Raw genomic sequence first — 212,747 nt, forward strand, 5'->3', positions numbered from 1 at the left:
GAGTGTTGGATGAAGATCAGTGATACAACACATTAGAAAGACTAGCGAAACATGAAAATGCGATGGCTTGACGAAGGTAACGCCACACTACCTTCGCTATTTCAAGGAGCTCCGTCCTTAAAACGAAGCTCCTTGAGTATTTTTTTGTTGTTACTTTCTTGCTTTTGGGGCCTGTGCTTAGCTTCTTTTTTTTTTACGATCTCTGCCTGGCTTTTATTGTATGTTGTTAACACGTCATTTTTATTGACATGTCACCCTTGCGCACTTTAAAAATTGAGGGACCCTTAAGGCCTTGAGCACTTTTCTTTTTCTTTGTATGCGCGGCTTTTTCAGTGTGATCGAGCGCGCACGCGTGGACAAGTAGCGGCCTCACGCGGCGATCTCGGGAACTTGATTTTTCGGTCACAGACGCACAGACGATTTTTCGCTCACAACCAACGGATCCGATGCCGGCGGCGGGTTTCCTGCGACACCAGCTCCTTAACGCTATCGCGGTAATATGTATCTGCAATTGTATTTCAGTGTCAGTACTTCAACCTTACCATAGTGCCCCATGCGGGAGCTGTAGGCGTCAATAAATAAATAAATAAATAAATAAATAAATAAATAAATAAGAGAGTGAATAAATGAATAATATATAAATGAATAATATATAAATAAATACAACATCATGACGACACGAGAAACTGCTGAGATATTTCCCGTCCTCACGACGTCCCTGATGATGATGGTAAACTGAACTTTCGTACCGCTTCTTTCGCTTCCCGTTTTTCGCTAAATGTCATCGCGCAAAGTGTCACATAAGTCAATCTTTCAGAGCGCATGGGACGAGGACGAGCAAAAAAAAAAGACACACAGACCTTCAGCGCCCTGTGTGTCTCCGTTCGTCCTCGTTTCATGCACTGTGAAAAATTGAATTACGCGGCATCAACTAGCCAACGCTCAACCTTCGTGAAGCCACATACGTTTTCGCTTCAGAAAGGAAAGGAGCCTTGAGATAAATTAAGCCTGTTCACACAATACGCCTGTTTCCAGTTGTTTCACGAGACGGCGAGAGACGAAACTCCATGTTTTTGTCCTTGCTGGGCTCAAGGAAGATGAGGGCCCGGAGACCTGCGCTGCCGGAGCCACCATTCCTGAAGCAGCGGCCAGACCTTAAGTCACGGCAGTGTCTTCGGCCAGCTGGATTGCACATAGTCATTAAGGTTGAGAACTGGGCTAGTTGGCGACTGATCATTCATCATACTGCACTACACCATACCATGATACAGTGCACTACCTCACCATATACTTATTCGTACTACTTCACCTGTGCCCCGCCGCGGTGGTCTAGTAGCTAAGGTACTCGGCTGCTGACCCGCAGGTCACGGGATCGAATCTCGGCTGTGGCGGCTGCATTTTCGATGGAGGCGGAAATGTTGTAGGCCCGCGTGCTCAGATTTGGGTGCACGTTAAAGAACCCCAGGTGGTCAAAATTTCCGGAGCCCTCCACTATGGCGTCTCTCATAATCATATGGTGATTTTGGGACGTTAAACCCCACATATCAATCAACTACTTCACCGGTATACTACGTCACCATATTTGGTATAAAGTCCACAGTAGGTTATCCGGGAACGCATTTGCAAGTATACTGCATCCCACTGCTCGAACATGGTTATCTCAAATGCAAGGTTGGCTCTGTGTGGTGTCTGTGTCGCTGCGGAACATGCCCTGATAATGGGGTTCAGGTTGGCGCGAGCCGCCCCACAACTTTTCAGAGTGGCATTCAGTGTCATCCAGTGTTATTATACGATGAATTGTTTCAATACAAGTGCCGTAATGCAATTTTTCCTGTCCTTTGTGTTTTACAGGTGGACACGGTGGATGCAGAGGGCGCGACAGAGGCTCACCCTTCTCCCTCCTTTTCTTCTCCCAACACCTCTCTCTCCCTCTCTCACTCTGCATTTTATTCACTTGTCTTCGTATTCAAGAACGTGTCTCCTCCTGTGCGCCGACGCACACTTCTTTATAGAGAGTTAACACTAATATTCCGTTAAGCTTTAAGAAGGAAACAAAAAGTACCGAAAAGATGGCTGGCTGAATGCACCTTCAAACCAGAATTCACGTTAACCCGGTACATGTTAACCGCGTGCTTCCGCAATTACACCCCGAGCCCCAACGTAAACTATGCGATGATAGAGAAGCCATCTTTGAGTATTAACTCCAGATTTACGACATAGTCCGAAAGAAGTCGAGAGTTCGGCGAAATCCTGACTGACCCGGGAAAGACAGTGACAAAGGAAACACAGTGACGTCAAAAAAAATATATTTTTTTTAAAAGACGTTTCGTTTCTCAGACGAAAGCCTTGTTCACACTCTCCCTCTCTCTAATTATGACCAGCCTTGGCAGACCAAAGTGTTTCACCCACTGCACCCACCGTATTATACAGTGGACGCGGGTGAGCCACTTTGGTCTGCCAACGCTGGCCTTAACGAGAGAGAAATAGAGAGTGCCCAAGGCTCCGGTGTGAGCCTTGGACACTCTCACCCTACTTCAACAGTTCAAACGACCCAACTTCAACAGTTCAATTATACTTCACTTGTATGGCACCGTGTCCTTATGCGCGTGTCCCTGCAAACTTTGCCTGGCGTCGCTGTACAATGTAACAAATCGGTCGTTGTTTTATCGTTGTCCGCAGCTGCAACAACAAAGATGTCAGAAGCGGTCGATGTCTTGCTGCTTTTATTTTTAACCTTCTTTTGTTTTTCCGGTCGCCCGGTTCAAGCGTTCGCGATTGCGACACTAGAAACGGCCCGTTGCCATGGAGCGGTAGTGTTAATGTTCGCTGCACCTTTCGCGTTTCGTTGCGAAATCAGCCGCCGCCGCCGCACAAGGGGCTGCCGGACAGCCTCTCGTAGTGCCGCAAAGGAGGCGCGACTGCGGCTACGCTTGCTCTAAGACACAGAGCGCTATAAAACGCACGCAGCGTTTTCGTAAACTCATAACGCTCCCTTTATGCATTCGCCTAAATCTTTTCTAAGCTGAAAGCCGTCTTCTTGCACCTACCAGTCCACGCATCGATCTTCTCTCACACCCCGTCCGAAACCTTTGTGCGACTAACGTGGTTTTGTATTCCCTCCAGAAAGGCGGGCAGCGCAAGACCACAAGATGTGCTTCTCGCACATCTTGTGGTCTTGCGCTGCCTACGTAATCGGACCACCGCTGAGAACACGGCAATGGCATGACATTTTTGTTATTTATTTACTTCCAATACTTTCAAAGGTCCTTGTTTAGAGGTTTTACAAGAGGAATTGGCAACAATTTACACAAGGAATCAGCAATTTAACGAAGGACATGTTTCACAGCACCTCCTTTCAAAAGTATCGAGCTGGAGTGTTGCACGGTCCTGACAGATAGAATGTTCCAGTACCTTGACATGCACACGAAGAAGGAAGATCAGTGTGAACGGCTTTGGTGCGTTTAGGTCAACCAAAATGACCGGCGATGAGCTGTAATCCTCACAAATAAGCGAGCGGTAGCGCGATGAAACTTATGAAAAATAGAAAGTGGACGATGATATCCGCCTTCCCGTGAAGTCACGTTATGTGGCGTCTTAATGGCGCCATGATGACGTAGTGACTTTGGGGTACTTGTGACGCAGTGATGACATCGCATGGAAACGTCATCACGTTATATATATTTATTTGCATCCTTCGAGTTGACACCGGCGGCCAGTGTTCGTATTTGATGAGACATCTGTGGCTCTACTTAGCCTCAATTATGAAGAAATGATTTCATTAAGTTGTTATGTTACAATGCATCTCCATTACAGACGTCTGCGCCAATATTGGTAGACTGGTAGACAACCACTGCATTTATACTGCTCAACGTGAGGAAAAACTTACCAGCACTAGCTGGCAAGAGTAATCGTTGAGCCAACACAGCTGTAAAGCTTGCCCGCAGTTAACCAACAATAGAAGCCAGTTTTGACAAACCTCGGCTTATGCTAGCAGTATGCAAGCAAATGAGAAAATTGATTTCGATAACGAATTGCGCTTATCGACAACTTGATCCATCACCCCAAATATGGGTGAAAGAGCCACTGCGAAATCTTTTCGAAAGATTTAGTTCCCGGGAAATGTGAGGGCAGGGGAGAGTTGGGTGGGAGGATAAACACACTTGATTGAAAAGAACATGGATTTCGCATTTGAGGTGTCGCAGCTGAATTCTTAAGAGAGCACGCGAGTTCAATTTTTCGTACTTCTTTAGAGAGAGAAAAAAAAACGTACACGCGCACTCTAAGTATATGTCCGCCCCCGCTGAAGTCCTGTGACGTGTTTCTGTGTCTTTATGTACTTTGAGAAATCGCTTAACAGTCAGGGTCGCTGGAGCCAACGTAACTAAATATATTGCGTTGTCGTCATGAGTCACCCAGGTTTGTACATGTCGAACTTGTACGACGAAACAGCGCCGGATTGAACGATGAAACAGATTACTGTTAGTCACCTCAGCGCCCTGTTGATGTTCTCTCGCCTTCGTCTGGTACCGCGCTCTTTCGTCGTTCAAGTACTTGATCTCCTCTTGAGAAAGAGCGACTCCTGCAAGTTTCGAAATACCCTTCATGGGGATGAAGTCTCCGAGTTCCCTACACTCGTCTGTTTTGTTTCGCATGCGCGCGTGTGTAGTGTGTGTTCCACGTCTATCCAACCTCTTTGCGTACGCTACTTCCTTGACTGCCCTCCTCCCGATCACGTGGTTCGAGCGGGTGAGCATGCTGGTCATCCTGCTGAACTGCGTCACGCTCGGCATGTACCAGCCGTGCGCGGACGACGGCTGCGTCTCGGCCCGATGCCGCCTGTTGCAGGTGTTCGACGACCTCATATTCGCCTTCTTCGCCATCGAGATGACCATCAAGGTGCTCGCCATGGGACTGCTAGGACGCAGCGCGTACCTGGCCGAGGCGTGGAACCGCCTCGACTTCTTCATCGTCATCGCCGGGTAAGAAGAGTAGTTCACTATCTATCTATCTATCTATCTATCTATCTATCTATCTATCTATCTATCTATCTATCTATCTATCTATCTATCTATCTATCTATCTATCTATCTATCTATCTATCTATCTATCTATCTGTCTGTCTGTCTGTCTGTCTGTCTGTCTGTCTGTCTGTCTGTCTGTCTGTCTGTATGTCTGTCTGTCTGTCTGAGTAATCATACCTCGTATTTATTTATTTATTTATTTATTTATTTATTTATTTATTTATTTGTACCCTATAGGCCCGAAACCATTACATAGAGGCGGGGAGGGGATGCCAATTTATGAATAATACAGCGTAGCACAAGTTTAAAACAGACATCTAAGATGGTATGTATGTGGCTAAAAGCGTTGGATGCCACTTTTTGGGCCACAGACAGACAGACAGACAGACAGACAGACAGACAGACAGACAGACAGACAGACAGACAGACAGACAGACAGACAGACAGACAGACAGACAGACAGACAGACAGACAGACAGACAGATAGACAGACAGATAGATAGATAGATAGATAGATAGATAGATAGATAGATAGATAGATAGATAGATAGATAGATAGATAGATAGATAGATAGATAGATAGATAGATAGATAGATAGATAGATAGATAGATAGATAGATAGATAGATAGATAGATAGATAGATAGATAGATAGATAGATAGATAGATAGATAGATAGATAGATAGATAGATAGATAGATAGATAGATAGATAGATAGATAGATAGATAGATAGATAGATAGATAGATAGATAGATAGATAAGCAACGCCCACATAACGCAGGGCCCTGGAGTACGTTCTGGACGTGGGCAACATCAACCTGTCGGCGATCCGCACCATTCGTGTGCTGCGTCCCCTGCGGGCCATCAATCGCATCCCGAGCATGCGCATCCTGGTGATGCTGCTGCTAGACACGCTGCCCATGTTGGGCAATGTGCTGCTGCTCTGCTTCTTCGTCTTCTTCATCTTCGGCATCGTCGGCGTCCAGCTGTGGGCCGGCCTGCTGCGACAGCGCTGCTACCTCGTACTTCCCGACGACAACATCTCGATACCAAGGTATGAGACTCGCTAGCCTCGCACTGAACTATACGTGCGCAAGATTACGCTTAGCTCTCAAGGATGAGTTTACGGAGTAGGTACTTAGGTGACGCATTACAACGTCGTCCGACAGTCGAAAAGTGAGCCAGATTCCGAGATTCGGGCAATTATCATTTGAAACAACGAACTTATGTATACAACACAGTCACTGCGACTCGTCATATAGATATGTGGGCTGGACCTGTTGAGGACAGGTTCACTTAAGTTGTCTCTCTCCTCTTGCCAAGTACAATAAAAGGCGATATATATATATATATATATATATATATATATATATATATATATATATATAATGAGATATAACAGACAGTAATGCCAAGGAATGTACAGGGGAAGTTATTAACATTAATGGAATGTAAGTAAGAAGAAAGAAAAGTGGATGAAAAAATTACCAACTGTAATTTTTTCATCCACTTTTCTTTCTTCTTACTTACATTCCATTAATGTTAATAACTTCCCCTGTACATTCCTTGGCATTACTGTCTGTTATATCTCATTATTATTGTGTTAAAAACACGAAAAAACGAGCCCTTAGGTATACACTTCTTTCCCTTATATATATATATATATATATATATATATATATATATATATATATATATATATATATATATATATATATATATATATATATATGGAGCCAATGATTAGTGGAGATCAGGACGTAACACACTGGCAAGCGGGGTCTCAACATATATCCTCTTGACAGCTCAATTCCTTGGCTGAGGCAATGTGAGGAAAATTAAAATTATAAACGTCGCAAATATAATGCAATTTCGCTACGCGAATTATACCCAGTGAGTGCTATTTCCTCGCTATTCTTGCTCGGAAGTCGAGAGGCTCGAGTCTACGCTTCGTAAGGCAAGAGGGGCCTCAGCACACGCGGCGCTAATTTACTCAGATCGTCCGTCACGCCTTCTAACGGGCGCCAGCAGCCGCGTTCGTTTCGATTGATTTGATTGATTTATTTGTGGGGTTTAACGTCCCAAAACCACCATTTGATTATGAGAGACGCCGTAGTGGAGGGCTCCGGAAATTTTGACCACCTGGGGTTCTTTAGCGTGCACCCAAATCTGAGCACACGGGCCTACAACATTTCTGCCTCCATCGGAAATGCAGCCGCCACAGCCGGGAATCGAACCCGCGACCTGCAGGTCAGCAGCCGAGTGCCTTAGCCACTAGACCACCGCGGCGGGGCAGCCGCGTTCGTTTCGGAAAGCTCCGCGCAAGCTGGAGAAGTACCACCCCACTCTCGCACGCTCTATGAAGTTTTTCAGTATAACCCCCGTATTCACAAACGCTCCTCGACTCGACTTTCACCCTTCACTTGACAGGGTTGAGCACTGCGCCACCGCTCGGCTGAAAATGACGCTGCGCTACTCAAGAATCGCCGCAGATTATCACTGATATGCAGTGACCTGCCGTGCCTAGAGACGGCGCTCCCATCGGTTTTCGGGGGTCACTCGGCTTTCTGGGGGTTCGGCTAAAAAGGGTTACCCTCGCCTGGGAAGGACCCTTGCGTCCCTTCCAGAGCGCGCCAGTTTTTCATCGTCGCAAGGCACCGTAGGGACCCCTCCCCCCGATTTCGCCCCTCTCCGTCTGTTTCCAGTTCAGTGCAGTGCAGCGAAGGCTACAGTAAGCGCGACGATCACTCAGCCATCACGATCAAATGAACGTGCTATGCAATTGCATATCCATAAAGACTGCACTGAAGATTGTGCAATGACGTGAAAACGCACCACACTTTATGCACCGACTGTTGCAAGGTTAAGAGAGGGTTATTATAGGACCAGAATTCTCGCTTCATGCACGTAGAACAGTGAGGTCACCGCGACACGCAAGGCGCGCTAAAACCCGGCAGTTTTACGCGCAGAGTCGAATTGGAGGTTCCCGACTACCGTCGAAGACGGGCCGAGTCGCTTCAAATCTAATTCGTACATGTGTCATGGAAACGTTTTGGACAGTGTGAAAGATTGCGACTATTGTTGGATGCCTCAATCATATTTGTGCCGAAAGGTTATTTTCACGCTGTGTTCTAGATCTTGTCCCACTGTACACTCGGTTAAACTACGAGAAACAGAATTTCCACGCAGTCTTTTATGCGGCGGTCGTGTAAGAGAAAGGCTCGTGCAAGGATCGCCGAAGTTGAAATAAAACGCAAAATGCGTTTTTTTTATATCGTGTTCGATACTCACTCGTGCCTTAATACGGGAGCGCAAGAAAAAAAACAGTAAAAATGTAATACGAGGCAACAGTATTTAACATACTCCTCGTCAAGGGATTCCACTTAATGACGAAAAGCGCAACTGAGCACAACGAGCGGAACAGTGGAACAATACCGGGAATAAGATCAACGCTACGACGAAAGAAAAAAACGCGATATTAAAGTAGTTTTCACGGCACTGTAACAAACCTGTGAAATTCAAAACAACAAACATTTTCGAGATATCGCTAGATATACTCTCTCAAGTCTCCTCCTTCCTTCCCCACAAAGGTATCCTGCCGAAACCAACGAGGAGGAAACTGTTCTAAATGGCCACCAGGGCGGCGCAGCGATCACCTTGTCGTCTGTATATACAAACCAAAACCAACGCCTCCTCTAAACAATGCCTGGGGAATAGCTCGCGCTCCCAGCGGAGTTGGCCTGCCTTCAGTTTTGAGCAAGCGCCGCGCGGTGGCGCTCGCGACCGAGACTTATCACGGCAGCGGGCGGTACCAGCTAAGCGTTTTTCATCTGCGGCCCATAGGGGCGCGTCAGTCGAGAATTGCTCGAGACCTGCAACTGTGCACCACTGTTTCTGAGGCTATGCAAAGTGTTGCGTTGTTGCACCGTCCGCCACAAGTGACGCTAGCGACCGAGAACATTTTCAGAATGAATGAGGGAAAGGGTGTGGCAGCTGTTTTTCTTCTCATGCGGCAGGCATCTTCCTAGAGGAGGCGTTGCCAAAACTGACCTGCCGCACAGGCGACAGCAATTCGCTGTTCGGCCAACGCATCACGCGCATGATACGGAAAAGTGGGTTGCGGCTGAGAAAAGAGGCGATACTTGCAGCAGCGCATCGTTGTGAGCCGGGCCGTTATGGCACGTAAGGGAACAGAAGATGCACTCGCGCACCGGGAAAAGGTGGCAACGAAAAGGAGGTTGGCAACTCTGGTTCCTGAAGTGCGCGCCATTCCGGAGGAGCACAAAGAGGCGGGGCGCGCAGGCCTGTGATGGCGCTATGTGAGACGTATAGAGAGAAGGCAGGGAGGAAAACGGAGGCGCCGTCATAATTTCGCAAAGCTCATATTTCGGCGGCGGCCGCCGTGCTAGTTACGTCAGACGCCGCCGCCAGGCAGCGCCACCTCGATTGCTTTCGGTTACGTCTCCCTTACTTCCGCCGCTGCGGTTGCTATAGTGACCGGGGTGTGGCTGCACATTGCCACAGCATCACGTATATATATAGCTGCTGCTCGCTTGACGGCGGCGACTGTGGTGTATACGCGTATGGCACGTTCGAGTGGTGGTAGTGGTTGGTTTGCCGAGAGGAGAGGAACCTTCTTCACTTCTGTGCAACTTTGGCTGCGGATGCGTTCAATACTTGCTCGTTCATGTTGCCTCTAAGCAGACATCCTGCCCACGTACGTGTTGCTCTTGGAAAAACCGCGATTGCGAGCATCGTTAGCAAAACCGTTCGGCAAGAGAATGAACGAGCGAGCTGGTGCACACAACAATGTATCCAGTTGAGCACACAACAATGTATCCAGTTATTATTATTTTGCCCACACGAAATTAAGGAGGACGGAAGTTTGCGTGTGTGAACGGAGAGAGTTGATGGAAGGGAAAGGAACTGGGCGTTGTGATTATCGCAGTCTTATTTATTTCACAGTATTCTCGAGTGCGGGGGGGGGGGGGGGGTGCTAGTTTTTTGTGAAAATAGTGTTAAAACCACGCGGAGACAACTGGACGAATAACATACGGGAGGCAGTGCTGCGTGGTGCTGTACGTTCTTTGTTCTCCAGTTATCTGGGCTGTCTTGCTATTACGTTTGTCTATTTCGCGGGGCGACAAAACGTTCAGCGAGCTAGTTGGTGACCGTTCGTAGTACAAGGGTGTGGTTACACACAGCGACCCCCTACCACGCATAGATATGGTGTTTGGGACTCTGGGACAAAGAGACGGTATTTTTTTTTTCAAAATTTCATTTCCTCGAATGGCTATTGGCAGATTTCAATGCATGGGCAGTCGAAGGCTTTCACTACATTCCAGTCGTCTTCCGGGTTGCAACAATTCAGGTTTACCCCTTTCGCATCAAGACCAAACCCACAGAGCTCACTATAGACTCGTGAGACCAGTGGCTGAGGGAATGCCTAAGATATATCAATACATTGAAGCTGGTGTTTAGACGCCACTCACACATGAGATGAACTCGCTGCAACGCTTGCCAAGTGTCTACGCCACGACAAAAGAGTTTAAGAATAATCATTCGACGTGCCAGAGCTTATGTATTATACGCGCTGCAATGTAGCTCCGTGACTGAACGTCGGCTGCAGCTGGTTGCTATTGCCAGCCACTGTGGTCACGTTCAAACTAGGTCCGAATCTAAATAAATGCTGCTTCTTAGACAGAGGTGCAGTTAAAGACCTTCCTACTGGAAAAGTCTTCTGGAAGACTTCACGATGCCATCGCTGATACGTTCAGGGAAATATTTAAAGCCCCTGAACAGGGGTCGTCTCTGGAGCTGGCATTTCCACTAGCGGTCTTGTCAAGACGAGGCCGTTTTTTGGAAACGGTGGCGCCAGCGACACCTCATCCTTGATAATTTTTTTTTGTCCCTTCAAGCATGTTCACTCTAAGAAAAAGTCCTGTAACACTTTTCTTTTGTTTTTACAGCCTTCACTTGCCACGTATTATACGGCTCTCTCCAAGACACACAATCTTTTTTTTTTTTGAGTGACATTGTACTCTCTTCTGAGAAAGGTGCAACCCAGAGGAGAGTTGACGTGCATGTTAATTATAAAAAGTCAGGACTGTCTGAAAGGAGTCAGATGTACTCTTTCTTTTTTTAGAGTGCATTGTCATCTGAACGTTTGCCTTGTTTCAATTTCCAGTAGTTTGAAGGAAATATTGCGCTCATTTCTGAGCAATGAATGCTCCAATCAGTGTGATTATATAGGTAAAACAAGCGACCCTAGTTGAAGGACCCCTGACAGCAAACGTTTTGTTTGCAAGTTCTCCTAATCCTGATTTTAGCTTTATGTCTGGTTATCCCGCCACTGAATTGCAAATTCTCTAGCTCATCATGTAATTAATGCTAGCGTCATTATAGAGAACAATTTTGCGTCAGCTCGAACTGCTTGCCTAATACCATAAGAAACTAGCGCTTTCCAGCGGGGAGCACCAGCGACTACTTGCGCTCAAGCTGCGGTGACACTGAACGGGCCGTTTTCAAATCCGGGGACCCGGGCGCGGTGAAGAATGAGACAATGGGGGTACTTTGACCGTGTCCCTCTCAGTAAAGGGAAATCAATCCTGGTATAGGCAGCCAAAACCACCTTGAGAGCAGTCCGATAACAGATCGAGAAGGGTCCTCGCCGGGTGCCCCCCGCCAGTCAAGCTATTGTGCGCGCTCCACAAATGTTCTCTGACGTCGGCAATAGTCGAGTTACTCGCGGAACGTCACAGGGAGCCTTGCTGTACGTCATACTCGTGGCGATTTCGCGAGGCACTGTCAAATCAGATGAGCACACTTGCTCAGTTTAAAACCGAATTAAAATATCCATACTCTAACGTCCGGCACTGATAATCGGTAAGAAGTGCCAGCGCGTAAAGGGCAAGCAGCACAAACATATTCAGGTTTCAATTTTGGTGTCATGGGTTCTTCAAGCTGTATTCGACACGCAAGAACGAAAGTCAAAGGAAGGAAACGCGGCGCGAAACTATGTGGCGCCCCATTCTTTGGCTTTCGATCATTTGTGTCGGTTACGCTGTAGCCACAATAGGCCTTTTAAATGCGAATGCATTTCTTGGGATATGTCAGGCATCCGGCGTTGTTTGCGGCGTCCGCGCGCAGGCAGGTGTTATCTCTTCGCTTTTATTCCCTCTCCCATAGCAACAGCTGCGGGCGCACGCGCTTATCCTCGCCCTTAGCAACCGGAGCATGTGGTGCGAGAGAGTGTAGAAGAGGGAATGTGCAGCGGTTCGCCATTCCTTCTCTCGCCCTTCCTCTCTCTCTCCTCTCTGCGCCCCACTCTCCCGTCCGCTCGCACCTGACTCTCAACCGTTCGCTGGCTGGGCGCCTCTCAAGGACATCCGGAAATGTGTGCTCGAGACGCAGCTCTGAAACGCCAACGCCGAGCCGAGAACGCTGGTGTCCCACTCTCCCGTCCGCTGGCTCCTCAATCTGTATACAGTTCCCAGTCGGGGCGCATCTCAAGGCGATGGCGGTGAAGGCGAATGTCTGACGGCAACGGTTCCCTCTCTCGGTGCAAGAAATGCATTCGCATTCCCTCACGACTCCCTTCGGGGAGGTGGGGGCATTTTTTTTTTCCTTTAGACATGGCCTCCGAGAATGCGCAACAGCAGGTTCCTGCCAGCGTGCAATCTCAGAGGCCATGCTTTAGAGTGAGAAGTTTGCGAATTACGCACCAGGGGACGCCTGGTGCACTGTCTGTGTGTGTGATGCCGCTGATTCCGTGTGTGTATTTGCTCGCAGTGCGTCTTCTCATTCCACCTCTTTGCAGGAGTATCAGCCCGTTTTATGTGGAGAGGGTCAAAGCGTTTAAGTAAGCAGCGTTCTTTTGAGAATGCCATTTTGTGGCTGCCGGCTCGTGTGCATCTGTGTGTGTCAAGTGATGCGCTTCGCTCGATCTGTTTGCGTGTCTATCCAGGACTGAACGGGGTGGTCTGAACCACCGCCGACGTACGTACGTGACTCACTGCATGTGATGCTTGTCATACTTTCTTGCCGTCTAACATGCGTGGCACAATCGTCCTTTTTTTTCTGAAATGAAGCGGTGTTACGCGTATGAGCCGCAACTTCTCAATTTAACCGGTACACTTTCCAAGCTAATGCCGCCGAGTCGCGTGGAATGACGTTCTATGTGAGAAAGCTAACCCTCCTATAACATGCCACAATTTGAAAAGCAGAAAATTGTTAAGCGCCCTTTGGCAGTCACCTCAGACACTTAAGGTTCTCACCTGAGGGGAGGGGGGAAGTGACGTCACCTTCCACGGCCACGCGACGAGAAAGCCAACCCGCGAACGTGTAGTGTACCGTAATATGTAAAATGGTAGATAATGTTGCAAGCTTCATAAAAAACAAACAGAAGGTAATCATCACTGTATCAAAGCTAGAACGAATTCATGACGTCTGCTTCGGAAATGGAACTACGCCTGCATGCCGTCATACCACGAGACGAAAATCTTTAGGTGTACCAGAAGAGGCACCTACTTAACCAATGACGAACGTTTGCTAACGGTGTCTTCGGGTCATAAATGGTTGCTATTTTCTCACATGACGACCTGCGTTCGCGCGTGCCATTGCTGCGACATGCGCGAACCAACCGTTCTTCTCTGCTTTCATTCACTAACACTATAACCACGTGCTCTCTGCTTTTATTCACTAATACTATAACCACGTGCTGTCTTGTAACTAACTTCCCCGCGTGCATCAGTGAATGCGTCTAACCCTTCACGTAACTTGGATACAGTGCAGTGAGCAGAAAGTGTCCTAAATCAAACAGTAACCCGGCGATGTGAACGTCGTGTCACTTACTCGGCATTATCGCTTCTGTACCGCTGTTTTTTTTTTTGGCCGAAGCATGACACTGGAACTAATCAATCTAGTTGCCTATAAGAGTAACTACTGATTTGCTTGGCACTACCCGCCTGCTCACTGGCAATGCCCTTTTTACTCCGTCTCTTGTGACGGCTGCTAACCCAGACCCATATCGCATCATCCACACTTTTTTGTATACGTGAATTAAAAGTCTCTGTTTTTCCTCTGTGTTCTCCCTCGTGCATTATAGGGACGCTGATGGTATTCGTCTCCAGAAACTTTTAAACTCGGATGTTGTCGACGCACTCTGGGCCCCAGTAATGTGGTTACAACCTTACAACCAGTCAAACAATCCGTCCAAAGCGAACTACACGCATAAAAAAAACTTGGCGAGACAAAAGATGGAGCGGACAGGGCTCATCCTATCAAATTTTCGTCCCCGTAGTTGCGCCTCAACTTTAGGTCGTTATTTTTGCTACTGACATATTGCCTTGTATAGTAGGCTCAATAAAAAGTCCAAAGAACGTCGGCCACGTAGGTGCCATATTGCTCAAAGAGGCAAACAAACGCCCCTTGCGTTATGGTTAGACAATTTCGTAGATAAAGATAAGAGCTTTCGAGATAAGTCGCGAACTGATTACGCTGAGATTTTTAAGCAGGTTTTGTACGCATACTGAAAACGTGTCTGTGTCATCCGCAGGAGCGGGAAGCCACACTCGGTTTCCGTCCGTGTAGTCATCGGCCTTGATTGATTTATATGTGGAGTTTAACGTCCCAAAACCACAATATGATTATGAGAGACGCCGTAGTGAAGGGCTCTGGAAATTTCGACCGCCTGGGGTTCTTTAACGTGCATTCAAATCTGAGCACACGGGCCTACGACATTTCCGCCTCCATCGGAAATGCAGCCGCCGCAGCCGGGATTCGATCCCGCGACCTGCGGGTCAGCAGTCGAGTACCATAGTTACTAGACCACCGCGGCGGGGCGCAGTCATCAGCCTGCCCGCCAGTGAGTACAAGAACTCTAGAAAATAGTACTAAAATATGCAGCGAGTTTAGTTAGCCTCCCGCAAAACGAGAATCGCCAGCACTCTCTTGTTTACTGTGTAGGAGGGGTGTTCCGCCTCCGGAAGGTGTCCATGGTGGTATAAAACTTTGGAACTCTGCAGCATTCTCTTCTCGCATGAGGATGCTCACAGGCATGCACTAATAAGCGCGCACTCCACGCTGACATCGCGAGCCAGTCGGCCTTCGGGCAACATTGCAAAGTGCGCGAGCAGGATTAATATTTTTTTTTTTTTTTTGTCGCGAAGCCAACCAGCTTCCCCGCTTCAGTCATCTAGGCGGGGCCTGTATCCGACTGTGGCTTTCTTTGCCGTTGGAGACATGTTTCCGGTACAGTCACACGAGGGAGGACACAGGATGAAATCAAACGTTGGAGTCAAAGCATGACCAGGGTTGGGGGCATTAGGGTTATTGTATATGCAACATTTATGTAGCATACACAGCAAATCTATTTATACAGTAACTACATATGCTGTTTAAAGGTAGCATATACAGTAACTCAAGGGGGCAGTGCACGTTGCGCCATCTCTCGTCGGCGACAGCGGTGGCATGCCTAACTAGACGGTAAATAGGCTAAATAAAAATGGTGCCTAACGAAAAAAGCTAGTTAACGAAAAAGGACTCCCGGTTTTATACGGACGTTACTTACTTGAGCATTCTGTTACGGTTGCAATGTCACACCGCAAACTCCATGGCTTCCCAGGGTGCTTAATAATTTACAGTGGGGTCTCCCAGGTTTCCTATGGGCAGTGCTCCATTGTCCTGGGAAGCCATTTATTCTTTATTCAATAATTACCCCGCTTAGCCCGAAGGCGCTGCAGCAGGGGGGTTACAATGTCGAGAAAAACACATCTTCATTAATACAGCACACTTGTTCATTTGATAAGTGATTCCATTCTGTTATGGAACGAACAAAAAACGAATTCGCATACAAATTAGATCTGGTACGGTACTCTAAAATCTTGAAACAATGATCATTTCGCGAAAAGATATAATGAGGACTGTGAAGGTACTTTTCTTTTCGAATGCCGGTTTTACCATGAAATATTTGGTACATTCGTTTTATAGTTCGACAATAACTTTACAAGATTGTTCACGTATGTTCTGTATAAAACCGAGAGTCATTTTTGGTAACCATATCCTTTTACGTCAGATATAATTTTTTCTCGCCCATTTCCCGTTCAGTTACGTCAAGACGCAGTTGTTGCTACCGAGAGAAGGAGAACGTACAGATGTCCCCCAATCTTGAGAATGCTGCACGAAACGCCCTCGTAAATGTGAAGGGAGTCTTTGAGCGTGCTTCTAATGGTGCTTTTCATTTCTTTTCCCACCGTCGGTTGTTGCGCAGTCCGATATCATCGTACTACCAGGGTCTGGACGCCGAGAAGGACTTCATCTGCAGCACGGAAAAGGACAACGGGATGCACCGATGCAACGGACTGCCCCCGCTTGTCCTGCCCTCGGGTCTGATCTGCAACGCGTCGGCGCAGCCGCACAGCGCCAACGCGCCCACCAACGTGTCCTGCGTCAACTGGAACCAGTACTACACGAATTGCACGGCGGGGGACAAGAACCCCTTCCAGGGGTCCATCTCCTTCGACAATATCGGCCTAGCCTGGGTCGCCATATTCTTGGTGAGGCTAAAAGAAAACCTCGATCGTCGTTCTTTCCACCTTACGTACTCTTAAAGCATGTCCGTACCTGGCCTAGACTCGGTCTCCATATTCTTTTTGGGCCCATATAAAAACATCGATCGTTGTTCTCTCTCTCTCTGCCCAACGGATTATTAAAGCAAGTGCAACTCGCTGTACGCGGATTACCGGAACACCAGAGTTGTGGGGCTCCCGTTTATTGCGACGGTTATTACCGCTATTTTCATTTAGGCCTACCGGTCCTTCGTACGGTGTTCATAAACGAACCCGGCAGACAGCTTCTTTATAACCCATCCCCCCCCCCCCCCCGTTTTTGGGTTGTTGAAACCTGTCTGTACACGGCCTGCTGTTTGAGGATTACCAAAACACCTGAGCCGTTAGGCTCAGGCTTAGCGCGGCGGTCACTGCAAGTGTTATTGTCGTTTGTTTAGGTTCAGCGTGTTTTCGCGGGCTCAGTTCCAACAGTCTCTGCAGACAGCTTTCTGTTCGCTCTTCGATTTTTCGCGCATTTTCAAGGTGGGAAGATCGGTGAACGAAAAGCAGTCTGCAACTATCTGCACGCGTTAAAAACGCTCTGATTCCTGGTCGTAGCGTAGGTCATTTCGCTCTTTGCCAACGTAAGACCAGGAACGCTTCTGGTGTTGCTCTCTGGCACAGTCCGCCAAATGCGGCATGAAAAAAAAAGGGGGGGTGGGACGAGTCCGAGTGACACCAGCACGTTAGAACAAAGAACCACAACTTTTGGAGAATTTTCCTCAAGTGCATGATAAACAACGAACTTATGAGTCAAGTTTGTCGCAAGTAATAGGACATTTATTTGCAGTGTTAAGAATGGTGTTCTTTTTTTTTCCGGCTCAATCGTAAACAGAACGTTTACGCGTAAACGACTGAAACTCGCGTTTCGATTGAGCGTATGGGAAACTGATCAGGAAGATAAAGATCTAATTTATTGGTGTCCAAAGCTCACTGCTGTTACGACGCGAGTAATACAAGCTATAAACAAGGAATGGCTGATTGTTACTTTCGTTTCACACCACTAACCGCAAATCAATCCCAAATTCCTACCTCTGTAAGTGCCCTACAGCGATGAATAGGGTGTGGCAGTGAGCGGCTGGATGCGACCAAGCGTATACAACTGCGTATTTCGAAAAGCACAAAAGATGCTTTTTTGTAAAAAGAGTTCACTGCCAGAAACCACACTTTTCTATTTTTGGGGCTGATTTCCCGGATGCCTAGCTTCGTTTTAGCAACGCTGTCCGGATGATCTAATCTGAGTACCCGAATTTCGTTTGGGTTCCCGGATATCTCGCTTTAAGTTCCCGTATGTTCATGTGTGAGTGCCCGGATGAAGGCGCTGGCATATGGCTCAACGGCCGTTCAAGGCAGCCAATAATGAGAGCTAAAAGCACTTTATTTTACATTTAAAAAAAACGAAAGATAGCGGCACTCTTAATTTCTACTTCTCATGTGTTCCCCGCAGGTGATCAGCCTGGAGGGCTGGTCCGACATCATGTACTATGTACAGGACGCACATTCCTTCTGGGACTGGATCTACTTTGTGCTGCTCATTGTGGTGAGTGCAACTCGCAGTGCGCTGACTATCAGTAGTCAAACGCAGCGAAATATTAGCACGCAAGAGAGAGGACATAGGACTCGTACAGCTGCATTTCTACTGCATGTTGTACAAATTCACTCGTACTGTTACTTGTCCTTATTTATTTTGAGGGTAGCCGATATCGCATCACCTATTAGGGAAAACAAAAACTGGGGGACCCTTAAGCTTCGCCTTTAAGAGTTGAACGCGTTAGCGAAATCCGGCCCCTAGTGCGCCCTTCGACCGCTAAGTGCATACTTATTAATATGTTTTGTTACACACACACACACACATACACACACACACACGTGCACACAGTAGATCGTACCAGCGCGCGCTATTATCGCCGAATGGGCTCGTTTTTGTCATGACACCTGTCGAACAAAATGCGTTAAAGGAGCCTTGAAACACTTCTTCAAGTAACCATGGAATTAATTCACTAGAAGAGCTTATTGCCTCTCCAATTCAACACCGCAAAAGTTTTAACAATCCGTTTAGTCCGAGTGGAGTTACAAAGGTTTGTCGCATGCTGCAATTACATTATCTCTTCTCTCGTCCCGACAAAAGCGCTGGAAGCTGAGCAGGAAGGGGTGGCAAGCCCGGCAGGGGCAAGGAAACTACCACGCCTCGTGACCATGCGCACTTATTTTTTCTTCAAATGCGCGGCTTTCTCAGTGTGATCGCGCGCACGTGTGCACTAACAGCGGCCTCCCGCGGCGATCTCTGTAACTTGCTTTTTCGGACCGTGGCCTCCGCGATCAGCTGCCGGCGGCGCGCCGCCGCCGGCAGCAAATCGCAGAGGCCACGTTCGGACAGAGACGCACAGACAATTTTTCGCTCACAACCAACGGGGCCGACGCTGGCGGCGGGATTTCTGCGACATGAGCTCTCTAACGCTATCGCGTTAAAATGGACTGGACAAGCTACGTAATAAGGACAGAAAACGAATCAGTTAGAGCTACAGAACGGATACCAAGAGACGGGGGACGTAGCCGTTCACGAGATAGGGTTCGATGGAGCAACGAAATAACAAAAACGTCGCGGGCATAAAATGAAGCGAAGCTCGCAGAGGATAAAGCAAAATTGGGGATAATTGTTAGGGGCCTTCGGCCTGCGGTGGAGATGAAGACAGGCAAAAAAACTATGGTCACGATTGACTGGTGGGCGCGCATTCAGACGCAGTGACTACAGTTGCGTGACCACAAGTTTGAACTACAGGCGGTAATGAAGTGTGGTATGACGCATAGAGTTTCCTAAATAAACACTACAGGGGACTCTGGCGCTAGTGTCTATGGGAGCTGCAATGCATAGCACTTCAGCGAGCATGAGAATTGCGGGTATGACAAGGATTCGCCTAGTCTTCGTACTTTACGTCGGTTCTGGCTTCGCGTGACTTGAAACTGCTTTGTCACGAAACAACAATTGGCAAATGTTCGCCAGTTACGCTTCGCCACCTTAATCATTTAGGCTACCACTTCAAATCAGGTCACGAAGTGAAAAACGGTTTGTTGTTTCCAGGGACGATATAAAAAAATGCTGCAGTGTAAATGATCGTTCAGGAATGAAGCAGTGCCTATAGCAAGATGGCGGCTGTGGCGGCCACCTTACTAGGGGCATGATAAAGTATCACCGTTCAGTGATTATAAGAACGGAGCGTTTCCTTCGCACACCCAACAGATGTAATGTGGAAACTTTTCGGGCCACATAGTGCTCCAAGTGCATTTTAGTGTCACTAATTTCCCTTAGTAAGCTAACTGGAGGCAGAGTTCTTTGAATATTCAGTGACCCATACTCGTTTCTGTGCGATATTTCGTCGGGAACAACTGTCTTTAATTATAGAACTAACGTAGCATTTACATTAACATATCAAAGCCACTTGATCTTTAAGTGGGCCCTACCAAAAATAGAGTATGTTTCCGCCATCTTGGCAGTGGCAAAAGCTGGCTTCACTTCTGCTGGCAGGGCATTGCGGGAGCTTCCACTCCAGCAACTTTTCTTTAATCCTCATTGGTTCGTTCCTTCGAAACAAAACAAAAACGCACCAATGAACGAAGCCACAAGTGCGTCCGCAAGCACGAAGACTATAGGCAAATCCATGTCATACGCATAATTCTCATGGTCGCTGAGCGATCGCAGCGCCAGTGTGCCCTCCAGTTAATCTTAGGAAACCCTATGTTAGCACGAAGTGTTTAAACGGGGAATGGCACAGACGTCGACCGGCGCAGAATGCCTCACTTTTTTCTTTTTCTCCGCATGCGTGCAGATCGGATCCTTCTTCATGATCAACCTGTGCCTGGTCGTCATCGCGACCCAGTTCTCGGAGACCAAGAAACGCGAGATGGAGCGCATGCGCCTGGAGCGTGCCCGCTACCACTCGAGCTCGACGCTGGCCTCGACGTCCGTCTCCGACTCCGGCTGCTACACGCAGATCATCAAGTACCTCACGCACCTCGGACGGAGGGCCAAGCGGAGGTGCGACCTTCTACGCAACGCCCCAGCCCCATCCGCCATAGCGTGCATGATCCTTCTTGTCGATCTCTCTCTCTTCTGCCTCCCTTTCCACCCCGGATCTCTTTTCCGTGTGCAGGGTCGCAAACCAGACACGAGTCTGGTCAACCCCTCTGCCTTCGCTTGATTGATTGATTTATTGATTTGTGGGGTTTAACGTCCCAAAACCACCATATGATTATGGGAGACGCCGTAGTGGAGGGCTCCGGAGATTTCAACCACCTGGGGTTCTTTAACGTGCGCCCAAACCTGAGCACACGGGCCTACAACATTTCCGCCTCCATCGGAAACGCAGACGCCGCAGCCGGGATTCGATCCCGCGACCTGCAGGTCAGCAGCCGAGTACCTTAGCCACTAGACCACCACGGCGGCGCTCTCTGCCTTCGCTTGCCTCTCTCTATATAAATGAAAGGAGGGATACGTTGGCCGCGAATGTGGCGCTGGCGTAATGTTAGCACTTGAAGTCTTTAACACGGGTGCTGCACCAAATGTACAGATTCGTGATCGCTCAATAGTAAAAAAAAGAAAACTTAAAAGAAGGACAACAAGGGGAAGATGAAAGCTTGCGATGAGAAATTTGTAAACAGGATGTGGGTGCTGGCCTCGACGTTTCGACAAGTTGCCTTGTCTTTTTAGAGGCTGCAACCGACTTCCTTAGCGCTGGTCGGTGTATGTTTTGTACCCTCTCCTCCGATACAAACAAAGGACCAACCCATTTAACAACTTCGTTTCAGTTTCGCACTTTCTGTCTACCACGGTTTTCCTGTGTTCGTCCGATATTCGCGCACTTATTCTACAATAGGGCATACGCCAACTCGACCAACAAGCTCTTCCAACAAACAATGGAGGAAAAGAGGGCAACTACAAAAGTGGGGAAGGCGGACAATAAGAGGCTACCATGGCGAATTGGGTGAGTCAGAAAGAATGTAGTTGATGAAAAAAAAAGGCTGTTGGTGGGGGGGGGGGGGGGGGGGTACACGTGTCACTGTATTATGGTTGACGGAAGAAAGCGTCATTTAACAATGGTAAGTTAGAAATACTTAGAAGAAGTAGTTAACACTTATTGGTTTCAGTTGTCAATCTAACATATCGCATTGACTCCAGAGATCCTTTTGAAACGCTTATACTCGCTGCCTGGAGCACATTACAGTTGTGCTTCATCCAGGGAGCGAAGCCCAAGTGTAGTTGGGGACCGGACAAGTGTCTGCTCCGGAAGGTACTGAAGCATGTAAAGCTTCAGGTCGTCGAAGTTGTGACCTGCTACATTATAATGCTATGTCACTGATTTCGGTCAATTCTTTACCGTGTCCGTGCGATGACCGCTCAACTTAACATTAGCACGATATCCTGTTTCGCCAATGTACCGTTTGGGACAAACGTTCAAACTAGTGCGCAGGTGAAGCTGAATTTGACATGATGTAAATAATCACTTTCGGTGCATCTGATTATAAGGCCATCTTGAACGTGTTTGCAAGTATTTGTGTCCGCTGTTCGTACGTGCGTTTTGTGTGTGCCTGCAAAAGACACATGCAAAATCAAATATTGAAAAATTACGGTGGAGGGGTGGGAATTATGAACTCCTCCCCCCCCCCCCCCGTTTCCTTGTCTCCCCTGCTACGGCAGTGATGGTCGCCGTCTAAACATTTTATCTCCCGTGACTCTTCGTTTATCAGGAACGTTCTCGCGGTCACGTATACTGATTCGTAGACGGTCGCGATTTGATTAATGGATATGTGGGGTTTAACGTTTCAAAACCACCATATGATTATGAGAGACACCGTAGTGGAGGGCTCGGGGAATTTCGACCACCTGGGGTTCTCTAACGTGCACCCAAGCACACGGGGGCTGTCGCGATTGCTGCTGCTGCTACCGTTTCGCTCACGCGCCTCGCCCACGTGTATTCGCAGGTTTCTGCGGTGGTACAGGAGGCGGAAGCGTCGCCGGGCACTTCCACGCAGCCACCCGGAAGCGCAGCTCGCGGGACCGGAAATGGCCATTTCTCCAGTATCTGTCACGGGCGTTCACCACTCCCGCTCGTCCCGATACCACACGGACGACGGGTGTCCCCTGGACGAATGCCACAGTCACTGCTCCTCTGGTGAGTGACGCATTGACACCAGCACCTGACGTGATGAAATAGCACTCATTTCTGGTTAAAATATCAAAAAGACTTCAAGAGGACAGGAACAGCGAATGCGTCCTCAGAAAAGGGGCGTAGGCCGTAGGCAATAAAAATTGGTTCAAGGAGAGAGGAGGGGGGCACCATTCTGATCTGAAGTGGCAGCCCGCCGTGCAGGCAATGTGGTTGACCCCAGTATTCACAAACGCTCCTCGACTCGACTTTCACCATTCACTTGACAGAGTTGAGCACTGCGCCGCCGCTCGGCTGAAAGTGGCGCTACACTACTCAAGAATCGCAGCATGTTATCGCTGATAAGCAGTGAGTGACTTGTCGTGACTAGAGACGGCGCTCCCATCGGCTTTCTCAAGTGAAGGTGGAGCGTTGAGTGAAGGGACGTTCTAGAATACGGGGGTGAGTTTCATTTTGTGCTCCTGTATGCCATGGCAAAAAGATCACGCCATATCCACGGACTGAATGATGATTAGTGGGTGAAGCTCGAGAGAGGAAGATAATCGCTAAACCGCAACTCTCCCGCGAAACGTTAGCCCATTACATCATAAGATAATCGTGATTCCGTCGTCTGTCTGTGTGTGCGTGCTTCTATCCGTTTGTCCGTGAGTGCGTCTGTGCGTCCGTCCGTCTGTCTGTCCGCGCATGCTTCCATGCGTCCGTCCGTTCGTCCATCTGTCTGTCCGTTCATGCTTCTGTCCGTCCATTCGTGCATCCGTCCGTCCGACTGGCTGCTGCGACTGACTGCTGCGCGCACTTTGCCTGAGTGCGCGGGGAACGAGTGCCTTTCTCAGTCTCCGGGACGTCGCCGTACGTGTCGGATTGTTGGTGGGGCATGGACGAAGAAGAGCGGCGGGCGCGTTAAAGACGCTTGCGCTCGGCTTCCTTGGCTCACGTCTCGTCGGTGTTACCCGCGCACCGTCTGCATTCTCCAACGCGATCTGACGCATTCACGGACGGACGGACGGACGCACAGACTAGCACACAGACGGACGGACAGAAGCACGGATAGACGTACGGACGCTTCGCCACACTCATCATCATTCACTCCGTGGATATGCTGTGATTTTCTTCTCATTCTGGTTAGGCAAGAGTGTTTGGTTGCTTGAACGCACTTTAAAATCGTTTAATGTTGGTTACTACACCCTGTTACAACCTAAGAGAAGGTCTCAGCTCCTCCCGAAGCCATCGCTCTTCCTCTCACAGTGATTTTGCATAACTGTTTCGTCCGATAGCACTTACTGCTTGTCGTGACGTCAAGCACCTGACGATAGTCATAGCGCAAGAACAGAACGACGACACAGAGAGGAGAAGGACACGAAGAACACAAGCGTGCGTATCCTTCGTGTCCTTCTTCTCGCTGTGTCATCGTTCTGTTCTCGCGCTACAACTATCGTCATGTCATACCAACTAGCACAAGCTGCCACCCTTCTAAGCACCTGTCGAGCGTTTATCAATATAGTTCGCTTTACCGTACAGCCACACGATTGTATGGCTGGACTTAAGATAGGAAACTTGGAATCCCTGGTAAATTTTGTCAAAGATTCTGACATCGTTGAACGGCCGATATAACGTTGTAACGACGAATTTTTATTATCCGTAGTGCATTAATCGAAAAAAAGTACATATACGATTCAAGCAAAAACCAGCCAGCACGACTGTCTCTCCCTCTTGAAGGGCAGGGATGCCGCGTTTCTGTGGACTTAGCTTGTATTTCTTCTCATGTTATGGCAATCTATAGAGGCTCTGCAATATCGGCTTCTGCGCAGAGTCGGGGTCTTCCTGCTCCTCGTCGCCAACACCATCGGCGGCGGCGCTGCCCGCGCTGTTCGAAGAGACATGCGACGAGGCGGCCGCGACCGAGTGCTGCCACATGCTGGCCCTGCCACCGCACGCCAGTCCCGAAGTCTCGGACGTAGACTTGGCCGCGTCGCCCAGGAGGCCTTCCTGCCTCAGGGTCAACGCCGGCAGCTCAAACAACAACGCACCAGGTACGCAATCAGTGGCGTCTATATTTCGTTTCATTCTGACTTGACAGCTTGAAGACGGCTGCAAACGTGAGTCGTTGCATAAATGATGATATAGCGAGAGCGAATAGGAAATCCTTCAGAGTCATGAACTGCATAAGTAATCAATAAGTTCACGTAAAAACGATGACAGGCAATTAAGTGATCGCCGGCGCCGCAAGTTCCAACAGCACCTTCTACTACTGCTATACTGCTAATGAGCAAGGGAAGACCGCTGCATTGCCTTTTGCGTGGTTTATTCAGCGTCTCCATATGACAACCCACGACACAAAATGTATATATTTTGAGAGTTGTCTCGTTATAGCACAAAAGGCATCAAAGCACCAGCCTTGCCACTCTAAGTTTGGGTAGAGCGTCCACCTACAAAGCGATGGGTACAGGACTCACTCCTTTGAGTTGTCAGGCGCACAAGTCGTTTTTTTTTTTTTTCATGGAGGCGGTAGTACCACAACTGTGTCTCTGTAGTTTACCGGCACTCGTTTCGAAATCTCAAACGCGCACTGCTCTCCCTGCCTTTTTTTCTTGTGCTCTCTCTTTCCTCCTGTTCCATCACACCACGACAATATGCAGTGCTCGCTTACACGTTCGTGAGCAACTTTTTTTTTTATTTTTCAGCGTGACACAGACGAGGATGAAAGACCAGGAAACAGATACACGGCCTCATTATTTCTGCCACATCTGTTTTGAGCTAGAAAGAAAACTTGCAGAAAAGCACGAGCCAGCCAGCTCGCATTACGAGTCTTGCTAGGTGACGTACATGCATGGTTAGTAAACGCGAACCGCCAAAAAAAAAGAAACACATGGGACCCAGAAAGAGGCAACACGAAGTCATAGGCAGTCAATCAACTTTATTTTGTCATAAGTCATGATCACCCACTAATCATGACTCACCAGTCGGCCTATATCCACACTTTTCTAGGCCACCAATTCTTAATAGCTCAATAATAGACACAATAGGAGACAAGAACGGACAGGGAGTACTTCGTCTTTCTTCTTCTCTCCCCTCGGGATTCTTGCACTTCTGAGAATTCGTAACGACGGTATACGGCCAACACGCATACTCCTACACTCGTCTAGCTCATTTACATGCTCTGTAAATGAACTATCGTCAATTCGCCTAACTTTCAACGTTACAGAATGTACTGCATAAATCACCGTCTTTCCTAACATCGAAAACCGCTCCCTTTGTATCCCGTCAAAAAGACGTGCAATCACTCTCTCAGGTGTCCTGGACCCGCCTGCAGTGACGATTGAGCACACTGGCTCCACCAGGACTTGCTCTGGGAAGAGTGTTTCCCTGCAAGCGCCCATGACTCCCGAAGGCAGCAGCGAGCTGCGACCACTCGGGTCGGTCGCCAGCGGTTCTTCGTCGTCTCACCACCTGCCAACGACGACGACCACCGGCGGTGGCGCGACGTTGACGTGCGCTGAGCTGCTTGCCTTCAGCGGCGCCCAGAGCGCCGCGCTGGCCGCCAGCTTCGCCAGCAACTTTGCTATGCACCGGTTCTACTCTACGCTCAGTAAAGGTGGGACAGGGACTGTGGGCGTATTTCGTTGTCTTTGCGTTGAAGAAAGGACAATTGACAAGTTTATTGTACTTTGAGCGAGTGCACTTACGTCTCCAGAATTTCACACTGGCAAGGCGCTGCTACACGAGAACGGGAAGTGTGTGCTATAAAAATGATAGTAAGGGGAATGAGTACACTAGTAGCACAAGGAAACATTTCTCAAGTGATGATGTGTTATATCTATAAGCAGCCATTAAAATTAACTTCAGGTACAAATGCGGCGAATGAGACCACTGCACGGCGAGTGCTGGTAGACTGTTCGAGAGCGAGATTAGAAAAGTACTTTTAGTGATACTATATGTCCTAATACTACATTGGAATATTCCCAATAACAAAAATCAGTTAAAAACAGTACAAACTCAATTTCTTATACTTTATTTACACTCGAGCCGCTGCTGCTAAGGCTAGAGACACTCCGCCTGAACGTAGTGAGTTTGGCGAACGCACTCGCCCGGGCAAGTACACTTTGCAGGGAATGTCAATAAGCGTTTCAAGCGAGTGAATAACGCTAGTGCGACTAGGTTATTAGTTTTCGGGAAAAAAAATTGTCCAGGTTCAGTGATGCCCCACGGGACCGACGCCTTTCCTGGAGCAGTCGCTCTTAAACGGGGCGATTGCGCTGGTAAAACGATCACCCCGGACTATCACTGGTTCTGGATTCCCTCGCTGTGCCTGGACGACTGTTTTGGCAACCAGGAATCAAAGAAAGCATAAATTAACATAATGAGCATAAGCGAGCATGGCTGAGTGCGTAAATGAAGTGAATGACGAAAATCACTACTCATTTATGTCTTTCCTACGAAATCTTCACGTGTCATTCGATGTGAAATACTTTAGGCCTTGGTATAAGTAGCTGCGCTATATTACAAAGCACAGACACATTAACACCTCAAGCTTTCTCTCTTCGTTCACTTCCAATCTTGATGCAGGTACGAAGCATTACTCAGCACCGCAGCTGACGTTCCACTCACACGGGGCATCGCGGCACCGGCGCGCCAACGGCTCTCCGTCCCCGTCATCCACCTCGTCGGCCTCCTCCTCGTCGGCGTGCTCTCGGCACCATCGCCATCGGCACCACCCGCACGACGACGAGCGCGCGTCGTACTCGTCCTCCAGCGGCACGGAGGACGAGGAAGACTCGTGGTACTCGGAGTACGAGGACGAGCTCTCCGGCGGCAGCGGGGGTACCCGGGTCCGCTACCGGGGTCCCTGCTGTCGCTTCTGGAAGGCGCGTCAGGCCCAGCTGAGGCGACTGGTGGGACACCAGTACTTCCAGAGGGGCATCCTCACGGCCATACTGGTCAACACGCTGAGCATGGGAATCGAGTACCATGACCAGGTAATCGATTACCGGCATGACCATGACTTGTGGATGGGTAAATGGACGCTACGAGAGTCTTCTTGATAACGGAGCAGTGCCTGTGTGTGGCAAGGCTAAGAAACAGATTTTTAGGGGGCGAAGATCCTTAGGCCATGGGCCGTTGCCTTCTCTGTAGTAGTAGTAGTAGTAGTAGTAGTAGTAGTAGTAGTAGTAGTAGTAGTAGTAGTAGTATGTAGCCGCCTCTAGTTTATGAGTTGCTATATAGGTGGCATTGTCTGTACATGTCCTTGGGAATGTTACAACTAGATGATGTTAGTGGTTTTCACGGCTTATCCACGGAGGGAATGATGACGAGTGGGGATGATGTGTGTTCGTCCGTCAGCGCATCCGTTCCGTCACCCGTCAGTCCATCCGTCTGTGCTTCCGTCCATTCGTCCATGCTTCCGTCTGTCCATGCATCCGTCCGTGCATCCGTCCTTCGTCTGTCTGTCAGTCCATTCGTGCTTCCTTCCATTCGTCCATTAGTCTAACGATGCTTGCATCCGTCTATGTGTTCATCTGTGCTGCCGTCCGTGCTTCTATCCGTCCATGCGTCCATCCATGCTTCCGTCCATGCTTTCGTCCGTCCGTTTGTGCGTTCCTGCCTCTGTCCGTCCGGATGGAGAGACGCACATAACGGACGGACGCTTCACCCCACTCATCCTCACTCACTCCGTGGATATGCTGTGTTTTTGTTTTTGTTTTTAGGTTGGCCTAATTACTTGTCTTCTTCAATCCAATCGATCCTATTATACACCAAAAAAGACAATCTATTCAGAACCCACCTCTCGTCCCCTTACAGTAGGATGAGCTTGTGTTTGCTGCTATTTATGTTTGTCAATTTCCTTCTACTTTTCGCATCCTATCCTCTCACCCTATCTGGCTTTTTTTTATCGTGAGCCTGTTTACCTTTGAACTGCTATCCATATGGCCCAAAGTTACGCGTACGACAGAGCCAAAACATGTGCCTAGGTGTATACCTTCATGCTCCATGCTTCATCATTTTCTTAGTACGTGGTGACACCTGTCCATGGTGGCAGTGATGAACTGTCATAACTGAATGAAAAATAAGTGAAAAAGTGAAAGTAGTCACACAAAAACTCCGAGAAATTGGTTGACCAGCTAAGCTGAAACATGCAACCTTGGTGTTTATGACGAACATGAATTTACCGAAGAGTCTTCTATTGTAGCACTTGATTGCTCCAACACCGCATTCAACAAATGATTACTTTAAACTTTGCGTTGGGTGACATTGGCTGGATGGATATCAGAAACACCTAAGTAACTTTATCTATATGTGCTGAACAAAACCAGCAGCGAAACTATAGTACCGCGTGGAGAACGTGCGAGGTATCGTATGCTAGCATTAGTTCTCTATTATACTTTCTGCGCACTCATGGACCCACCGACTATGACAGTCACATTTTTCACCTCCTAACCATATATGTATATTCTCTGCTATATATCGCATGTGCTGCTAATGTGCTGTGTTCATTTCTATCTCCCCCATCCCCCTCCCATGTGCAGGGTAACAAACCGGCTGCCTATACACAGGTTAACTTCCCTGCCGTTCTTTTCCTCCTATTTTTTTTACTACCTCTGAAATATATGATGAAAACGTGTGTTATAGAAATCTACTCCCTATTCTATACAACGGGCCAGAACTGGAAAATTCTTGTAAAATTCCAGTTTCGTGGCAAAAAGTACCGAACTTCTAAAAACATTTAGAATTTTACAACGTGACCCCATGTGTTTCTCATACCCGTTGTTCAAATGTCCTGGGAAGCAACGTGTCTTGTAGTGCAATACCGAAGTTTTGCCAGAAGGCTCTAGCGAACCTCTTCTGTAATGACAGTGCTGCCAGTACTACTCCAGAGGTAAAGTAGAGGGTACTGACGAAAGCTCCTCTGGTCGGTATGAAACAGGGAGGAAAACTTTGACAGAGGCTTGACCAAGACGAAAAATGTCTTAAAGCGAAGATCGGTGAAAAGCTCGCCCCGCAATAATTTAGGTGCCTATGTCGGCAGCGTCTTTGATTGTGAGTGAAAGAGCAGTGTTGGCCGTGACCAAAAATTTCAGGTGGATGCAAAAAATAAATAAATTGGACCTAAAGGACGTCTGAACTTTGGCTCTCCTGGCGGCGCAGTTTAGGTCTCTACCAAGAAGCAGAGAGAGGCTAGCGATTTGAGTAAGTTGTACGAACGGGGCCCGATGGCGCTATCCCGTTCTTTTTATTGATGTTTAGGCTTGCGAAACGGAAGCCTCCTTCACGGTCTGAAACAAGGCTGCTGCTGTGGGAGCGGAAACGTCAGTAGACACGTTTCTCACCTTGGTCGGCATCTGGTAATGTTTTCACCACGAGTACAGAAATGTTGTCAAATGGCATCATAATTCAAAGTTTCGTACAGGCGGTATTCTTCAGCCAATCAGAAAGAAAGCATAACCACCGTTTTGTTGGCTAACCAGAGCCGTCAGGACGGCAAATTCGACGACGTCCAAAATAGCATCCTGCGTGCTGCCCTGCGGCGGTATCTAATAAGTGTAATTACCAGAAGCTTGTGCTCTTTGGCCATTGTGCTAATGTTACATTGTAGTAAATTACATGAAGTTCCATTATATGAGTGTCAGTCCACGTGCAAGTGAACAAAGCCTTAATTTGCAGTGGCATGTGTTCTTGTAATGGTATAGATGCACAATGGACACCACCATGAGTCTATCTTTGCAACTTGGAACTGTGTCTGCAGCTCCATCTTCCGTCGCAAAATAAAATAGCTCAGGAGATGCTTGTGTACCGCCTATGGCTCGAGGTGGCCTTCGTGAACGCTTATTCATTTCGAATTGGAATGGCCAGCAGCGCGACATGTGATAACTGTAGCTGCGAAGAGACAATCGCCCCTCTTCACCGTGAGTTCCCTCACTTCAATGCGTCAAGAAAAGAATTTTCTAAAGTGCTATATTGACCTGACAATTGCCCGTTGTAGGAGGAAAGAATCTTAGGACACTGGCCGAGATAGTCCCCGACACCGAAAGCTTTGAGAGCGATGCTGTGTTTCTTGCGAACTGGTCTTAGCGGCAGACTTTAAGCAGTGTCGTTTATCATACTCTTGTTCTTTTTTTTCTCTTTTTATGTAACATTCCTTTTGCCATCGTCTTTTATTCCCCTTCCCCAGCACAAGGCAGTCAGCCGGTCTGAGAACTGGCTAACCTCCCTGTCCTGCCGTTTTTCTTTGCCTCCTCTTCCTTCCCATTATATTGCGGCATTGTCATGTGCATCTAATGTTGTATCTGATACGAAGAATGAGAACAACCCCACCATTCGTGAATGCAAACTGGCACTCACATTTTTTGTTGCAGCCGCAAGAATTGACCCTGGCTGTGGAAATCAGCAACCTCATCTTCACGGGCATTTTTGGCCTGGAAATGTTGCTCAAAATTTTAGCTGAGGGATTCCTCTCTTACATCAGCAGTGGGTTTAACCTCTTCGATGGTGTCATTGTCATCCTTAGGTGAGTCTCACCTCAACTTCACTCTTGCCTGATTACATTGGATTGCTTTTATTAGACAAAGACTCTTCACAGTGACCGCTTGTGAGTGACGTTTGTGAGTTGCATTAAAAGAATATGTATGCAAATAGCGCAAGTAAAGGCATCTCAACAATTTACAGTGCCTACAGTTATGGCCTAATAGGACATGCGCAAAAGGGTATGATCTCACAAAACATCCCTTAAATTGCAAAAACATTCTCAATCGATTGCACTGTCACCCGACCAGCCTGAATGTTTCTGCATCTCTAGCAAAGCGGTTATTTTGGTTTGCTGCAACGTATTCGTTCTTGTACAAAAAAGCGTTCTAGGGACACGGGCTAAGAATAGAAAAAACGACGACACAGCCATCGGTATTCTCGTTCTTCTTATTTTAATCCATGTCTCGAAATGCACCTCTATTCTCAAGATCATTTCCACACCAGTCTCAAAAAACAGGCACTGACAACGACACCCTGTTACGTGACGTCAGTTGCTAAACTCCCTTTAAAACTAATACGCTAAGGACGACAGGGTGCCCTTTCCAAAGATAGGTCTAGCTACGGACACGTCAGCCAGCCTGTGTCAGACATTTATTCCTATTCATACAACCTCAACAATAGTGCACAAAGAGTGCAGAGGTGTTTTACACATCCTAATGAGGCCTCTTTATTCCACTGCCTCCTCATGTCCTGTCTCCCCCTCCGACGGCAGCATAGTGGAGCTCTGCCAGAGCAGTGGAAGTGGTCTCTCGGTGCTGCGGACGTTTCGACTTTTGCGAATCCTTAAGCTTGTCCGGTTTATGCCGGCGCTGCGACGACAACTCTTCATCATGCTGCGGACAATGGACAACGTAGCCGTGTTCTTCGCTCTTCTGATATTGTTTATTTTCATCTTTAGGTAAGGCAAGAACTTTGTCCTTTTCTCATTCTTAAGGTCCTCTTTTTGTCCTTGTCACTCAATCGACAATCTTGTGCTCCGGATGTGAACTGTGTAAACAGATTTCGCGACATTCCTTGAAGCTGTACACAACTGTACTTGGGGGCAGCTAAATTTGACAGTTGAGCGAAGGTTATATGGAAGCAAGGCTTAATCAGCTTCGCGTTTGCCAGTAGTATGGTACCTTGCATGTAAATTAAATTATGGTTTCAGTTTTGCCTTCTCGAAGTTTTTGAATCAGGCTAGTTTTCAAATTAGGCTAACAGAGATAGTAAAATCTTACTTCTTATAAGCAGTCATGCCGGGACGTTGTCAAGTACGCCTAGCGATACCGTACCTTCAACACTTCGAGGTGTGTGGCGTACTTTTCAGCATGTACGGACGCGTAATTAGGTCTTCTCCAAATTTCGAAACACTTCGAAGTGTTACACAGTGACGTGATTCGCGCTAAACGTGTAGGCACAAGACATTGTGCAACAACCTGCTGCCTTAACGAGCATGCAACCTTGATTGATGATATGAAACGTGCATTCAAACTGTCTGACAACTTTCCAGGCGCATCTACACCAAGTTCAAACAAGAGGATACACTGCGCAACACGGCAGATGCTACAAAGACCTATTCAGTCAATGCTTCCTATATGCCATTAAATTAGCTGACTGCATCCCTCATTAAACATTCGCATCGGCACATTAATGAGCAGTCTTGAGAAGGTATAGGGTAAAATATTTAGTATGTAATGGAAAGGTTCAATGTATCCATGTTTTTTCTTGAGAAAACAATTTAGCTTTTTTAGCACGCTACTATATGAGGGTTATGGCGTCTTTGATCAAGAAACCTCCTCAGAAGATGTAGAAGCATGAGGTGCAAATTAGCAGTTTACGTCCGAGAGCCTTGAAACAGGTAATGGTGTGACTTAATGGCTCCTGAGTAGTCTTAGATATATTGTTTATTCACTTAGTTCTTGAATATTTACACATTCAGTATTCATTATGTCGTCCATTCTCAGTGTTGCAATAGAAGTGCTCTACCAACGAAGTGAGAAAACCTAAAGCTTCCAAGTCATATGTAATTAAGAGTTATGAGTGTATTTGTTAGCTAACTTGCCAGTACAAAAGCTTACAACATAGTCTTTTGATTATTTGTGGGAAAGGGTGCAAACACCTTGCATCGCACTTGACTATCTTTTTACTCCCTACAAGGAGTTCACACTCATTAAGGTATCCTTTTTTTTTTAGTTTTACTCCCCCTATATACTTGCACATTATGAGTGCTATTGTTCAGTTGTCACAGATTCAGGAGAAATTACTTTAATTACTCACTCGAGCGGAGATTACAGTGAAATGAAGTGTGATACGCTGTACTAAGCCGTACTGCTAAATACCGTACTTGCTGTACTGCTGTGTATGTACTTGTTGTACTGTACTGTACTATGTGCAGAGTACTATGTACTGTATGCTAAGTACTGTACACAGCATACTTTGTACAGTATACTAGTACACCCGTACTACGTGCAGTACAGTATCGTAGCACTGTGCCGTACTGTTTGCTCTAAAGGGAGTCAAGTGTGCTGATACGGTTGAGAAGTTCACTGCGGACACGATCAATCGGCGCTTACAGCAGCAGACCACAACCAACTGACGTCACGTGAACAACAAACTTGCGAGCACGACTATTGGGACAGACAATCTATGCTTTCTTTGTTTCTTCTTCTTTCTTTTCTTTCTTATTTCACCTCACACTCTCACCACAGTGTATACTGCCTCGCCTCCTGCATTCACGAGACACACACCGAGGTGCCTCAACGTACATGGCTTAGAAGAAAGCGTGCTCATGCACCCGCACCAAAAATGGCACATCAGGGGAGATTTTGATATTTACATCGTTTGACTGGTGTGTCTATAACCGGCATGCAAGGGTCGCTTCCAAAGGTTATTTATACAAATGGTTAGTGAAAATAGTTATATTAGATACATTTGAGGAATCAAAATGAATTTGCAGGTATTTAACATGCATAATTAAGGAGAATATCACTCTTAAAACGAAGCCCCCGAAACTATGCCAGCTTGAATATGAGGCCAAAAGTAGGCTCAACTTCTTAGATGAGCGTCGCCCCAAGGATTACACCAGCTTTAAAGGCATTTCTTTCTTTTTTTTTCAAAAAGAAGGACTTTTTACTCTGAAGGAATGTCAGATACTCCGACAAAAATATTCTCCTGTCGTAGTGTTCAGTCTCAAAGGCAGAAATAGTGATAGTATTGCCTGTCCAGTTGGGTTTTATGACTGAAGATGTCCTCAACCAAATTTTTTTTTAATGTTCGAGCTTCGACATAAAAATATTTTGGTTAGAGATATCTCACAGCTTACTCGTGCTGCCTTTATTCAGTGTAGCATCTTCAACTTTCACGTGGAACATTCCTTGGAGCACCCATTGTTTAGTTTCGAAGGCCTGAATACGTATGCGAATTTCCACACAAAACAAGAACTTCAATGGATGATTGAGGCTTGAAGCGATGCGATATCGTTGGACAGGGAGTTTGACTTGAGTCAGACTTTTGACTGGAGAACATTTCGCACACTTCAAAGACCCTTTGCGGAAACATTGTGTCCAGCAACAACTCCCCGTTCCTACACTTTCCAAAGATGTGTACGACACTTTGCTTATCGTCCAGGTACATAATTAAAATTGGTTCTACATGCTAAACCCACGATGCGATAATGACGCACACCGTAGTGGCAGACTGTGGAAAATTCTGCATCTGGAGTTCTTTAACATGCACTGACATGGCACTGTACATGAGCGCTTAGTATTCCACCGTAATCAAAATGCAACTGCTGCGGCCGGGATCGCATACGCGACCTTTGAATACAATTCCTGGATCCCAGAAGCCGAAAACTCTAAACACTTTGCCATTGAGGTGCATATAGACACATCAGTCAAACGACTGGCGAATACATGCGAGCATGAGGGCTGCTTCGATTTCTTCTCTTTTGAAACCAATTCACTGCACGTTGGTGTTCAACCCACCCATCTATCCTTGGCTGTGTAAAGACCTTCCCACTTTGCTTTTTTTTTATTTCACTGCTCAGGGTAAGCTTCACTGGGCCGCGCGTTCGCGCCACTCACGCCACTGCTGTTTCTATCACTACGATTGCTGCGGCTGCTACTCACAATGGGCCTCACAGTGCCACTTCCAATGCACCTTAAACCTCGGGAACACGTTTTCATTACCTCACGAGGCTACCGTATCGAACATAATCACGCTTTTAGTTTTGGTTCGAGCAAGCTTTTACTTATCGGCATCTAGGCTGTGTATTTAAGCATAGTTTTTTTTGTGCACACACTCAAGTTTTATGGTGGCCGTCATATCGAGCTGAATGTTGTTTAATTACTTCAGAAAAAAGTCACAGCTTTGCCGCAAAGGCGAAGCAATGAACGTGATAGCGACAAATTGGAAGGTCATGCGAAGAATGGCAAGCAGATCGAAACGTACCCCACGTTTTTCACGCACAAATGGCGCACAAAACGTACTCGCAGGTTACAGATGAACGCAAATAAGCATCTCAGTTGTTACTTTGCTGTGTCTGAAAAGCGCACCCTTTTGGGGAACGGAAACTGTGCAATGAGTGCAGTGACCTTTGTGCGCCCAGTAATTACAACAGAATCGTTCCGGTGAAAGCCCAAAGCGTACGATTCTTCCCACTGCGAGAGAAGCCCGCGCACGCGTGAGCGTCCCTGCCCCTCCTTCTGCGCGCGGCAAAGTACGCGTGGAAGATTAGAGCGCGCCGCAGCGTCATGATGATCCAGCGACGCGCGTTCATTGCGCCATCTCGCTGGTAATGCTGCAAACATGATAGTTCCTCCAAGATGCTAATCGCTAGCTGTAAGTGGTAGATATAAATAGCATGCCATTTTGACATTGAAGGGAGTGCTCCTTTGTGGCTCGGTGACTAACGCCTCGCACTCACAAGCAAGAGGTTGGACGTTCGATTCGACACGTCAGAATCTTTTCCTGGATTATTTTTCTTTCTTGCATTTTCATATATATAGATATGTATACATATACGGTGAATGACGCCGACGCCAACGGCAAAATCCAGGCGTGAGTTTCCATATATTTGCTATCGCAATAAAAGTTGCATATGACGGCCACCCTGTCTGTTATACTGGAGGCGCAAACAAGCATACTTTAGTTTCTTTTTGTTTCGTCTTCAAAGGCAGCACTTGCTTCAGTACAATTTTCGCACTTTTGCAAGAGCATATTTTTGTTGACGGCCATTGCCCACTGATGTCAGGCTACTCTATGATACAATTTAAAAAAGTGTCTCCAGTTTCAACGTATAGCTGCAACGATTTCCTGTTGCTCTTGTAGTAAGGGAATACATACAAAAAATCAAGGTACTGCTCTGCAGTGCTGTGTTTCAGTTCATTTGCTTATGTCATCTACGTGCAATGTAACATATCCTCGGGTCATTTTAACAAGCACCTGAGCTGGTATCTGAGGCGCCAGTCAATGTTAAAAGCTTCACTCAGACAAAATATCTGCACATGCAGTAGTCACATGTTCATCGATGTACAAGTTTCTCTTAAAGGCAGCTAGTCTCGCACCGTTATAATAAAAGGAGACCTTGTACATAACATGATCAATCACAGGCTATCTACCTCTAATATTTATACAATTACTTTTTTTACGTTGAGCTTCTAACAACGTGCTCATGTACCACGCAGCAAAGTTTATAGTAGATATCTGTGGCAGCTATGTTGAGTGCCTGTGGAACCGTGTACGCGTCCGTAAATACCAAATCATGCCAATCACCACAAACGTGCATCACTGTTGAGGATATGCACTCTACTTTCCACTCACAGTGAAAAGCAAAAGGCCAAGCTTGTGGCCAGAAAGTGTGACGTCACGTGTTGTGCGCGCCCATCGACGCGCGCGCAACACTGTACCTTCTTGCAGCGTTCTGGGCATGAACCTTTTCGGCTGCAAATTCTGTGTCAAGGAACCTGACGGGACCGTGCAGTGCGATCGCAAGAACTTTGACTCCCTCCTCTGGGCACTAGTTACCGTTTTCCAGGTACATCCGTAAAAGCATCTGCTTTTGCTTTTCTTGATATTTTTTTTTACTCATGCCTGCCTAAACAACTGCCGACTGCCATTTGGGTGGAAGGAACTCGGCGAGCAACCAAGAGGAGACGACTAGGTGGTGAGAAAGAAAGTGCAGAGAGGTCGCAGTGGAGGCCGTCGCCCAGAGCGACAGAGCTGTAGCCGTAAGCTGGGGCGGTGGGGAAGGGTGGGGGGCCACCAGCTGCGTACATACCTTGGTCAGCCGTCCTAGTAGGTCTACGGTGACTGCAGTGCTCCCACCCTAGTTCCCCGTGGCGAGGCTACGGGTCACACAGTACCCGGCAACACATTCGTTAGCTTTGCATTGATGTCTCTGTGGTGCACACCGGCACAGCGGCTACTATAATGCACCCTAACAAGTACTACGAGGTACGAATACAAGAGGCGGTCCGAAGTCACTGGACAGGTAAGGTCCAACATTTTGTAAGGTGCCACGTTATCCATGTGTTAAGGTGCCACTATTTTGATAAGGTATCGTGGAAAAGTCACCTCATTAAAATGTCGACACAGGCTACTTTCCAGACGACTTCTTTCAGCTATATTACGTGGCACTCGTTAAAATGCATAGAGAAATTACATGTTCAAAACATCTGGCTGAATGACTCACGAAAAATTGTCTGACACGCTGCTGCAGTACCTGCATTGAGAGCTGCATGCACATGCGTGATGTCCTTTGAGAATTGGGCTACATACACTTCGCTAAAAGTCCGTCAGCTAAAAGACCACCAAAGACAACTTCTGTGACAGTTGCATTGGGAGCGGTTGTAACAACCTCGGCCATCTCCAGCGACTGGTGCAAGCTTTCTTACGAGCACCCTTAGGAGCAGTTACGATTTACCCATTGGAAAACTTAGTGTTGCGGCATCCAAAGTACCATGCTTTGACCGCACAGTTGTTGTCCTTAAATTTTTGTGAATTTCTCCAGATAACTGAGGGTCAGGATGCTACATTTTTAAAGACTTTTGTGTGGCATTATTGGCAAGGTGCCACCTAAATCTCAGGCTCTAAAACATGCACCGGACCTGTTCGGAACTTTTATGTCCCTCCCATTAGCGTGTGCGTGATTGCAAAGCCAGCACTGAATTGGCGTGTCCTACCGTACCACATCAACAAAAAACCTTAATGCTTGAAGTACGCCAACATTAGAACATCAGGAAAAGAAAGAAACAAAGCATATACCACAAGATGTTCGCATGCGCACGCTGATTCGCGCATAAAATGCAAGGGCTGTTGCACTAAATTTGACGCGGCAACAAAGCCCACTTGAAACTGAGTTCATGACCAAGCCCTCGAAGACACGATGGACGAGGAGGCCCTAGCACTGCAGTCACCTAATATTTGGACGGGTCACATCTGTTCCCTCTGTGGCAAAACCCGCACCGGTGTTGTGTCAAACTGCACAGTGTAGGCGTGCGACCATCCCAACGACCTGTTGGTCCCATTTACCCCGTAGAAGAAAGCGGTGATGATACCCTTCGTTTTGAGCCAGACCAAATGCAGACCCCTCGCAGCTACGAGTGCATTTCTCCAGGCCTGTGGTCACACTTTCTCTCTATGTGTGTGTATTGGCTGTCTCTGGCTGCTGTGTACGTACGTATGTGTGTCTATGTCTCTGTGTCATCATGGATGCCTGTTACATGTTTATCTATCTATTAGGCGCATTTGACCAGGTGGCCTAAGGCAATGCAAGCACCAAAAAGAGCACGCACTCATCCGTGAGCAATACATACAAGTGTGGCTAGCATTCCGCAGTTCATGAGAACACTGTTATAATGAAGCTGCATGTAAAACAAAAGACCCTCTGTCGCATCGAATAATCAATATAAGCGCAGATGTTTCAGTGCTAACAACGGTGACAGTATCTTTAGATTTACTTCGATGTGTACGGTAATTATCTGTACGCGTGTCTACTATGTCAGACCATCTTTCCCATTTGGTAGAAAATGCAGTTTTTTGAAAAGTTCTTCAGGATGAGTGGAGAGGAAAAGCAAGCACAGATAATCGTAATAAATTTATTACAAAAATGATTAATTGGCTCAAGAAGTTTACTGCCTAACCAATGCACTAGGTTACAATATCGTGGTACTTTCATTGAAGTAGTAACTTTAGGTAAAAAAGAAAATGTGTCAGAGCTCTGCGGCGCCAGAAAAGTGTAGATCATTAATTTTGCATTGACCCCTTGTACAGTTAAGCTTGAGATAGACAAGATACACCTCAGCCGGCTCCTAGCAGAGTCTTTAATTGCTCATGTAGTTTTCGGCAGTACCTCTTGTACCAGCATTTAGTGCACTACTACATATATTTCCACAACTTTCGTGCATCGTCATGCAATAAAATTTTTGACCACTTTAATCACGTTTCAGGAATCTCGGAAAAGATAATTTACAATAGTTCACTTGTAAAGTGACACATGACCCCTCCCTTGTGTCAGCGCTATTTAAGTAAGGTTGTCATCAATAATTGTCACCCTTTGTTTAATCTTTTGCAACTAATGTGATTTCATTTGTTCTGAAGCAGCTATCAAATAAATTCACTAATATAGTTTGGCACTACATCGATCTGTTGGCTAAACTAGGGCCAAAATTATAACACGGATCTTATCGAAATAAAGAGAAAATTTATTCGTAACTTGTACAACTTAGACTCATGAGCTGCACCACGAACCGCATTTATAAATACAAATGTAATGTTGAGAAGCTTATTGTGTCATTCATGCAACCATGAACAACTGGTGACAGTAGAAAAAAAAATTAGGCAAACAGTCTGTTTTGGGAAAGCAACTTCTCGAAAATGGAATTTTTTTCTATTATGGCAAGTCTCGAATGTTGAAAGTGTGTCAATATTAAGAGCGATTTATGATATATCACCGGTCTGTTCTAAGTGACTGAATGAAAAGAGAATTTTTTTTTTCATTTCTCTAAGTATGTACGTTCACCATCTGCGAACGAATACAATCGGTTGGTCGAATTACAGCTGCAGTCTCCAGTGGTTCAAGTCCTCAGGCCACTGTTGCAGGTTTTAGTACTACAAGATTATTCTATCAATGACCACATTTTATTTATTCGCACGGATGAACGTGTGTCTGCTCTGTATAAGCTTCAATACGTGTTTGTATGTGCCTTGGCATATGCCAACCTGTTTGTTGCCTGTCTGTTGGGCTGTTTTCCTTGGCAACGTGCCAGCTTGCCTGCAAGCCACCCGCCGCTTTGGAGACGTGTCTGCCTGTTTGTTGTCGTACGCCTCTTGACCTTGCTGCCGGCTTGGCCTTGGCTTTCTCTGCAACATTCTTCTCTCATTTTCAGTTGACAATTCTATTTCTTTCACTGTCGCTACTTGTTTTGCTTCCTTTCTCTGCGTTATTCTCATCTTTCTTTGATTGGTGGAAGTTATTGACATTCACTCGGCTCTTGCGTTTTCGTTTACCTTATATTACGCTCAAATCTGAAGCCAGCAGCTTCTTGTTGTGGAAAGGTGCAAACATTGGTGGTCTATTGACGTGGTGATGTATTGTGCTCAGAAAAAAAAATAAGCCAGCAGTACTTCTTCATCAACTCTACCACCTCGAAAAATAGCAGACTCAAAGGAATTCCATCAATTAAAATATAGAAATGAGCAAAAAAAATGTTGCCGTTACTTAGATTGGTAAGCTTCACCTTCTTAACTCCGAGGCTTTCAAGCCAATTCTCGAAGTTGCATTACACCAGTCAGCAGCGTATCAATTGTTCACCAAAAAATAAACACACTAGAGTAAATGCAATCATTTTGCAGAAATCTCGACTTTACGGAATAGTTAGCATCTATGCTTCGTCATATAAGCACATATAACTTTGCAACAGGTTGAGGAAGTTTTCTTTGCATCTCTTAAACGAAGATAAGATAGATGAGGCACAAGGTGTAAGAGTACTACTTGCTGAGGAATCACCGTTTTGTAACTTAACGCAGACAACCTTAATTCATTGCGATATAGTGGTGGACTGAAAACCTTGATTTCGATATAAATGGATACTCTTCCAAACTAATGCCTTGATATAGTTATTAATATTATTGGCATGGTGCCGCTTCCAATAGCATTGCAGTCAGCTGTTATAGACAACATATTTTCACTGCAGCGTAATTTCAAGTAACCGCAAACATTCCGCGAATTGTTCTTTCCAACCATTAAAGTGGAGTTGATGGAGAATGCGTGCACGTCGCAGCATTGGTCGATCACTTTTTTTTTGTTCTTCTAACGCCTTGTCACAAAAAAGGCAGAGGCATCGTTTCGTGGTCCGTGTCTGTGGTGGGTTTCGTGACGTGTGTCCGCTTGTGGTCTTTTGTGGAGGCGCCAGCCAGGACTTTTTTTTTCCACTCTTTCTGTGTGTTTCGTGTGCAACCGACTTCTTTTTTTTTTTTGTCTTGTGTGAGTGGCTTCCAACGGCTTGTCATGGCTTTCTGCTCATGCTGCTGCCTTATCGCACAAATTGCTGACCATCGAATGTTAGACTCAATCTACAAAAAAAAACTTTCTTAACCAAGCTACCTCCACAATGAAACAGACCTTAGTTTTTAGTTGTGTTCCACTATCACAAGCTCTCTCTGATACAAAATCAAGCTGAAAGCCATGACAGCTTTTAGCGGTGCACAAAATGTGCCTTCATAAAACACAACTAAATCAGAGCACACAAGGTTCAAGGTATCACTGCCTGTGTGGCAGATCATAACTCGTTCTCTGAGTCAGCCATCAGTGTTCATGGCACTAGTGAGGACTACAGCAAAACGTCAGCTACAGCCTAAACACTCCACAAAAAACCTGAATTTTGGGCATTTTTAGTGAGCCTCTATGGCTGTTCGTTCCCAACAGTCTCCAGACTGCCCGGTACACTCCACATGCAACTTTCATTGGCTGAAAGGCACTACCACGGCATCATTATGGGCATCATTGCATGCCAGCCATACTGGCCAACTGATTCGTTCTGACTCGTCCAAAAATCTGCCACTGCCGCCATTAAGAAAAAACCGACAGTATGATAGAATTTGCTGACGTTGAGGGGAGAGCCACAGTGCTGTCGGGAATGGATGACTGATAATATTCAATAAAATCTTGTTAAGAATGTTACAGTCCAAATAAGGCAGAAGTTTACGGCAAGATGGAAGATTGAAGCAATGAAAAATCTTTAACACAGGGTGTCGCTGGAGTTAACGCTTAGACAAGTAGTTTTGTCTTCTGCAAGACAGCGACTGCATTCAAGTTGCTGCCTTCACGAAGACAGGACCATTTGTCTGAACATCGACTCCAGCGACACCCCGCGTTCTAATATTTCGCACTACTTTAAGAATGTTACACGCACACAGGCAGTTAGGGCTGTTGGGCTATGTGGATTCTGTTGAACTTTCAACAGATGTTCTAGAGAGGTAGGCGTAGGCCACAGTATGTGAGGGTGGTGTCTTAACGAGCTAGGCACGCACACGCACACATAGTAGCTTTTGCAAGGAAAGGAACTCTGCTGCTCTTTGGCAGTAGCAGTTCCGCAGGGGAGGTCTGAGCGCCTCATCTGTACACGCAGCTGCTTGGGGATGCATTTGTTCGGCGGTAAGTTTTGCGTGCGGACGGACGAGACGACGCTTTGCACGTGCTCCGACCTGTACAACCCGGCCGTCAAGTGCTTCTGTGACCGGAAGCATTTCAACTCTTTCCTCTGGGCCACGGTCACCGTGTTCCAGGTGAGGCCCACACTGGTATAGCCAAATTCACTTAAGTAGAGAACGCAACTTAGAGCAGCTAAAGATGGTAGCTTGATAACACGGTGTTGGCTCATACCGGCTGACCAGTCATCACACTCGTGTTCAGTTTCACATTCAACGAACATCACTGAAGTAGCATAACTTAGACTTTTTATATATCTTAAACGAATTCCTTTTCCTAAACTTCATCGTGCTAACACATTTTAAATCAGTTAATGAAGAGACTATAGTTCTAGAAGATCGTGTTCATTTCAAACATAAAACATCACAACTTATAAAGTTCCCGATGTATAAGCCTTACATACAGCCTTATACATATATCCTTAAACATCCTATGCATAATCCTGCAATAATAAAAGAAACAGCTTGTATTTATTTCACTTATTCGCTAAATAACTGCACGTCTAAGAAAGAAAATAGCAAGCTCATCTTTCTAGCTGAACATTACTTTGTACAGTATGATCCACTAATAAAGGGAACACTAAGTCATTACTCCATGGTTAGTCAAAACCAAGGTACGACGTGGCCTGCTAACTATTCACACTTAACTACCTGCCTAACACTTCATACATCAGGCACTTTATTTCTCCCCCAATAGTCAACGGAAGCGCTGTTGTTATGACTGCCTTACAACGGAGGTGTTCCCCTTGATAGTGTACAATGCTATAATTGCCTAAGCATTGTGTGCCTGTATGTACTTCCCGTTAACCAAACCGTGCACAAATTCACGGGTACTGCTGTTCGGCCGACCAGAAACCACGTCTTAACATCGAAAGTACAAAGTTGATTCGTGCTTGAAATGCACACTTTTTCTCAGGTTGAGTTCTCTACGCAAGTTTTTTTTAGGTTGTGGCTGATGCCTGAAAATTTATGAACACTTGACTGATATTGATGTCTGTCACTGAATTCAGTAAGCACTGATTTGTCTCCTCTTGTGTAGCTCATATAGATAACTAAGATGTGATAGTTGTCAGGTCATCTTGTAGTGTAGTTATCACCGCACAATGCATAACTGAGATGTTGCATATGTGTGGGAGTCTTATATCCTCACAACTTATAATGCCTGCCTATAACATTGCATTAACACAGTATTTAGCGGAGTGCCACCCACCGTGGGCAGTCGAATAATACCACTTGTGTGCACCTTTCGCTGATGCGTGTGCTTGTTTGGTAGTTGCATGGTTTACTGCGAAGTGATTGCACAAATATTGCATCTTTAAAATAACATCGTGTGAAACTCAGTTTGAGGTAACGTCTCACATGCTTCAGGCCCGGACCTGTAGCATACATGTCCAAGAAACATGACAGAACTTGTTCCTGCTTCTGTTTTGTCCATTATTATTTGAAGAAGTGCATTATGTAAACAACGAGCTTGGCAAAGTTCATATGAAGTACTTTTCGTGAGTAGTCAGAGCAGGAATAGCTGATGATCCAGGCTGTTTGATTCAGACAAACATTTATTGCTATATGAGGCCCAGCTTCATCAACGTCATAATTTTAAAGAGCTATACAAACCACTATACAGCTAACATTGCATTAAAATTATTAGATATAATGAAATTAATTTACCGTGGTAGTCGTCAGTGTGCGGAGGTTCTCGATACGTGAATACAATTATTAAATGTAACAAGTGTAAGTTCATCTCGATGTAGTTTCACCTGAAAAAGGTTTGACTTAACACGAGATCATTAACACAGCCATTAATCGATGAGACTGGACAGTGAAAGATATAGGTTAAGCCTATAGCCATGATCGTGATACACGAAGCTGTATCGCGATCACAAAAGGTTGGTGACTTTCCATGAAAGAACACCGAAGATCCCTATAAGTAGCAACATTTTCGTCAACTGTTTTCCTTCAGTGAAAGATCACTAATTTTCAAACTTAGCTATGCTGAGCTGTACACGCATTGCAGAGCACGTGAAATTCCATGTACTGTTTAGCTGTCGTTACGAAAGACCTGTATGTGTAGCATCTACTGCGAGTGAAGTTTCGGCGTGCTGCCCGAAACTACTAACCCTGTAGTAAAGAGTCTTTTTTTCCATCTCTGGCCAGATCCTGACTCAGGAGGACTGGAACGTTGTGCTGTTCAACGGCATGGAGAAGACCTCTCCTTGGGCTGCCCTGTACTTTGTGGCGCTCATGACGTTCGGGAACTATGTCCTATTCAATCTTCTCGTTGCTATCCTCGTCGAAGGATTCTCTGCCGAGGTGCATCCCAATCCTGGGCCATTTTGCGTACTGCATGTACAGCTCAAAATGGTGCATTGTACCCAAGCGTAGGCCATTTAAATCTCATGTGTGCGAGTATGTGTACCATTTTGGAGATGAGTCATCCTGTCAAATCAAATGTACCCTTTACTGTAAACCAAGTTCCCGCCCATTGGAGTTCATGGTAAAATTTCTATCACAAATTCGCTGGCAATGATACAGCCCATCGGTGGGAAAAAAAATGAACAAAAAGACTATCACTATTAGGATCCCGTGTCAGCGTTTCGGGGCCGCTTAAGTGAAAGCGTGATGTCCGATCCACAGAGACGTGAATTAAAGATCAAGCTTTCATTCTCCGTAACCCATGTTAGGAGCCTGCTACCTCGTTCTGTAAAAGATGACAGGGGCGTTTTGAGTTTGAAGACAGTTAAGCAGTGAGAATGCCAGGCATGTTGGAGGATGGTCAACCTCGTGAGCTCTTACGTGGTATCACAGCGAAAACGGTGTGAATAAGCAAATGATGTAGAGGTGTGCGGTCATTTTTGTTACAGTATCTGTGCCAGTCATATTTGTTATCTTAAAAAGCCAGATGTTAAGTGTCAAGTGGGAATAATGGAACTGCTAACAAGTGTTGAAGGAGGTACGTTTATGCAGCTATAGCATTTCGGTAATGCCTGCCTTCTTTACGGAAGACTTGTGTTATCATCGTCAGGGCCCTGACAAAAAAATAGATCTTTGTCGTAAGATTGGCTCCAGCGACACCGTTTCCTTAGTGATTTCTTGTCACTCCTTTTAATTTTGTTACATTAGATATCAGTTGCTCAGGTCATATTTATAGCATGTTGTGTGGCCTATACATGTATTGAAACTAGCAAGGCAGGGTTTTTTTTTTTTTTTGCCACAAAATGACAATGTCAACTTCCAGTCTACAAAGCAAACTATTTGGTTTTTATTTTTTATTTTTTATAGCACTCGATCGAACAGAACATTGGAAGTGTTAATTGTGTCCTCGACAACACGTTGCAACATTACATTATCTTTTTACAGTGACTGTTATCAAGACCCGCTCACAGTCCTTTGAGTTGCTGACTATGCGGCGCGACTGCAATAAAGTGGCCTGAAGTTACTTTTTGTTACTTCCGTGCTTTGTGAAGTTTATACGCTAGAAAACGCAGAACTTTGAGATAGTTGGTGGCAGACGCGCCTGTACATATTAAAGGGACACTAAAGACAAATATTAAGTCAATGTTGATAGCTGAAATAGCCGCTCAGAAACCTTCTAGTACTGCTTTAGTACAAAGAAAGTGCTTATCTTGAGACAAAATCAGGTTTTAGTAGTCCGCATCACGTTAACGCACTTAGAGTCTCCCGCATGAAAGCGGTTCATCTAACGTCACTATTGCCATGCCCAAGGTTGCCTACCTTTACTGCACGGCTGCCAACACTAGTAGCAACAGAGCGAAAGTAGCGGGAGTTGAAGCAGCAACAACGGCCATTGAAGAATTTTCTGCCGTAGCCTCCGAGATGACAGGCATGCTTGGTTCAATTGGGCCTCGCTGGATGGCACCACCTGTTCTGTTTAACCAGGCGAAAAGGGAATTTTCGAACCAGTCGCGCCATTTCTCATTGTAACCCCAGGCAGTTCTTTTTTTCTCAATGTCAAGCAGAAATGGACAAGCGGCATCTTAATAAGTCTCTCGATGCATGAAAGCTAGTTTGATTACTAGCGATGAATTGTAGTCGGATGCTCTCTAGTTGTCAGGATTATCTCTCAAATGTCCCAGTTGTGGCAGACATAGTGTAATACATTTAGCTTAGTTTCTCGCTAAGTAGGGCACTGCTGTTGATAATATTGCAGTTTTGGACGTTGTCGTACACTGAGCTTTCACTCTGACATAAACTGTTATTTGCATTTAGCGTCCCTTTAACAAGCAAAAAGCTCGAATAAAAGAAGGCTTTAAAGAAAGAAAGGCCCACCCTGTTTACGTGTTTCTTCTGTGGTTGAGACAAGCCTAATGAAATTGAGAGACAACAAAGTCAAGCCATATTACTTGTAGTTATTTGTAGCCTTTCATTTGTATTGTATAATTAGTGTATAGAATATGTGAAGAAATTAAAGTCAATTAAATGACAACTTGACGCCGGCAGGCACCGAACCTGCAACCTTCGAAGGTTGCAGGTTCTAAGTTGTGTATTTGCCCACCTTAAAGTCTTCAAGTACAGACGGGTTCACAGTTAGAGGGAAAACTTTCGTGTGCATTATGTTCAGATTCCGCTCCCTCGCAAAAGCACACTGGCTTAGATTTGCATAAGACTGCTGCTGGTGGACTATTCTGACTCCTTTTGATAGACTAGCGCCATGCATGAATGAGGCCCGCAATATGACAGGTGCTCATCGGGGTGTTCTTTTTAGCAGTGGACGGTACTGTACATATGGTAATAACTACAATGCAGCTGAAAAATTATAAATACTGCCCCTCGTACATTCCATGACTTCATTGGTTTTATTAAGGTTGAGTTGAACGAATGAAAATGAGCCCTCAAATTTTCTTTTTCAGCTTGGTGCCTCTGTGATTGTTACTTTGTGCTCATTGAGATGTGCAGTTTATAAGCTAGGTTTTAAGAGTACAGTATTTGGCCTCAGAAAATAATTCCTCACCAAGGCGCATGTCAGGCACAGCGCCTTCAAGCAAAACAAGCTTTACTGCAGCAAGCGTTACTGAGAGGTCTAGTTTGGAGTGAGTGAAAGCTGCATAGAAAGGCACTGATTGCACTGTCTATGCAACTCAACTGAACGTGTCGCTCTACTCGGCTGCAGGGTGACCGCAAGAAGAGCACGGAGGCTTTGAAGGACACTGCTGACACAGAGGCAGACGGTGATAAAAAGTGCGCCTCACAGGACGCTGAAGATGACCCAAAGGACAACATCATGAAGGGTATACTACATGGGCCGTACTTTTTTTGAAGCCTGACTTTCTTTTCTTTTGTTTCTTTCATCCGTTCTTATGATCATTGGTCAGAACATCATCACCAATACAATGATGCCAGTTTAAATGGCACGTTGAAACACAAAAGCAACTTTCAGTATGCATTCTTTGCCAAAATCCAACAGCAGTGTTTTTCCCAATCCAAGTCCACCCATACGCCGTTTTAAGGTGGGCATGCTGAGAACTATAATGGGCATGATGGGCATGGTGAACGTGTTGAGCATGATAAGAAATTTTGGAGCTATGTGGTGGGTTCCCACCATGTTCTCACTATACTCCCACAGTGTTACCACCATTTTCTCAAAATGATGACACCGTACTTCCTCTATGTTTCCGCCGTATTCTCACTACATCGAGGCAGGTGCGGTGGGATAAGTTTTAAAGTATACCTTATACACCAGGAGTGACTTAATGGGTTAAGCCTTCAAGCTGGCGCTTGTTCTGGTCATTTTCTCTATACTTTATCCCAATTTTAAGAATTTACACTGTAGCCCTTGGATTATGCAAAAGCGACTAATCGAAAAGTTTTGCCTGACCCAGTTACATAAGTATGAAACTGACAGGTGCCATGCATTTCAGAGACGCGGATGTTGTCCCAGCCGGCAGCATGTGGTTGCAAGGCAGACGGAAATGACGAACCGGGACCTTTGCCATGTGTGCCACCCATCATCACAAGAACGGCAGCCACTCCCCAGGTAAAATAAGATGCACTGAAAGGTACAACACTTTATTATAAATGCTAAAAATTGATAGCGTAGAATTTCTCTCACTAAAACAATGAACACACTACACAGTAGTGCAAACAAACAAATCGGTATTTGTCATAAATGCTTTTTAACTGAGCTAACATGCTCGGACAAAAGACAGAAGAAGATTAGACGTGCACAAACTCATAACTGAATGTATAATGGGTGAAAAATTATCTATAGACGGAACAGTATTCCGATGCACAACAGTGCAAAAAAATACGCAACTGACGGAACACAAATGACGACAGCATGCACTGATTGTGTTCCGTTAGTTGTGTGTCTTTGCACTGTAGTGCACCAGAATAATGTACCAACAAGCCCAACTGGCCACTTTAATCAAGAGAGAACGACTTGATGAACCAAGGTAATTGGTCCTCTGAAAGACCGATATGCTGACGTCACAAAGCATCATGTAATAACCACAGCTTTCAATAAGCAAATGTCACCGAAGGTTCGCTTATACAAACGGCTGTAGTGTCTATTCTATATGCATGGTTCCCATGGCGGTAAGGAATCTCAGTTTCATTCACAAGCAGATGTCAACTGTTCCTGTTTCGTTACATTATTAAATGCTTGGCCATATGGAAATCTGAAGAAGAATTTTTGAGATGCTTTTGCAGCCGTACATTAGTAGATCTCATCTGTCCGATGTACACTCGCCCACAAGAAAAAGAAAAATCTTAAACTACCTGTGCAGGCTCTCTGAATAACCTTGCCCTGTGTTCAGCAAGGCAAGCAGGACTATGATTTGGTTTCTTATTTAATCACATTAATTACCCTAACGCACAAGTGCCACCTTTTCTGGGGGGCTGAAAACACGATGCTAACCCAACAACGTTGCACTACACTACTCATATTTTCTGGTGCCTAGTATGTACGTCAACAAACTAGCCAACTTGGCGTTCTACTTCAAAGAAACATTTTATGAACATTTTACATGGAAAGCCCGCCAGGCTAATTACACGAACAATATAAAAAAATGCCAGTGTAACACAGTGATTGCAATGAGATGCGGAATCGACGATGTCCGATTCACCATGGGGATAATTCCATAGATCCTCCCAAAGGGCTTCTCAATCCGCGCAAGACAGCCAACCCTCTGCAACCAGCATGAGCGCCTTTCCTCATGGTTTCGCACATACTCGCTGCCAAGTAGAGGCACCGCTGAAGTGCATCGATGCACGTAGCCGAAGGGAGTGGAACCAAACGAGGGCATCGAGGCACTCCAGCGCCACTAGCATCATGGGAACACAGCACCATCTCTCCCCTTTGGCGCCTAAGCTGACCTGAGCTGGGCGAGTGTTCCGGGATAAAGTCAGCCCGCCGGACTCGAGGGCGCCATGCAGTAAAAGCAGCAGGTCATAGAATACGAGCACCTCCACAGTTTCTTAGATACAAAGCATCTTATGAGCTATATGGCGGCGTCCACGCTCCACTGCACATCCCCTCGCCTCTTTTCTCTCCTACGCCTTGCAACGCCGACCTCTCTCCCCTTGCAACGCCGACGCAGGCAGCATCGCTAATCTATCTTGAATTCCAATGGCGGAGCCGGAGCAAGTTTCCTCGCTCCTTTTGGGGCAAGTGTGCTCCAATGGCAGAGTGAGGGCGGGAGTCAAGCGTTGTAATGAGAGAGCTGGAGTAGATTCGGAGCGGTAGCGATTCCACGGAGCAAAAAAAGTTGCTCCACCGAAATCGGCAGAGTAGACCGGCACTCGGCGTGCCGTACTCCAGTGACAATGATGGGACGGGATGTTTGAAGGCTGTGCAAGATCCCCCTAATATGTTCGCCCGCTTGGGGGGTGCCACCGCTGTCGCGTTTTGGCAGTAATGATGGACAATGTAGCCGACTGGGCAAATCGATTCGTTGTAGAACGACAGCCAACATTTGCATACGAAGAATACGACAGTTGAATCAGCGGGAGTGAATACTACACGCAAGATATTCCGGGAAACTCAAGGACTTTCGCTTCTACCTTACTCCTCATACTTGCTCTGGCAGCGCAGATTGTATTCCAATGGCAGATTTGGAGGCATTGCTCAACGCCAGAGTCAAGTGCTCGCTCGCAGAGTTAACCGGCTGCTCCTACTCCGCTATTGGAATCCGACAACAAGCTCGCTCCCCTCCTCCTTTTTACTAGGCATCTTTCCCGCAGCTTTTACACTCCCATTGCGCATATGCATCCTCTCATCTTCTCTCTCCTCTCCTACGCTGCCCTCCCTCTTTCGCCTCGCAACGCTGATGCAGGCAGTGTCTGCTTACAAGTTCTTTGATTGAAAAACTGCTCACGCTGCACAACCATTCACTGGCAACCTCGTATATATAGGCACTGGATGTTCACCCCCAAGGTAATGCCGAAGGGAGATTTCTCCTGTGCTTTGTTGGACAAAAAAGATTCGCAGCATACGCGTTAACTAAAAGCGGACTGCGGGTCTCTGTGCCCAATCGGCGTCTGCTGTCTCTCATTGCCCATTAGCAGTGATTGGCATGTTCCAGTGGAAAACACTGGCTCATGACTGCGTGTTTTGTGCCTCTCCAGGTTCCTACGCAACACCGCAATGAGCACCGGCGTCATTGCCGCCGCCGGTGTAAGCACGAGCACTCGCTGCTTCACACCTACACATGGTTCCTTTCAGCGGGAAATGGTGTAATTGTTCTTACAAAACTGATCTCCCTGCATCTCTAGCATAAAGGAATTACTTCGTTGAATGTGTATCAGGGATTAAAAGAGGCATTAGTAGGCATATTCGAAATCCAAGCTAAAATATCGGTATGTACAATGTTATGTTACGAGAATGAGATGATTACTTCCTAGAGATCGGGAAGGTCTCGTTTCTTTTCTCTATTTTTGCATATTACCTTTTTTATATACTCTGTAATATACTGTCTATATGCACTCTATATCTCGTTCTTGTATGATAATTTATTGTTAGACTGTTGGAACAACAGGAACAGGAAGTTGCAACAGGAAGTTACCCTTTTTGTGGTGCATTTTTTATGCATGAACACACTCTTTTCTCCGCATATCACGTACATCCAGGGATCCCCAAGTGCAACCCTGGAGATGCCCTTGCGGGAGTTCGGCAACCGCCTGTCACCACTTACTGCATTATATGTTCCGCCATCATCGTCATCTTACTCATCTGAAACATCTGGACGAATCACGGTAATATATCTTACTCTTTTCTTGTAGATAAAGAATGTCTTGAGGAATATTGTACATCCACGGTTATGCTTTTTTTTATGATGGCCACAGAAGCTAAAGAATCTTGGCAAGTGTGACGTGAGACTTGCCTTTCCAGCCATGATGCACGAGTCATGCGAGAGATGTGCTTCGGTGGTAGTACATGACGACGATAGTTGTCATCGATGATGCTCTAATGAAGTTGGCGCATTTGAATCATTAGATAGAGTAATACAGCTTGAAGCAAGTTTGGTGGCATCAGTGTGGAGCCATTTCAAGTTCCTCCCTAAGCAATTATCTTGCGAATGCAAGAGGTGCATATAAGTATTCTTGCCAAATATTTATTACACTAAGCTGCATTTGACCGTGCCTTTTCTTCGCCCACGTAACAGCCTTCGCTCTGTACACCAAAAGTATTGTATCGCTAACGTACGCAGTGAGCCAACCTGCTAATGTCTTACCAACACATGTAAAGAAAGCACCTAACAGGTAATTCCAATCGAATAAGCTCTTTTCCCAGTATACTCATTCGCACATCAGTCTTGCGACCGAAGGGTTTCAGCGTGTCTTTTATCATGTTATAGGCAATAGAGTTGGAGTATAATGCCAGGTTTTTCAGAGACGGTGCCAAAGTCTCGTGGTGTTTTGTCTAACCACAACACCTTGCAGACATGTGCTGGTGTTAAGGGGTGTTCTTATCGAGAAAGAAACGCTCAGAGAGACAACACCTTGATGATTTCAGAAGCATTGATGGCCATCTTCTTGTACATTTCATCTTGGTACATTTCACCGCTATTCAAGACTGCCTTGCAGCTAAAACGTTTCCACCAGAAGCAAAGTAAAAAAAATAACAGCATATTCACGAAGTGAATCATGACTAGTGGACAAAACTCCAGGGAATCATTAACACCCGTAAATTGCCAACTCAATCATGCATAGACATGACAACACGTGTGTACAGTATATACAAAGTTGTTTAATAATCGCAATGTGCATATGGTGCTGAGATGCCCATATGGATATCCATATCATATGGATATCTATATGGGTATCGATATGCCTATCCATATGGACATGGCTATCCGTATGGATATGTATCCATGTAGGTATCCATATGGATACGGATATCCATTGCGTGTCACGCCGAGGGACAGCAGACATGACTCGACCCTAAGGAGCTCCGCCCCTAAAAGTGACGAGCAATTCGCGTTTTCCTCCATTCTGCCAGCCCTCAGCGACGCCGAGACTCTCCCGCTCCCCGAGCAACCGCAGCTCATCTAGCGGCGCGGCCGCTACGGGGGGCGGGGCAGCTCTGTTGCCCGTGCCCCGACCAGCCAGCGCCTTCATCCGCAACGACGTACCGAGTCCGGGCAATGGGCGACGTCGGAGGCGTAGTTGCGTCAGCCCAGCCCCAGCCCTTGCACGCAGGGTAAGTAAAATCACAGAATGTGACTGCAGGAGCGGGCTGTCCTGGCCTTAGGCTGACTGTGCATTCTGAAGTTCTGTTTGGGGGCATACACTAGAAAGATGCAGTTGCAAGAGATCCTACAACAGAATAAAGTCATCACATTTCAGTGTAATGTTTGCCCAAATATTTTACCTGTATTCGTTTGATAGGCTGCAACGCACGATCATCATACAGATTTGTACTCCGAGAACAGTCAGGGCTATATATTCAGTGAAGTAGTGCAGTGGAAGTCCTTTGAACCATTCTAGACTGCAAAGCATGATAGCTTGAGTATGAGGCTTTGTACTCTTGTGTAACTATGACTGGGATCGAAACTTGGAGTTGCGATAAAATCCTACGTCAGTACTGTCTCCATTTACCTGTTTTTTTTTTCTGGCAATCTTTTTTTATTTCACCAATATTACCCACAGACTTTCCAACCTGCAGCTTTGACATGAAACCAGACTAAGTGCCGCTGGAATAAACTAGCCTGAAAGGTGTGGTAGACTACAAGTCCTCTGACAAATTTTACCTTGCAGAGCATGATACTCAGCGATTCCCAAGCAGGGTAATGTAATAAGGCCTACAAGCTATGACCTGCTGAAATGTCAACAAGACAGATGCATAAAGCACTGAGAAAATTGCATAGCTAGATAACCACGCTTTTACTTTCTGCGTTGGGTGTCACAGTGAGTCATTCAGTCAAAACGGATTGCTTAGTTGGCTGTCTGCTCACATAAAACAAAAGTTATACTTATAAACACATAAAAGTTAGAATGTATGTCTGGTGATGCATCACACTGGAGACTCGTCGAACAATCAACCAATAAGGAACCACCCCTGCCAAGCATTCTAGATAAAATTCGTTATTCTTAGCAAACACCATAAATGGGAAGCAAGGAAGAATATTGAATTCTTTAAAAGCTTAATTATATCCTGCTTGATGGTTAAGGAAAGCATATTAAAGTAAGTTTGGTACATAGGGCAATAGCTGATGTTTACACTTGCGGGTTTTGCAACTTTGGCGAGTTGGTGAAATTGAGATTAATGTGGACCCATCGATTCAGGACATCAAAAAAACTTAGATTCAGTTCATAAAAACAATTATGCTTCGCTACATGGAAGCTCAGCAGAGCGATACATACAATAATGAACTTCGTTAAGAAAGTTACCTACTACACTGGTCTGGCTAGCATTACAACACGAATGTGAGTACACGCTCTTGCCATTTGAATATGCATAGCCTGTTCGCAAAGGCACTCATTTATTCTTGGCTGCGTGCCTTTCGTTTTTCTTTGCGTGTATATTTTCTGCTGCTGCATGATTCTGAGTGGCTGTGTGAATCGTAAGCGTTCTTTTATTTCGCTAATTGTTTTGTTTTTTTCTGCAGCGGTGACAACATTGAATTGAAGCCGCCAGTGTCAACTTGTGCAGGCGCTTGCATGAGAGCGCGTGGTTACGCCGTGCCTGCGCAGTTCTGTTGACACCAAGTGCAGCTGCACTGCTGTTGTGATCAAATAATGGCTTGCTGGTTGCGAATCGCCACTTGGTTCAGGCAGCTACTATCACTTGCCTCACTAAAGTGGGCTTACAATGCATCCAGTTGTTACTTCATGTACCTAATGTAGCATTAAAATTCGAATACGGAGGTATACTCTGCACTTTTGGTACACACATCATGATTTTTGTGGGCTATGCTATATAGTTACAACTATTAGAGCTGTTTTGTATATCACTTTCACATCGACTACAGTGATAGCTGTGGACTTGGGTCCATGTCGTAGTAATTTTGGTATATGGCATCATTTGTAGTAGAAAGGGGGGCGATTTTCAGCTGACTTCGAGAAAAAAGGGTAAATTCTAGGCCACGCGTGCTGCCTTATAATGTGTGGCTCGCATATTCTCGGGATACCCGACTATCCATCAGCAGCGTTTTTTTTTTACTGTGGTCAAGAAGTCTTGCAAGGTGCCTTTAACTAAAATCGTAATCTGCCATTGCCAATGCAATGCACAGTTTTTGGCACAGGGACAACAATATTGCTATTCCTGATGCAGCAGTACGATTATAGCAGAACTAAAATTAGCAGCACAGGTTACTGTGGAGTTTAACTGGCGTCAAACAGTGCAAGTTAACTACGCTTCTGACAGCTTCACAACACAATTATTGTACCCTTCTGATTCAGTGCCTCCGGCTCTGTGCATAAAGCTGTGACAACATCGCAAATCACATGCTTTGACAGTTGAGCAATGAATGTGGAGTCGCGTTGTAATAATCGTCATGTTTGCAGAGATAGCAACATTATAGCATGTTATGTAAGTGCCAAATAAAGAATCGTAAGTTGCAAAAATAAATTGGCAGCACTATACTATGGCCTTGCTCATGGCCCAAGTGTTCCTCAGGGTGCTAAACTGCATCATTCGATCAGCTTACCGCAGCGTTATTCTGTAATAAGCTGCTTGACACAAGCCAACTGGTCTATCGTCCACAAGAGAGGCACGTAACTCTTGTGGTCACCACAGCAGTGCAGTATGAGTCTTTGAATTGTCTTGTGGTGCAACTTTCGAGTTTTATCTTCGTATGCCTTTGCATGTGTTTCTTGTGTGCCCTTTTTTTACCATCGCCTTCTTTCCTTTTGAGCTCTTCTTTAGTAATGGACACAAGCACAACGCTAGTGGCGCCACCTTTCCGCACAGAGACAGATCCGTTTTAACGGTCACTTGAAGCACCTACATCGTTCGTTTTTGCAACAGTGATCAGTGTCAGGCAGTAATGTTTAACTCAGTGCCCACACATCAACCAGAAACTCCTTGAACTTCGTGTTCCTCAAGCAGTTCTTTCCCAACTTTAGGTCTTTCCCAAAAACTATCGTAATCTTCAAATTTCCCAACAATTGGAAAAGATTCACTTCTCTGTCTTAATCTCTAATAAGTTATTGGTTTAATAATTGCCATTCTCTAACTTTCATCGAACAAGCTTTCTAGTGCCACATCACCTTTTCGTTCTAAAGAATAACCATGCTATGTGCAGTCATGCTGTTAATTGATTAGCTAGATGTGTGTGCTCAAGGCTTTTCTAGCTCCTGCTTAGCTGTCATTATTCCTTAGGCCAGCGAAATGGAGGTTCTGTAACCAGCCCAAGCTGTCGAGCCGAACCAGCAGTAGTTGGTGAAAGTTACATACTCAAGCCATAATAACGCAGAGCTTGACACCGTTTCTTCAGCGTCCCAGAACCAACAAAGAGCAGCGTACAGGCAGTTTCAGCCCATTCAGTTCTAAAGCTGACAGTGCCGCAAACCAGACAAAAGTTCCTGCCATCAGCACTCATATCACCTTGTCACTTGTTGCGAGCTTCCAAACATCAAAAAAATTAGTTTCGAATATGCACTGCAGCCCCGCATATGAATCAATGCCACTCTGCTTCTCAGATGCTCTGCACATAGTTCACACAAGCGTCACCGGCATAACCTTCCTCACGAGAACACCTCAACGCCAACGTTGTCCGTCAACGTGTAGGCGTGAAAGCTTTTGCATTTTGTCTGCTGCTTCCATTTTTCTGCTTGTCCCTTTTTTTGCTGTGTGCATTTTTAGGTGTGGTGTGTTTTCTCTCTCCGTATTTTTGGATGTGTGCCTGGAGGCTTCCTTGTGCTCCTCCAGGCCTATGTGAATTTGTGAGTGCATCGACAAGACAGGCAGTTCACGTTCATGGTCATGTGCATGGCGCTCTCCATCTCTTCGCATCGCATATTTTTTTCTCGCTCCGAATTTTCTATATTTGCTGCATACTTTTTTTTCCTTATGATCTTGCTGTTTTTTTTTTTTAGGCTGGGCTGCCAGCTCTGCAGCAAAATTCTGCAGCTTTGGCATTGTCTGTCTGTGCTTTTCATGTGGCATTCTATAGTTCTGTAATGCATTCACATAGAACGAAACTGCAATTTTAATGATAATGGGACACTGCATGCAGCTTTCGATAACCCACCATGAGTTCGCTAAAAGGTACTCGCACAAATATCAATAGTACCTGATGTTGTTAACTAGATCAGAACTTGACTGTGACGGATTAACAGAAACAAAATCTGCATCTTAATGTTTAAAATTCAGCATAGGGAATGCAGATTGGTCATCAATGATTGCTTTGACACAGAGCATAGAAAACAAGCAATGTGGAAATCACTGTTACTTAAATTTAAAACCGCTACAACCATGAAAAAACTTACGTCTTGATATCCATTATAGTGTAACGTACATAGTGACTTAGTAGGAAGTTGTGTATATACATAATCTAAGAATTCCAGTGTCGCTCAGTATTCATTGGCTGACAAGTCGGTCTTTAAGCACAGAAACCACAACCATAGCATTAGACCTCCCTTGATCCCATGCAAGTATACGAGTTCAATAAGAAAATTCGTATGAAAGATATGAATCGCTTCACTTCAATGTAGAACTGTAGCTAAAGTTGGTTCACAATCTAAGATCAGTCCTTCTAAGCAACCTTTGGGTAGTTAAATTTCTGAATAAGATAAAATCCAGGCCGAAAATCCAGCACAAAAACGAGATAACACATTTGTTAAACGTGTTTCTTAGTGAAATGTCGGTTTGGTTGTGTTTCTAGACATAGTAATGTGCTTATTCAGGAAATGCATACTTGCTATGACAGGAGTAGCTCGGTACGTGCTTATGGAGATACAGCTTGAGTTTGGCATTATGATTTGTTTTTTTACTAGGTTACTGTATTAGTAATGCTCAATTGCAATTTACAAGGCCTTGAATGTCATAGTCAGACAGAATGTGCCAAAGCTCACAGCCATGACAACGCGTTTTTAGATTGTTTCACCTGTTTCTCAAGGTGCAACTAACACAAGTAACGACACTTAGTAGTCAAGTAGATGCTTTGAAACCCTTTATGCTCCAGTCAGCTTCTTAGTTCATGCCACATTGGTGCGCTCAAGTAGAGCGAGGCATCGCAACGCTTGAAGACCTATCATCTTTCCTCATCTGCCACCACAAGTTTCTTGGTACTTTGAATGTGGGAACCACCACCAGTAATCATCACACATGCCTGAGGCGTGTGTGATGATTAGCATGCAGTAGCGCAAACCAGGCGAACTCCGAGAAAGCACGAAAAGATCATCTGGTATTGTCACTTTCTTAAGAGTCGATTTTCTTTAAACCATGAATGGCAAAGTGCCCGAGCATTAGTGAAAATGGCAAAGTCCGAATCAACAGTTCGGACGCTGAGATTGCAAAGTTAAGTGCAACAACATTTCGAGCGCGACTAATTGAGACCACAATTATGGCATGTTTACGCAATGTAGATCCAGGCCATTTTAGGCCGTTGCATTTTAATAATCATCTACATGCTACTCCTGGCACAAGATGCACACCAGAAAGCAACATTATGATGCAGTTACTGTCCTAATTCATGGCGCATCAAAAGCGTGCCACTCAATTTTTTTGAAGTTTTCCGATCAAGTACTTCTTTGTTATAATTTGTCAACGACCATTTGGAAAACTGGAAGGGATTGCGGACCGACCACGAAGCAAGATTGTATAGGAGGTGAAACTCCAGTCAGCGCAGGCTACTAGATAATGCCACAAAAATAGCGTCAGAACGGCTGCTTCTCTGAGGCCACGGTGCATCTTGCTCCGTATCCAACGAATGCAACCCAACAGGAGCAACACATGCAACCACTTGTCTTTGCATTCCTAAACGGCGGCAATTCCCTGCTCGTCTGCTAGGCACCGCCAGCAAGGCAGTTCCTCTGCGAGCTTGTAACTTTATCTGGTGGCTGCAAGTTGTGAAATTCCCTCTCTTAAATATTTTTTTCTCCGTAAAATTGTGGTTTCTTGTAATATTTACCAAAGGAAACTGCGGCGCTGCTCTTGTTCAGCTACCATGGGTGCTATTTGGAACTCCGTGATATTCAGTCATGTTGTCAAAATTGGTAAATTTTGGCCCACAAGGGTGCTGCGACCTTTCTGATTCGCTTAAAATGCTGCCATTTCGACGTTTGACAGTGTCCGCAGGAAAACGACGGGTAGTACGTGGACTTGCCTAGTCTTTGGGCTTGTGGCCACGAACGCACTTGCGGCTTCACTTACTGTTGAGCTTCGGCTTTTGTTTCGGACAAAAGAAAGCCTCGTTACGAACCCCACAAGTTGATTTGAATCGGTGAGTCAAATATGGTCAAGGTGGTGAAGTGGAACAGCTGAACTCTTGCTGAACTTCCTCTCGAGACGAAGTGGCGGCAGGCAACATGGAGGTGAAGGAAAGAAGCTGAGTCATTCCCACACTGGCTTTGGACATGGTGCTATTATGGACATGGTGAAATTCGCCTATGTGGTCAAACTCTGCCATTTTTCAACCATGTTTGGCCGATGGCTCCTACACCCTCTTTAATTGACTTAAAATGTCACAACTACCAAATATTACAGCATGGCGGGTTTTATTGACAGTGTAAAGACTAGCACCCTGAAGTGTCATGTGTCGCAGCTCTTATGAACACTAGCACTAGATTTCTCTCTAGCGTAATATTATGAAAATCTACGAGTTTGAGCAAGCAGACAATAAAATGGACCTCCAAATACTGCCAGGGTTGATTTCAGCACTGCTTCTCTGACAGCCTGGTTTGCGCTATAATCATATTCCCCGGTCGAAAATGTGCAACTGCTAATCCAGCAACCGGTCCTGCTAAGGTGCAACAAAGAGGCCCGCAAGAACAAACAAAACACACACACACAAACAAACAAAAGCAAACACCTTCTTTGGAAAGAAGAGTGCGGACGACTGAGCGGCGCCACTGGCGTTGTGCACACGCACCCCTTCCCGGTCCTCCCTTACCCGTAGGGCTCCCCTCCACCGTCGCCTCCTGGCAGCCCTCTAATCAAACTCCACCGCCAGGGAAGCGGGTCAGCGAACGGTCGGCGTCGGTCCTCGGCCGACTCCGACACGGACTCTCTCCTGGACGCCGAGCTGACCAGTTCCCAGGACTCCTCCTGCCTGCTGGTGGTCTCGCCACCGCTCAACAATGTGATCGTCGGTCAGAAGTGAGTTAAAACATGCTGCTCACACCAACACATTCCATGGTAATGAAATAATCATAGAACAGGAAATGTCGCTTGAAGAGAGACTGATATAAAATTTCAGTTGCTGTTTTTTTTTTTTGACAAATTAAAGGCCAAGCCCTTAAGGGGCTGGATAAATGCACTGATAAGCGTAAATGCGTCTTCAAAAATTAATTACAAGATGTTCCGGTGATTCCACTCGCTACTAGGTATTGCCCAATCTAACGAAGATAAATGGTACTCTATTGTCAGAAGCCTCATCGATGGGGATCAGTTCTGGACCCACGATGCGATGGTCCGGCTCAGGTCCGGGGCAGTCAATGAGCTCACTTATACCAAGCGTCACACGAAACTTTGTCATATGAATCAGAAAAGTTTCTAACTTGCTCGTTCTTGTAAAGTTGTCCCCACGTCTTCTTTCGAAATCATAGAATACAAGTCCATGAACGTTCTGCCTGTGCTAACGTTCAACCAAATGTACCACAAACACATCAGAACAAAAAAACTGAGAGGCTTGCTTCTCTCTGTGCTAACCTGTACCAAGAGACCAAAAGATTAACATCGATTGTCAAATAACTGACGGTTTCTTCACAGCCAGGCTGTAAACCTAGCGAGAACGCAAAAACAACATTGTAACAGCTGCGAAAATGTGTCTTCATCATTCAATAACTACATATTCAATATTCGATATGGTTCATTTCGCTAGAGTACTTTGAGTGTATATAATTCACCTATAGTTGGATTCGATTTATTTTCAGCTCAATCCCATAATTTACCATTCGAAACACACTCCTGAATAACAGATTGGAAGGTACATGAGCCAGAGTGTTACCTTGTACCGCATTCTTGACTACGAATACGAATACGCTGGAGTTGTATGCCAACTCACCGTCTCTTTTCGTTGGTACAGCGGTGGCGGAAGCGCATCGGCCTCTGACCACAGTCACTGCAATGGCGGTGTGCTTCCGGGTCTCAAGAACGGCGCTAATGGAGCCTCCGTCAACAGCAACAACAACCACAACAACAGCAACAACCACCACCACTACGGCAACAACAGCGCCCACCGGCCAACTAGTTTACCCAAGCGTCCCAATGTGCTCGCCAAGCAGAACAACATGGCAGCTGCCGGGTGCACGAGCGCCTCGCCTCGGAACCACGAGCCCGTTGACGAGCGAGCAGAGGCGGCAGCTTATCTGGCCCAGTCGCCCACCGTCATCACTAGTGACTCCGGTGGGCGACCAACGTACATGCCGCTTAGTCGGCAGAACTCCATACAAAGCCAACACGGAGGTGGGTGCAAGTATTATGTGACATCAGGGGCAGCGCTTATGACCAAGATATAGTGGGTTATTACCTAAGAAAAATGTAAAATCAGCCAACAGCTATTGCTGTCCCTTCCACAGAGAACTTGCATAAAAGAAAATCGCTAGTGATTTACCAGTGTCTTTGCGAGCCGTGACAACTCATTAAAGTCAAACACCATTCCTGGCTACTATCGTCTTCGTGAGTTACAACTCTCCAACATAAACGTCACTTGAGGAGAAAGCAGTGCTAGTGTCCTGGCAAATCGTCACGACTCACTAATAAGAAACATGAACCCAGGAGGCAGCCTTGCTAATACCTAGACGAGTCATCAGAACTCGCTATGATTTATAATAATAATTGTTAGGGTTTAACATACCAAAATCATTATATTATTACGAGAGATGCCTTCGCATTCCTATGGCATGTTTAGTGGAGTGCTCCGGAAATTCTGACCACCCGGGTTTCTTTAATGTGCACCTACATGGGCATCACGCATTTTTCCCCTCCATCGAAAATGCTAAAAAATGATTTCAGGAGAAAGCAATGCTAGTGTCCTGGCCAATCACCAGGTCCCACTGATATGAAGCAAGAGTTCAAGTAATGCTATATAGTGTCTCGGCGAGTCGCTTCAACTGATGCCAAACACCATTCCAGGAGGAGGCGGTGCCAGTGTCCTGGCGAGTCGACACAACTCACTAAGTGGCTCGGGAATCTCCTACGCCGAGGCGAGGCACAACTCGCTCCTCGTCAAACCCAGTGGCAAGAAGATCAGCACCGAAGGTGGCGCTGTGCTTCACGTCAAAGTGGACAACACTGCCGCAGCTGCGGCAACTCTGGTCTATGGCGAGCGTGTCGTGAACGTGCCTAAGGTCAGTACTGCGCGTTATCACTCTCCTGTCTACCACGACAGTGCATGCCCCAATACCGCAAACCGAAACTAACATCTCTTTAAAATAAAGCTAGCTTGTTTTCTAAAGTCTGTGATATCCGTTCCATATTTTGAAATTGTGTTAACCTTCGTGCCCCACTTGTAAGCTTTTCTTGCCGCACCTGACTGGAAGATTTTGATGATATGTTCATAGCAGTGTTTCTGCTTGATGTGTTCTCCCAACAAACCTGAGGATGGCCTGTTTAAATCGCGCAGTGGACCGCGAACGATGAACTCATTGCCCTATTCTTTCTTTTTCTCTTGCAGCTTTGCTGGTATTTCGAACCGCAGTGGTGGAGATGGTGCTTCGAAAATCGTCAGGATTATGCACTGTTTTTATTCCCACCAGACAGCAAGTGAGTAGAAGTCCCAAATGTGTCGAGTATATATGCTGGTTATTGTGCGCAGTAGTACCTCGCTGCTACGTCTCGTAAAGAATCGCATACAAAGTGAACATGCAATCCAGGAAAACGTAGCATCCAACAATTCAAGCGTTTTTCGTAAGGAGTTACAGACTGACAAAGAGTTCTTCATTGTTGATTTTTTTGTATGATGCCAAGTTTTACGTGAGCATGTTTGAGCGTAACCTTATTTCCCATAACTATAAGGCTGCCACATCTCAGCAGCCGCAATTACTTTTTTCATGCATGGTACAGAAACATATGCGTTGGTGTGCCATCAGTCTCCCTCACTGATAGTAGTTCACTTGGATGATGGACTAGCTGTTGCAAATATGGAGTAATAAAAGCATGCCAGTATTTGAATGATATGTTAGCCAGTCTTAGGCACTTCCTCCTGCTCATTGAACCTAGCCGCATTTTGCGCTTTCATCCACCTTGAATATGAAGTTGGAAGACAGTGTTTTGTTTATTCTTTACGTCAACTCGTAGTAGCAAAAACAGTAAAAGGAACACGCAATAGGAAAACCAACCATTTACAACACAGAATGATGCCAGATTTGTTATTGCATTATCGGGCATGTCATTATCAATCTGTTCGACTGTACCACCTCACCCTTGCAGAGTGCGCATGTACTGCAATCGGCTGACAGACGGCCGCTGGTTCGACTACACAGTTCTGGCGTTCATCGCACTGAACTGCATCACGCTAGCCATGGAGCGGCCAAACATTCCCCCGCGTAGCCTTGAGCGGGAACTGCTCATAGCTGCAAACTACACCTTCACGGTGGTATTTGCATTCGAGATGCTCGTCAAGGTAAGCGTCAAGGGTCGTCGATTGCCGAAGCAGACCAGAGGCTGGACATTGTAAAATTCAGCCATATTGTAGAATTCTGCAATGTCGGCATTTTTTAAGCCAATCAGGGAGGATGTAGCAGTCCCTTGAACCAATTGGAGTAGGCAGCATGGCAGAGTTCGAAATTGTTGGCAGCACCCCAGGCCGACGCTGCCATATTGTAATATTTTGTAATGGTAGTATTTTAGTGCAATCAGAGAGACTGTAGCAGCCCACTGAGCTAGTCAGAAATCGCAAGATGGCGAATCTGATAATATGGCGGAATTCGACAGTGTATACAATAGCACCCCAGGCTGAGAGGTCGTTCTTCTCTGCTTTGGCCATATGTGCCTGTTGTTTTGTTTTGTTTGTTTATTGCACTAAATTAACATAGTAACAACCTTTTCAGTCTCGCGGTACTCCTCAATTAGGAACTTCAACTGCTTCACAGATGTTAACTCTCAAGACATCGTTTAATATAATCGCACCGGATATAAAATCCAATACATGCAGAAACGAGTGAAAATAGTTGCATTATTATTGCCAGATTTAATAAATAATGACAGCACCTTAGTCAACACCTTCATCTGTCTTGACTGACAGAGCGAGCCCGTAAGTTATCTTTCGAATACCGCAAGTTCACGTAGAAACCCAGCGCAGAGCACGCTAGTTCTTTTGAATACCGCAAGTTTACGCAAAACCTCGGATACTACTTGAGCGTGAGGACCTATCACGTCATCCTTCAAGTTAATCTCGGTGTTCTGGCCAATTAAAGTTATCTTTACTACGAAAAGTCAGGGGGTTACAATTATTTTTTCCAAACATGCGCGCTGTCCACATTTAGCATCTACTATTTAATAACAAGATGTGACAAGTATAGAGACGGCAGCACATCCATTAGCTCTGCTAATCAACCATCTTCGCTTAGCGGAATAGTTTCGAGCTTTCAGTTTATTTCAATATTATGATAAAACGGCCCTCGCTGTGACTTTGAAAACCGCTTTCAATCAGGTGATTGCCAAGGGCCTCTGGTACGGGGACAAGGCGTACTTCAAGAGCGGCTGGAACAAGATGGACGGAGTGCTGGTCACCATCTCCCTCGTCGACTTCCTCCTTACCTTCGTTGCCGACGGAAGCCCCCGCATATTTGGCATCCTTCGCGTCTTTAGGCTGCTCCGATCACTCAGACCCCTCAGGTGAGTCATTGCGAGTGATGGTTATCGTTTCGAGCTTCCGTACGCTATGCTGCCGCAGGCATTCATCACCAGCAGTAGCACACGTCGTGCTAGTTGGTGCTTAAAAAATTATAACAGGCAATCACATCCAGCTATAGCTTGTACAAATCTAGTCCGATCATTGTGATCATTTTTTTTAATCTATTAAACGTGTTAGATTACAGTGATATCTTCAGCTCTGTTCACGGCCGTACGCAGGGCTTTGTCTCAAGAAGTGCAAAGCCCTGATGAATTGTGGTGGCAAGGAGGGGTAGAGCAAGTGTTGGTGTAACTTCGTGGAGGAGGCAGCTGTTCTTTTCCCACACCCCCCTCCTTTGCCGACACCAATGGCCCTATTTGTGCGTCTGCAACAATCTGTTTATGTCCTTTGTTAGCAGCACTGTAGCCCAAACCATCAGGTTTCATGGGCATTATGGAAAACATCTGTGACTGATCCGTGCTACTGATGTTCACACTGTTCAGGGTTATCAATCGTGCACCTGGACTCAAGCTGGTGGTCCAGACCCTCATGTCCTCCCTGAGGCCTATCGGAAACATTGTCCTAATCTGCTGCACTTTCTTCATCATCTTTGGAATCCTTGGAGTCCAGGTGCGTAAGAAACCTTCCAAGTTGACCGCCAGGGGGCTCCGCTATTTCACAAATTAAGTTAGTTGCTGAGCGAAGTTTGGTCGATATTTGAGAAAGTGCGTGTAGTACTATAATACAGTCGTGTTCTGCAGTGAAGCTTTCAGTCTACCTAATGCTATCATCATCGTCATCGTTGTAGTAGTAGTAGTAGTAGTAGTAGTAGTAGTAGTAGTAGTAGTAGTAGTCACACAATTTACGTGAACCAAGGGACTATGAATAAAGAAAACAAAAACAAAACGATGGTTACGACTTTCGGTATGAAAACTACCAAGAATAGTATTAGTACTTTCAACAATTATACTAATTAGAGACTCACATTCGGTGTAATAAATTAAGGCAAATGGAAGCCATTTGCCGTTTCATTAATTACTTTAATTGTATTGAGCCAAGGCAAGGCACGTGGGCATGTAAGGGGGCCACTTAGATAACAAGGAGTGCTCACTTTCTAGGATACCGGCTGCACAAGCGGCAAATCGCGCGACCCAAAGCATTCGCTGAAACACCATTGCTTGAGCCTGCAGGTCCCAAGATCACACTGTGCAAAACCAAACCTAAGCGCGCGTATTTCATATCTAGCTGTGGATTTGCGACACCACGTGATCTACCTAGCCAATCGCATACACCGATGCGCTTACAGCTTCGCTGTCAGTCGTTTACCACGGCGTGTAACTGTTTGAATTTTGGGAAGAAGTGCCGCGGTACAGTCACGTAAAGGAGAGAAGCAACGTTTTACTATGGTGAAGCTTCTTTGCACAGTTTTGCAATGCAGTCCTGCTTTGCAGCCAACCACGCACTGAGGTGAAGTATTTTAGTGTGGTAATGCAATACAGTCTGCGTTATGCAGTGATGCGTACATATGCAGCGTGGCCAAGATGATCTTTTGTGCCGGGCCACAGTACAGTCTGACAGTGCACTCACCACCTCGATGTTTGTGCTAGTACCCATGTATAACCAAAGAACTATTAATAGTGAGCCTTACGGCTAGTGGAACAAAATACATACCTTTGCAGCCATCTGAAGGTACTTTCTTCATTTGCAGCTGTTCAAGGGCTCTTTTTACTTCTGCGAAGGGCCAGACGTGAAAGGCGTGCGCACGAAAGAAGACTGCCTGGAGAGGGGTATGGCGTGGACAAACAGAAAATACAACTTTGATCATCTAGGCCAGGTTTGTTTCAAGGCTCTGCATGGCTCTATTTGTACACTCGCAGCTACCATGCATGCCACCTTCGCCAAATTCATTCTGTCTACATGTCATTCTAGTCAGTATCACTCAATCGCACGTTCCCTTCAATTCTTCTTCTACCTCCGTGAATATGTAAAGTGGCATTTTTTTTGTCTTTATTGTGCATTCCACGCTGAACCATATAAGCATTGTAAAAGTAACGTTAGTGCCAGAAATATTTGTGCCTATTGAATGAAGTTCACTGACTAGACACTAAGATGGGCTCGTAAACCACCTCCGAATATTTTTTTATCATAGCAAGTAAGCATGTGCATCAAGTTTAGAATAACGTCACGATGAACAATGTCAAACGCAGTAGCGCTATAAGCCATGATTGCACCACAATTTCTTATCAGTAATCACAATTTCTGGTCCCCACTGGACCTTCCGGTATCCCCAGCATTTGCCGTGACATCACCACTCATGTCTGGTCATGTGATTCACAAAAAGAGCCTGTCTGTCTGCTCACCGCTCCTTCTTCTCACAAGGGGAGGAGGAGCACTTGGCTAGGAGGTGACGTGAGGCGATGAACGGCACTTAGCGAAGTAAAGAGCGATACGAGTGAGGAATGCTCTTGAATTGTCAAACGCAAATAACTCCACTATTGTACGGCACCGTTTCTAAAAATTCTCGCGGTCGCGTGTTTGTTAAAGACTGTATCACACAACTTCAACACAGTCACTAAATGTCCACCTCTGGGCGGTTCAAAAGTCCTTTAATATAATAAATGACCTGCGTTGTAATCCTGGCAACCTTTAAATTTTTTTTCACAAATTTTCACATGCTTTACGGTTCTTGCTAAAATTTCATAAAAGGTTTACTGATTAGGGACAGGCACAATGGACAAGTGCATGATCTTCACTTTGACAATACATTCCTACCCCTTCTTTTTCTTTTGATCTCTTCATTCCTTTCACACAGAGATTGGTAGCAAACCAGATGCGAGTCTAAATGACCTTTCCTCCCTTGCTTCTACGTCCTGCTCCTTCGTAACAGGCCTAATTTAATCGTTCTGTATCATCCAACAAGAAACAACCTGAGCTCAGATGTCCAGTTACTTGTGGTACTAAAGATCTGTGCAACTATAACGCATATGTCCCTTAACTACAAATGCTAGTTCGCAAAGACAACTAAGGGTTCTGAATTGAGTACGGCACAGGTTGTCTGTGTATGCATGGAACCAACAGTCTATCCCGCAAGTCAGTAAATGAGGCTAAAAGACAATGCTGCCGGCCACAAGGTGAAAGCAATCCACTGATATAAAAAAACATGATAAAAGAAGCTGAGCACTTAATTAGTCTAAAGCATAACAAGTATCGGTTGTATTTACTGTTAATATTTGGGGCCAATTCAGGCTGTACCATCACCTACGAAAAGAAAAGACACCAAGCTTAGAATTTACAAAAAAAAAAAAAACAATCTGTAAAAGGGAGAATCTTTATGTAGGTCAAAGGGGCGATTTCGGTGCATCTCTGCAAAATGTGCAACTGTAGCCTACATGGGAACAAAATGTTTAGTAAATAGTTTTTTTGCTGGAATATGTCATTTCCTTGCTGCAGGCGCTGATGGCCTTGTTTGTCCTGTCCTCAAAAGACGGTTGGGTAAACATCATGTACTCAGGACTGGACGCCGTCGGAGAAGGCATACAGGTGAGTGCATGTGGCATACCGATGTGCAGAGTATAGCATGCTGCTTTGTACAAAAATTACAAGACGTTTCAGTTTTCTATCATGTCGACAAGCAAGCTAGAAACTAAGCAGGGAGATAACGCACGGGAAAGAAGTTACGTCAAGCGTGTGTCATAAGTCCGTGAGCAACTTTTTCTTTCTTTTTCTCAAATGCGCGGCTTACTTTCAGTGTGATCGCAAATGTGCATGCGGGCACATGGCGGCCTCTTGTGGCAGCCACGGTGATTACACTGTTCAAATCAACCAAAGGCCGTAAAATTGGGTACATGGCCGGCTCGTTTTGGTACATGGTGTCGTTTGTAGAAAGACGACGGAGCAAGTTCCAGCTGGCTTGAGGAATTACTTGTAAACTACAGGCCACGTGCTGCACCATAATGTTTAGCTCGCATGTACTCAGAAGCCTCGACTACCAATCGGCAGTGTTTTCTGACGGTGCTCAAAAAGTGTGGTAGAGCCACTTCAAGATATTATCATTGACCTGCTCAAATCACCGCGTTCTATGTGTCTTCGCAGCCCGTCGAGAACTACAACGAGTGGCGGCTGCTGTACTTCATCTCGTTCCTTCTCCTGGTGGCCTTCTTCGTGCTGAACATGTTTGTGGGCGTTGTGGTGGAGAACTTCCACCGTTGCCGTGAAGAGCAAGAGCGCGAGGAGCGGGCCCTGCGCGCCGCAAAGAGGGCTCGCAAGCTGGAGAAGAAGCGGCGTCGCATGCGCGAGACGCCCTACTATGCGGGCTATTCCCGCCCGCGCCTATTCACCCACAATATCGTCACCAGCAAGTACTTTGACCTCGCCATCGCTGCCGTCATTGGACTTAACGTGGTCACCATGGCCATGGAGTTCTACCGCATGCCCCTGGTGAGCATGTGATGCACTATACCACCCGTATCCCCACCTATTCCAGCGCAGCGAGTTGCTAGACAAATTTTTAATAGTGAAGCCATGTAAGCTTGAAGTAAGGTCGTACATAGTGAACAAAAAACTATCATGATTGGCCTCTGCCTTCTAGCACATTGCTCAAATGGTGTGACTCCCAGCGTCCTCTTCTTAATTTTCCCAAGCCCATGCTAATTAAGAATAATTGTTCATTATAGTTTAGTTCATTAAAACATGTCAATTTCATTCATGTCAATGTGGTAGTAATTAAGACTGAGTTAATAACATGCTAATTAATTGTTCCCATCAAGTAGCCACGACATTTCAACAAGCAGTAATATTCTACGCACCACATTACCAATCTTCGCAATACTTAGACAAACCTAGCAATGACTTAGTCGAGCTTACGGTAGTCGACAAAAGCTAGGTCGACCACAAGCTCCACTCTTAGTCCAGCCTTGCCCCATTAGTGCAAGTCGGCCACATTTTCGCTGAAAATTGCAGAGAGGTACCCTTTTGCACTGGGTTTTGTTAACTAACCACTGTTATTTCATGAGACCAGCGACCATTCCCTCTAACAGAAATTCTAGAATTTACAACTCTATTGAAAAGGGGAGACCATGGCATTTATCCAGAAAAATCACTAGGGGACGCACAAACCTTACAGTCTCAATCATTTCGTTTAAATAAATATATTTTTAATTATATAAGAATTAATTCATGCTTTGAAATAAATTATCAAACTATGAGCCCATGCAAGGAGCTGCCATCATAAACGTGTGTTGGCAAATTAAGTTTTCGAGTGCTACTGATAGGATAAGCTCGAGCATTATTTTAGTTAATATATTATGCAATTAAAACCGTGCACCTGAAGTGAAAACCATGTACCTGTTAGTGAAACCTCGTATCACTTGCAACTGGTATGTGTGTGTTTACTACTCTAAGTCACCTATCAAATGTAGAAATACACTCAGTACAAGAAACTGTATAGCTATTCAAGCTCGTGCTTCTGGCCAAGATTCTTGTTCACCACGGCAAGTGATGCTGCAAGTGCAAATTCACATGTATTTTGCTTTCATTTCCCAAACAATGCAGGAATTGGAGTATGCCTTGAAGATCTTCAACTATTTTTTCACCGCCGTTTTCCTACTGGAACTTTCTATGAAAGTGGTTGCACTTGGCATCCCTCGATACCTCGCTGACAAGTGAGTAGATGCTACATTACGTTCCACCAGCTTGTACAGCGGTTTTTGAGTGGCGTTCTGTTTCCTACATACCTTTACACACTTTCGTGTCACTTCCGAGGTCGTTTTTTTTTTTTTGTCACAAGTACCCCTTTTCTGTGGATAATTGTAAGCTTAGCTCTTACACATGCTGATATGTCCAATACGCGAAACAAGTTGGACACATATTGGGTGTGCACCAAGTATCTTCTTGCTTGCCGAGTGTATGCCATGTGTCTGTTTAAATGAACATAGCTGGAGTGCAGTGTATTTCTGTGTGTTCCTAAAGTTTAGTGCTGGATAATTTTCGTAAGTGATGGATATTTTTCGTAAAGAAAAATATTCATCACTTATTAGGCACATGGGATTCGACATACTTTGCCGATAAACAGCACAATAACAGAACAATAAACTGCACAAAAGGTGCAATTTATCACTTGTCTCAAATCACTTGTCTGGTGACTGGTTTAACACTTGTCTCAAAGTGATAAAAGCTCAGGTTTGGCACATTGTCTTGTTTTGAATCATTAATTAGTGACTGACAGCTTTACCATAGCTGATTTTTATAATTGATTTTTTCAGTCAGTGTTTAATAACAGCCCAAAGAACAATGACTTGCAAAATTTCTACTGGAAATTCACTTATGCTCATGCCCAGTTTTTGGAGGCATTTTTTTTATTATTCACAGCATTTTAAACGTAACTTTATTATCGCTCGTTGCCCCTGCAATTTTCTTGCCACTTGACAATTAATGAGGAGGTGGCCAACAGCTCTTGGACCTGTAGACCCACTAATTCAATTAATACTGTACTGCAGTCGAACCCCAGTATATCCTATCTGAAGGAAATCACACAAAGAATTCTATGTATAAGTAATTCAATATACAAAATATCTCACACATCATAAATATATTCAAGGAGTTTTTAAAGCTGCTCCATAGTCCGCAGTGGTTGTGTAGCGGTTACGGCGCTCAGATGCTGACTCGGAGGTCGCAGATTCAATCTCGGCCGGCAGTCACATTTCGTTGGAGGCGAAAGCCGGCCCTTGTACTGTGCGGTGTCAGTGCACATTAAAAAACACCAGCTAGTCAAAATTACAATTACAGGATCCCTCCACAACGGCGTCCCTCATATAATCGCATAATGGTTTTGAGACGTTAAGCCCAGTTGGTACTATTATTTCAACTGTTCTATATGCACAATAATTCTTTATACGCAGGTTCGACGGTATGTTAATGATCAGTAATTCAATGAACCCGATGCCGTCATTGCTGCCTATCATACCAACTCGGTCGATGTTCAACAACCACACACGTTGTCATTGTTCCACAGATGGAACCAACTGGACATTTTGATCGTCATCCTGTCCATCATGGGGATTGTCTTGGAGGAGATGAAGTCGGACCTGATTCCTATAAACCCAACCATAATACGTGTCATGCGTGTACTTCGCATCGCCCGAGGCAAGTTCACACAGTGATGCTTGCAATTTTTTAAAGTCGCACCGTCTAGTTTTTTCTAAAACAGCCACCATCATCACCCTCATCACTGCAATCATCATCACTGCAACTTTATTGTGCTTCGTTTGCAGTTACGCTTTGATCGGCCTGCACAAGTGTAATTATGCGAGCACAAGTAGCCATCGCATTAGAGTGTTGGTCAGGCGCGAGTTGATAACCATATTTCTTGCACGTATGCAAACTAACATGCCCGACCATATTTTTTAACTTCATATTCAAATTTAACCCAAGCTTGCGTTTGGATTAACTTTTTTTAAGCAAACATAATACGACTCCCTCGTGTGATTCGCAGCACGGCATGGAAAACACCAGACAAAGCAGCCAGAGCTAGGATATGACAAAAAAGTGCTGACACGTTGTCTGCCATCATCTGCACATTTGTCTTAACTTCTCCACACAATGCCCTGAATTAATTACACCAAACTATCAAATTTACCTAACTTTGAAGTCTGCTGTAATAGCCATAAGTCAACAAGACTTATGTTTTCAACTGATTACCAGACATCCAGGTTAAATTGTTAGGACTAGTGACATAACCCGAGGAAAACAAAGTAGACAAGCAGGGTGACAGCAGGAGCCGCTAAGTTTCTCTTGTGTCATCTCTCCATCTCATGATCTAAGCATCCATTATGGCGTGCCATGTTCATTTATCTATATCACGTTAAGATGTGGTCAGGGCTACATGTACAACGATTCAGTAGCTTACTGAAAAGGAATTACGTAACTTGATACAGCCGACTAGGGTATCCAATAGAGGAGCCACAGATGACACAGACAAGACTTGTCAGAACTCCATAGGCCCTCAACAACCACTGCCAAGCTACAAGGTGATAAAGGTGGCAGGTTCTATTGCCAAATACTTTACTGGAAAGGAAGTTAAACTCTGGAGCAGAGAACAGTACATTAATTAAAGTGTGGACTAGTGGTAGGCCATACAAGTGAATCACGTCAAGCAGTGTGTCTGAACGGAATGAAAACTGAACGCTAAAAATGACAAAAAACAACTATATTTTTGACCGGCATGAAAATGTAACCAAAACTTTACCTATTATTTCATTGAAGAGTGAAACTGATTTTTTTTTTCTCTATCGTTTCTCGGCTCATTGAAAAACTTGGTAATCCAAAACTATAAATCAATAATGCGAACCTCAGAATGCAGTAATAGCGCATCTTCTAGGCAGGAATTCCTAAATGAAGATGCCGTGAAATTGTGCGAGAAATGAAAACAGGGGCCACCAAAAATGATTACTGTAGTGCAAGTGGACTCTCGTGTGCCTGTCACGCTGGCCAGTGTAAAGAGGGCAGCCTCGGTGCTGGTTTATCTTATCAGAACAGTGGTCTCACATATCAAAGAAACAATCAACGATGCCCTGCTTCTGCGATGATGCTCACTCCCTTGACGCAAAGCATTGAGCTTGCTCGCAGAAATATTCGTTGCCGACTTATAAAAAAACAAATAATAGACTTCAAAGAGTACTCGTTTGCGCTACTTGGTAGCAATCTATTTTTCAGTTACTTCCGCTCCTCTGAAGAGTATGTTTCATCCCTGTCCCACTTTTTTAAGCGGAGTGCAATCGTTAGTTTAACATCGAATCTTGCATACAAATTAAACTGTTATGTATCGTTACAGAACATTCTTTTTTTTTCGTGCTGGAACAGAAACGAAATGGAACTTCTTGGGATGCAACGAAACTAAAACTGAAACAAAAAGCTTTTCGTCCCATCACCTTAATGTCGTGAACAAGGTTTGTCAAAGCTCCAGAGGTGTTCGCCAACTACTGTCATGTTACAAGGTAGTCAACAACGTGCCCCACGACTAATTTATTTAAAAGAAAGTTAAACGCTGTAGCACAGTACGGTATGTAAGACGTAGACTATTCAGCAGACCACACTAGTAAACAGTGGCAAGGACAAGGTTTGTGAGAGCTTCAGGGACCCTCACCAACCACTGCAATGCTAAAGGTTGGTCAAGACATGTCCTGCCCCTGTTTTGTTAAGTGAAAATGAAATTAAACGCTGGAGCAGAATGCAGTATGCTAGGCGTAGACAAGTGGCAGATTAAGCAAGTTAAAGATAGCAGAAAGAAGATACTATCTCGGAGCTTAGCGGAGGCTTTTCACCAACAACTGCCGTTCTCCTCACGCAGTGCTGAAACTATTGAAGATGGCCAAGGGAATCCGTGCTTTGCTGGATACCGTGATGCAAGCGCTTCCGCAGGTCGGAAACCTCGGCCTGCTCTTCTTCCTTCTTTTCTTCATCTTCGCTGCACTTGGCGTCGAGCTCTTTGGCAGGCTCGGTCAGTACTACCAATTTTGTTGTCGTTGTTCCAATCGACGATACTTGACATGCTGCCATAGAGTCTATCTGTATCTGAGCCCACCTATGCTTGGCTCGGCTTGTCTTCTTTTTTTTCCAGAGTGCGACGAAAGCCACCCATGTCAAGGCCTCGGAGAGCATGCACATTTCCACAACTTTGGAATGGCCTTCCTCACCTTGTTCAGAGTCGCTACAGGAGACAACTGGAACGGCATCATGAAGGTATGTCTCAGTGCATGTGTGGTCGCTTCCCGTCGCCTATGCGTGACGAAACTTCCTCATGTTTGGCTCAGAAACTTTACAGAGACCCACAAAAGAAGAGCGTGTCTTTTCGTGCGTCTGTGGTGTTTGTACGCCAAACACAGGAACATGCAGCTCCAACAAACCATGCAGGGGGTTTTTTCCAAAGCATGCAACTCCACTCCCCTCTGAATCAACTTTTTAGTTTCCGGGGGCAACCGAGTGGCGTAAACAGCTTTTGATGCGCGACATGAGGATCCTTGGCCGTTATTATTATTAAAAACTAGCGTGGTCACAACCCTGCTTTTCGAACGAGGATAGGACAGAGGCAACTGAGCAGATTCGGCGCCCCCTTTACATGTCTAGCGAGAAGGAGTGCCCCAACTCCCATGGGCATGCCTGTGGTGTATCAGTGTCGTATGCAGCGACCACAGCAGGATCGTGAACGATGCATTGCCATGAATTTTTTTCTTTAAGTTGCCCTGAAATAAATCTCCAAGTAATCGTCGAGTGGCCAAAGCGACCCTATAGTCTTATGAATCGGCTGCCACATTTTTTTTTAATCAGTCAAGTACGAGCGGAGTTAAGGAGGCTAGTCGTGCTTTCTTCATTCGTCGAGAGAGTGCACTGAAAGCTAAACGGGGAGGGGCTAGAGAAAAGAGCACGAGAATGCATCCCTCCCTTCTTTGTCAGCGTGCGTCTTGACGTTGAGCCCTTTTCTTCTTTCTTTTCTTCGAGTGCACGGCTTACGTTCCCTGTCATCGGAAGAGAGAGAGAATAAAAGGTTTATTTGATTTTTTGCGCGAGAAGATTGGTGAGTGGGATCATTAGTCCTGGATTCCACTGGGACAGGCACACAGGGACGTGGCGGCATCAAGCGGCGGATACGATACCTACGCAGCTCACGATGCTCAAATCAGCTGCAGGCAGCGGACTTTCGGTATTTGGCCCAGTAATTTGTGTATAAGACATCATTTGTAGAGAGAAGAGAGAACAATTACTAGTTGAGTCAGAATTGTAAATTCCAGGCCACGTGCTGCGCTATATTGTTTGGCCCACGTGTCAGGCCCGTAGCCAGAGGAGGTGCTGTAGGGGCCCGAGCTCCCCCCTCCCTTAATTCGGATGCAAATAGGGTGTATTATCACAAATGAATGACTAAAATAGGTGTTTTTCAAAGCCTTCGAACAGTGCACACACCCCCTACCCGAAAAAAATTTGTGGCTACGTGCCTGCCGTGTGTTATAAAGAACCTCAACTATTGATGAGCAGCGTTGTTTTTTTTATCATGCAGAAAAGTGATGCAAGGGCCCTTTAATGGTGGTTGTAAATTAAACGAAGCCGTAAGTTTTACAATGAATGCCAAAGCCATTCTTACAGAATTAATGAAAATGAGTATATATGCTCGTTGATGCACTAACCTAGATTCTCCTATCATAGGCCAGTTGGCCTTTCAAAGCTGGCAATGCCAAGAATTCAGTTGCACAACTTTTAGAGTTAAGATGAGCATCGTAAAGTACAGAAGCACAGGCAAGGATGAACTGAGGAAGCAAAAGTGAGATCCTTCCCATACATGCACTTCTGCAATTCTGTGCTCCGCAATGCTCGTCTTCACTATGAACGTAAACCACCTCGCCTAAATTGCTATTACTCGGCGCGAACTTTGGCGAACAGATGCACTAATTGTCGCATCCCTAAGCAATGGCACGCACCTTAATGTGCAACCTCTGTCTTTCTCCACGTGCGCAGGATACGTTACGCGACGAGTGTGACTCGAGGAGTGACTGCGTCCGCAACTGCTGCGTGTCGGCGGTGATTGCACCACTGTACTTCGTGGTGTTTGTGTTGATGGCACAGTTTGTGCTGGTCAACGTGGTGGTGGCGGTGCTTATGAAGCACCTGGAAGAGTCGCACAAGCAGGCCGACGACGAGCTGGACATGGAAGCTGAACTCCAAGAGGAGATGGAACAGGAGGAGAGGCAACTGCTTGAGGCCAAGGCAAGTGACTAAATAAAGACGAATCGCATCTACCATTAAAGGTAGCTCAAATCCAGCACTAGTGCCATTGTGTAGCGATTAGCAATGCTACATATACTACACTAAATGCATGCCCCACTACTGTGGAATCTGAATAAGTGCGTAGCACGGGCACCCAGCGATTACCGCTGGGTTATTGTTAGTCTACGTTCATGAATTCACTGCTATTACTCAAAAGTAATAATAAAACGTACCCCACGCTCCATGCGTGTGTAGCACTTGATACAACTTTGCTGGACATTCACGTTCACTGGGCAGGATGGCGGGTCAATTTTTGAAGACAATAGTTTTTCTTGGTATACTTGAACGCAGCAATTTTTATCTGTCTGCCAGTCTGTCACCCGATGCAGCCACCTGGCCAAAGTTTAGGCCCTTTCTGAACACCCAGCCATCTTGAACTGGTGGCTGCGTTCATACTTATGAACACAGTCGATCAAAAAGCAAATGTTACGCATACCAGAGGTGCAGAATCAACACATAAGCATTAGGTGGGGTGTTCCTTTACTAGGAAATATATAGCAACGTAATTCTAAAGATCTTAAGTGTTTATTACTTTGCGCTGAAAGTGCAATGCTATGCATGAAAAAGTGCTCTGCCAGCGATATGGTGCTGCCACCTGGCAGCGGCCCTGGGTTCCGCAAAAGCTTGTCTCCCAACGGCACAGCCAGATGGCGTTATTATCTCACGTAACGCCTCCACACAGAGGACTTCGACAGCATTTGCAGTGAAGCACGGAGATTCTGTGCCAATTTTCGCTTTGTTATTATACTTCCTTGCATCTGCTTATTGTTTTACATTCTTGCTTTATTGTTATTTATCTTTCTTATTTTATGTTGACAACCTCGTTCCACAATGCGTTCTTGTCCTTTTATTTCAGTCTTGTTGCATGTTAACTAACGTACTTTACTACCCAGGCATTTATCTTTGGATAAGGCATTTATCTTTGGATAAAGTTTCTTTCTAGCTATATAAATTCAGTTACGTAAAGTGAAGTTTGCTAACGAAATGCTGGGCTTTCGTTTCAGAACAAGCTGGCAATGGAGGCAAAGTTAGAGCTCCACAGGCCCATTGTGAAGATGTCATCATTGCCAGCCAATTTCACATTTTATTTCCAGTGTGATGATGCTGGTAAGTCAGATTTTCGTGGAATGAACAACACATCTGCTACTGGTTTCTTCACAATATTCTTTATATCACCTTTCGAAAGTGCTAACGCTTGTACTGTAACTTTTGAATGCCGTAATTTGTCATGATAAAAAGTAACAGTATTAGTTCATGACATCTTAAGGGACACTAAAGAGCAATAATTATTTGACTGATCGATACATTGTACTCTGAGAACTCTATATGTCGTTGCCACCTTCATTAATTTATTCATGTAAATGCTTCATTTTTAAATCTCGTGCCGAAATCTTTACACGTTAAGTCTCTGGTTTTAGAGTGTACTTAAAATATGTTTCGGGGCCATTGGCTCCACAAAATTTCCTCAATCTTGGTATGCTGAGTCTATGGCCCCTTCAGAGGACACTGTGATTCATTCTTACTGATTAGAAACTCTGTAGCTTTTAGAAGGCGTTCTCAGAATATGTGATGCCACAACGAATGGTGCGGAAACTTCAAGGCGGTGTCACCACCTACATTTTCTTATTATGCATTTTTTTTGCTTACTGAGCATATTCTCGTTGCAGATAAGGTGCTTTTGGTATCGAAAATGAGTGGTTTACTAATATTAGGAAAATCATCTTGCTCTTTTGTGCCCCGACAGTCTTATATGCTTATTTATTATCCTATCTTAATGAGGATAACCGTGCATTTGCATCATTGAATGAAGATTTCAACTCTGCCAATAAGTTTCGAATATTTTATTTAAAGAGGAAAAAAAATAAACAACAAGAAATAAATAACTAACGAAACACCATTATGCTGACTTACATTACAATACAAAAAGACAGTTTTCAAAACTATGTGGTTCTTTCAAAAGTTCTACTCGCTAGGCTAAACCAAACTAGACGTCAAAACAGCTGATTCTTTAACCAACAATCATCCACCAGAAACGAGAAACAAAACTTGGAAGGGATACGTGAGCTTCCAGTAACTGTATAGCTCGTATTTTTTAAGTAATTACAATTCCATCCAAGTTGAGAAAAAAAACTTTCACCTGTACTTCAAGTGCTGCGAAAAAAAAAAAAACGATACCAAGTTTGCTTAAATATGATCACAAAAACTTCCCCAATGCTTCTACTAGTCAGACTAATTTCACATAGTGACAAAGCCAAGAAAATTGCATTTCAAGTTTTAAAAATATTCACCGCCATTTCCAAAAAGTGAGTGATGTTAGATGAGCATGCTCAGAGGTGTATGGGGTGTTTCTTGGCGAGAGCATTTCTGTAGGAATGCTTGTTAACGAGATGGTGCATGATATGTGCGTCGAAGGCAGCGTTGTTGGGCCCGTTCCGTGGCCGGCACTGCACCGTGTTGGCTACGTCGATCGGCACGTTAACCACTTGCCCCTTTATGCCATACTGGCCACGGCCACATGTCAAATGGCTCACGTTCATAAATGGCAGACATGTACCTATCAGGTGTTCTAGCAGGCAAGTGAGGGGGGCTCGGGAGGGTATCGGTACCTGTGCATAACATTTATCGTAGGAACTTGTCATGGGCTGCTGTGCCAACGAAGTGACGAGAACGGAGTGAACGTAGTGGCGAGGAGGCGAGCGCGCCGGCCATCAAAAACCGACGTCTTGGGTGGGGCACGCCATCTAGTGAGCATTGCCGGAATCACCGGAGAAGGAACCAAAGCAGCAATCTTAAGTGGCAACCGGAGAAGAATGCACTGGGCATACTTGTGTACACACCGCCAGCCGCCGCTGGACAAGCCGCGAGCAATAGAAGCTTGCCGACCGAGCTCCTTAAACATTTGTAATTTATTCTATTGAGCCTGTAAGAGAACTAAAAATTATTTTGCTGAAACCTATTTTTCCAGAGCATTATTTGAACAATAAATGCCTCATATTGTGATTTCCAAAAGTCATAGTTTATTTTTTAATATTTCTTTCTATTTTAAGACCCCCGACGTTAATTAGGAAGGGAGAAAAGCACCAGAGACTACTTTATTGAGGTAGGCTCACGTGGTTGTGCACAATTCTGCCACATAGCAGAACCACAAAGTATCAGATCATGCAAACATTCCTGAAGAACAGTACTTGCAGAATCAACCGCATCAAAGTACAAGGACTGACACGCGTCTCTAATTACCACGACTCTAATGTGGTCTTCCAAGACAATGTTGGCTCCGATCTACTCGTTCTAGTCCTAATTATGCCGAGCTGAAGACAGTGGAAACGAAAATATGGGCTTTACTTAGCCCTAAAATGTCCTACCTAAATCCGCGATACACGATAATTTATAGACATATAATGATATACATTATTACATTGAGAATGGCATATTAAGTTCGTTATATCAATGTATAGCTATGACCTAATTACAAACTGAAAGCATTCACTTGTGTAAGCTTTAAAAATCCGGTAAGCAAATTTTCTTACTCGTATTTTTGTTTAAAAGACAGATTTGAAACACTTGCAACCAGTTGTGTGCAATTCAGTTTCATTGTTTAGATACTCATCGACCTGCTAAGCAGAGATTACAGCGTGTTATGTTATCACCATTTCAGGCGGCGAGTCCACGTCATCAACGCTGCCGGTAATCAACATCTGCATTCCAGACCAACCGGACGTCATGTCCAGAGAAAAGAGCTTCTCATCGTCATCATCCTCGGGAGTCGGACCTGAAGACATCGATGTCATCAACGTTGAGCTTGCCTGTGTTGAAACAACGGCTCCTCCACCCGACATCAACCTTCGACGCGCATCACCCGACAACGGATCGACCGACAAAGTGGCCGTAGCAGACTTACGGTCGTGCGCCCTCAAATCTGAAAACCTGCAAATGACCACGTCGACCGACGACAAAGATCCCCGCGAGGAGTCTGTGGAGCGGGAGTCAGGCGACTCTTTCGACTCCGAACAGTCCGGCGAGCCTCCGCAGGCGTCCAGGTTCACTAGCGGCAGCACATCCCCGTCCGACGAAGAGTCGGAAACAACGAGCACATCGACGTCAAAGCTTCGCTACCTGCTCCCGAATTACCCCGAACTGAGCAAGGCTGTCGACCCCGATTCAAGCGAGTCGACATCCTGGACATTTTCGGCCGAGCTTCCGTCGTCGCTGCGAACGACGGTGAGTGCGGACGCGACCGACGATGAAAACGAAGATGCTGACGCCCGAACGCCAACGGCTACAGCGCTCGCTGCCGGCGACACGGCGACTGTGGCGCCCGTTGTTGTCGTCGCCGAGGAGAACAATGGCGACCTTGTTGCAATCCAGCCCGGAAGTGACTCCGCGTCGTGACCGTGGCGTAGTCTCACCTCTTAGAGAACCAGTTGTAATTATATCTCGTGCCGTGTGAAGTACCTGCTGCGCCGTCTGGTCGAGTGGCATAGAGGAACGCCGCAGGCAGCCATGTTTCTGCAGGAAGACACCTTCACAGCACATTTACTGTCCCCAGCACAGTGCTCTCAGAACTCTATTGTTTGTCAACTATGACACTTTCTCTTCTGCGCGGGTGAAAAAAGTGCGGGGCACACCGAGTCGCGCCACAAGCTTGGCTCTGTGCAAAGAAAGAAGGACCTCGAGGGAAAACTCTTGTTAAGCCGAGCTTGTGTTTCCACTACCAACATTCTTTGTTTCCATAGTGTTTTTGCTCCTTCGGAACCGTTTGCTGACCAAGCTACACGCAAGAGTCGTATGAATGAGTCATGCGAGGTGCCTGCCACGTTAGCCTCATTTCAATTGCTATTGTTTGTCTGTTTGTTCGACTGTCATTTATTGTGAGCCGTGGTGACACTGATATTACTGTCCAGCCAATGAGTGGAATTTTTCGTTTTCTACTGAGATCTTTTCTTCTTTCTGTACTGTCGTAGTCACAATTGCAGCTGCGCTAGTTTCATGCCCATGAGTGACTTTTTGTTTGTTTTTTTCGCAGCCACCTCACCCGTGTCAAAATGCATTTGTCCGAAGGCCCAACTGTTCCAGCAGTTTTTCATACAAAGAAATGCCAGAGGCGTGACATTTTCATTCACTCCATCTTTAACTGGCCGACAACTCATTTGCGCAGCATTCGTGCGGGGTAGACAGTTTGCCGGAAACGAAGCTTTTTGTTGTAGCTTATGTCGCACCGGACTTAACCATTTACGTTGTCGACCCTTGCTGCACCACTCAGCTGCACGTCTTAGAAACTGTTCTACAAGCTCGTGCGTGTTTCGTCTGCTCAACTACGAACGCTAAATAACTAGTAGGCCTTCAGTCGACCTTCTTGCGGGCTCGGCAGTCTCTTCTTGCTCCTTAGAACAAAGCCTGAAGAAATATCCTTTGGCATCTTGGTTTCCGACTTTTTCAGTAGAGGAATGACAAAATAGTGAACAGAGATAACACCGTAGAGCGAATAGGAGGAAGAGAAAGCAGGTGTGCTTAGATTTAAAACCCTGCGTGTTGAAGCTGCTTGTATTTTTTCACAACCCGTGTTGTTAAAACCAGCCCACATGTGCCATGCTAAAAGTGAGTCGACTCACTTTTTAAAAAAAAAAAGATGTCTGTTTCTGCCAATATAAGGTAAGGCTAGTAGTCCCGAGAATGGTGCTGACCTTGCCCCATGTCACACTCACCAGCAATCATTTATGTATACAATACATATATATATCATATATATATCTTTATCGTCTTTCAGTTTTCTTTAAAAGTAGCGTGGAATCAACTAGTAACACTTTTGTTTCTAGCAAGACGATGAATTATGTCCATTAATCAAGGGTGTGGAAGCATTAGGCAGTTTTCTAAATGTTGCCATTCGTTTGCCCCAATAGAAAACAGTGCACAACCAAGTGGGTAGTGCGCCTGCAAGTGCGAGTGGTAGAACGTCCCGTGTACAGTAGACAAGAGTGTATCTTGTTTCAAATGTCCCGCTGCCACGTTTGCTTGAAACCCGCTCGGGTCCAGAAAGCTTGGGATCGCTCGGAACCAAGCAAATGAATGTTGAAGAAACAACAACTTTCATTAGCCTGAAGTTTGTTGAGAAGGAGTCGCTGCCTCATTTGATGTGCTTAACAGAATAGCGGCAGCAAGCCACTGATGTCTTTTATGAAAGTTCGACACTTCTGTCGAGTATTGTAGCTCTATTGAGCAGCACAAATCGCAGATAGAAAACCGAAAGGCTCAGCTGACTCTAATGATGTTGTATATGGTTTTAACATGATGTGTAACAGTATCCAGTCGTGCACTCAACAATTGATCGAAAGGCAAACACATCTCTCTGCGAGAAATTTCGCAGTACATTGCCATCCCTTCGAATGGGCAACTCGCCCAAAGCTCAAAGAAAAGTTGGGAACTCCAGCGAAGCTTTGTGATCAAACGTTAAGCTCTCGATCTCGCGATCTTGCAAAAGCCTTGCCAACTTGCACATCTGCAGTTTTTCTTTTTCTTTCTTAAATAGAAATGCCTGGCTTGAGTTTGCAAGTAGGCAATACATTCAGCACAGAAATTTTCTCAAGTCATAGAGTGCTAGCTGGAAGAATATGTTGACCATTTCGTTTAGCCATTTCCAAAATTAACGTTCTGTCATGCTTTTGTCAGCTGTAAAACAAAAACAAAAAATAAGGAGGCAACGGCGTGAGACAATTTCACGGACGACTGTGCCAATACCATTCTTTTCCAGAACAGCAACTTAGTGAGTTTAGAGACGTCAAGATGAAAATTAGCTTTAGAAGGCCAGCCATCGTTGCATCTCCGTGAAACCAAGGTGCCATTATCTGGGTCCCTCAGTTTCTAGACTCTATAGAGCAGCATTTCTTTTTTTCCCCCCAACTTTGAACCCAAGTTCGCAGTCACCACAATATATAAAAAAAAAGAATACACCGCACGCCACATTGCATAATTTTACCTCACACGTACCCGCATGCACTGCAGCTCAGATGTCACACCGACACTTTCGTAATCGTCACCATGTAACCATGCGCGCAGGCAAGTGGACGAGACATCCAACCACCGAGTCAAAAACGAAACTATACGCTAGATCGTCTCATCATGTACATTAAAACACACAGAAGAGCTTTCCCCCGCCTCATCGAAGCAAGAGGTGCAGTGGAGTCTCTAGAAGTTTGATATAAAATGCTGATGACGTTAAGAATTCACGAAGCAAACAAGTCTTCTTTTTTTTCGTTGCTGTAAAACAAAACACTGTGAAATCTCCCCCTTACCCCCTTCCTCTTGAAGAAAGGCTTATAGGTGTCTCGGTAGCGATGACGAAAGAAAAAAAAAAGGGAAGCGCATCTTCTAGTTTCATTCGTGCCATTGTTGTTACAAACGAGCATTTGCCGAAATCCCACAGTGGTGTGTCGGGTGACTCGAAACGCAGAATATTGTATGCAAGCCAAGGCCACAGAGCGAAGTCGCTTTCTAATGCGGGGACGAAAGGAATTCCCAGGAAGGATACCAACACCCTTTTTATATGTGCATGTTTATGGCCGTTGTCACGCCCTACCCAACCTGCCATACCCTGCTGGTTCCCAGCAAAGCACGTGTGCCGTGCACTTTATGCGCTGTCGTCGCTTGCGTGTCGTTACCTTCCTAGATTTGACGCTGCCACCGTCGCCTGCAGCAGCAGGTCGGTGGCGCTGCATTTTCATTACTTTCATCTCGCACCGCAAATCCTGAAATCGCAAACGTGTGCGTTCGGGGTTATCAACCAGGCTTGACCCCTGCAAAGCATTGCGAAAGAAAGCGGTTTTCCTGAACTTCCGACGCAAACGGAGCGCGCACTTCCGCTACCTCACCTTCTTTCCTCATTGAATACATACATATATTTTTTTTTCTTTCTTTCCAAGCATGTGTGCGTAGGCCTGTCCTTCGAAGAGTGCTTAGCGAATGCGTACTGTTTTATGTGGCGTGTTCAGCTTTGGTGCTTTCCGCAGCACTGTTTTGAGTCGCTGGGCGAAAACGCCAAGACAGTTTTGTGCGCTCACGCGATTGTAGCTCGTCTCGACGCCACCCACCTTAAAGCATGCCATAAACCAATCGCTTACAGTCTCCGTCACTCATTGAAATGTGGTGCAGAAGTGCGGTTTTAGCTGCCAGAATGTTATGGCAAGAGAGGCTTTCATCCACGTAGATAGAAGCCTACTAGACCTCAGGAAACATGCAGGGCTTTCCCCCACACAGAGGCCATTTCCACAATATTTCTGCATGAATATATACTTAACGAAATAGTGCAAAGAGCGTTCTCTTTCGCATAATAGACACTGAGCAAGAGACGTAGGTATTAAACACAGATTATATGTCAGCTGCAAAACCAAATTACACCAAGTTATAAAAATTGAAGCTCGAACGAGAACAAAGGCTTGTCAGGACTTCAGCTGTCTACTATTGCGTGGACTTTCAACGTGGAATAGCTCTGTAGCGAAATTTAAAGGCATCCCGCAATCCCAGAAAAATTATGCGTGCTAGTTGTTTTAACTCTTCCGCGTTTGAATTCATGCCTAACAGTGCATTCTTCCAGACCTGAAAGCTAGGGAGCTTCATAAAGACTTACACGGATTGTTACCTAGTTAAAAAGTGTTGCCTGTTGTCGTTCGGCGAAAAATTCTCTCATGCAACTTGTTTTCCGTTGTCGAAACATCGACCCTCGACACAGTCCATGTAAAGATACGCCTTTGGCCAACGTAGCCTCCTCCAATTGTTGGCGCAAATGACACCTCCTAGGGACCACTCCATCCTTGTTGGCACATTTCAGTTGGTGTATTTGGGAGGGCTTAAGGGAGACCACGAGCCTCACCGAACACCAAGTGGCCACCTCTTTTCAGGCTTTCGCTACGTGATACTAGGATTCCCCATGTGCCTCACACTAGACTCACAACTACACATCGTTACCAGCTCTGCCATGTTTTTATGTCACAGCAGTGTTGCATGCGATGTTTTATTTTTTTTTTGTTTTCTTTTAGGCCACTAGCATTTTTACTAATGACTTCATCATGATGCCTAAAGTGTTGAAACCATCTCTGGTCATCTGCTGTCAGATTCAGGGTCAATTCTCGCCATTACAGTTGGGCACATCCCACATTGAAGGCATTGAACTTAAGTAATGTCGACTTCTGTCAATTCAACATTCTTGGAGGCCACATGGTTACGCTTAAAATATATGAATACGGTGCCCTCCGAGGAGTAATTGGGGGCTCCAGCATGCCTGCAGTGTCATTTGTCATAATTATGTAAATGATCGTGTATAACTTGCGAATTTTCTACAAGACACGGCACATAAACAACACTTGCCTTTGGCTGGATCACTGGCACCACCTTGCAGACAAGCCATCCTTCGTACACAGCAACCCTAGTATTGCAGCTGAGCCCATCAATGAACACGGTGATTTCAGTGTTGAACATGAACACATTATTGATTGGGCAATTTTCTTATATTCGCAGAAAATGATGTCAATGATGTCTTAGATTAGGAAACATTGATATAAGCAAAATATACAATAATCCAAGCAGCATATCTTAAATTCACAATAAATTAGGTAAAAAATTAGGTAATTTACATATCAATTGAAAATTTACAAGGCCAAGCAGCATGCCAAATACTGTTCAGATCAGCGGGTACTTCTGAATATGAAGTACATTGCGAAGTAAACCTTTCAGGGTATGCCAATTTCGCCAAACAAAATGACACCTCAGTGCTTTTGATGACAATTTCTTTCTGGACTCCTTGCATTGGCTATACCTTTAACCTATTACTCTTTCGCTCCAAACGAACAGAGTTGAAGCGAAAAAAAAATCTAGATGCCAAGCACAATGCATGAAAGTTCACTTTACAAAGACCTTTTCACACAGCTCATTGCTATGCAACACTGGTGTTTGAAGTGTCACGAGTTGTGCGCGCCAAGCACACATGCCTCATGATGTCTCACGGGTGCTCGAATCGCATTTTGAGTGTTGCAACGCTGTTGTAGCCGAACCTCAACATCTTCGAATGAACTCCTGTTTGAAATCGCTTTGTCGTAGCCCCTCGTTTGTACATAGTGTTCACTGCCTACGTTCCCGAACTGTGATGTTGCTAAAATGTGTGCTGTCTTGCTGGAACTAAAAAGCGCTTGACATTTGTCGCGAGCCATCATTTGTAAATAAGCAACCCCACCTTGCAAGCCCAGCAGCTTAGTAAAACTGGGAAACAGTTGATGGACAGTGTTTGCTTTTCACTCAAATTCCAATGAGTGGTGCTGTTCAAATGGAAAAAAAAAAGAAGACGACTTTTCACGGTTTGTTTCTCAAACAATAGGGTAGTGAACTACCGTAACACCATGCATGTAGGTTAATTCTACTATGAATATTGTTATGACGGGACGTAGCTAGCTCTGCGAAACGCATATTGTGACTGCCTTGTTTGTTGATATCCGTCACTTGGTGTCTAGACAGTGCATTTTAGTTGCGCTACTTGAATGTTGTGACTGTCCAAAGTGTTCAAGTAGTGTGTATGACACTTGCCTTTGTACAACTTGGAGGCTGTAGTTCGACTTCCATCCCCTCGGAGACCCTCCGGAAGCGCGATCCGACTGGCTGGCATGGCAGAGGCAAGAGAGCCCATTCATGACACACCGCAAAAAGCATACAAGCATCGACGTCGAGCCACCTCACCCCGCTTTCAGTAGCCATCTCTCTGCAATACAATAGTTCTGCTGACCAATTGGACAACTCCTCTCCATTAATGCAATGAAATTTTGTAAAGCAGAATAGAACGAAGTTAGACGTAACGGTTCTAGAATTATTTTTGCATAAGTTTTTCGCATGCAGTCATAGCAGCCTTTTCTAACAAGTTAATGTTCACAGGATGATGGATTCACTGAGATAACTTGAAACAAGAAATTTAATTCAGTGGATCCATTGTTTTAAAAAGCCTTCTCTCACAACCCTCATTGTTTTGACATTTTTGACCATTGTTTTGACAAGCCTTCCTCTTTCATGACCCTGATGAACCTGTCATAACATTGCCTCCAGAGGCAACCCTTGACCAAACATTACCCATACCGTTCTGGTGCAGCATGTTGTTGCACAAGTAAGGTCTCTTAGGCGCTTCCATATAAGTGGTACGTACGTAGCATCTGAGATTAACATTTATTAACCCACTGGATGCCAAAACCAGCAAAGTGTAGGGTGCAAAAAAAAGGGCGATGGTGCTGAAGCCACCGATTCAGTGGGCAGAAAGCGCTCTTGGATTGAGAAGTTATTCGTAGATGGCACAACAGCAAACATAGACAGGATGAGCTAGAAATGTCAATAGTACTAGGCAAATTACATACAGTTAATTTTTTTAAAAACCTTGTGAATGTAATTCAACACGAATGCAAATTGAAACAGTGCTATGAGAATTTCCCATGTTAGATCATTCCTGTGAGCCCCATAATATATCCATCATGCCGTTTTGAAGTTCAGTACAAAAATAAAACAAAAGTGAAAGTATGGAGAGAAGAGGGATAAGTATTAGTGAAAGGCACAGTACAGCTTTCCATCTGCCCAAATGTTTCAAACTAGCCCACAGAAAAATGAATCTGACAGCTATGGTTCTGAATTGAAACACGCTTCTTATGGCAAAAAAAAATAATAAATTCTTCGCCACTTCAACAATTTAAGGTTGTAGAAAATTGGATTACACAATAGTGGATGGAAGAATAGTGCATGTAGAAGGCAGAAAAATAAATAAATAATCTAGAGAATGGGAAATGTCATGTGTGGTAGCCAACGGGTCAACAGATCCTACATTTTTTTGTAGGGTGTGGCAATAACCAGTGAAAACACAAAGTTTGCAGGATATGCCAGTGCATGCAAGTCGCCTCTCGTTACATTACTTTTGTAGTGATTCAGCTACCAGCACTGACCTTCGGTTGCCTCCAGGAGTTGGAGATCGGAACACTGATTCCAAAACGTCCATGCAGATTCCAAAATGGTCTGGATTCGGTATGGCTTAGCTGCACAGACTAGCCTTGTGTCACACTGACACGAACCACGCAAAAGCTAGACTTGTAGTTTAAAAACTAAACTGTGTCGAAAGACGACCGCATGATTGTGCAGCAGCTGTTTAACGCCCACATGTACATGCCGACATAATTGAAGTGCTTCAAAGGAACATGAGGCAAGGTGACCAGATTCTTCTCATAAACAAGAAACCCCATACCTCCACCCCATCCCCCCCCCCCCATATCTGCAAGGAAAAAAGTGTCATCAGTATTAAGATTTCTAATGAGTGCACATGTAGCATACTATGGTAAGCACATTCGGGTATGCGAGATGCAGAGTTCTGTACAGGCGTTTCAAGTCTTCGCGTACCCTTTCCCAGTGCCGTCATTTTGCTTCACATAAATCTCGCTCAACCAGCTTTTCTCTACACAAAAACCGCGTAATGAAAAGGGTCACCCGCCACCGTCAACTTGCCTTACTGCCTTTAGCCTGTTCGCCACGTGTCTCGCAAAGCTGGCAATCGCCGTTTGCGAGCCCTTTTCCCCTATTGTTTCAATGCTCCCTGCTTATCGGCAGAGACGTTCAGTTGCACGCCGAGAGACAGCACCCGGCCGGGTGCAAGAATTCCTGCGCAACACCGGACAGCCTTTCCGCGAAAGTGTGCACTACTTGTCGAGAAGCGACGTCGTCAATCGAGCCTGCAGTTCTGCGAGGGTCACGGCGAAAGCAAGTGTCGAATGTAGTTGAAAATAGTCGACACGACTGTTTCGCTGCCCTTGATGGTAAAAGTGACCCGAATGTTGAAAGACGTGTCTGAAGGTGCGACTCGCTCTGTGGCCGAGGCGAGTAAGCTGTGATCCTGTTAACTCAAACGAGAGATGTGTCGCTGGGGGAACAAGCCTTTTCTTTCTTTTTGTTATGTCATTATTAAAATAACAAATTCCGCAAGCTCAGTGCGTGCGTTGCTTTTTTTTCGGTATTGCTTGCCGAGTCGGTAACAAAGCTTCGGCAATGTTACGGATGAACTGCATTACAGACACGTCTCATTACGAATACACCTTAATGTGAGTGCACTGTGTTACAGACTTGCCACATTATGGACACGCTGCATTATGGATGCATTGACCAAATGGATGCATTGACCAACTGACCACATAGAAACATTCAATAGAGACAGCATGATGTGCAGTATCGGGTCCAGAATTTCAACGCCAACTAGCGTCAAACTAACATTCTCACAGGTGCTTCCCATAATCTATATGAGCGCTATAAGGAATTATTTGACATGCAGGAAGTGTGCATTGGACTTTATGGAGCTTTGGAGAGATGCAGCGTATGTCAGCTAACATCAACACATCCTGAACTATATACAGCATATGTAAACATCCGAAATGAAAGTAACGATACAGGCACGAAAGTCGGAAAGGTGTAAAGGAACTTTATTGTGTAAAAGAAAAGGTGACGTAATGGTAATATCCTCCACGTAATTTGATTCATTGCACCAAAGAGCACCAACACAGATGAGAGCATATGCGATAGCAGGCCAAGAAGAACCTACTGGCTTAAAATGAGCTCTGCGAAACTCAGCTAAAATATATGAGCATAATAAAAAACAGAACAAACAACTATGAAAAGGACACTTCCGTTTGTGTGGGCTGCCATACTACAGGCATTTCACATGATCCATCGAAGCCAAGGCACATATAGGAGGCAAATGCTTTGCAATAGCAGCCGTTGGTTATATAACATAGCGGTATCAGTGCATAGTAATACATTTAGAATTCACATAGAATGCTTAAAATAACATATTTTGAGCGTAAGCACCGGAAAAGAGTGAAGTGCCCTGCTACACAATCAGAACTGAACAGTAATGCTGAAATGCTGATCCTTTTAACATTTGATATAATGTAATAAAAAGTCACAGGTGTCTTACATGCCCGTCAAACATGACAATGATCTATAATACAGATAGCATGACACCTCAAACTAATGCTCAGTCTTTTGCGCAAATATTTCCATAATGCCTAGGTTGTAAAGTTTGACTTTAAAGAAGCTGATGAAGAATTATCAGTTCTCGGTCAACGACCTGGAACAAAACTATTACACTGCTCATAAAATGTTTGAGCCCTGCTTCTCACTACAAATCGTACAAACTGTTCATTTCATTAAGAATGATGGAGGAGAATATCAAAACAAGAATACTGTTTCACAAAAAATTGGCCCATCATTTTATGCAAAAGCTAACAAAACAATCTCAAGGCAATAACCCAAAGCAGACAACAGTCATTTCCAGTGCAAGGAAAAATAGATGACCGAGTCATAAACCACACAAGTAGTATGTGCAACAATGAAGTTGATTGATATGTGGAGTTTAACGTCCCAAAACCACCATATGATTATGAGAGACGCCGTAGTGGAGGGCTCAGGAAATTTCGTCCACCTGGGGTTCTTTAACATGCGCCCTAAGCTGAGCATATGGAACCACAACAATTTCGCCTGCATCGAAAATGCAGTCGTCGCCGCAGCCGGCATTCGAACCTGCGACCTGCGGGTCAGCAGTTGAGTATCTTAGCCACTAGATGCAACAATGAAGTTAAAAAGCCAGATCGACAGCTGTAGAGATGTGACCCTTTTCGTGACTCTCTAAAGTCGCACATATACGTTCATAAAAACAAAGCCCCCTGCATACTGCACAAACGTGACACTTTGCCAAGTGTCGTAACTGTGAACACAGAAACACCACAATACTGCAACTCCTGAAACCAGGTTGACGATTTAAGAGTGCCAAGGAGGTCTACCGCAGGGGCGAGATGTAAAAGCAGATAACGCATCTCTGTATGAAAGAGCTGGTGGCGACATATCGCAACGATGCAGCAACAAGCCCACCTTCGCTAAAAATCATGAGTGAGTTACCCAGCTGCTACCTTTAATTACAACGCATGTAAGGATCAACCTCCAATAGCTATGCACTTGCGGACATGTTCATACAAGCAAATAGTGGCACACAGTTGGAGTTCGGTGCCCGTTGTTAAAGTTCCCTGCACCACAGTTAAATTGTGCAGCTACACAAGGTGGTGCCACCAGCAGTAGCACACGCATCCTACACGTTACAGTATCGGGCTACGTCACTCTTCACTGAAGCAACGCCAGGTGTCGCGTGCCGACAGGTTTAAGGACTCCTCACTAACTGTCTTGTTTTAGTACAGAAAGCAGATGCAAATGGAAGCAAAAGCGAAGCATTCACACGCCCACAAGACTGCTGAAAAGGGCCACCTACCTGGTGGAAAAAGACAACCTGTTCCCGAGGCCTTAATCGTCACAATCGACACATCATGAGGCACGCTGTTGTAATCGATTTTGACCACATGGGGTTCTTTAACGTGCTTTAGAAGGCAAGTGCATGCATTTCTTTGCATATCGCCATGATAAATGCGTAAGTGGCTTGGCCAGAAATCAAGCTGAGTCCTTGTGCTTAGCAGGCCAACTGCCAAGCAGCACAGCTGCCATGCTAGCATGACTGTTTGTTAGTGAAAATACACAGTTCAAGCAGTACAACCACTTGAATACAATTTAAACTTGTGCTGGCTTGTCAGATTACTTTGTAGCTTCAAAGTGGACACTACTAAAAAGGGCATGCCTTTATGCATTAAGCTAAATGCTACTTCAATGCCTGCCTGAATGGTAGTTTCATAGTGCATACCTTAACAACCTGTCTGCCCATGGCCTGAGAAGCATCAAAGCGCAAGTACATCAGTTCATTACAGAATGATGTCTTTTAATCGACCTCGCATTCGCAATATTTGGTGAACAGCAACCATCCCAAAACAAGATGAAAGAGTGTTGTCTACAACTGTAATGTGCAGTACATTTAACATGCGAATGCTTTATGCCGAAGGCCAAACAATCAACACATCATGACAACAAACACTTAGGTCCGACAGCTGAAAATATTTGTGGGACGTCCTTTCGAAAAATACGACCCTTCAAGTAGTGCGGTATCAAACCTTGTACTTGAATTCAAACCTCCAGCCCACATTGGCTTCAATGTTAATATTATAACAATATAAACCAATACCCATACGGGTTAAAACCTTCGCACTATTAAAAAAAGCTCAGAAAAAAAATTAATAAGCGTCGCAAACTGCAAACACATTTGCCAGTTGCTTCTCTTCCCCCTTCTCACCCAGCTTGACAGTTTGGAAGAAAAGCCGGCTGTTCTTTCCTCTTGTAAATATGGCACCACTTGCTGGTACACCGGCAACATCGTAACCACTGGCAAAGTTAACTTTGGCTGTGGACCAACCATGCAAAAGCACAAGTCACTTTTGACATAACTGCAAAGTTCGCCACCAGGGGTCGTTACTAACGCATCACCTGCACCACCCAGCAGCGGCGAAAGTGACGTAGTTACAACTGGACCTTTGCATAACCTGCCATTGAGAGCTTAGCTATTAAAAAAACTATGCATACACCACCTTACCGACACTCTCTCTTTGCGAGAAGTACTATTAAAAATATTTTTTTTTCAGGCTCTCAACAAGCAGAGGCAAAACTTCTCAGAACAGAGAACACGTTCAAGAGCTCTGGTTTCTTCTAAAATGCCGTGCTAACGGTCACACCATTGGGCATGCGGCACAAGTGACTACATACGGCACAACAAATGAGAGATTCAGAGAATGAACTTTCACCCTGCGTAACACGAGTATCAAGATCTGAAGTCCATAGATGTGGGCAGCCTCGTCTCAATGCCGCTCTTTGAAACTTGGAACAATGGAGACAAGATCTCTCCTAGCTGCCCGAACTCCGTCAAGGAAGCACTAACCGTCGCACCCATAATACTAATTGGCGACATTGGAGAAGGTGTCAAAAGAAACATTCGCGGCAACAGTGCAACCCAGCAGTGCACGCAAAGGGCGAGTCAGCGTTCGCTACATCACGAGACACTGTGCAAAACGAGCACCGTTCAGTAACAGAACGGTATCCAGGCGCCCCCCTCGTCCTTGCGGAAGTAGTGCGGCCGGTTGTCGGGAAACACGGTGACGCCTGGAAACGGGTGCTGCTGAATGTACTTCAGGGCAGCCCGCACTTGCATCACGAACATGGGCGATTCCACCTCGGGGGACGTCGACAAGTGCTGCATCAACAGCGCAAACAAGTGCAGTAATATATGTACCAGAAATGCTCAACTAACGTACATTTTCTCTCTCTATCTCTCTCTCTTCTACAAGAAGTTTATTGTGTGTCACGCTGTTTAGAATTGAATATGAAAGCAGGAAGATCAATAAGGCTGATGAACTCTTTCATTGTTTAGTGTCACCAGCTATGTAAGCCTTTTTTTTTCCTGCAGGCCTTCATAAGTCATTTCACATGGTAAAGCAAGAATTCCCATAAGTACCGTATTTACTTGCATAATGCTCGCACTTTTTTGCCGGAAAACCTATGAAAAGTTGGGGGTGCGAGAATTACGCGGGGAAAACTTTTTATGAAAACGAACAGAGCGAAAAAGAAAACGAAGTGGCCGCAAAACATACTCCAGGTAAAACAGACATTTCGTGTGATCCCACAAGATTCGCATCACTGAGGTGTTATTGAATTTGCATCTGGACGGCGACAATATTTCAACGAGGCTGCTACAGTGGCCAGCTAATTTCGCTGGCATTAGAGGCCAACACAAGAGAGATTAACCGTACCTGCAGGATGAAGTCGTCGTTCTGCGACAGCCACAGGTCCACTCCCCGCATCGGCTCGTAGTTGAAGGGCCCGATGCGCATCATCCCTAACGAGCAGTCGTAGATGTCGCACATCTGTAATGCCCCGTTCGGCTCGGTAAGGTGGCTACACGCGTCAAGGCAGTCGCTTCAAAGCGCACGCTACCAACTTCAAGCGAAAGCAGTCCGTTCTCTGTCGAAGCCTCAAAGGAGGTCCATGAACTTGTGTAGTGCAAAGATAAGCTGATCGTTCCAGCTAAGGCCTGGCACAACCTGGGATACTATGCCTAGATGTAGTAGCTGGAAATGTTCACCAGCGTAGCTCTGGGCTAGTTTAAAAACATGCAACGGCTGATTCGCCTGTTGATCCCTAAAACAATGGACTCGGCGCTGATGGAGCAAGCATGCTCCCATTCTCCTCACGCGCCGATATTCAGTTTGTGATGTATCAGTACATCAAAAGGGCTCGCCTACAAGACTGTTCCACAACTAGATTTATTTATTCCAGCCCCTTTTGCAGGAGTGGGATCATACACAATGCAGCAAGAGTGAAGTCTCTCAGTTGAGTAAAAATTAAGCAAAAGCAAAACGAAACAGTAGTTTTAGTTATATACGATGGATGACACTACTTGTCCATAAGCACTTCTAGCACACAAAATTCGAAGTTGAAAACCATCGAAAGCAGGCTATGATTGGGTAAGCCGGGAAGTGTTAAACAACCTGTGTGGCAACATGGTGACCGAAGGGTAGTCTAAAATCTCTCCGATGAGCAAAAGAGGCTGCAAAATGTTTATGCAAAAATTAAAGAAAAATGTCAGTATTAAGCGATTGCTATTGCTGTGAAAGTGACAAGTTTTCACGAAGAATTCCGTGTTCCTTTCGCCGTCTGTTCCAATCCACCAGTGTCGTAGACTGAGGTCGAGCGAAAGGCGGATGACGAAAATGATGCAACAAAAACAAGCTCACAAAAAAAGGGATTGACAAACAGAAGCATACCGAGTTTTAAAGCAAGTGTTAACAGAAGACGCTGAAGTGGTGAGCGAAATTGGCTGCCAGTCGCAAAGCTTTGAAACACGCGACACCCTTTTGGAAACACTTGCCTCGTGGCAGCCGGTGAAGTGTCTCGCCGAACGAAGCGGAAGCTCGGGACCTTTGTCGGGGAATGTGGCCGGGAAGATCTCGCCACTCTTGATGTTCACACCTGAATTTTCAAAGAAGATCGCTTGATCAGTCACAAGATGCAGGCTGACTGATTGTGGTCATTGCGAGACCAAAAGAATACCCTTCCACGTTTACAAGGAAAGCAACAAAGAATCTCCCCTTCCCACCCCTCCAAGAGAAACTCAAAAAATCTGAAACGTCTCCCAGTTACTTACCTTGAAATAATGCAAGCCTGAGCACGGTAGTAGGAATTCACATAGTCATACCTAACTATATGAAGCTCAGTTAAGGAGAGATGCTACTCGAAGACACTTGTTTTTTTAATATTCATCCTAGAGCAATAAAACTTGAGCTGTTTATGGAACTTTTTATGCTGATTTCAAATATATAATTAGTTTTCTTGCAAGTTACACACTTTTAGCTCTGCAACATGACAAAGTGAAAACCTTTACCCTTTTGCCCCCCCCCCCCCCCCCCCGTTCTTTTCATTCCTAAACTTCTATAATTTTTTGCCATTCATAGCTCATAATGCTTTAAGTAAATTGTAGAGTGCAAATATCTAATTATGAAGCACATACAAAATATGCAATATGCATGAAAAATAATAGACGTAGAAAGTCCATATTTCCCCTACCCTAGTAAAGGTATACATACAATGTTTTTATTATACAATAAAATATTGAAATTTAAACTACATAATTGCATTTGCCATACTTTGGAAAAACTTCGGGCAAAATTTCATGCAGATCCAAGCACTAGAAGTGCCCGAAAAAGGTGGGGCACATTGGAAAAAATGGCGAAATTTGTGTTTTGAGAAAAACGAGTTTTAAAGCTAAAATTGAGTTTTTATTTATAAAAGATATCATTAAATCAGATTAAATTTGCACACCAGAAAGAACAATCCTTCTTGTAGTGGCCACTGTGACAAATACGCCAGCACCACGAGTTTGTCCCTCTTGGCTTTTTCGAGCCGACTCCTCAGATACATTTCGCTCACAGACAGACAGGGCCATGAAACACTTGCCAAACTTCCACTCCATCTGGCAGAGCCTTGGGCCAACTGCAAGCTAGGAAGAAGTTTGACAGGACTGCGAAATCCAAACTAAGTCCAATGTCATGCCATTTTGCAGCCACGCTTGTGGCACATACTGTCGTACATAATGGCAATGTCGTCCCTGCTTTCACTGCGAGCTCTTTCGACCTCTCAAGATTGGCGCTGACGTCATCCATTGCCGCATCACGAACTTTCCGGCTGACGGGTGTAAATGACTTTTGATGCATGGGCTTTTCCAAGCCAACAACTGCCGCAAATCGGACCAGCTGCTCGTAGCCTATTCCTACAGAGCATGCCGCACAACGGCTTTCACTTGCGAGCAATGCCTTTTTTCATTCGTAACGGAGATAATTACACGAGAAAAGCATTGTTCAGCTGCCCTGCTCGACAAGACATGGACCCCGCAAACATATTTCACAGAACATACAGGCGCGTAGGCCAATGGTGGTCCCCGATTTGTGCCATGTGATAAGCCTGTCGAGGCGCTCGAAAAACACGCAGAAGAGTGCTTCTTTTTATTATTTCTTGCGCTGCATCAGTGAGAGAAACTGTTGTTATTTGAAGAGTGAGGCTCAACTCTTCGACTGATGCGATCGACAATGGCGAGCGGCGGCACGTTGTCGACGACAAGGTGCTCGAAGACTGCACACTTTCAACCTTTTAACAGGCACCTAGTGCTCTTTAGATGCAATTTTAAAGCATTTCCAGTCAAGTCTCGACCTGTATTATTTTTCTCATAACAGTAGAGGTACTAATCTTATCAAAACAGGCTAAAATAAAAAATCTGTAATTATGAAAAAACTCACGTTTTTCAACCCGCATCTCCCCTTAAATCGAATGATCTTTTATGGCAAGCCCTTTTCGAAAAATTAAAGTATTGCTCTAAAATTTCCAAGATTTATCTTGAAGCCAACTTGCAAACCGAAAATAACCCAAGTTCTTCAATAATACTATATATTGAAATAAGAAGGCACTGTGTTCAGGCTAGTGGGTACTGATCCTTTTTTTTTTTTTTTTGCAAGCGCTAAAGACACGTACGTAAAACCAGCGAAGGACACTTGTTCTGTGTCCTCTGCTCGTTATACGTATGTGCCTTTAGCACTTACAAAAGTTATTGAACCAATTCTTTTTTCTGGGGGGGGGGGGGGGGGGGGTTCTATATATGCAAGGTAAACTGTATGGAAAAGACAGGTACACCAACGAGAAGATCAATGCAAGTGGCTGACTAATCAACAGAAATGTCACACAGTGGCAGAAAAGAAAGCTGCAGAATCTACCTGCATGGCCAAAAAAAAAGCATTTGTTTCGTCCCCTTCCCATTCACACTGTGTCCCCGATTTTGCAAGCCCAGTCTTCCATCTTATGCAAGTTGCTAGAAACCTGACAAGGGAGTTTCCTTTACTGGTAATACAGAACTGTCAGGGCGACTTATTAAATCTACAAAATACTTACTGTAAGGTCCACATAGCTTATTCTTAAAAACTCAGATGTACTGATATAACACTTTTAACACTACCCATCAAAGAGCACAAACCATCACTTTGCAGTCATGTTTAATTAAAGTCTCAGTTTGTCAACGGCTTATGGCTACTTTATACACACAGAGGACCTTGCATGATGCAGAAAGTGTGGAAACCTCGAGTCAGTAGCTGTTTAATAAGCCACTGTATCAGAGATTTTGAGGCCCAGATAGGCGCCCACTTGAAAACAAAAAATTTTGGATCCCATGCCACAGAAAGCTCCTGAGAAATGACGCCCTTAGAAGCATGACACTGACGAGCTCACCAACTTAAGGAGGGCAGACTGGTCTTAAGACATTTTTTCGTTCATTTTCTTCAGTGATCTTGATCAAACTGCACGGGATTATGTAGTTCTTTCTGCCAACTTCAAATATTTAATTAGTTTTCTTGTTTCTCATATTGTTCCTGAGAAAACTTAAGTTCAGCCCCCCTTGTTTGAGGCCACCATAGAAGAAAAAGTGCCGAATTAAAAGTGATATTAAGATATGCCAACATAGACTAATGACTATAGATTGAAAGTATGCAAGAGTTCTTTTTTGTTTTAGGTCTTTCTTGGTTATTTTACAGCAAAAATGAACTATCCATTTTCAAAAGCAGTTGGAAATATGTTAAAACTTTGATGAGCAATTAATTAAAAAGGCTAGTGCTCCAAATTCTTCTCCCATACTTGCATTCTTCACACATACAGGTTTCTATTGCAAAAAGAATTATTGTTGCACTAGCCCTAGTTGCAGAGATATTGAGGCCTCCAAATTAAGCAGGTGTGAATTTACTTTTTTGAGAAAAATGGAAAAAACTGAAAACACACAGCTTCTTCAAAAAGCAACAATCATGGTGCGCATGTTTTGCAATCCTCACAAAGGTGCTCATAAATTCGTAGCAGAGCTTCTAACACAGGCGCAGGCAAATTACAAAGAAGCCTCGAAGTCGGTTCCCCATTTCTTCGCAGGCTCTGCATGTTAACAGCACCAAGAATCTGGACAGTTAGAATGGCATTGCAAATTTTCACATACCAGGAAATGGTAATTTTTTTTTGTAGAGAGATAAAAAATACTTGCAGAAACCAAATATGTCAATTAAAAAAAATGGATTTTTTTGTCACTTTTTGGCCTCAAAGACCAGTCTGCCCCTTTTAATTTAAGACCATAGTGCAATCGAAGTAACATGTTAGAGATAAAGAAACCTGCTCACCAATGCCGTAAATAGTCGGCCAATTCAGGTTCCCGCGGAGAACATTGTTCAGCTCTGCAATAAAAGAAGACAGCTAGGGTGACTTCTAGAACACCACCTAAAAAAAAACTCTAAGTCCGAGATATTTCGAGTCAACCCAAAGGCACACACGCCAGTGAACAACCATGTGAAAGCAAACTCGGATGTTACATGTAAAAAAAATGCCTCCTTGTCAATCTGAAGACTTCTTTGACGAAGCACTTTTATCGAGTTGTCAGAGTTGTAAAGAAGAAAAACTGCTCATCCTTGTTTCAAAAACTGTCGACCACTCGGCAGCGAGCATTCTCTGCTAATGGTCATATTTTCACATGCATTGAGTTCTGATTCGACAAAGTACTCAAACGCATAAATTTGGTGTAATTAATACTTCTGTTTTATTTAGTCAAAACATTTATCAAAACTCATTCAAAAACCTTCACTCATTTGCAATTGTCACCCAACACTTCATTAACGAAGCATAAAACAACACGAAACGTATATGCTATTACAGCTTGTAGTAGGATTCTGTTACACTCAAACCTCATTATATCAAAGTTGCATCTTACAAAAAATTAAGTTCGGTATATTCGAAAATTTGTTATAAATGTTTATTCTTAACACTATATCTGTTGCAAGACTACTTTTTATTCACTTCGTTATACCCGATATTTTAATATATATGGGTTCATTATATTAAGGTTTTAGAGTATTACACAAGTGCCCATTGTCGCAGCTGAGTGAGTCTATATAAGCGAAACTAAAGTGTCATGGCATATGAAAGCAAAAACTAGCCCATAACTGCATGCAGCAGAAGAAACATTTAAGTGCGTAAGATGAGCAAGGTTACTGGCTTAGTAAGGAAGCTACGTTGGTCCTCACCACAAACACAGGCAGTCACCAAGTGGAGGTTGACAGGCTGCTTGTGCAAGGCATCTGCAGAAAAACATCCACATGCTCAGTCACACCTACAATGGAACAAGTCCTGAAGCCACCAAGTTGACATGGTAATCACGCTTGCGACAAAGTACAATTCCAAGTAAAATCCTCGATTACCCAGCAATGAATTTCCAGCATACCCGGGAAACGCAGACTTAGCGCAGGTCACAACGCTACTGTGGACCTACCGCAAAGGCCAAACACTGGCTCAAATACAGGATGACCTTGCCCCGTGTGCGCGGACGTGCATCGACAAGTTTTTCCGATTGTTATAGCAATAAAGGCGCTCTTTAGGGGTGAAGCGCTTGAGAGCCACACAATGACCGGCCGTCGAAACCGAGGCTCGACTCATCATGGTCCCAGGTTGAAGCGCAGCCGCAAAACATCTACGCGCAATACCTTATACAGAGCGTACAGGACACTTGTTGTTTTACAAAATAAAACGCCACAGCACTGTGAAAACACCGACATTTCCCCACCCGTCAATCAGAGCATATCACAGAGCAAAAGGTTAACAAGAACAAAATAAGGGGTGGCTAACCAGAACAAAATAGAAGACCAGGATTCACAATCCAATGCACATTCCTTCGCCCAGTTATCAGCATTCTCTTCGTGGATCTGCCGTAATTTTTTTTTTGTTCCTGGTGAATCCATTTCTTTTTGGACTCATCATACCGACCTCTCGGCACTTCCCACAGAGTCCGAATAAATGGTCGGACTTTACACTAGTGATAATCGTTATGTTTCACGTGTGACACTGCCTGCCTAGCTACACTTTCTCAAAACCTTCGATGGAGCTTTGGCTGCCCCCATTCACTTAAGGGGAGATGCGGGTCGAAAAATCGCGTTTTTTGCGAAAATTTGCACTTTTGAGATATTGCTTCTAAAATCACTTTTGATCATTCAACTATCATTTCCCCAAAGGTCATAGCTGAATTCAAACGAGAAAGTGGTAAAAAGTCGATCTGCGCTAGTGAAGGTAGCTGCCGAAGTCGCGAATTCACGCATCCGACGGCTATTTTTGAAAATCCGCCACTCGGCAACACGATGACGTCCGCCATCGGGGTTTGTTCGGTGGTGTAGATCAAGGCTCCTTCTAGTGTACAGGCGTCCCCCTAGTTTCGTATTTTAGTGAGGAATTTCACAAAACAGTCGTTTCCAAGTCGGTTTGCAGCCAAGCTGCAGCCGCTTCGCGCATCTCTACCGGTCACATGGTACGCTACCGAGGCCGCCATTGGCTACATCTGATCGGCCTCGCTCGCTGAGCGCTTGCGACGATCGGCACTTGCCGTGCGTTTCTACGTTTTTCCGAGTTCACCATGGATAACTCGAAGAAGCGAGACTTCCGAGCACGAAAGTTTGCAAGCAAGAACAAGTACCAAGGGCGTCGACGTAAACCGAAGCGCAAAGCAGCGGTAGAAGAATGCGAGCCGCGGGCCACTAGGCCTAATCAAGGCAGCGGGGATACGGCGGCTTGCGGGAACTTTGACGAAATCGACGCCGCGATCAAGTTCATCAGCGCATCAGAAAAAAAGATTGAACAGTTCGAAAGCGAAAGAACGAAGAGTGTTTGTGGCTCTGTGAGCGGAGTATTTTGTGACATCGGCGCACTGACATCGATGGTAAGCCGTGCTGTTTGTCCAACATGCCACACCGCTGGACTCGTCGTTCGCGACACCGCAAGTAAACGTAAGGGCCTCTCTTCGTTCCTCGAGCTGCACTGTGATAACAGTGAGTGTCCTGAGTCAGTGGTTTCTGCCGCGCATAGTTCGCGGCGTGTTCTGCCGGAAAGACAGCCCACCGATGCCGGTGATGACTGGAGCTACCGAAGCGGCAGCTCGCGTGACAGCTTCGCTGTCAATGTGAAGGTAGTTGTGGCTGCGCGTGCAATAGGCATTGGGCATGAACAGCTGTCGCGTTTTTGCGCTATTCTTGGACTGCCAATACCTATGCATCATAAGACTTTTATTGCAATTGGCAAAAAAGTTCATGCTGCAGCTACCAAAGCTGTGCAAGAAAACCTGGCGAAAGCGCGGATGATAACTAAAGAGAAAGTGGATGGGGCTGATGTTGCTGTCATGTATGATGGCACATGGCAAAAAAGAGGGCACAAGAGCCACAATGGCATCGGCACTGCTGTGTCTGTGGACACTGGTTTGTGCCTAGATTTTGAAGTGCTATCGAATTACTGCCTTGCCTGTAGCCGGCACCAGGACTTGGGTGATGAGGAAGAAATATGGCAAGCATTCCACACACCTGTCTGCGAAAAAAATACAGAGTGCTCCTCTCATGCCATGGAGACTGAGGCAGCTTTGCGCATATGGGGCAGGACATCCTCATACACAACACCATTGCGCTTCACCAAGTTCCTCAGTGATGGGGACAGCAAAGCTTATACCGCTGTCGCTGAGGCCAAGGTATATGGTGAAGCTGTTGTGGACAAGGAGGAGTGCACAAACCATGTGGCCAAGCGTCTAGGCACTGCACTTCGGAAACTGCCAACAAGACTTCCACGAGGGGAAAAGCTGACAGATGGCACAATTCAGAAGCTGCAGAACTATTACCGTATTGCAATCACAAACAACAGAGGTGATATTCTGAAAATGCATCGTGCCATCTGGGCCTCATATTTCCATTCATCATCGAGCAACACAGCAGGCAGCCACCGATACTGTCCAGAAGGGGCGACTTCCTGGTGCAAGCATAGGCGAGCTGAAGCGCTTGGGGAGGCCCCACCCGACCACACACCAATCTTGACCAAGGCTCAAGGATTGGCTGTGCTTCCCATTTACAAGCGGCTGACAGATGAAAAGTTGCTGGTGCGTTGTATCCAAGGGAAGACCCAAAACGCTGCAGAATCTTTGAACAGCAAAATCTGGTTGTTGTGTCCGAAGACTAAGTTTGCCTCCCGGACAACAGTGGAAACTGCAGCTGCTATGGCCGTGTTGTGGTTCAATAAAGGACATTCAAGCTTTGAACACGTGCTAGAGGAGCTTGGTGTAGTCCCACCAGATCAACTGATCACCCTGGGCCAATCCCGCGACCAGAGGAGAATCGAAAGAATGTCTGCGTGTGAAACAGCCGAGGCAAGGGCCCATCGGCGGAACGTGGCAAAGAAAGCGCGCCTTGATGACTCCCTTCTCAAGCGGCGAGAAGGATCCACATATGGAGCAGGACAATTTTAGGTGCTCTAGCTGTGTCCCTTCTATGATATCACCAAGTTTTGTGCAAATCGCACTGTGTAATCATGAGTAAACATATTTACAACTTTCAAATGCATTTTTCTCGATTTCCATTTTGAGGTAATTCTCTCATCTTGTGCACAATCTTTTTTAGGCATAAAATAGTCCTATCTTGATGAAATTTTGCACAGAGCTTAATCAGCCACTCTAGAATACAAGTATCTACTTTAGGTTGCATTATACATCACAGATTTTTTGTTACACAACTTGATACACTGATAGAGAGATGTAAAATATGCATTTAGTACTTTTAATTTTTTTTTTTTAATGTAGCAAATAAATTTTCTGTTTGAGGTACTTTTCTGTATTGTACTGCTCAAGTGCAGCAGAATGAGCCATTTTGCAATTCTGTGTGAAAATTTTTAGTAAGCTTTATTATGTGCACAAAAAACACTATATTTTGATATCAAAGTTGTAGTAACTCCGGAACTACTATAGCTATCAAACAAATAATTGCAGTTATGAAATCAGCACTGCAAGCTTTACTAACACCTAAAATTTCAAGGAGCTGGGTTATGAAATAAAAAAAAACCTTTTTCGAGTAGCATCTCCCCTTAAAAATCTCCATTGCTATGCTGTAGTCTTACTTTTTTCTTATTACAACGCTGTGTTTCTTGGCAAGTCAAAAAGCCACGATTAACACAAAATGTGAGCAACAAAGCGGCATAGACACTAAACAAAAAGCAACACGAGTAGTACAAAAACCAGAAGAATACTCACAGAGAAGCTGATTGGCCAAACTTTCAGAGTAACCTCTACGGTCCAAAAAGCCACCAACAAGGTAGACCTCAAACCTGCATCAAGGACAAAATTTATCTTAATACGTACCTGCTGGGAACGGCGGCACAACTACACACTAAATGTACTATGCATCAATCGCCGGCTCCAAATTTGTCATCTCCTGACATGCGCCATGCCATCGCCACTAACAAAGAAACAAAAACAGTGCCAAAGCAAACAGTCAAACCCCACTACAACAAAACTGAGAGGGCGTGACAAAAAATTTGTACTGAAATCAAATAAACTATAGCAGACCTGAGCTAGCAAAACAACAGAACTTTTACTTCCAAAATTGAAAAAGTGTTGGCCGCTTCCTTTTTTTTTCCAGAAGCACCTAGACGCAATTCTCCCACACGCATAGCGACACCATATTGAAAAGCACGCTGAAACAACGGGCGCGACGGCTTTCGTGAACGAACGCTACAGTTGCACTAACATGCTAACCCCAGCAGCTGTCCTCCGTCAAAAGGTATCCAACAACGCCGAAATGTCGGCTTGGTATGGGGAGCGGTGACTTACGCCTCATTCTACGCAATTCTCATCCTCCACTAGTAGCGACTGGCTTATCTGGTTGATAATGCGGACAAACTGCCGCTTTGACCAGTGGCCACACAGGTCAAGCTTGAATATAACCTAAAGCACTGGCATTAGAAAAGGCATCGTTCCGCAATTGCACCCAGCAGCAGCGTGTAGGAAACTAAACTTTGGATTCGGATTGTCTGCAGCCCAAAAGCAAGCCAGTGGCGAAAGCAGGGCAGTCACACTGCCATCGCTATTGAGCAATGGCGGCCTCCATGCTTAGTAAACGGCGACGGTTTCTGGTGGTGGCAACATGAGGTTTAGACATTTTAGATGTACTTTTACGTTCTGAAAAATAATCAAAATGTTCAAGAATGTGTTTACTGCACGGCATTAAATATCTAAGCCTGTAATTACATCGTGAAATTTCGCTAAAGCGGAACGGCAGAAGAAAAAGTGTTCGTCCCGGCAAGAATATTGATGTATTGACTTCTATGGAATGCTGACAGGAAACCGAGAATTTTTCGTTGTAGAGGAAATTTCATTGAAGCGGCGTTCGTTGTAGCGGGGTTCGACTGTACTCCCACAAGTGATCACCACAAAGCCATTTCTTTCGTTTTGCCGAAGTGCAGAAAAGATTTTGTCACTCTCGCACAAACTTGCGGTGGCGACGCCGAGGAACATTTCGAAACTAAAGCGGGGTCCAGCATACCCAGTGTGGTATAGAGACAAAACAGACACAATCGCTGTCCGAGACAAATTTGTTCCGCGGTCGGCTTCCAAGCAAAAACTGACATAATTTTTTAAATGCAGTACGACCAAAGAGAGCTGAATCGTCTGCTAGCTAGTTGCATGCAGCGCTTCGCCTACTCGGTGCATGCCATCAAAGTCGATCTGCTGGCTGTAGAAAACGTCCACTACAGACAGTGCACAGATGCTGCAAGTAGCTTGTTGGGCTAACGCAGTGATGACAAACTTTCTGCAAGCAATGCACACTCAATGATTTTCTAGCAGTCCCAGCAGACGCAGGCTCTTCTAGCTACAACAGCACTATGCTTGCTGTACTGTGTGCATGTAAGTGTGAATGCTTTTCGGGGCCTGCAACCCCAACACTAAACAGCAAGAGCTGTGTCCGCTTCTGCAAAGTGGTGCGCTTGAACACAGTCTCGCACAACGAGGCAGCAACGATCGGCGGCCCAGCGCATTCAGGTAGTCCCCTATCAAAAGCATGCCATGTGCCTACAGTGGCGCTACGCCACACACATGCCCGGGCACATATCTGGGAATGCTTACAGTGATTAGGCTTTTGGTTGACGATAACTCATACCGGCGCATTTGTTGACAGTCGCCACCTCACCTTCATTTTCCCCCCTACGATTGACTGCAAAGGCAATGCCAATATCGTGTGGCAGCCGGAATAGTTGATTGGAGGATCAGCACGCACTTATCAAAATGACGGAAAACCGTTTGCGACACATTGTGGCATCTGAAAGTTCAGCAGTGTTGTTGACTTTTATGGCGCAAGATGTTTTCGCTGTACGCAGTTGGTACATGCTGACCGGTAGGCATAAGATGAACCACTATGGCTCATGCGATCCGCGAATGCATTACTCTCAATCATACTCAGTCGGGGATTCGTCGAACTTTGGTACATTTAAGATGGGTACGCACTAATGAGGTTAGACTATATTACAGAGATTTCCTCAAGTGCTGAAGTGGTTACTGACGTCAAAAGCACTAAGAAAGACGTTTTACTCTATAAATAAATCTCTTTATCCATGATGTAAAGAATCTGTGAGTGGGATACTACGACACTTTAAATGAAGCAGCGCACTATGACCCGTTTAGGTTCTTGTTATTTTTTGTTCTATTTTTTTATTATTTGTTCTGTCCTTGCCTAGGCGCAGCACACTACGAGATGTGCATTCTTACCAACATGCCACACCTGACATACTGCGAATTCACTTTCTACAAGTCTGTACCTTCTTCTACGAATACTTGCAGAAGTGCAATGATTATGTCGTACGGAATGTTGTGTAACAAGATGTACTATCAAAGCAGATAAAGATGCTAAGAATGAAGTCTACAGACTGCAAACAGCTTCTCAAAAAAAGAAAAAGAAAAAAGATAAACATGCCCACCTTCCTTCTGGAATGGGGAGAGAAAGCTCTTGCACTCTGCGCACCATGGACGCCACCCCTTGCTCGAGGCCCGAGCCATCGAAGTGTGCTAATGACACAGCTCCGGAACCTGGAACACAATATTCTCACTCATCGTGACTGCACTGAAGAAGGTGAAGTTTCCCGAGACAGAATAATGAAAGAAACACAAAACTTATGGCACATTCGGTCGGCCTGCCAGAGTTGCTAACGGCTAGGGTGTCAGACTGCCAACTCCAAGGACGCGCGTTTCACTCCCGGCCACCGCAACACGATGGAGACAACCATAGTAGCGTCTCGAGCTTTAAGTCTTGAAACCGGGAGATGATTACGAGGTACGCCATCGTGGTGGGCTATGCAACTTTTTACTATTTGGAATTTTTTTTTAAGTGTACCGACACTACAGAGCGCACGAGCCTCTAGAAATACGGCTCCATTCACAACGCGACTGCAGCGGCCGGCATTGAACCCGCGAACTACGGGTCAGCAGCCAAGCACCATAACTACACTACAGCGGTGAATAGAGAGAAACCTGCCGTAAAAACAAAAAATATAGGTGGAATTTTCATTTTATTTTTTTTCCATAAAAACAACCACGAAAAAGTTCACCCCTGTCTTGCATATCAATCACTGGTAGCCACAAAGGCAGCACCACTTCTCGTGCTCTGCCACTCTTACCTTCTAAGCCACGTAGAAATACCAGGGATAAACAATAATACGCATATTCAAATTTGGCCCTCATTTGCATGCACACTAAAGCAACGCACTACCTACAGTACGACCCAAGACTTGTGCTAGGCTGCATGACACTGCGGTTTTTGAGGCTTTTAAGCGCTATTTAAAATGTAAATCCTACTTCGATTGTGAAAAGAATGCAAGAATCTGTCACCCGATTCACGGCCTCATCATTTCTAACAGGATATAATCATTCACATTTTCCGGCTAGTTGTCGGTCCCCTGAAGACCGGTGGGGTGTTGGTGCAGAAGAAATATCACCGAACTTTGCCTTTTGAATCCAAGGAAATATACGATACTCGGCTATTGAAATGCTAGACTCTAAGCACGTGGCTGGTGGCAGTGAGCGCCAGAGCATTTAGTGACACATGACTGCATTTCCTAAATAGTTATCGAGTCTGTCAGTCGCATTGCTTGCAGTGGCTTTAACACGCATTGCCCTCATGTGCCCCGCAGCACAAAGCGGCTGCAACTGGATTACGTGCGTTACGAAGGGTCGCACTGCACTCCCAGCGCCACCGAGCACCCCACACTGATCACGGGTTTGCCAGATAAGTCGCGTCACTAATGCCCTCACCCTCGCAACCAGCAGCCATACACTCAGATAATGTGTTGCAATGTATATGTATTCTCAGCGCGAAACGACAATTTTTCCTTTTTGAATTTTTTTTTAGCAGTGGATCGCCCTACCTGTGTGCCGGATGATAGCCATGGTGCATGTAGTGGCTTCATCAGTTCCAAGAACACTGACATTTTCTGCAAAAAAAAAAAAAAAAAAAAATCCGAAAATAAGAACGGTAGCTGTAACAGACATGAATGTAAGATTAGAAACACAAAAATAATTTGCGAATGTAAACGCTCGTCTGACTCCATAAACCCGATTTTTTTTTTTTTTTTTTTGCTTTCTATAATTTGAAAAATGAAGTTTCTACATAGACTACCGACAACCTGTACACTGTCTTTAGTTGGCTGGCAGCACTGGTGAAATCACAGATATGAATAAAAAAAAAGACAGAATTGCCAACATCATCAATGAACCGTTTGCCAACCAGCTTTCACAATTCGAACTTTAAACGTGAGGAACACCGGAAGTGGCAGCTCACTGTCTTGTGGTACAGTGACGGCAAACTCTCGCTGGTGGACATACAACAGTCCAAGAGGACCGATGACCTTGGGAACCTGGGAAATCAGCGCTGCCGCAATCTCCTGCAAAGAAAAAAATTACGTGCGAACCATTACAGCAAGTGCAGATGATGCAATGAACAACAGCTTTTTATGAGCAAGGTAGCTTGCATACCACTAGGCTGCAGAGTGCGGTTTCAAATCTACCATGTCCAGCAACGTTCCCACTTGAAGCGCGAGTGGTAGTTGAAGTACTTGCCGTATGTGGGTTCACGAAAATGGTTAATTTTGTCAGTTTTGATACAGCCGACTCTCGTTAATTCAAACACAAATACAGCCGACTCTCGTTAATTCAAACTCGAAGGGACCTCTGAATCTTGTTTGAATTATCAAGAAGTTTGAATTATGAGAAGTTCTTAAGTATGACTGTGGGTGAGGTGACACCACACATTATGATTAGGCATTGATTTCATCAGATTTAAAAACTTTTTTAAGCGTTTTTAAACCCTAGCTGAGGTGTAAAGGTGCACAAGTTTATCGGCCATTTACTTATGATCAGGCCTTTTAAGGAAACCGCGAATTCCCAACTGCTTCTTTGCTATATGCGCCTTCAACAGAAAGCTCTCTATACCAGTTGAGAAGCATCACGGTTTACCATGCGTGTGCTTCATTTCAAACATTTGTTTACTAGAAAAGCCTTTTTCCTTGAAGACCTGAGGCGCTTTTCATATTTACGCTGTTAGGATTATACGAGCATGTAAATTTTTAAATAGTACTGAGAAATCAGCAGATATTTTCTGTAGTGGAACCGCAAGAAATATGAATTAACCGAATGAGGGAGTTTGAATTAGGAGGTTTTTAAATACATTGAAAGAATAGAGGGCCAACCCAAAAATCGAATTTTGTTTGAATTATTGAGAGACTACTGTGGTAACAACGTGAAGTTGTTTCCAGAGCATCCGTGACGGATTCGTTTCACAGCCAAAACTCACCAAAAAAAAAAAGGGGGGGGGGGGGGGGTGCCTGTTTTACTACACAATAATCGTAATGTACCTGGAGTGCTTTCCTTATGTAATAGTTGCACACCAGGTATTTCTGTCACGAACAGCATACATGCTAAAGGTGTAACATAGCATAGCAAGCTCGCTGTTTCAAAGCGCGTCAGAAGACTGTTGCTGCATATTGACACCCTAAACAAGGCCTTTTTTTTTCTTAGAAGAACCCTGCAATACGTTTTCAGCACGGTCAGAAAACGCTGCCAATTGCTAGTCGAAGCTCTCGAATGAACACCGCCCCCGGCCCAAAATTTAAAATAAATTCTCAAACTCAGCTAAAGATGACTTTCTTTACTCTCGACAAATGACGCAACAGGCTCAAGAATCACTACAGGCCAGGCCAAGTACCAGCCATTGGCTGATTTGAGCATGGCACGCATGGTCGTTACTAGGACCGCCGCTGGAGGCCACAACTTGACGCGCGCATTTATTTACACTGAATAGCCGCGTACTCGAAAAAAAAAAAGTGAGAACGTTCTGAAGGTCCTGAGACACGCGTGACATTTTTCCCTTCCCTGTGCCTTCCTTAGTTTCTAGCACAATCGTCGGGACAGGACAAGAGAAAATGCTCATACTAGACAGATTCTGAAAAGTTTTGTGGTGATAAATTCGTGTGGCAATAAGCTCCTTTAGTGAATTCATTCTATGAATACTTGGAAAAGTGAAAACATATGCATGGTACTTGATCCATGCATATGTTCTCTTGTCATCAAGTTAGTAAATTTCTTTGCAATGCTGAAATGCTCCTCTGGTCACATTGCTTCCACTCCACTGTCAGTTTGCTAAATATGTCAAGGCTGCATTACTTTTCACATTTTTGCTATGCCAATTTTATATAACGACCCCTTCTCTGTGAATCACACCGACCCCGCATATCTTTAATAACTGCAATGCTCAGAAGCAATTATGTACATAAGCCGTTCAGTGAAATTGCCTCCCCATGTAAGCAAGCTGCTTTGACAAAAATATGTCTCGATCCACCAACGTTAATCGTGACTAATTTTCAATGAGGGACAATACACACACAGAACTGAAGTCGATTTTTCAGTTGAAAGGTAAAGCCTAACAATTCAAAGCCCAGTGAAATCTAGCCCAGATTTATAAGTTGTTTTATCCTTATACTCACCTTGAAGTGCGGGTATGTCTCGAACAGCGTCCTCGTGTCGGGCGGAAGCTGGTCAACCACGGCCCCGTTGATCACTAACGGCATTCTGAGTGAGCAGAAAGGAGTTGCGAGACACTTTTAGATTATTGCAATGCAAACAACCAAAGTGATGCACCTACACAATGGTACAAGACCGAACAGGAACGCTGGTCCAAACCGTTGGTGTAATTTCCACTTTGTGCACTCACACTAACGTGCAGCTATCGACACAATGTAGACATAGCGAGGATTCAAACAGTGCCAGAAGTGTTAGACAAGCATTGAAGTTCGGTCTGCAAAGATAGAAGACACTCGCATAACAGTTGTGGGTAGTTAAATGATGAATCCCGTGCATCTAGGTCACAGGCATCTCGCAGCATTCTCTCACATCATGTGAACAATCCAGTTAGACACATTTGCAGACAAGCATCTTTCTTTCCTTCTCTGTTTCTTTCCTCTGAAGGCACTCTTGCGGCTATCACATAGCTAGGGAACAATGCATAAATCTCTGAGAAACTAAACAACACTCGGGAGTGAAAAAAAAAAGGGAGATTAACGATGCAAGTACAACCTAGTGTGGGCAGATGGATCACAAATCACTGTCAGTCAAAGAATAGTTCAACTTGAAAAGTATTTAATTGGAAGGCATACGACTACCGTAAAATCACAAGCAAGTGCCTCCTTCCCTTTTTCAGGAGATCTTGAATAAAGTAGAAACTCGTTGACAGCTCATGAAAGCTGACAGCCAGTAGGATGGCAGGAACGCCGTCAACACGGTGACCTTTCAGGCTTCTCTTATGATTTGGCTACAGAAACAAATCTACTGGACTCCAATCAGAGTTGATACCGTTCTAATAACTAAAAGACTTCAATTTACCCTAACCATGTCGTAACATTCTGTTTGTTGCAACACAGTCTCATTACTCTACAGTGAAATGTCAATGAATGTTAGTATTAAATTGGTTAGCCCCCCTTTTTCATTATGCAAGCTTCTTTTATTCTAGTGTTTCCTTCATAGCGGAAACTCCAAAGTAAAGCCAGACATGTGCTAGGCTTCCTGCACAGAAATGCAAAAAGCTTACCAGTTCAGGCCAAGACTCAACTACCCATGTCTAACGTTCGATCTAAGATTACGCATGTGTCGCGTGGGATCTGAGGAAGGTAGGTCCAATTTAGAAAGGATTCAGAACATGGCTGTTCGGTTAGTTTGCTCCGATTACACCTAGAATTTTAGTGTTTCAAAAGCAAAAGAAAAGCTTGATTGGGAACTTCTATGCAAATAAAGAGAATATCTGAGATTGAAACTTTTTCACATCCGAACAGGTCTGGTGCTCTTGCGATACTTTAGTAAACCGGATTACGTTTCAAAGCGACCAGATCATGCCGATAAGTTAAAGGAAATATGCTGTGGGAATGACGCATCTTAAATGTCATTTTTCCTCAGGACAGTGGAATAACCTATTCGATCTTCTCCCAATGTTGCCGAAATTACTTCACGTGAAGTATTTTCAAGTTCACAGCCGGGTCTCCAGCAGCGCAGTCACACGGTTGTGTAAGGGCAAAACTGTACTAACCTGTTTTATATTGTGTAGTGAATTGTGTTTATAGTAATGTTGATGTGTTGGAATCTATTTCTCTATTGTAACGTTGTATCCTTCCACCCCCCCCCCCCCCAATGTAATCCCATTAGGCGCTGTGGGTACTAAGATAAATGACAAATAAATAAAAATCTCTCAATCTTCGTAGAAGCAAAAAAAGTACGCCAGCCAGGCTTACCCGAAATTGAAAAACCAGCCTAAGGGCTAAAACAAGCAACATCGGCGACGAAGGATGAAAAAAAACGCCGAACGGTGCTCACACCGTGTTCCACCGCTTAATGTCACACGCATACCTCATCACCGCGACCCGACCCCATTCGAGTAGAGCTCCTCCGAACCTGCACCGCGCAACCAGGCAAAAACCGGCGGCTGCACAGCGCCAGCATAAAACAACGGGTCGTTTGCGAGGAAGCTATCAGACCAGGCAGCGAAATAGCAAGAAGAGGAGGAAGAAACAATGCAGCAGCGGTTTATTATCCGAGGGATAAGGGTCAACAGGTGCCCCCTTGAAGGAACCAGGTCGGCAGCGCGCGCAAGGGGGATCAGCTGGTAGAACGTTGTACAAGGAAGTGTAAACCTCCACCAACGTCAAATGTTCTTTATACACTATTTTGCGAAGAGAAACTAAGTGACGCTACTTCCCTTCTTTTATTCGTCGCCTCCATCAGCTAACAGCCAGGAGTTTAAAAAAAAAAAAAGAATTTTGATCTTGAGGCCGGCCACCACGGCGTTTCGACTTGCTTCAGCGGATTAGCGAGCGCCGACTCAAACGTAATTATTACCCAAACATATCTTTTTTAATTAAACTAGCATCGCAGTGAGTTGAGTACAAGTTCAAAACGCAGCAGTTGGGTTTTCGCAGTCGAAGTAACTCATAACGCACTTAAAAGAGACACACACAACCAGTTTGCAAGCTTGTAAAATCTGAAGTTCGGGCAAGATTCTGAACTAAGTTTAGAAAGCCGCCGCAAAAGGAACGACGCGCACTTTTGAAGACTGCGACGTTTCGAAGTTGCTCTCCGAGTCGAAGCCCAAGCGCGATGACGTCACGGCCGCGCTTTAGCGATAATTAAGCAGCTTAATTAGGCCTAGCTCGAGACGGATGCGAAGCCGATACGGTCCTTTGTTTTGACCCGACGGTTGCAAAAAAGTAGGGGAGGGGGGGGGGGGCTACGACATAGCTAAGTACCCGCTTTCCAAAACGGAGCTACAGAGAAACTCAGCGACTCGACAGGGATCAACATGAGATCGTACAGCGATTGAAGGGGCGTTTTTTTTTCGCTAATCGATGAGACGACGAGAGATGCACAAGTTGAATTAATTGGTAGTACACGGCGGGTTTCGTTCGTCCTCCAGCTCGCTGCCTTGCTAAGCGCGCAGAGCAACGAAATGCAGAGTCTAAGCGCGAACGCCTTTGCGAACGAGCGCCAAGTGGAAGCGTTCTTTGAATGAAGCCGCAGCAAGTGACAACTGCCGATCGCGACACAGCGCAAGCACGACTGACTGACTGGTCACGCCTCCAAAGGACCGAAAGCGTCCCCCACTCCGGGGTCTTTAGGTTGACGCTCCACGACAACTGCGGGATTCGCGAAATGCGACAGCGGTGTGGAGCTACGCACCTGTTGCTCTTGTATTCACGCTGTCTTCATCACTCAAAGTATGCGGAGCCCCCTAGTCCTCGCCTCCGATGTAAACAAATTGCCACCGAAGTTCGCTGCGACTCGGGATTGACATGCACCACGCTGTCCTCCGAATCCACTTCCGGTTTTCTCCCCCACTCAACCTGTTGTGTACCTCTTTCGCCTCTTACCCTCTTGTACAATTTGCACTAATACCTAAACTAGTATTTTCGTAGTTTATACACTTAAATGTTCACAAATGCCTTCATTAAAGCCCAAATATATTTTTCAATTGTTGTGTTAGGTTATATAAAGTATAATTTAATAATATTTTTGCGTCTGCGTTTTTACACGCTTGTTTTACGCGTTGTATTACACACGCCTAAGTATGAGTATTAGGACTCAACCAGAAACAGCGAGAAGCATGACCTACTACACTCCTGACCTGTTCAGATAGCGGGGTTCCTATGGGAGCGCGTGTCCCCGCTCTCGTTCAATCGCTCGCCGTAGGTGGCGCTACCTATAACCTGTTCGTCTGCTTCTTTACGGTTGTTTTGTAGGCGCTGGTATAAGAATGCCTGCTTTCTGTGGTGAACTGTCGGCATATATGTGACTATTTCTTCCCATACATTGCTGGTCAAGTAAGCTGTTCAGTGCGCTTAAGAATTTATAGCACACTGGTTGACAAACGTGGAAACCCGTGGATTTACATGATTTTGGACAGCCTATGCGTTGTCGCGTGCATTTTATTGCAAAAAAAATTCTGAATGTCTTTTAGTATTATTATTTCTGGATATTTCTAAATTGTGGATCATAAATTCGCACTACGAGTGCTTTGTTGGTTAAAATTTGACTACAAAGAGTGAAGGTGACGTCAGCGAACAGGTGCTGCCTAGCGCCACGCCGCTCGTAGGTGACGGCCCTAGCGGCAGAAGGTATGAACTAGAACGTGGGCGCTGGAAGAGGTGCTCTCTGGGCAGGTCAGGAGTGTAGTAGGTCATGGCGAGAAGCGCGCTTTCAACTTCCGCTCGGGTCTTTCTTATCGCCATCGCCTCCCAAGTGGCATCTGTTCAGTACGTGGTCCCACTGTTTTGCTAATTTTTCGTAATTTACGCGCCTAATTTCTTCTTGCGAAGCCGCCGTAAACTTGGATCAATGTCTCCGCTACCGAAGGATACCGCCAGCGCGGCGTTTCCTGGCGTAAAATTGCTTCGCAAGTCGTTCTCGCAGGCCGGCTCTGGCGCCGGCGTGGACAACTTGTTGCTGGGATCGCTAGCAACTATATTCGCTGTGCGTTGCGCATGTAATCAGTTACGCGGTGTGAAGTCGCGTCACGTTTTTCATATCCCAGTGATGTTCGAAAATTGCAAAGTGATGTCGTGTGCGTAGATTAGCGTGACTGCTGAAAGTTCGTGTACACGGTGGAAAGTCCACGTGTTGCGAGGGGGTTTTTTAGGCCTAGCTGTCGATAGCGTGTCGCGCGTGTCATGTGTGTTCATTCCTCTTTTCGTAGGAGTCCGTCGTTGCTAATCGGTACCTACTACGATGTCGGGAGGCAGCAGCGTTTTGGCATTGAAGGAAGACGACGTCAGACGTATGCTGACTGCAAAAACCCACCTGGGAACTAACAACTTGGACTTCCAGATGAAGGAGTACTGCTTCAAGCGCCGGCCCGATGGTAAGTACGTCTAGTATTGCCAGTTTCGGTAACGCTAATAGAGTGCTACGTGCGATGCGAGATGTTGGCGCCAAAGCATCACAAATCGCGTTGATACTTAGCAGGCTAGGTGGTACTGAAATGCAGACTTGCTGCGCAAGTTGGAAAGAGACTGGATGTAGTAGCGCAGACTGCCAACTGGTTATATTGAAATCAAGAAACCATTATATAGGCATGCATACCTCAATGGCATCACAAATGTGTTCTAGACAATTCATAAACCATCATGAAACCACAGTACGTGCACCATATTTGCAACGAATACCGCAATCCTTTATATATACATTGTCGCTCCGTGGATAGCATTACGATGATCACCTACTTCTGTTTTTTCTCTTGCGTGGATATTTCAGACACCTGCTTGACCTCCCGAAGACGTTGTGCCCAAAGGAAAGCACACGCGTTGTACATTGCGTAGAGGGAGGTGGTTACCTTGGAATCGCGACCAATTGTTCTGGGGCGATGCAAATTTGCGCAGGCATTCATCTGATCAACCTCAAGAAGACGTGGGAAAAGCTGCTGCTGGCCGCCCGCGCCATCGTGGCCATCGAGAACCCGGCCGAGGTGTGCGCCATTTCGTCGCGCCCGTACGGACAGCGGGCCGTGCTCAAGTTCGCCAGCTTCACCGGTGCTACGCCCATCGCTGGCCGCTTCACGCCCGGAACATTCACTAACCAGGTACGGAGAGGCGCCTTGCTTGCAAAACGTAGCGGAGCGCTACGTTTGAAAGTGACTTTGGATTGCACAGGTTGCCACTTTCTGCTTTGTGCAGCGTATGCTCCTCTTCTGGTAGCATGCAAAAGTTCAGAGATCGGGAAAGTAATCATTGTATAGGATTACATCGCGTGATGTCGTCTACAAGAGACAGGGCAGCACTCCCATACCTGCAGTTGTGCCCGTGGTCACTATTGTTGGACTATGACCAAGGTGCTTGGCCGTGCGTGTCTTGGTTTTTTTTTTTCTTTGCACGAGATCACGCTGTCGCATGCTGAGTCACTGTTCAATCAATGCTATGGTTGGATGTAGGCACTCACTGTTTGGCTGAGCTCGGTGAATGGCTCTTATTCAAATGCTGTGTAGTGCAGTTATTCAAAAAAAACTAATGCATACTGATTGCCATGGCCGTTTATACTCTACAAAATTCTTTCAACTCGTAGAAACACGTGCAGAGGTTGCGGGTGCAGTCCCCATCAGCTTCAATTTAATTTCTCCCTGAATCAGTTTCGAGAATTCGATTAAAAGTTGCAAGCTCCAGTGCCTGTGCTCCTCCTGGATTTGCTTTGGTGGGACTACAACGGTGCATCCTTTGTGTTGTTCACAGATCCAGGCTGCGTTCCGCGAGCCGCGACTGCTGGTCGTGTGCGACCCGCGGGCGGACCACCAGCCCGTCACTGAGGCATCATACGTCAACCTGCCCGTCATTGCGTTCTGCAACACGGACGCGACCCTCCGCTACGTGGACATCGCCATCCCCTGCAACAACAAGAGCCAGCACTCGATCGGACTGCTGTGGTGGATGCTGACGCGAGAGGTGCTCCGCATGCGCGGATCCATCCTCCGCGACATCCCCTGGGAGATCATGGTTGACCTGTTCTTCTACCGCGATCCTGAGGAGGTGAGTGTTCACAAGGTAGCGTTGCGGACTGGTTTTTGAAGGATGCGCCATGTGTTGCAAACTGTAGGGCCACCTTGAATGAAGACAAGGCTGCTCGTTGAAATTTTAACTCCATTAACGCCCCGTGCTCTAAGTTACCCCTGAATTCCTACCTCATTTGAATTATAGTTATGCCTTTCCTGCTGCTGCTCTTTTTGATCCTGCTTCAGTTGTTCAAACAACATTCTGCTTGCGGTATCAGCACGATCATCCAGCGATTAACAGTGGTTGACAGGAATGGCATAGCGACGAACTGAAAACTGTGATGTGATGATCTATTTGTCCATTACATGTGCGCTTTCCATCATCTTCATCACTTGTACATTTTCTGAACGAATGTTGCCCTTTGTCATGCTTGCCAGCACTCGCTCACCATCTGCGACGTGTAGCACCAATGGCAAAGTAAAACACCCTGTCACTACCTATTTGAGTGGCATGGTTCATGATCTGTCGCTGGGGTTTGCGAAACAGTGTTGACAGGCTGTAGGCACTGTGCCGATTGTAAGGGTTGACTTATAGTTGACGTACATGCTGCGGGTTGATTATAAAGGTCTAGTGTGATATGAACGCCATGTTGCGCATTAGCAACCTGTACCCGGGTTGATGCATTTCTATCTGAGGCATAATTTGCTTCATCTGATTGCTCGCATTTATGGTGAGGGTAGGCCAGGGTCTTGGATACAGAAAGCAGGTCAGAGATAATGTAATGATCTTGATTGGCACTGTGCTTGCGTTGACTGTGTATACCAGTCGGGACTGACGCAAGATGAGAAACCGAGTCGCTGGTTTTTACAGCAAAACCTTGTTCATTAGAACTTGCCAAAACATTGATAATGATGTCGCAAATGCGCGCACTGAGACATTGCATGAAATGGGAATGTAGGAACGGGGTTCTGTACTAATTTGGGATTCCCGCTGAGACTTGTTTTGACCGGTTGTCCTTACCGCTTGCCGTTGTCGTTGCAGACCGAGAAGGAGGAGCAGGCTCAGGCGGTCGTTCCCGAACGGGCCGTCAAAGAGACCGCTGAGTACTCCACCGAGCAGTGGGGCGGTGGCGACGTGACTGCGGCACCTGCCGAGGTCACAGACGTGAGTGACACTTTCAGTTTTCTTGCAGGCCTGTTGGATGGTCCTTAGGTAATGTGCTGTAGCACTCTGGGAGTTTCAGCGCAATGGCCGAGGTTGACAGGAACTTGCGCTGGCAAACATGAAATGCACCACTACCCAGTGGTTGGAACGGTGTTTCTTTTATGTCGTTGGTTGTTTTCTAACATCGGCACCACCGTGCAGTGTTGGCACTGCCACTGTGGTGAAGTAATACGAAGTAGAAATTAGATGAAGTGTTGTCACAAGTGGACGTTGTGGGACCTGAGGACGCAACTTCTACAGTGTGAGCAGCACATTACCAGTTGAACTACCCCATCGTGTTGTGCTTAACCCAAGCAAAGGGGGGAACAAAATGCTACAAGTTCAAAGTTGAACTTTGGATGTTGCTTGCTCGCTGATTTCAGTGTCCTAGGCGCCTGCCTTCACGGCAGAATGCAAGTACCTTAAAATTTTTCTGTGGGTTGTACATCTGTGCGCGGGCTGCATGCCGAAAAATATAGTATCATGACAGCACTTTATAATCTTCCTATAGGGAGCTAGCATGAACGGCAGCGACGCTATGGACTCTGGGTAGGCAGCCAACTTTTTCGTCAGAGGCGGCCAGGGAGTGCAGCAGCACAGTCGTGCTTGCGAGCATTGGCGTAGCTTGCAGATGTGATCGAGTGCGATTGCGATGCGAGTTAAACTTCAAGAAGTGTCATGCACATTGTAAGCCTAACCGGAAGACTACACCGCAACGCTGTGCCAGAAAGACCTCGAGCGGTACGAAGGAGAGACGAGAATTTGCTCCGAGTGGACCCATTCACTCGTCGTGCGGACGACTGTGTAAGCGACGTGCACTTGTGGCGGCGCGTCGACAGCTCTGATATTCATGAACTTTTCGTTCCGAGGATGAGTTCGAAAACCCGGGAGCAGGTAAAGCTCAGAAAGGCCCACAAGGGTCACAAGTTTGTGTACAGCGGCCGGGTGCCGGAGCCGTGGATGAAGAAAGTCGCTGCCAACACCGTGGTCGTCGTCACTCAAGTAAGACGTGGTAAATTGAGGGGCGCTCTTCTCGTGCACGTGCGTCGTACTCCACGTTTAATAACAGCGCAATGGAATGGTCAGCGCAAAAGCATTGCCTGAAAGGCTTCGCTCTTTCAGGCCATGCATGTGCAGTGCGCGGCAAGGACCTCGCCATCACTCTTGCCCATGAACAAGACGTCGACGGGGGGCTTGTTAACACACTGGGAGTTTAACCTGAACAGAAACAAACATTAGCATCAACAGCAAAATCGAGCAATTTAACACCTCTTACTTGAGTGACAACTATAACGGTATCAGCAGCGAATTTCTTCATTCACGACTCCCACAACCAGCCACTTGTCACAAAGTTGTAGCCTTTGATTGTCTTTCTCGACTTGAACAGCTCCCTGGAAATCAAACTCGTCCTTGGAACAAGAAATTCGTGAATATTGGAGCTGTCGAACACGCGTCGCGATCGCACTTGATCACATCTGCAAGCTACGCCAATGCTCGCAAGCACGACTGTGCTGCTGCACTCCCTGGCCGCCTCTGACAAAAAAATGGCTGCCTACCCAGAGTACATAGTCGCCGTCATTCATGCAAGCTCCCTATACGCGAGAAAGTGCGTTTTTTTTTTTTTTTTTTTTTTTTCCTCATGTGCATGTACAGTACTCAGGAATTGAAAAATTGAAATGAAACATCAAGTTTAGTACTACTTGTGTATATGCAATTGCTGGAGATTGCCACGTCATGTCCTGAAGAATCTGATGGTTCAGCGAACTGGGAGCGCGGGGGTACACACAGACACAAAGCAAAGAGGAGGCACACAGCACGAGCGCTCATGCTGTGTGCCTCCTCTTTGCTTAGTGTCTGTGTTTACCCCCGCGCTCCCAGTTCGCTGAATCATCATGAATTACCAACTAGCCCATCTTTCCATCCTATTGCTGAAGATTCTGGTTTCAAACGATGACATTCGCTCCGATCTATGCGTTCAAGTTGAAATTACAATGATATTACTTCAACTGAATATGGTAGAAACAAATATATGCATATCCCTGAATTGTCTTACACTCAAACCGCTTTAAACAGTTATATTTTACACGAAAATTTATTGTAAAGGTTGATTTTAAACACTATATATATTGCAAGTCTATTTTTTGCTTGCTTTGTTGTAACCAGTAAGTTGTTATATCGAGGTTTGAGTGTATTTCAATCTGCAAGCACTGTACGGCTGAAGAAGTAGTACAAAACAGACCATGCCGGCTCTGAGAGAAGTTCTGCCTCAATCTCTTCTAGCCTGCAATACCAGTACTTTTTGTATCGATGTCAAAATTACTTACATTCAGTTCCTTTTCATGGCAGTTCTGCATGTATTTCGAATGTGACATTATGCTTTGAGGCTTCTCCACATGCACACTATCTGGAACTGGGCCTTGTTGCACATTCTTTGCAGTGGTCCGCGACCGCCGAAGTGACAAGCTTTGCTGCCGCTGCACCTGCACCCACTGCCGTAGGCGTGGCACCCGTTGCCACAGACGACTGGTCCACTGCTGCCCCGGCCGTCGAGGACTGGTCTGCTACGCCGGCCGCACCGACCACCACCACAACCGAATGGGGTGCCGGTGCCGACTCCAACTGGGCCTGAGTCTCCTGTCCATCACGAAGACATTAAAGCTTCCCATGTGGCTGTACAGTTTCTCTGGGTTTTTTTTCCTTCATTCAGTGGAAAGCATTGTCGACTTTCAATTGGCATGGATACTCGGCACGATAGTCTTCTCTCGAGTATGGGTAGAGTTTTTCACCGTCAAAAGATCCCCCTCCAACAATTGGTGTCACCATGTCACAGTGACCTCGCCGCTTATGGCCTTCATGCCATGCTCGCCAGAGAAGGAATCAAAACGACTGTGTTACCATTGGCTGAAGAGGGGTCCTACGGCGGAAAAATGCAGTTTTTTCCCTGAGTTGCGTCGGAGTATAATAAATACCTAGTTATAGTGCTCAGCTGCATACTCAAATGTTGCAGGATCCTGGCTGTGGAGGCTGCATTTCAATAGAAGTAATATGCTAGAGGCCTATGTTTCTGAATTTAGATGCACATTAAAAAAACACCGGATAGTAAAAATACCCAGGGCCCTCCACTGGACCGTTCCTCATTGTGTAGTTTTAGGGCATAAAATTTCTGCTACCAACATACTTTTTATGGTGTTCATTTAAAAAAACCTGGCCAATACATGGAAACTGACAGCAGTCTATGTAGCCATCTTGTAAACAATCTTTACCTTTGGTCAAAGCTTATAAAGGCACTTATTTTTCTGCAACTACAGTAAACAAAAGCATAAATTGGTGACCTGTAGGTCGCACTGCACATCTCGATTACCAAGCATATTACTTGCGCTCACAAATTGTGCTTGTGCGTCTTGTGCATAAACTCGACTGCTTGAAGGCCTTCTGGTTGGACTGAAGCTCTACGAGCAGCTCCTTTTCGGACCGAGTCTTGTTTATTCAGCCGCAATGCAACAGTAGACTAATGAGTTCTGCACTTGGTTTATGCAGCTGACCTATATATATATATTTTTTAGATGCGGAGCATCTTATACTCGCGCCTAGTAGTGCGCCGTCCGCGCCGTCCACACCACTTCTCAAACATTCGACAGCTGACGCGCGCGCATGCGCCGTCGCCCACTCTTCCACCATCTGTGCATCCCTTCCTCCTCTACACACCGCGCGCGCTTCACTCCTCCACCATCTGTGCACCCTTCCTCCTCTACACACCGCGTTCGACATCTACAATTCTCCTGATTCTCCAGTGGACGCGCATGTGGCGTCGCGCTTCGAGAACATTCAACAGCTGACAGTGCATGCGCCGTCGTGCTGTATATATACTCAAGGTCGGCGCTCGCTCGCTCAGTTGCCGCTCGTCGGTTGGTTTGTACGGCGCGTCGACGTCCAAGGTCGCGGTGAAATGAATTCCAACGAATCCACAAACACAATGATCGACGTCCCTTCGACCAGCGCCGCCCTTTCGCATACGTGTGTACGTGTTCACTCATTTAACACCCCCTCCTACAACCACGTTAACCAATTTAGCCATCGACACCAAGTAAGTCGCAATTTAACACCCCATTTCACAACCACGTTAACCAATTTAGCCATCGACCCAAGTAAGTCGCACTTTAATACCCCGTTAACCAATTATATGGTCCGCATCCTCCTCAGTGTTCCCCCGAGGGAAGCTGCGGGCAATTTTTTTACCACTGGAAGGCTCGATCCCAATACTCAAGTTTTCCAAGGAGGCTTACAAGTCTCGTAAGATGATTAGAATTGTCATGGAAAACCGTTGGAACGTGGAAAAGAAGAATCTGTAAATGCCCTGGGATAGCACTCATTCGCTTCTTGTGTTCACCGAGGGAGGTTTCTCCGTGTTATAACTTGAAAACTGTTCTGTGCCAGCCTCCGCCAAGTACTTGCGAACGTCTCGGTGACGAAAATGTAAGTAGACCAACGCGCTGCAGTTGGGTGAAATTTTAGAAAGCAGCGGCATTTCTACCTCTGGTGAATGCAGACATGCCTCCACCAATGAATGGGGCTAGCATTACAAACTAAGGTAGGCCTAGGTGTCCAAGAACATTGCAGAGTGTGCGAGTGTAATCAAATCCTGGCTTCCTTGCGATAGACGCAAACATTGAAGAACCACGCAAGATATCGCCAATCAAACCAGAATAGAAAGCAATAAAGGCTAACCAATGGACGTTGTGCAATTGTATTGCACGTACTACAGAACGTGAAAGTGTACATAAGCCATCTAGTGGACATGGTACGCACATGCTGTAAAAAATGTGATAACATAATAGGGATGTGTAAATGGCGAAATTTAGAATCTAATGATATTCAAATAGTTTGAAAATAGCAAGGCAACCTCTAGCTACATTCATTAACTTCAGTCTAACTTTTTACTTCAGAAAAACACTGACAAGTTTCAACAAATTAATGCATTACATTTAATGGACAAAAATACCATAAATATATAAGGTAAGCTCGTATAGAATAGCAACTGTAGCCTTTTTGGTACTTTTTGCCTGTAGTATGAACACAGCATTTCAATGTGGTACTTTGTCACCAGCTTTTTTACAACACCAAGACTTAAAAGTTCAACAATGTTTCACAAATTAACACCATGAATCCCACGATAATGACAGTGCATTAAGAACACGTTCACTTCGCGACACAGGAGTTTAAAGGGAAAATTCTTTCTCCCGGTGACGAGCAAAGCTTATCGATAGTCCCCAGTAAAAGCTTGAACTGCATATGTCTGGGCAATTCATTAATTAAAAATAAAAACAATCTTTCATTCTTCCAACTTGGAGTTTTTTTGGCATTTTTCGTTGGTGTTGATTATTCAGCAAGTATTCGAAAAATGTTCAGTAATTCAAATATATGCCATGTGATTCATGTACCTAATTGAATACAACACTATTCGATTCATTGTTTGAAATTTTGGAATATTTGTACTTCCCCTAGTACAAAACCATCGCCTCTTAACAATGTAATATCGCATACTATACTCTCGCGGAATCTGAAGGGCCTGGGAAAGCACGTTCTGTTTACCACGAGTGCAATTCACTGAAAGATCAACAGAAATGCACAATTCCAAGTACAGAGCAAATCAATTAGTGGAGACGTGGTCCTCAAAAAAAATATGTTTTTTAAATATGCAGTTGCGTGAATGGCATGAAATTTAGTATACTTATCTAGTTTCTTTCTGCAGGTTCGCAATCTTGACGTAGAATTTTAACAGCTACATGAGAACAAAAGATATGCGATTTTTAATGCATATTTAAGCATATTTCTTTGGGGATTTTGGGCAACTTTGCTTTGCAAGACACAAAAGAATGTGGCGAGATTGCCAGAAAGCTGTATAAGCAGTTATGTTGTTTATTTTGTTATAATGTCGTTAAAAAAATTGATACGTGGGGTTTAACGTCCCAAAACCATCACATGATTATGAGAGACGCCGTAGTGGAAAGGTCCGGAAATTTCGACCACCTGGGGGGTCCTTAACGTGCACCCAAATCGTAGCACACGGGCGTATCGCATTTTCGTCTCCAATTGTTAATAAAATTATAATTTTTGAAGTTCAGAAATGGTATGCAGCAAAAAAAATTTCACTCATGTTTGCGTCCATTAATTTTAGAATCAAAGCTCGTTAAAAACAATCGGATTACCATCATTGGCTAGACCAACTCTCTGGCAGTCTTGACACATACTTTGTTTTTGTCTATGACAAAGCTAAGTTGCCAAAAAGCAAGAAAGGAAATATGATAACAGGTTCCTCATTTTGCATCAAAAAGATCACGGAAACTGGGAGCAAAAGCTGAGAAGCAGCTCTGGCCTCCCGAATGTACACCTTGGCATATTTACAGCAAACAGCGCTGCACGTAATTAAAAATCAAATATAGAATTATGCAGCTACAGGTTAATAAACAGTCCAAATAAAAGGGCAAATTAACAGCAAGAAAATAAAAGAATGGAGAGACAAAGTTATAAGCAACAATACAATGTATTTTCATTGGAAATATAAATTAAGGAGAGCACATCACAAGACAAAAACAAAAAAAAAACTCCAAACCAGAGAATCCAGTGTTGAACTTCAACATGATGAAAACATGGCAACATGCTTTAGATTTTAGGGACAGTGATGCTGAAACAGCTTAAACAGCAGAACACAATGCGTCAAAACAGGCATCAAAATGTGATTGGAGGTTAATTGCAAAGCTAACAAAAAAGCCTTCGAAAATTCGAGAAAAAGCACGCAGATATTTTGCGGAGAGTCTTTCCGGTAGCTTGTCTTCACTGCTACACAAAGTTAATAACTCCGGAAGCTCACGTCTTAACATTAGTGTCCTGTAATTACTTCGATGTAATGTTACTTTCCAAGTATCTGCATGGTGAACTGAATATGTCTGCATCCTCCTTCCTAGTCAGGCTATTTAAGCTGGGAATCGGTCCTTATTCTTAATTTTTGATTTGCACGCTATGGAGAGGTGGTAAGAATACAGACAGGGAAATTGTAAAACATGATGCTTACACAAAAGCAATCCTGAGGAATGATCGAAAACCACCTTATATATGTCTTCAATTTTTTTTTTAAGTAAGAGTACCATTCGAAAATTCTTGGAAGTAGTACAATACCATACAAGATAACAGTCGGTTATGCGTGAGTAAAGAGGTCTTATATATGTTTACCATATGTGGGGATATATGTCGTTTAACCCTTTCAGATGCTATGTACACAATTGTGTGCATCACTCGTTTTTGCTATTTGCATAATTTGAGGCTGTTTTAGAGCAAGATATATCGTACTTTGGAATAATCAAACCTTCTTCATAATTGATTTGTCTTAATTTAACCCCATTTTGCATTGATTGTACAGCTACATATGGTCACTTTTCTGAAGGCACTACCACGTTCAACGAGTCATGCAACGTGCTGCTTTCTGCGAGCAATCTGAAAAGAAGACTTTTTCTTTGCTCAACATGGACATCACCGAAAATGAATTTTCACTATATTTACTAGCCTGAGATTTTATTCTATTTATGCCAATTGTGAGCATCTATGACTTCAGAGTATAGAGATATTTAATACAACTTAATTAGGATGAGTTGCTATAAGACTCATAAATTAAAGAATTAGCTCTTCATTCTTTACAATAGAATATTCAGTGCCTTGAAATAACGTAGTAGCAATTTGACATATTTACACACAGTTCTTCATAGGTGGCATCTGAAAGGGTGAAAATAACTTCTCCCTACAATGCGAGATATTTTGAAATATGCATATTTTCGAAATATGCTTTTAGTAATTGCATATATTTTGTTCTAATGCAGCTACTAAAAATCTATTTAGACTTAGAATCTGCTGAAAAATTTCAATCAGCTTATTATATTTCGTTCAGTTCACCCAATTAATAAAAAAAATTATACAAGCCACATGTCCCCTTAAGCAGCAATTTTGTTTACTGAGAGTGTGCTGTAAACATTTCGACATTATAACTTGTGACATGTTTATATTCAGGAAATTACTATGTTTAATAAGTGTCCTTGTTATCACCAAAGAAACATTTCACACAACGAAGCACTCGGTTGTAGCTGCGGCAGTGGAATTCTATGTATGTCGGCACGCACTACGCCACAGTAAAATTAGAATCATTATAAACTTCATATTTTCATGATTTATTATCAAGAACCTGCTTTAAGGCAGCAGGTCACAATATTTTTTCATAAAAAAGTTATCACATGAGCAGTATTCGATCAAGAACTGTTAATTGTGCAGCAGCATTAAAGGGGTGACAAAAGGAGACTGCACAAAAGACACTGCAAAATGCTGATAAGACTAGTTATAAAATAACATGCATGTAGAAGTATTATAATTCTAGGAAAGTGTATTGCATAACATCAAAAAATAGCAAAAGCTTTCGAGACCCATTTGTCTGTAAGCGCATATACAGACGTGCATGTACAGGGGTGGTGAAGAGTTCTCAGGCCGCTCTCCCATGTAATTCCATGGCAGAATGGCCTGGTAAATTCATTTGACCATCCCTGTACAACTGAATTGTCTCCAGAGCAAAGATTAAACAGCTTACACAGCTGTAAAAGGAACTAGCAATGCACCGACCGCTGCAGTTGCTTGGCTTATAAATATACGAACATCAACAAACAGTTCACTCAAGCAAGAGAAATGGCCAAAATGTGCCCCGCAGATGGACTCCAGTAAAAACCCCAATTGGCATGTTTTGTATATTAGAAGACAGAATCAGCAACATAGTATTCTTTGGAGCGGCACACAACTCGAATGCAATACAGTAGGACACACTTTACAAAGTACAGTTCAGACCCAGCTCGATACAGACGGTGCAAAAGAGAGACTACAACGATGAGGTGTTCATTTACGTAGATTTTCTGCCCAGCTGCGGCTGCGAATGAGAAAGTTTGACATCAGTGGCACCCAAGGACATTGAGTCGTTATCGTGATCGAGCCCTGGTCTTTTCCAGTTGAAACGGATTCTGTTCCCCTGCTGGCACAAAGGATTTTATTGATCTGAGAAAATAATTCTAGCCAGCCTTAAGCAAAGTCAAATGTGCGAATCACACGTAAGTCACAAGACATAGCCGTATCTACTGCACAAACAGATAGTCTACCACCTCGTGCCATCTCTATTGCACTGGAAGAGGAAGATTGTATAATGCATGCTGAGTATGTGTAGATTTTTTTTTTCAGCATTGCCATATGATTAAAAAATGTGTTGTAACACTACAGCCATGAAGCAAACTGCATTGGCACTCTTAATTTCGCACATTTACGTTAAGGGCTTTTCCATAAGATGCTTCAACTGAGTGCTAAGCCCATAGGTTAAATCTCAGTGCAGTGTCTTAACGACATAACTACAAAAATTTCGTTCAGCACTGCTTTGGTAACACGGTGTCTGTGCACATGCATCGAAGCTTTAGATCTTGAGACACAAATGCACTGATCAGAAGCAATGTGCCTTTTGTAATTGAAGCAGGTCGCTACAGCGAGCCCATAGCATGCGAGGGTGCCGATTCTGGATGCAGAGTTCAGACAAAACAACCCAAGTTGAACACGCCGCAAGTGTTTTTGATAAACCATTACCGAGGCACAACTGCAGAACAAGAATCCTCGGAAGTAGCCAGCGATGGTACATTGAGTTTAGAATACAATGCCTTTCGTGGCCCTCAACTAACAGTATTTGATGCCGGAGTACAACGATGTCCCATAATTCCAGGCTTAAGTGAACGGCAAGTAAAACAAGACGTGGATGTACAAAACAACAAAATTAAGCTATTGCGCATTTTTTTACGAATTTGTATACAAACAGCAGGTAATATTTCAAGCAGACTAAAAGATTCAACACTTTCTTGTGGCAACCTCATTCCAATCACTAAGTCTGCCACCAAATTTTTTTCAATATTTCAATTCTGGCTCTGTTCCATAAATACGCCTGATTTCCTAAGCTTGCGCCAACATGCCAGTAGCTGTACACTTGTACACACACCATCAATTGGGATTAAATCACAGTTTGCAACTGGAACCTCACAGTTTCCACAACCAAGACGCTCACTGACGTGACTTGTTGAAGAAAACGACACATTCAAAACGTCATGTGCACAAAGACACATCTTAGAAATATGCACACAGAAACACCTCTCGCCAAAGCTTATGCGTGAGACCCACATCTCACACTTCGAACTTGGAACTTGTGAAATGCCATTTTCACTTTTCGAACATGCACATTGTACTTCAGTGAGTGAAGCAAGTATACTCAAACCTTGTTATAACAAACCTACATTTTCCACAAAAATATGTACTACGTTATATCCGAAAATTTGTTATAAGCATACATTTTTAACCCTGTACTTATGGCAGAACTATCTCTTACTTTATTATAACCAATAATTCTTTATGTAACAATTTGTTATATCGAGGTTTAATTTAAGTGTGCAGAAAGGAAAAAATCAAGATACTTGGTTCAGCCACATAAAGCTATGGTTAGTGAAAATCTTGTAGCCAACAATGCTTGTACATTGCTTTATTTTTATATACAAACATCTAAACGTAGCTTAACCGATTAAAACAAGGGCAACTTTCATAATAACACTGTAGAACTCATACTTTGAAATGGAAGAGTAAGAGACAATGGCACATTATCAAGCAATATTTTTCTATATCCGTTGAAGTACTGATTGAAGAACACACAGGTGCAGCATAGTTCATAAAGTACGCTTAATCAGAGTGCAGTGACAGTTGCGAAAAGTTTCCTAGTTGGCAATGAAGGTGTTGAAAAATTTTTTTTAAAACACAACCCTGTTTGTAGAGCCAATAAATTGGTAAGATTGTCTCCTTCAAGACAAACACCAATGAGTAGCACATGAACCCACATGTAATGAATTATTGTACTGTATGTCAAACAGTTGTAAAATACTCTTTAATATATTTTTAGTATAAAAAACATTTTGTATAATGAATTACCAATAAACAAAAAACATTTTTACCGTCCCCTTCAGATTCGATATATCTGGGTTTAACTGTATGACGACAGAAAGCCTGCTATTCTATTCTTGATTAACCCACCAGCAGTTCCAGTCCACTTTTGTCTCTGAAAATCACTGCCTCAGTGGCAACATGGTGGACATGGCTCGCACACTGAACTTACCACAGCGGGCCTGTGCCCGCAAGTCGCATCGCTTCCTGGGTCAGCGAAAACCCGAATTTGTTGACAATCGTAGAGAGGTCTACGGTGGAGTTTTTTGTGCCACACCAGAAAGTCAACGTGAGCCTGCCCTTCGCGCAATGCGGAGCAGAGGCGTGTCACGCACTTTGTCAACTGCCGCTCATAGGGTAGGCGTCGCGTAAACCCGTCTCCGCTAATCACAGAAAGGCAACTGAAACAAATATTAGCTGGGCTAAAAGGGCCACAGTCGGAAACAACCTCTTTCAGTGACAGTGTTGTTTTGTGCTACGTATAGTGATCTCGGTTGTTCAATGACTCGTGCAACCACTTGCCCGCCATTCCTCAACCTGCCAATCAGTGCACAACGGTAGCGACATCTCCGAAAAATGCCCATGCAGAAATACAACCCCCAGGTAGCGCTGATCTATACGGTATTATACGGTCTATACGATACTACAGTATATGGTCTATACGGTACTACGGAATATGGACAACCACTTCACAATGCACCTGTCACTGGACAAATGCGCCAAGGCTCCCACATGGGCAGTGCAAAGCGTGACAACAGGGAGCAAACGGAATGGTGTTCTGTAGTGTGATGTAGGCCTCGCGACGAGGTCAACAATTCTGCACCACGGGAAAAACGTAGAAACACAACAAACTTCACGCGTCTTACGAAGAGGCCACATTGACTTCAAGTTGCACAGGCTTGGAAAGATTGGCACGACGGTACACATCTCCATCACAATAATGAGCACACGGAAGAAGCAAGACTTCCACGCGCTCAAAATGCTAACATTCAGCGAATGACTTGTCATTTTTTTGGCTTTTCAACAGAACGTGCAGCAAGTTATTGAGATCTCAAATAAACAATTTGCCGCTACATACGGCAAAACATTCACATAAAGAACACCAATCAAGCGGGTTCTCAATTATAACAAAGCACACAAGCACAACTTCGACATTTTGCACTGACTAATATACGTTTATCTTTTCTTAAATTGATGATGGTACTCTCGTATCACATGTAAATTTGATACGAGGTTTAGCTGTAATAATAACAATGATAAGGTCATGCAATGACTAACAAAACTAGATTGATCTCACAAGATGTGAATAAGTTCTGCACAAGAGACTTGCACAACTCATAAGGAAACGAGACAAGATTGTTTTTTTTACCAGAAGGCACATGTATCAGCGCACATCAGGTGAGGCACGTCGTCAATAATTAAAATTGTTCATCCAAGCTACGGATACACAGGAGTTCTTAGTTATTTATTCGTGTAACAGTAAACTCACTGGCATCCGTTGCAAGTACACAACTCTAGGGGGTTGGGGGTAATGGGGGAAATGCACCCGCTCGTTGGTCGTGAGAGTGCCGGCAGCTGCAGCCAGGCAATATCCATGTGAGACAAAGTACAGTCATGTGTCGTAGGTGCTCCACTGCACCCAATTTGGTCATAGACGTCACAGCATCACGATTGCTCAGTTCGTTGCCCCAGACTTACTCTGTTGGGGCTCGAACCCGTTGAATTGAGAAGTTCCTCGACCGTCCAAAACTTCCACCTGAAAAGCAGTAAGAACAGCTCTTAACAATCACCTCATACATTGGTTAATAATATCTGGGGTTTAACGTACTAAAACCACGATATGACTAGGAGTAATGTGATAGTGGAGGGCTTCAAAATTTCGACCATCTGGTGTCCTTTTTTGTTGACATCGCACAGTACACGTGCCACTCGCATTTCGCCGCCATGAACATGCGACCGCCCTGGCCGGGATCGAACTTGCAACCTTCGGGTCGGCGTCTGAGCACCGCAAGCACTATGCCACCATGGAGGAATTCGTGTATTGGTTAACGTTTTTATTCATAAGCGCTGTTTGATAATTGATGATATGTGGGGCTTAACGTCACAAAACCACCATATGATTATGAGAGACGCCGTAGTGGAGAGCTCCGTAAATTTCGACCACCTGTGGTTCTTTAACGTGCACCCAAATCTGAGCACACGGGCCTACAACATTTCCACCTCCATCGGAAATGCAGCCGCCGCCGCCGGAATTTGAACCCGCGATCTGCGGGTCAGCAGCCGAGTACCTTAGCCACTAGACCACCGAACGGGGCCATAAGCGCTGTTTGGCTAGAGAACATGGCAAAAGACCCTTAAAACCTAACCTAACGCTACTCTCTAAGCAATACTAGCTTAGTTTAATAAAGCAGTTAATAGTTGCACAGTTGTTCTAAAATACTAAAAAGTGTGATGCAGAATAGCAGTGCATTTTGTGATGTATCTAGTGAAGCTGGTGCTGAGATTGCAGAGAACGTTTCCAGAAAGGGGCACTACTTCTTATCTCAAGTAACATTACTCTAATAACCCGTCGATTAACCTTATATTATTTTTTTTATCAAACAGTGCTCAATGGGCACAGTCACACACACTTTGAAAATAACGCCCACACGAGTGCTGGACTGCACACATTTATTTTGGAATGCGTGCGCGACTGTGTTTTTGTTGCACTGCTTCATCAAATGCCATGGCTCGCCACTCAGCACATTAGAGCATATTAAGTATTTTAAGAGACACGAAGTGCTAAGGCACAATGTAGCTAGCACAGGTTGACTAGCCTGTTGAGTGCAGACGTTACACAACCTCTTTAATAAGCAATCCCAGCATCTAATGATTCAGTGTATCTGGCACTAATAAAATGCAAATGATGACTTGTACTGCAACTCAAACCTGGTCCTTGTAACATAAAGTTTGTGACAAGAAGAAACGTCCAGATTTGTCGCCACCCTTACAGATGACTTTTTTTTTTTCCAGAGAAATAGAAGTTTTATTTTTTGGCATTTCAAGAGTGCACAAACACGCAGAATCCTGGCAGAAAAAAAAATTACCTGTTTATCACATTATGCTAATCAGTGTTGATTTTTTTTTTGCCACCAATAAAAAAAAAGACGCGTTTGGAAAACTATGTTTTCAGTCAAAACCTGGTTTTTGCTCATGTTTCATGACACAGTAACTTGTAACTTTTTAATCATTCCATATTTTCTAAGGTAATTCCTTGTGCTTCTTGCTAATATATTAAGCTATGCAATGAATTAGGATAATTGCTCATAAACAACTCTTGATGGAATCAAATTTCAATAGGAAAGCGACCTCCTGAAATGACACAGCTTTTGGTTTTTAGGCTACAGTCAAAGAGAACACAAAAGTCCTAGTTCAATTCACAGCCTGCATGAACAACTATAATACTGCCAAGTCATTTTCTTTTTATGTGGTTGGACTGATAACTATGAATGTGGGCGTACTGGGCATATTTTGGGTAATATCATTAGTTATAACATAGTTTATTCAGAATTCCTTTGCTCAATGCACTTGAAATATCCTTTTAAACTGTCCCTCACAGGACAGACACAAAGCCATCTATTAGAGGATCATAACTTGACAACATTCCAAGAAAGGTGGCGGCACACCTTAAGGTGTTACTCATCAATCGTGCCCCGCCTGCCAACTCCACGGTCATCAACCAGCGGCGCGGCGCAAGTCGCCAACGAGACGCTCCATCTGTCGAGAGAAAGAGGGCAAGTCGCGCTCCCACGCGAGACTCGCCAGCGGCTCGGGTGGAATCAGCGCCGGAAGGAGGTGGCCGTAGAACATCTCAAAATCCACGGCAGCCAGTTCGAACAGCAGCTGCTGAAACTCATCCCTGAGCAGATCGCGCACGGGCGACGACACCAGGCAGCTCAGCAGGGCCTCCACGAACTGCCCTAAAAAGCACTCTCGAAAGGCTGCCTGTACGGACCAAAAAAATAAATCTAAGACTGTAGCAGCGAAAACACCCCTTCTGTCATCCGTCTAGAAGTGTCAAACAAAACAGCTGCCAAAGCCTAACCCCACCTAGAAAGGAGTGTGGCCATGTCTACAAGTTTTTCACAACACATCCACTCGCAACTCAAACGAGACATTTTTCACAAAGGCTCGTTTAGTTCTACACTATTTGAAAGGAGACTTCTTGTGCTGCCTGAAATTCTAGCGCAGTAGGATCTCTATACGCTGCGGCAGCTCATAACGTGCTCAGCTATGACTGCTACTTCAACCGTCTAAGTACTAAACGAGTGCAAACATGCTGTGTGATTACTGCACGTGCCTTGGAGCGGTGAGCACGTTGCTGAAATGCGGGAACACCAGAGAATGTATGCACAAACCTTAAGCGCATGAACACAGTCTTCATTAATTTTACAACACAATGTGTTAAATGCGCAACAGTACCTTGCACATGAGCAGTGCACTATTGCACGAAGAGTGACCGGCGTGTACACACTGTTGACGGCGGTGCGATGGCGATTCCAGTACCAACGCCTCTTTAACGTGGTTGCTTTATCGATTAGCTAGCCAGGAAGCTAGCAATTGGCAGTGCTAGCGCAAATCCATTGACAACACGAAGAACATAGACATACTTTCCGCGAAAACGCGTCTATGTGTTTTGAGTTGCATTGCCTTGCACTGCCAACTGCTAGCTTTCTAGTTGGCTCAATTGATCAAGCGGCCACCTGGGAAAAGCGTTGGTCATGGGATCGAACCTGAGACCAGGACATATTTTTTGGCAGCTAAGATTTTCTTCTGCGAAATCCATATGAATTTCCTAGTGGTTTCGCGTTGCAAACGGGGGGACATCAATTTCCCTTTCTTAACCCTTCCATTGCCTTGCTTGCGGAGTCTCGCAGAACTGATTTGCAAAAATGGCACCTCTGAAGTCTAGCAGCACAACTCCCAAACTCCTCATGTCTCACCACGAACTGGTTCAGGGCGGCGCAAGAGAATCAAATGCACTTCACATAGCAATAAAACCTTCCACAGCCGACCTTGTGGAAGAGTCGACACCGGCGGTTGAGCGCCGACAGGGCCAACAGGTTCTGGCGCACGAGGCCCGGTTCGCCCATCCGCAGGGACCAGCCGTACGCGGATAGCAGCCGGCCAAACTCAAGCCCGTTGTGCAGCTCCTCGGGGGCCGCCACGCCACCGGGAAAGAACCGGCGCCAGTGGCACACCAGGCACTGTTCCAGCAACTCAAACAGGGGCGGCCCCAGCACGGGCACCAGCGCGGGACACTGGGTGGTGGAAAGTACACATGCAACAGCCGGGAATTCAAAGCTGCGATAAAACAGAACCGAGCTAACGAGCGATTGAGCAAGCGAGCAAGGGGCGGTGAGACTGGTGAATAGATGAGGGATTGCAAATGTGTAGCAGGTAGCGAGGTGAGGGAGACAAGGCAATATCGCAGGTGCAGCACAAGAAGTGTAAGAAAGAAAATAGATGAGAGGGAAGAGCATTGACTTTCAGTGAACTTATTTAACTTTGAAATGAATTTGGAAAAATGAAAACTGCATCAGACAGGTGGTAGACGAATGGATAATCAACGGTCAATTAAGACACCTGAATGGATACCAACAGATGGGAAGCAAAGCCTCGAGCGACAAAGAGACGGAGAGATGACAGCAAGAAATCTGCAGACATAAAATGGAATCTGCTTGCAGGGAATAGGATGGGTTGGAGATAGTTGAGAGAGGCCTTCATCCTGCAGTGGATCTTAAGCTGGGCTGATGACGATGATAATAATTTTATTTATTCATTGTATACAGTCAAACCTGTTCATGGGGGTCACTACAGGCAGGGCAACGTACAAAATATTCGTATACAGAAAGAATAACATTCCAATATACAAATTCATTTGCACTATTCCTACCCAACAACATAAAATACAAGGATCAACTCACTAACATTTCGACAAGTCGACTTGTCTTCTTTGAGCCTGCTTTGTAGAGGACAAGCCCGAAGTCGAAACATCGGCTCCAATACAACCCTTGCTTACGAATTTTTCATCACAAGCTTCTATCTGCCCCAGACTCCTGCCAATTCAGACATGACATCGCTACAAATGATTTAGATACGGTATCACAGTGGTGCCGGACGTGGCATATGGAACTAAGCGTCGCTAAATACAAAAGCATGCGCATAACTACGCGCAATGTCACCTCTCCGTCCTATTCTCTTAACAATTCACCCCTGCAAACCACAGCTTCTTATCGCTACCTAGGCGTTCATATATCTAATAACTTGTCATGGAAACACCACGTCTATTACATATTATATAAAGCAAACCAAACTTTCTATCTTGCCCCACCGTCGCTAAAACCATTGGTTTATACCACCTACGTTTGCCCTCAACAAGAATACGCCTCATCTGTCTGGGAACTGCACAGCTCTACATTATCGCAAAGTATTGAGACAGTACAAAATTGCTCTGTTCGCTTTATTTCATCTAACTACGATCCCAATGCCAGTGTCACAAACATGAAAACTGCTCTTAATCTACCTTTCTTAGAAACACGGAAAAAGACAATCATGCATTTGTATTTTTCATAAAATGTACTGCTCTTCGTTCCTTGTTCATACACCCAGCTCCATTTTGCTCACACCAACTTGATCATCATCACAAGGTTGACATACCCCATTTTTCATCTACTGCAGGCTCGCAATCATTTGTCCCCAGGACAGTAGGTGATTGGAATCACTTACCAGCCTTCATAACTGATATAACTAGTACAACTGCATATAAAAATGTCTTATTCAGCATACTCTAACACTACATGTTTATTTTTCCAACGTATTGCACTTTACTAGATTTCTGCGATTATTTTGTATAATGCTTCCAGTTTTACTTTTTTTGCTGTTATTGTTCATGCTCTTGTTTTTACTATGCACACCCCCACCCCCCTCTGTAATGTATCTATACCCTGAGGGTACTATAAATAAATAAATAAATAAAGCATCAAAGAAGAATCATATCACAATGAAAATCAACAATGAGATTTTCATATCAATAACACGCAATATACCCCATTACAAAAAATTTAAATCTTATGCATTTTCAACACTGGCAAGCCTGCATCAGGCAAATTGTTCCACATTTTAATTAGGCCTGCAGAATAAAGGAGAAACGATAATGATAAGGAGGCAACTGCCTTACGATGCTAACCTGAGCTAGCCGCGGGTGGACCTGGTCCAAGCAGAGCCTCAGAACGGCGGGCAGGAACTCGCCGAGACTAGGCTCCCTAACGAGGGGCAGCAAGAGCGCCAGGAGCCACTCGAGTCCGCTTACGGCGGACTTCGCCTCCTCGCACTCTCGGGACACCCGCTGCTCCAGGACAGCCAGCAGGGGACCCACCCTGGTAGCTCCCATCTGCGCCGCCATCACCCGCACGAGGCACGCCAGCACGCCCAACACTGGGTCCTCCACACCAGCTGCAGAAATGAGAATTGCGCGACCTCCCATAACGTACCGTGTTTACTCGATTGTAAAGTGAGCATAGACGTGCGCAGAATTCCTTATGGGGGGAGGGGGGTCAGACTTAGTCAATGTATGCAGACTATTTCGCCTTTTGTCATATCCCCCCCCCCACCTACTGTTTCCCGGTACACTTAAACCTCACAACCGAGTCACATTTACCACGAAAATACTTCGTTATATCTGAAAATTTGTTATAAACAATTATTCATTACACTGTATTTATGATAAAGCTATTGGTCAATTGCACTTTGACTTGGGCAAGTTGGTACATAACTGGATAGACCTGAACGCGATTCAGACGCAGACCATAGGAGACACACTGGAAACAGATGAGTGCTGACTTACAACTGAGTTTATTTGCACTTGAACAAGCCTTTTTGTGCGCCAAAACCTGCCTGTATTACCTATACACAGAAGCTGTAACTCAGTTGTAAGTCAGTGCTCGTCTGTGCTCTGTGTGTCTTCTATGGTCTGAATCATGTTGAAGCCTATCCAATTGGTCCATTACTTCGTTATAACCGATGATTTGTTACATCGAGGTTTGAGTGTAACTAGGCTAGGTGGGGGAGCAAGCACTCCACCCCCTCCTCGTAAGCACGCCTATGAACGCGAGCGTTGACTTCATTGCATCCAGGAAGAGAGGTAGGTGTTTCGTACGCACTTCAGTATTCGATTGCAACACAAAGGTCGATTTTAGGTTGCAAAATTCTTGAAAAAAAAAAATGCGCTTTACATCAGAGTCAATGGTACACTCTCGTTTTATGTTGCCATTCTTCAACGGAACAAGTAAGTAAAATGTTCGCATGCGTATTATTTGCGAAACGTGCTTTTGAATTTCGTGCTCGGTGGATGAATACCAGTTGAAACCGTTTGAGAATTCTTTACGCCTGCTGAGGTCTATCCGTAAGCACTTCTGAAAGTGAGCTTGAAATTGGGTGCTCTCAGAATAACACTACATTTGTTTTGCTGGGGTTTTGCATACCGAAAACCCAAAACGATTATAAGAGATGCTATAGTGGAACGCTCCCGAAATTTCAATCAGATGGCAACTATCACCTTAATCTAAGCACATGGGCCTTGCATCAAAATCCGGCCACCACAGCACTTTGGTGGAAGGAAAAGGTGACGTACCTTGCAAGGTCGCTGGTAGGCGTTCCAACAGAAGTGGCCATACTGGGACAAGACCAGTGCTGGCAACCTGCTTTGACCGACTTCCTGAACCTTCCAGCACTTCCACCAAGGCTCTCAGTAACCTCAGGCTACGGTTCACTGGCTCACCTGCGGCAGTAAAAAAAATGCAAATGGGAGCACAGTCAACGAAAAAAAGAACGTGGACAACTCTCCACTCCACTCGCCTGTCTCTTTCGTCAAAGACTGCATTTCCTGTCAGACCAAACCTTCGGACGAAACTGTTTGGATTTTTCAGCGACTCGTCAGGCGCAGGTTTTGTGTTCGGGCACTCAAAGTGCATACCGAGCGTAGGAACTGGTTCCTCCTGTACTCTCAGAGACGTAAATATTTAAGATGTGAACATATGGGCACGGCCATGCCAGCAACTAAAGGCCACACGACACCGCGGAATGACTCAGAGTTATTCAATCATATGAGTTGCGAAACTCCCCATAGGCTACATGTATCAAAATCCGAACACAACATTGACTGAAATGGCAGAAGTGAGTCGATTGTAGCGCCATCTCTTGACATAAAAACTAACTAGAAAGCGCAATATTTTGTGTTTTTGCATTATTGTGAGTGCCTCCGCATTCTGTCAAACAGCATGGCAGCGCCTAGAATTTGTTCTTAGGTGAGTTGGTGCCTAAGGGTGCTGAACATGTTACTTTGTCGCAGTGGCGGAGACGTAATAAAAGAGAGAGGATCTACTTGTTCTCTTGATGTGTCATTTTTCATGTTTTCCGCATTGCGCTAGAAGTAACGTGGCTCTAAGCGGCATGTTCGTGTGGTAGGTACACAGCTAGCACAGCGTAATGAACGGTGCAGCAAAGTCGGTAGTTTATCAGATTCATGTGGCGAGCCCACGATGTTTACATTTCGGCAAAATAGTGAGCGGCAAGGCGGATGCAGCGCTGATCCGGGTGGATCCAACCTGTGAGTCTAACGACGGCAGCAGACGACGTTGCCCGAGCAGCAAACGCCGGTGCCATTGGATAGACTCCACGAACATAGCACCTGAAGAGAAAAGAAGGCTTGCAGTGCTAGTTGCAAGTAAATAGCGATGTTCAAGTTCCCACTTTCTTGTCATCGTGCTTTCATAAATATATGGTATCCGAGCCGGTGTCTAATTGATTTCGTGGTTAGGGGAATTCGACCACTGCGTGCAAGACCAAACGGCCATTTCGCAGTAAGTACTGATCAGTATTGTTGTGCTTCGGTTTGCACTCTACCGTATCTGTGCCTTGTTTGTGCGGCCATCACAGACACATCGTGAACCGCAGTGTGGAACATTTAAAAGGATTCGTCTAACTTCCCGTGAGCAATCGATCTCAAGCGCACATTTTTAAACGAGCAAGCGAAGAGTAATAGAAATAATCGGGGTGCAGCATTGATTGATTGATTGATTGATTTGTGGGGTTTAACGTCCCAAAACCACCATATGATTATGAGAGACGCCGTAGTGGAGGGCTCCGGAAATTTTGACCACCTGGGGTTCTTTAACGTGCACCCAAATCTGAGCACATCGGGGTGCAGCATTAAAACCATGGTAGCACGAAATTGCAAGCACCACCTTCGACGAAATAAACCTTGACACTTTGACCCGGCTTTGATTACCCCTTTGCAGAGCGAAAACAGCTGAAGGCGGCGGCGGGCGCCGTGCAAGCTAAGGCCATTTATTGAGAGCTGCCTAAAAAAAAAAGCACACGCACAAGTGGCGATGCAGTGTTTTGTACTGTCGCTCCCAGATGACGCGACGATCGGCTCACTCCCGCTAGGTCGGCCAATGGCGTGTCCGGGTTTCGGAACGCAGTTTCGCAACTCATATGATTGAATAACTCTGGGAATGACGCGCGTGGCAAAAGCAGCAGAAATCGAGACTTTCACAGTGTGCCACGCGAAATGGGTCAATACGCAATTCGACCACAAACAAAGTGTGCCACGAGACGGATGACCAAGTAGGAGCGACGAGGGTGAAGTCACGGAGCCACGGCAACTGAGTTGCCACTATTTTGTCCCTCCACAACGTTCCTCCATAACAGAAATCACAGTCGGGGTCAGTGGACAATAATTTACTCGTTGTTTATGCGCGCCAAAAGCAGGCGACGGATCTGCCTCTAGTACTTTGGGAGTTGCTGTCTTCTCGTGATGTCCCACCGCAACGACATATCGCTGCAAAAGCTGCTCCCTCGACATTGAAACAAAAAGTGTTCTTTAAGCCATTGGCACGAAGAAAGAGGGGGAAAGTTACGCTAAACAGTGAAGCTGGTTGGTCTCAGGGTCGTAACGTGGCCTTCTCGGTTGACACTAGGTCTCTGCTTGGCATCGACAAAATAGAGTCGAACCACAGCCTGTTACAGACCAGGCAATAATGTCCTACCTCCAGTGCCACAGCTTACGTGCAAAGCTGGCAGTGGCACCCCAGGAAGAAACGCGAGCCTTCGTCGCTCGCACTTGGCCCGCGCGGCTGGCAATCTCGACGTGGCGGCTGAGCAGACTCTTCGTCAGTGGGTGTGGCTAATAAGCAATGGTGCGGAGGATTTTTCGTGGACACCCGACGATAAACCTTTAGCTTTAACAGATTTTTCTCTTAAAATATACTCGATGCGTTCCCAGGTGCCAAAGTACTCTCTTAAAAAAAAGCGTTTTAAACGCCAGTCCTTTTACTTACAGTGACAATCCGAAAATATTTGGAATAAAATTCACGTCAGTACTCCTTCGAAGCTGTTTATTGGAAGATTTGTTGTCTTTGCCGTTTCAATCCGGAGGATTAGTCAGAAATTGGAAGTCTTTCTGGGCAAGCCGAGAGGTATGCAAAAATATGCAAGGTATGCAAATACTAGCAGTACCTGGTGGCTGCTTCTGCAGCAGGGGCTGCGCCAGGGCGTTCACCAAGCTGCTCTGCGCTACGGCCCTCTGGTCCCAGCACTGCGCCGCAGCAGGTACGCCCGACCAAGGCAGGCACAGGGCTGCGTGCGCCGCCTGTACTACCAGCTGTTCACACTGCACGCAATACACACAAAACACTCCTCTATTAACCAGATAAACAAGTAGATCAGGCTAATTGTTGCAGATCCATCTTCATAAGTAGCATAAGACTACAAGCCGACAGCAAAAAAGGAATAGTAAGTAAGTTCCTGCGTCTCACCTTTCTCGCTGTTGGCATGTGGTTTCGCACTTCCTATAATGATGTGTTAACTAGACAATGCAAGCACAATGACCTATCAAATGCACAGACTGGCATGTGTGAAAAGCTGGCTTTGTGGTCAGATAAAGCTTAGTTCCCCCCTTCCCCAAGTTCAGTGTTCCTGCAGTCTCATCCGACTTGAAAAAAAGTATGTTCTACGCTCACCACCTGGGCTGCTTGTGGCACTGGCTAACGCTCTCAGGCATCAAGCATACATAAATATTCTACAAAAAAAAAAGTGGACAGGGGAGTGCCCCTCCTTGTAGCTCTAATAGTAGAGCATTGGGTGCATAATGCTAAGGTCGTGGGTTCGTATCACACCAAAAAAATGCATGATTTTTCGTTCACCTTGATTCCTTTCAATTTAAGTGAGAATAAGTAGACTACAGTTAAAGAAACCACTAATAATATCCCATATCCTGCCCTTGGGTTATCTGTGTGTCGCTCTCATTAATTAGGTATAAATAGAGGAAAACCGAGCTCTTCGGGTGATTCCTTTAAGAGTATCTTGGGCATGCTTATCAGGAGATTTCGTTAAAAATAGATGTATACCATAGACACTCAGTAAATTGGGAACTACTAACCACACCGCTACTTAATTAGAACCGCCCCTCAAATGATTGCTTCTGTACCTGAATTCTGCACCGCTGTTCATCTCTCGGTAAAGAAAACATATTTTTCCCTTTGACGAGAGTCAGCTGTATCTGTAACACTGTATTAAAGGTAAAGTTGTGGGAACCATAAACTCATGTTCTATCTTTCTTACATTGACGGTTGACCGTACCATTCTGTTTAGCCATGCTGTGGAGCCCTCAACACGACACCTGCCTGCCAACCCTTTTATTCCATGATATGTCTGTGGCATGGGACTACCAAGCTATACTTGGTGACAACCTGAGAAAATATGCAAGTTCTGCCAACAGAATTGTGGCGTGCCTGCTGTTAGCCTCAGTCGAGCTAGATGATTTTGGCTTGAACCACAAGTACATCTTTTCAGCTAATGTAACAGACTCAAACCTTACTATAAAAAAGTCACATATGCCACTAGATTGCTTTGTTATATACAAAAATTCGTTGTAATCATATATTTTTTACACTGTATCTGTGACAAACCCATTCTTCACGCACTTCACTATAACCGATAATTCGTTCTATCAGGGTTCATGATATAAAGGTTTGAGAGTATTGCGCACACCAAGAGATAAAGGTCCGCCATTGCTTGATAAAACATCCCATTTGGCCAAGCAGCAATGTCAGAATCTTTGATGAAATCTACCAGGACAGTGAAGTTTCCGACCTAAAACCAGTGCTTTGAACGTGTGACCGTATGAGGAACTACCTGAAACAGTCGAGATTTGCTTGACTTTATGAAAAAAATAAAGGGCGACTGCAAAGTGCCTTGAGAAAGACACCAAGTAAATTGCATTAACGAATTCCCCCCTGTACCAGCCTCGTTGCCACTTGCTCGTAATCACAAGAGGAGTTGCACAAAGGTGAAATGATGGAAACTAAGATCTTGCACCAGACCTGAGGGCTAAGCGGTCGTAGGCTCCCCTGGCACAGCTGCTCGCACAGCTGCTGCATGGGCTCCAGAGAGAGGAGCTGCGCTGGTCGCACGCTAGAGCTCAGCGACAGCAGCAGGCCACAAGCCGCTCGGCACACGTTCTCGGGGCACTGCATGACGATGAGGCAAAGACCTAATCATTGCTGGATACCGGGATATCACAGAATCGTCACCTAGAAAATAAGAGGTGAGACAGTGCTACTTGAATGACTGGTCGGTTGAATCCCGAATGATTGAACTTGTTTAGTGACTTAATTATCGCCAGATTCATGCTGTGGTCAACATTCATTACAACAGTCCCATATTATGAGAGGGAGTGCTCACAGTCAGTTTTTGTTAATGAGTGTGCTTTTAACCCTCTTTCAGTAACGTCCACTGTTCCCCAAGGTTCGGTTTTAGGCCCTCTACTGTTCCTGATATACATTAATGACTTACCTTTACATGCTTCACGTCACATTCAGCTGTTCGCTAATGAACGTGTCATTTATCGTACCATTACAAATCCATCTGAGCAGCAAGCACTTCAGCATGGTCTTAACTTTATTCAAGCATGCTGCAACATGTCGCTTATGACACTTAACCCAACTACCGTAAATGCAAATCATTATCTTTCTCACGTCATCAAAGCCTTTAAATTTTTTCTTACAGAGCCGGTAACATTAACTTAGAGTCGAATCCCATAAGTACCGGTGCATAACATCGTTTTATGATCCAACGTGGGGTCTGCATATCACAAACATAATAGCGGGAGCTCACAAATCACTCGTATTTCCAAAACATTGTTTACGTCATGCTCCCCAACACCTAAAACTTCTAGCCTACAAATTCATAATCAGACCAAATCTTGAGTATGCCGCTGCCATTTGGAGCCCGCCTTGGGCTTATCAAACAAATGCACTTGGGGCACTGCAGAACCGTACCGTGCGATTCATTCATTCCTTGTATCCGTACCACGTCAGTGTGTCATCTTTATCATCTCTTGCACTTCGTCGTCGCATCGCCACTCTAGCTCTGTTCCACAAATTTTATTTCAGCTCCCATGATCCTGCGAAATTCATCAATCCAGCGGTTCGCATATCTCGTCGCACTGGTCATGTCTTACAAGTTACGCATCCGCTCAGCCATACAAGACATTCTCTGCCTTCTCCTTTCCGCGGTCACCATCTGAATGGAACGACCTTTCCCACGGCAATGCCACCATTACCTGCTCGACTTCATTCTTGCGAAGTGCGAGGCATTATCTGTCTCAGAAATAACATACTTGGTTTGTATAATTTTGTATAATTATATAATATATAATAATATATAATAGTATATTAGTATTTTGTATAGTTTCTCTACATCCACCCCTTATGTAACACCCCCTAGAGGGGTCTTTAAGGTAATAAAATGAAACGAAAAATAACTCTATTAGGTGCTTTCTTCCACTTTCTCTCTTTCTTTCTCTCTCTATTTCCACTGTTTTCTATCTCTGTTTCTGTATCTTCATATTTCATGTGTTTCCACTCGACACTCGCGCCCGCTGTATAACACGGTAATGGGGCTCGCTCACTTCCCGTGGCATCGAGGAGTTTCCCAGTGGCACAGCTACAATTGCTTCACTGTTGATAATTAAGTGAATGAAAGACGAGGACAGATGAAGGAAGAAGAAGAATAAAGTGCCAACTTAATGATAAAATCATTGGAAGCCGAGAAACATCATCACCATTCCCAACGCGAACTTTAACATGCCCGCAAGTCTACACCGTTCGCAGCACGTTGGCGTCTGCTAGGCGATCGGCAAAAGGAAACGGCAGTGGTGCAAGTGTCAGTCGAGGCACGCAGTGTGAAACGCACCGACCCACCTGTTCGAGGATGGGAGGCAAGGCGGCCTCGACCACAAGTTCTGTAGGCGGAGACTTGCTGCCAAGGTAGGTGCAGAGCAATCGCAGAGAGGCCAACAAATGCGCCTGCCTGGTGAACAGAGAAAGAGGGAAGCTCACATGTCGCACTGCAGATGTTGAAACTGAATTGGGTACAAATACAGACGGGGGGATTGTAGCGTAAAAGCCGTCTTCGAACAGCCCGATGAGTCTACAAGACTTCCATTTGACAGGGCGGCAATATGACACATATGTTCATAGTATATTGTCACATCGTATGCACAGTATGCGTGGCAGCGAGTACAATATACACTCAAACCTCGTTATAACGTAATAGAATATAACCGAATAATGGATATAATGAAGTAAATAAAATTCCCCTTGAAACGAACTAAATTAGTTTATCAAATAATCTATAAAAAAAACTACCGTAGTGTGTTAAGTATATCGTTTTCTGCAGAGTTTGACGCTTGTTTGGCGCGGCTCATTCAAAACTGCCGCGCCGACCTTACAGCCAAGCCCCGCGCAGCCGAGAAAGCTGTCCTTCTTACACAGTCAGCAGAGAGGATTGAGGAAGCGCTCAGCGGGTCACTTGACCGAGAAGCGGCGCCGCAGTGCAAAGCGATTTCCCTTTGACTTGGCAACAACTGAGTCTACGCTGCTACCCTCTGCATCGAGAAAGGAGGAGCCCCCGCAACAGCTTCACTTTTTTTCTCTCTCTTTCTCTCTGTGTGCGGCCATGAAAGAAGAAGGGTCTCTACGTGCAGGGACGAAAAAGGGAGAAGTGTGGCACAGGCGCGTCGCATATCGGCATTTGAGAGAGAGCAAACAATCCGCCACAGTCTTTCCTTTCCTTCTCTTCTTTTCCTTCTTCGCGCGCAGCGTTGAGAGGTGCCACCGCAGGATTCGGCATGGTGCTGAGAGCATTTTCGGAGCGCGGTATATTCGAATTAATCGTCGCAAGTGCTACCGCGTTCGAATTACAGGGCATTTTCGCCCATTGAAATACACATAGCTTTGACGGGACTTTAGCGTGAGTTCGAATTAAGCGTGTTTGAATTAATGAGATTCGACTGTGTTTATTTTTTGCTGCACGCGTGCTCGCCTAGCGGTACATCGGGCCGCGAGGCGGTTTCCTTCTTTGCATGCTTATAGGTGTGCGCCCATCTGACCACACATTGTCACAAACTGTTATAATCGATATAACGAAATAATTGTGGCTCCACTTCAACTTCGTTATAACGAGGTTTGAGTGTAGTACATATACACACTTATACATATACAGACACATATTTATGTTTCGACACGTTTTCACTCACACTTAATGTCAATGAAACCAAACAGTTACATACGACGAGACACTTCTGAAAAGGTCGCAAAAAGATCAAACCATACCAAATTACAGTCGTTTAACGGTCTAGGTATTGTGCAGTTCAGCCACTTTTTCCCGTAGTTTTTAACATGGAAACCCTTGGGACCCATTAACAACACACTCACGCATTTGCAACATCAGCTGCCCTAGCAGCATCTGCATTGGCAAGTAGCTGGCGTCCGTAGATGGCAGCATGGCACAGCCTGCAGATAGAAGCATATATGTATTCAATAGAAGCTTTAGGTAGCAAGAAGAATAAGCTCCCACGCTCCATCATCTTTGAAAACAGCAACATTTTCTGCATAAACATTTGACAAGTGTGTTTAGGTACTGCAATGTCATGTCACTGCTGATGGCATTCTGAATTTGTGACTATATGACTGATCCACAGCAATATGGCTGTAATGGATGTGCTTTATGTTTCGTGGCCTTTTCAGTTTCATGTCACAGCTCGTACAACTGAGAAATCATTTGTGTAAATATACTCAAAACAGTGGCACTCATGTACCTAAAGTAAAATTGTCTACAAGCGGTTCAGGTAAGTACAAGACATCGTAAGGCTTAAGATTAGGGATGTGCCAACATTCAAATATTTCAAATAATGAATCGAATAGTGCGTATGTATCTATCAACCATTCTGAACATCCATTGGACGCTACTCTACGTCTCAACTTAAAAAAAAAAAAAATGAAGTCCCTTATTTTGCTACCCTTATTATTATAAGACTATTTTACAGAGGGGTTTCAGTATCGCCATGTTGGGCAGTTAACCTTTGAGTTGTGCATCTCTAACAACTAAACGGACAGTCTTGTGGTGGACGCATACATGGTCAAACTGATGCGTATGACGTTTCATAAACTTATTAATTCACATCACAATATACAAAAACAAGAAACAACTCCCCAAGATGGTGGCCCAAGATGCCCAAGATGGTGGCCTGTAGCAATGCTAGTCACTAAGCAGTGTTTCCAAGTGTCGATGAAACGCGCCAGATTTGCACTCTTGAACTCGCCTTGTGGTGGTCGTGTGTGCCAGGCTAACGTCCAGGTGAGGGGCCAACCGCCCCAGAGCTTGCAGCACAGCAGACAGACTGCGCAACCTCTCGGCTGCACTGCCGCCGTGAGGCGACTGGTAATCGTCGAGCTCTGGATCCAGCAGCGACAGCTGCGAGCAAACAGACAAGACACCAGTTTCGCACACAGAAGTGCTCAACTGTGCACACGGAGCATGCACAATGACCACCGAGCCCCCTCATAATAAAATCGCGTGAGATACGAAAAATAACTTTGTCGGGTCGCACCACTGCACGTGCCTTTGGTTTTCGCGTAAACAACAAAAGCTCCCTGCATTGCGAATTTGCGTTGGCTGCCGCGACCCTTGCAAGTGCTCTCTCCTCGAAGACCTTCTCAATAAAAAGAGGGGGCAGACTTGCACAGGAGTACAAAAGCTGATGTCCTTGCCTCAACAGTACATTTTTTGGGAGTCATGCATACTTACAACGCCTCTGAGGGTATTACAGCAGCATCTAGGAAGCCTTTGTTGAAACAGTTTCTCAATGTGGCACTCGTGCGCACATGGTTCTGCGTGCTCATGTGACCAGCAATGTTCACACAAAACCCACCCGAGGTCTCGCTTCGCTCAGCGCTCCCTGAAAACCGAAACTGCGACGGGGCGCTGTAAAACCGTCTCTAAAGACTTACCCATCACGCGCTACAGCAAACGACCTTCCCAGTTTTGACAAGCGAGTCATTAGCTACTTGTTGCCACAGAAAAAACAAGATGTGAAATTCCTGCGTGAAGGCTCTTTGAAAGGGGAGATGCGAGTTGAAAAATACAAGTATATTTTAAAATTTTGTACTTTTTTTCAATTGTTTTCAAAAGACTAGTTTCTCTACTTACACAACTAAAAAAATTGAAGATTGCAATTAAACTAGAAATAGGTTAAAATCACTTCTAAAGAGCACAAGGTGGCTGCAAAAACTAAAAAGAGCTCACTGTCTGGAGTCCCCTGAAAATTGTGACCTGGCTGCTTGCCATTACATTTCGCATTAAGAGTCCACTAAAGCCACATGTTCAATATATACCATGATTGCCAAGCTCACATGATGAAAGAAGTCATCTTAAAATAAAAACATATCTTTTTTTTTTGCATAGATGAGCTTTAACTTATACATTTAAAAGGTGTTTTTATCAAGTTCCAGTTTTGGGGTATATTCTTGAGTTTGGCCACCTGTATAATTATTACTGACCTAAAGTGAGCAATTAGTATGGGCTGAGGATTCCAAGAATTCCGACTTCACAATTTCTCTTGTCCATTAAAATGCCTTATACGCACTTTCTTTAGCTATCTGCATTCTACAGTTAATTTAGAGAAATATGAGCCAATAATACCCCATAACCATCAAGGTTTAGTGGCAGAAATAGTTTGTTCAAAACAAACTATACTTTACAGATTGTCATGGCATAGAACAACTGTGCACTTATTACAAAGCTAATTACAGTGAAATCTTGTTAATTCAACCACTATTAATTCGAAATTTCGGTTGATCTGGCCACGGCGTCTGGTCCCGTCCAAGACGTGCATTGTTCAATGACTGAAAACTCATTAATTCGGACAGGTTCGGCCGCGCTCCGATTAATTCAAACTCACGACCCCGGTAGGATGGGGAAGCAGCGGCGGATTCCGCGAGCCAAATTGACGGCACAGCTAAACAACTTCAAGAGCGAATTGTGGCCTCTGAGATTCGAAACTTCCTTCATGGATAGGAAACGCACACACACACACACACACACACACACACACACACACACACACACACACACACACACATGGCGCTGGTTTACAACAAAAATGAAAGGCAGTGCACCACTAATGTCATCAGCAACAGGGCAACAGGCAGCCGACGGATTTTCCTCTAACTTTTTTTCTTGTGCGTCCAACACGTGTGTGTGATTGTGTGATAGCTGAGTCGGTTTGTTCACCTGTACTGTGCAGTTGCTTTTAAATTATTTATTTTTGTGCATGATCAGTGCCATCTGCAGCCTTATTGTTTGCTTGTTTTGAAAAGTTTGTGGGCTTTCTTTATTTCGGTTTTATCACCGTGCTTTTACCGTATTTTATCACCGAGCTCATTGTCCACTTCCTGCGTGCGTGCACGTCACCACCACGCAAGCGACACCGGGATGGCTTCCCCCACATCTCTTGCGACCCCAGCCGCCCCAACACCCACAGCGAAGAGGGTGAAGTACGATGCTAAGGATTTGGCTGCAAAGGTGCAAATATTGAAGGCGTTGCAAGCGGGAGCATCTTGAAAAGAAGTCATGGAAAAGTTTACGGTAAATAAAAGCACGCTGAGCAGTTACGTGAAGAACGAAGACCAGATTATTCAAGCGTATAAGGGCGAGATGTTTGGAGATAAAAGGAAGAGGCTTCAAACTGTAGAGCACCCCTACCTACAAGCGCTGTTGCGCTCAATTGTCGTTTCATGCGATGCGCGTTGGCCCCTGAGCGACCCCCTTATCTGCGCACAAGCATAGAAGTTCACGCTGACCATGAACATAGATTCTTTTAATGCGTCAGAATGGTGGTTCGACCGCTTCAAGAAGCGACACGGGCTCGTGTTCCGCGACATGTGTGGTGAAAAAGGTGCCATTGGCGAAAGGAAAGCGCCGAAGAGCAAGACAGTCGCTACGTAAGCATCATGCCAGCCGATGAACCCTTCGGCGATTACGTTGCGATTGACAGCAATGTTGCCGTGGCCGGCACAGTGACTAGCATCGATATCGTCGCCAAAGTCTTGGATAACGAAGGGGAATTTGCTGACCCAGACACAAGTGACGCAGATGAGCGTCCACGCCACACAATGACGAAGGACAGTGTGTGGCAGACTAAGTCACCTGCAGGAACTTAGCGAAATGGTGACTTCTTCACACAGTGCCTCAGTGAAGCAAACCGAGATCACAGACCTTTTTAAGAAATAGAAGTTCGATGGAGTGGGAGACATTTTTGAAGTGTTTTGTTCCTAGGCGTAATAATTCATGCTCTTGGTTGATTCGGACATTCTTTCTGGTCCCGTAAAGTCCAAATTAATGGGGTAGTTACTGTACATTTTTCTAAATCAGCACAAAACCTACAGACACAGCAAAAATTTCATCGCCCTAGGCTACAGATCAACAAAACTTTTTTTTCAAGTTGATCCTCTCCTAAAGCGACTCTACAATTAGCACTAACACATCGAAATGAAAAGAACCAGCAGTGCTCACCACTTGAGCGCAGACATCCTGGGGTGTCAGTTCGGCCGCTTTGGCGACCAGTGCCAGCTGCGGCTCCTGCAGAGACTGGGCTGCACCTTCCGCCTGGCAGCACCTGGCCAACAGCTGGGACACCAGCGTCTGCAGCAGCGGCCGGTAACTGTCGGCCGACCGGTGGGCCGCCAGCCGGACCAGCAGCGTGCCCCACATCTCCAGGCAGACACAGTACCGCTCCGCACTTGACTGCGGCAGTCACGGCCACATCTTAACTAGCACGGCGTAACCTTGCTACAGTGCCTCATTTCGCTCTATGACCAAGCAAGGGCACCCCCCTCAAATCTTGTTGGATCATCTTTCACCATAGGGGGTAGCTTATTCAGGATTTTATGGTAAGCAGTAGAAGCCTGTGACACTGACTAAGCAGTTGCTGTCGGTAACATCGAACAGTCACAGAAACACTGTCCCAGTAGTTGCGACCCATGATATTTACTAAACAGTTGCTGCCTGTAACATTAAGTAGTTGCTGCCCAAAACAAGAAAATGACTATGCAGTTGCTACTCGTAACACTGACTAAGCGCTTCCTGCCTGTGACGCTTACTAAACAGTTCCTACCTATAACATAAAGCAGTTCTTGCCCAAGACATTGACTATGACTAAGCAGTTGCTGCCCATAACATTAAGTAGTAGCTGCCCAAGACACTGGTTAAGCAGTTGCTGCCCGTAACACTCGCAAAGCAGTTGCTACCCATAATACTCACCAAGTAGCTGCTACCCGTCACAATGTGTAAACGGTTACTGCCCATGAAAACGACAATACCTTTTCTCTGGATGTTTACTTCAGCCCATTCTTTTGTTCCCCACATTCTCGTTCTTTCACAAATTCGGCACGCGAAATTTCGCATTGAGGCTTTGAAAAAAAAAAGCAGCGGCAGACTCACCTCTCGAAAAGTGTATTCGTACAGGAGAGACAGCAGCTGAGGAAGTGCAGGACTGTTGCCTTCAAAACATGGCAGGCTGGCACTCACGAAAAGGCGTAGGAACTCCATCAGCTTGTCGAGGTAGCTGCAGACCCGCAAGAGAAACGCAATGGAAAATGACGCCACGATGTCACCAGTCGACTAAGATTCTGACAACCCAACTGCTGGTCTCTTCTGTAATAGTCTTCTACATACTAAAGTAAAAATGAAATGAAACTCGCAATAGGCATGCTTCACACACTAAAGCTGTCCCTCGTGCATCAGCTAAGCTTCTTATCAGTTTGCTTTACAGAGAATTGGAATTCATGAAATGTTGTCTTGATTTGCCTGCTTAACTGGCATGAACTGCATGTTCTCGTTGTTGTCAGAAAATAAAAAAAGGCACTGCCGATGTTGTCTGAATCCCTGTCCGCTGTTTGCTTTGCGCTATTACCTCAAAGATGGGGACTACTAACTCAAACAGCTAGCTGTTTTAACCTCTAAAAACCCAGCCTAAGTGTAAGGCTGCCCAAGGAAAACTGCAATGCAACTGAAGGACAACCATTTATTTACAAGTGTAAGGCTGCCCAAGGAAAACTGCAATGCAACTGAAGGACAACCATTTATCTACACTCAAACTTTATTGTAACAAAGTTGCATCTTACACGAAAATAGGTTTGTTGATTCCGAAAATTTGTTATAAGGATATATTGTTAACACTAGACTCAAATCACGATATAACAATACTGAATATAACGAAATATTGGTTACAACAAAGTAAATAAAAAATAGCCTTACAATAGATGTAGTTAGGAATAAACCTGCATAACGATTTTCTGGATATAACGAACCTATTTTCGTGTGAGAGTCAACTTCGTTATAATGAGGTTTGAGTGTATATCTATGCAAGATTACTCTTCATCTACCTCACTGTAAACGATATTTCATTATATTTGGGTTCGTTATATAGAGGTTTGAGTGTATAACATGCCAGACATCTCTAAGCCTAAATGCCCCCGACCTGTTGTGCGACGAGGCAGCCGCAGCAGAAGGAATGGCAGCCTGCAGAGCGCCCATGGCAAACTGCTGAAGAAGCCGAAGGCAGTCGGATCCCATGTCAGAGGCTGTAGCCCGCGACAGGGCCTCGCACAGGCAGCTTAGGGACAAGGCACCCAGCTCCTCGGTTTCAACCTGTTGCGAGAGAACGGAGGACAAAATTAAGAGCCCCTTAAATCAGGAAAATGGAAACAAGTGAAGCCTCGCACGTGCGTGTTTAAACATCCCATTCTTCTATCTTTTTTTATCGCATTGTGCTGTGCTACCTCCTAAAGTTTTCTTTCCTCCACGTCGGGAACCAGACCTTCACCCACACGCTCAACAGTTCAACACTTCCCTTGCTACTGGCAACAATGACCGTCATGAGTAAAACAACTAAGTTCAACAAAGGAAGGGAGAAATAATGTGTGTCAAAGTGAAATGACGATTGACCTTAACAAAAGATCAGACTGCCATATCAGAAACAGTGCATCGCCTTTACTTTTCATTTTCCAGGCGCAAGTTTGCCCAAGTAAAGAGTTCCACATTTCCAGTCTTGCTGCAGCTTTCTTCCCAGTCACAACTAGCTGACAATTTTGACCAGTTAAATCTAGCAGAGCAAAATGAAGGGAAGAAGACGCATTTCAAAGTGTATACCTGCGTTTGGCTTTCTTGAGAAGCCGACGCTGCGGCTGTCGCGCAGAGGCAGCACAGGGCGTCCACGAGCTTTGGGTCTACGGCCGACAGGGGCAACCAGCTCAACAGGTGCTCCGTACACTGAAGTGCTCGGTGAATGTTCACGCCGCCATCGGAGCCGCTCTTCAGCACACCTGGGTCAGTGCATGCATGTCTGAGAGGAGCGGCATCGAAGCACAGACTTCTGCAAACACCAGCTTTACCAGCACAGCTGACGTCTAATGCTCCTCACAAAGTACCACATGACGATTACAGTCATGACCCATTTGCCATATGAAGTAATATATTTGCTCACGAAAATTACAGTTGGCCACAACCCCACAAAATATATAATCCCCGCTTACAGCCACCGCTGCGCCACCCAGAGCAAATTGCATAGACGTTCCATCAATGACATTTGCTCATTTTCGTAGAGTCAGATACGCCTAAATTAATGAATTTTACCATACAGACACACTTACGTGTAGCCCGTTTTACGTTTTACATAAAAAGCTTGAGCATCCCGGCAAATTCAATCGAACATTTTGACATCACTGTTCAGCAGAATTTGGTATTCCAGGCAAAAACAAGGAACTCTGAATCCCCAATATGTACGGCATTTTGTAAGCAAAGACAAGGTACTTACGCTTCAAAGGAAAACTAGCTAATACGACACTCTTGCTAAGGCAAACGGCAGGCACGCTGCGATTATATGGGTGGAGCTTTCTTTTCCTCTCTCAGGTCATAACTGACTAAATACTCTAAAGCGGTAGAAGAAGTATTAATAGGGCAGCAGCCAATATGCGTACAGCACTGTTCACACTGAGAAAATTTTCTGTCGAGTGAATAGGCACGATCGAATCGGCAACTAAACAGCCACGTTCATTCTGCAGGCCTCAATCGTGCAACAATAAGCTCACTGCACCCACCAGCATTCCCGACAGACGCTGCATCTAGCCGGAGAAGAAGAAAGATGCGTAAGTGCGTGTTACGTCTCCCCTCTTGCACAGCCGCGGAAGTACATTGCGCAGCCGTACTGAAACGCCAGCAAGGTTTAGCGCAGCTATCACACATGCATCTTCGGCAACACTGGCAGCATACGACTGCCACAGCATCCGTAGCTCTGCACGAATCCCCCTCATTCCTCGCCTTCTGATTGGCTCACACACAAAAAAAAAATACTTTTTTTGGCAACGAAAATCGGCGCAATGAGAGCCTTTTCTCGTTGTGCAACGTCGTGCAATTCGCAGAGCGCCGGTACAGTCTTCAACGTGAACGGGGCTCTCATGCTGCAACCTGCGTCTTCCCCTGAACGCACCTGTTATCAATGCCCACATGCGGGGCATCTGCTGCACAACCAGGCGACGCAGCTCGTCCAAGCGGGCTGCGGTTACGTTTCCGCGTGGAGCAGTGGCCACTTCCTCCGATGTTGTCTGCAGCAGAAGGAGACCCAGCGGCCGAGTCTCTTCGGACTGGCACAGCTGCAAATGGGAGCATCAGAGCGCAGTCAAACTTTGCTTTAACAAAGTCACATCCAACAGGAGAGCAGCTTCGCTATTCTAATACATTTTTTATAAACACGCATTCATTACATGGCACTAGTGGCTATACTATTTTTGTTTCATTCACTTAACTCATTACAGATTCATAATATTTATGTGAGTTGTGTCTGCTATTTTGCTACATTTTCATTAATTACATTATTATGTTCAATATATTTGTGTAAGTTATATTGGCCCGTTTGTTCCACAAGATCTGTTCACTATATCTAACAATTTCTTATATAGCAGCCCACCTAATCTTTTATATCATTATTTACATGTTTTTTTATATTCACTAATGTTCAATAAATTCATGTTTGTCATATCAACCAATTTCCCATACAAGTGTTCATTAAATCTGATAATTCATTGCACCCTTGCCCACTATATCTATTATTGCATTAATTGATGTACCCATGTTCATTATATTCCCTAGTTTTCTGAACCCTATTCCTCAAGCCCAATACTGTCAAACTTTTTTTATAAGAGATACTGATGTAACTGACAAATGGGTATAAGAGATACCAGGGTGCCTACACTGAAATACGGGTTGATAACAAAATGCATACCCTGCTTATGTGGTACCCTTAATGGCACCCTGTTTACGTGGTACACTGCTTATGTGGTACCCAAATGAGAAGTCACCTGCGCAATGTCGTCGAAGAAGCCGGGTTCATTGTGCGGCCAGTCGACGCAAGCGAGGTCTACCAGCAGCTTCGACAACTTGTTGCGCACGTAGGCCGGCTGCTGCTGGGCGGAGAGCAGCAGGTGCTGCAGGCTGCTGCGGAGCTCCTGGCGGGCGGACAGATCCAGACCGCGCCTCGAAATGGCATCCTGGGCCGGGCCACACGAAACTTTGAGAGAAACGCAAGTGCTCCCGTCCATGTACAAAACACTGAAGCACGTGAAACTTCTCTCTGTTGAGATAAATTGCAAACAAGAAGAAAACCCAGCCATGCCTACTTTCCAAACACTATCGAAATAGCAAAGCTAATACCGTTACTTCATCAACCTATCGTGTTTCTATGTTTTTCAAGTGTTCCTTTTGTTGGCCCTTCACTTCGGCATCTCTTCTGTGAACGTCCCGGTTGGCTCGATGACAACATGCCCATTCCCGCGTCAGCTCTTGCTGACGCTCACATCAAACGGTTTCTTCATCGCGAGCAGTCTTGGCCATTAATGAAGTGCAACCTCACGCAGAAGCAACACCCTTTTTCATTTTCACCGAAACGCTAGCTGACATACTTCTTGCACATTTCAGCGAACTGGGAGTGCGGGGGTAAACACAGACACAAAGCAAAGAGGAGGCACACAGCACGAGCGCTCAGTGCTCGTGCTGACAAGACTTGCACAGTGCCAAGGCTTGTCTGCCAGGCGATGCAACGTGCCAGTTTTTATGATTTTAAAATGCAACTTCAAAATACAAATAATACTCATATTGTGATAGGAAGCTCGATTTTAACCCAATACTTACCAGTTTCTCCACTTTCACCAGTGTCTTATTGTGACATCTTCTGGTTGGTTGTCAGCCCCTTTACAGGGACACTAAAGCGAAAGGAGACCTTTGCCGTACATTCAAAGCTTGATATAACAAACCCGAACATGAGGAATATTGGTTATAACGAAGTAAATTAAGAATAGTCTTGCAGTAGATATAGCATTAGAAATATACCTTTATAATAAATTTTCCAATATAACAAACTTATTTTCAAGTAAAATGCAACTTTGTTATATAATGAGGTTTGTGTGTATTAGTACTAAACTACTTTTTAAAGATACCGAAGTCACCTCGCTTACCATGAGAAAATGCACAAAAGAAAAATGCAGGTGGCGATGCCACCCTGAAATTGCCGCACCAATCGCCATGACATTACAGATTTTGATGGCAAATACTAGGACCTACGCCTTTCTTTGGCAGTAAACATAAATATTCCCTTTGAAATCCATGACATTAGGCTCGGAGATTAAAGCACGTAATTTATTCTGGGACTCTTACCTTGATGTTCTCCTTTAATATACAGACTATGATAGTGAAATTAATTACACTAGAATTTTAAAAATAAAATTAATCAATCTAAATCAATTTATTCTTTCACATAAGAGCCCCACCAAAGGTGCCCTGCAACGCTTCAGCAGCATTATCTGAAAATGCTGCCAATAACCAACCGAGGCTCCTGAAACATGAGAACTGAACATTGGAGCTGGAATTTGCAATAGCAAGAGCCAGAAATCGTTCCTTTTTCTCTCTATAAATGATGCCACATGCCCGAATCGCTGCATCATAAATGCATAGCCAACAGCCGTTGGCTGATTTGAGCGCCATAGACTGCATAGTTACCCTGGATGCCGAAAGATGCCACCACCTGTTCGCTCACGCGCACACGATCACACAAAAAGTAAGCCACACATTCCTAGAAAAATTAAAAGAAAGAGCTCAAGCTCGTGACCTACACTGATGGAAGCACGCATCTTCTTGCCCTCTCGTCATACCACTGTTAGCATTGCTTTCGATGTGCTTGCTGGTAACAAAAGGAGAGAAGTGCCCAAAGAGTGCGAAAAATCCCAGTGTCTTCACTCGCACTCAATAGATTCTAAAAACTTTTGGGGCGGTTGATTCGCGAGACAATAACAACTTTTGATGAAGCCATTAGACGATTTCTTAGAAAAGTCTTATGGGACCCCTTTAAATAGAGGTGCCCCACAAGAAGACACAGTGAAGTAGCCGAGCACACTTTCCTTCAGCAGAGTTTCCCACCTGGAGGGCAGAGAAGGCAAAGGCCAGCAGGCCGGGATCCTTGTTGCCGCACAGCAGCCGCAACCACTGTCGCCAGCTGCCTTCCTGCCTGCTCAGCTCAGAGAGACGGCACTCTGCAGAAGAACCATGGTGGCAGGTCACGACCGACAACGTGGAACACGCTCGTATGAGACACGCGAATACATGAGTGAGACAGGCCTTCATATACAGTAAAACTCGCACACATACAGTACTCGTGAACCGCTACGAGCAATTGCTTGTGACAAGCGCGTCATGCCCCTGCAAATGCGGTTGCTAAAGGCACTGAGGTAAGTGATCGAGTCAAAATTAAGCCCACACGACAAAAACTGTAGATGCTGAAAACAAACATGCACTACCAGCCCTAACATTTTACGCTTCAATCCATAAATACTGTACGACTTTTGAAAGCAGCAGCATTTCAAGCTTCAATGTGCGTGCACACAAGCCAGCAGTAATACGCAACCTGTCTCTCTGCAATAACCGATTCTCCTAATATAAAAAAAAGGTTCTGAATTGAAAGAAATAAAATGCTAAAATAGAGGAAGAAGATGCAGTAAAAAACAGTTTGGACAAAAAATGCCAAATTATTCCCATGACCATTCCCCAGCTCATGAACAGTTCTGCTCAAGAACTCGCACACATTCTCTGATTGTAGGAGCGGTAATAGCAGCTTTGACAACATCGCCCAATATATGAGCAGGACTGTTCGTTCAGTCGCAGAGGCAATCAGTCAGCTGTCACACTTCTGACATCTTGCCGAGGCCTCTCCTGTCTTCGGAAGTTGTACACCACTACAAATCACAAAAGGAGAGTTAGCCAGCTCGCTAGTCCTCGAGTTATACCCGTAACACACGGGCCCAAGAAAATAGATTCAGTAGTTAAGGTCGTTCAGTTCTTTAATGACAATTATTCAGCGGGCCTGCCACAAGCATAAAGTCAATGACATTTGATCTGATGATATGGATAACACTGCCTTTTGTAGTGAGTAGTTTTGCCGCAGTAATAAAATATGAAGATGCAATTTAGCAAATCTAATCTGCGTGCAAGGCTAGTGGAATGCAGAAGTAAGGCACTATGGTAGCATTTTCTCGAGTTTGTTTTTTACAACATTTCAATCGACCACAGCAACTTCGTTTATTGCATTTTGAATCCGAAACCGACAATATGACATTGTTCCTTCCATATCGCATTGGAACTGTGACGTGAACTCTGCTATAGTGCAACTGAGTAATAACACGAGATTTCTGAAAAGTCATGTCTAAAATATATTTGGGTAATAGAGACTATTTTAAATGTTTCATGTGTATTGCAGAGAGAAAGCTTTGGTGTTGAGAATACACATTTCTCGGTCGAATGAGTTCTGGCAAAGGCATTAGATAAATAATGGCAACAAGGCGAATGCCATTTCATTTGTTGCTGTGGCCCCACGAAAATGGCATCAAATATTACGGCATTAGAAAGTTCATTCCATTTTCCGTGCCCGTGGAGCAACGTGGAGATGGCCTTTCATGGAGCAATTTGCATTTTGCACACTTGGATAAACACCAATCATCTATTAGACTATTTTATGAACGAGTTTCAGTACCCCCACATAGGACTGTTAATCTCTGTGTTCCTAATCTTTAAAAACTAAACAAACAATGTTACCTTTTTTGCATGAGGATATTCATGTGCAGTATATTGTCAGCACCAAGAGCCGTAGAGAGAAGACAGAACAGCGCGGCAGGAAGACACGAGCGTGTATCTTAAAACAAAGAGCTAACACACACACTTCTTCGTTCTCTTTGCCCTTTTCGGCTGGCTAGGGCTTGCCGGCTCACAACTCTAGGTGGCATTATTCCCCCTCCCATTAGAGCATCAACATGATGCTCATACACAAAAGGGCACCAGGGCCACCTAATAAAAAAAAAAAAAGGAAGAAACTATACTTATAGTGCACAGGGCATATGCAGGTGCAAAAATAAAATGTCTGTGGTTGGTCATAAGAAAGAAAACGTTAACACAGTTCACAGTTCATTGGAGACCCCACGGACAACGTAAAAAAATGAAAATGTTTGCTGCCCGGGCACAATAAGGCGAGTATCACCACATAAAATAAGGTTTTGGGCGGACGACATGCACAATCTCTGTTCGTGGTGAGTGGCGCTGGGTCGTTGCCAAGCCTCCAACTGGAATAACTTCATAGTTGACCTCGCTCAACCGCCGTAATACTTTGTAGGGTTTGAAGTACTTGCTCAGGAGTTTCTCGCTGAGACCTCGCCGTCTAACAGGTGTCCAAACCCACACTTGGTCGCCAGGTTGATAGGTGACTTGTCGATGGTGGATATTGTACCTTCGTGCGTCTTCACATTGCTGTGATCTTATGTGCACGCGAGCTAATTGACGTGCTTCCTCTGCACGCTGAATGTAATCCTCGACATCAGGAGTTAACAGCTTAAGCTGGTCGATGTCACAAGAAATCATGGCGTCTAGCCTGGTTTGCACGTCCCGACCGTAAACGAGGCGGAAGGGTGCGTACCATATCGTTTCCTGGGTTTCAGTGTTTTTGCAAACGTTACGTACGGCAGGATCTCGTCCCACGTTTTATGCTGCACATCCATGTACATAGAAATCATGTCCGCCAGCGTTTTGTTTAGCCTTTCTGAAAGGCCGTTATTCTGGGGGTGGTATGCGGTTGTCTTAAGGTGGCTTGTGTAACTGAGCTAGAAGATGTCATCCAACAGTTTTGCCATCAACGCTGTCCCTCAGTCAGTGATGATGAATGACGGGGCGCCGTGACGAAGCACAATGTGGCGCATGAAAAACTGGGCGACTTCAGATGCTGTACCACGTGGCAGTGGCTTCGTCTCAGCGTAACGCGTCAAGTAAACAATTGCGACAATGATCCACTTGTTTCTGGAGTGAGACAAATGAAACGGTCGAAGGAGGTCCATGCCAGCCTGGTCAAATGATGTATGCGGTGGGTCGATGGGTTGTAGGAGGCCTGCAGGCTTTACAGGTGGTGATTTGGGACACTGACATTCACGGCACCCTTTCACGTAGCGTTTGACACAAGCTGCGAGTTTAGGCCAGCAATATAGGTGTCGTACCCGGTCGAGCGTCCGTGAGTATCCCAGATTTCCGGATGTCGGCTCATCGTGGCAGGCTAATATGATGTCATCACGAAGGTCTTGAGGAATGACTAGAAGATAAGATCTGCTGCCGACACCGGTGTTTTTCTTGTATAATATGCCGTGTCGTAACCAAATGACGGCAACGTACAGGAAAGTGGATGAGGAATAGATGTGGTGCTGCCTTCTAAATGATCGATGATGGGTCTCAACTCGGGGTCTGCTCATTGCTTACTGAGGAGGTCCGCCCCATTGAGAGTCCCCAGGAAAGCACTGTTGTCTTCTACAGCTGTATAGTCGGATTTCAGAGGTGCTCGCGATAGCGTGTCGGCATCTTCGTGCTTTCTACCCAACTTGTATACAATGGTGACATCGAACTCCTAAAGTCGCAGACTCCATCGTGCTAATGACCCAGAGGGGTCTCAGAGGTTAGCCAACCAGCATAAAGTGTAGTGATCAGTCACAACTTTAAATGGACGCCCATAGATATAAGGCTTGAACTTCGTAATCACCATATTACCGCGAGACATTCCTTCTCTGACGTTGAATAGTTGGTTACGGCGCGTGATAGAGTGCAGCTCACGTAGGCAATCACACGTTCAGTCCCATCTTGTGTTTGCACCAAGATATCTCCAAGACCAACGTAGCTTGCGTCAGCGAGCACCTCTGTGTCAGTGTCCTCATCGAAATGACCAAGTACAGGAGGGGAAGACAATCGATGTTGCAGTTCCGCAAAGGCAGTTGCTTGTTCGTCAGTCCACAGAAATGTGGTGTCGTCATGCATAAGTTTTATGAGCGGCTCCACAATCATAGAGAAGTTTTCAATAAAGCGGCGATAGCATGCGCAGAGCCCCAGAAATCGTCGAAGACTTTTCTTGTCTGTCGAAGCTGGAAAAGCGGCCACAGCGGCAGTCTTCTCAGGATCGGGCCGAACGCCTGCAGCGCTCACAATGTGACCCAGGAACTTCAATTCTTTGTAGCCGAAATGGCCCTTCTTAGGCTTGAGGGTCAGGTCAATGGATTGTGTAGCTTCAAGAACACTCCGAAGGCGACGAAGGTGCTCGTCAAACGTTTTTGAAAAGACGACATCATCTAGATAGACGAGGCAACTTTTCCACTTGAGGTCAGCGAGAATGGTATCTATCATTCATTTGAATGTGGCCGGAGCGGTACAGAGGCCGAATGGGAGCACTCAGAATTCAGACAGACCGTCAGGAGTTACAAAAGCCGTCCTATCACGGTCTTGTTCATCGACTTCAATTTGCCAATAACTACTTTTGAGGTCGATTGAGAAAAAGTACTTTGCTCGCCTCAGCTTGTCAAGAGAATTGTCCACTTGAGACAACGGGTACACGTTTTTCCTTGTGATGTTATTCAGCTTCCTATAATCAACACAAAAGTGAAGCGTTCCATCCTTCTTCTTTACAAGGACGACTGGCGATGACCATAGGCTGCTTGATGGCTGTATTACACCATCTTGAAGCATCTCTTTCCCTTGCCTTTGAATCGCACGTCGTTCGGTTGGTTAAACTCGGTAAGGCTGTCATCGTGTAGGGTTCGCGTTGCCGTAGGTGATAGTACGGTGTTTGGTAATCGATGTGTGACGGATTCTCCATGAACGTGCAAAACAGGCGTGGAACTCTATCAATGCGTTCAGCCTTCATTTCTTTTGGTCAGAAAGCGTTAGATTTACGTCGATGCTCTTTAGAGGTGCTTCGGCATTATCAGTTGCCTCGGAAGCAAAACACTCAGTCACATTGATTACTGCGTAGGCATAGACGATGACAGTACCAGGAAAAAGGTGTCGGCGCTCGTAGCTGAAGTTTGTAACAAGAACCTCGCAGTGGCCAGCCTGGAGGTCTACTAGGCTTCGTGCTACGCAGACACCTTGGGAAAAGAGTAGGGATCGATTGCTTTCCGCCACCATTTCACCGTGTGCTGATTTGTTAAACGCCACTTGAACCATAACTATTGAGCGCGGTGGTATCGTCACAGCATCGTCAATTACACGCAGACATACTCGATCGTGGCTGGGATCATGCTCTAGCGTGGCGCTTTTTGTTCAGAACGTGACGAGGCATTGTCGAATGTCGATGATAGCACCGTGTTCCCTCAGTAAGTCCTTGCCAATGATCAGGTCTCGAGAACACTGACGAAGAACGCTCAAGCTGATAACAAAGGTGGAACCATGAATCTGTATTCCTGCTGTGCAACCGCTGAGTGGCGTGACGATGTGCCCGCCAGCAGTACGAAGTGGTCTGAGGTTCCAAGGCATCGCCACTTTCTTCAGGAGAGCAGCCTGTTTTTCTCTTATTATAGAAAAATCCGCACCCGTGTCAACTAAAGCACTGACATTGCGACCGTCAAGCAGCACTGGATTTTCTAATAAAATCTTTGCGGAGTCAGGTGGTGTCGTCGTCGTCGGGGAATCAGCATTTTGCGGAAGCGTCGGTAGGAGGCCTTGAGCTTGTCCAGTATGAGCGGCCTCGCCCCCGAAGATCGCTGTGGTTAGCTTTCCCTGCGTGAACTGGGTGACCGACCCTGCTCCACGCTTGAATAGGTACGGCAATTAAGAGAAAATCGCCGTGGTGACGGAGAGCGTGACTGCTGCAAGGATGACGAAGTTCCGCGCTACTGAGCCACATACTCTTCAGTTTCAGGAGGCCGCTGACTGAACCTGAGTGGCAGTGAGTTCGGCGAAAATCCGCGTAGTCCAAGTTGTCGGTAAGAACACTGTCGGTACAGATGCCCAGCTTTGCCACAGTGGAAGCAGAGAGGACGTCGATCTGGCGCACGCCAGACATCTGATTTCCGCGAGATCAGGCGAGGTGCACTGTAATATGGTGCCGCTTGGACCGTCTGCAGCATGGCTGGGGCCACAGTAGGATGCGGAATTGCAGGTGTTACAGGTTGCCGCAAAGCTGGAGCATACGACATGCGGGGGAAGACACTGGGTGGTTGATAAGCCCGCATAAAAGGCGGTTCTCTTAAGGCATGCTGGACTTCATCTCAGACAACGCTGGACAACAAGGAGATATTGGGCTGCGAGGGCACTGACAGCTTCTGAAGTTCTTCGCGGATGACTGAACGTATGAGCTCTCGGAAGAAATCTATTTGGCCACCGAAAGCTCCCATGTAGTTCATAGTTGAAGCGTTGGCGTGCTGTTCCTATGACGGGGCCCGGTGCCGAGAAGAGTGCTTTCGATGGTGGTGGCTTCTGTGAGAAATTCTGACACAGTCTTGGGTGGACTGTGCACAAGCCCACAGAAAAGCTGCTCGTTCACCCCGCGCATGAGGTACCGTACCTTCTTTTCTTCTGGGATGCCGGGGTCAGCTCGGTGGAAAAGACGCGTCATGTCCTCGGCATACATTGCAACCCCTTCGTTCGGCTATTGTATGCGGGACTGCAGATCGCGCTCAGCTCTCTCTCAACGGTCAGGGCTGGCATATGTCCCAAGAAGTTGGTGTTTGGAGACATCCCATAATGTGAGGATACCTGCCCGGTTCTCATACTGAAATAGATGTGCCGCAGTTTGTCTGCATCGTCCCACTGGTTGTGCACGGCCACGGACTCGTAATGTACAAGCCAATCTTCGACATCCTCAAGTGCAGTGCCATGATAGAGATTTGGCATTCGCAGTGTGAGTAAGGTGCAATGAAGCGGCGTTGTGCCATTCGTACCGATTGGGTTGGTGTCGGTAGGGCTGGTCGGAGCCGTCATGTTGTTTGCAAGCAGTCCAAACTCAGGGGATTGCCCTTAGATTCTTCTGCTGACGCGGTGCACAGGAGTGACCACCGGTACGACGCTTGAGTTCTTGCTATGCGGAGGGGTACGGTGCATAGATTACCCAGCACGTCCACCAGTTTGTCATGCACTAAGAGCCGTAGAGACAAGACAGGAACAGCGGGGCAGGAAGACACGAGCATGCATCTTAAAACAAAGCGCTAACACACACACTTCTTCATTCTCTTTGCCCTTTTCGGCTGGCTAGGGCTTGCCGGGTAGCAACTCTAGGTGGCAATATTATGTGTGCATTTAATTTTTCTGTTTTTTGTTCGTTACCACTATTCAGGCTGTAGCACATGTAGGGTGGCCAAGACACCCTCAAGCTGATTGTATCAGCTTTTTTCCCCTGGTCTCCCACATTTTTATTGTTGTAAATAAATAAATATGCATGAAAACGCTAGGGCTGGTGCATACAATGTTCCATGACCATTGCAATACACAAAAACAAGAAAACATTGGCTTAACATTAAGCCCAAGATGACGGCGCCCATATCTTAGGTAAAATAGTCTGTATAGTCCAGCATAAGTTATCTTGAAAGCTAAGGGTTCGTCACATGAATCAACCTGGAATCGCCCAAGCATTCTTACGCTAAATTTGCTGTCTTATGTTGAACATGCTGTCTATCAGCCGCACTACTGAATGGCAAAGCATTGTGCAAAAGAATTGTTGCAGCGTGAGACGTAAAGGTGGTGTCGCACTGGCGGTGGGGCATGTGTGTTGACGCCAAACTACTTATGAGGTCTTTTTTTTCTTATTAATTAATTTGTCACTTGTTTTGTTTCTCACTTTTTTTTTCATGTAAGGAGAATATGTTGTAGCAGACAGAAAACACAAGCAGACTTTTCCGCACTTTTTGTTCACATGCTTGGGCGTTCGAAGATGTCCCAAGTGACCATAAGGACTGCAACCTTTCGGGGTCATGCCTACACCTAAACACAAGAAAGTAGATGAGAGAAAACCCATTGACCTAGCGATGTGTTGGTTCACGCATGCAATGCAGAGGTTTGGAGATTGGCTTCAATGGGTGGCAAGATTTCGTTTTTTTTTTGTCCTCTTCCACTTTCCTAGTCTCATATAACCTTTGTAGGCCAATAAAAGGCTACAAATACTTTCCTTTGCAATCGATATTTTGCTATCGACCTGCTTCATACGGTTGAATCTACAGAAAAAGTGAAAAAGATATGGCATGGAAAAGACTAAACCATTGCATTTGCAACAGATTTATTTCAGTTGGGAACTATCTTATATAAACGTCTCTAGACTGAGAACTTACAACGAATGATTACGAGAATGACACACCTATTTCGTGTTTCCGTTGGTTGCTGGTGCCGTCGCGGAAGAACTCGTTCACCAGGGACCCCACTTCCTGGCACAGTGCTCCGTCGAGCGCATCGCAGGCCATGACGGCACCACCTGCGTACGTGCGTGCTGCGACGTCAACCATTACACTCCGAGAACTGCAGAAACAGAGGGACATAGAAACTCGCACCTAAAGGAGTACTGAGACATACATTTTAACATCTCAATTTTTTTTTTGTTGCAATAAGTAGTGAAAAGCCCACTGATCCTGGCTCGAAATCTCACACACTCGAGAGTGCGACGGTTAATTACTTGGAAACTGTTTTATTGCGCCCAGTCACAGTTTCAGCTTTAAAGAATCCCGAGTAAGGTCGGAGTGGTTTTGTTGCAAACATGGCTGACCACATGAGAACACAACACTCCACTCATGTGAGCAGACAAGTTGACAACTCTTTTCGATGAAGGCTCCCGGGGTGCTGCTATCAGCCCTTCTAGGGTGTAGTAAATATCCGTGACACCCCCAAAAATGAACTGCCTAGTCAACAACTTCGGTTCAATTACCGTGCAAATCCATATAGGAGGTATGCCCTCTTTCTGCTGAAAAGGTTATTAGGAAAGAGTGCTCATAAGGATCATGGCATCCAACACGAAACGAACCCTTGATGCTGGTGGTTCTTGTTTGTTTGTTTACATTAAAAGCAAGTTGATGTCGACATCGAAAGGTAGGGCATTTTGCAGGCAGCTGCACAATGCACACTTTAAAAATAATTTTGAATAGATTCTAGACAAACTAGCCATTGATATTTTATAGACGACGAGTGCGTGTCCTCGCAAATATATCCCAAAAGTTGTCTCGCCTTCAAAATATTGTGTCAGTACTCTTTTAAGGGCAGTCTTCTACTCAACAGGAACTCTTCCTGTCAAACAAGAGTGTTTTTCCTTGAGTCTCTTGTTGGCCCACCGGCTTCATAGCAGTTGACATCCCCGTATGTAACAGACACTGCAGATGCTGTACGTTAGCAGCATACTCTAATAAAAGTGTGATGCATGAAATCTCAGTAACAGGCTCACTGCTCGAGCATGTCACGCGCACAAATACTGCACTGCCAAGAAAGTTTTACGGTGCATAAAAACGCAAGAAAGGTAATTACGTCAAACAAGTAAGGTTGCATACATTTGCAACTGAAGTACAAGGCGGCGGTAAAGGTCGAGAAATTAGAAATATTGCACATTTTTGCTGTACCATGTTAATTAAGCTTGGTGCTGACAAAACTGTTTGTCGTAAAATTGCTGTGCCAAGGTTGCATGTCATGTTGATGTAAATGCAAGAACAGTGCGCCAGGCAATGCCAGGCTTCAACAATGTTCTATATTGGATATATATTTGTAAGGTATGGATGCCTGTGTAATTAAAAAAGGGTGCATTTCGATGAAGGCAAAAGGCTAAAGGTTCGTGTACTTTGATATAAGTGCATGTAAAAAATACGAGATGGTCAAAATTTCAGGAGGCCTTCACTACAGAGCCACGCATAATTATATCATGGTTTTGCATTGTAAAACCATAATTATTGGAAGAGGGCCGGTGCAGTGATGAACTGTGTAGATGGCTGTAAATATTGTTGCTTCTCTATCAAATATTGCCTAAACTCATTGCTGCACGTGTTTTTCACCAGTCCTTGGCTGTTGCACCATCCTTACATTTACTACGTCCTACCAACATGCCAATGTCTCTACCCTTTACAGCTGTGCCGAAAACCAAAAAACAACCGACCAAGGCTATGCACGAGAAAGGGGGAGGGGGGAACCAGTCTAATTATGATTCTATGTTTATGTTGGTTTTGCCTTTTGTGAATCGCATATGCTGGATCATCTACAAGCCATGCCCCAACTTTTCAACACTGTTGGGAAAAATCCGCTATTTTCAGACCACGGTGCAAATTAATGATATGCTATTGGGCTTTTTTCCTTACCAATACCTTAATTAATTCATCCTCACCAGAGAAACCCATTCTGGCGCAACTTTTATCCAGCTACACACTACAGATTAACTTTGAGCTCCAATTCCTCAATTATGCAATTCCTCAATTCCTCAAGATTCCAGATTGGCGCACAGTGAACTTAAAGTGCGATTGGTTTTCGTGATCCTCGCACGTGCGAATTCATACGCGGGCCTCCTAAAACTATGCACGTGCACTGCCACATAGTACACACTTGCGTGCGCCGATGTTTCAGCCGGCATTCGTGAACTATTCAGTGATTATATATGTTATGCAGTTACGCGCAGTGAAGTAGCCGTGCGTTTGTCAATGCAATCAGGGTTCTACGCCCACCGCAGGCGTTGCGTAAGGCTTTTTATACCTATGCTTCCGGGGATGTGGTGACAGTTGCCGACGATGCTACGGTCGTAACCGCACCCGGCAATCTCGTTCCTGGCCACATCGGCGACACAAGCTTGCCGCCAAGTCGAACGTCGCGGAAACAAGTTTCACTTCTCACAACACCGGGGCCGTGCTTGTCCTCCCGTGCGCCGCATCGACGTTTGCCTCGACACCGCACAACACCACACCTTCACCGCTGCACTTATGCACAACCACTAGCGGTCCACTAAGGCGTTGCACAAACACGTAGTACTACCGAAACAAATCAATTGCGAGCACGCCGATAACGAGTTGAAGCTACCACGTACCCGGCCTCAGTCTGTTTTTCGGCGCGCACACACGCGACAAGCGCGCTCTGATGTTACCGAAGGTGGGTTTTAAACTTGGCCCATGAAATGAAACCACGAATGAAACGGATCTTTGAAGTCGGTAGACCGCGTCGCGTTAATGAATCTGTTCCGCATGGCTACCGCTAAAGGGCAGCACCACTCGCAGATGTGCATTGGCGGGAAATTTGAAAGGGATGAGGTAGACAGACGAAGTACACGCGGTTGAAGTTGGCGGTTGAAGTGACTGGGACGCCGTTTCTGCAGCCCTAACCGAGAGTTTGTCTGTAGGGGATGGAGGAAAGGGACATTAAAGATGAGAAGTAGAGGAGAGAGCCCACAGCAAGGTGGCCTGAAAAGATCTCCCCAGAGACTAATTGCTCTCCATGATCGCAGTGGTCATGTTACCGTGAAAAAACAACTGCTTGCCAAAACAAGGTTAGGAAATGGGAGAGGTGGGAATGGCAGGGAGGTTGGCCATTTCATAATAACCGATACAGTACCCTACACTGGGGAGGGGGTTGGGGTAATAGTGTTAAAAGTTAGGGGTGCTAAAAGACAGAGACCGTGAACACATAGGCGTCAACCACTTCCATGCTGTTGCACCACCACTCCTCAATCTAGACTTCGTCATGCCCAAAAACTTGGTGTGCTTCAGTTGCATCAGAAAACAAGACTTTCAACTGGTCAAGAAGTCTACACCCAACTATTCACCTTTTCAAGAAATACAATTAGCTGTACCGAGGCCAACGCTCACTCAATACTAAAATAAAGCTAGGGTGCAAGTACTGCACTCCTGTAAGAAAAGTGCACCGAGTCATGTGAAGCCAGTCGCACTAACTTGCACATCAGCAGCCCTGGCAAATGTTGGCCATCACAGTAATGGCCAATGTTGACACCCTTCTGCTGCAGTTACCTGTTAAGTTGCAACGCTGTGTGTTATTGTGAAATTGAGGTTTATTTAATGCATATTCAATAAGGCTGACCCATGCAGGTTTGAGGGGGCTCGCCCTCTGCAATCTTCCCAGCAGACACTCACCTCCCCCTGTTCCAACCTCCCTTCCACCAACACAGTTCTAATGACGGGGATTTTAAGGGGACACTAAAGGCAAATAACAATTTATGTCAGAGTGAAAACTCAATGATTGACAAAGTCTAAACCAGTAATATTATCAACCGCAGAGATCTACTTACCGAGAAATTAAGGTAAATGCACGACAACACATGCGCCACAAGTAGGACATTTGCGAAACGATCCCCGATGACACGAGAGCAACCCCCTACAATTAATCACTAGTAATCAAACTAGCTGCACTAAATAAAGAACCTTCTGTGCATCAAGAGACGCAATAAAATGCTGCTTGTTCTTTTCTGTCCGATTCGTGGAAAAAAAAAGAACTTGGCATTACCATGGGGAATGGAGCGAGTGGTTCAAAAGCTCCATTTTTGGGCACCTAGCGAGGCCCAGTTGAACAAAGCACGCTTGCCATCTTGGAGGTCATGGCAGAAAATTGTTCAGCAGCCGTTATTGCTGCTGTGGCTTTTGCTACTTTCGCTCTGCTGCTACTAGTGTAGCAGCAGAGTTTCACATCACTAGTGCCGTTTAGCACGGCACTAGTGATGTGAAAGAGTACACTTTGAGGCACACTTCGAGGCAGGTAATTTGAAGTGTGCTAATGCGATGCCGACCACTAAAAAAGCACTTCCTTGGCACAAAAGTAGCACTACGAATTTTCCGGACGGCTATTTCAACAGTCAACGTTAACTTAATATTTGCCTTTAGTGTCCCTGTGCCAAAAGCAACACCCAATTACGAGACTTGCCATGGTGAAGAAGTTCAAATCAATTTTGACCAAACGGGCTTTACAACATGCATCTAAATCTAGGTCCAAGGGTACTCTTAGATTTTGTCTCCATACAGGTCTAATAAGGGAAGTGGCTACGATCTGCAGGTAAATTCCAACAGATTCTTTTCCCAGCCCTCACTGCCTATCTAAAGTTCACTGGGAAGGAATTCAACCTAACAGCCGACATTGCAACTGTGTGAAGGCTATCCAGAATTGCATTCTTTCAAAATTAAAGGATGACAAAGATTCTTAGTGAAAGCGAGTGGAACCCTCCTACAAAGACACTACTGCCAGCTTCTTCCCACAAGGTGTGGGAGACACTACAGTCAGAAAGTGATTACCGAACAGAAGCAATTAACCGTTCCAAAACGGTCGTGGCGATCTAGTGGCCAACACCCTTCTAATGACTGGCAAGCTTGTTGCCCTTACCCCCCAGCCTGGCATCTTAGGCCTGGCAAGGGTAAGTCCTCGGTAGCTACTGGCAGGGAATCGCACAACTGTGACCGTGGTGGCAAGGTACTGGGCATTAGCAGCAGTAAAAAATTAACTTCCTCCAACATCACCGAAAAGCTCCAAGAGGCTTCTTAGCCCCACCCGGTATGTGGTACTTTAGGTTGCATGCAAGGCGTGCACGAGACATGTGGCAGAAAGATAATGTTCCCCATTCACTGCAATCACCACAAGTAGCACTTGCAAACAAGCAGGCAGAGCGTCGTGGCAGTAACACGAAGATTGTAAGATGAATTTCTGTCTGCTGATAATTTTTTTTCCCATCTACTTTGGTTCATTTTCCTTCTTATGTCAGACACCTAAATTATTACAGTTCCAGTACAATCTACAAATAAGCACCCCCTATGTCTTCCTGAGCTTCATAGGGTTGACTTACAAAAAACCCTGCCCCTCTACACTTTCATTCGCCTCAAGGAGTCAGGTTAGTTGTGCGCCCCGCTCGTTTTTTTTGGAGTTGCCACCATCGTTGTCACACCTCTACCTCAACCTCCACGACTAATCTCTAAGCGTCAGCGATACCAAACATGAAGCCATAAAAAAGTGACAAAACACGGGGAGCGTGTCAATGAAAAACATTTCATTTGTCAATGAATAAAGGCTTTGTACCCTGCAACGATATGTGAAAAAAATGACAAGCATTCACAGGTATCCCTTCCAACCTCCCGCTTGCCCATTTGTTTGAAGTAATTGTCGTGTTTTTGGCAGCAAGTGTGTCGCGAACACAGTTCGCATCCGGGCATTCTTTGTTTCCACAGAATCCATTTCGGGAGAAACCAGCTGGAATTGTCTCGGCACGAGAACCTCGTTCTTCACCTGTAACCATCCACAGATCCACAGTTCGCCACACGATATGTTTCCTCACAGGGCCGCAAATATTTTTATATATAAAAAAATAAATAAGAGATGACTTAGATGAACACATGATAGGCAAGCAAGGAGAGCTGAAAGTATCTTCTAAACACTCATAGCTCTCCTTCCAATTGCACTTTCTTTGGTTTTTGCTTTTTGAAGGTTGTGTGCATGACTGTCATAATGAGATGCTCCACGAAAAAAAAAAATGTCTCGAAACGGCGTGCTGGAGAAACGCAAGTCCGGCTTTTCAGCTTGTTCCCTCCGAGATCACGGCCTGCAAGCAGAAAGAAACAAAAGGAAGGAGGATTAACAACTTTCGCTGCAAAGCCAGTAGTGCACAAACTACACAAGACGGGTGTCAGCTCCACCCACACTCATTGCTGTCCCTCCCACAGCGATTTCGCATAAATGCTCCATCCAAAAGCTGTTACTTATTTTTATGACATCAAGAAAGTTGTCCGGAGTTTCAGACCGCTGACTTTCCCTCCACAACACCTGCTCGTGTCGCCGGTTTCAGGCCGGAAATTTGAATATCCTGGTAAATTTCATCAGGGATTTTGACATCACTGCTAGGCCAAGCATGATGCTTTGGGTAGTAACAATTCAAGAGTCATAATATCAAAGTTGCATGTTGCACAAAAGTAGGTTTTTTTTTATTTATTTATTTATTCAATACTGCCAGCCACCCTTTGGCAGCCAGGGCAGGAGTGGTACAGTGCAGAGTTTGAGCACAAAGTTTACACGCGACCAGTAACACGGTCCGCGGTACACAGGGAAGCAATAATGCAGTAAGCTTACAGATTGTCACAACAGACAAGCGTACGCAATCAGTAACACGGCCCACGATTCGCAAGCAGTAATTCTTGTTACAAATAGCTATATGAATATACAATAAAACCGGCAATGCTAGTCTAATGCAAAACACCCAAAGTACACTACGTGCATTGACCAGGAAGTGTAAAAAAAAAAATATTAATCGGATGTTGCCATGTAAAGATAAAAAGTATTGCGCAAACAAACAAAAAAAAGAAAAAAAAAAGACAAGCAGTGTGCGTTGTGGCATGGTAGCAAGATAACACGTGAAATACGTTAGTTCAATAGAATATTCGAAAATTTATAATAAAGATTTATTGCTAACACTTATGTAGGCTCACAACACAATTGTAGGCTCAGGGCTAAGGGTCGGCTGAAGCCTTCAGAAAGCAGACAGAGGCAGCGTTAGGAACAAGACCTTTATTGACCGCGCCCAAGCTCGACTGCCCGGCGGCCATTTGGCCGTGCCTGCGTGAGCTCATGCACCAAAAACCAGGGTGATATCCACACACTGTATTTATTGAATAACAATTTTTTATAAATTTTGTTATAACCGATAATTCGTTATATCCATGTTCATTATATCAAAGTTTTAGTGTATTTAGACTCACCGAGAAAAAGTACTTGAAATTGGAGCGGAAACCGGCTAGCACGACAGTTTTTCACAGGCAAAGAGCAGGTTGCTCAAGCGGTTCTGTGGACGGAGCTTACGTTTTTCTCTTTTGAGTTTCAGCACAACCATCACACAAAGGTGAGACCAGCACTACGAAAGACTGTGCCTGCTGTAGTGGTGACCGACACTCGACACAAAAAATGTGTGGCAGCTGCACTACTGCAAAATTTGGGGAAGTTCGTTCACGGACAAACCAGAGATTCTTGTTCGTTGAGTTCCCACTGCTACATTTACCAAAACGTTGATGATGTCAATGTTCGAGGTCAACGTGTACGGCTTCCCCCGCACGAGTAGAATCTCGTTGGGCCGATTCGCAAACTCCGCATGCGACACGTGCGCTACTCCTTGATGCACTTTTTCAATCTCCTACTTGTCCCGGCAGTTCAGCTAGACATCCTCTGCGACCAGTTCCGTCGGGCTGTTTTTCCATCTGATGTAACGGGACGCCGGTAAAGCGTAAGAAGAAGGACATCCACACGCTTGACGAGGCCGTGGCTCTAGCACAGCCGTGGAGTGATCCACAGGTTTCCGAAACGTTCTCAGCAACATTTAATCAATTTATTACAATTACTCCATTCCATTTCAGTTATCAGTACTATTTTAAACCTTGATCACTCATTTCAACCCGGGTTTGACCATTGCTGTACTAAGCTCTTTATTGCCCGTACTGAGTGCTTTATTGTGAACATGATCACGCACATGAGATGCGTGAATGAACGGCAAGCCGAGCCCCTTAAGTGCACCAGACTTAAAGGCTACCACATCGCCAAATCCCTTTCATTTTCCTGAACGCCTGGGATGTATAGTTGGCCACAACCAGACAAAAAGTATGGGGTCTGCCCTGTTTGTCGACATGTCACCAGAAATAATTTACATAGAGGATAAATCATATTCAAGGTTATCTCATTTTCGTGACTTCGGGCATTTTGGCATCCTTGGTTTGATAGAGACGAGTTTGCCATACATTTGCGTTGCTGGGTCAGGGTCAACGAGGATACAGTGAAGCAAACGAAACTTTTTACACCACTGTCGCTCACAGTCACTTTCGATCATATTCGGGCACAATCTGGATTGAATTTCTCGACCGTGAATGGCTCCATTACGCAAGCTGCAGAAGGAAACCCTTCACCGTTATGGCTTTTGATGGGGCCTACTAACAACAAGTAGTGCACCATGTGACGCCGGCAATAGACAAAGACTAGAAAGTTTTTTTTTTCCAAAATGTGTAGCATTGATTTTAGCAGAGAGAAAGTGCTTATGCTTCGCAACGAAGCCTGTTGCCTTCACCCTCTTTATGCAAATTCAAGGCAAGCATACCACGCTTCTATGGATGGAGCCGTAGCATTTTTGAGCTTGCAAAAGATTATAGTCAACAAATCAGGGCACAGCATTGCTCAATAATTTAGCTCCCTAACACGTGATACAACACAACAACATCAACGCACCATTAGGTGGACAGAACGGCTGACTGAGCATGTTGGGGAATCACTGACACTCAAAAGTACGAGACTCTAACCATACGGGAAGACAATGTGCTCGCAGTTCAAGCACCGCACCGAACAACGTCGCATGACGTGCCACTAACCTCCATCTTCGCCCTTTCTCTACTCAGTTCCAGCTCGTGTCGTTTCCAGCTCCCCACTCGTTGCCGGTCCCGCCGACCGGTGCAGCGGGCGTGGCTGACCAGTCCTCGATGGCAGCTGCCGACCAGTCTTGGGTAGCCACGGGCGGGGGTGGCGCAATGACTGGTGCCACAGTGACAGGCGGTGGGAAGGTCGGCACTTCAACAGCGGTGGACCACTACACCATGGGAGAAGAGGAAAGACATGTAAGTAACACTAAAGTGAAATGACGAATCGGCTTACATTGACGAGTTCAATGGGGACCTCAGTGTCGTTCACTTCTCCATCATACGTGCACTGATAGAGGAAAAAACTGAGGTCAAAGTTTTCAATTGAAGATTTCTCGCTGAAATCTCCGGCAACACCGCAGATTTTAATGTGCATTTTGGGTATTTTGCCAACATTGGCTTAAAGATATTTTCTGAAACATGGAGAGTTACGTCTATGACCCCATAGTTTTATTCTTAAATTTCGCGCTGAAACCGCTGCAGGTGATGTCATGAATTTCGAAGAGCACTTTTGGTGTTTTGACGACTTTGGCTCAAAGAAAGTTCCCAAAACTGGGTACGTTGAGTCTGTGGCCCCCACAGACAATGTATATCACAGTAATATAGCATCAAAACTGCATTCTATGCAGTTTTGATGCTTTTTGATGTTTAACCTTATATGAAAAAAACCTGTGGTATATTGGACATTGGCAAGTGGATCAGTGTGAAGCTGGGATTTCACTAATGAATGTCCGACCTATCATAACTTTGGTTCAAATGTGTTTATAAAACCAGTTTTTGTTGCACTGCAAGCCGTTCGGATTCTGGTTTATTGTAATATGCTGCCCGCCGCAGTAGATTTATGGTGCTGGGCCGCCGACCCAATCGGCACGATTACCATCCTGGCCATGGCAGTCACATGTGGCAAAGATAAAATGGTAGAGGCCCACGTTCTGTGTACAATGCTTGTCAAAGAACATCAGATGGCCAAAATTTCCGGAGCCATCCACTACGGCGTGTTCATAATGATGTCATGGTTTTGGAACGTAAAATGCCATATGACATATTATATCGAGATCAAATTTTTTTTTCGAGGGACGGGGCTGACCTGTTGAAGGCTTGAAAAATGCCTGCATTGTGTTAATGTTTTTAGGAATACACATACCTCATCCATACATCAGACCCCCCCCCCCTGAATTCTGTCTACAGGCCTGTATTGTATTATACCATGCTATGCCAATTTACTTTGCTACTCTCTCAGTTTAATATGCGCACGAAATCTTCTATACTTTATAAACTACACTAAAAAATCATTGCATGATTTTAAATTCCCCTGCAAATCTAGGCAAACTTGGCAAGTTTGATCAAAGTGTGTCAGAAATTCAGAAAAAAAAAAAAAAAGTTTGCCTTCTTTCCCTCCTCCCTTCCCCCTCCTTTCCTAGCACTGGGGCTCTTCGATTTTCAGGCCGCGGGCAGCTCTCTGGCAGCCAGAGCTAGCCCGAGGGCTAGTCAGCTAGTTTTAGTCTGGACAGGAAACAGCGTCGTGGTCACGTGTACGGGGAACCCGAGACAACCCAAAGCTGCCCGAAGATCGCAAAATCATAGCTGGGGCAGCCAGCGTAAACGTAAACATACTCTATCGTCGTGGCAACAAACGAAACAATTCGCCGCATGCGCGTTGGTTTTTTCCTGCATTTATTGCTTGGAAATACGTAGCTAAGCTCGCCTAAAAGCTAAAATAATATCCTAAAGCATATGTATTTGGGGTACGACTTCGTACGATCGCACCATCACTCGCCGCGTCCGCGAACGAAACAGCCAGCTGGCGCACGCTGCCTTGAGAACGATGCAAGGCGAGCTGCTGCAACGCTGACGGCTTAACAAGCTGACGTCTTTTTAGTACATGTAACAGTCACTGCACAACACGACGCGAAATCACGCGAAAGTGATCGTGTCCCCAAAAGAGCTCGAGGATATATACCTGCTCAGCTATCAAACACGTGTTGACCAACTTACGTTTTTTGTCTAAGGTTTAGACATGCGTAGGTATTGGTACCCCGAGTGCGCGTCCTATATAAAATAAACTTTTGCATGACACGTTTTCGGCCCACTTTGTAACTTGCCTGAGCCTGTTTTACGTGTTAAGTGACACTTAACAAATGTCATGTATACCAGCTTTGATTTGACCTACTAGGTCATAGTACATACTGCGCGACATTGTTACGAAAAGGTGAAAAAAGACAAAGCCAATGATAAAATGGGCAACGAAAGGATGTATACATTTCTGAATCCATTCTCAGTTTGTTCTTTTTTCTCGCGTCGTATCGTATAATATCATACGACATATGCTGGCCCATAAATAGAAATGGGTTCGCACGCCATTCGCGACCAGCGAGCATCACTAACAGTCGCGATCTAGTGCCTTCTATCACCATCGAAGATCAATCGAGTAGTCAGGACAGAAGTTCTAAGAGGTTCACGCAAGCAAACATACGACGAAGAGAGCTAGTAGTTCGACCACAATCGTCTTCGCTAAGTGCATAGAAAGCAGGCACGGCTACACAAACGACTACTACGAAATAAAAAAATGCAACTCCAAAGTTGTCTCCATGCGTGCGTACGAACGTGTAGTACACAACTGTCGAGGCATGTGCAGGACGCAGTTAGCAGGCAACAGTTCGCCGCGTTGTCCACAGGAGGAAGCTTTACGGGAAGCATAACGAAAGCGATGAACAGTAGCTTCAAACACTCGCCGCCCCTCGTAATCGCCTCATCTCGCAAGGCGGAACAGGCTTTAGAAGATAACGCCACGCGTAACGACAAGCGAGGGTGCAGTCCTCAAGCGCCCACATTGCAATCCGTCCAGTCCTTACAAAGGTGGCGCCGAGCGCGCACCGTATCTTTCCGGCGTCTGCTAGCCCGAAACCAGCCCAAAACCTTCCACAAAGCTTCCACGACTAAATTGTCTTGGAAGCGTCTGGCGACCCTCGGGCTCCCCGCGGGTCACCAGAACCATCCAACCCGAGAAAAACGAACACCAACCGGAAGCGCACCGCGGTGGGTACGGAGCAGCCCAAGAAAAACTAGCACGCTCTGGCAGCCCGTGGGTGGCCAGAAGTGGAAAATCGAAGAGCCCCACTGTAATCTGGGCCACAATGTATCCCATGAGGCGCAGTGAACGATCACTAGGAAGGGGTCCACTCACATCCGCGACGTCGGGCTGTGTTCCAGTTATGTCCCCGCCAGCCCACTGCTCGGTCTGGTACTCGACCGTCTCCTTCAGGCCCCGCTCGGGCAAGGCCTGTTGCCCCTGCTCCTCTTTCTCGGCCTGAAATAGACAAACATTGAAGAAGTAGCAGGAACCACCAGCGACTACGAGTGCCGAAAGTCAAATAGGCAAAATTCTTAAAACATAAATAAATATGCACTCATACTTCGATATAATAAATCTGGATATAACTAAATATTGGTTATAACGAAGCAAATAAAAAATAGTCTCGCTATAAATATTAGAGTATTAGGAATGTACCTCCATAAAGAATTCTAGAATATAACAAAATGATTTTCGTGTAATACAGTTGAAGCTGCTTATAACAACCCTCTGTGTAATGAATTCCTCTTTATAACAAAGTTTTTCTATTGTCTGCCATTACTCCATAGAAGCACATGTAGTTGTGACCTCTATGTAACAAAGTTACAGTGGGAGACATGCTTGATGTAAAGAATTTTCGGCACGGACAATCCAGAAATTTCGCCACGGACTATGTCATTTTGGCACCGGCTTGCATCTTCCGCGGTCGCCCCGCCACCAACGAAGCGCGAAACAGCGGCGGTGCTGCGCTCTTAGCCCAAGCGACTCCCAGGAGAAAGCGAGCGCTCGAAAGTCTCTTCGCGTTGAAAGTGGACAGATGCTAGCCGAAAGAGCGCGCCCGCCAGCAATGGCGATTGCACCCTTAAACTTAAAGTTAACTGTTGCTACTCGAGCGACACCCCCCCCGTTGTTATTCATGCTTGTTCAAAACAGGTGGTTTCCTTTCTGTTGTTTGAGCATTTGACGGCAGTACTAAAACATAGGGGGATGTACCGTATGCACCCTCCTGGTGATAGAGATGGCCCGGCTCGATCGATCTCTGCTTCAGCCGCACTCGAGCGCTTGTACCCCAGCTCATAAAAGTTACGATGTGCGGGAGCATGTTCTTAATTTGGACGGTTACGACGAAAACCCGCTGGGATTGTTTACATAATTGCTATAACAATAATGTAGCTTTTAGCGCTAAGTAAGTGTTCTGTGCTAGCTCTGCCTTCAGTGCCCCTTTCATTTACCTTGAGAGTTTTTTTTTTTTTTTTTTCAAATTTTCTACCGAACTTTCATCCAACGAAATTCTTTTTAAGACAAATTTTTTGGGGAATTTGTCAATTTCGTTATATCCAAGTTTATCTGTATGAAACTTTGTTATAATGAGGTATGAGTGTACATCAGCTGCAACTCTATGGAAGCTAGCAAGAACTCTTGAGGAGGATGCATTCGCACCAAGATAATGATTTTAAAACCCATAATGTGGTTTCCTTTTTTGCTCCTAGACTGAGTAATAAACAAAGATACTTTGTGCCGTGGAAATAAACAAAACTGCCGTTACTTGTGTGGTCCCCAATTGGTTGCTCTGGATCGCTTGGCATCTCCCGTTTTTCACATCGCAGCCTCTGGCAATGAGTTCAGGTAGCACACAGCTAGATACGACCGCGAAGGGCCACGCTACAATGATGGAATCTAATTGCGAGATGTACCAACTTGCACATTTTGCTTGCCGGTCTTTTTGCACTTTTCACTACGTTGCTCGTGAAGTGTGATACGGAGTATAGCACACAAAGAACGAAGGTATAGGTGAAGGAAACAGAGATTGTGGCACTTAAATGGTTCTTAAATTAGTATTTTCCCTTCGCCTCGACCTTTCAACTTTTTCTACTAATTAGTTGTATCTCAAGTCAATTGGTACCCACAAGCGAATCCCTAACAGCAAATAAACTTTCTATGTTTCAAAATTCCCACCACAACGCACCGACATCCCTAGTCTCTCACTGAACATGGTACTGCCATCTTCAAAGCCACTGTGTATGGCAAAACATTTCACCCATAAGTGATATCAACAAACATCACCCAATGAAAATGCTTAATTTACCATTATCTCAGGGCTCTCTGCTTCTTTCTGCACAGGAAAGGCAAAAGTAAGTCCTGTCTCCAAATGAGGACGCTGTGTCGCAAAGGGTTACACGGTAGACTCCCGGTAAATGGAACTGCTGCTCAAATGACACTGCCTCCAACATTATTGGTTTTACACTTTAATTCTGCACCTCTGTTCATCTATGAGCAAACGGAACTTCTTTTAAAGTAAACATATTTTCCTGGTCCATCTGGTTCTGTTTCACAAGCGCATACTGTAATTGCATAAACACAGTATTTCAAGTTCATGTGATCAGCAGCAAGGCTTTGAGACAAACGTATCGACCAGGCTCAAGGCACTTATGCGCGGCATTGACGTGCCGATACCCACCTCCTCGGGATCGCGATAGAAGAACAGGTCGACCATGATCTCCCAGGGGATATCGCGGAGGATGGATCCGCGCATGCGGAGCACCTCTCGCGTCAGCATCCACCACAGCAGTCCAATGGAGTGCTGGCTCTTGTTATTGCACGGAATGGCAATGTCCACGTAGCGGAGGCTGGCGTCCGTGTTGCAAAAGGCAATGACGGGCAGGTTGACGTACGATGCTTCCGTGATGGGCTGGTGGTCCGCTCGCGGGTCGCACACGACCAGCAGCCGAGGCTCGCGAAATGCAGCCTGGATCTATGGACACAGGAGCAGTTTGTTTTTCAAGTGTTTTGCAGTTGAAAAAAACATGCTGCTAATTAGCTAAAAAGCGAATGCAGCACAAAAAGCGTGAAATATAGACGTGACAGCAGCAACAATCCAACGTACCACGGCGCTTTATGACACATCAACTAGATAACTAACAAACTATTCATTCCTTTATCAATACTGTCAGCCCTGCTGTAGGGCTATCACAGGAGTGAAATGAAAAACACAATATTATAATAAACCGAACTTCACGTTAACACAGAAAAAACAGCACAAATAGAGTACATACGTGCAGTAGCGCCCAGTCTAGAGATCATACAGGGCACAGCTCATGGCAACATGAAGACAAATCTAATCTCCGAAAAAAGCACGCACCAATGCACCACAGGTTTTTTCTGTCTGACCAACAGAAGGCATAGTAAATTCGTGGTTTGTTTTGTAAAGTTGAAGAAATGCACCAGTCATATGTGGGCAGCATCACAATCGTCTAAGTGCACCCAAATTGTGCACCAGGAGGTCGTGTCAGAGCTATTAAGTTAGACGTAAACAACCTGCTGTTTACGTTTACCTAGTACCGTATTTATGTAACTATTACCGTATTTACTCGATTCTACCGCGCCCTCGATTGTAACGCGCACCCGGTTTCTACGACGAAAAAAAAAGTAAGACAACGATTGCAACGTGCACCCATTTTTCTCGGCCTGCACGATCACACCACTCGGGAAAACGACTCCTTTCGGGAGCGTCTTCCGTTTAAATATGAGGTACGGGGAAAGCTTGTGCCTATCTGACATGCAACGGAGCATTGCCGTCACTCTAGTTTTACCGTGGCCCGATGTCAGCACACAAACTTGCTTCGCCCCCTTCTCGATGGTTGTGGTGCCAGGCATGTCCAAGTAAAGAGGCGTCTGATCGGCATTCCCGATTTGCCCAAGCAGGTAGCCGTTGTTGTGCCGCAAGTTTAGGACGAACCTCTGAAAACTGTGAAGCTTTTCTTCATACTCCTTTGGCAACTTTTGGCATATGCCCGTTCGCCTTCGAAGGAAAAAGCCTTTCCTCTTCATAAAGTTAGTTAACCAGCTCCTGCTCGCTTTAAACTGGCTCCGCGTTAGCCCTTTTTCTAAGGCTAACTGCATAGCCTGCACTTGGAGCAGTTCTGTCGTCACGGGCCGCTCACTGCTCAATCACATACTCGCCGAGCAGCTCTTCAATTTGCAGAAACCGACCCTGCTGTGGTCCACTGAAGCCTTTTCGTGAATCTTTGCTGTCGACAATATTATGCTTTTGCTTTGGCCAGTCCCGCACGCACGTTTCGGGAACTCCGAACGACCGCAATGCGGCCCAATATCCGTCCGTTTCGGCACACGCGATGACTTTTCTTTTAAAAAGCAGCATCGTGGTGCACTCGTCGAGTTTTTGGAGTCGGCCCTTCTATCCTGTCAATGCTAATGCACTACAAGATGACGAACACCTCAACACACGTATGAAATGCCCCACATGGGAAACACATAGGCAGAAATGGCCGACGCGCCGTGCCGACGCACGTAGGGGGTGGCCATTTTGGAAATGCCGATGGCAATAGAACGACCGTATTCATTTTTTTTCGTACTCGATTCTAACGCGCATGCGATTTATGAACTCGCTTAACTGGAAAAAAGGTGCGCGATAGATTCGAGTAATTACGGTATACTGCAAGACTCTTAAGATTTTTTTCATACCTGACTAACAGGAAATACTCAACATGCTGCAAACAAGTTGATTTTGCTACCTACTGCTATTATAGTATAGGAACATTGGTTCCTTAACCATCACCATCAATCAAAACAAGACAATCTGAAAATGTAGGATGGATGTGGGTGTGCAGTGGCCATAGCGATCAGACAAAACCAAGAGCTAGAGCATCCTGCCGATATGAACACTTGCAAGCTGTCAATACCATTTCAAACCTCCTCTGTTACAGCAGTTCACTGCCCACATGTCACGACCAAAAAGTTGAAATACCTGGTTAGTGAATGTTCCAGGCGTGAAGCGGCCAGCAATAGGCGTAGCACCGGTGAAGCTGGCGAACTTGAGCACTGCCCGCTGTCCGTATGCGCGCGATGAGATGGCGCACACTTCGGCCGGGTTCTCAATGGCCACAATGGCACGGGCGGCCAGTAGCAGCTTCTCCCACGTCTTCTTCAGGTTGATAAGGTGAATGCCTGGAACGAATGCCAGACAACATTACGCATTAAGAACCTATTACATTCACTTCTGCAAGTCCCCGTCTACATAGCATTTCTAAATTGTCGTTTTTAAAAGCTCCTGAACTACTGTTCTGAGTAATCTTCAAAAAACCTAAGTATTGCAGCCTCCTGAATTGATTATTCCAAAATTTCTCAAATCCCTTGAAGGGACACTAAAGGCAAATATTAAGTCGACCATTACTGTTAAAATAGCAGTCCAGAAACCTCGTAGTGCAAAGTTTGTGCCAAAGAAGCACTTATTTTTAAATAAAATCCCATTGTAATGGTTCGCATAGTGTAAGCGCACTTTGATTGATATATGCGGGGTTTAATGTCCCAAAACCACCATATGAGTATGAGAGACGACGCAGTGGAGGGCTCCGGAAATTTCGACCACCTGAGGTTCTTTTAATGTGCACCCGAATTTGAGCACACGGGCCTACAGCATTTTCGCCTCCATCGAAAATGCAGCCGCCCCAGCTGGGATTCAATCCCGCGACCTGCGCGTCAGCAGCCGAGTACGTTATCCACTAGACCACTGCGGCAGGGCCCGCGTTAGCACACTTCAAATCCTGCGTCTGAATGCAGACTGTCAGACGTCACTATTACCGCACCCAATGTTGCCTGCCTTGACTACAGGGCCGCCAACGCCAGTAGCAGCAGAGCAAAAGTAGAGGGAGCCACAGTAGCAACAACGGCCATTGAACCATTTTCTGCCACCTCGGAGGCAATAGTTCTTCCACGGCCGCCTGAATTAGGCACGGGCAGCAGTGTTTCTCCGGCCGTTCCATTCAGCGCACGCCCCATTGAAAAAATGTAATTGGAGAAGTTCCGTCGTGCGCTGCAACATGGCGCTCTTGTCCTACTCCCCAGCAGACGACGCACCGTAGACATGCTTGGAGAAATGCACATTGTACGACAGTCATGTGGTGACTAGAACAAAGGAACACTGATATACATTCTTATTCGGGCTTTACACAGTGAGTGTTGTTCTCTGTAGCATGCTATGATCAAGACAGAGCCAAGCAGCGTGAAGCAACTTCGTGTGGCGCAGCTTGTTCGCAAATTTCGCGTCCATGACACATGTATTAAGCTGACTGACTACGTGATCTTCCGCACTTTTCATTCTATGTTTTAGCGATCATTTCTCGCACTGCCACCTAAATTGGTGCGTGCCAATTTAGGCGGCTTTGTTTTGCAAGGAATGCATTTTGTTGTTGTTGACCCTGCATATATAGTGACATTACGCAGCCCGGATTTGCCGTTACGGCCTCACATTGCTGGAAAACTAAAATGTAGCGCTGGTAATGCTACAGTCGTTTTCACCTGCATGATGATTGGCGAAATTTAGTTGTGGGCTCGACACTTAGCATTTTTAGGTTCCCACGGTACGACAGTGTTGCGAATACGACTTTCTTATCTAAGCGCAGGCCGCATGTAGGAGACTATGAACATAAAAATGATGGGCGATGCTAGTCCACTGCAAATTATAGGGTGCCAGGGATCGGTCACCCCATCACCGAAGTACTTCCTTTCACTTAGGTGAATCTTGTTGTTTTAAAGTGCGACATCGTTAAAGACGTTTCGCAGAAAATATGCCATCGGCATCTGTGCGTGAGCGGAAAAGCTACATTGGCTGTGAGTGGAAATTCGAGGTAGATGCAATCAAGATGGTGTTTGCACTTCGTCCTTCCTTACGGTAAAGTGTAGGTCTCCGCCGAGAAGGAAAGGCTTCGTGCTGACGATTGGGGAGGCGATGGTGTGTGTGTGTTCTTCCGTGCATGAGTGTGTGCGAATGTGCGTGTATGTGAGAGTGCACGCTCGTCTGCCTGTGTGGGTGCACTTGTGTTTGTGGTCGAGTGTACGCGTGTGTGCGTTCTTTTGAGTGTGAGTGCATGTGCGAATGTGCGTGCATGTGAGAGTGCGCGCTCGTCTGCCTGTGTGAGTGCACTTGTGTTTGTGGTCGAGTGCACGCGTGTGTGCGTTCTTTTGAGTGTGAGTGCGTGTGGATGTGCGAATGTGCATGTATGTGGGCGAGTGCACACGCCTGCACGTGCGTGTTCTTTTGTGCATGCGAATGTGTGTTTGTGGGCGCTCTCGTGAGTGTGTGCAAATGTGCGTGTATGTGATTGCGCTTGTCTGTCTGTGTGCATGTGTCTTTGTTTGTGCATGTTTTTGCTAGAGTTCTTGAGTCACTGTGTTTTTCCGTGCATGAAAAAAACCTGCCTTCCACATGTACCTCAAACGCTAAGCGTCTGTGTCTGTATGCAAATTAACACTGGTTGCGCTCAGCCATCACTTTCCGCAGGGTTGCGAGACGCGTGCTGAACCGGACTGCATTACGTAGGAGCACATTTGCAGGAAGCTCCACTCTCGTAGCTTTCCCTTCATTGCCGAAAAATGTTGTCTGCGAGTAAAGCAGGTAAGCTTGCGCATTGAAGGCCTCAGTACCTCAAGGTATCTCTGCCAACATCCACAATGCAGCACAGCTATCTTTCGGATCGTTTCCCTCTTCTGGAAGCGGTCAACAAAAAATTATTAATAAATCGTTCGGGTGAGTTCACTCTCTTGTGTACTTTCTATTCATGTGCTGCACATGAGGGCACTGCAGTTTTCTCGAAAACTGGCTCGCAGATGGGTCAAATTCGGTCACTATTATCACGACAGCAGCTGGGACACGAAGAAAAAGGAGAATTCTTCTATTCCTTTTATTTGAGGCAGTTGGGGGGCGAGGAAATATAAGGTGTACAGCTAACCAGCGGTCTGCGGTTTATATAAAGCGACGTCTTCAAGCACCACAAACCATCTTGCATAGACAGCAAAGGAAAGAAGAGCTAGTAGGCGCGCGCCGCCATGCGGCGACTGGAGCGGCCCAGCTTCTTTTGCAATCGCGCCTCCTCCGTCTGATTGCGACGGCCGAAGGAACACCGCCATGCCCGCCTGATCCAGGCGGCCGTGGTTCTGCTTGCTTGGTTCAACTAGGCTCCACTAGATGGCACCACCTATCCAGCCTTACCAGCCTGAAACTTTACTTTTGAACCACTCGCGCCATTCTCCATAGTAACACCAGAGGATTCTTTTTTCTATAAATCAAATAGAAATGAACAAGCAACATTTTAGTACATCTCTTAATGCACAGAAACTTCTTTTTTATTGCAGCTAGTTTGATTACGAGTGATTAATTGTAGTCAGACGCTCTCACGCTATTGGGATCATTTTGCAAATGTCCCACTCGTGGGGCAAGTCGCGTGATACACTTAGCATAATTTCTTGCCAAGTAAGGCACTGCTGTTGATAATATTGCCTTTTTAGATATCACCATACACTGAGCTTTCACTCTGACGTAAATCGTCATTTGCCTTTAGTGCCCCTTTAGGAATGAGTAAGTTACAGGAATCAGTCGAGACAAGACAACTGGTCAAAAGCAACAAAGCCTCACCGTCTGAACGCCGTTTGAAGCAGTACTCCTTCATTTGGAAATCTAAGTTCGTGGTGCCTAGATGAGTCTTGGCAGCAAGGAATCGCCTCACATCGTCCTCCTTGAGGGACAGCACGTTGGTACCTCCAGACATTGTGCTAAAACGGTCGACAGCAGTGCTAACACGCCTGTAACACCAAGAAAAAGGCAAGCCATGTCACTTGGAAGAAGCCAAGACATGTCACAAAGATGGCAACACCAAATTTTGTGGCAACGAAAAAAACCTGCTCTAGGCTCTGTGAGCAAGGACTATCAACACACAGCAAATATTTAGAGCACATTTTAATATGCTTCCAAAGTTTGCCTAAATGCTCATTCTCACAATCGAGACTGACTGCTAGTCACTGACACCGGTGTCACTGCAAGATTTCAATGACATCTGGTATATTAGTATTCCGCAAAGTTCTCTGCTCATACCAAAATCCGTACATGCTTATATTCTCTGTTAGAAAATTTTAGTGAGTTTGGATGGCCTCCAGAAGGCTGCTCGCGTGCGTGAGCACATACAGCACTGCATACATCACAGCCTTGTGGGCCCACGTGTTCAAGCTTTCTACACAGCACTGTCACTGTCCAAATCGACACCCAGAAACTGAAACAAAAAGCTGTTCATATAAATAAGGCGATATCAAATTATTTAGCAATACGGTTGAACCTTGTAATGTGTAACATGGTTACTGAAGGAATAAGAAACGTTTGCAACGAAGAACGTGCAAGCCACCGATTCGATGGCACCACCCCTTAAAGCAACACAGAGCTCTTGGAGATGTGCACGAACTTATGATCTGGTTAAAAAGGTAACAGGTGTCAAGAGGGCTGTTGTATAAGGGGGCAGTACATGTAAGTGTCTCTACTCAGTTACAGCCAATGAAAATAACGTAAGCTCGATGCACAGAACTGAGGTGCCCCCGTCGTTCATCCGAGAAAGTCATGTTTGCTGGTTTCCGCGCAAACTGCAAGTACTTTTACTCGGCTAGTGCGATGACTACACACGTTTTGAAGGTTTGTCGTCACTGCATCACACGTTTATGTTTGGCTGAACAGCGACGTAAGAATTCCTGGCGAAATTTACGAGGATGTTCCCAGTTTCTGACCTAAAACCAGCAACACAAACGTGTCTGCATGGGAAAGTCAATGGTGATTTTGTGATGATGCATTCATCGGTCTAGTAACTGCACAAACTTACAAAAACACACGATTACTAGGAGCTGAAGTCGCCTCTCTAGAAAACCAGGAAGAGAGAGGATTACCCGATATTTTGAATGGCATTTCGTCATTTTTACCTGAACGCGAGGAGTCTGATGCTTCCGTAAAAATTTGAACAATTTTCGGCGGCAACGTGGCACTATTTCACCCATCCGAAACCGCGGTAAAACTATTGTACTCAAGCTTAGATGCAATAAGACAAGAAAGTAGCCATTTATGGCCGCGCTAATTGCGACAGGTGATGTGGGAGAAAACGCTCTCTGCAGGAAGTGAGACGTATGGGCATGCTGACGCACAAAGGGCAAATCAACTGCCAGGTACAAAAATGGTCGATGTAAATAAACGAATAATCAACGTCACTTTCAATGATACAATAATAAGCCATACATGAGAGCAAGATACCAAACTATTACACGAACATAATATAGTCGACCACGCACCACATTCCAAAGATCGCCCGCACGTAGAAAATACCCAGCGACAGATTCAGTACATTTTGTGCCCACTGACGAAAGTATTCGGCTATGAAAGGCTTCGAGACAACACTCGACACCAACGCGAGACGCTACGAAGACATATTCCCTACTTTCGCTTTTATAAACGTAGTTTCGGAAGTTCGCGAACAGAAAAACAGGCTGGCCTGTTAACTGTGTCATCACAACCTTTGCCTGATGACTAAATAGCAGCGAGCCAAGAGAACCCGACACTAGCGCGAAACACCGCAGAAAAACACTGTACGTGCGTCCGACCGTGGTGAAACCACTGCGACGCACTCGATTTCGAGGCGACACGCTCGCCTGCAATCGAAACGCTAGGGCCAGCCGAAAAAGGAACAAACTGCCGCTAAAGACGCTCGAAGGCCCTGATTGAGACCATTCGGGTGACCGCATGCACAAGAAGTCGATACAAGGGCGTTCTTAATTTGCAGTGAGCGACATTAGACGACCGCGCATGTCGGATTCTTGCGGTTTCATAAGGAATGGGGGATAATATTTTCAACGATCACCCTCACACTACAACCTAAATTACCGTTTAGAAAGAGCACCTCGAAAAGGTGAAACGCGAGCAGGAAAAGCGAGCGCGTTAATGCGTAATTCCATCTAATGCGTCTCATTCGTGAGACGCCGCCGGCAGAGTGTCATATAGCAATGGTCACAGCGAAGCTCTCTACCGCGAGATTCAGCGCGCCAGCGCTTACTTACTGGACACGGGCAGTTCTGAAGAAGGGTCAGTCGAGGTGTCCGGTCAAGTAGTACTAATAAATTTACTAATTTCTTCTCGGGACTGTTTACGAAACACGCTTTGGCTCCCGACGCGGTCACGTTGGTAAATGTACGAATGAATGGATAGATTGATGTGGCTGTACCAGAGAAGACCTACCAGTTATGTGCCCTTTAGATCGAGCGGCGGCTAACGCCACCTAGTCGTAATACTTAGTGAACCGAAACTAGATTTATCTTTTTTTTTTTTCCTTTAACTGACGAAGTTGAGGACTAGAACTTTGTAGTGAAGGGTTTAATTTTCACCCGTGCCTTGACTTTAGCCACCAATCAAATAACCTCCTTCTAGATGATTCTACCCGCTTAAAGTCTATTTTGCCCTCCCTGTCCCTAAACCCCAGTGCTTTGAAAAACTCTCCGGCGACCTGTGGAGTGAATTAATCCTAGCATCCTAGCCACGCGATGACACGACCGCGGCTTTTATTCGCGTTGCACTTTCAGCACAGAGTTCATCAGAGCTCTTGGTACCTACTCATTCTGTATTGAGTTTTGAAATGTAGCCTCATACGATGTGCCATCAATTAGCACTTATCCCGCGCGCACAGTGAAGTATTCAATAAAAAATTTTGAGCAAAATGTGCGTACGTGTCACCAAGGCCCAATCGCGGTAAACCGTTTATGCGAATCAACATGCCACGATTGCATTTCGAGCAAAATGACATGTTGGGATATTACACAGAATGAGAAGTAGCGTACATATAAATGTCACCTCACTGGTACCCAATGAAAAGATGCGGTAGAGATGCTAAGCTGTTGTCCTACGTACGAGCCACTGAATGTATTTATTCCTGCTGTACATGCAACCTTGAGGTTTTTTGAAATTTGTGCACACATAAGAAAGCGCTGTGCGCGCCACATTACGCAATTAATTGCAGTACCATTGAACAACTATAACAGTATGTCATAGTTAGAATGCGGACATTTGAAGAAAAGGAGACATCGCTGAAGCGTTGTCCTCGAAGTCAGCGTTGCGTCCCTTTCTTCTATTGTCCATATTTTAGGTCCACTGCGCTTTCAGCCATTTAATGATGAACATACACCAATTAGCTCAATTAACTGGTGATTCTCAATTCTATTGCATATTTAAATTTGCCGCTGCTATGACCGTTGTATTATTTGATGATGACGATGACATTGATAATTTAAACGTATTTTCTTGCTGTTTAAGGGTTAGCGTTAGTTCATCAACTGAAAAAACGTCCATGATTTATAATCACAACAACAAATTGTGTGCGAATATTTTACTCTTTTATAAAGTGGGGCTGCTGTCGATGCGTCTAGTGAGCTTTCCTGAGGCACACAACACATGTTCCGATTTCCCAGCGGTCTGCTGAAGCATATCATCGGTGAAACACTCGGAGTTTGCGTTTTGCCAGTGTTTCACAAGAACAGAGCGGGCGATCGCGATACCGGCGAAGACGGGCCGTCATGAAGAAGCGCTTTCACGGCAAAAGCAGGGGCGCCAGGCATTCGGCGGGCCGTGCGAACAAGCAAGAGAGGCTAACCGGCGATGACACTTCGGATCCGAGACCCGAAAGCAGGGACTCCGACGGTGAGACAGTAGGCTCGCGTGGTTGTACGAATCCCGAGAGTGGTTCCGGCCTCGCCTAAACTGAGGTATGAATGGTAATAAAAAAAATTAGCGCTAATTTAGTTCTTGCGTAGGACTTGGTGTAGCTCTAAAAACCTGCGTCAATGTTGTTCTCGTATCGGTCTTTGTGTTGTTCTAAATCTTGAACTTAGTGCGCGGCGCTTGCCATCGGCTCGGCAATCACGCACTTGCCGAAGTGGTGGCGCCCTCTTCAGCGCTGCGCGGGTATCAGTCGGATGTTATTAGAGCCGTTTTTTCGCGATATTACGTAAAAAAATAGCAATTGATTCTTAGTTATTTTTGTAGTTTGTATTACTTTAGACCTTGTTAGTTTAATTCGCACCGGTTGTTACCATTGCCGGCCTTGCTTTAGGCCTGTATTGACCACTGAGTGACCATGCGACGAGAGTAGATGAACAAGTTGGTCCCCTAAAGTGCTGCGCACTTATAAACTCACTGCGCATTGTTTGCAGACGAAGGCGATGAGAAAGTGCATTGGCCCTTCTCTGTGGCTATGTGGGAGTTGGGACACTGCGATCCTAAGCGGTGTACGGGACGTAAGTTGGCACGCAAGGGACTCGTGAGACTGCTGCGACTGGGACAGCGATTCCCGGGTGTTGTGCTGACGCCTTCGGCTACACGTTGCCTGTCACCGGAGGACCAGTAAGATTGAAAGTATATGCACGAGTGCATGTCAGCCCGACGGGTCAGCATTCACTGCGTGGTGGCGTTGGGGCAGCGTGCACAGTTGTAAACTGCGCTTATATGAAATACAAATTTTGCCACGCATTGGCACATTCACAGTAACTCGTTACACATATGAAAAGAAGAAAGGGTGATACTCCCTACTCAAGTAACTGTAATAACAAATTGTACGTAGCATCACTCTTGAGATAGTGAACACTTTTGTTTATTTCAAATCGAGTTGAGGAAGTTTAGACGCCACAAAGCTGTACCAAGGTGTTGTTTTAATTTGCCTCTGAATCAAGTTATACCTGGCCATCATGAACTGCTTAATCATAAGGTTTTTCAAAACTTCTCAATTAAGTTACATGATCAATATCAACATTCTGTATGATGTGACCAAAATCTTCTGAGAGCTCACTGAAAGGCCTGATACGTTGGATAGGAAAGCTGTGTGTGCTCAGAGATATTGATGTGTGTCCGTCCTTGAAAATGAGAAAAAGGAACAGGAAACTACTACTTCAGGCAGGTGGTGTCACAGCACGGCCTGGCACTTGTAGACTGCTCCTGGGCACGGCTCGATGAGGTGCCATTCAGCCAGATGCGAGGCGGCCATCCACGACTGCTGCCCCACCTTGTAGCCGCAAACCCTGTCAACTATGGCCGACCCCTGCAACTGTCATGCGTCGAGGCGTTGGCGGCCGCTTGCTACATCACAGGTGGGCATATTAAGTGAACCTTCTATAACTCCCAAATTTCAATAGCTAGCAACCCGGCATCTGCGGTTGCATATAAAAGCAGCTCTCCAATTTCTGCTTGTCACACATATTTGCATGCGTCGTGTTCCAATAATTGTTGCTCCCTCGGTTGTGGACTTGTCAGCATTCAATCATTTTTTGTATTGCAATCTGATCTTTTATCGAGGTCACCCATCCTTTCGTATTGCCATATTTCGTTGTTGCCCCGTTATGAGTGCATGATCGTCGTTGTTGCTTGTAACAACTGAAGTGTAGAACTGAAGGAAACAGTCAGGAAAAAGCATTGTGCAATGTAATTGAAAGAAACAAAACAGTGCATAGGGTTGGCACACATCAAGCTTTCCTTATTCCCATCTTTTCCGGTAAAAAATGGGTGTCTTAGTGTGTTTTTTTTTTTTCTTTAAATGGTGCTTTGCCATAGCATGATCACGCTTAGAAGAAATGTGGTGCAACAAACAGGCAATGGCTAATGAGGAGAAGCACGAAATGGCACACATACGTTTAATTTTATTTCTGTTGTAGTTGGGTGTATAGGCTGATGACCTCACATGTGCAATGAGGCAGCTTGCATTCGTTACGAAAAAGAAAATATATGATTGAGCACGAAATTTGAGAGCACCAAGTTACTTTGATTTCATTAAGCGCTGAATAACATGATGTGCCCGAAGTATAAACGTAAAATCCACAGCTAAAGCATGCCTCAAGATAGTGTCACAGTTTTGTCATGCAAAGCATTAGAACTAAATTTTATGAGAAGATATGATTTTTGTAGGCACGTACTGTGCAAGTCTTTTTCTGATCGCCAAACAAAAAAATTGATGTAACCTAATGCGTGCATCGCCTTTAGAGGCAATGGAATTCACTGCTATCATTTCTCTGTCTGGCTAATACAGTGTGTATTGAGCCACAAGTACCGGCATGAAATGAGTGAAAATAGCTTCATAGTAAACCTTCCAGATGATATCTTCACCATTTCCTGCTCATCAACATTTTCTGTCTGCTTATCGTTAACAACGGAAATCCATGGTAATAAAAAGAACTTTTGGCTGCTAATCACCCCTCGCGTAATTTTAATTTTCACCCGGAATTCCTGCAAGATAGCTATTGCAAAAGTGGGATTATACAGTGTCAAAGGGGCCAGAACAGACAGAATATATGAGAGAAGTAACAAGAAAAAGCATTTACAATGAAGCAGTATTAAGCTTTTGTTATACATGATTTTCAACAAGAGTAGTCACAAGGTCGTCGAGTGGAGGGAACGACAAAAAGATTTTGACATGTTGGATATGTGGCGCAGGGAATAAAGGGTTGTGTTTTGAATGTAGTTGCCAATTTTCAAGCGTATCGTTTAGTCTGACAAACGAAAAGAGACTCTTTTAGTGTTCCTCAATGTCTTGTCCTTACTCTTTTAATATGCAAAGTGACGAAGTGAGCACACACGTATGCACATTTTTACACATAACAATTATGTTACAAATTAGTGCATTGCTTGTCTTGCGTTTGTTTTTGTTTACCCAGTGTTACCCGCTATGAAGATAATAAACAACGGCCCGCATTTCCACACAGTTGAAATTAGGGCTCGCCACTATTCTACCCTTGCGGCAGCCTTACATGGAAATGCGTGTGTTGCAAATGTGCAGGCTTTGAGCAGCTAGCCCGAGAATGTCTGAGGCCCTTCAAGTGGGGACACGCTTTCCTGGAGCTTAACGAGGAGCTGCTGGATGCCTACGCAACGGCAGCCGATGGTGCGGCCGTCCTGGACATACAGCAGCGACACTTGGAGCAGGCTCGGTGGGACAGGCAGAACCGAGGCAAGTTTTTTTTTTTTTTTTCTGAGGACAATAGAAACATTTGCAGGTCTCCTTCTTCTGCATTTGCCTATGATTACTCGAAGGTGAAAGCCATCTTCTTCTGTGTCTTAGTCAACTGTATTGATTTTGAGGGAGAGGAAGGTCAAGCCTGTTTCACGCAGACCAGGAAGAGATCATGGCGGCACCCAGGGAGCCGTCTGTGAAAAGGCCTATATGTACCGAGCAGTTTTTCCCTATGAGTTCTCTGGGGAGAGCATTGAATGCCCGTGATGTGCTGGAACATTACACGTTCATGTATTTTGCAACAGATTGAGTACTTGCGCTACGAATGACCAATTTGTGCTGGCTGCCCTCTCCTTGCGCAGGTGACATGGAGCTACCGCCAACCGACAGCAGCAGCACCGACAGGTAAAAAACTAAAAGCTTGCATTTTGTCATACACGCAAACCCAATGCAATCAAGAGCAAAATTTGCCTTCTTATAGCAGTCAGGAGGATCATTGCTGATGCCTGTAATCTTGTCTGAAACTTCTAGAGCCCTGGTCGAAATTGTTAAAGCCCTCCGTTATGCCGTGTTTCACAATCACAATCTAAAACTCGAGATGTTACATCACTGTTACTTGTAGCGAACAGATTCGTAGCAACATGACGCAGTTATGTTGACAAACCACTTGCGATATGGCAAAACGGTTGCGGTACATAATGTTTTCCTGTCTTGGGGGGGGGGGGGGTTCATTCTACATGCACTGTACGTGCTGTGTAGATATAATCACTGTCATCTGAGGTTTAGCATATCAGTATTGAAGAAGTGTAGGAATGCTTACGAAATGAAAAAGCGCAGCATATCCACCAAGTGAATGATGATCAGTGGGCGAAGCTCCGGGTGATCATTCAGGCAATCATGAATCCCCATGCATTGCCCACTCGGACATCTATATGAGAGACACTACATGTGTACAGTATATACAGTGTTTTTTATGGGTCAACTCCGCGAGGGCCTTTCGTGGGTTAGAGCACTGTTACGATCATTTTTCTCCGTGTCAGAAAGAAAACGTGTGGTCTGAAACGTGCCTGTTCTTCATCGTCATCAGTGTCATCGTCATGGCGTGTCACGGCAGACGATGAGCGCGTGCTTTACACTAAGGAGCTTCGCCCCTAAAAAAGTTATAATTCACCTGTTAGTGGCTAGATTCCGCAAAGAAAATATGTTTGGATTTTTCTGTTTCTCGTTTCATAGAAAAATTCATCTCCAGGCCAGGATTTGAACCCGGAACAAACTATTTAGTCTTGGACTTTAGTCCAGAGTTTGAACGCTTGATCAGGATCAATTCTTTTACTTGTGAGGTTTTGTTCCAATCAATTCGTACTGACTTCCTGCGTAGCATCCTTTTCCTTCATCCACACCGTTTCTTCCATTCATCCGACGTCTAGTTTACTAACACTGTAAATGCAAAATGTGTTTCGGGACATTTCACATTCACGCATGAGTTAAGAGCTTGCTGTTTGTGTCCTTACAGTTCAGAAGATGATGCAGCAGAAGAATCCGCATCAAGTCACGCCGAGGAACTGAAGGCCACTGACAAAGCCCCTGAAGTTGAAACTATGCTTACAGGATTAAAAACTAGAGAGTAAACACATGTTGTACAGAAAACTTGTGCTTGTTTTGCTAATCTATGGGATACCAGGTATTGTTTGCCGAAGTACGACATATTAAATTTCTGTCTAAGTTGGCTTCAAAATTCAATGCTACACTTGGCAACATGTTGCCAAATAAATCTCTGCTTTCGCTGGTCACAGGCATAGTCTTGCTGCAGTTAGCATCACAGTCTTTAAGATGGCTTTAAAAAAAAATTGGTCAGCTACGCACCAGTGGTGCAAAGATCAAGGAAACAGCAGAGCTGTGGTCCATCCCTTCCTCCTTTCTCGTTTCCTTACCCTCACCTCACTTTCCCACTCGTGGCTATGCTACGATAGACGAGATTAAGCCATCTTTTACCCTCCCCCTCCTCACCCTGTCTTCCCTTTGCCATCCCACGCTATACTATGCTATATAAGGCTAAGCAATGTGTTAGCTTCTCCCCTCCTCACACTCACTTCTCTTTCACACCCATTTGCTGTACTGAAATGTGTATCGCTGTGCTATGCTAGGAGCTGCTTGGCACATAGTGTGGCGCATACCCACACAGTTTTGTGGGGACAATCCCACAGTTTTACCGAGCTCCTTTTACACTCTCTCTTTACAGCTCCGCTGTTAGAAATAGATCTTAAGCGACACATGATAAGCTAAACGTAAATTTTGTACATGTGTGTATACTTGTGTATCATTCCCTGTATCTGAGCGATGCATCCCAGATACTTTCTTCCAACTTAAGGTAATAACGGTAACGTCTTCTGCAGCCACATATGGTAATGTGGTTGTGACCATGAAAAAGGCTGTAACACGCATGCGAAATAGGAAACTTGTTATTTGGGTGAACTTGTGTCCGGGAAATGGAACTTTAAGAGGAAAAAAAAACAAGTGATAATCGCTTGCACTGTCAGCGACGAGAACAGTCCTCAGCCGCCGAGTATTCTAGTCATCGGTGGAACGCGTTGTCTTTAATACATTAGTCATATGGAAAATTTATGTGCGTAAAAGGGGGGGGGGTGCAAAGCCAACCCCATACATCGACATTAAAGGGAGGGGGAAGGAGAGCCGTACACACGCTTATGATCTGGAACCTCCCAGCATTATCAATGGTGCTGGCGTAAGGTTTTGAATAAACTAGACTATTTGCGTGCTGCGTGTCATCTGAACAGAATTATCTCAATCGCAAAGCTTCTCAAATATTGCGGCGCGGTCCGCGTCGAGCATTGCTGAATAGGTGAAACCCGAATGCATCAAGACAAAAGCCTCAGCCTTACATGCCGAAAGTGGTGCGAAAGAACTAGCGTCAACTAGCGAAAGAAATAGCGTCAGTTTAGCTGGTAGGTGTTCTGTGGGGCCATCTTAAAGTCCAGCGCTAGATGGATGGACGGATAGATGTATCCGGCTGTGCCCTTTAGATCGGGCGGTGGATCACGCCACCTAGCCATAAAGTTAAGTACTATCACTGTGTGTTTAAGGATTGAATTTCACTCGCGCCTCGATTGTAGCCACCAATCAGTTAGCCTCCTTCTAGTTATTTCTACCCGTTTAAAGTCTATTTTGCCTTCACTGTCCCTAAACGCCAATGCTTTGAAAAATTCAGCGCCATTATCTTCGTCTATAGGATGGAGCCCTTTACAGAACATTATCAAAAGTTCAGCCGTTTTTTCCTCCTCCTCTCCACACGCACTACATGCCATGCCTGTGCCTTCGTATTTTGTTTGGTACGTCTTCGTCTGCAATACTCCCATTGTAGCCTCGAAGAGCTGGGAACTACCCCGAGAATTATCGTAGATATTTTCCCTTGCAGTTTCCTGCTTAAAATTTTGTTAGGTCTCCAGTGATGGTTTCGTAAGCATTCCCATATTCCAAATGCCATTCTCTGTTTCCTGCACCGTCTTCTTACCCGATGTTTCCTTTTGACTTGGTATTCTGCTGTTGTATAAATACTTGCTTGACAATTTTCGAGTTCGTTTCCTCCATTTAGTATCGACATTCTTCATGTACAAGTAACTGAAAACTTTCCTAGCCCAACACTCCTCTCCCATTTTTCTCAATCGCTCCTCAAATTCTATCTTGCTGCTAGCTTCCCTGCACTCAAACGATGTCCATCCCATGTCTCCCTGTACCCCCTGATTTGGGGTATTCCCGTGTGCTCCCAAAGCAAGTCTACCTATGCATGCCACGTTGCTTAATTTCCAACTTGCTTGAACTTCTGATTTCATACACAAGACCGCATTGCCGAACGTCAAACTTGGAACCATGACACCTTTACAAATCCCTCTCACAATGTCATACCTATTGTAGTTCCACAGTGCCCTATTTTTTATTACAGCTGCATTCCCGGTGCCCTTAGTCATTACGTATCTTTTGTGCTCCCTTGGATACTCAGCCCCATTGCTTATTCATACACCCAAGTTTTTGTATTTATCCACTATTTTTAGCGTGACTTCTTGTATCTTATGCTCACTGCCTTTGTTATCATTAAAAATCATGATTGCCGATTTTTCCCTGCTGAACTTCAAGTTTAACCTATTTCCCTCATTGCCACAGATGTATATCAATCCCTGCAGATCTTCCTTGTTGTTGACTATTAATACTATGTCATCTGCATACATCAATGCTGGTAATGACTGTTCAATGTGTTTTCCTTGCTTGGCAAAAGAGAGGCTGAATCCGAGTCGACTCCCCTGTATTTTGCTTCTAGTCCCTGGAGATACAGCATAAATAACAAAGGTGATAAAGAACATCCCTGTCGAAGCCTGCATTGTATCTCTATAGGTTCAGATACCTGTTCTTCCCATTTGATAACTACCTAGATATCGTTTAGAAGATTAGCCATTCCATCTTCCACATCTAGTGTGTCCAGTATTCCTCACAAGTCCTTTTGAATCACACTATCGTAAGCTCCCTTGATATCTAGAAATGCCAGCCACAGGGGCCTGTGTTCTTTTTCCGCTATTTCGATACACTTCATTAATGAAAACAGATTGTCCTCCAATCTCTTTCGTTTACGGAACCCATCTTGTAGTTCTCCCAGACCCACGTCTGTAGTCTTTACTATCTGCATCACAAGCCTGTAAACTACTGATGTCACAGTTATAGGACAGAAGTTGTTTGTATCGGCTTTGTCCCCCTTTCCTTTATAGATCATGCTCATCCTGCTTAGTTTGCACCCATTGGGAGCTTCACTATTCATTATAGCTTTGCTCGGTGTCTCTCTTAATGTTCGCTTAGAGTATGGTCTTAGTTTCTTTATTAGCATGATTGGGATGCCAACAGGGCCTGTTGATGTTGATTAGGAACTCTTTTCTCTGCCCTTTCCCACTCTCGTCCTAGTGGAGCCATGGAGCTTATTGGTCCATTCTCATCTGGTATGGTGCATGCAGCGCTTTCTTGGTGTTTAAATTTTTCTGTCATCATTGTTTTTATATATTCCATTGCCTCGTCCCCTTCTGGTCTGACCCCTTGAACTGTAGTTATAAACCTCTGTTTCATGCTTGTCTTATTACTCAGCGAATTGAGATGGTTCCAAAACTTTGCAGCTGCCTTTCTATCCTTTTTGTTTACTTCCGCCATCCACTGGGCCCCCTTTTTTTTAATCTTATCACTGAACAAATCGGACGCTTCCCTTCTGCAGCTCAAAAAGTTATCCCATTTTCTTTTGACATCATCTTCCGGTTCACCCCTCTGTTTTGCATACCTGTGTTCTCTGGAGGTTTCCAGACGTCTTACTATGGCTCCCTTAACTTCTTCATGCCACCAGCTTTTGGGTTTGTGTCTGCTTTTCCTGGTTGATTTGACTCGTACCTTAGCAAGCTCTAACTCAAACAATCGAGTTAGATTTGTGTATCCTCTGTGATTATTTTCTCAAACTCTTTAGTTGCTGTTTGTATTTGCCTTTCTAAATAAATATTACCGTGTGGTTACTCGTAATGCCACCTTTCCGATTTCATTTCCCTTCCAAACTCAGCTTGATACGTTTGTGATCACTACCCAAGCTTCTGGACCCATATTCATCTATGTTCATCACCCTTAGCCGATCATACATCCTATGTGACATTATTGCGTAATCTATCGTCGACTGCTGCCTTCGCACCTCCCATGTTATCTACCCCTCGCATTTCTTGGTGCTGTTGCAAATGATTAAATCATGTCTTTCACACATATCCATTAGCATTCTGCCTGTTGGCTCAGTATATCCATTCATATCTTCTATGTGTGCATTCATATCTTCTAATATAATTACTTTGCACTCTTCGCCTATTTCGTCAATGTGATTTCCTATGAACTGCACCATTCGCTGATTTTCCTCTCTGGCTTTTGTCCCTGTGCACAAGTATACAAAACCCAGGAGCGTCGTTTGCCCTGCCACTTTCCTTTTAGCCATAAATGTTCCTTGCACTCCTGCTTGACCCTTTGCCTGTCTGTACTTATTTGAATGAATGCCCAAATACCACCCCCCTTTCTGCTACCTTCTGTTCTATTACAATATTCCCACGCGTAGTCCGGATTGTTAGGAGGTTGTTCCATGTCCCTAAGATGTGTTTCTACAAAACCATATACCATCGGCCTCTCCTCTCTTAGCTCTTCTTCTATCTCTTCCCACTTCAGCCTATTCCTGCCACCCTGCATGTTAATATACCCTACGTCTGATTTGGCTCGGCCCTCGTGGCTACGTCGATTTCTGCCCCGAACTCTACGTGTCTTGGATATTGGTGCCACTTGGGAATCGTATCAGTCTATACCACTTGTCAAAGAGTCCTCCTGGTTGTTTTCCTCGTTACTAGCTATCCTGCACCAAGAAGGGCCCGCGTGCCCCCCAAAAAAGCTACTGCGCGTCCTGCAAGCCCCCAAACCACCTCATGACCTAGCCTCTTATCGAAGTGAATTCTGTCTCATTGAAAACCGCCCAACCTATGCACCTCTCTGTTTATTTCCACCACCTCAAAGCCTTTCTCTCGACTCATCCGCCATATCTCTTGGTTTGTGTTGACAGCCGCTCTTTGCAGGTTGCTGTCACGCACCGGTACCTCCGGTATTGTGCATATCACAACGTGTAGCTGAGGAGAAATGGCGCGCATGTAATCAACCCCTTTCGCCAATGTGGTCACTAGTCCTGTCGTATCTTCATTTAAGACATTGTTTAAGCCGCCTGCAATTATCACGACGTTTCGTCCATCAGCTGTAGTTTTGAGTTTTGCGCTCGCTTGCCTCATGACTGCTTGCAGCTTGCGTCTTGGGAACGTCCCTACTGCAACCCTCTTGTCACCTTTTACCCTCTCTTTGATTGCTTCTGCGCATCGATTTAAATTCGAGTTCCCGGAGATTATCACGTGCTGTGACTTTTCTGCTGGAGCGTCCTGCACCTGGGGGTTACCTGCACCTGTGACGCCGGCTACTTTGTCCCCTTCCAGCCCCACCACTACTTCGCCGAAGCTGGGTCTTGCGACCACTGAGCCGGCTGAACCTGTTTTTTCCAAACTTGCTAGCTCTTTCTTCTTTGCCGTTCCGGTTGCTGGTGCCCTACCGTTCTCTCCGGCGGCCGCTCCTTTGTTCACCTTCGCTCGTGCCTCCTCGGCGGACTTGAGCCTTTCTCCCATAGCCCTCATTTTCTCTTGCCCTGTCGCCAACGCAGTCTCCAGCTCAGTGATTCTCATCAGCAGTTCACTCTGGGCAACCATCATTTTCTCCATTTTTTTCCTCGACCTCACATTGCCTACACTTGGCGTCAGCCTCCTTTCCATTTGCGTCGGCACTTGGGTTAATTTTCAAACCCACCCCGCATCCTGAACATTTTACAGCCTTTTTAATTATGTCTTTTTGGCACCAATTGTCCTTATGAATTGTCCCACTCGATAATTACAAAACACAGCGTACGACGAACCCTGCCCTACGAAAAAAAAAGAAAGTCTGAGCTCTACTACAAAAATTTGCGTGTTCGGTGAACGTGCACCTCCTCCACGGGGTGGTAAGAGAAAAAATTCACAAACACACACGCACACACACAAGCTAGTAAATACCCAGTGACTGACCCCCGAAAAACCATACAATGTAATAAGTGCTACAACGGTTTAAACTGCTGCCTTAATGATTATAAAAGCAAGCTGAAAACATTCAAAACCACTTATCTGCGCAGTCGATCGGGAGCGCTCAAAAAAACACGTCCATCTACTGTGCCAGTCCGAACCGAACTTTTCGCGCGCTTTTCGTTAAGGGCGCTCCCTTGCGGCCGTCCACGTAAGCTGCCGCAAGCAGCCATTCGCGAGGCCGCGTAGGTGACACTATTGTGTGTTTGTCGTCAGCCGTAGCAAAGCCAGCAATGCGATCACCTGTAAACACGCGTGTGTGCATGGTCGCGGTGCAATTTTGTCCGCGTTACGTACCTCTTTCTTGCCACTGATGACAGCTGTCGCGATTTAAAAAAAAAACGTGATTACTTGACGGCGTGGACTAGATTATTCGTTTTTTGACACATCAGCGACGGAAAGCTCTGAGAAGGTGGTATCGGAGATACCGGATTGGTGTTTAGTGCGGTGTCGTCATTGTAGAGTAGCTTGCGATTTCACCTCTCCGACAATGTATCTAGTGCCCTGAAGAAACGCTGCGTTGTTTGAAGTGGCATCGCGTACGAGCGATGCGTGCGATGTTGTTGTGCTTCGATGTGGCTCGTCGATTGGTTTCGGGTCATGGTAGTGCAATCGGCGGTGCTTTGCAATGTCCCGCGCGATGTCTATCCAGTGACTGGCGTACGGACAAAACGACGACACCGAATGACCGACAGGTAAATAAATCCAGGCACGGATCATTTCTGTATTAAATGCTTTGCTGGGCGAGTGGGTTTATGCTCACCAACAAAAATCCAATGCTTAATGTAGCGCTGATTCGGCGTTAATTCTGTAGTTAACCTTACGCAAATGTAGCTTCGGTGTAATATACTAAGGCAAGGTTCTGCTCGGCGTCTCATTCCTCTGCTAATGGTTTTGTTTAAGCCCTGAACTGCACATAATGTTGCACTTACCGTAACTTGAGGAATTGCGCAGCGCGGGCAACCAGGGGCAACTCAGTGATTTCTTTGCCCAGGCAAAGGAGGCAAAGGAGCGCTTGCCCAGGCGGTGGCGCCTCCTATTGCGCGGAGCACGTGTGTGCGCTCGTACCTACGAAGCGCACATTTCATCTTGTGGCGCTGCGAGCGCCTGCCCTATGCCAAAAGGGGATAGGAACACCATCTCATATACTTACATTCTTACATCGATGTTTGCAGAAGCGTTTTTCACGATTTCAGGTAAGTTACTGGGATTAATGGTTGATAATTAGTGTAATTCATGGGCCGTGTATATTGTGCCGGCAGCCAATCAGGCAAATATGCCGGCATTGTGCTCTTCCCAGATAGTGTGCTGGCAGCAGTTTCTAAAGCTATGTTCAGGAAGTTCTTCAGTCTACTCTCGCTGTTTTGCTAATGTCCGTGCCTGTGGCATGTCGTGGGTTTGCCTGTGTCACTCGTGGGCCAGTAACCCACGACGTGCCACTTGACGGTTTCAAGTATTTTTCTTGCATTCGTGGCGTCATCGAGTCACTGGGGCATAAATAACCTACTATGTACCGCTTCACGGTTCTTACTATTTTGCCAGCTTCCACGTTACAATCATCATACAAAGCGTTGCCATCATACCAAGTGTAAGCCAATCGTGCCAAGAATCCAAATGGGCAAATTTGTCTGAGAGCATGTATTTTATTTTCAAGATCGTGCGCACTGCCACTTGTGATATCAGTGCACAATCAACATCATGCATGCCACATCACTCTTATGCTCCTGTCCTATACTACTGACAGTCAGGTGCTGAAGTGACACGGGCCAGTGTGCCTGCCGCTGACACCTAACTGCATTAACTGAATGATTGGATGAGAATGCTAGCACAGCAACTCCAAACAGCAACACGCCGGTTATCGGCCCTATATCCTCTGCACAGTTTATATCAAATTAGACGTTAGTTATCCTTTTTCTACACTGGTATTGAGCATTGTCAGCCATTTGTTAGGCCTGTATTGACCACTGCATGACCATCCAACAGACGGTAGACGAATGACCAGCCGATCCTCTAAAGTGCTACGCACTTGAATAAGCAGGGTGCAAAAATGACAGGACCTACTGTACTTTCAGTAGCCTGAGAACAACACATGAAAGCAGGAGGCAGCACTCATCCTACTTTCTTGTATTTCTATGTACCGTATTTTTGTTGCTTTGCTTTCGCTTTACGCTAATGGAACACCAACACAAACTGTTGTATGTGCTGCTTTTACCTCGACAGGTGAGCAACGATGACAGCGGAACGTTCAAAGGGCACATACCTGAGGGTAAGAGACGCAACAAGTGATAACTAATAGTAATAATGATAAAGCATTCAAGCCATTGGAAGTGCCTCACAGCTGGTGTAATCTAGAAAAATCATATTATGCTTGCAGTCACTTCAGGTGAACAGAAAGGCACCTTTATATAGTTTCATAGATCATTTGAGCAAGTTCTTTAGTAGTGATGTCGGTTAGTCATACCATAACATTGCTTGTGAATTTATCCAGAAAGATGTTGGTATGTATACATACGTTTGGGTAACTTCGCATTTCGCAAAGTTCTGGTAATTCTTGTCTTCTATAAGAGATGTCTCTTATTAGCTGCGTACATTGTATGAATTTTCTCATCAACCCATTTTTTATGGTAGGCACACTGGTGTCCCATACCCATTTGTCTCTTGTATCAGTGTCTCTTATAAAGTGGTTCAACTGTACAAGTCTAACTGTCATAAGCTCTAGTCAACCTTGTAGGCAGAATTCGTATACTTAGCCCTTAAGCATATTTTTGCCTCGGCAGCTTGCTGAGAATGCCCTCATCGGAGTTTGACTCAGCCTAGCTTCTTATGGGCATGGCGCAAAATCAGACCCTTCTGAATTGTCTGAAACGTGAACTCACAATAGTAAAACTTTGGAAGTTCAGAAAGCTTAGGCAATTTAGGACACATCTTCTTGCTAAACAACAATTCATTGTCTGTTTTGCTTGTGCTTGTTTACTTAAAAGCTGTTACCTCGCTACTTTTGTGTCAAGAATGCTGCATAACGCCAGCCACGTGTAGGCCTTCCATCTATTTGACAATGACAGCCCTGAAAAACGAGCCAAAGGATACGATAACGAGGGACTGATTAGAGTTGCAGACTTGTACTGAAATGCTAAATGTCCTAACGTTCAATCTAAGTTCCAGCTCCTCATTCCTGGCATTGCCTTTAGGTGAACTTCAGATCTCATTCAGTCGGAGCAGTGGACCGGGCGGTCAGAATGTTAACAAAGGTTAGTGTTTTGTTTGATTACAAACCGGCCTTATTAAATATAATTAATGAAATAAACATAGCTTGTAACCAAGCTTGGTTCACCTGTCATGAAATTGCACACAATTTTTGTAATAGTTCAAACCACAAAATAGCGAACCCAGATATAATTAAATATCGGTTATAGCAAAAGTAAATAAAATATAGGCTTGCAATGGATATAGTGTTATGAATAAGTGTTTATTACATATTTACAAATTTAATAAACTTAATTTTGTTTAGGTTTCAGTTTTATTAATAATATTCTTAGTGGCATGAGCACCAAGTGAGATTCTTGTTTCTCTTGCAAGCTATTCCAGTCAAGCACTTACTTTAGGTTTTCAGTGTATTTAGAAAATACGCTTGAAAAAATTAAACTGATACGTAATCAATAATTCCAGTTCATGTTATATTTTATGGCATACTTGTACTATCGCAGGACAGTTTTATGTAAGATAAAAGATAAGGGTCAGTGAATAATTATTCAAAATCAATTGAATGAATTTACTGAAAGAGCAGACAGTTTTCTTGTGAGAAGCTGGGATCTATGTGGCACCTGGTGACTCGGAGCTCAACCCGCTTTTCTTTCAACATTGCCTCCGAGACATGCTTCAGCAGTGCAACGAAACACAAAGTTAGCCCTAAGAATAAGCTGGAGAACACAAATGCCTACACTCATACCTCATTATAACGAAGCTAAATCTTTCAGGAAAATAAGTTCGTTATCTATCTGAAAATTCGTTATAAAGATATATTTCTAGCACTATGTCTACTGCAAGACTACTCTTCACTTGCTTTGTTATAACTGATACTTCGTTATATCTGGGTTCGTTATATCAAGGTTTGACTGTATGTGCCAGTACCAGACACTGAAGGTAAAGATTAGGGTCACCTCCAATTTTTCGTCTTGAAGCCTTTTGTTATAAAAATTATACATTAATAAAAAAATACAAAATGCTGATAACACCTTTGCCCTCCCATTGAGTGGTAAGTGGTACCCTTATGGTTTTGAAAGGCCACTGTGGCTTGTGGGCTTGTGCAGTGAACAGCAAGGTCGAGATTCGCTTCCATCTTGAGACGGCCAGCTGGATTCCTGCAGTCGGCCGGGAACGTCTGAAGACCCAGGTAAAGTGTTTGCACACGTACTAGTGGTGTTTGTCCTTTTCTACTGCGAAGGACTCTATGGGGAGTGAGCTGTTTCTGAAACACCAGTTTAACTGAACACCGTTGTTAACACACTCTGTCGGGAGTCAACTGGTATTTTAGGAGAAGTCTAATCCTCATCAAGGGCGAATAAGAATACTATCTTGGGAGGGGGAAATGTGGGAAAGAAAACTTCTAGAGAAGAAAAAAAATACTGGTGGTGGGATGTACAGTACAGTCCACTGTTACAGGAAACACTCGAATGAAAACCACCAATATTGCTCACCTTCTAAAGGCAAGTGGATAAAGAAACAATCTTCATGCACGTCACTAATCTGTCAAAAGGGGTCAGAGCACTCAACCACTAGTAGTCTTATGCATATCAAAGCTACTATGCTTCTGTAAGGTAGAGAAATATAAATGTGCTGAGCCTGTAAGTGCTCCCTTTAACAGTGGATTCATCTGTACACCAGGGTAATATTAAGGTATTATCAGCACAAAATGTAAGCTAGAAGGCTTGGAAAGAAACCTTCTGCAAGAATATGTTAGAGATATTGAATAGGGACTTACCGGCTTTTTGAGGCAGCAATGTAGCACCAATTAGTGTTGACCAAATTTTGCCCAATGCTTAGTTTGCTTTTGCAAGGTATGGGCTCATTGCTGGGCACCGAAGGGCCATGACAGTCGCAGCTGTGTAGACTGCCAACAGATATTAATACAAAATTGGGAATTCAAAGCCTGTGCCGCAGCTTGTAATCCCCATTTCGTCTTGACGGTGTGACATTTAGCTGCACGGCTTGCATCGCACGGTAGTATTTTGGTCGCAGAATTTTCTTTCTGTAGTCATTCTGGATGTTTTACCAGGAATGTTTTGCAGTGTTTGTTGCTGCGTGAGTTTGTGGTCTTCATGAAACCATGCATTTGCCGGTATGATTAAGTTATACAGCTGGCACTCGGTCATGTGACACTCCATGCCACCACCACGCCGTGCTTGCCATTCCAGTGGGGCCACCTTGTGAACCGTCGCGGCCAACTTGTGCTCGAGTGCGACGAGCAACGTAGTCAACTAGCCAACACGCGCATCTGCCTCGATCGGCTGCGATCTCTGGTGACCGAGGCCTGTCGCCCGCCACCTCCCGGTCCCGACGAGGCTACCCAGCGGTTGCACGAGAAGAGGTTGGTATTAATTCGTGCGTGTGGTGTAAAAACTTCTTAGCTAACTCATTAATTAGCTTAAAAGATTTAAAGAAGTCGATATTGAGCTGGTAGCCAACATTTGCTGACATTCAGATCATTTTAGCAAGCGTAAGCCAACAGCAGCCGTAAATAAACAGGGACAAAAGAAAGCACAGAAATTGCAGACCAGCATACATTTCTGTGTTCCCCGTCATCGTTGTTTTCCTTTCTCATCTGCATTCACTTGCGCTGTATGAAAATTGTACTCTGGTATAGTATATACAGTACTCATGGATTGAAACGCAAAAATTTAGGCCTAAGTAATGCAAATGCTTTCATTTCCAGTGTCTGCAATTTATGTCGTATTGGCATAATTTTGGCTGGAACTCTTACATCAGAGTTATTGTTAGCAGTCATATTTGCAGCGACATGACATGGTCATTGCGAGTAATCACTCACAGTAGTCATTATACTAAAAAAATTCTGCGCTTCAGTAGTACTGTGCCCACTAAGTGGATTCTTTCAAAGCACTCACACGAACCCCAAAGGGGTCAAGACTAGATTAATGAGTGCATTCTGCTAAAGTGTTGCCCACGACCAAAGTGCTGCCTCAGCATTACAAACTTTATCTATCTAGCAAACTAGGCACGATGAGAACTTTAGGAGGAAATGAAGGTCTGAGATGTTGAAAAGTTGTTGAGCGAGGAAATGTTACATAAGCCACACTAACGGCAAAACTGCATGCGTCAGCCACGTGTGTCAAAAGCGGCAGTAATTGGGAGTTTTGCAGCATGGGGCTGTATAGAATGACTTGAGACCCTTTTCTGTGGCAAATGACATGTACCACGAGCCGAATGACCCGTCAGGGGCGAAGAGGGCGATGTCTCAGAGCCATTGCAATCAGACTACAATCACTAAGAGCTGAGTTTGCAATCAAGACATTCCACAGGGCCACGAAAACATGATTTGCAAATAGAAAGTAACGCTGACTTCCTGTGTTGCTCGTGCATTCTGAAAACATGTGAGATCCTGTCGTGCAGACGTGCAGTGAGGCACTTGCCAAGATGGCCTTCACGGGAAGGCACTGACGCAGAGCACGCGCGCACGTTTTTTGCCTCTAGCATGGTTGTACCTTCAGACAGGCTCGCTTGACATAAGTATCAGCTGTAGCGACATTCCTCATTCGACGTCTTTCGATCGCATCAGCCTAGGAAGTCTTGCTCGCCCAGCCAATGCATAATCGATGGTGGTTGACAGTGTCGACTGCGACGCTGTCTCTGACGGAAGTTTCCCTGCGCAGGCGGGCTCGAGCCTCAGCCCGGAGAGTGGAGGAGAAGCGGGCCAGGTCTCAGTGGCGGCGTTTCAAGGAACCGTCTCGCATCCTCTAGGCCACTCGTTCAACGTTGCAGACGAACCACTCGAAGCGACAGTGCAGTCACGTGCAAAACTGCGCCTGTCGGGCAATTCGCTGTTACTAGTCACACTTACAAGTGTCTCAACATGAAAGTTTAACCCAGAGAAGTTTGTGTGGAAACAGTTCAACGGTACAACAGGCCTGGCGACAATTTGAAAGCTGCTGTACACAGTCAGACCTGTTGTTGGGCCAAATACAGCTGACTTTCAGGAAATGGAAATTTCTTTAATGAAAATGCTGTTTAAACAAAACAGCTCGCTCTAATAAGACTGGTTTCATGCCTGAAAGCTGCAACCCTGTTTCTCTTTAAATAAATGTAACTCTTCTTGAACAGAACATATTTTCATGGTCCCTTTAGGTTTCGTGTAATGAAAGTCTACTGTACCACACAGACCCTGCCACTGTGATGTGAGTTCATGCTGGTCGTCCAAAGGTGTTTTTTTATAAGGCTAGCATTCAATCAACGGAAACTCAAAGTACTACACCATTGGTCTTTCAGACCGTCAACTTTTTTTTACCTCTGAGCAGGCCTCTCCATGCGAGCTGTTTTAGCCGGTCATTGCACCTTGTTAGAAGGTCTCGCCAAGATCAGAAATCTGGCATGTAAACCTCATTATAGTAAAAATGTCTGCCTGGTTAGACTCAGTATTCTGAGTACCTGAATTGCTGTATCTCAAGTAACATGTGGCTGATTGTCCGATCACTACTTGTTTAACCGCTTTTCTTCTAATTTCTCTTGTATGGAAAAGATGAAATAGTGATTATTAGCATCACCTTCTTCCATATACGCTGCAATAATAGACAAGTCAAGAGATCAAGCAGACGATTTCTAATGTATCAACTTTTCACTTTGTCTGTAATGTGTTTCTTAAGACATAAACCAAAATGTTCAACACAAGAACATTATTTTTCTCAGTGGCACATGTAATATAAGTAAGACACTTTTCTTTTTTGCTATGGATGTTGATTATTGCAGTGACATAACAAATACGCCCACTCACATAACGAGTGGTCGCAACATGCACACAATAAAACACAACAATTTTCATTGCTCACAGTACATAGCGACGCAGCTGTTTTTGAAAGCAGTAAAACGGATTACTCTTGTGGGTACTAACGATGTTGAGACTCTCAGTGGCATTCAGAAAATTGGTGATCAGCTTTGCAAAGTAACAATATTGTTACAAGTGTTACGATCTTCAAAACACTTCTTGATTTCGTTCACGAAATTCGCCCACATAGTCAAATTCTCCTCACGGTTCTCGTACCACATCAACACGATTCTCTCAAAAAAAAGTGGTACGTAGTTGCGCTGGCCAGTAGTGTCCCAGTGGTTATACAGACTCACCCGCCCATAGTGCTTGAGCCATTTATCGACGTCCTCTCCAGGTTTCCCAGAAAACGGACGCGGTTCCCTGTAATGGTGTCCATAGGTGTTAGGCGCAGCTGGTTGGATTTCGCCGTCAGGGTTCATGATGACTGGTAGCGGCGGAAGTCCTGCGAGTCTGCTGCTCCGGCCAAGCTCCAGGGGTGTGTCTTCCGCCGTACTTGTCCGGTGCTCTAAGGCGTTACCCAGCACCTCCACCAATTATTTTACGGGTGAGAGATGTTTATTGTACAGGTGGGATGATAGATGGTTGCAGTAGTCAGGCCTGGCGCAGAACACATTCCCTTCTTTTCCCTCTACCCCACTTCAACGAAAGTCCCGTATCAATACATAAAACAGCCATTATTTATATAACAGTGCACCGCTATTTAGAAACATGCAATACAGTTGTAAATGTTTGTGCACCAACTGTGCATTGCAGTTGAGATGCTCATGCTGATTTCGAGAATTCTCTCGTTTCAGTGGTTACAGTTGAACCCCTTTATAAGAGAAATGCTCTGGGGAGCAATTCTTGCCTCTTATATGAGGCATCTACTATAAGCAGGGTACCACGTATGCATTTTCTTGTCAACCCCGATTTCAGTGCAGGCATCCTGGTGTCTCTCATACCCATTTGTCTGTTACATCAATATCTCATATAAAGAGGTACAACTGTATCTTGCGAGTGTTACTGGCTTGAAATGATGATTGCTGTCAGCAGATACTGATTGCATTATCAACTCATGAGTCAGTGATAACCCGTTACAAGCTCAAGCTCTTTTGTTCACTCCAGGTTATGCATTAAAAGTGTCAAGTAGTGACTGGCTCAGTACTGTACAGTAGACTTTCATTGAACGGAGCCTGAAGAGACCAGGGAAATTAGTTTCGTTTAACAGGCATTACGTTTACCGAAAAACGAACAAGAGTGTAGAATTCAGGTACGAAACTAATATCACAGGCAGTTGTTCAATTTAAGCAGCTGTTATGTTTATTAGATTTTCATGTACTGCGGGTCTACTGAAGTTTGCTGGTCTGCATGTCTCGAATAGGTAAATGGAGAAAAAGGTTGAAAAGTCACCAATTCGTCTAGTGCTTCAGTGGCATAAGTTTTTCTTTTCCTTACAGTATAGAAATGCGCCTGTCAACTATAGCAGGTTTGACATAGTCAAGTGAGATTTAGAGAAATTAAAGTGAGAAAGCATTTCTTACTGGATACGCAGTATCTATGCAGCTGTAGTGTTCAAATCTTCGCATGCTTCACCGCAAACTGTATGCTTCTTACTCAAATTACTACATTAAAACAATATGAACCACATTCATGGCATTGTGATTTGGTGAAGCAATGTATCTAAAATGCACTGTTTCCAAGGAAGGTACTCATTGTGATGGCTTCATTGTGTCAGCCATTTCTTTTTGGCATAACTTTAAAAAAAATGGAGTACCTCTACACGAGTCAGGGATATTTCTCAACAGCTGCATCATCATGCTGCATGCGTAATCTGAATCATGACCGCTACTTGAAGCAATGGTAAGATCGTAGACACTCCATTCAATGCAAGGATAATGTAGCAACTCCACCAATTTTGTACGCACACACAGTGCCGCACCTATATCGTCACACCACTGCCGAACCTCAATATAACATATTATATATTATAACGAAGTAAACAAAAATAACTTTGGCTTAAACGACAAATAACTTTGCTGTAAGTATAGTGTTATTCATGTGCATTTACAACAAGTTTTCAAAGTTATTTTTGTGGCAAGATGTGAGTTAAATATTATGTTTGTCTTGTTAAACATCTCGTTTGACTAATGCAAATGCCTTGGAGCCCAGTAGATGAAGGTTTTGAGGGACGGAGAATCATTCAACGGGTAATGTTGCTTGCCCCAGCATTTTCACAAGACAATGGCAAGGTTCTGTTTGCTGTCGCAGAAGTCGGTTGCCAGATGTGGAGTATTTGCCCCTATAATTCGGGCTTTCCCGTATGGTTACTGTGTAATTGTGCCTGTGCGGTCTGTTCACATTGGCCATTTTACTTAGTAGCCTGTGTGTGTTGCAGAAGTCTGAGCCCCCTTTTTTCGCTGTACGTTCTCTTCTACAATTAACAGATTGGACGCGAGCATGCCTCGGAAATAGGGAACTTACGCGTTCTGACTCGATTGTGTCTCAATAGTAGGCAACGCATGCACAACAACGGATTTACCAGAAGACCTGAATGGCATCGCAAAAGTCCACACATCGCGTGGGCAGCATTGCAATGCATCGTTGCAATACCTCGCCGGTGACTCGATCTCTCCAGCGACTCGATCTCA

At 45.1% G+C, this 212,747-nt stretch overlaps 7 protein-coding genes across 13 annotated transcripts; 4 read left to right on the top strand and 3 right to left on the bottom strand.

Annotated features, from left to right (window-relative positions):
* Positions 1-4,545: 4,545 nt before the first annotated feature.
* Ca-alpha1T (Ca[2+]-channel protein alpha[[1]] subunit T) lies at positions 4,546-81,999 on the top strand. Of its 2 annotated transcripts, none has more exons than XM_075868922.1 (34): positions 4,546-4,979; positions 5,805-6,077; positions 16,293-16,578; positions 18,077-18,169; positions 20,454-20,662; positions 22,606-22,796; positions 24,599-24,820; positions 26,080-26,382; positions 27,354-27,763; positions 31,139-31,290; positions 32,020-32,205; positions 37,206-37,323; positions 45,150-45,305; positions 48,124-48,241; positions 48,872-48,987; positions 52,080-52,205; positions 53,452-53,652; positions 60,515-60,714; positions 61,643-62,022; positions 62,692-62,906; positions 63,233-63,321; positions 63,988-64,180; positions 65,210-65,394; positions 65,896-66,022; positions 67,101-67,226; positions 68,843-68,932; positions 69,485-69,829; positions 70,943-71,052; positions 72,402-72,532; positions 74,736-74,885; positions 75,006-75,127; positions 76,892-77,140; positions 78,205-78,307; positions 80,856-81,999. In XM_075868922.1, the coding sequence occupies exons 1-34, from the start codon at positions 4,603-4,605 to the stop codon at positions 81,587-81,589; spliced, it is 7,086 nt and encodes a 2,361-aa protein (XP_075725037.1). In that variant the 5' UTR covers positions 4,546-4,602; the 3' UTR covers positions 81,590-81,999. The 2 variants fall into 2 exon arrangements, with proteins under 2 accessions (XP_075725037.1, XP_037286267.2); XM_037430370.2 differs by having other exon boundaries at positions 60,569-60,714.
* A 12,044-nt stretch (positions 82,000-94,043) lies between these two features.
* On the bottom strand, positions 94,044-114,931 carry Ntan1 (N-terminal amidohydrolase 1). Of its 2 annotated transcripts, none has more exons than XM_037431538.2 (11): positions 114,792-114,931; positions 111,557-111,641; positions 109,357-109,459; positions 108,944-109,009; positions 107,501-107,609; positions 104,781-104,854; positions 100,762-100,815; positions 99,865-99,918; positions 96,039-96,139; positions 94,921-95,034; positions 94,044-94,364 (listed from the first exon to the last, which is right to left on the bottom strand). In XM_037431538.2, exons 2-11 carry the CDS (start codon positions 111,638-111,640, stop codon positions 94,194-94,196), a joined length of 930 nt encoding a protein of 309 aa, XP_037287435.1. In that variant the 5' UTR covers position 111,641; positions 114,792-114,931; the 3' UTR covers positions 94,044-94,193. The 2 variants fall into 2 exon arrangements, with proteins under 2 accessions (XP_037287435.1, XP_075725038.1); XM_075868923.1 differs by lacking the exon at positions 114,792-114,931 and adding an exon at positions 113,351-113,448.
* A 786-nt stretch (positions 114,932-115,717) lies between these two features.
* LOC119179491 (small ribosomal subunit protein uS2) lies at positions 115,718-121,967 on the top strand. Its single transcript, XM_037430574.2, has 6 exons — positions 115,718-115,864; positions 116,305-116,469; positions 116,987-117,186; positions 117,830-118,123; positions 119,129-119,251; positions 121,728-121,967. Exons 2-6 carry the CDS (start codon positions 116,337-116,339, stop codon positions 121,917-121,919), a joined length of 942 nt encoding a protein of 313 aa, XP_037286471.1. The 5' UTR covers positions 115,718-115,864; positions 116,305-116,336; the 3' UTR covers positions 121,920-121,967.
* Positions 121,968-127,479: 5,512 nt separating this feature from the next.
* ebo (exportin ellipsoid body open) lies at positions 127,480-171,807 on the bottom strand. Of its 2 annotated transcripts, none has more exons than XM_075868925.1 (19): positions 168,815-171,807; positions 166,458-166,571; positions 158,240-158,352; positions 156,130-156,318; positions 155,262-155,424; positions 153,926-154,098; positions 153,255-153,424; positions 152,216-152,339; positions 151,289-151,519; positions 148,038-148,189; positions 147,151-147,228; positions 145,636-145,744; positions 143,755-143,901; positions 141,890-142,043; positions 139,002-139,148; positions 137,559-137,824; positions 135,385-135,630; positions 133,996-134,314; positions 127,480-132,086 (listed from the first exon to the last, which is right to left on the bottom strand). In XM_075868925.1, exons 2-18 carry the CDS (start codon positions 166,558-166,560, stop codon positions 134,045-134,047), a joined length of 2,835 nt encoding a protein of 944 aa, XP_075725040.1. In that variant the 5' UTR covers positions 166,561-166,571; positions 168,815-171,807; the 3' UTR covers positions 127,480-132,086; positions 133,996-134,044. The 2 variants fall into 2 exon arrangements, with proteins under 2 accessions (XP_075725040.1, XP_075725039.1); XM_075868924.1 differs by having other exon boundaries at positions 166,458-166,615.
* A 267-nt stretch (positions 171,808-172,074) lies between these two features.
* LOC119179747 (small ribosomal subunit protein uS2) lies at positions 172,075-203,111 on the bottom strand. Of its 2 annotated transcripts, none has more exons than XM_075868933.1 (7): positions 203,000-203,111; positions 186,984-187,150; positions 183,321-183,520; positions 181,014-181,307; positions 178,670-178,792; positions 175,441-175,655; positions 172,075-172,643 (listed from the first exon to the last, which is right to left on the bottom strand). In XM_075868933.1, exons 2-6 carry the CDS (start codon positions 187,114-187,116, stop codon positions 175,464-175,466), a joined length of 942 nt encoding a protein of 313 aa, XP_075725048.1. In that variant the 5' UTR covers positions 187,117-187,150; positions 203,000-203,111; the 3' UTR covers positions 172,075-172,643; positions 175,441-175,463. The 2 variants fall into 2 exon arrangements, with proteins under 2 accessions (XP_075725048.1, XP_037286769.1); XM_037430872.2 differs by lacking the exon at positions 203,000-203,111 and adding an exon at positions 189,431-189,588.
* LOC119179892 (18S rRNA aminocarboxypropyltransferase) lies at positions 190,705-196,002 on the top strand. 2 transcript variants are annotated; one of them, XM_037431007.2, is made up of 6 exons: positions 190,705-191,060; positions 191,573-191,762; positions 192,309-192,502; positions 194,182-194,352; positions 194,718-194,760; positions 195,869-196,002. In XM_037431007.2, the coding sequence occupies exons 1-6, from the start codon at positions 190,937-190,939 to the stop codon at positions 195,981-195,983; spliced, it is 837 nt and encodes a 278-aa protein (XP_037286904.2). In that variant the 5' UTR covers positions 190,705-190,936; the 3' UTR covers positions 195,984-196,002. The 2 variants fall into 2 exon arrangements, with proteins under 2 accessions (XP_037286904.2, XP_037286905.2); XM_037431008.2 differs by having other exon boundaries at positions 190,986-191,125.
* Positions 202,249-211,746, top strand: LOC119179896 (large ribosomal subunit protein mL62). Of its 2 annotated transcripts, XM_075868934.1 has the most exons (7): positions 202,630-202,762; positions 203,062-203,263; positions 204,288-204,333; positions 205,256-205,315; positions 206,375-206,457; positions 207,479-207,651; positions 208,952-211,746. In XM_075868934.1, the coding sequence occupies exons 1-7, from the start codon at positions 202,641-202,643 to the stop codon at positions 209,037-209,039; spliced, it is 774 nt and encodes a 257-aa protein (XP_075725049.1). In that variant the 5' UTR covers positions 202,630-202,640; the 3' UTR covers positions 209,040-211,746. The 2 variants fall into 2 exon arrangements, with proteins under 2 accessions (XP_037286908.2, XP_075725049.1); XM_037431011.2 differs by lacking the exon at positions 203,062-203,263 and having other exon boundaries at positions 202,249-202,762.
* The last annotated feature ends 1,001 nt before the right edge of the window (positions 211,747-212,747 follow it).

Source organism: Rhipicephalus microplus, chromosome 7 (assembly GCF_043290135.1).
Source record: "Rhipicephalus microplus isolate Deutch F79 chromosome 7, USDA_Rmic, whole genome shotgun sequence".
NCBI classification, from domain to species: Eukaryota; Metazoa; Arthropoda; class Arachnida; order Ixodida; family Ixodidae; genus Rhipicephalus; species Rhipicephalus microplus.

Excerpts from the sequence above, each read along its gene's own strand:
- Ca-alpha1T (XM_075868922.1), top strand. The coding sequence starts at position 4,603 with ATGGGGATGAAGTCTCCGAGTTCCCTACACTCGTCTGTTTTGTTTCGC. Across the intron at positions 62,023-62,691 it reads CATACAAAGCCAACACGGAG|GAGGAGGCGGTGCCAGTGTC; the intron begins GTGGGTGCAAGT and ends ACACCATTCCAG. Across the intron at positions 62,907-63,232 it reads GTGTCGTGAACGTGCCTAAG|CTTTGCTGGTATTTCGAACC; the intron begins GTCAGTACTGCG and ends TTTCTCTTGCAG.
- Ntan1 (XM_037431538.2), bottom strand. The coding sequence starts at position 111,640 with ATGCCGTTAGTGATCAACGGGGCCGTGGTTGACCAGCTTCCGCCCGAC. Across the intron at positions 100,816-104,780 it reads TTTGGCCAATCAGCTTCTCT|ATGCCTTGCACAAGCAGCCT; the intron begins GTGAGTATTCTT and ends GTTTTTCTGCAG. Across the intron at positions 99,919-100,761 it reads GGTGACTGCCTGTGTTTGTG|AGCTGAACAATGTTCTCCGC; the intron begins GTGAGGACCAAC and ends CTTTTATTGCAG.
- LOC119179491 (XM_037430574.2), top strand. The coding sequence starts at position 116,337 with ATGTCGGGAGGCAGCAGCGTTTTGGCATTGAAGGAAGACGACGTCAGA. Across the intron at positions 117,187-117,829 it reads CCGGAACATTCACTAACCAG|ATCCAGGCTGCGTTCCGCGA; the intron begins GTACGGAGAGGC and ends TGTTGTTCACAG. Across the intron at positions 119,252-121,727 it reads CACCTGCCGAGGTCACAGAC|TGGTCCGCGACCGCCGAAGT; the intron begins GTGAGTGACACT and ends CATTCTTTGCAG.
- ebo (XM_075868924.1), bottom strand. The coding sequence starts at position 166,602 with ATGGTTGACGTCGCAGCACGCACGTACGCAGGTGGTGCCGTCATGGCC. Across the intron at positions 153,425-153,925 it reads CTCAAGAAAGCCAAACGCAG|GTTGAAACCGAGGAGCTGGG; the intron begins GTATACACTTTG and ends CTCTCGCAACAG. Across the intron at positions 143,902-145,635 it reads TGCCTCCCATCCTCGAACAG|TGCCCCGAGAACGTGTGCCG; the intron begins GTGGGTCGGTGC and ends ATCGTCATGCAG.
- LOC119179747 (XM_075868933.1), bottom strand. The coding sequence starts at position 187,116 with ATGTCTGGAGGTACCAACGTGCTGTCCCTCAAGGAGGACGATGTGAGG. Across the intron at positions 183,521-186,983 it reads CTTCAAACGGCGTTCAGACG|GCATTCACCTTATCAACCTG; the intron begins GTGAGGCTTTGT and ends CATTCGTTCCAG. Across the intron at positions 181,308-183,320 it reads CTGGAACATTCACTAACCAG|ATCCAGGCTGCATTTCGCGA; the intron begins GTATTTCAACTT and ends CTGTGTCCATAG.
- LOC119179892 (XM_037431007.2), top strand. The coding sequence starts at position 190,937 with ATGAAGAAGCGCTTTCACGGCAAAAGCAGGGGCGCCAGGCATTCGGCG. Across the intron at positions 192,503-194,181 it reads GGCCGCTTGCTACATCACAG|GCTTTGAGCAGCTAGCCCGA; the intron begins GTGGGCATATTA and ends GCAAATGTGCAG. Across the intron at positions 194,353-194,717 it reads GTGGGACAGGCAGAACCGAG|GTGACATGGAGCTACCGCCA; the intron begins GCAAGTTTTTTT and ends CTCCTTGCGCAG.
- LOC119179896 (XM_075868934.1), top strand. The coding sequence starts at position 202,641 with ATGTGGCTCGTCGATTGGTTTCGGGTCATGGTAGTGCAATCGGCGGTG. Across the intron at positions 202,763-203,061 it reads CGACACCGAATGACCGACAG|GCAAAGGAGGCAAAGGAGCG; the intron begins GTAAATAAATCC and ends TTCTTTGCCCAG. Across the intron at positions 205,316-206,374 it reads CGGTCAGAATGTTAACAAAG|TGAACAGCAAGGTCGAGATT; the intron begins GTTAGTGTTTTG and ends GGGCTTGTGCAG.